Source organism: Bufo gargarizans, chromosome 1, assembly GCF_014858855.1.
Source record: "Bufo gargarizans isolate SCDJY-AF-19 chromosome 1, ASM1485885v1, whole genome shotgun sequence".
Classification (NCBI taxonomy): domain Eukaryota; kingdom Metazoa; phylum Chordata; class Amphibia; order Anura; family Bufonidae; genus Bufo; species Bufo gargarizans.
In genome coordinates this window covers 622,754,751-623,043,108 of record NC_058080.1, presented here as the reverse complement: position 1 = coordinate 623,043,108, position 288,358 = coordinate 622,754,751, and the positions used below count along the sequence as shown (strand labels likewise).

Here is a 288,358-nt window from a genome sequence, read left to right as displayed (position 1 = left end):
ATTTCTTCCTAAAAGATGATCATTAAGGATATGCTATTCCTAACCTAGTCAAGTTCCAACCTTCTCTGCATGCTAGTAAGTGGAAATGGAAATCATTACTTAAACTGAGTAAAATTTATACTAAGTCCTTTAACTGGATGCCAGACGCTGTAAAACATCATGAGGCAGAATTACTAAACCAGTCTTACTTTTAGGGCTCATTCAGAAGAGTGATTTTCACATCTTTGAGCTGTCTGAGTGTAGAGCGGAAAGCACATGGACTGTACACTGCCACATTCAAGTCAATGGGCCTGTTCACAAGTCCAGACCGATTTTCTTATTGAGTTCTACAAAAAACGTGCACAGGTGGAAAGCGGGTTAAACGGACTCTAAAGTTTGACCTTTCAGAGTCCTCTTGCCTCACTGAACTGAATAGATCCACTAAGGCTACTTTCACACTAGCATTTCTATTTTCCGGCATTGAAATCCGTCATAGGGTTTCAATACTGGGGAAAAAAAGCTACTGTTTTGTCCCTATACATTGTCAATGGGGACAGAACTGAACTGAACAGAACGGAATGCTCCAAAATTAAATCCATTCCGTTTGGTTGTGTTCTCATACCAGAGGGTAAACTGCAGCATGCTGCAGTTTTAATTCCGTCATGGGATGCGGAGCAAGACAGATCCATCATGACCCACAATGCAAGTAATTGGGGACGGATCCGTTTAACTCTGACACAATCTGACACAATCGAAAATTTATCCACTATAGCAGCTGGTGCCCGCCTGCTTCTTATAGCAGACACCTGTGGTTCATGTCCGCAATCGGGAGTAATGCAGATTGCGGACATTTAACCCCTCAGATGCCGTGGTCAATCCTGACTGTGACGGACTGAACCGTCACTGGGGCTGCTGGAGAAGCCTGAGGGCCAGCCTCCTTCCTACAGACTATGGACCGAGAACTATGGAGACCCTTATTTATGTGTGTAATTTATATGCCACATATTTCCTATTGCTCATTAAAAAGGCATGGTGTGGATTCAGCAACACAAAAAGGGTTAACTCTGCACTGAGACTCTGTCACGGCTGAGGATGGGGAAAACCCTCAGCCGTGCGATGCCAGAAGATGTTATTGGCTGCTCGGCCAGGACGACAGAATTAGGGAGCAGGTCACCTCCTATCGTGTCCCTAACCTGACCCTGACTCCTAACCATATGAGCCAACCCTGATGGTGGGAGGGCTCATACACCGGAACCTAATATTCCTACTCGCCCTCAGGATTGCCCTGGAACAAGGAGCAGGGTAAGACGACCTGTTCCTTCTGGACACGGAGGAACAGGAGTCTCACTGGCCAAGCAGCAAGGAGATGGGGTACATAAACAGACAAATGGATATGGCAGGAGAACTACTCTTGTTCACACCTACCTGCCACAGCCTTGCTGACTGGATCCCGTGCTCACAAGCTGATGTCCAGACCAAACATAAATGGACACAGCAAACAAACATACACACACAGGAGCCCAGATCCATACCTGCATTAAACAACAAAAGGAATACAACATCAACTTAACGTATAAACATCTATGACCACAAGGGAGGCCCTCACTGGCAGATGGTATAAAGTAGGAGGGCGACTCCAGCAGACCATGGCTGAAGTACCCCTCTGACTACTGCTTTCAGCAGAGGCTATATAGGCCCAAGTAGCCACACCCACACAGACACACCCAAAGGAGAAAGTGCACACATAACTAAAACCCTGTGCACACCAGACATACAAAAGACACACCTAACAAAGATAGGTTGCCAGGTGCAACCACATGCACATCGCAGCTAGCTGCCTAGCACCAGCTCAGACTGCTAAACTGCAAAATAACTACATGTTGCCAGCGGCAACCACAAGTAAGGCAACATACTAGCGGCCCTAACCTGTGGTTGAACAACCAAACCAGACTACAGGCAACAGCACGCGGATACAGGAGTCACGACCATGACCATGGTCGTGACAGATAGGATTAAGATAGTTGATTATATTAGCAGCCGACTCCTATGATACACTCAGGAGATAATCCCATCACATGTGTCTCCTCTTCCCATTCATTCATTATGGAGGGGGTGAAGATATCTGTTTGCATGTTCATTGTTGATTGCTGATTGCCAGTGTGTTTGTTAATTGCGTCACAGACAATGCCATTGTGTTTGTTGAATAGGGTTAGTTTTGAGTTTAAACTGTACAGGATTGGCTGCTATGCAATGTCCTCAGTATGTCATGTGTACAAACCGGATTCCAAAAAAGTTGGAACACTAAACAAATTGTGAATAAAAACTGAATGCAATGATGTGGAGATGGCAAATGTCAATATTTTATTTGTAATAGAACGTAGATGACAGATCAAACGTTTAATCCGAGTAAATGTATCATTTTAAAGGAAAAATAAGTTGATTCAAATTTTCACTGTGTCAACAAATCCCCAAAAAGTTGGGACAAGTAGCAATAAGAGGCTGGAAAAAGTAAATTTGAGCATAACGAAGAGCTGGAAGACCAATTAACACTAATTAGGTCAATTGGCAACATGATTGGGTATAAATAGAGCTTCTCAGAGTGGCAGTGTCTCTCAGAAGCCAAGATGGGTAGAGGATCACCAATTCCCACAATGTTGCGCAAAAAGATAGTGGAGCAATATCAGAAAGGTGTTACCCAGCGAAAAATTGCAAAGACTTTGCATCTATCATCATCAACTGTGCATAACATCATCCGAAGATTCCTCACAGCACCCCAAAAAGCCCTTTTTAGGGCTAGTACATCAGTCTGCTTTTTTTTCCCTCTGTAATCTAATTACAGTTGCCTGCCAGCATGTGTGTCAGGCTCACAGCCAGGGGTGTCGCTAGGTTAAAACATTTGGGGCCTGGAGCACCAGATGTTTTGTCCCATGCCCCGAATGTCCTGCCTGCTAGATACAACTGTATTGCCGTACACAGAACGGCAATACAATTGAATCTAATACACTGGGAAGAGATGAAGGACCTGTGGTGACATCACAGGTCATGTGATCAGCAAAAACAGGCTGTGATAGGATGACCTGGATGATGTCACTATCATGTGACCAGTGCAGGATTGGACCGGAGTGAAGAGGAGAAGGAGCCTAATGGTGATGTCTGCACATGAGGAGAAGTAAGTGAAGGGAGAGGCAGAGCAATGCTGGGAGTTGTAGTTATTTAACTGGGATGTACGTTAGGGCTGAAGGGAGGGATGTTACTGACATGGAAATGTGTGCTTGAGGTGGCTGGGGGAGGGAGTGGTGTTATTTACAAGGGACTGTATGTTAAAAGTGGATAGTGGGGGGAATGATGTTTATGCACATGGGATTTAATGTTTAGGCTACGTTCACACTTGCGTTTGGGGATCCGCTTGTGAGATTCGTTTCAAGGCTCTCACAAGCAGCCCCAAATGCATCAGTTTAATGCCAATGCATTCTGAATGAATGCGGATCCATTCAGAATGCATTCGTTCGGCTCCGTACGGACCCCCGTTCTATTTTGGAGGCGGACCCCAAAATGCTGCAAGCAGCATTTGTGTCCCCATGGCCTTGCGGAGCCAAACAAATCCATCCTGACTTACATTCAATGGGGACGGATCCCTTTGCATTTACACAAAATGGTGCAATTGTAAACGGATCCATCCCCAATTGACTTTCAATGTAAGTCAGGACGGATCCGTATTGGGACTTAGAAATTCAAATCTAATACAAATGAATCGGTCCTGAATGGATGCATTTGTTTGTATTATCAGTGTGGATCTGGCCTGTACAAGTACAGGACAGATCCGCACAAACGCAAGTGTGAAAGTAGCCTTAGGGGGTGATGTTTACATGGGATTGTGCGTTGGAGGTGGCTGGGGAGGAGGTGATGTTATTTACATGGGACTGCATGGTGGAGGGAGGATTATAACTGCAGGGGGCACTGCAGATCCAGGAGACATTATAGGTGGTCTTATTACTACTGGGGGCTCTATAGGAGGGTCTTTTAGATCAGCCTTATTTCTACTAAGAGCACTATGGGGGCCTTACTACTGGGGACTATTACTACTGAGGGGTCTGTAGGGAGCTTATTACCACTGGGGGAACAATATGGGGCCTTATTTCTACTGGGGACTCTGTGATGTTATTATTAATATGGGAGGGCTCTTCTAATAATGAGGGCATTGTTGAGGAGCATTATCACGGTTGGGGCAGTGTTACTAATGAGGGCATTCTAGAAGGGAATTACTATTGGTGGGACTATGAGGAGCACTATTACTATGGGGGGCAGTAATGTTTCTTCAGGATAGTATTTGGGGGTATTGGGGGGGCAGGGGGGGCACAGCAAGCAGCAGGATAACACCGTAGGGACTCCAGTTGGGGGATAATGATAGAATGTGAAGAAGCTAAGATGTCTGTGTGTCACACTCTGCAGAGACGAGGCGGCTGAGAGAAGTTGTCCAGACCGAGTGGAAAAGATGATGAGAGAGAAGATCTACAAAGAAGAGGATGACAGAGAGGAGACGTCACCTGGAGGCCCTGGATGTGACAGGTAAGTGCTGCTGTATAGCAAATACAGCAAAGTGCGGGGGGGGGGGGGGCAACATATTTATTAGGTGTCATGTAGTTGCACTCATTGCATCCCTTTAAATCCCTCCCCATACTGCAACACTTTGCGGTTTATATTCTTTCCTGGAGTGTGTGCATGCTGATCCTACTTCTGAGTCTTCTACAGATAAGTTTTGTTCGTTCATTTGTGTTTTCCTGTTTGCTGGATCCCAGGTGACCCTGACTCCCTCCGTATCAATTGTAGGGAGCCGGTGGTCGTGTCCCCTCACTATTATAGGGTGTTCAGGTGTTATACAGTCGAGGTACAAGGATATGCGATCCTCTACCATTGGGATTTTCGCATAGGCTGAGCAGTTAGGGAGAGAGCCAGGTCTGATATTGGGCTCTCCCTTTTTGTTCCTTAGTTTTGGATCCAGTCAGTCGGATCTTCATTTTGTGTCTTCTAGTTTCCTGTACACCTTCCGTGACATTATAAACCGCCAAAACCGTCTCAAGCATGGATCCGGTTTCACTTTTGACTGAACGCATGCAGGGTCTTTCATTGGAGGTAGCAGATCTCCGTAAGACTCTTTCTCAGTTTCAAGTGACCGGTTCAGCTTGCGTTCATGGAGTTTGTTCTGAGCCTAAGATCTCGCTCCCGGATACGTTATCCGGGGGTAGTGAGAATTTGTTCGTTTTAGAGAGGCTTGCAAACTCCATTTTCGCCTACTTCCCCATTCCTCTGGTGATGAGGAACGGAGGGTGGGGATCATCATCTCGCTGCTCAGGGATAACGCTCAGTCCTGGGCCTTTCTGCTGCCGGTGGGGGCACGGCCCCTCCGTTCAGTGGATGAATTCTTTTTAGCCCTGGGTCAGATATATTGCTCTGGCTGAGTCTAGACTACGTCTTTTATGTCAGGGTAAACAATCCGCAGAGATATACTGCTCAGAATTTCGGAGATGGGCAGCTGATACTGGTTGGAATGATGCTGCACTCCGAAGTCAATTTTGCCATGGTCTTTCACAGGGATTGAAAAAGATGCATTTGCATTTCATGAGAGACCTACCTCCTTGGACTCTGCCATGTCTCTGGCCGTTCGTATTGAAAGGCGTCTTAGAGAGAGAGGAGAGATCACTCCTTCCTGTCATACTCAGTCCAAGGACAGTGCGGCGGTCTCATTCAGTGCACAGGGGTCTCAGTCGCTCTCAATCCCTTCTGAGCAGGGGCCCATGCAGCTGGGTTTGCTTGCCTCTGACAATAGAGGATTCAGCTCTCATGGGAAGGTTTGTTTCTGTTGTGGAGGTATAAATCATTTGGTAAATGTTTGTCCCTCTAGGAGATTCAGGCAGTTTTTTTAGAGTAATAAAGAAACAAAAAGAAAAAAATCCTCTAAAAACGTTCCATCTGTTACTATTGGCAAGGTTGATGCGGAAATTGAAGGTTTTCCGTTTGCTTGTAGTTCCCGTTTTGTCCTAACTGCCCTAGCATTTTAGGGGCCCTAATGTGTGTGAAGTAGTTTGAAATCAAAATCTGTAAAAAATGGCCGGTGAAATCCTAAAGGTGCTCTTTGGAATGTGTGCCCCTTTGCCCACCTAGGCTGCAGAAAAGTGTCACGCATATGGTATCGTCATACTCAAGAGAAGTTGGGCAATGTGTTTTGGGGTGTCATTTTACATATACCCATGCTGGGTGAGATAAATATCTTGGTCAAATGCCAACTTTGTATAAAAAAATGGGAAAAGTTGTCTTTTGCCAAGGTATTTCTCTCACCCAGCATGGGTATATGTAAAATGACACCCCAAAACACATTCCCCAACTTCTCCTGAGTACGGCGATACCAGATGTGTGACACTTTTTTGCAGCCTAGGTGGGCAAAGGGGCACACATTCCAAAGTGCACCTTTCGGATTTCACCGGTCATTTTTTACAGATTTTGATTGCAAACTTCTTCTCACACATCTGGGCCCCTAGAATGCCAGGGCAGTATAACTACCCCACAAGTGACCCCATTTTGGAAAGAAGACACCCCAAGGTATTTTTTGATGGGCATAGTGAGTTCATGGAAGTTTTTATTTTTTGTCACGTTAGTGGAATATGAGACTTTGTAAAAAAAAAAAAATAATCATTATTTTCCGCTAACTTGTGACAAAAAATAAAAAGTTCTATGAACTCACTATGCCCATCAGTGAATACCTTAGAGTGTCTACTTTCCGGAATGGGGTCATTTGTGGGGTGTTTGTACTGTCTGGGCATTGTAGAACCTCAGGAAACATGACAGGTGCTCAGAAAGTCAGAGCTGCTTCAAAAAGCGGAAATTCACATTTTTGTACCAAAGTTTGTTAATGCTATAACTTTTACCCAAACCATTTTTTTTTTTACCCAAACATTTTTCTTTTATCAAAGACATGTAGAACAATAAATTTAGCAAAAAATGTATATATGGATGTCGTTTTTTTTTTGCAAAATTTTACAACTGAAAGTGAAAAATGTCATTTTTTTGCAAAAAAATCGTTAAATTTCGATTAATAACAAAAAATGTCAGCAGCAATGAAATACCACCAAATGAAAGCTCTATTAGTGAGAAGAAAAGGAGGTAAAATTCATTTGGGTGGTAAGTTGCATGACCGAGCAATAAACGGTGAAAGTAGTGTAGTGCAGAAGTGTAAAAAGTGGTCTGGTCATTAAGGGGGTTTCAGCTAGCGGGGTTGAAGTGGTTAAGACCATGTCTGGATTTCAGGTAGCTGAACAGTATCACAATTCGCGACCCTTATCCGCTTCCTCTGATCCCGGACCTGTTTAACCAGATTGTTGGGGCTAAAGTTTTTTTCCAAGTTGGATCTAAGAGGGGCATACAACCTGGTCAGGGTCAGAGAAGGAGACGAATGAAAGATGGCCTTCAATACCCCTGAGGGCCATTTTGAGAATTTGGTTATGCCTTTTGGTTTGATGAATGCTCCAGCCGTCTTTCAGCATTTTGTGAACAGAATTTTTTATCATTTAATGGGGTAATTTGTATTAGTGTATCTAGATGACATTTTGATTTTTTTCTCCTGATTTCAAAACTCGTAAGGAACACTTACGTCAGGTCTTGCTCATCCTGCGGGAGAATAAATTGTACGCTAAACTGGAAAATTGTGTGTTTGCGGTTCCAGAAATGCAATTTCTGGGGTTTCTTCTCTCCGCTTCTGGTTTTCGCATGGACCCCGAGAAGGTCCGCGCTGTGCTTGAGTGGGAGCTTCCTGAGAATCAGAAGGCGCTGATGCGTTTTTTGGGTTTTGCCAATTATTACAGGAAGTTTATTTTGAATTATTCCTCTGTTGTTAAACCACTCACTGATATGACTAGAAAGGGGGTAGATTTTTCCTCCTGGTCGGTAGAGGCGCGTAAGGCATTTTCTAATATCAAGGAGAGTTTTGCTTCCGCTCCCATCTTGGTACAACCTGATATTTCTCTACCTTTCATAGTTGAGGTTGATGCTTCTGAGGTGGGTGTGGGTGCGGTCTTGTCTCAGGGTCCCTCTCCTGCCAAATGGTGACCATGTGCCTTTTTCTCGAAGAAACTCTCCTCCGCAGAGAGAAATTACGATGTGGGAGATAGGGAGTTGTTGGCCATCAAGTTGGCTTTTGAGGAATGGCGCCATTGGCTAGAGGGAGCCAGACACCCTATTACCGTGTTTACTGACCATAAGAATCTGGCCTACTTGGAGTCAGCCAAGCGTCTGAACCCGAGACAGGCCAGATGGTCTTTGTTCTTTTTAAGGTTAAATTTTGTTGTCACGTTCCGCCCTGGGGTTAAGAATGTGAAGGCGGATGCCCTGTCACGTTGTTTTCCGGGAGGTGGGAATTTTGAAAACCGGGTCCCATTTTGGCTGAAGGTGTGGTGGTCTCTCCTCTTTATCCTGAATTGGAGGCAGAGGTTCAGGTAGCCCAGTCAGAGGCTCCTGATCTTTGTCCTCCTGGGAGGTTGTTTGTGCCTCTCTCTTTAAGACACAAGATTTTTAAGGAACACCACAATACTGTCCTTGCTGGGCACCCGGGGGCAAGAGCCACAGTGGATCTCATCGCTCGGAGATTCTGGTGTCCGGCGCTTCGTAAGTTGGTTGAGGGTTTTGTGGCAGCCTGCGAGACCTGCGCTCGTGCCAAAGTCCCTCTTTCACGGCCTTCAGATCCTCTCCTTCCCTTACCCATTCCTTCCCGTCCTTGGACATATCTGTCCATGGACTTCATTACGGACCTGCCTCGTTCCTCGGGGAAGACTGTGATTCTGGTGGTGGTGGACCGTTTTAGCAAAATGGTGCATTTCATTCCTTTTCCTGGTTTGCCCAATGCTAAGATGCTGGCGCAGGCATTTATTGATCACATTGTCAAATTGCATGGTATTCCTTCAGACATAGTCTCTGATAGGGGCACACAGTTTGTTTCCAGATTCTGGAAGGCTTTTTGTTCTCGCTTGGGGGTTCGGTTGTCATTCTCTTCTGCTTTCCACCCGCAGTCGGAATGGTCAGACAGAGCACGTCAATCAGAATCTGGAGACATATCTGCGCTGTTTTGTGGCGTAGAATCAGGAGGATTGGTGTTCTTTTTTGTCTCTTGCTGAGTTTGCTTTAAATAACCGTCATCAGGAGTCCTCTGATAAGTCACCATTTTTTGGTGCACATGGGTTTCATCCACAGTTTGGGACATTCTTTGGAGAGGGGTCTTCTGGTTTACCTGATGAGGACAGATTCTCCTCGTCTTTGTCATCTATTTGGCAAAAGAGTCAGGATAATCTAAAGAGCATGAGTGAGAGATATAAGCGTGTGGCGGATAAGAGACGTGTGCCTGGTCCGGACCTGAATGTTGGTGATCTGGTGTGGTTGTCTACTAAGAATATCAAATTGAAGGTTCCCTCCTGGAAGTTGGGTCCTTAGTTTATTGGGCCTTACAAAATCTTGTCCGTCATCAATCCTGTTGCCTACCGTCTTGATCTTCCTCAGACTTGGAAGATCCATAATGTTTTTCATAAGTCCTTATTAAAACCTTATGTCCAACCCATTGTACCCTTGTCTTTGCCTCCTCCTCCGATTGTGGTTGATGGTAATCTTGAATTTCAGGTCTCTAGGATTGTGGATTTTCTTGTTGTCCGCGGTTCTCTCCAGTACCTCGTTCATTGGGAGGGTTATGGTCCTGAGGAGAGGATTTGGGTCCCAGTGATGGACATTAAGGCCACTCGTCTCATCAGGGCTTTCCATAGGTCCCATCCTGAGAAGGTGGGCTCTGAGTGTCTGGAGTCCACTCGTAGAAGGAGGGGTACTGTCACCACCAGACATCTGAGAAGCTCTGACAGACGTCCTTCAGAACCTCCTCCTTGAGGTTCCTTTTGTTTTGCTTTCATTTTCTCATCTCGTTAGCCTCTCTCAGCTGTCATGTAGTTGCACTGATTGCATCCCTTTAACCACTTCAACCCCCCTAGCTGAAACCCCCTTAATGACCAGGCCACTTTTTACACTTCTGCACTACACTACTTTCACCGTTTATTGCTTGGTCATGCAACTTACCACCCAAATGAATTTTACCTCCTTTTCTTCTCACTAATAGAGCTTTCATTGCTGCTGACATTTTTACTTTTTTTGTTATTAATCGAAATGTAACGATTTTTTTTTCTTTCAGTTGTAAAATTTTGCAAAAAAAACGACATCCATACATAATTTTTTTTGCTAAATTTATTGTTCTACATGTCTTTGATAAAAAAAAATGTTTGGGCAAAAAAAAAGGTGATTTGTAGTAAAAGTTATAGCGTTTACAAACTATGGTACAAAAATGTGAATTTCCGCTTTTTGAAGCAGCTCTGACTTTCTTAGCACCTGTCATGTTTCCTGAGGTTCTACAATGCCCAGACAGTAGAAAAACCCCACAAATGACCCCATTTCGGAAAGTAGACACCCTACGGTATTCGGTGATGGGCATAGTGATTTCATAGAACTTTTTATTCTGGGCCCCTAAAATGCCAGGGCAGTATAACTACCACACAAGTGACCCCATTTTGGAAAGAAGACACCCCAAGGTATTTCATGATGGGCATAGTGAGTTCATGGAAGTTTTTATTTTTTGTCACAAGTTAGTGGAATATGAGACTTTGTAAGGAAAAAAAATCATAATTTTCCGCTAACTTGTGACAAAAAATAACTCGCCATGCCCCTCACGGAATACCTTGGGGTGTCTTCTTTCCAAAATGAGGTCACTTGTGGGGTAGTTATACTGCCCTGGCATTTTAGGGGCCCAGATGCGTGAGAAGTAGTTTGCAATCAAAATCTGTAAAAAATGACCGGTGAAATCCGAAAGGTGCTCTTTGGAATGTGTGCCCCTTTGCCCACCTTGGCTGCAAAAAAGTGTCACACATGTGGTATCGCCGTACTCAGGAGAAGTTGGGGAATGTGTTTTGGGGTGTAATTTTACATATACCCATGCTGGGTGAGAGAAATATCTTGGCAAAAGACAACATTTCCCATTTTTTTATACAAAGTTGGCATTTGACCAAGATATTTATCTCACCCAGCATGGGTATATGTAAAATGACACCCCAAAACACATTCCCCAACTTCTCCTGAGTACAGCGATACCACATGTGTGACACTTTTTTTGCAGCCAAGATGGGCATAGGGGCACACATTCCAAAGAGCACCTTTCGGATTTCACAGGTAATTTTTTACAGATTTTGATTGCAAACTACTTCTCACGCATATGGGCCCCTAAAATGCCAGGGCAGTATAACTACCCCACAAGTGACCCTATTTTGGAAAGAAGACACCCCAAGGTATTTCATGATGGGCATAGTGAGTTCATGGAAGTTTTTATTTTTTGTCACAAGTTAGTGGAATATGAGACTTTGTAAGAAAAAAATAAATAAATCATAATTTTCCGCTAACTTGTGACAAAAAATAAAAAATTCTAGGAATTCGCCATGCCCCTCATGGAATACCTTGGGGTGTCTTCCTTCCAAAATGGGGTCACTTGTGGGGTAATTATACTGCCCTGGCATTTTGAGTGACTAAAAAAAAATAAAAAAATTTGTCACTGCGGTGGGGCGAGCGTGGGTGAACGCACGTGTGGGCGACCGATCAGGCCTGATCGGGAAAACACAGCGTTTTGGGTGGAGGGCGCGCTAAGGTGACACTAATACTATTATAGATCTGACTGTGATCAGTTTTGATCACTTACAGATACTATAAAAGTACAAATGCTGATTAGCGATACGCTAATCAGCGAATAAGTGACTGCGGTGCGGTGGGCTGGGCGCTAACCGATTGCTAAACTACCTAACCAAGGAACCTAAACTATCCTAAAACCTAACAGTCAATACCAGTGGAAAAAAAAGTGACAGTTTACACTGATCACTTTTTTCCCTTTCACTAGTGATTGACAGGGGCAAGAAGGGGTGATAAAGGGGTTAATTGGGGTGATGGAGGGTGATCTGGGGGCTAAGTGTGGTGTTTGTGGGTACTCACAGTGATGTGTGCTCCTCTGCTCCTCTGCTGGAACCAACCGACCAAAAGAAGGAGCAGAGGAGCACAGCAGCCATTTAACACATCATATTTACTAAATATGATGTGTTAGCTGGCTTCTGATTCGTTTTTTTGAAAATCATCAACCTGCCAGCCATGATCATTGGCTGGCAGGTTGATGACGATCTCGTCTTTTAAATTTTGCCGGCCCGCGATGCGCATGCGCGGGCCGGCTTTGCCCGAAACCTCGCGACTCGCGAGAGGACGCACCGGCGCGTCCACCCAGAGTAACAGGACCGCCGCAAAGACGCAATCCTGCGTACGGCGGTCCTGAGCAGGTTAACTCCCTCCCCATACTGCATCACTTTGCGGTTTATATTCCTTCCTGAAGTGTGTGCATGCTGATCCTACTTCTGAGTCTTCTACAGATAAGTTTTGTTCGTTCATTTGTGTTTTCCTGTTTGCAGGTGACCCTGACTCCCTCCGTGTCAAGTGTAGGGAGCCGGTGGTCGTGTCCCCTCACTATTATAGGGTGTTCAGGTATTATACAGTCGAGGTACGAGGATATGCAATCATCTACCATTGGGATTTTCGCATTGGCTGAGCAGTTAGGGAGAGAGCCAGGTCTGATGCAGGGCTCTCCCTTTTTGTTTCTTAGTTTTGGATCCAGTCAGTCGGATCTTCATTTTGTGTCTTCTAGTTTCCTGTACACCTTCCGTGACACATATCTGGTGGCACAGTACATTGCAAACCGTACGCGCAGTGCCCCAAATTGGAAGTAAGAGGACCGACCAAGCATCTTTTTCCATCTCCCGGTTCCTAAAATCTATTCCATACACCGGCACCGGCCCCTGATAGGGGACAAAACAGAGATTAAACTGTTAAGAACAGATTTTTTTTTTATTTGAAAAAAATAGGACAGCCTCTGCGGAGCTGGGTATTTTTTGGCCGCGTTACTGAACGCTCATGCACAATGGCCGTAGGCTCATGCGTCCTTTTGCGGATGTGACAATCCTGGTCAGTCAAACCCAAGGCGACCTCATCCCATATGCGTTTTTTCTGGAGCGTGCCCTGCGAAGAGTGCTGGATCAGGCCGTAGTTGAGCATGAAGAGGAAGAGTTGTGGTCACCATCACCACCAGAAGCAGCCTTGTCGTCGTTGATTGCTGGACCTGCGGCAACGCAGAAAGAGGAGTCTGAAGAAGAGGAGTCAGAGGAGGAAGGTGGCTTTGAGGAGGTGGAAGACCAACCACAGCAGGCGTCCCAGGGGGCTTGTTGTCACCTTTCAGGGACCCTTGGTGTTGTACATGGCTTGGTGGAGGATGAGACCTTCAATGACGTCAGTGAGGACAAGAAACGGGACATGGCTAGCTTGGTATCCAACCTTGTGCAAATGGGGAGTTTGCGGTTGTGCAAATGGACTGTTTGCGGTGCGTTAAACTGGGAGTTTGGTCTGTCAGAGTTTAGTCTGTCACTGTGAAGCGGGCGTAACCCTTGCATTACCTGATTGATACAACATCATACCTGATCGTATACACACACTGGATGTTTTAAAGCACGTTATTCGAAACTATTTAGGAATGTTAGGTGATTTATGTCCTTTATGAATTAAAACCCCACTCTGCGTGAACTACGTAATTTTCCATGGGAGTTTTGCCATGGATCCCACTCCGGCATGCCACAGTCCAGGTGTTAGTCCCCTTGAAACAACTTTTCCATCACTATTTTGGCCAGAAAGAGTCCCTGTGGGTTTTAAAATTCGCCTGCCTATTGAAGTCTATGGCGGTTCACCCGTTCGCAAACATTTGCGAAAATTCGCATTCGCCGTTCGCGAACGAAAATTTTTATGTTTGCAACATCTCTACTGCTGCATAGTACAGGTGAAACTCGAAAATTAGAATATTGTGCAAAGTTAATTTATTTCAGTAATGCAACTTAAAAGGTGAAACTAACATATGAGATAGACTCATTACATGCAAAGCGAAATATTTCAAGCCTTTATTTGTTATAATTTGGATGATTATGGCTTACAGCTTATGAAATCCCAAAGTCACAATTTTAAGGTACCCTTTGCTCAGGGTGTATGGATTAATTAGCAGACTAGAGTGTAACAGAGCCTAGAATATTGAACCTTTTCACAAAATTCGAATTTTAAGCTGCATTAATGCAATTGCTTTTAATTTGCATTAATGAAATAAATGGACTTTTGCATGATATTTTAATTTTTCGAGTTTCACCTGTATTTCCTATGGAGCCCTTGCCTGTAATAATGCTCCATAGGAAACTAGTAAAATCATCATAGATTCCAATGCAAGTGAATTGGAGTTTATGATAATAGCAATCTAATAACTGCATGTTATAGTTCCATATGGGAACCATAAAAAGTGTAAAAAAAATAAAGTTTAAAAACATAAAAACTCAAATCACTCCCCTTTTTTCCCAAAATATAAATGAAAGAACTAAAAATATAAAAATAAATACACATCATGGATGTCGTGATGTGCGAAAACACCCATAGTATAAAAATATTAAAATATATTCCCCATACGGCAAACAACAAAACAGAAAAAAGCGTCCAAATGGCCGATTCGCCGTTTTTGGTCGCTTAATTTTCTACAAAAGAATGTAATAAAATGTGATCAAAAAGTCGAACACGCCCCAGAATGGTATGAATAAAACGTTCAGATCACCCCACAAAAAATGAGCCCCCACACAGCTCCCTACACATAATTACAAAAAAGTTATAGGGGTCAAAATATGGTGAAAAAAAATAAAACTGATTTTTTTTCCCACTTTTTTTTATCACTTTTAAAACACAAATAAAACTATACATATAAGGTATCGCCAGATTCATACTGACTTGTAGAATAAAAATAACTGGACAGTTTTATCACATATCGAATGTCGTAAAAAAAACAAAATGTAAAACTGTGCAACTTGTCCCACAAAAAACAAGCCCTCATATGGCTATGTGAACAGAAAAATAAAAAAGTTATGGCTTTGGGAAGGTAGAAAGCGCAAAATAAAAACGCAAAAAATAAATAAACTCCAGGCCTGAACGGGTTAGAGATGCACTTTCAGATATTGAAATTTCTCATCTTAACAGAGAGCTAAATGTGATGCAAACAGATCCTTAACTGATAAATCATTTCCATTTTACTAGAGAGAAAATTACAACAGACTTTATGAATGAAAGGTAAGAGTGAAAAAGTATAAAAAACAGTAACAAATTATATTTGTTAGGATCTGCAGTTTGCAGAGTGCAGTGCCCTTATCTCGTAATACCTGGCTATATGATACCAATCAATAAGTCGCCTCATTTCACAAAGAGTTTGTACAGAAGACAGGAAGAACAGAGGATATGCGATACAAAGGTTACATTCTGGAAAACATCAGCACATTTATGTAACAGGACATTATCAGTCAAACTGAGGACAGGAAATGGAAGGGCACAATGTACACTAGTATAATAAAGTCATATGTGAGATAGTGAATAGATACAGAAATATGAAAATATTTTCCTGTAATTAAAATTAAAAAAGTATAGAAATGAAGCCAAATATTAAACCCAGCTTTAAAGGGGTATTCCAGCCAAAAGCTAGGACCCCCCCTTCCAGTTGCTAGAATGGGTATCACTGTTCTCCCTTTCCACCTTATTCTCTTTTCAAAGTATAAGGCATGCAGGGGCTAACTTCATCCCCAAGTTTGCTCAATTCTTGAAGAGACTGAATTTGGCTCTTTCCGCACCATGCCATAAATATACAGCAAGGCATGCTGAACATTAGGGTTACATGCCATACATCTTCAACATGGAGATGACAGCAGCACAGGAACTGAGCAGCCGCCATCAGCAGTGGGGGTCAGCTGTAACATACTGCTGACACCCTGCTGCAATGGCCGAGATAGGTTGTAATGACAGATTAGCCCTTAGAGGATCTTGTAATTTTCCATTTTTGTGTTTATTTTTCACTCCCCACCTTCCGAGAGCCATAACTTTTTTATTTTTCTGTTCACATAGACTTATGAGGGCTTATTTTTGCAGGACAAGTTTTACGTTCTAAATGGCACCATTTAATATTATATATGATGTAGTGGAGAGCTGGGGAAAAAAGGTTTATGTTTTTATTTTATTTTTACTGGAGTTCCCTATCTGTAAAATTGACCTGTTAACTTCATTCTCCAGGTCAGTACGATTACGATACCACACTTAAATCTTTTTTTCTTGCGTTTTAATACTAAGAAAATGAAAACCTTGAAAAAATATTTTTTTTTTACCTTTCATTGTCATATTTTGACTCCTATAACTTTTTTGTAGTTATGTATATGGAGGTGGGAAAGGGCTCATTTTCTTTGCGGGGCGATCTGTACTTTTCAGTGATACCATTTTCATTTATTTATTTTTTTGGGAGGTGAACTAACATAAAATTTGCCATTTTTGTTTTTTTATGTTATGCCATTTGCCATATGGTAGAAATATTGTTATATTTTAATGGCTCGGCCATTTTCACACGCGGCAATGCCCATGATGTGTATTTATTTGATTAGTTATGTTTTGTTTTTGTTTTTTGAGGAAAAGGGGGTGATTTGATCTTTTATATATTTTTTTTATATATTTTTTAAAACCTTATAACTGGCAATAATTGGAATGCCCAATGTGTTCTGTGATGGCTAAATAGCCATCATAGAACACTCCATTTACAATATAGCAGTACAGTGCTGCCACCTACTGGTCTGTATTGGTATATTCTAGTAATAGCTACCAAAGCCTGCTTGAGCCGGTGCCATCTTTAAAATGGCGACTTCTGCTGTACATGTACAGCGGAGATCACAAGGGGTTAAAGGGAATCTCTCAAAAGGGTTTTGGACTATTGTCCACTATATTATATGAGAACTACTACGGATAAGTAGTAATGAGCAGCAGGGACAATATTCGAATTCGTGATATTCCACGAATATTCTCCTATATTTGCGATAATTTTCTTTATTGCAAAAATGGACAATGTAATATGCGCATATTGCACGCGCAATACAGGCGTGGGTCACTGTTGCTACATTTTTCAAGCTGCTGGAAGTTTCCTGAGAAATGGCTGGCAAGGCAGTACATTACAATAGCTTTATAAAAACAAAAAGCAGCTCTCCCCTTCCCCTCCACCAGATGAGCACGGATAACGCACCTGGATGCAATGAGATGTATAACTGAAAAAGTAGAAAAATACAGCTCCAAGATGATGAAAAAATCGTAGCTTTATTTGCGGTATTAAAATCTTCAACATACAGGGCAAGTTTAGTTACGTGTTTCAGACCATTAATAATTTGCAGTCATCATCTTGGAGCTGGATTTTTCTACTTTTTCTATTACAATAGCTTTGTATGTAGATAGAGTGCTCCAATATATTTGCTATTGCACAAATCGGCAATTAATGATGCGCATATATTTGTGCAATATGTGCAACTTCACAATTTAGCAGGTCTGACTACATATTAGTGATTGGCGCACTAAGTATTGTTGTGAACTTGTGACATCACAGCACTATGTCTGTTTCATGTATACAGGCTCGAACTGGCCCACAGGGGTACAGGGGAATCCCCTGGTGGGCCCCTGAGCAAGGTGGGCCCCTAGTCTCCCACCCCCTGCACAAGTAGCTCATAACACTTTAGATTTACTGAACTACATACATATATTCAATGTACAGCACCTCAACCAGCCTATGTTCATATAAAAAACTTGTTAGATTATTTATTATACTTGAATGTATCCATATGGTGGGCCCCCAAAATACATTTTACTGGTGGGCCCTAGGTACCCCAGTCCGACACTGCATGCATGTATGGACAGCAGAACCTATCACACTACCTAACACCCTGTATCAGCTACACTATATCACTATCTAACCTACACTGACTATCTCCCACTAACTATCTGTATTATATATGAGCTAACTATCTAATGTAATTGCACAGCAAAGCACAGAGCACAGCAATAAAACTGCTGTCTCTCTCGGAACTGCAAAAAACTGCAGAAAATGGCTGCTGGGGAGGTTCTTATATAGTAAGGGGTAGGCAACTTTCCTATTGGTTGCTAGGGATGTTGCAAAGCTCTGACAAAGACATTGCAGCCTCCTCATTGGCCCACAAGCAAGAAGGGAGGTTACTGATGAAAACAAATCTAGAATATTCGAGAATAAGAATATATAGCACTATATTCTAAATCTTCGTGAATTCTCAAAGTGGCAATATTCGTGATTAAAATTTGCAATTCGAATATTCATGTCCAACACTACAGATAAGGAGTCCAAATCACGACATTTTATTTTCCTACTCCCCACATTCCCTTGTTGCTTACATTTAAACCTGCACTGAAATACATTGTCAGGACTGCTGTGGGGTCCTCTCCATTATGAGCAGTAGAAAAATTTTAAGTGGCAATCTGGACTCTTTATTTACACTATTACTCACGTATTTTCTCAGATAATAGACCAATACTATGGTGACAGATTCCCTATAACACCTTAGATGCCAAGGTAAGTAGCAACCGTGGCATCTAAGTGGTTTACAGGGAGAAGGTGTCCCTCCCGTCTCCATTAGGCCCACTACAATGCAATCACAGGTTTCTGAAGGTTGCTATGGCAGCCCAAGGCCTTACAAAGGCCCCCTAATCTGGATGTTAGTATATGGTAATACAAAGTACAAAATAAACTACAGTCGTGGCCAAAAGTTTTGAGAATAAGATAAATATTAATTTTCACAAAGTTTGCTGCTAAACTGCTTTTAGATCTTTGTTTCAGTTGTTTCTGTGATGTAGTGAAATATAATTACACGCACTTCATACGTTTCAAAGGCTTTTATCGACAATTACATGACATTTATGCAAAGAGTCAGTATTTGCAGTGTTGGGCCTTCTTTTTCAGGACCTCTGCAATTCGACTGGGCATGCTCTCAATCAACTTCTGGGCCAATTCCTGACTGATATCAACCCATTCTTTCATAATCACTTCTTGGAGTTTGTCAGAATTAGTGGGTTTTTGTTTGTCCACCCGTTTCTTGAGGATTGACCACAAGTTCTTAATGGGATTAAGATCTGGGGAGTTTCCAGGCCATGGACCCAAAATGTCAATGTTTTGGTCCCCGAGCCACTTAGTTAGCACTTTTGCCTTATGGCACGGTGCTCCATTGTGCTGGAAAATGCATTGTTCTTCACCAAACTGTTGTTGGATTGTTGGAAGAAGTTGCTGTTAGAGGGTGTTTTGGTACAATTCTTTATTCATGGCTGTGTTTTTGGGCAAAGTTGTGAGTGAGCCCACTCCCTTGGATGAGAAGCAACCCCACACATGAATGGTTTCAGGATGCTTTACTGTTGGCATGACACAGGACTGATGGTAGTGCTCACCTTTCTTCTCCGGACAAGCCTTTTTCCTGATGCCCCAAACAATCGGAAAGAGGCTTCATCGGAGAATATGACTTTGCTCCAGTCCTCAGCAGTCCATTCACCATATTTTCTGCAGAAGATCAATCTGTCCCTGATGGGGGTTTTTTGGAGAGAAGTGGCTTCTTTGCTGCCCTTCTTGACACCAGGCCATCTTCCAAAAATCTTCGCCTCACTGTGCATGCAGATGCGCTCACACCTGCCTGCTGCCATTCCTGAGCAAGCTCTGCACTGGTGGCACTCCAATCCCGCAGCTGAATCCTCTTTAGGACACAATACCGGTGCTTGCTGGACTTTCTTGGACGCCCTGAAGCCTTCTTAACAAGAATTGAACCTCTTTCCTTGAAGTTCTTGATGATCTTATAAATTGTTGATTGAGGTGCAATCTTAGTAGCCACAATATCCTTGCCTGTGAAGCCATTTTTATGCAACGCAATGATGGCTGCACTCGTTTCTTTACAGGTCACCATGGTTAACAATGGAAGAACAATGATTACAAGCATCACCCTCCTTTTAACAGGTCAAGTCTTCCATTTTAACCCAATGAGCCTGACATAATGATTTCCAGCCTTGTGCTCGTCAACATTCTCACCTGAGTTAACAAGACGATTACTGAAATTATCTCAGCAGGTCCTTTAATGACAGCAATGAAATGCAGTGGAAAGTTTTTTTTGGAATTAAGTTAATTTTCATGGCAAAGAAGGACTATGCAATTCATCTGATCACTCTTCATAACATTCTGGAGTATATGCAAATTGCTATTATAAAATTCTCAAAACTTTTGGCCACGACTGTATATAAATTTGCCTTTGCTATAATCGTACCAACCTGCAGAATAAAGTTCTGAAATCATATATACTGCATGGAGAACCCCATACAAAATTAAAAATTAAAAAACACTGAGAGAATTGCAATTTTTGCCCACCTCAACTCTCAAAAATTGAAATAAAAAGTGAGCAAAAAATAATTTGCACCCCAAAATGGTACCAATAAAAACTACAGTCACATGAAAAACAAGCCCTCAGCCAGCTACATTGGCATAAAAATAACAATGTTATAGATGTTAATATATTGCAATGAAAAACAACTTATTTAAGTTAAAACAAGTGATTTTATGATGCAAATATAGTAAAACATGAAACAACTCTATTCATTTAGTATCAAGAAAAAAGTATCAACTGAAATGTGTCACGAGAAAACATTCTCTGAATTGCTAGGATAAGTAAAAGCATTCCAAAGTTATTGCCGCAAAAAAAAGTCACATGTCAGATTTGTAAAATATGTCAGATAAATCTGTAAACTTTCTGATGTACAGGGGGATAGCTATTATACAAATGGTATGGTCAATTGAAAATCTGTGACAGGAAATGTGGTCATGGAGTGATTTTTTCAAAGGGCTTTGAAGAGGTTTCACTGTATTTGAAAAATGAACTACTTGAAGCCTCCTTAGACGTGACAGGTTCTCATTAACAATTGCCCGCACTGCTTGTAGGGTGGGTACCTGGTGCACTACATCATAATGATGGTACAGGCTCATAAGCTGACATCATTCTTGTTTTTCACAATGACTGACACATGTACAGTGAATGCTACAAATTTTAAAAAGTAATAAATCAATGGTGGAATTGGTATTTACGTAAGTTATACATACACCAAAATGGTGTCACAGAAAAATACCACTCATCCCATAAACAGGAAGCCTCATGCAGTGAGCTACATCAGAGGATAGCTGTCATATTCCAGTAATTACATTCCAAAAATGACCTTTAAAAAACATAAAAAAATCCAACAGTGCAGTGTGTTTTTAAAGAGGCTATTTGTTACCACCAGCTATCATGTGTCTATCCATAGCCATGCATGTCCACTGTCACTTTGACATTACTATTGATGTTTCGGCATGAAAGATCTTGAAAGGAATTGCATAGAGTCATAGGAGACCCCAGGAGGTCATCCACAAATTGTAAAGGCAATTGGGGCACTTTTGATTTGAATCAAATCTGAATCAAATTTCAGGAAATTCACTCATCCTCATTGGTGAGCTATCCTCAGAATAGGTCATTACAGATCGGTGGTGGTCCAACACCTCGCATCCCCAGCCATCGGCTGTTTTCGACAACTGCAGGCAGCAGAAAACAATAAAATGGATGGAGCCAGAAGCAGAAAGCTCTGTCCATTGTGTAGTGCCTGCAGGGCCGGCGCAAGGATTTCTGCCAACACAAGCGCAGCTACATTTTGGCACCCCTCACCCGCCCGCCACCGCCATTCACACTCATCAGGGAATAGAGGGCATACATGTGGCTACATGTGGCTAGTTATTCAGTTTAAAGTAAACCAGCCCAATTGTAGAAATAATCTAGGTGATTTACAACTTCAAGAAAACCTAAGGCTTCAGTAACCTAAAGCATAATAAATGGGCAAAGCCCTAGGTACAAGTGGGGGCATATGGAGGCCTCCACTAGCACATGCAATTAAGATGTCACACGCACTCTTACTTTGGGTCTGAGCATTGGGCAATACCTTGAGTCCTGTGGATAGTGGAAAATGGAGCCATATTTTAACACAGCAGTGCCAGTATGCCACACACTTAATGGACTGACTAGTGTTCAGTGTCGGGAGCCTGCACCTCCGCTATACCTGCTCAGCTTTCCCCAGCAGCCGTAGAACAGCGGGGGGTGGGCCGGAGCGGCGCCAATTGGAGAGAGGCTGGGAAGAGCGATGGCAACTGCACAGAAGAGCAGGTAAAGGCTAAGGCTGGGGCTGCTGGGAGTGAAATGTGGGGCAGGAGGGGGACGGAGCCTGGGAGCGGACAGTATTCCAAACATGTAGGCTGTGCAACATCTGTATACACTGACCCTGCAGTGTGGGTGGGCGGCCGGCGGCGCTAGTGATTTATTAAAACCGCCCTAAGGCAGCTGCTTGGTCTGCCTTATTATCTTAGACATCGCTAGGATATGCCCCCAATGTCTGATAGGTGCGGGTGCCACCTCTGGAACCCACACCTATGCTTAGAATGGAGCCTGCAAAGTCCCAGAGGGCTCACCGAGCATGCATGGCCGCTCCCTATTCATTCCTATGAGAGCGCCGAAAATAACTAAGCACTGGCTCAGCTATTTCCGTCGGCCCTATAGAAGTGAATGGAGCCATGGCTGCACTTGCAGCATGCACCTCTCATTCATTTCAATGGGACGTCTGAAAATAGACAGGTATTTTCGGCGCTCCCATAGGAATGAATAGAGGGCGGCCACGTATGCTTGGTGCGCCCTCCGGGACTGTGCGGGTCCCAGAGGTGGAAACCGCATCTATCAGACATTGGGGGTATATCCTAGCGATATGCCGCCAATGTCTGAATTGGGAATACCCCTTTCATGCAGCATAGCCCCCATTCAAGTGAACATGTGAAGCACATGTCATGTTCTTCCTTTGGCAGTACTGGACTCACAGTATATAGCGGGTAAAGACCACATACATCACGAGGTATGCTCTATTTTTAAGACTGACAACCTACAACTATACATTAAAAAACCTAAAATTATTGCTACTCTGTGAGTCAGCTCTGTCAATTTAAATCATGAAAGTGCGAAACAAGAGATAAGCAGAACATATTGGCAGCATCCGCGGCTTTATAGCATTAGGAAATGGTGAATTTTCAAAAGATCTAGAAAACAGGAAGAAGACAGAAAGAGCTCTGACACAGTAACATCCCATTCCAGGAACATATAGTCTGTTGCATCGAAAATTATTATTTTCCTAAATTGCAGAATACCAACCATTTTTTAACGGATGGCTCTGCTAGGACAACTATAAGGAATCTAGTGGCTTAAACTGTACCCAGTGTAAGATGCTTTCTCTGGAATGAGTCCCACTAATATTTAATGAAAACAGACAGGAAGATGAGAGTGAAAAATAATGTAGGAGGTTTGAAGCAACAGAAGTAATAAGCCTCAAGAACACATCTCATGTATTTCCTTTTTAATTTCATTTATTATGTGTCATTTTTTTAGAAGATAAAAATGTCTTTTGCATTTTTTTTAAGTTTTGTATTTATTTATTTGAAGGTCACATTAGAGGTACGCGCTTCCTTTTTGCATCTGTATAGCACTGTCTGTGTACGTTTTATGGCAGCTGCAATGAATGTTTGTTACTGGTCAGAAAAGTGTTAATAGGAGCTTAAAATACAGTGTCCAGGAAGATATGGTGTATGGTCCTTTCTCCAGAGACCGAAAGTACCAGACAGCCACCAGGCAGTATAGGGGTCTGAGGCCTAGATGCAATATTAGGGGCAGATTGTTTCATGCAAGAACAGGCTTAAAGGACTTAAACATGCGATCCTTTGACTGCTTACATAATAGAACTACTTATGTAGTCCAGTATTTCATGTCAGCCTGTATATATTCTAAACACTAGTAGCTTAGTAGACCTTGCCTCTGGGCCTAATAGGCTTCCACCACTGTTAGGCCTACCATAGCATTGCGGGGGTGGGGCAATGATGGAGGAGAGGTTCTGCTGTTTTTTTAAACTGATGATCTATCCTCTGGATAGATCATCAGCATCTGATTGGCGGGGGTCCGACACCCGGGACCCCTGCCGATCAGCATTTTGAGAAGGCAGTGGCGCTGGCAGTAGCGCCGCGGCCTTCTCGCTTTACCGCAGGCCCAGTGACATCATGACTAGTATCAATGGCCTGGGCGGGGCTAAACTCTGTTCATTTGAATGGAGCTTAGCTCTGCCCAGGCCATTGATACTAGTTGTGAAGTCACTGGGTTTGGGGTAAACAACGAGAAGGCCGCTGCACTACTGCCAGCGCCACTGCCTTCTCAAACAGCTGATCAGCAGGGGTCCTGGGTGTCGGACCCCCGCCAATCAGATGCTGATGATCTATCCATCAGCATCTGAACCCCTTTAAGGGAGAGCCCCCATTCCAGCTTTCTAATGACTTCTATGCTGAGAACACCAGCTCTGATACCAGCCATTGCAGCGACATCTCCTGCTGCAGAGTGGACAATTACTCGACTGGTGCCATCACTGCGAAGTACCTGTATGCTAAGGTGCTAGACAGTAATCCTTACCTTGATGTTAAAGTGCAGGAAAGGGTTAAATGGTATGTACACCTTTGGGGGCATTTTTACTAGTGCTTCGTACTTATCATGATCTAAAAAAAAAAAAATTTCAATTGGTCTTTTTCAATTAAAAATATGGAGTCCTTTTCTCTGTACAGAGCTGAGATGCTCTACTAGCAGGATCTGAATTTTCTCAATGCTCCATCAGACAGGGAGCTGACAGGCTCCTTATCTCTGCTCTCAGACCTTAAAAACACTTGTCAAAGCTCAATCCTTATTTTACTGATAAATAATATTTAACTGATAGTAAGTGTTTATTGATAAGTGTTTATGACCACTTAGTAAGTTAGAGATAAGGGTAATTAGATGACCAGCACAAAGTGAAAGTAGGATGCACACATCTAGACAAACAGTTAACCCTTTGTGACAGAACTAGGAATAAGCAAATTTCTGTTTTCAAGTTCAGCGTACAAGGTTTGGGTTCGGGTTATCTAAGAATTCAGTTATGGATCTCGCTACCATAGACCATAAGTTATGGTCCGTGGTAGCGGAATCCATAACGGAAATCTTAGATATCCCGAACCTTGTACGCCGAACTTGAAAACAGAAGTTGGCTCAAAACTAGACAGAACAACTTAATATTTTTTATAAAGGCCAATTGAAAAATATAATTTTAGCCCCAAATGAGTAAAATGCAATCATAAAATAAATTGCCCCCAAAGGTGTAAATAGCCTTTAATAACACACATCAAGGTTCTTTAGAGGTTGATGGGAGTCTGTCACCAGTTTTATGGTGTCCTAACTAAGGGCAACATAAACTAGTGATAGGTCTTATCAAAATGCTGTGTCAACTTATTTAATTAACCCAGCAATTTTTGCTAAATCTTGTATTGCTGATTCTGCTACAGATTCATATTGAAAAAAACTGTCAATGGGGGCAGGTGGGTAGGGTAAGCCGTGAGCTCATGAATATCAGGACTCATTGGCATGCGCTGGAGCTTAGGACTTAAAAGTGAAGGCAGCAGAAAACTAGTGACAGATTCCCTTTAGTAACACAAAATGTACGTACAACAAGCAAAGAAACCCTTTTCACAAACTTCAAACCCCCAAAGACATTCCCCAGGGGAAAATGCAGATTGCAGAATTCAAAAATACAAACAAATAAAAACTACATATGTGAACGTTTATCCCGAGATTAAAGATGGCCAAATCGATTCCCTGCAAATCAAATTTGCTACAAATTTCCCAAAAGTTTAGGATTTTTGCGAGTCTGAAACATTTGGGATTCGTTCTGCATGAACCAGTCAAAATGGTGGCCTCCAGATCAGAAGACAGTGAAGATGAAGAATGATCAAATGACTTCTAGAACAGTCAATCATAAGAGACAGGAGTCGCACTGTCAGTCAGTGTGTTAGTTAGGCACAGTGTCATGCTGGACAGGATACAAGATACAACAGAACACCACAAAACAAGTGTCTAGGCCAGAAGCTGGGGATAAAGGTCACCTGCTGACTAATCCCTACCAGCTCTCCCTAGACTTCTGTGCCCACGTTCAGACCCTAAAGGTGGGAATAAACGTGCCCCCGTGCCTAAGGCTTCCTCAGGACCTGGAGGGGGCAGGTGTCTCTTTAACAGCCTAGACAGAAAACTTCCTTCCTTCCTCACGCACAGGACACTGGGAAGGGGCGTAATTTAAACTCATACAAACGACCCCAGCCAGTGCACCTGAAGGGAGGCGGATACAGCTCAACTCCAAAACAAAAACAAAAAACTACACACATGCTGCTAACCTGGCAGACCTCCACACATAACCTGAGCAGGGCATGACACACAGGCAGGCTGGCAGCCATTGTTGTGAGTGCTCCAGCAGCTGGTAGCTATACAATTCAATTTCTTTTAAATGAGAATCACCCCAATCTGCATCAAATCATTTACAATCACAGATCTTCGACAATAATATATTAATCCTGGCCCTGATGCTGCTTCCTGCTGAAACGGTTGTGAATGATGGGAAATCACATTACCCATTGTTTTGTTTATTATCTTATTGAGCATAGTGCCACCAAAAATTGGCGTATTTATCTGCATCAAGCATTTATACAGCATAGTTTTATTTCAGTCTGCATATGAGTGAACATTTTGTTCAAAGAACTTAAATTTAAATCCTGTTGTTTATTGTGCGCCACTGCCTCCCGATACATAAATTAGTAATGTCATGTCACTCATTGTATTGCATGTTATCTAATATGGTTGTTGTGATGGCAGCCTGTGCCTGTCGCGGTTCTGCTCCCCTGGGTGGGCACAGGCACCTTGTGACATACCACACTTCTTTATCTGTTCTGGCAGTCAGGACTCACTTGCCCTCTGTTGCATACCAGCAGAAGATCCTACCTTTGGCATCCTACATGTCTCATGCAGACCCTGTGATCTCCTGTAAGGTCTTCCAGCCCTGGATTTTAAAAAGGCCAGCATGTGTGCACCATAGTCTCCTCTAGCAAATATCTAGTCACTTCATGGTATTCAAGGCACCTTCCCCTAGGGGAGGGTGCCAGAGATTCAGGTTGTGTAGCTTGCTAGTTCTCTGCAAAGGTGTGCTGTCCTGTTTTTCTGCCTGTGTACTGACCTCTATCTGTTTACTGTTTTAGACCCTCCCATGCCTTTCCTGACCATTGCCTATTTACCTTATTGACCCATTGCCGTCTGCCCTGACCTAGTTTTACAGATTCACACGTACTCTACCTAACCTGACCTCTGCCTGTTTCCTGACTACAGGTTTTGCCTGACCCCTCGGTGTTTTGAGGCGTTTTCTCTGACAACCATGCGTCAGCTGCCAACTACACTTGGACTATTCAGATCCCTGTATAAGGCCTCAAGACTAAATACCAGTAGACTGCCCAGATAATGCACTTAGGACTAGCCCTAAGTCAAATTGTTTGGTTGGCACAGTGGTTCCACACTCACTGGCTATAACAATAGTGTTACGCAGTGAGGCCAAGTGCTACTGACACCTTCAAGGTTGTGCAGGTCTACGTCCCACATCAGCTTATCCATCTCCTCCATGTCTGAGTCTGAGCAAGAGAAGCCAAACAGTGGATTAGTTGCTTTGCCGCTGGATGTCAATGACAGTAGCAGGAACATTGTGGCTGCATTATATATGGGAATATAGGGAGTCATTTTCTAAGTTTAAATACGCCTAAACTAGGTGTATTACAGGTGCAGATGGCGGCACCTGTTGCGCCACTATCTGCGACTTCGCCCTGCTCACGCCATTTCTAAAATTGTGGGCGTGGCTTGGAAGGTGACAGGAGAGTAGGCCAGGCTCATTCACCATTTTCTATGTCTGTTTTAGGTGTAGAAAAAGGTCTAAATGTAAGACAGCAAGGTAGCTGTCTTACATTCAGAACTGGCGCTGGATGTGCCGAAGTTATGGAGAGGCTGGCGCCTTTGGCGAATCCACCACCAGCACAGGGGCTTCATTAAGACCGGTGTCTTAATAAATGTGCCCCATAATACATACTCCCTGAATGGCACACATCATAAATTTGGTGATGCAAAGGTTTTTTTATGTATTGCATTGGAACACTGCGATTACATCATGCACCAGACCACCACAGCAGGTGTGTTAAATGTGTTATTTTGCAATCAGGCAGTGCCAGCTCATCAGGGCGCATGTCACCTACTTAGGCTCTTCAAAGAGGGCAACAGATTTGTGAGTAGGGACAACATTGGCATTAACAATATTATCCCCTTGATATTTATATTGGAGCACATGCTCAACCTGACAGAATATGGGATGGTGGAACAAGAACAGATTCCACATCTTGTTTGCCATCATGTGGCTTTTGGGAACCCACACAGACGATGTCATGTCCAGGAGGAATTGGATGAGGATGATAACAAGCCTAAGGCCTCTTCCACGCGGGCGTCGCGTGTGAGGGCTGGATAGTATGCGGTTGCGTCGTGGGACAATGTGCGATTTTTCTGTGCAAGTGGAAAGCGTTTTGCATGCACGTGAGAAAATCTGCATATTTGGTACCCAGACCCGAACCCGGGCTTCTTCACAGAAGTTCGGGTTTGGGTTTGGGATCGGTGTTGTGTAGATTTTATTATATTCCCTTATAACATGGGATGGAGGGGTTAAAAAAAAATACAATTAAACTCACCGGCTCGTCTTCTTTCTTCTTCTTTGATGACCTGGGAGGAAAAGGACCTTTGGTGACGTCACTGCGCTCATCACATGGTCCATCACCATGGTGATGGGCCATGTGATGGATCATGTGATGAGCGCAGTGACATCACCAAAGGTCCTTTTCTCCCGGGTCCACAAAGAAGAAGAAAGAAGACGAGCTGCGCGAACAAGTGGATGAGGTGAGTTAAATTTTTTATTTTTTAACCCCTCCATTCCTAATTTACTTAGCATTTTGTATTAAGAATGCTATTATTTTCCCTTATAACCATGTTATAACCATGTTATAAGGGAAAATAATAAAGATCGGGTCCCCATCCCGATCGTCACCTAGCAACCATGCGTGAAAATCGCACCGCAATCACACTTGCTTGCGGATGCTTGAGATTTTCACGCAGCCCCATTCACTTCTATGGGGGTCTGTGTTGCATGAAAAACGCACAATATAGAGCATGCTGCGATTTTCACACAACGCACAAGTGATGCGTGAAAATCACCGCTCATGTGCACAGCCCCATAGAAATAAATGGGTCCGGATTCAGTGCAGGTGCAAACTTTCATATAAGATAGGGCCAGGGGCTATTCATAGTATTCAGTATATTGGGCAGACTAGATGGGCCAAATGGTTCTTATCTGCCGACACATTCTATGTTTTTTATGTTTCTAAGTACATGAAAGTGCAATATGCAAGCTCGGTACATAAAAGTGCTATGTGCAAGCTGAGTACATTTTGAATAAATAGGATGTACTAAAATTCTCAGCTCAGGTATTCGGTGTGGTAATGATAAATATAGAAGTAGGATAAGTGCAATATGCAGGCTCAGTATATGAAAGTGCAAGTTGCAGGCTCGATACACATAAGAGCACATTGTAAATAAATAGAATGCTCTGAAATTCTCAGTTCAAGTGTTCAATATGGTGATGTTAAAGTGCTATGTGCAGACTGAATAAAGTGCTATATGCCAGTAAAGTATACCGAAATAGACTGTTTAGGTATGCTGGATATACAATAGTTGATACTTTCACAAGGGTGAATAATTACAGGTGGAAAAAAGTCTTGGGTTAACCGCTTGCCGCCACTGTAACGCCGAAAGGCATCCGGGCGGCAGCGCTCTCAGGTATCAGCGACGCCTATTGGCGTAATCTCGTGAGACCTGAGGTTTCCTGTAAACGCGAGCTCACAGGAGCGCGCGTTCACAGGATCGCCCAGTAAACAAGTTGAACTACAGCCTGCCAGCGCTGATCATTGGCTGGCAGGCTGTAGATTTTTAAAATAACCAATGAAATAGGTATATCAGACGTTATTTTGTAAATAGCGTCTGATATACCTGCTACCTGCTCCTCTGGTGGTCCCTTTTGCTTGGATCAACCACCAGAGGACACAGGCAGCTCTGTAAGTAGCATCAAGCAACACACACACACACACATTACACCCCTCCCCCCCCCCCGTCACTTATTAACCCCTCATTAACCCCTGATCACCCCATATAGACTCCCTGATCACCCCCTGTAAGGGTCCCTTATCACCGCCAGTTACTTAGGTACTTGTTAAGTATTTAGTGCCCAGCCCACCGCACCGCAGTCACTGATTAGTCGCTGATTAGTGTCATCGCTGTCGCTAATCAGCACTAGTACTATATAGTATCTGTAAGTGATCAAGACTGATCACAATCAGATCTATATCAGTACATTAGGGTCACCTTAGTCTCTACAAAAAACGCAGTGTTTGCCCGATCAGGCCTGATCTTGTGCGCACACTTGCGTTCAGTCCGCTGCACCGCAGTGATAGAATATTTTTTTCTGATCACTGCAAAAACACCTGTAAAATCGCTGCGGCGCTATAAAGATCATTTTTGAGCTTTCTGGATCTTTATTAGCGATCGCAGCTTTACTTCGCAAGCACTCCTTTTTACTAGGCAGGTGTGCTCTTTTTCCTGGGTAGTCTCAAAGGAATACCCCCTAAATTTAGTTATCCCAAAATGCCAAAGGGGTATTCTGCTGAAGAGGCCTACAGGATTCTGGCCCTGATGGATGAAAGCGATGGGGACGCCTCACCCGCTGAATCCAGTGGTTCAGAATATGAACCTGTAGACAGCAGTGGCACTCTAACCACTAGTGAAGATGACGAGGTTGAGGTCGCTGCTATGGTCAGGCGTACCCGACCCCATGTCAGTGTTCTGCATACCCCGTGTGATGAGCCTCATTTGCAGCAGAGTGGTGCTAGTGCTGATCTTTTTTATGGTGCAGCATACACCAGAAGCACAGCAAATCCTGGACCTTCTACAAGCACTGCAGTATTACCTGGTGAAGTGGCTAACACCAGAAGGGCAGTTCAAGCTGGTACGGTGGCACGTGCAGTAACTCCCCCGTCGCAGCCACCATGCTCACAGGCCCGTAGAGCCCTTAGTCTCCCAGACTTAGTATCCCCTGCTTCCGCCGCACCCGTATTGCCCCCTTTCACCGCCCAGTCTGGAGTTCGCGTGGAGACAGCTCATTTAAGATCAGCCCTCGAGTTTTTTTTAGCTGTTCTTCACCGCGAATCTCTATGACTTACAGTCATGTGAAAAAATTAGGACACCCTTTGAAAGCATGTGGTTTTTTGTAACATTTTTAATAAAAGGTTATTTCATCTCCGTTTCAACAATACAGAGAGATTAAAGTAATCCAACTAAACAAAGAAAACTGAAGAAAAGTCTTTTCAAGATCTTCTGTAAATGTCATTCTACAAAAATGCCTATTCTAACTGAGGAAAAAGATAGGACACCCTCACATGTATTCCCTCTTAAATTGGCTCAGATCTCACACAGGTATATCACACCAGGTGCACATAATTAGTAGATCGTTACTCTGCATGTTGAATGAGGCTTGCCCTATTTAAACCTCAGACATTTAGTTTGGTGTGCTCCTGACTGTTGAAGTGAGAGTGAGCACCATGGTGAGAGCAAAAGAGCTGTCAGAGGACTTCAGAAAAAAAATTGTAGCAGCCTATGAGTCTGGGAAGGGATTTAAAAAGATCTCAAAAGATTTTGAAATCAGCCATTCCACTGTCCGGAAGATAGTCTACAAGTGGAGGGCTTTCAAAACAACTGCCAACATGCCCAGGACTGGTCGCCCCAGCAAGTTCACCCCAAGAGCAGACCGCAAGATGCTAAAAGAGGTCTCCAAAAACCCTAAAGTGTCATCTCGAGAACTACAGCAGGCTCTGGCTACTGTTGATGTAGAAGTACATGCCTCTACAATCAGAAAGAGACTGTACAAGTTTAACTTGCATGGGAGGTGTGCAAGGAGGAAACCTTTGCTTTCCAAGAGAAACATCGAGGCCAGACTGACATTTGCCAGAGATAAAGTTGACAAAGACCAGGACTTCTGGAATAATGTTCTTTGGACAGATGAGTCCAAAATTGAATTATTTGGACACAACAGCAGAGGACATGTTTGGCGTAAACCAAACACAGCATTCCAAGAAAAGAACCTCATACCAACTGTGAAGCATGGAGGTGGAAGTGTCATGGTTTGGGGCTGCTTTGCTGCAGCAGGACCTGGTCAGCTCACCATCATAGAATCCACGATGAATTCTACTGTGTATCAGAAGGTGCTTGAAGAACATGTGAGACCATCAGTTAGAAAATTAAAGCTGAAGCGGAACTGGACCATGCAACATGACAATGACCCAAAACATACTAGTAAATCAACCAAAGATTGGCTGAAAAAGAAGAAATGGAGAGTCCTGGAATGGCCAAGTCAAAGTCCAGATTTGAATCCCATTGAGATGCTGTGGGGTGACTTGAAAAGGGCTGTACGTGCAAGAAACCCCTCAAACATCTCACAGCTGAAAAAGTTCTGCATTGAGGAGTGGGGTAAAATTTCCTCAGACCGATGTCGAAGACTGGTAGATGGCTACAAGAAGCGTCTCACTGCAGTTATTTCAGCCAAAGGAGGTAACACTCGCTATTAGGGGCAAGGGTGTCCTATCTTTTTCCTCAGTTAGAATAGGCATTTTTGTAGAATGACATTTACAGAAGATCTTGAAAAGACTTTTCTTCAGTTTTCTTTGTTTAGTCGGATTACTTTAATCTCTCTGTATTGTTGAAACGGAGATGAAATAACCTTTTATTAAAAATGTTACAAAAAACCACATGCTTTCAAAGGGTGTCCTAATTTTTTCACATGACTGTAGTTGTGGCAGAAACCAACCGCTACGCCACACACAGTGGAAACCAGTCACAGTTTCCGAATTAAAAATATTTTTGGGCCTTATCCTCAGCATGGGTCTAACTATAAAAAAATGTAATGCGGTCCTATTGGTCTAAAGACCCAATACATTACATGCCCATGTTCTCTGCTGTTATGTCCAGGGCACGTTTTGAGGGCATCATGCGCTTTATGCATTTTACTGACAATAAAACCTGTCATGCAAGAGGCCACCCTGCTTATGACCTGCTCCACAAAATTTGGCCCCTCATAGACCATTTGTCATCCAGGTTTGCAGATGTGTATACCCCCAATCAGAACATCTGCATAGATGAGTTCCGTGTACATTTTACCGGGTGCCTGGGCATCAAACAGTACATCCCCAGCAAGCGCGCCCGGTATGGGGTCAAACTGTATAAGCTCTGTGAAAGGGCCACAGGCTATACATATCGTTTTAGGGTCTATGAGGAAAAAGACTCAAAACTGGAGCCGGTCGGATGTCCTGACTACCTGGGGAGCAGTGGCAAGATTGTCTGGGACTTGGTGTCACCCTTACTCCACAAGGGGTACCACTCATACGTGGACAATTTTTACACAAGCGTGGCCCTCTTTCGGCACTTATATCTAGTTGGGCTTCCCCCAATGGCTCGTTAGTACCCGACTTGCACGGGGGGGAGAGGGCTGCCTTGTGTGACCAAGAACTGCTCGCGGTGAAGTGGAGGGACAAGGGGGACGTTTACCTTCTGTCCACCATTCACGCAGACTCGACAGTACAAATTGAAAGGGCAACTGGAGTCATTGAGAAACCCCTCTGTGTCCACAACGATAACCTTCACATGGGAGGGGTGGACTTCAATGACCAGATGTTGGCTCCCTATTTAGTGTCCCGCCGCACCAGACGCTGGTATAAGAAGGTGTCTGTTTATTTAATTCAATTGGCTCTGTATAATAGTTTTGTTCTCTACAGTAAGGCTGGGAGAAAACGATCCTTCCTAAAATTCCAGGAAGAGATCATTTCGGAACTCCTGTGCCCCAAGTACCTGATGTAGTTAGCCGGCTACATGACAGACACTTCCCGAGTGTCTATCCTGGTACCCCAACTCACCGTTCCTTGAGAAAAAGATGTCGTGTCTGTAGCAGGGCTGAAATGAGGCGTGACACCACAGATTTTTGTCCTGACCAGCCTGCCCTATGCATAGGGGAGTGTTTCCACAAGTACCACACACAGGTACACTATTAGTGTAGGGATCGCGTGACACAGGACAGACACACAGGGGTCTTAGGGCCCTTTCACACAGAGCTGCTACAAACCTCTCCTTTCACTTGGGACAAAGTGCATAATGTACTTTGCCACATCTCTTGGCGATTTGCACTTTACACATTGTCCAATGCGGAAGGAGAGGTTTGTCCTCTAAAGGTAAAAAAATAAATAAATCACAGGTAAGCAAAAAAGTTAATGTTCTGTTTCAAATGTTATATAAAGTTTATAAAAGTTAATGTTAATAAATGTATTGCGTTGCTGCCTGTTTTTTTTTTTTTTTTAGCTTCTAGGTGGACCAAGCGATCGACCAGCTACAGCACTGATGTGCATTCTGACAGAAGCATTGCGCTGCTGTCAGATTACACAAAGTCGGTGTATGCGGCGCTGGAAGACGAGATTTCTCCTCTGCAGTAAAAAAGATACGTTTGCCTAGGCTTATGAGCTGAGGGGCGGTGTTCATATTCTTTGGCAAACATTTTTTATAAAAAAAATAAAATAAAAAATTCTGGCAATTATTTATTTATCCACATCGATTCATGTGAATGGAGAAATCGGGTTTGCCAGGGCATACAAGCTGAGTGAGTTTGGATGTTGGGCAGAGCTCCTATGTCCTGGCAGACGCCTTTTCCCTCTTTTTTTTTTTTTTGCACATTTTTTTGGCAGAGATTTTTTCATCCACATTAATCAATGTTAATGAAGAAATCTGTGCCGTTCATTTTTTCTTTCAGCCCAGAGGCTGAACGGAAAAAAAAATCTCATTACCCGTATTCTCAATATAAGGAGAATAGCAGAAACTCCTAATGCTGGCCATACATGTAATGATTGTGGAGACCCTGAAATGCCAGGGCAGTACAAACACCCCACAAATGACCCCATTTTGGAAAGAAGACGCCCCAAGGTATTTGCTGAGGGGAATATTAAGTCCATGAAAGATTGAACTTTTTCTCCCAAGTTAGCGAAAAGGGAGACTTTGTGAGAAAAAAAAAAAATCTATTTCCGCTAACTTGTGCCAAAAAAAGTATCTTCTATGAACTCGCCATGCCCCTCACGGAATACCTTGGGGTGTCTTCTTTCCAAAATGGGGTCACTTGTGGGGTATTTATACTGCCCTGGCAGTGAGAAGTAGTTTGGAATTCAAATGCATAAAAAATGCCCTGTGAAATCCTAAAGGTACTCATTGGAATTTGGGCCCCTTTGTGCACCTAGGCTGCAAAAAAGTGTCACACATGTGGTATTGCCGTACTCATAAGATGTAGGGCAATGTGTTTTGGGGTGTATTTTTACATATACCCATGCTGTGTGTGAGAAAAATCTCTGTAAATGCCAACTTTTTAAAAATGTTTATACAAAGTTGTCAATTTACTGAGATATTTCTCTCACCCAGCATTACAATCCAAAACACATTGCCCTACTTCTTCTGAGTACGGCAAAACCACATGTGTGACACTTTTTTGCAGCCTAGGTGCGTAAAGGGGTCCAACGAGTACCTTTAGGCTTTACAGGGTTGCTCACAATTTAGCCCCGCCCAAAATGCCAGAACAGTAAACACACCCCACAAATGACCCTATTTCGGAAAGTAGACACCCCAAGGTATTCACTGAGGGGCATAGTGAGTCCGTGGGAGATTTTCTTTTTTTTTTTGCCAAAAGTTAGCAGAAATGGAAACTTTATTATTAATTTTTTTTCCTCAGAAAGTGTCATTTTCCGCTAACTTGTGAAAAAAAATTAAATCATACATAAACTCACCATGCCCCTCCGCGAATGCTTTGGGGTGTCTTCTTTCTAAAATGGGGTCATATACTATCCTGGCATTCTAGCACCTCAAGAAACATGACAGGTGCTCAGAAAGTCAGAGCTACTTCAAATTGCGGAAATTCACATTTTTGTACCATAGTTTGTAAACGCTATAACTTTTGCGCAAACCAATAAATATACACTTATTGGATTTTTTTTTATCAAAGACATGTAGCACAATAAATTCTGACACAAACTTGTATAGAAATGTAATTATATTTGAACAATTTAACCAGAGAAAGTTAAAAATACACTTTTTTTTGAGAAAATTGCGGTCTATTTTGAATAATATAAGAAAAATTAAAAAATCTCAGCAGCAATCAAATACCACCAAAAGAAAGCTGTATTTGTGAGAAGAAAAGGAGGTAAAATTAATTTGGGTGCCAAGTTGCATGACCGAGCAATAAACCGTTAAAGTTGTGAAGTGCCGATTTGTAAAAAAGGGCCTGGTCACTAGGGGGGTATAAACCTGTGGTCCTTAAGTGGTTAAGTACACCACAATTAAAAATTCAGCTGCAAGTTGAATGGATGGAAGTATATAAATATACAGTATTTAAAATATAGGCACTGTAATGAGCGATATGCGCTTATATTAAGCAATGAATGTTTATAGTAGGCAATGAGTACCTATTGAATCTGACCCAGAAATTTTGTCATATAAGGATTGACTGTGGTTAAAATTCACACTTTGCATAAAGGTATACAGTTCATCTAAGTCCGTTTAGTTTCCTGTGAGCAAAGTCCTCATACTGATATTCTCGTATTGAGATTGTGGTTAATCTTTAGATATTTAGCTGTTAAAATTTCAGCCTGTATAGGAGAGAGAAACTGTGTACTTTACCGCTCCACGCCGCTCTGTTTTCTGCTTTGTCCTGCAAGCACCTACACGGCGTCCCACGTGGCCACTTGTCTTTATCACATGGTGTCCCACGTGACTTGGGCGGGGCGGTACGTCACTCGTTCCGGGATTAATGATTGGTCCTCTTTCGGCAGTGCTGTGGCCGAGGGAAGTGCGTTTTTTTTTTGAATGGTTGGCAGTCAATATAATAGTAAACCGCTGCAATTCCTAGTTATCCCGGCTTGTATATTCCTCACTGTTCCTTAATACCAGACGCCTTTCGGAGCGTATTCCTGCTCCTTCCTCAGTGGTTAGTGTTTTGTGGTGTACTGCACCAGGCCCCCCGCTCCTGTTTACTTACGTGAGTGCCGATGTAGTTTATCAGAGGCGGAAGTCGAGGATGTTGGTTTGTAATGTGATATCTCGAACAAATGTTTTCTGTTAATCCATATAGTCCTTACCAGCGTCTGTCGTATGCAGATAATTTTGTAATTGGTGCCGATACTTGTGCCAGTAACTTCAGAACACAGGTCAGCATGGACTTTAAAGTTTTCTTTAAGGAAAGATCTTATTAGTTGCGATTTTCTTTACTTTCAAATGGAGGATCTAGCCTGGTCCTATTAAAGTGTTCACATGATGCCTGTCAACAGGATATTGATGTCACGGATGGTGTTGCAGAAAACAAGAAGCAACAAATAAAGATCCGACTAACTTGATCCCAAACTAAGGAACAAAAGGCTATTAAAGCCCTATAGCTCTCCCTGACTGCTCAGCCCATGCAAAGATCTCTGTGATAGAAAGTTGCACGTCCACCCTATAATAGTGAGGGGACACGACCACCGGCTCCCTGCACTTAATACGGAGTGAGTCAGGGTCACCTAGAATCAAGCCAACAGGAAAACACAAATAAAGGGAAAGACTTATCTGAGAAAGCAGCAGTAGCAAACTTCTAGCACTGAGCACAATCCAGGAAGTAGTATAAACCGCAAAGTAAGGCAGTATGGGAGGGGATATAAAGGGAGACAATCACTGCTAATAGATGATAGCTGGGAGAGGGAGAAGAGATGTCAAAGCGAAAACAAAACAAAAGAACATCATGCAGGAGGTACTGAAGAACGTCTATCAGAACTTCTCAGAGATCTGGCCGTGACAATTGATTCCCAGAGACCCAGGACCTGCCAAGGAGGCCGTGGAGCGATGCAGCTGGAATCCAGCGGTGGGACCAGGTAAGTATGAACCACACCGCACATCCAGCCACTCTAAAGAGGCCTGTTAAAATAAACCATAGCCTTGGAAAACCCCTCTAAGTTTAAATGTGGCTATTCATATAACATACTATTGCAAATAACTGATATTTCACCACTACACTAACAGAAGCACATACTGCATTGATCACCTGCTGATCTGCATCGACTGTGGTATTATTCGAAGTGCTCCTAGTAATCTATGTGTGAACTGATACACAAATCTGCCATTTGGGGAACTGAAAGACCATCCCCACGCTCCAACTATATTAACAAAAATTGCAAGGGCCCCACGGGTTAAGTAAAACCAGGAACACAAGTGACTATATTCAATCATTTATGTGCTGCTTTTTATTGTATTGATTTAATCTTGATATTGTATTTATTTAATCTTATTTATGGTTTCAAGTACAGGAGGTATTTTTATACTATTTGCAATGCAGTTATAATAAATTGTAACTCTATTATTATTTAAAAAATTAGCAAACAAGTATTTTATTACCAGTAAGCGAGAGTATATTGGACACCCACACAGGTGCATAGTAAAGGCTCATGGGCCCTGGTGCAAGAGTCCAGATTGGGTCCATTGTGCTCCTCAATAATATACTGCAGAAACAATCCCTTTCAAAATACTAGTACCACACAGATAGTGCCCCCTTCAATAATTATTGGCACACAGTGCCCTACGAAATAACTGCTCCCAGAAACAGTGTCCCTGACACTAATAATTTGAACATAATGTCCCCAAAATTATTGTGCTAAGCTGATATTGAGCCAGGATGCCCCCACAGCAATAGTGGTCCCAAATGTCCCACTAATAGAAATAATTATCTCCCAAAGTGTTAACAGTGCCCCCAATAATAATAATGCCCCTATTGTGTCCATACTAGTAATCATGTTCCTCATAGCCCATCAGTACTAATACTTTTCCTTATAAAGTGTGCCTGCAGAAAAATACCCTTGAATATGTTCCAGTACAAAAATAACCCCTTTTAATGTGTACCAGTACAAAAATGCTCCCTTATACTGTGTGCAAGTACAAAAAATTCCCCCATTACCTTTCAGATCAGACCCCATATCAGACCTCAAATTAGACCCCTATATCAGACCTCAAATCAGGCCCCATATCAGACCTAAAATTAGACCCCCATATCATATCTTCAGATCAGACCTCAAATCTGAACCCCATATCAGACTTTATCTTAGACCCCCGCATCAGATCCTCAGATCAGGCTCCCATGTCAGAGCTTCAAATCAGACCCCATATCAGATCCTCAGACCTATATATCAGAACCTCATATCAGACCCCCATATCAAACCTCGGACAAGACCCTCATCAGAACTTAATGTTAGATCCTCATATCAGGGCCTCAGATCAGACCCCCTTTAGACCTCCATGTCATACCCCCCCCATTTCTGACCTCAGATCAGATCCCCAGTAGAGCAGCATTTCAGAACAGTCAGGAAAGTGCAGTCTGGCCCGGAGAAGACCTGGGAGTAGAGGTGAGTACAGCTCTTCACTCACCTCTCCCCCCTCCTCCTGCATACTAGTGAGCGCTTCCATAATGCACTGCATCTTATAAAGTGAAAAATACAGTAATTGGCAGAGCGCCATTGGCATGATTATTACAAATAAATACCACCGGTTAGCGACGCGCTACATCTTTTGATAAAGTGGGATTGGATATTATCATATGCCAGTTGCTTCTAATAGAGATTTTTATCGCATCACTATATTGGAAAGAAAAAAATAAATTTTCTGTTATTTTTAAATTTTAAAAAATCCCTTTTCTGAGATTTTACTCTATTCAAAGAATGTTAAATTGATGTAGCCTCTCCATTTTTAAACATCTACTAACTTCCCTTGCATGTTTTACAAATTATCTACATTGTTCAGTCTTCTTAACAGTAAAAATTGGCCTGTTTAACATTAAATAGATGGTAACTTTCATATTTTCGGAACAAATTAGTCACTGTGTGTTTTCTACACTCCTTAGTCTGAATAGATCACCTTGACTTCAACAAGAACTGTATTTTACGTTCTCTAAACTGATTTATGAAGGTCATATTGACCTCATTGGTGTTCACATAAGACACAAAGGATGGAAATTCTTCTGATGAGCCAGACCATACTCATACTATAATACTCATACTATAAATATATAATTCCTAAGGTACCCTTGGATATACCTACTAAGTGGATTATTATTTTTGTCTAAATGTTATCCTCAAAATCTGCCCAAAAAAAAGTTAGCGAATACAAGGGCCACTAAAGGATGCAACAACCAATCCAAATAGTGAGAGAGGGGTTCAGTAACTAAACCCCTCACTGACACTATAGGGCATCCCGGAGGATTCTCCATACATTTATGTACCTTAAATGGGTTGTCCATATTCTCACCCAGGCAGCCCCCTGTTATGAGCATCGGGGCATTTTTTTTTTTGCTGGAGACCCTGCTATTGTACCTAGTGTTTTTTTGGGGGGTTTTGAGAGGTAGAAATACTGAGTGAGTCTCACAGACCCCCCCCCCCCCCGTCTACCAGTGATGTCTGCTGTGATGCAGTGAGTCTCACAGACCACCACCCCCATCTACCAGTGATGTCTGCTGTGATGCAGTGAGTCTCACAGACCCCCCCGTCTACCAGTGATGTCTGCTGTGATGCAGTGAGTCTCACAGACCCCCCCCCCCGTCTACCAGTGATGTTTGCTGTGATGCAGTGAGTCTCACAGACCACCACCCCCGTCTACCAGTGATGTCTGCTGTGATGCAGTGAGTCACACAGACCACCCCCGTCTACCAGTGATGTCTGCTGTGATGCAGTGAGTCTCACAGACCCCCCCCCCCGTCTACCAGTGATGTCTGCTGTGATGCAGTGAGTCTCACAGACCACCACCCCCGTCTACCAGTGATGTCTGCTGTGATGCAGTGAGTCTCACAGACCCACCCCCCGTCTACCAGTGATGTCTGCTGTGATGCAGTGAGTCTCACAGACCCCCCCATCTACCAGTGATGTCTGCTGTGATGCAGTGAGTCTCACAGACCCCCCCGTCTACCAGTGATGTCTGCTGTGATGCAGTGAGTCTCACAGACCACCACCCCCGTCTACCAGTGATGTCTGCTGTGATGCAGTGAGTCTCACAGACCCCCCCCCCGTCTACCAGTGATGTCTGCTGTGATGCAGTGAGTCTCACAGACCCACCCCCCCGTCTACCAGTGATGTCTGCTGTGATGCAGTGAGTCTCACAGACCCACCCCCCGTCTACCAGTGATGTCTGCTGTGATGCAGTGAGTCTCACAGACCCCCCCCCCCGTCTACCAGTGATGTCTGCTGTGATGCAGTGAGTCTCACAGACCCCCCCGTCTACCAGTGATGTCTGCTGTGATGCAGTGAGTCTTACAGACCCACCCCCCGTCTACCAGTGATGTCTGCTGTGATGCAATGAGTCTCACAGACCACCCCCGTCTACCAGTGATGTCTGCTGTGATGCAGTGAGACTCACAGACCACCACCCCCATCTACCAGTGATGTCTGCTGTGATGCAGTGAGTCTCACAGACCCCCCCGCGTCTACCAGTAATGTCTGCTGTGATGCAGTGAGTCTCACAGACCCCCCCCGTCTACCAGTGATGTCTGCTGTGATGCAGTGAGTCTCACAGACCACCACCCCCGTCTACCAGTGATGTCTGCTGTGATGCAGTGAGTCTCACAGACCACCCCCCGTCTACCAGTGATGTCTGCTGTGATGCAGTGAGTCTCACAGACCCCCCCCCCCGTCTACCAGTGATGTCTGCTGTGATGCAGTGAGTCTCACAGACCCACCCCCCGTCTACCAGTGATGTCTGCTGTGATGCAGTGAGTCTCACAGACCCCCCCCCCGTCTACCAGTGATGTCTGCTGTGATGCAGTGAGTCTCACAGACCACCACCCCCGTCTACCAGTGATGTCTGCTGTGATGCATTGAGTCTCACAGACCCCCCCACGTCTACCAGTGATGTCTGCTGTGATGCAGTGAGTCTCACAGACCCACCCCCCGTCTACCAGTGATGTCTGCTGTGATGCAGTGAGTCTCACAGACCCCCCCGTCTACCAGTGATGTCTGCTGTGATGCAGTGAGTCTCACAGACCACCACCCCCGTCTACCAGTGATGTCTGCTGTGATGCAGTGAGTCTCACAGACCCCCCCCCCCTCCCCATCTACCAGTGATGTCTGCTGTGATGCTAAAAAAAAAAGTGCACTCAAGCTACTCAAGCTAGTTACATTTCAGCTAATAGGTAGAAGGGTTCCTCTATAGATCATTACCCTCGACATGTTTCTCAATACATTAGTAGGAACATCAGGAGCTGTTTAGGAGCAGTATACCAACTGAAAAAGCAAAGTGACCCTGCCACACTGTTCATGAGAGCGTCTCTGGCACTCGTATGGCCATGAAACAACACCAAGCCTGATGCTACTCCTCTAAAAGAGATGATTAAAAAACATAAAAATTCTGACAGTGCAGTTTACTTTTAACCAGGCTTTGTTACCACCGACTATCATGTGTTCCCATAGCATACAGTATAAGACGCTGTCACTTTGTCATTACTAATGCTGCCTTGGCATTAAAGAACTTGAAATGGGTGGGATACAGTCCTAGCAGACCCCAGGGTATCATACACCACTTCCCAGGGCAATTGGGATACTTCTGATTTGGACCTAATTGTATCTGACAGATGTCTCGATGGAACTGAACCTGAAAAAATATCAGGAAATTCGCTCAACTCTATATAGGACCCACTCTTTTCCTTCTACAACATAGTTATTACTACATATTAATTAGGGACTAGGCTTCTTATGAATACGGTGACCCTCTTTGCAGATATCATGATGGAAAACCAGGAGTATTAAGCGTGGACCTCAGATCATTTCAATGTTGCTACCTTACGTTTATGTATACCCCTCTTTCTAATCAAATCAATGCATTCATTCTAGAAACAATTGCTCTATTACTAGGAGGGGCTGACTGAATCCAGTAATTAGCGATTAGTTACCTGGCCGGTTACAGAATACAAAGAATGCCTAAGAATATGCCACTTGATGACAGGCCATCTCCCAAAAGACTTAAAGGGAATCTGTCACTAGCGACCTCCCTATCCAACCATTTGCATAGACATGTAGCTGTCCCTGATTGAAATGTTTTTCTCCTTTGTTAATGGCTCAGTTCAAGAGTTGATCATTCTTAATATGCAAATTAGACCTTTAGTGCAATGAGGGCATTATCATTGCTCTTGTTGTACCTAAACTCAGCTACTGTTTTCACACTGGCCACTAAATATAATAACAGGTGCTACTTTGTAGAAATCACTTTTCAGCAGTCACCTCATTATCATCAGAGGCAGGATTACAATGACAGATACTTTATATTACCTTTATATATACAAACCGGATTCCAAAAAAGTTGGGACACTAAATAAATTGTGAATAAAAACTGAATGCAATGATGTGGAGATGGCAAATGTCAATATTTTATTTGTAATAGAACGTAGATGACATATCAAATGTTTAATCCGAGTAAATGTATCATTTTAAAGGAAAAATTTGTTGATTCAAATTTTCACGGTGTCTACAAATCCCCAAAAAGTTGGGACAAGTAGCAATAAGAGGCTGGAAAAAGTAAATTTGAGCATAACGAAGAGCTGGAAGACCAATTAACACTAATTCGGTCAATTGGCAACATGATTGGGTATAAAAAGAGCTTCTCAGAGTGGCAGTGTCTCTCAGAAGCCAAGATGGGTAGAGGATCACCAATTCCCACAATGTTGCGCAGAAAGATAGTGGAGCAATATCAGAAAGGTGTTACCCAGCGAAAAATTGCAAAGACTTTGCATCTATCATCATCAACTGTGCATAACATCATCCGAAGATTCAGAGAATCTGGAACAATCTCTGTGCGTAAGGGTCAAGGCCGTAAAACCATACTGGATGCCCGTGATCTCCGGGCCCTTAAACAACACTGCACCACAAACAGGAATGCTACTGTAAAGGAAATCACAGAATGGGCTCAGGAATACTTCCAGAAACCATTGTCAGTGAACACAATCCACCGTGCACTTCCGCCGTTGCCAGCTGAAACTCTACAGTGCAAAGAAGAAGCCATTTCTAAGCAAGATCCACAAGCTCAGGCGTTTTCACTGTGCCAGGGATCATTTAAAATGGAGTGTGGCAAAATGGAAGACTGTTCTGTGGTCAGACGAGTCACGATTCGAAGTTCTTTTTGGAAATCTGGGACGCCATGTCATCCGGACCAAAGAGGACAAGGACAACCCAAGTTGTTATCAACGCTCAGTTCAGAAGCCTGCATCTCTGATGGTATGGGGTTGCATGAGTGCGTGTGGCATGGGCAGCTTGCATGGGCAGCTTGCATCAATGCAGAAAAATATATTCAGGTTCTAGAACAACATATGCTCCCATCGAGATGCCATCTCTTTCAGGGAAGACCCTGCATTTTCAACAAGATAAAGCCAGACCACATTCTGCGTAGGAGAAGGATCCGGGTACTGAAATGGCCAGTCTGCAGTCCAGATCTTTCACCTATAGAGAACATTTGGCGCATCATAAAGAGGAAGGTGCAACAAAGAAGGCCCAAGACGATTGAACAGTTAGAGGCCTGTATTAGACAAGAATGGGAGAGCATTCCTATTTCTAAACTTGAGAAACTGGTCTCCTCGGTCCCCAGACGTCTGTTGAGTGTTGTAAGAAGAAGGGGAGATGCCACACAGTGGTGAAAATGGCCTTGTCCCAACTTTTTGGGGATTTGTTGACACCATGAAATTCTGATTCAACATATTTTTCCCTTAAAATGGTACATTTTCTCAGTTTAAACTTTTGTTCTGTGATTTATGTTCTATTCTGAATAAAATATTAGAAGTTGGCATCTCCAAATCATTGCATTCAGTTTTTATTCACGATTTGTATAGTGTCCCAACTTTTTTGGAATCCGGTTTGTAGATAACACATGATCCACCATTCAGAATATGTGATTGTCAAAGCAAATCAATTTTTTTCCTTGTATGACCTCTGCACAGATCAAAGAGGATATCTAGAAAACGCTCCCATAATAGCTCACATGTGGTCCCTTTAATGACATTACAATCAGCAATTCTGGCAAAATTGACAGGTATGATGTCTAGTATATTAGCTGATACCACGTTTAGTCTGCAGATGCACATAGATGTATGGGCACTTAACTTTACTTAAGTGCCATACTATTATTAGTAAATATGAAAAACTATATTAATCCATCCAGCCTTGTGCTAAAATTCATAAAAGTCAAGTTTCCACCCATCAATCTGCACACAGTACCCCACGATGACAAAGTGAAAACAGACTGTTGCAGTGTTTGCAGCTTCCATGAACAGCGCTCAGACATTGGGAGACCAAAGAACGGGTTTTCTTTACTTGGGACAAAACAGCAACCATTATCTGTAACATCATCATCAAGATGGAGACTACCAGAGATAACATCTACACTAGTGTTGATCGAGCACCATAGTGCTCGGGTGCTCAGGCCGAACACATCAGGCCGAGCACCCGAGTATAATGCAAGTCAATGGGAGAACCCGAGCATTAAACCAGGGACCCCCTGCTCTGAAGAGGGGAGGGTGCCTGGTTCATAGGAAAAGGTCAGAAAATGATGGAAACACCACCGAAATGGTTCAGGAACAGCATGGGGAGGATGCCTGGATGCATCTTGGACTCCCAGGTCGCTGCTGGGAACCATGTTGTCCGAGTAGTACGCCACTTTTAAAGACTGACAATAATATGCACAAAACCAAAGATAAAATCGATTTTCGAGGAAACATTGTTAGGAAACATTCTTTCCTGTATATTTACTTGTATATAAAGGAAAATTACAAGGAAGAGACACTCCGATACAACCTGTACATCACATAAAGGAGGGCCTCATTCACATTGTGGTACAATTGTTCAGGTAGTGGGACTCCTACACTCATAAAGCCTATGCACTAAGGGAAAGAGCTGCCAAAAATTACAAGGAACCGGCACTCCAATACACCCTTTATTACACATAAAGCAGGGCATCATACACACTCTTGAAAAATTATGATTGATGGCCTGCTGGTGACCCTCAAAAACATTTGGAGAAAGCGCCTGCTGATCTGACCATCTAAAACATTACGGGCGAGGGTCTACTGCCACTTTGGTGACTCTAGATAACCTTGTACCGATCGCACTTCCCCGTGACGGCGACGATCCCTATCAACTTTCAATGTTATTTTCAGTGCCAACCACGGAGACCACGAAGATGGGTAGAGGATCACCAATTCCCACAATGTTGCGCAGAAAGATAGTGGAGCAATATCAGAAAGGTGTTACCCAGCGAAAAATTGCGAAGACTTTGCATCTATCATCATCAACTGTGCATAACATCATCCGAAGAGTCAGAGAATCTGGAACAATCTCTGTGCGTAAGGGTCAAGGTCGTAAAACCATACTGGATGCCCGTGATCTCCGGGCCCTTAAACGACACTGCACCACAAACAGGAATGCTACTGTAAAGGAAATCACAGAATGGGCTCAGGAATACTTCCAGAAACCATTGTCAGTGAACACAATCCACCGTGCCATCCGCCGTTGCCAGCTGAAACTCTACAGTGCAAAGAAGAAGCCATTTCTAAGCAAGATCCACAAGCTCAGGCGTTTTCACTGGGCCAGGGATCATTTAAAATGGAGTGTGGCAAAATGGAAGACTGTTCTGTGGTCAGACGAGTCACGATTCGAAGTTCTTTTTGGAAATCTGGGACGCCATGTCATCCGGACCAAAGAGGACAAGGACAACCCAAGTTGTTATCAACGCTCAGTTCAGAAGCCTGCATCTCTGATGGTATGGGGTTGCATGAGTGCGTGTGGCATGGGCAGCTTGCATGTCTGGAAAGGCACCATCAATGCAGAAAAATATATTCAGGTTCTAGAACAACATATGCTCCCATCCAGACGTCATTTCTTTCAGGGAAGACCTTGCATTTTTCAACAAGATAATGCCAGACCACATTCTGCATCAATCACAACATCATAGCTGCGTAAGAGAAGGATCCGGGTACTGAAATGGCCAGTCTGCAGTCCAGATCTTTCACCTATAGAGAACATTTGGCGCATCATAAAGAGGAAGGTGCAACAAAGAAGGCCCAAGACGATTGAACATTTAGAAGCCTGTATTAGACAAGAATGGGAGAGCATTCCTATTTCTGAACTTGAGAAACTGGTCTCCTCGGTCCCCAGGCGTCTGTTGAGTGTTGTAAGAAGAAGGGGAGATGCCACACAGTGGTGAAAATGGCCTTGTCCCAACTTTTTGGGGATTTGTTGACACCATGAAATTCTGATTCAACATATTTTTCCCTTAAAATGGTACATTTTCTCAGTTTAAACTTTTGTTCTGTGATTTATGTTCTATTCTGAATAAAATATTAGAAGTTGGCACCTCCACATCATTGCATTCAGTTTTTATTCACGATTTGTATAGTGTCCCAACTTTTTTGGAATCCGGTTTGTACTTTATATATGGAATAAAGAACAACATGGATAAAAATAATACAGTTGCTGGGATTACCTGTTGAATAGATAAATTTTTGAAGCGCACACGTTACACTGCAGATGTTGCCCTGGTATAATCACTGTCAGAAGCGGACACCGTCTACGGAAAAAGTACAATGTATGTCACTGATATTTTAGGGATGCGCACACTTTGTACAGGAGACGTGGCGCAGCTAATCTCACTGCCCGCAGCAGACACTGCCTACGGAAGAAGTACACTGGATGTCACAGATATTTTTGGGATGCGCACACTTTACACAGGAGATGTGGTGCGGATAATTTAACTGTCTGCAGCGGACACAGTCCACGGAAGAAGTACACACTGGATGTGTCACTGATATTTTAGGCATGCGCACACTTTACACAGGAGATGTGGCGCAAATAATTTAACTGTCCGCAGCGGCTTATTACACAGAATTTAGTGCAGGATGTGCAAAAAATATATGGCTACTGGAATTACAGTGAGGGCAGTACTTACCTGCATATTTATTGGCTGTGTGGCAGTCAAGAAACGTGCGAGGAGGAGAGTCGAGCATGGCACTCGAGCACATGCGGTGCTCGGTCGAGTACCGCCATGTACCGAGCATCGAGTACCGTATGTTTTTTGCTAATTGAGGATCCGCAAAACATGGTTCCGCATTTTGCAGACCGCACATGCCGGTACTCTCATAGAAAATTCCTTTTCTTGTCTGCAATTGCGCACAAGAAAAGGATATGTTAAATTTTTTTGCGGATACGGAAGTGCAAATGCGCAAATGCGGATAGCACATTACGGCCCCATTGGAAATAAATGGGTCCGCACCTGTTCCCCAAAATTGTTGAACAGATGCGGACCCATTTTGCAGACATGTGAATGGACCCTCATGCAAGGATGCATTCAGTGAAACTTGCACCATTTTGCAAGCAAGCTCAGTCAGTTTTGTCTGCGATTGCGTTCAGCTGTTCAGTTTTTTCCGGGTGCGTTTTGATGCGTTTTTCACGCGAGTGATAAAAAAACTGAAGGTTTACAAACAACATCTCTTAGCAACCATCAGTGAAAAATGCATCGCACCCGCACTTGCTTCCGGATGCAATGCGTTTTTAACTGAAGACCCATTCACTTCTATGGGGCCAGGGCTGCGTGAAAAACGCAGAATATAGAACATGCTGTATTTTTCACTCAATGCAGAACTGATATGTGAAAAGAAAAACGCTCATGTACACAGACCCATTGAAATGAATGGGTCAGGATTCAGTGCGGGTGCTATGCGTTCACATCACGCGGAAAACTCGCTCGTGTAAAGGGGCCTTAGGCTACTGGAGGTTTTTTCATTTTTTCATTTTCATTTTTCTTACCTATTTTCCGTGAGACATAACTTTTTTAAATTTCCAGTCACATAGCTGTATGAGGGCTTATTTTTTTGTGGGACAGGTTGTACTTTCTAATGCCACCATTAATTACGGCATAAAATTTAGTGGAAAGCAGTAAAAAAAAAAAATCTAAATGGGGTGCAATTGGAAAAAAAACGCAATTCCTCCACGGTTTTACGGGTTTTGTTCCCACGGCGTTTCGTTTACGGCAAAACTGGCCAATGCCCTTTATTCTCTGGGTCAGTACGATTACAAGGATACCCTATATGTATAGGTTCTTTATGTCTAAATAGTGTAACAACAAATGTAAACTTTGATAAAAAAAAATTTTTACATCACCATATTCTGACCCCCATAACTTTTTTATACTTATATACTTATATATACTTTTATACTTATGTCTACTGGGCTGTTTAGGAGCTCATTTTTTGCGGAACAATCTGTAGTTTTTATTTAATACCATTTTGGAGTGGGCGTGACTTTTTGATCACATTTTATTAAATTTTTTTGGGTAAGAGAAGCAAATTGGGATTTGTTTTTCTATTTTAAATGTATGGGTGTTTTCGGTCGCGGTGATACCCATGATGTTTATATTTATTGTTATTTAGGTATTTATTTTTTAATTATACTGATTTAAACTTTCATATTTTTCTATATTTTTTTTTACATTTTTTTAAAACTTTTTTTGTGATGATTTTGTGGCTCATATATGAGCCTATAACATATGTTTTTTAATTTTTTGTTTTGTTCTATCAGGGATTTTTAACCCCTTAACACATGTACGTCATTTCTTTCCGGAACTTAACCCCTTAGTGACCAAGCCTGTTTGGGCCTTTATGACCAAGCGTTTTTCTTCCTTTTTTCATGGTCTCGTTCCAAGAGCTATAACTTTTTTTTTTTTTTTTTCGTCTATATAGCTTTATGAGGGCTTGTTTTTTACGGGACAAGTTGTAGTTTTTAATGGCACCATTTTGAGGTACACATAACTTTCTGATTAACTTTTATTAACTCTTTCTGGGAGGGAAATGGGGGAAAATAGCAATACTGCCACTGCGTTTTTACATTATAAATTTTACGGCGTTCATTTTTTGGTACAAATAACATAATATCTTTATTCTCTGGGTGAGTATGATTACAGTGATACTAAATACTTATAATTTTTTTTACGTTTTACTACTTTTTTTCCAATAAAACCCCTTTTATTAACCAAAAAAATGATTTTGCATTGCCACTTCACAAGACCCATAACTTTTTCTTTTCTTTTTCTATGGAGTTGTGTGAGGGCTTGATTTTTGAGGGACAACTTGTATTTTTCATTGGTATCATTTTGGAGTAAATGGCGCTTTTTGATCGCTTGTTATTATGTTGTTTTTTTTTGGTGGAAACTAAGAATAAATTAGAAATTCTGTATTTTTTTTATTTTTATTTTTTACGGCGTTCACCATAGGGGATAATTTATGTCATATTTATGTAGTCCGGGTTGTTACGGACGCGGCAATACCAAACATATGGGGGATATTTTCTTTTTGCAATTTTTTTCATTGAAAAGCGTATTTTCAATGGGAAAGAATGCATATTTTTTTTATTTTATGGAATTTTTATATTTAATAAATGTGTATTTTTTTAAAAAAAATTTTACTACTTAAAAGTCCTACAAGGGGACTATAATATACAGTATTTTGATTGCTTTTAAAATGTAATGCATTATCTCTATAAATGCATTACATTTCAATAGTAATGCTATACAAACCTTGACCAGCAGGCTGCGCCAGAGAGGCACAGCCTGCTGGAGAGACAGGCTCGGGGCCCTGATCAGAAGCAAGGTAAGCTTCCGAACACATCAGCACCCCGCGATCTTATTTTCGGGGTGCTGATGGGAGACAGAGGGAGTCCGCTCCCTCTGTCACCACTTTACATGCAGCGGGCGCCATTGCGCCCGGCATGTAAAGGGTTAAACAGCCCGGATCGGCACTCCTGCCGGTCCGGGCTGTTAGAGCAGGGTCCCGGCTCTCATGTGAGAGCCGGGTCCGCGCTCCCCGCTGCACGGGGGAGCCGTGCAGTGCTTAGACCGGGCCGCCGTAAAAACGCGGCGGCCCAGCCTAAGGCCCCTTAGTGACCGCCGTAAAAACACGTATGGGTGGTCACTAAGGGGTTAAAGACCCGTGACGTGCATATACTTCATGGGGATCGGGCGGGTGCAGGAGCTACGCCCACCCGATCCGCAGCAAGGGTCCGGCAGTCACTGATAGCCGAAGCCCTGCTGCATGCGCCGACATCTGTGAAATCACAGATGCCAGCGCATTAACCCTTTATGTGCTGCGGTCAGCGCTGACTGCGGCACGTACGATGTCGGGCGGGGATCGGAGCTGCCATCGGGTCCCCATGCTGCTGTGACGGGGACCCGATGGCATGGAAGGCAGCCCGATGATGGAGAGCCTGTGAGATCCAGCCCCCTGGATCTTATAGGCAGGAAGCTGTATGAGTAATGCACACCGTATTACACATACAGCCAATGCATTCCAATACAGAAGTATTGGAATGCATTGTAAGGGGGATCAAACCCCCAAAAGTTGAAGTCCCAAAGTAGGACAAAAAATAAAGTGAAAAAAAAGTTGAAAAAATAAAGTTTGTCCCCCCAAAAAATTAAGTTTCATGTAAAAAAATAAAAAAAAATCATTTTCCCCAAATAAAGTGCATTTTTTTTGTAGAAAAATGAAAAGTAGACATATTAGGTATCGCCGCATCCGTATCGACCGACTCTATAAACATATCACATGACCTGACCCCTCAGATAAACACCGTAAAAAAATAAATAAAAACTGTGCTAAATAAACCTTTTTTTGTCACCTTACAACACCAAGCGAAAAAAAGGCTTATGCCCGCCAAAATAGTACCAATCTAACCATCACCTCATCCTGCAAAAAATTTGCCCCTACCTAAGACAATCGCCCTCCCAAAAAAAAAATATAGCTCAGAATATGGAGATACTAAAATATTGTTTTTTTTGTTTTAAAATGCTGTTAGTGTGTAAAACTTAAGTAAATAAAAAAAAAGTATACATATCAGGTATCGTCGCGTCCGTAAGAACCTGCTCTATAAAAATATCACATGACCTAACCCCTCAGATGTAAAAAAAAACTGTAAAAAACACAATTTTTTGTCACCTTACATCACAAAAAGTGTAATAGCAAGCGATCAAAAAGTCATATGCACCCTATAATAGTACCAATCAAACCGTCATCTCATCTCGAAAAAAAATTAGCCCCTACACAAGACAGTCACCCAAAAAATAAATAAAACTACGGCTTTCAGAATGTGGAGTTACAAAAAAATCTTTTTTTTTTCAAAAATGCTTTGTTATGTAAAACTGAAACATATTTGGTATTGTTGTATCCGTAGCAACCTGCTCTATAAAAATACCACATGATCTAAGCTGTCAGATGAATGTTTTAAATAGTAAAAAATAAAAACGGTGCCAAAACTGTTATTTCTTGTTACCTTGCCTCCCAAAAATTGTAATATAGAGCAACCAAAAATAATATGTACCATAAAATAGTACCAGCAAAACTGCCACCTTATCCCGTAGTTTCGAAAAATGGGGTCACTTTTTTGGAGTTTCTACTCTAGGGGTGCATCAGGGGGGCTTCAAATGGGACATGGTGTCAAAAAAACAGTCCAGCAAAATCTGCCTTCCAAAAAAACGTATGGCGCTCCTTTCCTTCTGCGCAATGCTGTGTGCCCGTACAGCAGTTTACGACCACATATGGGGTGTTTCTGTAAACTACAGAATCAGCGCCATAAATATTGAGTTTTGTTTGGCTGCTAACTCTTGCTTTGTAACTGGAAAAAATGTATTAAAATGGAAAATCTGCCAAAAAAGTGAAATTCTGAAATGTCATCTTTATTTTCCATCAACTCTTGTGGAACACCTAAAGGCTTAACAAAGTTTGTAAAATCAGTTTTGTATACCTTGAGGGGTGTAGTTTCTAAAATGGGGTCACTTTTTGGGAGTTTCTACTCTAGGGGTGCATCAGTTTTTTTTTTTTTTCAAATGCGACATGGCAGCTTAAAATTATCCCAGTGAAATCTGCTTTCCAAAAAACATATGGCAATCCTTTCCTTCTGCGCAATGGGGTGTTTCTGTAATCTTCAGAATCAGAGCAATAAATATTGAGTTTTGTTTGGCTGTTAACTCTTGCTTTGTCAGCAGAAAAAAAAAAAGCTTAATATGGATAATCTGCCAAAAAAGTGAAATTCTTGAATTTCATCTCTATTTTCCATAAATTTTTGTGGAACACCTAAAGGGTTAACAACGTTTGTAAAATCAGTTTTGAATACCTTGAGGGGTGTAGTTTCTGAAATGGGGGTCACTTTTTTGGAGTTTCTACTCTAGGGGAGCATCAGGGGGGCTTCAAATGGGACATGGTGTCAAAAAAACAGTCCAGCAAAATCTGCCTTCCAAAAACCGCATGGCACTCCTTTCCATCTGTGCCCTGCCGTGTGCCCGTACAGCGGTTTACGACCATATATGGGGTATTTCTGTAAACTACAGAATCAGGGCCATAAATATTGAGTTTTGTTCGGCTGTTAACCCTTGCTTTGTAACTGGAAAAAATTGATTCAAATGGAAAATCTGCCCAAAAAGTTAAATTTTGAAATGTTATCTCTAATTTCCATTAATTCTTGTGGAACACCTAAAGGGTTAACAAAGTTTGTAAAATCAGTTTTGAACACCTTGAGGGGTGTAGTTTGTAAAATGGGGTCATTTTGGGTGGTTTCTATTATGTAAGCTTTACAAAGTGACTTCAGACCTGAACTGGTCCTGAAAAGTGGGTTTTAGAAATTTTCTGAAAAATTTCAAGATTTGCTTCTAAACTTCTAAGCCTTCTAACGTCCCCAAAAAATAAAATGGCTTTCACAAAATGATCCAAACATGAAGTAGACATATGGGGAATGTAAAGTAATAACTATTTTTGGAGGTATTACTATCTATTATAAAAGTAGAGAAATTAAAATTTGAAAATTTGCTACTTTTTCAAAAAAAAAAATGTAAATTTGGAATTTTTTTTATAAATAAAAAAAAAAATGACTCCGTTTTAGCACTGTCATGAAGTACAATACGTGACGAGAAAATCTCAGAATGGCCTGGATAAGTAAAAGTGTTTTAAAGTTATCACCACATAAAGTGACACATGGCAGATTTGCAAAAAATGGTCTGGTCCTTAAGGTGAAAAATGGCAGGGTCCTGAAGGGGTTAAAATGCCATTTAAACTCAATATTGCTCATGTCTTATCCTGGCCTGGTGGCCAAAATAAGAATTGCAGCATGAACACTTTCAGCCTTGTCAGCGAGGATGAAAGTGTTCAGCGCAACTACCGTTGCCCCAGCTTGCCACACAGGGCATCGGTAGGAAGCGCTTCCGGGTTTTTGAGCATTTAGGCTTCGTTCACATCAGCATTCAGCCTTTCCGTTTTCCTGCTCCGTTATAGGAGCAGGAGAACGGAAAGGACGGATTGGGCACATAACGGAGCCGAGCGGAGCCTACGGACCCCATAGACTATAATGGGGTCCGTTAGGTTTACGCTCAGAAGATGATTTTGGAGCGGAGACGAAAGTACTGCATGCAGGACTTTTGTCTCCGCTCCAAAATCATCTTCTGAGCGTAAACCTAACGGACCCTATTATAATCTATGGGGTCCGTAGGCTCCGCTCAGTTATGTGCCCAATCCGTCCTTTCCGTTCTCCTGCTCCTATAACGGAACAGGAGAACGGAAAGGTTAAACGCTGATGTGAACGAAACCTAAAGTCACAGAATCTAAAGCATCGGCATTATTGCTGGTCATGGTAATTAGCCGCAGGTCTCTGCTGTTTGAAACAGCAGAGATCTGCTGAGCATATTTGCACATCGCTCCAGTGCCAAACATGTACGGAGCTAGTAGCGAACAGATTAAATGGAAGAAGTTTGGAACAACCAGCTGGCTTGCCCATCAAAGTAACAAAGGGAAAAGTGCCTTGGCTCAGCTCCAAAAATCCTATGTGCAGATGGGAGAAAGTTCCAGAAGGTCAACCATCATTGCAGCACTCCACCAATCTGGGCTTAAAGGGGTTGTCTGGGCTTTTAATATCCTCAGAATAGGTCATCAATATCAGATCGGCAGGGGGGGCCAACACCCGGCACCCCTGCCGATCAGCTGTACACGGAGATGGGGTGCGCAGTGTGCACGTGCCATCTCTCGTCTCTTCCTGTTCGCTGCTGCTTTGCCATAGACAGCAGCAGCAGAGACGGCGCCGACAACTTGGTGGTTAATATTTCATTAGTACAGCATTTATTGTGTGTCAGATGTTTTTAGAGAAATGTATGGCATTGCCTGTATGAAGCCCATTTTAAAACTACGGTATTTCTACACCATTAGCATGGGTAGAAATTCTGCATGTGATTTCTCTATATATAAATACACAACACTGTATGAGAATATGTTTTAGCCTTATAAATAAATCATTATGAGAATGCAGGAATTTATGAGATTCAAGTATTTTGCTGGCTGTAACAGTTTTCTAAAGTTAGCTTATAGCAACCATTTTAGGTCCATAGAGATGTATGCACACTCAGTAAATTAATTTTGTCATCAGAGAAGATCTATGGATTTGTTTAACTAATTATATTCATGTATTAAGCAACATTTGACTAATCATTTTTGCAAATTAAAACAGTAGAAGTGTGGAAATAAAATGTTCAGGCAGCTGGCTGCAACAGTATGGTGCAAGGATCCTCAGCCCTGAGATTAGGGAATGTTACCCTAGGAGGGGCATTAGAAGAGTCTGAGAACTGAGACTTTGGCTGTATTTCGGTCTGCAAACCACAGATCCGCAAAATACAGATACCTTTTGTGTAGAATCCACATTTTTCTCACTCCCATAATTAGAAATGATTATTCTTGGCCGCACTAAACACAAGAATAGCGCAAGTTCTATCATTTGCAGACGCACGGATGCAGACAGCAGATGGATCATGCCTGTGTGCCTGAATACGTTGGTGTACAATCCGCAAAATATGTGAATTGGACACGGATGCAAAATATGGTCATTTGCATGAGCCCTTATACAATTGTTTCTGCTAATTCACAAACTTTAACCCCTTAATACCACAGATGTTCATTGAAGAAGTCCGGGTTCGGGTCTGGGTACCACATTCAGTTTTTCATCACGCGCATGCAAAACGCATTAAAACACTTTGCACTCGCGCAGAAAAAACTGACTGAAATTGCGCGTGCACTTGCACGGTTTTCCTGAAATGCACCCGCAACGCATTCGGTCAAAATCGGTGACGCCCGTGTGAAAGGGGCCTTAGGATATCAGTATCAGTGGGGGCTGAATCCCAACATCCCTGTCAATCAGCCGTTTTGCAGTAGCCCCAGAGCCAGAAACAGGCAACAGAACTACAAAACTCCCTCCACTGTGTAGTAGCCGGGAGCCTCTCCAATCTGTTGTTGATGACCTATTCTAAGGGAAGACCATCAATAGTTCAGAACAGGAGAACCCCTAAGGATCATTTTTTTATTTTATTTATTATTGTATTTTTTTTATATTTACTGTAGTTTTTCTTTTTCTAAATTTTTGCACTGCAAGAGACATACATTTTTAAATATTTTCTGGCTATGAGGGTTTGTTTTGGTGGGATGAGTTGTATTCTTCAATGGCACCATTTTGAAGAACCTAGTTAATGGTAGTTTCACACTAGCGTTATTCTTTTCCAGCATTGAGTTCCATCCTAGGGGCTCAATACCGGAAAAGAACTGATCAGTTTTATCCTAATGCATTGTGAATGGAGAACAATCCGTTCAGGATGCATCAGGATGTCTTCAGTTCAGTCTTTTTGACTTTTCAGGACGGAGATAATACCGCAGTATTCAGCGGTTTTATCTCCGTCCAAAATTCCAGAACACTTGCATTTTTTCCCATTGACATGCATTGACATTTCCCGAGTGTTCTGGCAAAACGGATACGGCATTGCGGTCTGTGCCTGCTCAGGCCGCAAAAAATTTGAAAAAAATAAATGTCGGATCCGTTTTTCCGGATGACACCGGAGAGAAGGATCCGGAATTTCAATGCATTTGTCATACGGATCAGGATCCTTATCCATCTGACAAATGCCATCAGTTTCCATGCATTTTTACGGATCGGGAAGGCAGCGCTGTATAAGTGCACTAAATAAATAAATAATAATTAAAGGAGAGCATAAGATCATTATGTACCCAGCCAGCGATCATGAGGAGGGCTCGGTTGGTCAAATGGGAAATTTCCCTGTAGGGTCTAAAGCCAGTCCACCCTGATGTCTCCTTTTTTGGGAATTCACTCCTGGTTTTCGCCTCCAAAACTGCATGCAGAAACCTGACCTTGTGGCCGTACCCTAAGGAGGGCTGTTCTGCTTCGCGCTATTGACTGTTGTATAACGCTAGTCAGACAGCTTAACAATAATTCAGAAGTCAAGAAACGTGAGACATCAGATCTGTTTGTATTCTCTTTTCTGAATAACTTTGTAAAACTACAATATAAACATAAACAAAACATATGTATCAGTACATTACATATAATACAGCAGCCTCACTTCATCAGTGAGAGTACTCACAGACAATTCCACCATTAGTCCAGGAATAAATCAAGAGCTCCTCTGCATGCAGCCTGCAAGATCCAGGAGCAGTGATGAAATGGAGGAAATACAGTTCCAGGTTAAAGGTTACTGCCTCTGACAATACACTTCCTGTAAAGTTCTGGCGAAGTAGAAACTAACTTTGACCACTAGATGGCAGCAACGTCAAACATAATATTTCAGTACAATCTTTACAGCACATTATAATGCAAAATAGGCGGAACACTCCCTGTCTGGCATAATTATTATGTCACTACCTAAATAACTACTGCTATGCAAAAAAAAACATATAAACAGGAAATGGAATCCTAGCTAATCTGAAACCAAAACTATGACGTCAGTTATAGGTCTAAGATACATTTTGGAAGTCCCATTCTTTGCAATCTTGACCTCTACCTTCCTAACATTGCCATCCCTGCTTGGTAGAGCATTGACAATAAGTCCTACAGGCCACTCGTTCCTGCTCTCTTGGCTGTCCTTCAACAGAACAACATCACCCACTTTTACATTTGGGCGATCCTCAGTCCATTTCCTACGGCGTTGCAGATTCGACAGATACTCCCTCTTCCATCTTTTCCAAAAGGTGTCTGCCAAGCATTGTACTTGCTTCCATTGTTTAGCATGAACTTGTGTTGTACTTATTGTTCCGGATGGAGCAGACAAAGAGTTCACCTTTTGAGTCAACAACATTGCTGGGGTAAGGACCATAGGTGTATCTGGGTCTGAGGACACAGGAACTATAGGCCTGGCATTCATAATAGCTGTAACCTCTGCCATAAAGGTGCTTAAAGTCTCATGGGTCAAGTGAGCAGTTTTAGTTTGTAGCAACATAGCGTCCAAGATTCGCCTGGCAATACCTATAAGTCTCTCCCAGACACCACCCATGTGTGAAGAGTGTGGAGGATTAAAGACCCATGTACATCCTCTGTCTTGGAGAAAGTTTTGCAATTGTGATTCGCTGGCACAAATGTTAAGTTCCTTGCAGGCTCCTACAAAGTTTGTTCCTCTGTCAGAACGGAGCAGTTTTACTGGGCCACGAATTGAGAAGAATCTCCTCAAAGCATTAATAAAGCTTGATGTTGACATGGTTTCAAGTAGCTCTATGTGTACAGCTCGGGTGGACAAACAAGTGAAAAGGACTGCCCATCGTTTACTGTCTGCGCTGCCTCCTCTAGTGCGGCGGGTTAAGACAGACCACGGACCAAATACATCTAAGCCCACATTGGTGAAAGGTGGTTGAGCAATTACTCTGTCCTCTGGTAGCTCTGCCATCTTTTGACTTTGTAACCTTCCTCGCAGCTTGCGGCAGATGACACATTTGTGTATAACAGCTGATACCAAGCGTTTGCCACCAAGAATCCAGAAACCTGCGGATCTAATTGCACCCTCTGTGATGTGTCGCCCTTGGTGAACTACTTGTTCATGGAAGTACCTAACAAGCAGTGTTGCAATGTGGTGATTATAAGGTATAATGACAGGCTGTTTCTCTTCCTCTGAAAGTTCTGCAAGAGACAAACGTCCACCTACTCTCAACAACCCATTTTTGTCTAAAAAGGGGCTAAGCTTCCTAAGACGGCTTTGTTTCGGGAATGTCTTTTGTTTTTTGATGCAGTCAATTTCCTTCTGGAAATGTTTGTTTTGAACAGAAGAGATTATAACAGACTTTGCCTGAGCAAGTTCTTCTAGATTGACTTGTTCATGGAAACTTTCCCACCTTCTGACCTGATTGCTGCTGGTTTCCCTCTGGAAGGTTTTAGCGACATGGATGAGTCTGGCTAGGGTCTTAACTAATATCTTCCAGCAAGAAAATCTATCAAAGCAATGTGAGTGAAGTGTGGCTTCAGAAGCTCTGGTACTGAAGCTTGTAATCTCAAATCTGATTTCAGGGTCAGCTTCGGGCTCCATGAGTGGAAAAGTATTAGCAGTGTCTATATCCTCACAGTGTGGTTGGTACAGAAAGGTTGGGCCTGAGAACCAAATAGAGTTCTGAAGGCATGCTGCTTGAGTAGGCCTAGTGGCATAATCTGCAGGGTTTTGATCTGTAGATACATAGGACCACTGATCTGGATGTGTAGACTGCCTGATTCTATTCACTCTGTTGGAGACATACAGATAGAACCTCCTAGTGGTGTTGCAAATGTACCCTAGGACAGTCTTGCTATCAGTGAAGAATTTCACAGCATCAAAATCAGTGTCTAGTTGATCTGTGATTAGCTCAGACATTTCAACTGCAAGTACAGCAGCACACAACTCTAAACGAGGAATAGTGTGGGCTGGTTTTGGGCTTAATTTGGACTTTCCCATGACAAATCCAACACGACACACATTTTCTGCATCAATTACTTTCAAGTAAGCTACTGCACCTATGGCTGTAGTGGATGCGTCTGAGAAGATGCATAGTTCTTTCCTGCAAGCTGATGATAGAGATATGGGCACATAGCATCTGTCTATCTTTAGGTGCTCTAACGCTTGCAAGGATTCTGTCCATTGAACCCACTCACTTAGTCTCTCTTGTGGAAGCAATGCATCCCCTTCATTTTTCCCAGATGACAGTTCACGAACTAAGGCCTTACCTCTTATTGTCACAGGTGATACAAACCCTAGGGGATCATAGAGGCTGTTTACGGTGGATAGAATGCCTCTACGTGTAAAAGGCTTTTCCTCTGAAGAAACTCTGAAAACAAAACTATCATTTTCTAGATCCCAACTCAGGCCTAGGCTTTTCTGCAAGGGAAGGGCGTCTGTACCTAGGCAAAGATCTTTAAGGTCCTTAGCTCTGTCTGCTACAGGGAAGCCTTCCATTACTTTTTGGCTGTTGGAAGTGATTTTATGAAGACGCAGATTGGATTCTGCCAGCATTTGCTTTGCTTTACTGAGGATGGAGATTGCATCTTCAGGTGTGCTAGCAGAAGCGAGTCCATCATCTACATAGAAATGTCTCAATACAAAGTGTTTGGCTTCTTGTCCATAGCACTCCGCATTTTTCTGGGCAGCCTTTTGCATGCAGTATATAGCGACGGCAGGAGAGGGGCTATTGCCAAATACATGCACTTTCATTCTGTACTCGACAATTTCTTTGTCTATGTCATTGTCTTTGTACCAGAGAAAACGTAGAAAGTCTCTATGGTCTTCTCTGACAAGAAAGCAATAAAACATTTGTTGCACATCTGCTGTGAAAGCAACAGGCTCTTTTCTGAAGCGCATGAGGACACCTAGCAAGGTATTGTTTAGGTCAGGGCCACTCAACAGTACGTCATTTAAAGAGACTCCTTTATACTCTGCGCTGGAATCAAAAACTATTCTGATTTGGTTAGGTTTGTGAGGATGGTAAACACCAAACATTGGTAGATACCAGTGTTCTCTGTCTGTCTCAAGTGGTCCTGCAACTTCAGCGTGATCATTGTCTAGCATCCCCTTAATGAATTCAGTGAAATCTCTTTTCACTTCTGGCTTTCTCTGCAGTGTTTTGCTGAGTGAATGCAAACGCTTCATGGCTTGCTCCCTGTTACTAGGCAAAACACGTCTGGGTGTGCGAAAGGGGAGAGGAGCCACCCAACTGTGATTGTCATCTTGGTAGGCCTCTTTATCCATAATCTGCAAGAAGATCTGGTCTTCTATAGAGAGGGCCTGTTTATCATCATCTTTAGTTTTCTGAAATACTGTTATCCCTAGATTGTCTGTCTCAATGTTGGAGTTGACTTCTTCTTTACCATATAGTGTAGAAAAGTCACAGTGTTGTGTTGACCTGCCAAAGCTTTCCTTGACAATGAAGTTGTTGTGACAGGGACTGAGAAGGGATGTGCGTCCATTTGTTAACACAGACGTCTTCAAAGTGCTAACGTTGTCAGGCTGGTGCACTGTCCCCAGGCAAACTTCTCCTACAATGACCCACCCCAGGTCCAGTCTCTGTGCATAAGGGGCATTATAAGGTCCATTGATTTGCTGGCGTACCTTGTGTACCTGAAGGATATCTCTTCCAAGAAGTAGAAGGATAGAAACATCTGGCTCAACAGCTGGGATTAGGTGAGCAATTGAGCGGAGGTGGGGGTGGTGATGAGCTACTTCTGGAGATGGAATCTCAGTTTTGTCATCAGGTATCATGCCACACTCTATTAGGGTAGGAAGTGGGAACTGCACTTTCTTATTGAAGGATTCAATGGTAAAGTCAGTAGCTCTTCTCCCTGTGGTTTCAATTGTCCCTGCACATGTCCTTAGAGTGTATGGAACTGCACTTGCCTTAAGGTTAAAGATATCAAAGAAATCTGACTTTGCAAGGGATCTGTTACTCTGTTCATCTAGCACTGCATACATTTTCACCGCCCTTTCTCTCTTGCCAGTGGGATACACAGTCACTAGACAGATTTTAGAGCATGATCGTGCGCTCTTGCCTTGTCCACATACTTCGGTGCAATTGGACATTACAGAGGAGAGTGAGGTCTCTTGTTGCTCCCTGCCCTGATCTTTCCTGGGTTCTACAGTCTCTAGTGGGGCAGGAGCAGGGCCGGGGTGCAAAGCTGCAATATGTCTCTCACTGCCACATTCTGTACATTCTACTGGTATTTTGCAGTCTTTGGCAATGTGATAAGTAGATCCGCAGCACTTGAAACAGATGCCGTTTTGTTTAAGGAAGGACATCCGCTCTGTGATGGGTTTGCTTCTAAAGCCTTTGCATTTCTTTAGTGGATGTGGTTTTTTGTGTATTGGACAATGTCTCTCAGGGTTTTCTATGGTGTGTACCTTGTGGGTGCTTTGGTAGTCTGTGACTTCTGAAGGTACAGCTGTTTTGTGTGTGGATACATAGGTCCTACCGTGAGGTCTGTGAGGTCTCTCTGGTCTGTGTGATTGATTGCTGCTGGTGGTGAAGGCGAAACTGGGATCACTTCGGATTTTCGCTTGCTGTCGGACAAACCTAGAAAACACAGAGAAAGGGGGAAAAGAGACTCCATAATCTTCTTTGAATTTACCTCCCACAGACATCCACTTGTCTTGCAGATTTGAAGGTAGCTTCTCTACTATGGGATTAGTGCCTCTAGCTGTATCTAGATACGAAAGTCCTTGCAAGTAGCCATCCTCTTTGGCATATTCTATCTCTAGTAGAAGATCACTTAGTTCTTGTAGCCGCACGTTGTCTCTGTAGCCCACCTTGGGAAAGACTTCAAGTTTATTCAACAGTGCTCCTTCTATTACCTCTGGGGATCCATACGTTTCTTCTAGTCTTCTCCAGGTCATGTTGAGTCCTGCTGCAGGGTTAAACAGGTTTGCTCTTCTCATCCTCTTAGCATGCTCTGCTGACTCGGTGCCAAGCCATTTTATCATTAAATTAAGCATTTCTGCTGGTGATAAGTTCAGACCTTCAGTGGCATTCAGAAAGGAAGATTTCCATGCCCAATAGTTTTCAGGACAGTCATCAAATTGGAGAAAGCCTGAGCTAACCATTTCTTTGCGGATGAGATATTTGGTGACATCCGCTGCACATTGTTGTTCGCGCATGTAATCTGTAGGTTGAGGTGATGGGAACACTTGTTTTTTGTTCTTAGGGGTTTCTGGTGCTTCCTTCTTGGTTTGCTGGCAGTCGCTGACCTCATGAGGTTGATTGGGCCTGCTCAGGGGGTATGTTGATCTCGGCCTGAATTCCTTTGCTTCAGGTTTAAGAGACTGTTCCTTTGTATGCGCATCAGTAAGGTTCTGGAGGTACTCATTTGTACGATCTGCAGAGAATAGAGGTTTTTCTGGAACCTCTGAGTCTTTATATGATCTTTCACTTCCTAACCGACTTGTTCCCATGTAGGCAGCGGCCTCTGCTTCAGCAGCAGCAGCTGCAGTCTGTCGCTGCAGGATGAGCAATTTTGATTCTAAAACCGCTTCTTCTTGTGCTATTGCAGCTTCCCTAGCTGCTGTCTCTTGTGCTACAGCAGCTTTCTTTGCTGCTAACTCCTGCATCATCATGGCTTCTTTTTCTGCGTACTGTAGCTGGACGCGGGCAGCTTCTGCCTTGGCACGAGCTCTAACTGCTGAGGAACTTGCTGAGGACATCTTGCTAGCCCGTGAAGTTCTGGACACATGCGACTTTGCATCGTCTTGCTGGGCACTGGGAATGTTCTCCCTGCCTTGCTGTGTCTGCGGTAGCGTGACATCAGCCTGGTACTTTGTTCCTGATCTTAGACTCATGCTGCAGTAATGGCGTCTCAGTTTATTCCAGACCGCCACGTGGGTTGTCTTTTTACTGTTCTGCTTCGCGCTATTGACTGTTGTATAACGCTAGTCAGACAGCTTAACAATAATTCAGAAGTCAAGAAACGTGAGACATCAGATCTGTTTGTATTCTCTTTTCTGAATAACTTTGTAAAACTACAATATAAACATAAACAAAACATATGTATCAGTACATTACATATAATACAGCAGCCTCACTTCATCAGTGAGAGTACTCACAGACAATTCCACCATTAGTCCAGGAATAAATCAAGAGCTCCTCTGCATGCAGCCTGCAAGATCCAGGAGCAGTGGTGAAATGGAGGAAATACAGTTCCAGGTTAAAGGTTACTGCCTCTGACAATACACTTCCTGTAAAGTTCTGGCGAAGTAGAAACTAACTTTGACCACTAGATGGCAGCAACGTCAAACATAATATTTCAGTACAATCTTTACAGCACATTATAATGCAAAATAGGCGGAACAAGGGCCATAACTGGAATGTCCTGTAATCACAGCCAGTCTTCTTTTATGGGTGCCTTTAAACACAGTGCTATCCCTGCAGTAAAGATTTCTACTATAATTAATGAGTTGCAAAACAACTCTGGTTCAGCTAGACTGTAACACTGGGGGTGGCTGTGCTCCAGGCAACACAGGGAGGTGAAGAACATTCCACGCTTATCCATGTGATTTAAAGTGTAACTGCCATTCCATTTTTATTTGTGTTAGGCCTCATGCACACGACCGTTGTTTGGGTCCGCATCTGAGCCGCCGTTTTGGCTGCTCAGATGCGGACCCATTCAATTAAATGGGGGTCGCAAAATATGCGGACAGCACTCCGTGTGCTGTCCGCATCCGTGGCTCCATTCCGTGGCACCGCTAAAAAAATATAACATGTCCTATTCTTGTCCGCGCTTTGCGGACAAGAATAGGCATTTATATTGCCGGCGCCAATTCCATTCCGCAAATTGCGGAAGGCAACACGGGTGGCTTCAGTTTTTTGCTGATCTGCGGATTGCGGACCGCAAAAAACGGAACGGTCGTGTGCATATGGCCTTATGTGTAGGGGCAGTGATACCGACCATTTTTGTAACATACTTTAATTACTGAAATCGTACATTTCTGTTAGGGAAATAGCCCTAAGGCTACTTTCACACTAGCGTTGTTTAAATCCGGCGTTCAATTCCGACACCGGAACTGCCCGCCGGATCCGGAAAAACGTGTGAAAACGGATTACATTTGAATCCTGATCAGGATTTTGATCACAATGAAAAAATGCATTGGAAAAAACTGATCCGCCATTTATGGACTTTAACTTTTTTTTCACATTTTTCGGGTTTAACATGCAAAAGCCGGATCCGGTTTGACTGAACACACGGCGCCAGATACGGCGTTAATGCAAGTCAATGGGAAAAAGGCCTGATCCGGCGTTCAGTCAAAGTGTTCAGGATTTTTGGCCGGAGATAAAAATACAACATGCTACGGTTTTCTGAAAAGCCTGATCAGTCAAAAAGACTGAACTGAAGACATCCTGATGCAACCTGAACGTATTCCTCTCCATTCAGAATGTATTAGGATAAAACTGATCAGTTATTTTCCGGATTTGAGCCCCTAGGACGGAACTCAGCGCCGGAAAAAAAAAACGCTAGTGTGAAAGTACCCTAAAGTGGCCCATTTTGAGCCTTAGCCATGCTCCTCGTCTTCTGTTTACATAAAGGTAGAGACTTGCTCAACACTGACTGTTATGTAAGCAGAAGACAGAGGAGCGTTGCTGAGGCTCAAAATGGGCCATTTCAGAGCTATTATTCTAAGGCCCCATGCACACGGCCGTGTTTCACGGCCGTGTGCGGGCCGTGGAACCGCGGCCTGGATCCCTCCTGAGAGCAGGAGCGCACGGCGTCACTGGTTGCTATGACGCCGTGCGCTCCCTGCTGCCGGCACAGAACAGTAATACACTGGTATAGATCATACCAGTGTACTACTGTATTGCGGCGGCAGCAGGGAGCGCACGGCGTCATAGCAACCAGTGACGCCGTGCGCTCCTGCTCTCAGGAGGGATCCAGGCCGCGGTTCCACGGCCCGCACACGGCCGTGAAACACGGCCGTGTGCATGGGGCCTAATAGAAATGTACGATTTCAGTAATTAAAGTATATTACAAAAATGGTCAGTATCACTGCCCCTACACATTACATACATAAAAGTAGACTGGCAGTTACACTTTAACCACCCCCCTAGCTTAAACACCCTTAATGACCAGACCACTATTTTACAATTCTGCACTACACTACTTTCACTGTTTATTGCTCGGTCATACAACTTACCACCCAAATGAATTTTACCTCCTTTTCTTCTCACTAATAGAGCTTTCATTTGGTGGTATTTCATTGCTGCTGACATTTTAACTTTTTTTGTTATTAATCGAAATTTACATTTTTCACTTTCAGTTGTAAATTTTTAAAAAAAAACAACATCCATATATAAATTTTTCACTAAATTTATTGTTCTACATGTCTTTGATTAAAAAAAAAATGTTTGGGTAAAAGTTATAGCGTTTACAAACTATGGTACAAAAATGTGAATTTCCGCTTTTTGAAGCAGCTCTGACTTTCTGAGCACCTGTCATGTTTCCTGAGGTTCTACAATGCCCAGACAGTAGAAAAACCCCACAAATGACCCCATTTCGGAAAGTAGACACCCTAAGGTATTCACTGATGGGCATAGTGAGTTCATAGAACTTTTTATTTTTTGTCACAAGTTAGTGGAAAATGAAGATTTTTTTTTTCCTTACAAAGTCTCATATTCCACTAACTTGTGACAAAAAATAAAAACTTCCATGAACTCACTATGCCCATCACGAAATACCTTGGGGTGTCTTCTTTCCAAAATGGGGTCACTTGTGGGGTAGTTATACTGCCCTGGCATTTTAGGGGCCCAAATGCGTGCGAAGTAGTTTGAAATCAAAATCTGTAAAAAATGGCCTGTGAAATCCAAAAGGTGCTCTTTTTTGCAGCCCCTTTGCCCATCTAGGCTGCAAAAAAGTGTCACACATGTGGTATCGCCGTACTCAGGAGAAGTTGGGGAATGTGTTTTGGGGTGTCATTTTACATATACCCATGCTGCGTGAGATAAATATCTCGGCAAAAGACAACTTTTCCAATTTTGTTATACAAAGTTGGCATTTGACCAAGATATTTATCTCACCCAGCATGGGTATATGTAAAATGACACCCCAAAACACATTCCCCAACTTCTCCTGAGTACGGCGATACCACATGTGTGACACTTTTTTGCAGCCTAGATGTGCAAAGGTGCCCAAATTCCTTTTAGGAGGGCATTTTTAAACATTTGGATCCCAGACTTCTTCTAACGCTTTCGGGCCCCTAAAAAGCCAGGGCAGTATAAATACCCCACATGTGACCCCATTTTGGAAAGAAGACACCCCAAGGTATTCAATGAGGGGCCTGGTGAGTTCATAGAATATATATTTTTTTTTGGCATAAGTTAGCGGAAATTGATTTTTTATTTTTTTTTCTCACAAAGTCTCACTTTCCGCTAACTTGGGACAAAAATTTCAATCTTTCATGGACTCAATATGCCCCTCAGCGAATACCTTGGGGTGTCTTCTTTCCAAAATGGGGTCATTTGTGGGGTGTTTGTACTGCCCTGGCATTTGAGGGTCTCCGCAATCATTACATGTATGGCCAGCATTAGGAGTTTCTGCTATTCTCCTTATATTGAGCATACAGGTAATGAGATTTTTTTTTTCCGTTCAGCCTCTGGGCTGAAAGAAAAAAATGAACGGCACAGATTTCTTCATTCGCATCGATCAATGTGGATGAAAAAATCTCTGCCAAAAAAAAGAGGGGAAAGGCGTCTGCCAAGACATAGGAGCTCCACCCAACATCCATACCCACTTAGCTCTTATGCCCTGGCAAACCCGATTTCTCCATTCACATCAATCGATGTGGATGAATAAATCACTGCCGGGATTATTATTTTTTTATATACAAAGTGTTTGCCAAAGCATATGAACACCGCCGCCCCCTCAGCTCATATGCCTCGGCAAACGTATCTTTTACTGCAGGAGGAGAAATCTCGTCTTGCAGCGCCGCATACACTGACTTGTGTGTAATCTGACAGCAGCGCAATGCTTCTGTCAGAATGCACATCAGTGCTGCAGCTAGTCGATCGGTTGGTCCACCTGGAAGGTAAAAAAAACGAAACAAAAAAGAAAAAACCAGGCCGCAACGCAATAAATTTATTACCTTTATAATAACATTTGAATGGATAATATAAACTGTATTTAACTTTTTGAACTGAACGTTAACTTTTTTGCTTTCCGGTGATTTTTTTATTTTTTTTTACCTTTATAGGACAAACCTCTCCTTCCCCATGGGACAATGTGCAAAGCGCAAATCGCCCAAAGATGTGGCGAAGTACATTATGCACTTTGTCCCTGGTGAAAGGAGAGGTTTGCAGCAGCTCTGTGTGAATGGGCCCTAATAGCCCTGTGTGCCTGTCCTGTGAGATGCAATCCCTATGCTAAGTGTACCTGTGTGTGGTACTTCCGGAAACACTCCCCTAAGCATAGGGCAGGGTGGTCAGGGCAGTCAGCACAGAAATAGCGGGTGTCACGCCTTATTCCACTTCTGCTACAGACGCAACATTTTTTTCGGGGTGGCGGTTGGTTTGAGGTACCAGCAACGACACTGGGGAAATGTCGCTTGTGTAGACGGCTAACTACACTGGTGGATGGGGCCACGGAACCTCCTGGATACAGAAGGTTCTCGATGATCTCTTCCTGAAATTTGAGGAAGGTGTCATGGTCTTACCTCCTTGCTGTTCCCTTCGTTTGACATGTGCTGGCGGCCATCTTGGTTTCTGGGTTTTCTTGTAGCCTCCCACCCTGCGGCTCCTCCTTCCCACTGGGAGGAGCTGGATGCCCAGCTCATATATATAGGAGGTCTGTGGCTTCAGTTCCTTGCTTGGTCCTCCTGTGTTCACATGCTTCCAAGACTGCTGCTGCTTCTGGTTTCTGATCCTGGCCTCGTCTGACTACCCCGTTGGTTCCTGATTCCGGCCTCGTCTGACTACCCCGTTGGTTCCTGATTCCGGCTTCGTCTGACTACCCCGTTGGTTCCTGATTCCGGCTTCGTCTGACTACCCCGTTGGTTCCTGTTCCTGGCTTCGTCTGACTACCCTTCTGGTTCCTGACCTCTGTCTCCGCAAGACCCTGCTTCGGTTTAGCCATCCGTTCGGACTTTGCTTACGGCTTGCTCTTCAATAAAACCTTCTTATTTTCCACTTATCTCTTGTTGTACGTCTGGTTCATGGTTCCATGACATTAGGACCAAGCCATGAATTCTGACGGTACAGGGCCACCCTCGCTACCTACGCTGGTTGCCAGACTTGATCAGCAGGATCACCTGTTGGGTCGGTTCGCTGTGGCGTTGCAAACCCTGCTTGAACGCACGGCTCATTTAGCTTCCGTTGCCGATGGGTCGGTTGTCGCTCCTGGGCCCGCTCCTACTGCCGCTCCGGTTGTTGCGCCAGAGTCTACCCTGACACCTGTTGCTGCGCCTGTGGTGTTTCAGGGTATGACCGGTTCTGCCCCCCTTCCACAGCGCTTTGGGGGAGAGCCAACTCAGTGCCGAGGTTTCCTTAACCAGGTGGGCATTTACTTCGAGTTGCTGCCACATGCCTTTCCTACTGAGAGATCAAGGGTGGGCTTCTTGATCTCGCTGCTCTCGGACAAGGCCTTGGCCTGGGCCAGCCCTTTATGGGAGAACAACAATCCGGTGGTTGCCGAGTTTTCCGGTTTTGTTGCTTCTCTTCGGAAGGTATTCGATGTGCCGGCTCGTGCTGCCTCTGCTGCGAAGCTCCTTATGTCCATCAGACAGGGTTCACGATCCGTAGCTGAATACGCCATTGAGTTTCGTACCCTGGCAGCAGAGGTGGGCTGGAATAATGAGGCTCTGGTCGCTGCTTTCTCTCATGGTCTCTCGGATGCCTTGAAGGATGAGGTTGCAGCTAAGGACCTACCAGTGGAGCTCGAGTCTCTTATTTCTTTCCTGATTTTGATTGACACCAGACTCAGGGAGAGACCTTCCTTTAAGGAGAGCCTGCGGAGGTCTCCTAACAGATTGGCGCCTACGTTTGCTGTCCCACCCGTGCCTCCCTCTCCTCCCACGCCTCCTGGGGATGACTTGTCTGGGGGTGAACCCATGCAGCGGGGGTTTGCTCGCCTGTCTGAGGGGGAGAGGGTACTCCGGAGACGCGAGGGCCGATGCATGTACTGTGGTCTCGGTGGGCATTTTCGGTTGGCATGTCCGAACCGTCCGGGAGAACGCTCGCACCTGAGGTCCTGTCGGGGGCAGATCTTGGGTGGAGTCTCCTCGTCCCCGGTTTCCCGTGTTGACAAACCACTGATCACGGTTGTCCTCTCCTGGGTCGGGGGCTCGGTGACGACCCAGGCGTTGGTGGACTCTGGTGCTGGTGGTTTGTTCATTGATAGAGTGTTCGTTGCCACCAAATCCATTCCTCTGCAGCCTCGAGGTTCCCCACTGGCTCTTGAGGCGATAGACGGCAGACCCCTTCTGCCGCCACACGTGACTCATGAGACCCTTCCAGTGGGGATAGCCATTGGTGCCGTTCACAGAGAGTCGGTCTGTCTCCAGGTTATTTCGTCTCCACACTACTCGGTGGTCTTGGGGTACCCCTGGCTCCAGAAGCATAATCCGACTTTCGATTGGAGATCGGTCGAGATCCTCTCGTGGTCACCGCAGTGTGGGGCTAGTTGCATCCATGGGCCTGTCAAGTTGCTGTGTACTTCCTCGGACTCTCTGTTGCCTCCTGAATACGAAGAGTACCGGGATGTATTCGATAAGGTGCGCGCGGTTGCCCTACCTCCGCACCGCCCATACGATTGTGCCATAGAGTTACAATCCGGTGCCGTTCCTCCTCGTGGCAAAGTCTATCCACTGTCGGTAGCGGAGAATGAGGCCATGGAGGAGTACGTGAGGGAGGCGCTTTCACGCGGACACATTCGCAAATCCTCGTCCCCGGCAGGGGCTGGATTTTTCTTTGTGAAAAAGAAGGGCGGCGAGTTGAGGCCTTGCATCGATTACAGGGGTCTCAATCGCATCACGATCAAGAACGCTTACCCGATACCCTTGATTTCCGAGCTGTTCGATCGCCTCAAAGGGGCCACGGTCTTTACCAAACTCGACCTGAGGGCGGCATATAACCTGGTAAGGATCAAGGCGGGCGATGAGTGGAAGACCGCGTTTAACACCAGGACCGGTCATTATGAATCCTTGGTTATGCCCTTTGGGTTGTGCAATGCGCCCGCAGTCTTCCAGGAATTCATCAACGATGTTTTCCGTGACCTGTTGCAGCAGTGTGTGGTGGTCTATTTGGATGACATCTTGGTATATTCTGCATCCATGGAGGCCCACATTCTGGATGTCAGACGAGTGTTGCAACGCTTACGAGAGAACAAGCTGTTCGGTAAGCTTGAGAAATGCGAATTTCACCGATCCCAGGTAACCTTCTTAGGTTACATCATTTCCGCTGAGGGGTTCTCCATGGATCCTGAGAAGGTTTCGGCTGTCTTACAGTGGCCCCAGCCCAGTGGGCTTCGTGCCCTGCAGCGCTTTTTGGGCTTCGCCAATTATTATCGGAAGTTCATCAGGGACTTTTCCATGCTAGCCAAGCCTCTCACGGATCTGACCAGGAAGGGCAGTAATCCTCAGGTCTGGCCGCTCGAGGCCATCCGAGCTTTTGAGGCTCTAAAGTCCGCCTTTGTGTCGGCTCCGATTCTGTCGCATCCCAACCCTGGGTTGTCTTTTGTCCTCGAGGTGGACGCGTCTGAGACGGGAGTAGGCGCCCTCCTGTCTCAGCGTAGAACACCAGAGGGTCCTCTGCTTCCTTGTGGGTTTTACTCCCGGAAACTGTCTTCCGCAGAGTGCAACTATCAGATTGGTGACAGGGAGTTATTGGCCATCGTGCAGGCCCTTAAAGAATGGAGGCACTTGCTCGAGGGCTCGGTGGTTCCGGTTCTCATCCTGACGGACCACAAGAATCTGACCTACCTCTCTGAGGCCAAGAGATTGACACCACGTCAGGCCAGATGGGCTCTGTTCTTGTCACGTTTTAATTACGTGGTCTCCTACCTACCCGGCTCCAAGAACATCAGAGCGGATGCCTTATCACGGCAGTACTCCGAGCTGTCCGGGGAGGAGTCGATTCCGACTACGGTCATACCCCCGAATCAGATCCTGGCCGCTATTCGCACCAGCCTGACTTCTCCTCTGGGTGAGCAGATTTTGGCGGCTCAATCTGGTGCTCCCTCTGGGAGACCCAACGGCAGATGTTTTGTGCCTGAGGAGTTGCGCACTCGGTTGTTGCGAACCTACCATAACTCCAAGGCCGCGGGGCACCCTGGAAAGAATCAGCTGTCCTGGGCGGTTTCACGTCTGTTCTGGTGGCCTTCTCTACGTTCCGACATCGCCGCATATGTAGCGGCATGCTCCGTTTGTGCCCAGAGTAAGTCCCCTCGGCACCTTCCGTTGGGCCTTTTGCAACCCATAGCCACCGGGGAGCGTCCATGGTCACACCTGGGGATGGATTTCATTGTGGACCTCCCTGCATCCCGAGGCCATACGGTCATTCTCATGATTGTGGATCGGTTTTCCAAAATGTGCCACTGTGTTCCTCTCAAGAAGTTACCCTCTGCACAAGAGTTGGCCTCGATTTTTGCCAGGGAGGTCTTCCGGTTGCACGGTTTGCCCAAGGAGATTGTGTCGGATCGGGGGAGTCAGTTTGTGTCCAGGTTCTGGCGCGCCTTTTGCTCCCAGTTGGGGATTCATCTCTCTTTCTCCTCGGCCTACCACCCTCAGTCCAATGGGGCCGCAGAACGATCCAATCAGGCCTTGGAGCAATTCCTTCGTTGCTATGTCTCCGATCACCAAGACAATTGGGTTGACCTCCTGCCTTGGGCTGAGTTTGCCAGGAACACGGCGGTGAACTCTTCCTCTGGGACGTCTCCCTTCATGGCCAATTATGGGTTCCAACCTGCCGTGTTACCGGAGGTATTCTCTCCCCAGGATATTCCGGCTGTGGAGGATCACCTTTCCGTCCTACGTGCTTCTTGGGTACAGATCCAGAGGTCCCTTGAGGTCTCTGCGCAGCGCCAGAAACTCCAGGCTGATCGCAGACGAGCGCCCGCTCCTTCCTACCAGGTCGGAGACCGCGTATGGTTGTCCACCCGCAACCTCAACCTTCGAGTGCCCACTCCCAAGCTGGCGCCCCGCTTTGTTGGTCCCTTCCGAGTGCTTCGCAGGGTAAACCCGGTAGCCTATGCCCTTGCGCTTCCTCCTGGCATGCGGATCTCCAACGTGTTTCATGTCTCCCTGTTGAAGCCACTGGTGTGTAATCGTTTCACTTCCTCGATTCCTCGGCCTCGTCCGGTCCAAGTGGGCAATCGTGAGGAGTATGAGGTGAGCAATATCCTGGACTCACGCCTGGTCCGCGGCCGGGTGCAGTTTTTGGTCCATTGGCGTGGTTATGGTCCAGAGGAGCGTTCCTGGGTTCCCTCCGCAGATGTCCATGCTCCTGCTTTGCTCCGAGCCTTCCACGCACGCTTCCCTCAGAAACCGTTCCTTACTCCGCGGAGGAGGGGCCCTTGAGGGGGAGGTACTGTCATGGTCTTACCTCCTTGCTGTTCCCTTCGTTTGACATGTGCTGGCGGCCATCTTGGTTTCTGGGTTTTCTTGTAGCCTCCCACCCTGCGGCTCCTCCTTCCCACTGGGAGGAGCTGGATGCCCAGCTCATATATATAGGAGGTCTGTGGCTTCAGTTCCTTGCTTGGTCCTCCTGTGTTCACATGCTTCCAAGACTGCTGCTGCTTCTGGTTTCTGATCCTGGCCTCGTCTGACTACCCCGTTGGTTCCTGATTCCGGCCTCGTCTGACTACCCCGTTGGTTCCTGATTCCGGCTTCGTCTGACTACCCCGTTGGTTCCTGATTCCGGCTTCGTCTGACTACCCCGTTGGTTCCTGTTCCTGGCTTCGTCTGACTACCCTTCTGGTTCCTGACCTCTGTCTCCGCAAGACCCTGCTTCGGTTTAGCCATCCGTTCGGACTTTGCTTACGGCTTGCTCTTCAATAAAACCTTCTTATTTTCCACTTATCTCTTGTTGTACGTCTGGTTCATGGTTCCATGACAGAAGGATCCTGTTCTCCCAGCCCTACTGTAGAGAACAAAACTATTATACAGAGCCAATTGAATTAAATATACAGACACCTTCTTATACCAGTGTCTGGTTCTGCAGGAAAGTAGATAAGGAGCCAACATCTGGTCATTGAAGTCCACCCCTCCCATGAGCGAATTATAGTCGTGGACACAGAGGGGCTTTTCAATGACACTGGTTGCTCATTTAATTTGGATTGTCATGTCTGCGTGAATGGAGGAGAGCATGTAAATGTCACGCTTTTTTCTCCATTTCACCGCAAGCAGTTCTTCATTACACAAGGTAGGCCTCTCCCCCCTTGCAAGACGGGTGGTAACGAGCCGTTGGGGGAAGCCCCTGCGACTAGGTCGCGCGGTGCCACAGCAGCCAATCTGTTCTAGGAACAAATGCCTGAGGAGGGGCACACTTGTGTAGAAATTGTCCACATAAAGATGGTACCCCTTGCCAAATAAGGGTGACACCAAGTCCCAGACTGTCTTCCCACTGCTCCCCAGGTAGTCAGGGCAACAGAGCTTATACAATTTGACCCCATACCGGGCGCGCTTGCTTGGGATGTATTGTTTGAAGCCAAGGAGCCCGGTAAAATGTATAAGGGACTCATCTACGCAGATGTTTTGCTCAGGGGTATACAAATCTGCAAATTTGTTGTTGAAGTGGTCTATGAGGGGCCAAATTTTGTGGAGCCGGCCAAAAGCTGGGTGGCTTCTGGGATGGGAGGTGCTGTTATCACTAAAGTGCAGGAAACGCAGGATGGTCTCAAATCATGTCCTGGACATGGCAGCAGAGAACATGGGCATGTGATGAATTGGGTTCGTGGACCAATATGACCGCAATTCATGCTTTTTGGTTAGACCCATGTTGAGGAGAAGGCCCAGAAAAATTTTAAATTCGGAAAACTTGGACGGGTTTCCACCGGAAAGACTGGGCATAATAGCTTCCCGGGTTGGCGGCTATAAATTCAGTGGCATATCGGTTTGTTTCTGCCACAACTAAGTCCAAGAGCTCTGCAGTCAAGGACAGCTAAAAAAATCCCAGGGCCGAACCAATCTGAGCTGTCTCAACCCGAACTCCAGACTGGGCGGTGAAAGGGGGAACTAATGGTGCGGCTGAAGTTGGGGACTGCCAATCAGGGTTTGCCAGCACCTCAGGGACTCGAGGGGGTCTACGGGCCTGTCTGTGCGGTGGCTGCGACGGGGTAACTATTGCATGTGCCACCGTACCAGCTTCAACTGCCATTCTGGTGCTCGTCACTTCACCATGTTGTACGGCAGTGCTGGTACTAGGTCCAGGGTGGGCTGCGCTGCTGGTGTATGCCTCACCACGTAATCCAACAGCGCCAGCCCCACTCTGCTGCCCTTGACGCGGATCCTGCGCAACCTGTGGTCTAGCAACACGGGGCCGGGTACGCCTGGTGCTATCAGGGACCTCAACCTCCTCGTCCGAACTTTGGGTCAGACAGCCACTGCTTTCTACAGGTTCATATTCTGACCCACTAGATTCATCAGATGAGGGTTCCCATTCCTCATCCGACTGGGTCAGAAGCCTGTAGGCCTCTTCAGAAGAATACCCCTTGTTTGCCATTTGGTCAACTAAATTTAGGGGGTATTCCCTGAGACTACCCAAGAAAAAAAGCAAGCCTGTCTTACAAATTGGAGGCTAGCGAAGTACCGGAGACCGCTGCGATTGATAAAAAATATCAAAACTGATTTTTTTTTTTATCGCCGCAGCGCTTGTAAAGTGATTGTGCAGTGATAAAAAAAAGCATATTTTTTTGTCACTGCGGTGGGGCGGGCGTGGGTGAACGCACGTGTGGGCGACCGATCAGGCCTGATCGGGCAAACACTGCGTTTTGGGTGGAGGGTGAGCTAAGGTGACACTAAGGCCTCATGCACACGACAGTTTTTTTTCACGGTCCGAAAAAACGGGGTCCGTGGGTCCGTGATCCGTGACCGTTTTTTCGTCCGTGGGTCTTCCTTGATTTTTGGAGGATCCACGGACATGAAAAAAAAGTCGTTTTGGCGTCCGCCTGGCCGTGCGGAGCCAAACGGATCCGTCCTGAATTACAATGCAAGTCAATGGGGACGGATCCGTTTGAAAATTGAGCCACAGTGTGTCATCTTCAAACGGATCCGTCCCCATTGACTTACATTATAAGTCTGGACGGATCCGCTTGCCTCCGCACGGCCAGGCGGACACCCGAACATAACTTGAAGCGTCCCCATCACCATGGGAACGCCTCTACGTTAGAATATACTGTCGGATATGAGCTACTTCGTGAAACTCATTTCCGACAGTATATTCTAACACAGAGGCGTTCCCATGGTGATGGGGACGCTTCAGGTTAGAATACACTGCAAACTTGGTACAAGACTGCCCCCTGCTGCCTGGCACCACCCGATCTCTTACAGGGGGATATGATAGCACAATTAACCTCTTCAGGTGCGGCACCTAAAGGGGTTAATTGTACTATCATATTCTCCTGTAAGAGATCAGGGCTGCCAGGCAGCAGGGGGCAGACCCCCCCCTCCCCAGTTTGAATATCGTTGGTGGCACAGTGTGTGCCCATCGCCCCCCCCTTCCTCCCTCTATAGTTAAAAATCGTTGGTGGCACAGTGTGTGCCCATCGCCCCCCCCCCTTCCTCCCTCTATAGTTAAAAATCGTTGGTGGCACAGTGTGCGCCCACCATCGCCCCCCTCCATCTTCCCCCCCCCCATCATTGGTGGCAGCGGAGTTCCGATCAGAGTCCCAGTTTAATCGCTGGGGCTCCGATCGGTAACCATGGCAACCAGGAAGCTACTGCATCCCTGGTTGCCATGGTTACTTAGCAATAGTACAATTGTAGAAGATTCATACTTACCTGCCTGCTGCTGCGATGTCTGTGACCGGCCGGGAGCTCCACCTACTGGTAAGTGAAAGGTCTGTGCGGTGCATTGCTAAAGAACTGTCACTTACCAGTAGGAGGAGCTCCCGGCCGGTCACAGACATCGCAGCAGCAAGCAGGTAAGTATGATTTTTAACTATAGAGGGCGGAAGGGGGGGGGGCGATGGGCACACACTGTGCCACCAACGATTTTTAACTATAGAGGGAGGAAGGGGGGGGGGCCATGGGCACACACTGTGCCACCAATGATTTTTAACTATAGAGGGAGGAAGGGGGGGGCGATGGGCACACACTGTGCCACCAACGATTTTTAACTATAGAGGGAGGAAGGGGGGGGCGATGGGCACACACTGTGCCACCAACGATTTTTAACTATAGAGGGAGGAAGGGGGGGGGGGCGATGGGCACACACTGTGCCACCAACGATATTCAAACTGGGGAGGGGGGGTCTGCCCCCTGCTGCCTGGCAGCCCTGATCTCTTACAGGAGAATATGATAGTACAATTAACCCCTTAAGGTGCCGCACCTGAAGAGGTTAATTGTGCTATCATATCCCCCTGTAAGAGATCGGGTGCTGCCAGGCAGCAGGGGGCAGTCTTGTACAAAGTTTGCAGTGTATTCTAACTAGAAGCGTCCCCATCACCATGGGAACGCTTCTGTGTTAGAATATACTGTCGGAAATGAGTTTTCACGAATTGAGAACTTAGATCAGAAAAAGCTTTTATGCAGACGGATCTTCGGATCCGTCTGTATGAAAGCAACCTACGGCCACGGATCACGGACACGGATGCCAATCTTGTGTGCATCCGTGTTCTTTCACGGACCCATTGACTTGAATGGGTCCGTGAACCGTTGTCCGTCAAAAAAATAGGACAGGTCATATTTTTTTGACGGACAGGATACACGGATCACGGCCTCGGCTGCAAAACGGTGCATTTTCCGATTTTTCCACGGACCCATTGAAAGTCAATGGGTCCGCGAAAAAAAACGGAAAACGGCACAACGGCCACGGATGCACACAACGGTCGTGTGCATGAGGCCTAATACTATTATAGATCTGACTGTGATCAGTTCTGATCACTTACAGATACTATAAAAGTACAAATGCTGATTAGGGATACGCTAATCAGCGAATCAGTGACTGCGGTGCGGTGGGCTGGGCGCTAAACTATCGCTAACTACCTAACCAAGGGGCCTAAACTATCAGTCAATGCCAGGGGAAAAAAAAGTGACAGTTTACACTGATCAATTTTTTCCCTTTCACTAGGTGATTGACAGGGGCGATCAAGGGGTTAATTGGGGTGCTGGGGGTGATCTGGGGCTAAGTGTAGTGTTTGGTGGCTACTCACTGTGATGCCTGCTCCTCTGCTGAGACCAACCGATGAAAAGGACCAGCAGAGGAGCAGGGAAGCCATTTAACACCTTTAAGTATAAAGTGTTAACCGGCTTCTGATTCGATTTTTTAAAAATCATCAGCCTGCCAGCAACAATCATTGGCTGGCAGGCTGATGACGAAAAACTCCTCTAAATTTTGCCGGCCCACGATGCGCATGCGCGGGCCGGCTATGCCCGAAATCTCGCGTCTCGTGAGATGACGCACCGGCGCATCTCCCCGGAATAACAGGGCCGCCGCCAGGACGCAATCTTGCGTACAGCGGTCCTGTAGTGGTTAAGTGTTGTGTACAGGCACAGTAATGTGTACAGGAGTGATATGCCATTTTACAGAACAATCCTGCAAAAAAAGAGGGTTAGGGAGTATTATGTACAGGCACAGTATGTACAAGAGTCATACGTACTGCAGGCACAATGTGAACAGGTTTTGTACAATATACAGGGGCAGGAAAATGCACAAGCATGGTAACAAGCAGTATTCTGCGGTTTTATCTGCCCTCCAAAATTCCGGAACACTTGCATTTTTTCCCATTGACATGCATTGACATTCCCCGAGTGTTCCGGCAAAACGGATCCGGCATTGCGGTCTATGCCTGCTCAGGCTGCAAAAAATTAGAAAAAAATAAATGTCGGATCCGTTTTTCCGGATGACACCGGAGAGAAGGATCCAGAATTTCAATGCATTTGTCATACAGATCAGGATCCTGATCCGTCTGACAAATGCCATCAGTTTCCATGCATTTTTACGGATCGGGAAGGCAGCGCTGTATAAGTGCACTAAATAAATAAATAATAAATAAATGAGAGCATCAGATCATTATGTACCCAGCCAGCAATCATGAGGAGGACTCGGTTGGTCTAATGGGAAATTTCCCTGTAGGGTGTATAGCCAGTCCACCCTGATGTCTCCTTTTTGGGGAATTCACTCCTGGTTTTGGCCTCCAAAACTGCATGCAGAAACCTGACCTTGTGGCCGTACCCTAAGGAGGGCCATAACTGGAATGTCCTGTAATCACAGCTAGTCTTCTTTTATGGGTGCCTTTAAACACAGTGCTATCCCTGCAGTAAAGATTTCTACTATAATTAATGAGTTGCAAAACAACTCTGGTTCAGCTAGACTGTAACACTGGGGGTGGCTGTGCTCCAGGCAACACAGGGAGGTGAAGAACATTCCACGCTTATCCATGTGATTTAAAGTGTAACTGCCATTCCATTTTTATTTGTGTTAGGCCTCATGCACACGACCGTTGTTTGGGTCCTCATCCGAGCTGCCGTTTTTGCCGGCTCGGGTGCGGACCCATTCACTTTAATGGGGCCGCAAAATATGCGGACAGCAGTCCGTGTGCTGTCTGCATCCGTGGCTCCGTTCCGTGGCCCCGCTAAAAAATTATAACATGTCCTATTCTTGTCCGCGCTTTGCGGACAAGAATAGGCATTTATATTGCCGGCGCCAGGGGCTGACTGGCAACTTTTGGCCCAGGGGGCAAGTAACACCCAGAGGCCCACTGAGCCCCCATCCCCCCGCCCCCCCTCATTTGGTCAGCCATGTAAATTAGAACACAGTAAAACAAAATAAACTAGGCATGCTCCGATATATCGGCCGCCGAAACACATCAGCCGAAAATTGCATTTTTGGTATAATGCCGAAAGTGTCATTTTCTGGCTGATACAGTGTTGCATCCGTGTATTCTCTCCTCCCCGCTGGGCGCTGCTCTGTGTCCCCCCCCATGACACTTGATGACTTTTGCAGGAGAAACTGTATATTGTGTGGCACAGTGTAGGCTATATGTGTATAACATAAACATATTTCATTTGAAAACTTACAGTTACTTGACCCTTGGGGATCTCGGACGCCACTTCCACGCTTTGGCCGGGGGCTCGGCGGAGCTGATGTTGTGTTTTATCCTAATGAGAAAGATTTCATAATAAGGATTTGGAGAAGGGGCAGAGGGGTCACAGAGCAGGGAGAGGCTGGGGCTGCTACTAGGGGGTCATACCATGGGGGAGTAATAAAGCCCACCATAATGCCCCACCCCCCCAGTAGAAATAATTCTCCTTATAATAGACAGTGCACAAAATACCCCCTTGTAATATCCCCAGTTGAGCTAATGTCCCCATAGTGCCCCCTATAATGTGCCAGTAGCCACATAGGGCCCCCCTATAATGTGCCAGTAGCCACATAGGGCCCCCCTATAATGTGCCTGTAGCCATATGCCCCCCCATAATGTGCCAGTAGCCATAGGTCCCCTATAATCTGCCAGTAGCCATAGCCCCCCTATAATCTGCCAGTAGCCATAGCCCCCCCTATAATCTGCCAGTAGCCATAGCCCCCCCCTATAATCTGCCAGTAGCCATAGCCCCCCTATAATCTGCCAGTAGCCATAGCCCCCCTATAATCTGCCAGTAGCCATAGCCCCCCCTATAATCTGCCAGTAGCCATAGCCCCCCCTATAATCTGCCAGTAGCCATAGGTCCCCCATAATGTGCCAGTAGCCATAGGTCCCCTATAATCTGCCAGTAGCCATAGCCTCCCTATAATCTGCCAGTAGCCATAGCCCCCCCTATAATCTGCCAGTAGCCATAGCCCCCCCTATAATCTGCCAGTAGCCATAGCCCCCCCTATAATCTGCCAGTAGCCATAGCCCCCCCTGTAATCTGCCAGTAGCCATAGGTCCCCCATAATGTGCCAGTAGCCATAGGTCCCCCATAATGTGCCAGTAGCCATAGGCCCCCCCTATAATCTGCCAGTAGCCATAGGCCCCCCACTAATGTGCCAGTAGCCAGATAGGGCCCCCCCACTAATGTGCCAGGAGTAGCCAGATAGGGGCCCCTCTATAATTTGCCAGGAGTAGCCAGATTGTGCCCCCCTGCCCCCCACCCCCCTCATAAAGTGCCAGCCCAGTAGCCAGATTAGGGGGGGCCCCCCTATAATGTGCCAGGAGTAGCCACCACTAGCCAGATTGTGCCCCCGTGCCCCCCTCATAAAGTGCCAGCCCAGTAGTAGCCAGATTAGGGGGGCCCCCCTATAATGTGCCAGGAGTAGCCACCACTAGCCAGATTGTGCCCCCTGCCCCCCACCCCCCTCATAAAGTGCCAGCCCAGTAGTAGCCAGATTGGGGGGGGGCCCCCCTATAATGTGCCAGGAGTAGCCACCACTAGCCAGATTGTGCCCCCATGCCCCCCACCCCCCTCATAAAGTGCCAGCCCAGTAGTAGCCAGATTAGGGGGGGGGGCCCCTATAATGTGCCAGGAGTAGCCACCACTAGCCAGATTGTGCCCCCGTGCCCCCCACCCCCCTCATAAAGTGCCAGCCCAGTAGTAGCCAGATTAGGGGGGCCCCCCTATAATGTGCCAGGAGTAGCCACCACTAGCCAGATTGTGCCCCCTGCCCCCCACCCCCCTCATAAAGTGCCAGCCCAGTAGTAGCCAGATTGGGGGGGCCCCCCTATAATGTGCCAGGAGTAGCCACCACTAGCCAGATTGTGCCCCCATGCCCCCCACCCCCCTCATAAAGTGCCAGCCCAGTAGTAGCCAGATTAGGGGGGGGGCCCCCCTATAATGTGCCAGGAGTAGCCACCACTAGCCAGATTGTGCCCCCGTGCCCCCCACCCCCCTCATAAAGTGCCAGCCCAGTAGTAGCCAGATTAGGGGGGCCCCCCTATAATGTGCCAGGAGTAGCCACCACTTGCCAGATTGTGCCCCCTGCCCCCCACCCCCCTCATAAAGTGCCAGCCCAGTAGTAGCCAGATTGGGGGGGGCCCCCCCATAATGTGCCAGGAGTAGCCACCACTAGCCAGATTGTGCCCCCATGCCCCCCACCCCCCTCATAAAGTGCCAGTCCAGTAGTAGCCAGATTAGGGGGGCCCCCCTATAATGTGCCAGGAGTAGCCACCACTAGCCAGATTGTGCCCCCTGCCCCCCACCCCCCTCATAAAGTGCCAGCCCAGTAGTAGCCAGATAGGGACAGAAATAAAGAAAAAAAGAAAAAATGTCAGTCAGACATACTTACCTCCCTGCTTCTCTGGACTACTCCGGTCCCGCCTCCAGCCAGGCGCCAGCACACACTGCATACTGCAATCACTTTACGGCAGCAGCTCAGTTAGGCCGCAGGACCGGCGCAGGTGGCGCGATGACGTCATCGCGCCGATGACGTCATCGCGCCGCCTGCGCCGGTCCGGCGGCCTGTCTGATAGGCTGCCGCAACACGCCTCCACTGCTCCCCTGCTCCCCGTCTCCCTGGCATAAAGCGGATGTTTATTCCGGCCCGGCCGGCCGGGACAGCAAGCCAGGGAGGCCCGGGGGGCAATTGCCCCCCTGCCCCCCGGCCCAGTCCGCCCCTGGCCGGCGCCCATTCCATTCCACAAATTGTGTAAGGAAACACAGGTGGCTTCCATTTTTTGCGGATCCACGGATTGTGGACCACAAAAAACGGAACGGTCGTGTGCATGAGGCCTTATGTGTAGGGGCAGTGATACCGACCCGTTTTGTAATATACTTTAATTACTGAAATCATACATTTCTGTTAGAAAAATAGCTCTAAAGTGACCCATTTTGAGCCTCAGCCACGCTCCTCGTCTTCCGATCACTGCAGGGGCCCGGCAGTCCCTGGTAGTCCCTGATGCGAAAAAAAGCCATTTTGTCACCTTACATCACTAAAAGTGTAATAGCAAGCAAATTCATATGCACCACAAAATTGTAACAATCAAACCGTCATCTCATACTGAAAATAATGAGCACCTACACAAGACACCCAAAAAATAAAAATAAACTATGGCTTTCAGAATATGGAGACACAAAAAAATCTTTTTTTTTTTTTTATGCTTTATTATGTAAAACTGAAACAAACAACAACAAAAAAGTTTGGTATTGTTGCGTCCGTAACAACCTGCTCTATAAAAATAGCTCATAATCTAACTTGTCAGATGAACGTTGTAAATAAAAAATTAAAAAACGGTGCCAAATCAGCAATTTTTTGTTACCTTGCCTCACATAAAGTGTAATATAGAGCAACCAAAAATCATCTGCACCCTAAAATAGTACCAACAAAACTGCCACCTTATCCCGTAGTTTCCAAAATGGGGTCACTTTTTTGTAGTTTCTACTCTATGGGTGCAACAGGGGGTCTTCAAATGTGACATGGCAGGTTAAAATTATCCCAGTGAAATCTGCCTTCCAAAAACCATATGGCGTTCCTTTCCCTCTGTGCCCGTACAGCAGTTTACAACCACATATGGGGTGTTTCTGTAAACTACAGAATCAGGGCAATAATTATTGAGTTTAGTTTGGCTGTTAATACTGGCTTTGTTAGCGGAAAAAAATGATTAAAATGGAAAATCTGCCCAAAAAGTTAATTTTCATATCCATTTTCAATTAATTAGTGTGGAACACTTAAAGGGTTAACAAAGTTAGCAAAATCAGTTTTGAATACCTTCAGGGGCTTAGTTTCCAAAATGGGTTCATTTTTGGGTGGTTTCTATTATGTAAGACTGAACTGGTCCTTAAAAAGTGGGTTTTAGACATTTTCTGAAAAATTTCAAGATTTGCTTCTAAACTTAAAACCCTTCTAACGTCCCCAAAAAATAAAATGGCATTCACAAAATGATCCAAACATGAAGTAGTATTTTTTTTATAAATAAAAATGAAATATTTTGATACAAATTTACCACTGTCATGAAGTACAATATGTGACGAGAAAACAATCTCACAATGGCTTGGATAAGTAAAAGCATTTTAAAGTTATCACCACATAAAGTGACACATGTCAGATTTTCAAAAATCAGTCTGGTCCTTAAGGTGAAAAATGACCCGGTCCTTAACCACTTCAACCCCGCTAGCTGAAACCCCCTTAATGAGCAGGCCACTTTTTACACTTCTGCACTACACTACTTTCACCGTTTATTGCTCGGTCATGCAACTTACCACCCAAATGAATTTTACCTCCTTTTCTTCTCACTAATAGAGCTTTCATTTGGTGGTATTTCATTGTTGCTGACATTTTAACTTTTTTTGTTATTAATCAAAATTTAATGACATTTTTCACTTTCAGCTGTAAAATTTTGCACAAAAAAAACGACATCCATATATAAATTTTTCGCTAAATTTATTGTTCTACATGTCTTTGATAAAAAAAAAAATGTTTGGGCAAAAAAAAATGGTTTGGGTAAAAGTTATAGCGTTTACAAACTATGGTACAAAAATGTGAATTTCCGCTTTTTGAAGCAGCTCTGACTTTCTGAGCACCTGTCATGTTTCCTGAGGTTCTACAATGCCCAGACAGTACAAACACCCCACAAATGACCGCATTTCGGAAAGTAGACACCCTAAGGTATTCGCTGATGGGCATAGTGAGTTCATAGAACTTTTTATTTTTTGTCACAAGTTAGCGGAAAATGATGATTTTTTTTGGATTTTTTTTTTCTTACAAAGTCTCATATTCCACTAACTTGTGACAAAAAATAAAAACTTCCATGAACTCACTATGCCCATCACAAAGTACCTTGGGGTGTCTTCTTTCCAAAATGGGGTCACTTGTGGGGTAGTTATACTGCCCTGGCATTCTAGGGGCCCTAATGTGTGGTAAGTAGTTTGAAATCAAAATGTGTAAAAAATGACCTGTGAAATCCGAAAGGTGCACTTTGGAATGTGTGCCCCTTTGCCCGCCTAGGCGGCAAAAAAGTGTCACACATCTGGTATCGCCGTACTCAGGAGAAGTTGGGGAATGTGTTTTGGGGTCTCATTTTACATATACCCATGCTGGGTGAGAAAAATATCTTGGCAAAAGACAACTTTTCCCATTTTTTTATACAAAGTTGGCATTTGACCAAGATATTATCTCACCCAGCATGGGTATATGTAAAATGACACCCCAAAACACATTGCCCAACTTCTCCTGAGTACGGCAATACCAGATGTGTGACACCTTTTTGCAGCCTAGATGCGCAAAGCGGCCCAAATTCCTTTTAGGAGGGCATTTTTAGAAATTTGGATCCCAGACTTTCGGGCCCCTAAAAAGCCAGGGCAGTATAAATACCCCACATGTGACCCCATTTTGGAAAGAAGACACCCCAAGGTATTCAATGAGAGGCATGGTGAGTTCATAGAATTATTTTTTTTGGGCACAAGTTAGCGGAAATTTGATTTTTTTTTGTATTTTCTCACAAAGTCTCCCTTTCCGCTAACTTGGGACAAAAATTTCAATCTTTCATGGACTCAATATGCCCCTCACGGAATACCTTGGGGTGTCTTCTTTCCGAAATGGGGTCACATGTGGGGTATTTATACTGCTCTGGCATTTTAGAGGCCCTAAAGCGTGAGAAGAAGTCTGGAATATAAATGTCTAAAAAATTTTACGCATTTGGATTCCGTGAGGGGTATGGTGAGTTCATGTGAGATTTTATTTTTTGACACAAGTTAGTAGAATATGAGACTTAGTAAGAAAAAACAAAAACAAAAAAAAAAACAATTTCTGCTAACTTGGGCCAAAAAAAATGTCTGAATGGAGCCTTACAGGGGGTGATCAATGACAGGGGGGTGATCAGGGAGTCTATATGGGGTGATCACCCCCCTGTCATTGATCACCCCCCTGTAAGGCTCCATTCAGACGTCTGTATGATTTTTACGGATCCACAGATACATGGATCGGATCCGCAAAACGCATACGGACGTCTGAATGGAGCCTTACAGGGGGGTGATCAATGACAGGGGGTGATCAGGGAGTGTATATGAGGTGATCACCCCCCTGTCATTGATCACCTCCCTGTAAGGCTCCATTCAGACGTCCGTATGCGTTTTGCGGATCCGATCCATGTATCCGTGGATCCGTAAAAATCATACGGACGTCTGAATGGAGCCTTACAGGGGGGTGATCAATGACAAGAGGGTGATCAATGACAGGAGGTGATCAGGGAATCTATATGGGTGATCACCCGCCTGTCATTGATCACCCCCCTGTAAGGCTCCATTCAGACGTCCGTATGTGTTTTGCGGATCCGATCCATGTATCCGTGGATCCGTAAAAATCATACGGACATCTGAAGGGAGCCTTACAGGGGGGTGATCAATGACAGAGGGGTGATCAATGACAGGGGGTGATCAGGGAATCTATATGGGTGATCACCCGCCTGTCATTGATCACCCCCCTGTCAGGCTCCATTCAGACGTCCGTATGTGTTTTGCGGATCCGATCCATGTATCCGTGGATCCGTAAAAATCATACGGACATCTGAATGGAGCCTTACAGGGGGGTGATCAATGACAGGGGGGTGATCAATGACAGGGGGTGATCAGGGAATCTATATGGGTGATCACCCACCTGTCATTGATCACCCCCCTGTAAGGCTCCATTCAGACGTCCGTATGTGTTTTGCAGATCCGATCCATGTATCCGTGGATCCGTAAAAATCATACGGACGTCTGAATGGAGCCTTACAGGGGGGTGATCAATGACAGGGGGGTGATCAATGACAGGGGGTGATCAGGGAATCTATATGGGTGATCACCCGCCTGTCATTGATCACCCCCCTGTAAGGCTCCATTCAGACGTCCGTATGTGTTTTGCGGATCCGATCCATGTATCCGTGGATCCGTAAAAATCATACGGACATCTGAATGGAGCCTTACAGGGGGGTGATCAATGACAGGGGGGTGATCAATGACAGGGGGTGATCAGGGAATCTATATGGGTGATCACCCACCTGTCATTGATCACCCCCCTGTAAGGCTCCATTCAGACGTCCGTATGTGTTTTGCAGATCCGATCCATGTATCCGTGGATCCGTAAAAATCATACGGACGTCTGAATGGAGCCTTACAGGGGGGTGATCAATGACAGGGGGGTGATCAATGACAGAGGGTGATCAGGGAATCTATATGGGTGATTACTCGCCTGTCATTGATCACCCCCCTGTAAGGCTCCATTCAGACGTCCATATGTGTTTCGCGGATCCGACCAATGTATCCGTGGATCCGTAAAAATCATACGGACGTCTGAACAGAGCCTGACAGGGGGGTGATCAATGACAGGGGGGTGATCAGGGAGTCTATATGGGGTGATCAGGGGTTCATAAGGGGTTAATAAGTGACAGGGGGGGGGTGTAGTGTAGTGTAGTGTTTTGTGGTACTTTACACAGCTACCTGTGTCCTCTGGTGGTCGATCCAAACAAAAGGGACCATCGGAGGACCAGGTAGCAGGTATATTAGACGCTGTTATCAAAACAGCATCCAATATACCTGTTAGGGGTTAAAAAAATCACATCTCCAGCCTGCCAGCGAACGATCGCCGCTGGCAGGCTGGAGATCCTGTCTCTTACCTTACTATTATCCCCGGGCGCCCCTCCGTTCTCCCATTATAGGCTCCGGTACCTTTGCTCCTTAAGTTATAGTACGCGGGTCTTCCCTTGTCCTGTGGGCGTCTCCTTCTCCTAGGCTGTAGAGCTGGCCAATCGCAGCGCACAGCTCACAGCCTGGGAGGTTTTTTTCTCCCAGGCTGTGAGCTGTGCGCTGCGATTGGCCAGCGCTGCAGCCTAGGAGAAGGAGACGCCCACAGGACAAGGGCAGACACCGCCTACTATAACTTACAGAGCTAAGATACCGGAGGGCATAGCGGGAGAACGGAGCGGCGCCCGGGGATAATAGTGAGTGCAGTGAGATCCCCGGGCGCCGCTCTACATGTCAGCATACTCAGTTCACATAGTTTATACAAGGTCCTCTTTAAGGAGTTAAAAATAGCTACCAGGGTCTTTCAGGAAAAAATGAAAGAAAAAAACCCCTAACCAGATCCACTCGAATGCATGGGGACATTCACTGCTTGAACTTGTTATTCACTGAGCGCAGGAGGACCTGCACTCCCAGCACTGTGACGTCATGGCGCTTGGGAACGTTAAGTCCTGCGGCAACCAGTGAATAACGAGGGTAAAGAGGAGAGAATGTGGATGAGGTAAAATGGACCAACAGCCGAAGAATGGTTTTTAGCAGCCTTTTTTTTTTTTCACTGTCGTTTGAATGTAGCCTAAATCCATGTTCCCATGTGGTGCTGTGTAATGTATGTTATACTGAACCCCATTCCCATCTGGTGGAAAAAAATAATAATAATCCATGTCGATTTTAGGGCAAGCTGCATATTTCTTCTGGATGTTGTACTCTGAGTGAAATTAGCTGCACAAATTGCATGTGAAATATGTACAATAACATACGTGTCCAGCAATAGTAATATTCATATACTGCAGCTATGGTAACACCAATGATTCCTTTAAATAACTTCTCTCAAGCTAATATATCTCATGCATTTTTCTATTGCTTGTATGTTTTTTTTTCCGTTTATTTGTGGTGAAGTGTTGTCTAAGGTGTGTGGCGTCTTTTGAGGGTGTTTGCAGTCATGTGACCACAATCAGTGAAGACAGGTGCAACCTTCCCTACAAATATCGTCATTTTAATGTCTTACGATGTCACGAGTAAGGGCTTGAATTGTTTTCGGTAGCCCGAAACGCGTAGACAAGACTTTTTTGTAAACTGGATGTGTTTTTACAGCAAGCAAAAATAAAAGTTTTCCTTTACTGAAGTGGAGCTGGATCTTTGGACTTTTTGGATTTGTGTTTGCCCGGTTCCTGACACGGGCCTTCCGTGCTCACAGGTGAAGGTGGGACAGGTGAGAGCTGCTGAATTTTCCTTTTTCATGTATAGGTGTATACAGTAAGTATATAGATAGGTGTGTGTGTAGGTATGGTATCATGTATAGATATATACAGTAAGTATATAGATAGGTGTGTGTGCAGGTATGTAACATGTATAGGTCTATATAGTAAGTATATAGGTAGGTGTGTGTGTAGGTAAGTAAGGCTAGTTTCACACTAGTGGCACATACCTCCGGCAGACTGTTCTGTCGGGTGAACAGCCTGTCGGATCCGTCCTGCTGCTAGTGACCGTGTGCCTCCGGACTGCCGCTCCGTCCCCATTGACTATAATGGTGGCGGCACGGGGCAGAGTTCCAGCAGCGCACAGCGACATGTACGATATTTATTCTGGCAGCCTCTCGCCGTGCCCTGCCGTGCCTCCACCCCGCCCCCATAATAGTCAATGGGGACGAAGCGGCAGTCCGGTCATTAGCGGTCATTAGCGGCAGGACGGATCAGGCAGGCTGTTCACCCGATGGAACAGCCTGCCGAAGGTCCGTGCCGCAAGTGTGAAAGTAGCCTAACATGTATAGGTATATACAGTAAGTATATAGATAGGAGTGTATGTATAGGATTGTGTGTAGGTATGTAACATGTATAGGTGTATACAGTAAGTATATAGATAGGAGTGTGTGCAGGTATGTAACATGTATAGGTGTATACAGTAAGTATATAGATAGGAGTGTATGTAGGTATGTAGCATGTATACAGTAAGTATATAGATAGGAGTGTATGCAGGTATGTAGCATGTATACAGTAAGTATATAGATAAGAGTGTGTGTAGGTATGTAACATGTATAGATATATACAGTAAGTATATAGATAGGAGTGTGTGCAGGAATGTAACATGTATAGGTGTATACAGTAAGTATATAGATAGGAGTGTGTGTAGGCATGTAACATGTATAGGTGTATACAGTAAGTATATAGATAAGAGTGTGTGTAGGTATGTAACATGTATAGATATATACAGTAAGTATATAGATAGGAGTGTGTGCAGGTATGTAACATGTATAGGTGTATACAGTAAGTATATAGATAGGAGTGTATGTAGGTATGTAGCATGTATACAGTAAGTATATAGATAGGAGTGTATGCAGGTATGTAGCATGTATACAGTAAGTATATAGATAAGAGTGTGTGTAGGTATGTAACATGTATAGATATATACAGTAAGTATATAGATAGGAGTGTGTGCAGGAATGTAACATGTATAGGTGTATACAGTAAGTATATAGATAAGAGTGTGTGTAGGTATGTAACATGTATAGATATATACAGTAAGTATATACTGTAGATAGGAGTGTGTGTGCAGGTATGTAACATGTATAGGTGTATACAGTAAGTATATAGATAGGAGTGTGTGCAGGAATGTAACATGTATAGGTGTATACAGTAAGTATATAGATAGGAGTGTGTGTAGGTATGGTAACATGTATAGGTGTATACAGTAAGTATATAGATAGGAGTGTGTGTAGGTATGGTAACATGTATAGGTGTATACAGTAAGTATATAGATAGGAGTGTGTGTAGGTATGGTAACATGTATAGGTGTATACAGTAAGTATATAGATAGGAGTGTGTGTAGGTATGGTAACATGTATAGGTGTATACAGTAAGTATATAGATAGGAGTGTGTGTAGGTATGGTAACATGTATAGGTGTATACAGTAAGTATATAGATAGGAGTGTGTGTAGGTATGGTAACATGTATAGGTGTATACAGTAAGTATATAGATAGGAGTGTGTGTAGGTATGTAACATGTATAGTAAGTATATGCTGTAGATATGAGTATGTATAGGATTGTGTGTAGGTATGGTAACATGTATAGGTGTATACAGTGTAGGTATGGTAACATGTATAGGAGTGTGTGTAGGTATGGTAACATGTATAGGAGTGTGTGTAGGTATGGTAACATGTATAGGTGTATACAGTAAGTATATAGATAGGAGTGTATGTAGGTATGGTAACATGTATAGGTGTATACAGTAAGTATATAGATAGGAGTGTATGTAGGTATGTAGCATGTATACAGTAAGTATATAGATAGGAGTGTATGCAGGTATGTAGCATGTATACAGTAAGTATATAGATAAGAGTGTGTGTAGGTATGTAACATGTATAGATATATACAGTAAGTATATAGATAGGAGTGTGTGCAGGAATGTAACATGTATAGGTGTATACAGTAAGTATATAGATAGGAGTGTGTGTAGGCATGTAACATGTATAGGTGTATACAGTAAGTATATAGATAGGAGTGTGTGTAGGTATGGTAACATGTATAGGTGTATACAGTAAGTATATAGATAGGAGTGTGTGTAGGTATGGTAACATGTATAGGTGTATACAGTAAGTATATAGATAGGAGTGTGTGTAGGTATGGTAACATGTATAGGTGTATACAGTAAGTATATAGATAGGAGTGTGTGTAGGTATGGTAACATGTATAGGTGTATACAGTAAGTATATAGATAGGAGTGTGTGTAGGTATGGTAACATGTATAGGTGTATACAGTAAGTATATAGATAGGAGTGTGTGTAGGTATGTAACATGTATAGTAAGTATATGCTGTAGATATGAGTGTATGTATAGGATTGTGTGTAGGTATGGTAACATGTATAGGTGTATACAGTGTAGGTATGGTAACATGTATAGGTGTACAGTAGGTATATGCTGTAGATATGTGTGTGTGTAGGTATGTAACATGTATAGGTGTATAGTAAGTATATGCTGTAGATATGAGTGTATGTATAGGAGTGTGTGTAGGTATGGTAACGTATAGGTGTATACAGTGTAGGTATGGTAACATATATAGGTGTATACAGTGTAGGTATGGTAACATGCATAGGTGTATACAGTGTAGGTATGGTAACATGTATAGGTGTATACAGTGTAGGTATGGTAACATGTATAGGTGTATACAGTGTAGGTATGGTAACATGTATAGGTGTACAGTAGGTATATGCTGTAGATATGAGTGTGTGTAGGTATGTAACATGTATGTGTAGTGAGGGGTATACAGCCCACAGATATACCGTGTGTGGAGCCCGGTTCCAGCACCGTCTACAGGTACAGGATATTCCAGGGCTCAGTAGTTTTATGCCCTTGGACACACTGGGCTTCTTACTGCCCTCACACACATCACGTTATTAACCCCTGCAGTACACAGGACTTCTGCTCCGCCGCACGTCACACACAGCAGGGTAGGAGGACAGGGACCCCAAATTGCCAAACCTCGGGGGGCGTGGCTGCTCCTAAGACCTAGTTCTGTGACGTCACCACACTCCCTTCGCTGGGCCGTACAATTGTATGACGCGTCCTTAGGACATGGGAACCCCGCCCCTTCCTGTAAGCCCCGCCTCTCGGTGGTTACAATTTGAAGCCGCTGGACGGAGTTGTGGAGCGGTGGCCGTGACTGAGGCAGCGGGACACGCCGTGACGTGATTGGTATCTCCTCCACTGGGCGCCGAGTCCGTGCCAGGAGTGGAGAGCACTCTGCGGAAGTCCCGGAGCGCTGCTATTTGGGGAGGGAGGGGGACTTGTGCCCCGGCGCTTTTCCTGTACTGAGTGCAGCAGGAACTCCCTGCCTGGTTCGGATAGGTGCAGCCCTCATGGGGCGGAAAGTTGGAGCCGTCAGTGTGTGACCTGTGGAGCAGGAGCATGTGACCCTGGTGCCCGGGGCAGGTGTGACGAGGGGGCACTGCCTGGCGGAGTGTGAAGCGGGCGCCGAGGAGCTGTGTGTTTGGACTGGAAGATGAAGCTGAGCCGGCAGATCACGGTGCTGGGCAGCGCTATATTCTGTGTGGTCATCTTCTCCTTGTATCTCATGCTGGACCGGGGGCAGTTTGACCAACCTCAGAACCCCCGCAGAGAAGGAGCCTTCCCAAAGGTGAGACTGATCCCATGGGTGCTGCTGGGGGGTTATCTAGTGATAGGTGTCATGTCATTGAGGTGCCCCCCACTGATGCCCATCTACACTTGGCTGGTGTCATCTCTTCTAAAGTCATGTGTAGCCCAAGTTATCTCCAAGCAGTGCCATTCCTTCTTGTGCGGGTCACAGCTGGTGGCCAAAACACCTAAGATCAGGGTAGTCAAGAAGTAGCCTCCTCAAACATACCATGAAGACCTCACTGATCCTGAGAGAGCTGCGTGTTTGGCCTGCTCCCCATGGTGGACACCCTGTGCTTATATAGAAAGCCCATCTAAGGCTGCTAGATTACCTGTGGTCTGAGGCTCGTTCCAGGCACAGTTCTACAGTGAACTTCCCTGATGCCTGTCATAAAGATGTTTTTTCTGTTACCATTTATTATCTTGTATTCTGATTTTTCTGCCCCCCATTACCTCTCTGCATGGAGTACAGGGCTGACCTCTTGTCTTCTGGACGATGTGGGACAGCTGGTGTCTACTCAGTCCTGGCACTTGTCATGATAACCTAATAAAACTGCTGGCCTGGGAAATTCAGAGTATACTGTACCTATAAGAAGTCCTACTCTATGAACCTGCCCCTTTAGGACTAGAGTGTTCTTTATTGTCGGCTGTCAGCCCACGCTGGATGTCTTCCACCTTCCAGAGATGAGGTCTATGTGGAGTTAAAGGGTACGGCCACACTGTCAGGTTTCCTGATGCAGTTTTGGCAGTCAAAATCAAGCGCGAAATCAAAAAAGTGAAGTTGTACTTCTTATTCTGTTTGCCCTTTTTATGAACCACTTCTGGTTTTGGCATCCATAAACGTGGCCGTACCCTTCGACTCCACATAGACCTCATTGCTGCCAGGTGGAAGATGTCCAGTTTGGTTTCGCAGATGACAGCTGACAACCCGTGCAGGTCCATGGGCTAGGACTTCTTATGAGTCCAGGCAGGCAAGTCTATGTACTTGTTTGGTGGTTCTACCTGTTTTGTTTTGTTTGTTTTCTTCTCCCTGGGAAGGCTAGTTGATGATACTTCACACTTCTTTCTGGGATTGTCCTCCAGCTTCTCCAGATACACTTGAAAATATCTGGATAGAAAGTTTTGAGGACTGGCTTGCCTTTTGCTTTATTTCAGTATGAAGTTCTCATTTATTAGTTTATATTCTTATTTTTCTGTTGTAGCTTATGCCTGGATGTTTGTTCTCTCCACTTGATTTGTTGCTGCAATATGTGCTCCAGAAATGTAGTTTTTATTTGATCTTTTGCACGTGTTGTCAGTAGGGGAGATCTCCTAATATTGTCACAGCAGTGTACCGTGTTCTTCAACATGGCACATTCCCTGCTGAAGTATATGGCACAGACCTGGTCTCAAACCTTGTCAGATGTGTTGCTCCACTACCTCTGAAGCCCCGTTCCTACAAAGATGCATGTGTGTCAGAAAGCTGGAGTAAATACATTGATAAACCTCCCCAGTGTGTGAACTTTCTAGCAGTTGGCCTTTGGAGCAGAACAGTATATAATCTGAATGGGCACCATAAAGTGTTTTCTTATGTCTCCAACACTTTGTCTGGTCTTGAAGTAGATATTACAACCATGAAGTAACACTGACGTGTCTCTTGATACCCGTCGCTCAGGTGCCTCCTCTTTGCTGCTGGTTGCTTGTCCTGGTTAGAACTGCTCTGCATCTGTAGTAGAAGCAGAAATCTTCCAGTTCAAAGCTAATTTATGTTCGCTTGAGCGCGAGTCTTGTGGTTTGTAGACGTTCTCTGTGAGCAGAGAGGATTTAAGGATTGCTATTGATTTTGCAGGATTCTAATATGTGGATGATGGGCATTCCCTCTTGGATTCAGCATAAGCTTGTCGCCCAAAAACAAGCCGAATACTGCATGTGCTTCTCTTGGTACTATGCAGAATTTTACAGCTCGCTATGGAGCATCGGGTTTTGTGAACTGTGATTTGTAGATGTCAGAGTATCTTAAAAGGGGTTGCCTTAAAAAAATGTATTATATAAATATTATTTAAAAAAAATATCTGAAAGCCTCATGAACCAGACTGGAAAGAGGTGTCTTCACACACATCAGATTTTGTTGCAGCTAAATATCCTTTCCATTCACTTGAATAAGGCTTGCAGAAATCCATGTGCTCTGCAGCCAAAGCAACCCCATTTAGATGAATGGAACTGATGTTCAGTTGCCGAAATTTCTGCAGCGTGTGAAGGCACCCTAGGGGGGGTCAGTGCCTGTGACCTAAAAGATCCTGAGCCAGCTGACCGCAGATGTGATGGATGTGCTTAAAAGGGAATAGGTCATTTTCTGATGACACGTCATTTAAATCGCTTTTTTTAAATGTATATTCAAAGAATTATTGATGATGCTTTTTTTTTTTTTTTTCCGACTGGCTGTTCTGGCAGCGTAAATGTGAAAGAAGACAAAGCCTGATGCCATGGTGTGGGCAGATCACTTTTCAGCAGTCATCTCCTGATCATCATAGGCAGGATTAGAATGACAGATAACACCTCTGTATAGGTAACACAGGATCCACCATTCACAGTAGGCCTCCTGACTTCTGCACAGGTCATAGAGCAGTGGTGGCGAACCTATGGCACGGGTGCTAGAGGCAGCACTCCGAGCCCTCTCTGTGGGCACCCTGGAAAAAGTCTCTGGTGTACCAATATGCTTTAGACTTTTCCTGCCATTCATCAGCGCAGGGCGCACTATGAACAGCACAGGCAGCGCACTGAATGTAGGCAGCCTATTATAGCTAAGTGATAAAGTACATGGAGGATATACTGTACTGGACTATAGTATTCAGGTTACATTGCGGTGTTGGCACTTTGGGTTTTGGGTTACAGTTTGGGCATTCGGTCTCTAAGGCTACTTTCACACTCGCGTTTGGTGCGGATCCATCATGGATCTGCACAAACGCATCCGTTCAGATAATACAACCGCATGCATCTGTTCAGAAAGGAAGACTGGAAAGCCGGATCCGTTTTGCCGGGACACTTAATGCTGGATCCGGCATTAATACACTTCAACGGAAAATAATGTTTCCGGCAAGTGTTCAGGATTTTTGGCTGGAGAGAACTGCAGCATGCTGCGGTATTTTCTCTGGCCAAAAAACGTAAGGCCCCTTTCACACGGGCGAGTTTTCAGCGTGGGTGCAAAGCGTGAGGTGAACGCATTGCACCCGCACTGAATCCAGACTCCTTCATTTCTATGGGGCTGTGCACATGAGCGGTGATTTTCACGCGTCACTTGAGCATTGCGTAAAAATCGCAGCATGCTCTATATTGTGCGTTTTTCAGGCCCCATAGAAGTGAATAGGGCTGCATGAAAATCGCAAGTGCGGATGCGGTGCGATTTTCACACATGGTTGCTATGTGACGATCGGGATGGGGACCCGATCTTAATTATTTTCCCTTATAACATGGTTAATACAGAATGCTTAGTAAAATAGGGATGGAGGGGTTAAAAAATTTAAATATATTAAACTCACCTCATCCACTTGTTCGTGTAGCCCAGCTTCTCTTCTTTCTTCTTTGATGACCTGGGAGGAAAAGGACCTTTGCTCACGTCACTGCGCTCATCACATGATCTATCACCATGGTGAGTGACCATGTGATAGATCATGTGATGAGCGCAGTGACGTCATCAAAGGTCTTTTTGCCTGAAGAAAGAGGAGATTCACTACGCGACCAAGTGGATGGAGTGAGTTAAATTTTGTTTATTATTTGTAGCCCCTCAATGGACAGTTTACTATGCATTCTGTATTAAGAATGCTATTATTTTCCTTTTATAACCATGTTATAAGGGAAAATAATAAAATTTACAGAACACCAAACCCGAACTTCTGTGAAGAAGTTCGGGTTTGGGTAGCAAACATGCCAATTTTTCTCATGCGCGTGCAAAACGCACTAAAGCACTTTGCACTCGCTGGGAAAAATCGCACATTTTCCAGCGGCGCACCCGCATATTTTCCTGCACGTCACCCGCACCGCCCGTGTAAACCCAGCCTAAGAGGGACTGGTCCGATGCATACTGAACGGATTGCTCTCCATTCAGAATGCATCAGGATAAAACTGATCAGTTATTTTCCGGTATTGAGCTCCTGTGACTGAACTCAATACCAGAAAACAAAAACGCTAGTGTGAAAGTACCCTTAGAAGTTTAGAAGCAAATTTTAAAGTTTTTCAGAACATTTCCAAACCCCACTTTTGTAAGGACCAGTTCAGTTATAAAGTCACTTTGTGGGACTCCTAGTAGAAGCCACCCATAAATGACCCCATTTTAAAAACTACACCCCTCAATTTATTCAAAACTGATTTTGCAAACTTTGTTAACCCTTTAAGTGTTCCACCAGAATTAAAGGAAAATTTAGGTGAATTCTAAAAATTTCACTTTTATTTTGCAGATTTTTTTCCATTTAGTTCCATTTTTCCTGCAACCCAGCATGGTATAACAGAAAAAAAAAAAAAAAACCAACTCTATTTGTTACCCTGATTCTTAAAGGGGTTGGCCACTATGAGTACTTTCCACTATATAGTGAGAGGTAGGGTAAAAGAGTTTCCTAATATACTTTATTATTAAAAAAAAAAATCTGAATGGTAATGTTTTTATAATGAGCCCCACTCGTTCATGGCTTTATTCTAACTGCACATGCGCTGCTTTTCCTTTTAAGAGCATGCCCACCCAGTCTGCCACTGGCGTGCGCTCCCTACTCTGACTCTGTCTCTACAACCGGCTTATTATTCCTGTCAGAGTTCGGAGCGGGAAGAAAAGTAAGAGTGCGTCGGAGTAGGGTTGTTGCGGGTATCGAAATTTCAATACCCAATCGATACTTTTGTCCCGGTATCGATACAATACCGGGATATCAATTTCTTTGATACTGGGCTGCGCAGTCTAGTATCACAGAGCATGAGTGCGCTGCTGTCGGCGCGCTCATGTTCTCTCGGCAGCAAAGGGGAGAAGGAAGCAGTCTCTCTCTCCCCCTGTGCCACGCTGCCAATGAGGAGAGAGGGGCGGACGCACTGCGCCAGCAATGATGGGGCCTTTCCTGGGTCCGGACTTTTAAGTAGCAGGCTACAGAGTGGCACCCAGAGATGTCCCAGCACTTACTATTTTTCCTGAGCACTGCTCCGTTCGCCCACTGTGCCCCATTACTGTCTCCTGCTCCATATGCTAATTACTATCGGAGCAATGGGACATCAGCTTCTCTCCTGGGTGTTCCTTCTCCCTGCGCCCACTAGAGAAGCTGGTGTCTCCTCCCCATTGCTCCGATGGGCACAGCGGGCGAACGGAGCGGCGCCCAGGAATAAAAGTAAGTGCTGGGACATCTCTGGCCCGCTTTGTGTAACCTGCTACTTAAAGGGACTCTGTCACCAGTTTCTAACCCCCCCCTTTTAAAACTATTGTTCTCTCCATGGTGCCCTTGTCATTACAAAGCTGTTATAAGATAAATCCGCCGTGTAGTTTTGATAAAAATCGCTTTTATCTAACCTGTCAATCTTCTGGATAAGGTGCCCAGGGCGTTTCTGAAGGTCTGAATCTGCCGCTCTCCGCCGCCGCCGTTGGTGCCCAGCTCCTCCCATGATCCTTTCAGCGCCACCTCGATGTAATGAAATCCGCCTCCGGCTCTCCTCAGTGCCCCCTCCTCCTTTTCAAAGATCCCGCGCGTGCGCACAGGCCTGTGCCTGATTCGCCCGTGCGGACTTTTAGATTCTGCCTCGTGCGCACGCGCGGGATCTTTGAAAAGGAGGAGGGGGCACTGAGGAGAGCCGGAGGCGGATTTCATTACATCGAGGTGGCGCTGAAAGGATCATGGGAGGAGCTGGGCACCAACGGCGGCGGCGGAGAGCGGCAGATTCAGACCTTCAGAAACGCCCTGGGCACCTTATCCAGAAGATTGACAGGTTAGATAAAAGCGATTTTTATCAAAACTACACTGCGGATTTATCTTATAACAACAGCTTTGTAATGACAAGGGCACCATGGAGAGAACAATAGTTTTAAAAGGGGGGGTTAGAAACTGGTGACAGAGTCCCTTTAAGTCTGGACCCATATAAGGTTGTCTTTAACACATAATACAGGAGGCAGGTGCCGGCAGCAGAATCACATAGCCGGCACCCTGCCTCTGACAGGGAGCTGCGATCAGCGGCAGTTAACCCCTCAGGTGTGGCATGTGGCGAAAGCCACTTCGCCATTGTGTTTTGGAGGGGGCTGTTTGCCCACCTCCTGCCCCAGGATTACGGGCCCTCTAATCAGCCAGGCCTCCTTTGTTCACAAAGGACTTGTACTAACTTGAACCCCTGGTCTAATTCGTGCCATTTTGGGATGTTAAATGTCTGTGTATTGTAAAGGGTGGGACATTGTATACGTTTAGTGAGTTCTGTTCCATTGTCTCTGTGTGTATTGGCGACGTCCCTTTTGTCCTGAGAGATAATTGAATTACGTCTTGGTTGTCTCCAGGACAGAAGACTATTGTGTATTCTCCTGCCTGTGATGATTGCATCAACCCAGTGTGAGGTAATTGTATCACAGGCAAAGGGGAGGATTTTGTGTGGGAGTGTCTGAGTGTATTGTACGTGGTTATTGGCTGTTTTTACAAAACCCTGTGGGTGTTAACCTTGTTGGAAGATGTGTATAAATCAATGCTTGTGTGTTCAAATAAAGAGTTCCTGTTTTACCCTTCATCATGTTGAGGCTGGTGTTTGGGTAAACAGACACTGGGGGATTGCTATATGCTGAAGATGTGCTATACTCCCCTGGCTATACTATTAGCTCTTGTAAGAGCTGTTCCTGCTCTCTGGATTTAAGAGAGGTTCACCCACTGGAGCTTTGTTGTAGGTCCAGGGTGGGTAGGTGACGGCGAGACCTCAACCAAGCTTCGGCGGTTCGTGGGGTCTGCAGTGCTTACGGTGTCAAGTGGAGTGCTTGGAGTCCTCGGGAAGCACTAGGAGCATCCATAGACGGTGGTATCTGGTCGGGGTGCTAGCAGATCTGTTACATGGCACCTGAGGGGTTAACTGCCGCTGATCTGCTGCCAGTACCCGCCTCCTGTATTAAGGGTTAATTATCATTAGTGGCGCAGTGCGCCCTCACCGCCCCATTTAAATCATTGGTGGCACAGTGCACCCGCCCCTCTCAACCCCCAGTATTAAAATCATTGGTGGCAGTGGCCACAGGGTCCCCTCCTCTTCCTTGGTGGTGCAGTGACAGCTTCTGACCGGAGCCCCAGCAGTGTAATTCTGGGGCTCCGTTCAGCTGCCATAGTCGGCTCCCTGCTGCTGTGTGCACAGAGTGCTCCTCTGGGCAGGGAGAGTGTGAGGTCCTATTCACCCTAATAGACATCTATTAGGGTGAATAGGACAAGGGATTAGAAGATCCCAGGTTCTGGGCCCTAAGAAATAGTTGTTAAATAAAGTGTTAACATTTTTTTAACCCCCCCCCCCCCCCCAACCAAAATATTAAGCATAAATCACCCCATTTCACATATATATATTTATTTATTGTTTATATATCTTATATCCCAGATCACCACGTCAGAAAAGTCTGAACTATTAAAATATTTTAAAAAATCTATGCGGTGGACACTGGAACAGAAAAAAAAAATCAAAACTGCGTTATTCGCCATTTAAAAAAAATGCGGTATTATGGATTTTTTTTTTTAGAGTATCGCAATACTTTTTTTTTTATGGTATCGAAATGTAATCAAAAATTTGGTATTGCAACAACTCTGCGTCTGGGATCAGACATACTCTTACTTTTCTTCCCGCTCCCGACTGACCGGAATAAGCCGGTTGTAGAGACAAAGTTGGAGCAGGGAGCGCACCAGTGGCAGAGGCAGACTGGGCATGCGAATAAAGCCATGGACGAGCTTTCTCTAAAGCTGCTCCATGTCGCTTGCAGCCATGTACGAACTGGCTTAAAAAAAGTTATAAAAATATGTTTTTATAAAGTATATAAGGAAACGTTTTATTTTAATTACCCTACCTCCCACTATTTAGTGGAAAGTAATTATATAATGACCAACCCCTTTAAGTTTACAGAAACCCCATATGTGGTCATAAAGTGCCATATGGGTGCACAGAGGGGCTCAAAATGGGAGGAACACTGTATGGCCTCTTGAACACGAACGATACGGATCAGGTCTGGTTGCGTTCAGTGAAACTTGCACCATTTTGCAAGCAAGTTCAGTCAGTTTTGTCTGCAATTGCGTTCCGTTTTTATCGTGCAGGTGAAATGCGCATTGATGCATTTTTCACACGCGTGATAAAAAACAATGTTTACAAACAACATCTCTTAGCAACCATCAGTGAAAAACCCACAATTTTTTTGTCACCTTACATTACTAAAAGTGCAACACCAAGCGATCAAAAAGGTGTATGGCTCCCAAAATAGTACCACTCTAACCGTCCCCTCATCCCGCAAAAAAATGACAATCGCCCAAAAAATTTAAAAGCTATGGCTCTGACTATGGAGATACTAAAACAGGATTTTTTATTTATTTTTATTTTTATAAAATGATAGTGTAAAACTTAAATAATAAAAAAAAATGATACATTTTAGACATAGCCACGTCCATAACGACCTCCTCTATAAAAATATCACATGACCAAACCCCTCAGGTGAACACGACCCCCCCCCCCAAAAAAATTAAAACTGTCAAGCCTATTTTTTTCGTTATTTTTGTCACCTTACATCACAAAGTGGTAATACCAAGTGAACAATCATGCGCACCCCAAAATCATACCAATCAAACTGTCATCTCATCCCAAAGAAAATGAGACCATACATAGTTTCTACTCTAGGGGTGCATCAGGGGGTCTTCAAATGTGACATGGCAACTTAAAATTATCCCAGTGAAATCTGCCCTTCAAAGTGAAAGCTTTGTGGAGCACCTCAGATATTGGGCTGATCTGGTCATGTTCCGCATCTCTTACTGCAGTCATGGTCTTGGTCTTGTGCCTCCCACGGGTTCTAATGTGTGGCTGCACTTCACTGGTTTTTAAACTGGAAATACTAGTTCTTTTTTATAAAGATATGGCACAAGAGATGGTGTCTTCAAGACTGAAGTCGCATTATTTCCTGCGCTGCCTCTTTGTACAGTATATGCAATGGCCATGACCTTTTTGCTCTGCCATATGCTGTAGTTATAAATTATAATCCACATTAATAGTGAATTTGGGGGCGATTTTCAGATTTGTGTTCAGCATCCAATAGGACATTTTATTGTAGTTTGTACTATACAAATGGAGTATGGAGAGAGATTTATTTGTGCTTCATGTTCTCGAGTCTTAAACTAAAATAAATTGGAATAAGTTGTGCCGAGTCTTATTTATAGGTGGACAACTTTTTAATAAATTTAGCGTGTATTTGGCTGTGAGCTAGAAATTGAAATCTACTTCTGCCGAGCACTTGTACATTTCTGCTCTAATTTGTGCCAGTTTCTGACACTAGTTATATTACACAGTAGAATCACGTTATTCTGACCACCAGCTAATGTCCAGAGTAACCGTGTGCAGCACTGACGGCAGCTAGACGGGCTGGGAGTGACTCAGTAAGGTCCTGGTAGGGTGTCCCAGGTATCTGGAGCCATGATGACCACAGTGCAGCCCACATCCCCTGCTGAGGATGCATGAAAGAGGATCCATAGAGCGAACATGACTATTGAGGTGGTCCCACAGATGCTCAACTGGGCTCAAGTTATTTAGGGGGCCAGGGTAGTACTTGGAAGCCTTGTTCATGCTCTTCCAACAATCATGTCGCATTGTCTTCCTGGAAGATCCCAATTTGGTTGAGAGTGCCCTCCATGTGGATGAGTGGGATGAGAAAATGCCATGAAGACATTCCCCAGACCATAACGCTGCCACCACCAGCTTGTGTTCTTCTAGCAATGGGTGCAGGGTGTCCAAATGGTGCCGAAAATGTGACTCCTCAGAGAAGACAACCCTTTTCCAATCAGCGAAGGTCCAATTGCAATACTGCTGCGAAAATTGAAGCCTTTTCTGCAGCTTTAACAGGTGCAGTGACCATCCCTCTGCTTTGACGCCTCGTGTTCAGTAAGGTTCACATGTCTGGTGTGCCCCTGGGTCAGTTTGGCAGTGAGCTGCTCCCCTGTAGCGTGTCGGTCCGCCCTCGCACACCTCTTACATCAGTGGCACGTGGCACTCTGCAGTTTTCACTTCGCTTATTTGCAATGACACAATTTGTCCACTCATGATACTTTCACCCCTGCAGTTAACATACTGTGCAGTGTCAGAAATACTGCCACCCTCGACCTAAAAGCCAATAATCATCCCTTTCTGCAACCCATGACAGCAACGAGGCATGTGTGTGCAGACAGCCTATCACATCCCATATATACCCACCACACGTGACTTCCTTCAAGAGCTACGTGCTGCTGACATCAAAAGTAGGAAGTGGTTATAATAATGACTCGACTGTGTATATATGGTAGTCTACAGAAGACCCCACCCCCTCCCACTAAACCACACCCACATTTCTAATTGCATCCAAGAAGCATAAAGTGGCAAAATTGTTGTGCAATGCATGCAAGATTGTATCCTGTTATTAAAGGGGTTATCTGGGCATTGCTATGGACTATCTACCACTGAACACTGGAAGCCCAGGTCTGTACATGGCTGCTGAGAAGCCCCCCCCCAAATCTGGGCCTTCACTGCAAACTGCTATTAATTCATTCATAACTTCTAGCAGGAATGATACAACATAGTCATAAGAATAGATGCTGAATTGTTATTGCAAGGTGGATTCAAGTGTTAGCTAAAGCAGATATGTCAGGAGATGTCCCTCTTTTTCATTGGCTGTCATACTTAGGCTACTTTCACACTTGCGTTCAGAGCGGATCCGTCTGAGACGGATCCGCTCATATAATGCAGACGGTGGATCCGTTCAGTGTGAAAGTAGCCTGAATGGATCCGTCCAGACTTTACATTGAAAGTCAACGGGAGACGGATCCGTTTGAAGATTGAGCCATATTGTGTCATCTTCAAACGGATCCGTCCCCATTGACTTCCATTATAAGTCTGGACGGATCCGCTTGCCTCCGCACGGCCAGGCGGACACACGAACGCTGCAAACAGCGTTCAGGTGTCCGCTTGCTGAGCGGAGCAGAGGCTGAATGCTGCCAGACTGATGCATTCTGAGCGGATCCACGTCCACTCAGAATGCATTAGGGCAGTACGGATGCGTTCGGGGCCGCTTGTGAGCCCCTTCAAACGGCGCTCACAAGCGGACACCCGAACGCTAGTGTGAAAGTAGCCTTAAAGTGGTTTTCCAAGAGTTTTATTATTTATTTTTTTGCGCCATGGCCTTCTCACTGCTTTTCCTAGGCCAATGACGTCACGTTCATAATATACGGGGCCTAGGACCTGAATGGGGCTGAGCTGCGATGCCAAGCACAACCACTATATGATGTACGGCGCTGTGAGAAGGTAGCGTCGCTCACAGGACAGCTGATGGGCAGAGGTCCCTACCGATCAGATCCTGAGGATAGGTCATCAGAAAGGTCTTTTAAATGCGAGTGTATAACCATAGATTGTGTGGTAGTTCGCAGTTCTCCATTATGCAGTAACGCGTATACATTATTGTTGGATTAGGTTACGTCTTTACCTTCCTGAATCCAGCTCTTTGGCTTTCACATGCAGGAACTAATCTTAGAGCAGATTTGTCAGTGAGTGTAATTTTGGCACATGCTTGTTTTTCTGATCTTATTAAATGTTGCTTAATAAAGACTTCCTGGGAATATTCTTTGTTGGAGCGTTTTACTTGATGATTCCAGTGTTTGCAAATGTAGAGAATGTACCCATATACTGCGGACAGAACCAATGGCTGGTAGGTCCTTGTGCTTTTAGCTCGTACATGACAAATTTGTATTGGGACATGGGAGAAGCTCTGTCACTCCTTTGACCTGGCTTTGGTGGAGTTCTTGCTCATGAGCTTGTAGACAACGTGATCTTAGACGCGTATGTCTCCTCGTGTGTGTGCAGAAGCTTCCTGACCATGACATCAGCCTTAACATTAACCCCTTAAAGACCCATGATGTACATGTACGTCATATCTGGCAGGGACTTAGGGTACTTTCACACTTGCGTTTTTCTTTTCCGGCATAGAGTTCCGTCACAGGGGCTCTATACCGGAAAAGAACTGATCAGGCATATCCCCATGCATTCTGAATGGAGAGTAATCCGTTCAGTTTGCATCAGGATGTCTTCAGTTCAGTCGTTTTGACTGATCAGGCAAAAGAGAAAACCGTAGCATGCTACGGTTTTATCTCCGGCGAAAAAAACTGAAGACTTGCCTGAATGCCGGATCCGGCATTTTTTTCCATAGGAATGTATTAGTGCCGGATCCGGCATTCAAAATACCGGAATGCCGGATCCGTCATTCCGGTCTGCGCATGCGCAGACCTTTAAAAATGAAAAAAATGAAAAAAACTGATCCTTTTTGCCTGATGACACCGGAAAAACGGATCCGGTATTGCAATGCATTTTTCTGACTGATCAGGCATTTTTCTGACTGATCAGGATCCTGATCAGTCAGAAAAATGCCTGATCAGTCAGAAATAATGACATCCGTTTGCATACAGTTTGCCTGATCAGGCAGTCAGTTCAGGCAACGGAACTGCCTGCCGGAATCAAACAACGCAAGTGTGAAAGTACCCTTAGACCAGTGACGTACATGTACTTCATGGTGTTCGGGTGGGTGCAACCCAATGCCTTCCTTAGGCATCATTGCTGCTTTTCGTGATAGCCTGTGAGATCCAGCCCCCCTGGATCTCACAGGTAGGAAGGCTGTAAGTCTATTAGTGTGTAATACACTTGCAACCAATGCATTACAATACAGAAGTATTGTAATGCATTGTAAAGGGTATCAGACCCCCCAAAGTCCCAGAGTAGGACAAAAAATAAAGTAAAAAAAAGGGGGAAAAAATTTAGACCTATTGGGTATTGCCACGTCATTTAGAACCTGCTGTATAAAAATATCACATGACCTAAAACCTCTGGTGAACACCTTAAAAAAAATATTAAATGTCACCTTACATCACAAAAAGTGTAATACCAAGCAATCAGTCATATGCCCAAAAATAGTACCAATCAAACCGTCATCTCATCACACAAAAAATGAGCCCCTACATAAGACAGTCGCCCCCCAAAAAAATCTAAATTATGGCTTTTCAAAATATGGAGACACTAAAAAATAATTTTTCAAAAATGCTTATGTAAAACTGAAACAACCAAAAAGTCATATTTGGTATTGTCGGAACAACCTGCTCTATAAAAATAGCACATGATCTAACCTGTCAGATGAACAATGTAAATAACAAAAAATAAACTGTGCCAAAACAGCTATTTTTTTTTTTTTTGTTACCTTGCCTCACAAAGTGTAATACAGAGCAACCTAAAATCATATGTACCCTAAAATAGTACCAACAAAACTGCCACCTTATCCTGTAGTTTCCAAAATGGGGTCATTTATTTGGAGTTTCTACTCTAGGGGTGCATCAAGGGGGTCTTCAAATGGGACATGGCAACTTAACCACCTCACATCCGCCCATAGGATTTAAACATCCTATGGGTGGATGTTTTATCTCTGAATGGACGGTCTGGAACGTCCATTCAGAGATGGCAGCTGCACGCTAATCGTTCAGCTGCTGAGCGGGGGGCCAGCTGTCCGTGACAGCATGGCACCCCAGGAAGAAGGCAGGGACAGTTCTCAGGTGTGCCTGCCTTCTAGATCGCTATATACACAGTGCTCGTTGAGCACTGTGTATATAGATCAGGTAGAGTTTTGTGCTTCCTGTCCTGGCCCTGTGGTCATGTGACCGCCGAGGCCAGGAGTGCAGGAGCTATCGGGTCTCCTGCACTCCCGGCCTCGGCGGTCACATGACCACAGGGCCAGGACAGGAAGCACAAAACTCTACCTGATTGCTCTATATACACAGTGCTCGTTGATCAACTCTGTACTGAGGCTGTATAGCGCAGTATTCTGCTGTACACCCTCTATGGGGGGTGTATTTTCCTGTAACTATGTCAGCCCCAGTTACAGGAGAAATCAATAGTGGGGGGGGGGGGGGGGAGGAATGGTAGTTAAATGCCCCCAGAGGTCTTGCATGACCTTATTGGGGATGCAAAGTGTAAAGAAAAAAATTATTCCCCAATTACTGTAAATAATAAATAAAAAAGTTATATAGGAAAAAAATCATAAAATAGACTTATTTGGTATTGCCGCATCCTTAGCGACCGGCTCTAAATATATCACATGACCTAACCCCTCAGGTGAATACCGTTTGAGGTACCAATCAAATCGTCACCTCATACTGCAAAAAAATTAGACCCCAAAATAAAAATAAACTATGGTTCTCAGACTTTGGAGATACTAAAACATAATTTGTTTTGGTTTCAAAAATGTTATTGTGTAAAACTTAAATAAGAAAATGGTATACATATTAGGTATTGCCACGTCCATAACGATCTGCTGTATAAAAATGTCACCTGAACTAACCACTCGCCACTTTTTTTTTTTTTTTTTTTGGGTCGCCTTGCCCCATAAAGTGTAATAATGATCAAAAAATCATATCTATCCAAAAATGGTCCCAATAAAACTGGCACCTTATCCCCTAGTTTCTAAAATGGGGTCACTTTTGGGGAGTTTCTACTGTAAGGGTGCATCAGGGGGGCTTCAAATCGGACATAGCATTTAAAAACCAGTTCAGCAGAATTGGCCTGCTAAAAACCATACGGCGCTCCTTTTCTTCTGCGTCCTGCCGTGTGCCCTTAGATCAGTTTACGTCCACGTGTGGGGTGTTTCTGTAAGGCCTCATGCACACGGCCGTTTTGGCCGTATTTCGGCCCGCAAACGGCTGGTCGGCAATCCACGGCCACCGGCCGTGTGCACCATGCATCACGGATGCGGGCCCATTCACTTGAATGGGTCCGCAATTCCGGAGATGCGGAATGGAGTCAAGGAACACCGGAAGTGGAGTGCTTCCGTGGTGTTTCTTTCCGTTGTTCCGCACCGCAAATAAATGACATGTAATTTTATTTTTATTTTTTTGCGGTGCGGACAGACAACGGACCCATTCAAGTTGAATGGGTCTAGCCCGCTGCACGGATGTTGCCTGTGCATTGGGGACTGCAATTGTGCGGCCGTTCTGTGCATTAGGGACCGCAATTGCAGTCCCTAATGCACGGAACAGCCGCACAACGGCTGTGTGCATGAGTTCTAAACCGCATAATCGGCATAATAAATATTGTTTTGTTTGGCTGTTAACCCTCAATGTGTTAAAGAAAAAAATGGATCAAAATGGAAAATCTGCCTAAAAAATGAAATTTAGAAATTTTATTTCCTTTAATTCTTGTGGAACACCTAAAAGGGTTAAGTTTGTAAAATCAGTTTTGAGTAACTTGAGGGGTGTAGTTTCTACAATTGGCTCATTTATGGGGGGTTTCCACTATGTTAGCCCCACAAAGTGACTTCAGACCTGAACTGGTCCTTTTTAAAAAGTGAGTTTTGGAATTTTTCTGAAAAATTTCAAGATTTCTAAACCTCTTAAGCCTTCTAACGTCTCAAAAAAAGAAAACGTCTTTTACAAAATGTTCCAAACATGAAGTAGACATATTAGAAATGTAAAGTAATAACTATTTTAGGAGGTATCACTATCTGTTTTAAAAGCAGAGAAATAGAAATTTTGAAAATTGCAAATTTTCCCCAATTTTTGGTAAATTTGGTGTGTGTGGTTTTTTTTATTAATAAAAGAAACTTTTTTAATTAATATTTGGACTCAAATTTACCACTGTCATGAAGTAGAATATGTGACAAGAAAACAATCTCAGAATGGCCTGGATAAGCAAAAGCGTTTTTAAAGTTATTACCACATAAAATGACGCGTCAGATTTGCAAAAAAATGTCCTGTCCATAAGGTGAAAAATGGCAGGGCCCTGAAGGGGTTCAATGCATAGACAGGCAACAGAAATAACATTGATTATGTCTCGACTATGCTCACCTGCTGTCTTTATATATTCCAGCCCCTGACAGCTGCTAGTCAGTTCTTGAATTTAATGTGTTGGGAAAGTGATCAACGTAAGGATCTGATCAATGGCAAGTCATGTTGGGGATGATCCTGGTGTTCTGTGGTTGGTAAATGTCCAAGAAAAGCCAATGAATGGTAATGGGTGAACCGGGATCAGGGTCATGGGGCACCTAAAGTCCATTAATGATTATAGTGATAAGTGGCTGGCCTGTCTGGTCTGATCCTGCCAAAGAACTGCTTTAACCCCTTAGTGACCACCCATACGTGTTTATACGGTGGTCACTAAGGGGCTCCCCCGTGCAGCGGGGAGCGCGGACCCGGCTCTCACAGCCCTGACTGGCAGAAGTGCCAATCCGGGCTGTTTAACCCTTTACATGCCGGGCGCAATGGCGCCCGCTGCATGTAAAGTGGTGACAGAGGGAGCGGACTCCCTCTGTCTCCCATCAGTACCCCGAAAATGCGCTTGCGGGGTGCTGATGTGTTGGGAAGCTTACCTTGCTTCCGATCAGGGCCCCGAGCCTGTCTTCAGTTATCTCCAGCAGGCTGTGCCTCTCTGGCACAGCCTGCTGGTCAATCTTTGAATAGCATTGCTATTGAAATGTAATGCATTTATAGAGATAATGCATTACATTTTAAAAGCAATCAAAATACTGTATATTATAGTCCCCTTGTGGAACTTTTAAGTAGTAAAAAAAAAAAATAGAAAAAAATACACATTTACTAAATCAAAAATTCCATTAAAAAATGCTATTTTTTCCCATTGAAAATACGCTTTTCAATGAAAAAAATTGCAAAAAGAAAATATCCCCCATATGTTTGGTATTACCGCGTCCGTAACGACCCGGACTACATAAATATTACATAAATTGTCCCCTATGGTGAACGCTGTAAAAACAAAAAAAATATGCATTTCTAATTTATTCTTAGTTTCCACCCAAAATTTTTTAATAACAAGCGATCAAAAAGCGGCATTTACTCCAAAATGATACCAATGAAAAATACAAGTTGTCCTCAAAAATCAAGCCCTCACACAACTCCATAGAAAAAGAAAAAAAAAAAGTTATGGGTCTTGTGAAGTGGTAATGCAAAATCATTTTTTTTTAGTTAATAAAAGGGGTTTTATTGGGAAAAAAAAGTAGTAAAACTTAAAAAAAAAGTTATAAGTATTTAGTATCACTGTAATCGTACTGACCCAGAGAATAAAGATATGTTATTTGTACCGAAAAATGAACGCCCTAAAATTTATAATGTAAAAACGCAGTGGCAGTATTGCCATTTTTTTTCCCCATCTCCCTCCAAGAAAGAGTTAATAAGTTAATCAGAAAGTTATGCGTACCCCAAAATGGTGCCATTAAAAACTACAACTTGTCCCGTACAAAACAAGCCCTCATAAAGCTATATAGACGAAAAAATAAAAAAGTTATAGCTCTTGGAACGAGACCATGAAAAAAGGAAGAAAAACACTTGGTCATAAAGGCCCAAACAGGCTTGGTCACTAAGGGGTTAACAGAGTTTCAGAAAAAACTGCGGACAGTATTAGGACATGTTCTATTTTTTTTTTGCGGAACAGATACGGAAACGGAATGGACACTGAATTAAAATACGTTCGTGAGCAAGAGGTCTAAAACGGGCACAATTTTTATTTATTTTTTTATTTGATTGAAGCAATGTCATTTACTGACGACACAATCCTTTTTAAGGCTTATTTCACACAAATAATACACATTGTGTGGTTTTGCCTGCGATTGTGTTCAGTGTTTTAGTTTTTTCCATGTGGACGAAATCCATTTTTTGATGCAAGTGATCAAAACTGCTTACGGTAGCACTCCTCAATGAAAACCACAATGCATCTGGATGTCTTCCGTTTTTCACACAATCTCCGTTCACGTCTATGGAGCCAGGGCTGCGTGAAAACCACACAATATAGAAGATGCTGCAATATTTCCTGAACGCAGAGATGATCAGTGATAAACTATGCCCATGGGTCAGGAGGGAAAACTCGCTTGTGTGATAGAGGCCTAAGAGCCGTCACAGCAGTTGGCTGATTCCTGGGATTTGTCCAGCACTGTGTTCACCTGACGAATGTTATCTTGAGACCACTGAACCATAAGACGTGGCTAAAATACAGTACTCTTGCTGCATTCACTCAGGATGCTTCCAAACCTATAAAGAACAGAAGTGTTTCCCTGGCCAAGCATATGGCGTAAATGGCCTTCGCTGCCATCTTTTTGTGCGCTGTGTTCCATTTGTTTGCCACATTAGAAAAGAAACTTGCATGTAATGTTCTTCACAGTATACCCATTAAAAGTTTAAGCTTTGTTTCCTGCTGTTCTCTGTGCGCTGCATGCCAGTTGAATTTTACTTGGATTCGGGCACTAATCTCATGTGTGCCAGGAATCTAGTATCGCTGCTTACTAATGCATACAGAAAATGTATCCAGATGCTTTCGATCTGTGTCAATTCTTCTTTCAGTAAAGAGAGGCCCTCTGATCCACCTCCTATGTAGATGACTCTCACAAAGGGCTGGAGAGTGTGCCGCGCTGCATAGTAATGAGTGCAAGCTGACTTTCAGATAGTATGGAGGAAAGGTGTGGAGTATATTGAAATGTTGCTAAAATGTGGTAATTAGTACTACATTGCTTAGTCTTTGCATCTACATACTTCCTGTTCTGTTCCAGTAACTTTTCAGTAGGTATCACAGGCAGGATGACAGATATGTATATATAATATATACAGGATCTACCATTCATAGCAGGTGATGTCACAATGTATCTCCTCCCTCCTGACTCTTGCGCACACAGCATGCCTAGACAAATCTCCCATAGAAGTCATTGAGGTCCATTGTGTCTTTGGCCAGTCAAACAGGATATCTTGACATATTGGAGGCCTAGTGGCCACTGTTAATACTGGATTATTTTAAAATCTAGATAGACATGGAGAGTAAAAAAAAAAGTAACATAATTATTATATTATGTAATAAACATAAAAAATTGGATTAGAACAGTAGGTTGTTCTGATACTTTCTCATAGTGACAATTAGTACTACACTGCACAGTATTTGCATCTATTGTTTTATATCTACTCTGTCGAGTCGCATTATTATGACCACTTCCTACTTTTGATGTCAGTAGTGCGCAGCTCATGAAGGAAGTCGCGTGGGGTGTTATAGGCTGTCTACTCACATATCCCTCGTTGCGATCATGGGTAAAAGGGGAGATTTGTCAGAGTTGTAAAAAGGGATGATTATTGGCTTTTGGCCAAGGGTGGCAGTATTTCTGGCACTGCGTAGATTGAACTGTTGTATCATGAATTGACAAACGGCAATATTGCGAATAAGGCTAGGTCTACACGACTACCTTTGTCACGCAACAATTTTTATAATGATATTCTATGGTGTCGCACTGCGACGCGACGGTTGCAAAAAATCCATTAGATGGATTTTTCTGCGACAGTCGCAATGCGACACCATAGACTACCATTATAAAAATTGTCGTGTGACAAATGTTGCAGTGTAGTTGTGCCCTGTCACGTGACTTATTGTTGTGCGACAAATGTCGTTGTGTACTGCCTGTGTCGTTCATAGTGCGCCCTGCGCTAATGAATGAAAGGATGAGTCTAGGGCATATTGGTACACCATAGACTTTTTCCAGGACATGCGTGCCCTCTGAGTGCCACCTCTAAAACCTGTGCCATAGGTTTGCCACCAGTGGTCTATTCTATGTTCACATTATGGAAGGCTGCATGTGATGGCTGTGGTTGCCATTATGACAATGTGCTTCTTTCACTAGAAATGTGTTTCCTGTGTATATAAATGGTTAACTGTCTTTCCACTACGCCCTTATGTCATTTAAAAGATTTAGAATATATTTTTTTTTTTGCAAAGAGAGAATTTGAACTTTGTAAACTTCCTTTAGTAGGAAGCTAGAAGCAACATCGCACATTGACCCTACTATTAATTTTGCCTGAAAGCTGCCAGATCCCATTTGTAGTCAATAGACTGGCGGTGAACGATGGTATCCAGGCTGGATCCGGTGAACTGTGACACAACCTGCCAGATCCGTTAAATGTGAATGTGAACCTACCCTAACAAGCAATTTTGATTTTCTGATGACGCATAAGATGTTCGATGTGAATAAACCTATTTAGGTTACTGACTGATAAAGGATTTCTGCAATGCACAAGTTGAAATGGATCACTGAAAATGTCTAGCCGGAAATGTCTTGGATGCTCCTTACGGTGTGAATTTGATATTCCTGGCCTATGCTCATGGGTCCTCGGTATCAAATTGTCAGGGGTCTGAGACACTGGACCCCCCCACCAATCAGCTGTTCAAAGTGGCCCCAGCTCTCTGAGGGCCTAGACCAGGGATGTCACTGTACATCAGTCACGTGACTTAGGCGCAGCTCCGTTCCTTTCAAATAAATGGGACTGAGCTGCAATACCAAGCACAACCACTATCCAATGGACAGCACTATGCTTGGTAAGCAAAGAGGAGGCCACAGCGCTCAGCGGTGCTCTGGTCAGTGCAGTAACTGCTTTAAACAGCTGATTGCTGGTGGTTGCCGGGTGTTGGACCCCTGCCAGTCTGATATTGATGGCTTATCCTGAGGATAGGTAATCAATATCAAATTCCTGAATACCTACATTAATAATGAATTTATGAACTTTAAATTCCAAGAATGAATGGCATTGAATGAAAGGTGAGCAAGAACTTTGAGGAAATATCTGATGTGAGTGCAGATCATGTAGCTGACCTAAGCTTTCTCAGTAGAGGCTGCCTCCAGTCATGGATGACTTTCAACATCTGGTCAAACATGAAAGATTACTACAACAAAATTGCCAACCTATTAAAGAGGACCTTTCACCACTCCTGCCATGCCTGTTTTAATAACTTCATGCATTCCCCATGTACTAGCAATTCTGGAATATCTATTTTTATGACTCTGATATGCCATTCCTCTAGTTATGAATGAATTGCTATTAGCCTTCAGTAAGCTCCTGCACCCGCCCAATCAGCCACACGGACCCGGCATTCACTGACAGCCGGACCCCTGCTGCACACATCGGCATTAGGTGAAGACTGCTTGCCTCAGTCAGAGCTGACCATGGCATACAGAGGGTTTGCGGAGGGTACGGGTGCCCTCGGTATCTCCATCTGGTCCCCGTGCTACAGTGGCGGGGACCTGATGGCAGAGACGGCAAGCCTGATGCCTTCCATAGGCATCGGGGCTTGCCTTCTCTGGAAGCCTGTGAGATCCAGCCCTTAGTCTTGGTCTCACAGGCAGGCTGTCAGCGTAAAAGCTGACATACAATGTATTACAATACAGGATGTATTGTAATACATTGCAGAGTGGAACAGAACCCCAGGAGTTGAAGTCCCATAGTGGGACAAAAAAAAATATAGTAAAATATTTTTCATAAAACACTAAACTGTAAAAAATAAAAATATTCGGTATTGCCGCGTCCGTAACGACTGACTCTAAAATGATCACATGATCCACCCCCTCGCCTGAAAGCCGTAGAAAAAATTAAATAAAAACTGTGCTAAAACAAACCTTTTTTTTTTTTTTTGTCGCCTTACATCACAAAAAGTGCAACACCAAGCGAATCAAAAAGATGTGTGCCCCCCAAAATGCCACCAGTCACCTCATCCCACAAAAAATGAGCCCCTACCTAAGACAATGGCCCAAAAAATTAAACTATGGCCTCTGAATATGGAGACAATAAAACTTGATTTCTTTTTTTTTTTTTTGTTTCAAAAATGCTTTTATTGTGTTAAAAGTGAAAAAATAAAATAAGTAGACATATTAGGTGAATCACTCCTTATTACTGTTACTTTGTGACTTTGGTCCTCCTAGCTATCCGTAGCTTACTGTGACGTCACACAGCGCTCCGTGCAAGCGATCTGATTTTTAAACTGAGCGTTCCCTCTGGCCAGGGCAGACTCGGCATAACTAATAATAATAATGGGGTCCAGCCTCCCAATATCCCCTTCACTTTGGACGTAGGAGCAAGAAAGAAGACACAAGACACACAGGCAAACAGACAAGAACTCATAAACGGGTAAATACTAGGGGTGCACCGAAAATATCGGCCGAAAATGCACCTAATCTGTTTCTGCCGATAGTTGTTCATATCGGCCGGAAATAGCGGGGAGGGACTGGGAGGAGGAGCTGGGGGCTGGTGCGTTCACTGTTCTCCGGCCCCCAGCTCCAGTAGTTATAAAATGTGTGCAATTAATAAGCATTCTATTCATGAGGCCCCCTCTGCAGTAGAACAGCCACATCCTACTCACCGGGCTGTGCTGGCCGGCCGGGCAGACGAGCGGCAGCGTCACGACTGACGTCACATGCCTGCGCCGCCTCCTTCATTCAGGAAGTAGGCCGGGCACATGACGTCAGTTGTGACGCTGCCGCTCCTCTGCCCGGCCGGCCAGCATTAAGATGACAGCCCTGTGAGTAGGATGTGGCTGTATTGGATGTTCTACTACAGAGGCGGCCTCATGAATAGAATGCTTATTAATTGCACACATTTTATAACTACTGGAGCTGGGGGCCGGAGAACAGTGAACGCACCGGCCCCCAGCTCCTCCTCCCAGTCCCTCCCCGCTATTTTCTATTAATTGTACACATTTTATAATAACTAGTCTGTACTGGAGCGGCAATGGGGGGGGGGGTCTGTGGATGGCACTGTTATGGGGGGGGGGGTTCTGTGGATGGCACTGTTATGGGGTGGGTGGGGGTCTGTGGATGGCACTGTTATGAGGTGGGTGGGGGTCTGTGGATGGCACTGTTATGAGGTGGGTGGGGGTCTGTGGATGGCACTTATGAGGTGGGGGGGTCTGTGGATGGCACTGTTATGGGGTGGGTGGGGGTCTGTGGATGGCACTGTTATGGGGTCGGTGGGGGTCTGTGGATTGTGGATGGCACTGTTATGGGGTCGGTGGGGGTCTGTGGATGGCACTGTTATGGGGTCGGTGGGGGTCTGTGGATGGCACTGTTATGGGGTCGGTGGGGGTCTGTGGATGGCACTGTTATGGGGTCGGTGGGGGTCTGTGGATGGCACTGTTATGGGGTGGGTGGGGGTCTGTGGATGGCACTGTTATGGGGTGGGTAATATGATTTATTAAATTCATGAAAAAGAATTAATAAAATCATAAAAAAAAAGTATTTGGGTAAAAAGGCAGTTTCGGTTTCGGTCAAGGGGTATCCTGAATTTTCGGTTTCGGACCAGAATTTTCATTTCGGTGCACCCCTAGTAAATACCCATCTGAAGTTGTAGAGCCACAGTGTACTTTGGTGTTTTTCTTTTGGCACTTACTACCAGGGAAGGTGGACAGGGAGCGCATCGTGCAGTACCTGAACATAGAATAGACAGATTAGGTATCGCAGTGTCCGTAACAACCAGGTCTATAAAAATAGCACATGATCTAACCTCTCAGATGAACATTGTAAAAAAAATTGTGCCATTTTGTTACATTACCTCACAAAAAGTGTAATATAGAGCAACCAAAAATCATATATATATACCCTAAAATAGTACCAACAAAACTGCCACCTTATCTTGTAGCTTCCAAAATGGGGTCACGTTTTTTGTGGAGTTTCTACTCTTAGGGTTGCATCAGAGGGTTGTCAAATGTGACAAACCAACTTAAAATTATCCCAGTGAAATCTGCCTTCTACACCCTGTCGTGTGCCTGTACAGCAGTTTATGATCGCAAATGGGGTGTTTCTCTAAACTACAGAATCAGGGTAATAAATATTAAGTTTTGTTTGGCTGTAAACCCTTGCTTTGTTACTGGGAAAAAAATGGATTAAAATGGAAAATCTGCCCAAAACTTGAATTTCATCTACATTTTCCTCTAATTCTTGTGGAACACCTAAATTGTTAACAAAGTTTGTAATATATCAGTTTTAAATACCTTAAGGGGTGTAGTTTCTAAAATGGGGCCATTTATGGGTGGTTTCTACTATGTAAGCCCCACAAAGTGACTTCAGACCTGAACAGGTCCTTAAAAAGCGGGTTTTGGATTTTAAGATTTTGCTTCTAAAATTCTAAGCCTTCTAACGTCCCCAAAAAAGAAAATGTCATTTACAAAATGATCCAAACATAAAGTAGACCTATGGGAATTGTAAAGTAATAACTATTTTAGGTGGTATCGCAATCTGTTTTTAAAAGCGAAGAAACTGAAATGTAGAAAATTGCTAAATTTTCTACATTTTGTAAATATTTTTTTTATAAATAAAATTGAAATATTTTGACTCAAATTTACCACTGTCATGAAGTACAATATGTGCCGAGAAAACAATCTCAGAATGGCTTGGATAGTAAAAGCGTTTTAAAGTTATTAACACAGTGACGCATTGGAAGATTTACAAAAAATGGCCTGGTCCTTGAGGTGAAAAATGGCAGGCTCCTGAAGGGGTAAAACCAATAATATCAGACTAGGTTCTCTAATAGTTATGAATGAATTGCTAGCAGTCTGCAAAAAGGGGACAGAGGGGTGGTAACCAGTTTGGGGGGAGGGGGGTGTACCTGCACAAACTCCCCACCCCCAACTTGTTACCACCCCTCTCTACCCTTATTGCAGACTGCTAGCAAGCCATTCATAACTTCTAGTAGAAATAATAAAGGAATGGTTCAACTACAACATACAGACCTAAGAATAGATGCTCCAGAATTGTTATTGAGGATGCATGAAGCTATTAAAACAGGCATGTCAGGAGAGGTGACAGGTCGTCTTTAATATTTTCTACACGATAAATGCTATTTGCTGAAGTGAGACAGCTCCTTTTAATGAGATTTATAATCCAGAAATTAGAAATATTTCTGTTTTTCATATGCACATGCAGGAAATTTTACTTATTTGAAAGTGTACGGTTGTGAAGAGGTTTCAAAACAGCCCAAAGCTGGTGATTGCAGGCATAAAGTTTATACTGGGTAAACATGTAGGATCTTGCAATAAGAGTCCCAGGGTCCACGGGGTCTAAACTTGTGTGTGTGTGTGTGTGTGTGTGTGTGTGTGTGTTTTTTTTTTTTTTCTTCTCCTCTAAAATGAAATATATAATATAGTTTTAATCTATTATCTAATGGAGGTATTTTTTCGCCTGAGCGTGGTGCGTTACAGGGCATTTGTCAGCAGATTTGTACCTATGAACCTGGCTGACCTGTTACATGTGCACTTGGCAGCTGAAGGCATCTGTGTTGGTCCAATGTTCATATGTGCCCGCCCGAGAAAAATGATGTTTTAATATATGCAAATGAGCATCTAGGAACAATGTAATTGTCATTACACCTAGAGGCTCTGCCCTCTCTGCACTGGGGTCCAGGATCTGTACAAAATACAGAGACTGCTTTTAGACACCCAATGTTAATCAGACCTCATCTGACAGCCCCAATCAGACCCCCAATATTAATAAGACCCTCAATCAGAACTTAGATCAGACCCCCCAATGTTAATGACCCCAGTAAGGCCTCAGATCATTAACCCATTGTGAGCCCCAGTGCTATTTATGAGCCCCATTCCACTTATAAGACTTCATTATGAGTCCCCATGCCACAGATCAAATAAAATACACATTACACAAATAAAAAAAAACACTTGCCTCTCCTGCTCTTGACTCCGCTGCTCCTCACCTCCAGCGTGCTCGGTCTTCTTCCTGTGACCCGACGCGCACATCGTGAGATCAGAGCGCCCTCACGCTGTGCACAGCCACGGCACAGCTGAGGGCCAGGAAGCGGTGAGTACAGAGCCCCCACTTTGGGGGAAAAAAAGGCGTCTTATGGGGTGAAAAATACGGTAACTTGAAGAGCATGCTGCTGGGATTTTTCCTAAACTGTCATGTAACTATTGATCTCAAAGGAAACCTTCCTGATGTTCTGAAACCAGACTGCCAGTAGCAAGGAGATGTTCCCCTTGCTATGGTTTATTTCTGGTGCTTTATCAGACAGGATTGCTAGGTTGGTGACATCAGGCTTAATTTTATTTTGTTCCTGTAGTTACTGACAAGTATCTTCATGTTGTTTCTCCAGTAAGCAAAAAAAAAAAAAAAGCCTCCAATTAAATATCGTAAGATTTTGTCCTGAAATTGATTTATTTTGGCTGTTGTAATTGACCTGTTACTGCAGCATCTCCTCTCTTAAACTGGTTCTGCTCTCCCTGAGACGCTCTTAAAAATAGTTTACTTCTCAGCCTGCTTGAGTTTTTTTTTTTTTTTTTTTTTTTTTTCTGTGACCTCTTCTTCCTGCGGTCATCTTGAAGGAATTTTACTTTGTAGTTTAGACATGATTTCACTCACCTTACTATACTAACATGTGTAACTGGTATCCAGTGTCCTTGGGAATTCAAACACGGCTCATGCTAGGAAGATTTTAATATCATCTTGAGAACCTCACCGTTTACACGTAACATATAAAATTTAAAGGAAATCTGCCACCTGCTTTTACCATTTTAAGCTGGCACCATCGCTATGTTCACTAAAGTACCTTATTTCCAGCAGTCTTCTTTTTACTTTTTCGTTTTGTCCTTTTGATATAAAAGCACTTTTTATTATGCTAATGAGGCTCCAAGGTGCCCAGAGGGATATATTTTTTTTTTTTTTTTTTCACTCTCCGGTGCCCAAATAACCTCCCACAGCCCGAAAAACTGTCCCCCCCCGTCCCCCCCCCTCCCCACGTCAGTCTATCTCAGTGATCGTCAACCTTCGGCACTCCAGCTGTTGTGAAACTACAACTCGTAGCATACTCCATTCATTTTTATGTGAGTTCTTAGAAGAGCAGAGCAAGTATGCATGCTGGGAGTTGTAGTTTCTCAACAGCTGGAGTGCCGGAGGTTGCCTACCCCTGGTCTATCTTATAGAAATGCCCCGTCCTTCTTCCTGTCTGCGGCCAGAAAACTTGCGCAGGCGCAGTACCGCCTGCGCGATCATCAACCCCCTGAGGGCAACAGCCTCAAAAGTCTCACTGGGCATGCGCCGAGCCCAGTGATGTAACCTGAGCGCTGTTGCCCTCAGGACGTTGATAATCGCGCAGGCGGTACTGCGCCTGCGCGAGTTTTCAGGCCGCAGACAGGAAGAAGGACGGGGCATTTCTATAAGGTAGACTATGACGTGGGAAGGGGGTGGAACGGTTTGCCGGGCTGTTGGATGTTATTTGATGATCAGGAGGCGTTCTTGGGCACTACAGGGGGGCATCACTGGGCACCGGAGAGTGAAAAAAACGCCCCTCTGGGCACCTTGGAGCCTCATTAGCATATCATAAAAAGCGCTTTTATATCAAAACTACAAAACGAAATAAAGTAAAAAGAAGACTGCTGGAAATAAGGTACTTAAGTGAACATAATGATGGTGCCAGCTTAAAATGGTAAAAGCAGGTGACAGATTCTCTTTAATCACTATTTATCCTGTACTGATCTGCAGTTAGTCTTTTGTGCGGTCCAGTCAAGAGCAGGGCTTGACAAATTTCCTTGGAATCTAGGAGCCAGCTAAAAAAGTTAGGAGGCGTTTATTAATTTTTTTTTTTTTTACCTTTTTTATAAAGCCTTATTTTCAGCAACGAAAATAACCTCTTAAATTAACATATATATAAAGAAGTCTAGAACCAAACATGGGCATTAACAACATATACAGTGGCAGTGTCCAGAATCGTGCACGCACATACAGCGTCGGTGTACAGAGTAGAGTTGTTGCGATACCAAATTTTTTTATTCAATTTCGATACCATAAAGTATTGCGTCATTCGATACCACGCAAAAAAAATAAACAGTCACGTGCATTCCACATTTTAAAAAAATTGCGAATTGCACATTTATTTTATTTTTTTTCCTGTTCCGGCGTTCACCACATAGATTTATATTTTTTGTTGTTGATATTTTTATAGTTTGGACTTTTCTGATGTGGCAATATGTGATATGTTAATATTTTGGTGTCTGATTTGTGCACACAGCAGCAGGGAGCTAACTATGGCAGCCAGGACCAGTAGCGTCCTGGCTGCCATGGTAACCGATCGGAGAACCAGGATTACACAGCCGGGGCTCCGATCAGAAGCTGCCACTGCCACCAATGAAGAGGGGAAGAGGGAGTAATATTCCTATTATTTCACCCTGGTCTTACTCAGCCCAGGGACGCCCCCTGATGGTGGGGACTCCCTGTCGTCGAACCTAAGCTGGACTATCCCTGGCCTGACTCTCAACAACTGATATAAAAGAGATAAGGAGTTAATAATAAACTCTATTGGTGCTGTATGGTTGACAGACAAAAGGATACATACAAAGACAAGGACACACACAAAAAAGACTCTATTAATAAAAGGGGTCTAATAATGGACTGTTAATTATAGCCAGCTAGTTACTGTTCATTATTACTTATACTAACAGATAACACTCCAAGACACACAGAATTACCCTGTTGATAAAAAAGGGGTCTACGATTAAACTATGAATAATACCCCAACGTGTTTCCCCCACGTTGTGGGATCATTAGGGGGTAGGTATAACAAAAGTTATCTAGAATCCATCTAATGTTGTCCTAGTGACGTATACAGTACACTAATTGGAGCATGTCCTTGAATACAGTGATTCTTGATTTTGACATTTATCTCCACCTATAAATACATAGTACACTGTTAGTGAATGCATCAATTCTTAGGCTACTTTCACACTAGCGTTCGTCGGTCCGCTCGTGAGCTCCGTTTGAAGGGGCTCACGAGCGGACCCGAACGCAGCCGTCCAGCCCTGATGCAGTCTGAATGGAGCGGATCCGCTCAGACTGCATCAGTCTGGCGGCGTTCAGCCTCCGCTCCGCTCGCCTCCGCACGGACAGGCGGACAGCTGAACGCTGCTTGCAGCGTTCGGGTGTCCGCCTGGCCGTGCGGAGGCGTGCGGATCCGTCCAGACTTACAATGTAAGTCAATGGGGACGGATCCGTTTGAAGATGCCACAATATGGCTCAATCTTCAGGCGGATCCGTCCCCCATTGACTTTACATTGAAAGTCTGGACGGATCCGTACGAGGCTATTTTCACACTTAGCTGTTATATGCTAAAATAATGCAGACGGATCCGTTCTGAACGGAGCCTCCGTCTGCATTATTATGATCGGATCCGTTCAGAACGGATCCGATCGAACGCTAGTGTGAAAGTAGCATTAGCAATCACTCTTGCATGATCCTATTCAGATGAATCAGATAAATGGAAAATATGGGGGGTGCTACGGCATGATGTCACAGACTGGGATGCATGAATGGACATAAATTGGGGTCCGAGGTCAGTTTAGCTGGATTCCCGTATCTGTGCCTGTGGAGAAAGTGCATATAGTATCCAACGCACAATGTTACAAAGTTATGACCACCACCAGCATTCCCCAGTGGCAAGCTTAGACTCACAGTAACAGGACCAGCTCCAGACCTCAGCATGTATATCAATTGGCCTCATGCCAAATGCACCTGACCTGTGAAAATTAGAGACAGTGGTCACCAAAAAACAGCAAGGGCTGGTAAAAATTCAATACAAACAGTCATCTTACTCACAACCGCCCCCCTCTTGTCAGAGGACCACAGATACCCATGTTGAGTGCCCCCTATTTATACTATCACCAATCTGTTTTGAATTACCCCCTAACAATCACCTGTTACGAGCGCGCTCCTAAGGCCCTGCCCCTTCTGGTCTGTGGATGCGCCTACTTCCGTTAAATAGGACGCCATACACGGCCGGTCACCTAGTGCGGATGCGCCCGTTTGGCTCCGCCTCTTCCAGCCTATGGAATCATTAGTTCCGGTCGGTGGAACGCATGTCGGCACTCCGCTACAGGGGGACTCATTCAGGTATGCGCTTGCCCAGAGCGCAGTAGAACGCAGTGTTATATATGGCCCGTTGATCCTCTAGCGCAGGTAAGGCTACTTTCACACTAGCGTTCGGGTTTCCGTTCGTGAGCTCCGTTTGAAGGAGCTCACGAGCGGACCCGAACGCAGCCGTCCAGCCCTGATGCAGTCTGAATGGAGGCGGATCCGCTCAGACTGCATCAGTCTGGCGGCGTTCAGCCTCCGCTCCGCTCGCCTCCGCACGGACAGGCGGACAGCTGAACGCTGCTTGCAGCGTTCGGGTGTCCGCCTGGCCGTTCGGAGGCGTGCGGATCCGTGCGGATCCGTCCAGACTTTCAATGTAAGTCAATGGGGACGGATCCGTTTGAAGATGCCACAATGTGGCTCAATCTTCAAGCGGATCCGTCCCCCATTGACTTTACATTGAAAGTCTGGACGGATCCGTCCCAGGCTATTTTCACACTTAGCTTTTTTTTGCTAATATAATGCAGACGGATCCGTTCTGAACGGAGCCTCCGTCTGCATTATTATGAGCGGATCCGTTCAGAACGGATCCGCCCGAACGCTAGTGTGAAAGTAGCCTAAAAGGGCAGTTTGACAGAGGCTCAATAAACAAGGCCTGCCCCAATTTAACCCTGTATGCTAAGTAACTTGTACTATGGGCCAAGTTATACAAGATGATTGCGGAGAAGACTACAAGGGAAAGAGAAGATGCATATAGATGATAAATAAGATACAATAGCAGATATGGTGTTTTTACCAAAAGTACCCTCTTGATATAAAGGGATGTGCTAGAATCAAAGAAGTTATACTCAATGATTATACAATGTGTAAACATTCGGATGCTTTCTGCACCCAGGCCAATTAGGGAACCCTGATAAATGAATTTAATACCAGCCCAAAGGTTCCAGTAAAGAGAACAGGACCGGCCAGACAGTGAAAAGTTGAAGACAAGGGGGAAGAAACACCTAGCTACAGCTGTAGCTCTGATGCCGGTGGCATCAGTGCAGTACAGATAAAGAAAAAAAATCTATTAATTAGACACAGGCAAGCGAAAAAATAGGCCTGCTCACTGTGTTTACAGATTTAGTCAAAAGAAAACAGGAGAAGGAGAGTCTCTCATTTAATTCCGAGGGGGAACTGGGACCGAAACCGATGAATCCATTCACACTCCTTTTTGAAGGATTTTTCTGTCCCAGTCACCCCCGCAGGGAGATGGTGGTATCAATTCAAGGACTAAGAATCTCAAACAATTGGGATCCCCACCATGGCAATTGTTGACATTGTGAAGCCACGGTGTCACATTTTTCTTAACAATATCATTAATGTGTTCACACACCCTTCTCCTGAGTTCCCTGACTGTTTTGCCTATGTAATCCATAGGACAAGGGCACTGACAGATGTATATAGCCCCCTTGCTTCTGCAGTTGACAAAATCTCTCACTGCAAAATTCTGTTTTGGTTACGGAGCACGTGATGATTTTAGCGGTCGATATATAATTACATGTTTTACAAAAGCCACAACGGAAGACACCTATTGGTTTGCGGTCTAGCCAGGTCCCTTTCCCTGCTGAGGGTGTAAAATGACTGTGTACAAGACGATCCTTTATACTCCTCCCTCTACGATAAGTGATTGCGGGATAATCAGTAAGGATGTCAGATAGGTCACAGTCCATCCGCAGGATAGGCCAGTATCTCCTCAGGACAGTCAAGACTTCGTAATTGGCTACGTCAAAGGTGGAAATGATACGCATGGGTTGACGTTTATCCTTATTCCTGGGTTTCGGAGCAAGGAGGTCCACACGGTTACTCTGTTGCGCGTTTTTGAAGGCCTCATTTAAAACCGTCTTTGGGTACCCCCTTCCCCTAAACCTGTCCTGGAGATTCCTTGCTTCGCTGAAAAAAGTACCATTCTCCGAGCAGTTTCTTCTAACACCGAGATATTGACCCCTTGGGATACCTCATTTAAAGGGGGTCGGGTGGTGACTCTTCCAGTGGAGCAAGGAGTTTGTGGCTGTGGCCTTTCTGAACATGTTAGTCACAAGTCTATCTGCCTCCTTAGTGACACGTATATCCAGAAAAGTAATCGTGTGGGGGTCTGACTCGTAGGTGAAGTGAAGGCCAATTTTGTTATCATTAAGTCCAGAGATGAATCTTTTAAGTCCCCCCCCCCCCCCCCCTTCCATACCAAAAAGATGTCAATATATTGTGTCCCAAAAATGTTTTCTGCCTACCAAACTGGTTGGTCAGGGAATATATGGGTGTCCTCCCACCAGCCCAGGAGGAGGTTGGCATATGTGGGGGCACAGGGGCTGCCCATAGCCGTCCCCCTGAGCTGGTGGTAGAAACGGGCATTAAAGACAAAAAAGTTGTGTGTCAAGGTGAACTGCAAAATAAAAGCGTTATGTACCGCATATTGCGTCCCCCTTGTCTTCAAAAAATATTCCAAAGCGATGAGACCATAATTGTGTGGGATGGAACTGTAGATTGACTCTGTCAATGCTGGCCAAGATACAGTCTGTCCAGATTAAGGGCATCTATCTTGTTCAGGAAGTCCATCGTGTCCCTAGTATATGCTGGTAGGGACATGGCAAACTGTCCAAGAACACGATCGAGGTAAAACCCACAATTTTGTGTGAGGAAGTTTACCCCCGAGACTATCGGTCGTCTCTTTAGTGGTGTCGTACCCTTATGTATCTTGGGGAGCCCATGGAAAGTCGCTGTACATGGATGTAGAGGAAGAAGAAAATCAAATTCAGAAGAGCTGATAACCCTATTATTTAGGCCTCCCAGTAATAGCCTCTTCAGGTCTTCAGAAAAATGCAGAGTCTGTTTTGATGTTAGTATTTCATATCCTCCTCTGTCCTTAGAAGATCCATACACATGCGGATCGGTTTTATGATTATGGAATCGTCTTTCTCCAAATTTCTCATAGAACCGAAAAAAGAGGAAAAAGGGCCTCCCTATAGTACCGTAAATGAGGGCAAACAGAGAACCAATCATATAAACCTAAAAATGTTGCTAGAAAAACAACCATAGAATGCCCAATAAAAATATAAATACTTTATTAAGTCATCAATTGATCAAAAAATTCATGACATTTTCACAGAATTACTATGGAGAATAATCAGCAAAACCACCTGGATGCAGCAGGCTGCAAAATGGCAAACTCTTACACAAAAGTACCCACTGGGAACGGTGAACATACTTTATTATTACACACTAACTCTCCACTGGGCTGTGCAGTGAGATGAATATCAGTCACTTGTAGCAGATATTTACCTGATACTTTCTACTTGTGAATCGCCTCACTGCATATTGCACAGACATGTATTTCATCTGTTTGGCGGGATTTTGAGGCACCGACGGGGGGACTACTGCATCCAGGTTGTTTTGCTGATTATTCTCCATAGTAATTCTGTGAAAATGTCTTATGAATTTTTTGATCAATTGATGACTTAAAGTATTTATATTTTTATTGGGCATTCTATGGTTGTTTCTCAATTTCTCAGCCTGGGCTGAGTAAGACCAGAGTGAGATAATAGGGATATTATTACTCCCTCATCCCCTAGAGTCTCTCTTTTTTTCTCTTTTTTTTTCTGTTTCCGTGTGGTTGGTGACAGTTCATCTGAGTTCACTCTCAGTTGGTGTTGTCCGTAATTGATTCAATTTTTAACAAGTATTATTAAAATTAATGGGTTAAATATTGCTGGAAGCCGTTGATTATATAAAACCCCTGAGGACCTTTTTTGTCATTGTTTTGCTGGTTTCTTTCAATGACGAGGGGACCCTGTGGCCACTGCCACCAGTGATTTTAATTGGGGGGGGGGGGGGGGGGAGGAGGAGGAGACACTGCGCCACCAATGATAATTAACCCTTAATACAAGAGGCGGGTACTGGCAGCAGATCAGCGCCCTGTCAGGGGCAGGGTGCTGGCTATGCGATTCTGCTGCCGCCACCAGCCTCCTGTATTAGGTGTTAAAGACGTGGGTACAGAATTTAAGTAGCGGGTTACACAGAGTGGCGCCCAGAGATGTCCCAGCACATACTTTTATTCCTGGGCGCTGCTCCGTTTGCCCGCCAAGCCCCATTACTGGCTACTGCTCCATATGCTAATTACTATCGGAGCAATGGGGAGGAGATTCTCTCCTGGGCGTTCCTTCTCCCTGCGCTGCGATTGGACAGCGCTACAGCCAGGGAGAAGGAACGCCCTCTAGAGAAGCTGATGTCTCTAGCCACGAGCAGCATCCAGTAAGCGGGCGGGGTGGATCCAGGTAACTCCTTCCCTGCCAGACTGTCCGAGAAGTCCACGTAGAGGCGACGGAGTGCCGGGAGCGCCCCGGATTACTGGGGGTGCAGCCATGTGAGGGCAAATACGCAGGCGCCAGGATGGATTTCTCTCCAGTAAGAATGCATGGGAATATGCCTGATCAGTTCTTTTCCGGTATAGAGCCCCTGTGACGGAACTCTATGCCGGAAAAGAAAAACGCTAGTGTGAAAGTACCCTTGGTGAAAGGCTGAGATGTGATGACCCTTTTAATGTGTTTATTTTTTTATTTTTTCTTAACGAATGTAATTTCACTAAAATATGAATAAGATCATCCACTAGTTATCGCTCGTTCAACACTCAGCCTACTTCCATCTATGTGTGGCCACTGATGCTGGACAGTGCCTACTGTAATCTGTTGTCAGGTGAACTAATATATGGCGAGATGGCTCAGGACTGTAATACAGGCTATAACTCTACCTCCGTACAAGAGAAGTAGTGGAATTTATTGACAGTGACTCCAATTTTCATGTAGATGTCTATAAATAAGCTGTAATAAAATGTAAGATCACTAAATGAAACCACTTTTTTCTTTTGCAGGGTCAGCTCTCCATACTACAAGAGAAAATTGATCATTTGGAGCGGCTGCTAGCAGAAAATAATGAGATCATCTCTAATATAAGAGACTCTGTAATCAACCTGAGTGAGTCTGTAAAAGATGGTCAGAAAAACCCAGAAGCCATAAACTTTAGCCGTGGATCATTTTCTCCATTATTTCCCTCTGCACCTGCATTGCTTCCAATCAATAAAGAGGATTGCCAGTTTGCTTCTGCCAGTGGTAACCCGAAATCTGACGTCCAGGTAGGTGTCTGCCAGCGAAATTAATCAAACCCCAATAAATGTACCGAACTGGGCTTCTCATACCCTGCTTTTGTCCTGGCCAGGTTTATTTTTTATTTTTTTTATTAGCTTTGTAACTATAGTACCTGGTGTGTGTGTGTTTTTATATATGTTTGAAGGCAGTGAGTTTATATGCATTTTTATTTCTAAATTTGACTTTGTTGCAATTTCTTTTAGTGCTTTTGAAAAATTAAATCCAAGCTGTGATTTAACTTCTATCTGCAACAAAGACAGTTTTCTTGTAGAGCGTTTCGTAAAATGGTTTGGGGAGTGGGATGAGTGATTTAGCTGTAGAACGTTTGCACTGACAACATTCAACAAATTTCACATTCCCTGCAGTTGTCAGGCTGCCATTCATGGTATTCAGTCAGTGTATACACTTACTGGTTTTACAAATGCCTGCATTAAAAGCAGCAACTGGGACCCTTTTACATTCCCTCCTAGTCTTTTTCTAAGGAGTTAATATGTGGCCACAGAATGAGAGGCGCTCATAGGGTAAATAAGTAAGGGTGGAACAGCGTCCTTCAAATTGAGGTGAATATGTGATGCTCACCTGTTCAGGTTGTACCGAATTGGGTGCAACTGTGATGAAGGTCCGCTGGATTAACTGGGTATCAGATTGGAGCTGCAGTGTCCAGAAGAACCTAGGGCGAGGACCAAGTCGCCACTTGGTTGCGTACTGGAAATAGTAACTGTGCCCGTCACGATTATGGTGATCTGGCGTGCTGGTGGACGTGAGGCGCAAGTCACAACTGGATTTGGAATGTACAAGTTTATTGAGAGACAAAGCGTTTCGGGTACGCATGACCCCTTTATCAAGTCTACAGGAAACATAAACCATAACAAAAAAGTATGTACATGTACAGTTTGTACTTAGAGGGGGGAAATTCGTTGGTATGAAAAGTGAGGGTTCAATAAAACTCACAATAATAGTAGTAATAAGAGTGGATGTGTCATCCAATTAAAACAGAGGATGGAATAAAAAGAGCCATGTTCAGAAGGCAGAATGTAGAAGAGAAGAATAATATAATAAAAATAAAATCCTATAATTGCTTTCTGGGTGGATAAAATCATAGAACAAATGCTCTATAGAGGAAAAAGGATAAAGAGTACGTTTTCATATGTCATCATATAAAATTGTGTGTACGACTGAATTCATAAATAGATACCGTAAATGTATAAATAGATAACAATTGGTCAATTCATATGTATTCCCATGTTAAACTTTATTGGTCAGAGAGGGTGTGAGTATAAATTGGTAGGTAGATAAATACATAAATTAAATAATGTATTAATTGATTGTTAGTTGATGGAGCCATGGACTGACTGGTTCCTGCGAATGAGCTTAAATGGTGGATTTGTAATGGATTGTGACGTCATATGTTGATGTGAGTGCATTGTTTCGGTGGTTGAAAGAAATGGCATTGGATGGATGTGGGTCTGGGTTCCGACTTTGGGTGGGGGATGTTACCTGGTATGCTGCTGCTGCTGGTGCAGCTGGATTTTTGCTGCTCGGTTACTGCTGCCCGGTCGCTGTTACTGGCACTGTAGTACAACGCTGTGTGGCAGAAGTCGTTTTGGAGTTATTGCAGAGTGAAGGCTGAGTGATGAGGGAGTAATGATGGTGTTGAGAAATGGTTAATATTATTGTTACCTTTGCCAGAGGTGAGTCAGGTGTGGCTGGAGCGCTGTGGCTATTGTACTTGGTGCGTGCAGTCAGGCAAAGCTGTGTGATAAAATCCAGTTCAGGGTTATTAAAAGGCAGTGGGTAAACGATAAGAATGTTATGGGCTTATTGCAGAATTGTTATTCTGGTTACCTTTAACAGTGGTGAGACTGATGTGGCTGGAAAGTTGTGGCCTGGCTTCTGCACGTGGTGCGTGCAGTCAAGGGGCGCAGGGAGCAATGAAAGTGCGCGCTGGAGGATATCTGAGTGAGGTAGGCAGGGCCAAGGAGCGCAAGTGTGCCGGCCGCTCCAATGGGGATTCAGCAGCCCGGACAGTGGTGTGGATGGACTGAGTGATTATTTATAGATAGATGGATAGATAGAGAATCTCTCTCGTGTGCATGAGGCCTAAGAAGGGATTTGTCACTGCATAAGGCCTCATGCACACGACCGTATTTTGTTTCCGTGTCCGATCCGTATTTTATTTTTTTTTTGCGTATAGGATGCGGGCCCATTCATTTCAATGGGTCCGCAAAAAACACGGACAGAGCACAGTGTGCTGTCCGCGCCAGTATGTCTGTTCCGTTGCTCCGCAAAAAAAATAGTGCATGTCCTATTTTTTCTAGTTTACGGACAAGGATAGGCATTATTACAATGGATCCGCAAAAAAAGATCCGAAAAAAACAGATGCCTTACGGAACGTCTTTTTTTTTTTTTTTTTTTTGCGTACCGCAAAACACATACGGTCGTGTGCATGTAGCCTAAGGGCTCATGCACGCAGCTGTAGCCAGTATTGCAGCCCGCAAGTGCATTGGGGCCCGCAAATCGCCGTGTGCAAGAGGCCTAAGTAAGCAGATATTGAATTCAGCAGTCTGGGAAAGCTCAGTAACAACCTCTGTAGAGATGTAATGGAGGCCACACTTAGTACATATGTTCTGCATACACTATATCCATAAATATAGTATCAGGACATTGTTTATGTAGCATACCTCTACATGCCACCCAGCTTTCTAAAGCTGCTAAAAGACAAATCTGCACAATTATGCAGCAAAGGGAGGAATTATCTCTGCATAACTAGGCAGATTAGATATTCAGCTGTATGTACTATGGGTGGTTGCACTATTAGTAACTAGTAGGTTCCTCCCCAAAAAATGGCCACGCTCACCGTGTAGACAAAAATTATGCAGCCTAGTGCCTCATTCACACTTCGGTCAAAACCAGGTGGCAGAGGCCGCCTTTGTGGCAGAGGCGGACCCGGATAATCTAGACTGCACTGTCCGACGATATTGTTGAATGACAGGTCCTCTTAACTTTAATATATGACCGCTAGGAGTGACTAACTTGGGGGGTACAGTTTGTACTGCCTCCCACCGCAACCTATACTCAGCCTTTGCCCTTAGGTCTGCCTCTACTGTGAAGGTATATAAGTAGTGGGGACGATATCCCCGGTGATGGCAGCTGATAGAGGGCTGGTTTCCCACGGTGATTATGGTTGCATGGATGGATATGCGGTTTGAAGATATTGTCGACTGAAGGGAGGAAAAAAAAAAAATAAAAAATATATATATATATATATATATATATATATATGAAAAGGATATATGACCTTGCTTTCATCCTGGTTGTATAATTAGTGACATTGTCCTTTCTGGATTTAATGAACGAACTAACTATTTGTACCTTCCGATACGCCGGATTCTAATGCGTGTGTTATAACTTTGCAAGAAATCCACCTCTCCCGGTTAAAGCTTTAATTAACAGTACTAATATTACTAATGTTTTCTCCTTTTGAAATGATTTTTTCTGTATTGGACGGACATTGAATCGATCTCCTTTATTATTGTTTGAAAAAGATTTATTGTTTGTATTTTTTGATTGTGAAGGGGGGGTTATATTAGTAGTTGTTCCTTCGGCCTCACAAACCGTGTTGGTATCGAGGGAGGGAAAGGGAAAAGGGAGGGAAAAGGAAGGGAGGAAGGGAGGAGGGAAGGGGAAAAAAAAAAAAAAAACTGTGGAGAACTGAAATGCCGTCAAAGAAAAGGGAGGAACCGCGTGCCCCCGCGGGAAACACCGCTAGGAGATCAGCTGCAGGTTTGGAAAGTGGGTCTAAACAATCGGGCCTAAACAAATATCTGGTCCCGAATTCACCGGGGCTAAGATCCCCACAAAACGAAAAAATTGTAGACCTGAGACCACAGGGTTTAACGCACGAGACGTCAGTTGAAGGGGGAGAGGCAGAGAGGGGACCCCCAGTGACATATACAGAAACGGATGTAAAAATGGTGCAGGATATACTTTGTACTGTCTCACGGATGGAAAATTTAATGGGCAATCTAGTAACCCAGCTTGGGGCAGTACAGACAGACGTTATGGTTATACGAGCGGAGATGGAAAAAGTTAGACAGCGGTTGCAAGAGATGGAAAAAAAGATCCCCCCCCTTGAGAAATCCGTTCAGAAATTAGAGAAGGAAGTGATAGCTTTAAAACAGACAAACGCTAAGATGGAACAAAAATTGGTAGACCAGGAGGATAGATCAAGAAGGTCAAATTTAAGATGTGTGGGGATTCCAGAGCGAGTGGAGGGAGATAACTGTACCGATTTTATGGAGGGATGGTTAAGGGAAAACAGTAGAGAAGGTACCCTCTCTCCCCTGTTCTCCATTGAAAGAGCACATAGGATCCCCACAAAAAATAGGGTACCAGGAGACTATCCCAGACCGATATTGGTGAAATGTCTACTATCTAAGGACCGAGATGGAATATTAGCCGATGCTAGAACCTCGGAAAGATATCACATACAGGGGGTAAAGATTAAAATTTTTCCAGATTACTCATTCAGTACTAATGCACAAAGAAGAGAGTTTATATCGGTAAAAAAAAGATTAAGGGAAGCAGGTAAAAAGTATAGCCTTTTTTTCCCAGCAAAATTAAGGGTGGAACACAAGGGCAAGTTTATTTTTTTTCAGACTCCGGAGGAAGCTAGCGAGTGGGCGGACGGGGAGGGTCTCTGAGGTTGGGGGGGGAGGAGGCGATAGGTGCTAATATGCTAAGATATGGAGTCGCCCGGACTGCCGACCAGCAGAAGGGGGGACTATTATGGAGGGGTTGGGGGGGTGGGGCGTGGAGAGAAGTAAGTTTTTTTTTTTTTTTTTTTTTTTTTTTCTATCTGGATAGATGGTTAGGGTTCTTTTATTGAATGTGAGAGGGCTCCGCGAGAGGGTTAAAAGGTTTGCTATCCTTGAGTGGATCAAGAGGTTCCTGCCAGCCGTCATCTGCCTCCAGGAGACACATTTAGACAAAGAATCAGTCAGGTGGTTGGAGAGGAGATGGATGGTGGCGGGATATCATTCGGTATATACTACCTACTCTAGAGGGGTCTCGATTTTGATACATAATAAAATTAAGTTTGAGGCCCTGGCATGTGAGGCTGATGATCATGGCAGGTACCTCTTTCTATATTGCTATGTAGAGGGGAAAAAAACTGTACTTGCAAATACAGTGGAGGAAATAATTATTTGACCCCTCACTGATTTTGTAAGTTTGTCCAATGACAAAGAAATGAAAAGTCTCAGAACAGTATCATTTCAATGGTAGGTTTATTGTAACAGTGGCAGATAGCACATCAAAAGGAAAATCGAAAAAATAACTTTAAATAAAAGATAGCAACTGATTTGCATTTCATTGAGTGAAATAAGTATTTGAACCCTCTAACAAAAAAAGACTTAATACTTGGTGGAAAAACCCTTGTTTGCAAGCACAGAGGTCAAACGTTTCTTGTAATTGATGACCAAGTTTGCGCACATTTTAGGAGGAATGTTGGTCGACTCCTCTTTGCAGATCATCTCTAAATCCCTAAGGTTTCGAGGCTGTCTCTGTGCAACTCTGAGCTTGAGCTCCCTCCATAGGTTTTCGATTGGATTAAGGTCCGGAGACTGACTAGGCCACTCCATGACCTTAATGTGCTTCTTCTTGAGCCACTCCTTTGTTGCCTTTGCTGTATGTTTTGGGTCATTGTCGTGCTGGAACACCCATCCACGACCCATTTTCAGTTTCCTGGCAGAGGGAAGGAGGTTGTCGCTCAGGATTTCACGATACATGGCTCCGTCCATTTTCCCGTTTATGCGAATAAGTTGTCCTGTGCCCTTAGCAGAAAAACACCCCCAAAGCAAAATGTTTCCACCCCCATGCTTGACGGTGGGGACGGTGTTTTGGGGGTCATAGGCAGCATTTTTCTTCCTCCAGACACAGCGAGTTAAGTTAATGCCAAAGAGCTCTATTTTGGTCTCATCAGACCACAGCACCTTCTCCCAGTCACTCTCTGAATCATTCAGGTGTTCATTGGCAAACTTCAGACGGGCCTGCACATGTGCCTTCCTGAGCAGGGGGACCTTGCGAGCCCTGCAGGATTTTAATCCATTGCGGTGTAATGTGTTTCCAATGGTTTTCTTGGTGACTGTGGTCCCTGCTAATTTGAGGTCATTAACTAACTCCTCCCGTGTAGTTCTAGGATGCTTTTTCACCTTTCTCAGAACCATTGACACCCCACGAGGTGAGATCTTGCGTGGAGCCCCAGAGCGAGGTCGATTGATGGTCATTTTGTGCTCCTTCCATTTTCGAACAATCGCACCAACAGTTGTCACCTTCTCTCCCAGCTTCTTGCTAATGGTTTTGTAGCCCATTCCAGCCTTGTGCAGGTCTACAATTTTGTCTCTGACATCCTTGGACAGCTCTTTGGTCTTTCCCATGTTGGAGAGTTTGGAGTCTGCTTGATTGATTGATTCTGTGGACAGGTGTCTTTTATACAGGTGACTAGTTAAGACAGGTGTCCTTAATGAGGGTGACTAATTGAGTAGAAGTGTCTAACCACTCTGTGGGAGCCAGAACTCTTAATGGTTGGTAGGGGTTCAAATACTTATTTCACTCAATGAAATGCAAATCAGTTGCTATCTTTTATTTAAAGTTATTTTTTCGATTTTCCTTTTGATGTGCTATCTGCCACTGTTACAATAAACCTACCATTGAAATGATACTGTTCTGAGACTTTTCATTTCTTTGTCATTGGACAAACTTACAAAATCAGTGAGGGGTCAAATAATTATTTCCGCCACTGTATATATATTCCACCACCTTATAAATCAGATGTTTTGTACCAACTGTATAGATTTATGTTTAATAAACAGGAATGTATGCTGATTGCGGTCGGAGATTATAATGCGGTTATGGATCCACTCAAGGATAGGATGTGTAGCGGAAGGGGAGGAGCACAAAATGTAGAGTTACGCAAACTAGTGTACGAATTTAATTGGGTAGATGTCTGGCGGGTGCAGAACCCGGATGAAATTAATTATTCTTGCTACTCAAAAACACACCAAACCTGGTCGAGAATAGATATGATTCTGGGAAATAAAAATTTAATATCTCAAAACAGGGTTAGGATAAAGTATATACCCATGGCTCTATCGGACCATAGTGCAATGGTAATGGAGCTGAATCTGAATAAAAATAATACTTTGCCGTTGTTTAAGTTCAATCCCCATTGGTTATTATTAATCTCAGATAAAGAGAGTATAATAGAAGAGTTGAAACTCTTTTTTTATAGAAAATAATGGTTCTGCCGGTAGACTTGTGGTTTGGGACACCTTTAAGGCTTTTTTGAGGGGATTATTGTTTAAAAAAGTAAACTATTGGAAAAAAAAAACTAGAGAGAATGGGAAGGCATTGGAAAAAAAATTACAAGAGGCTGGAATGGTATGTATGAGACACCCCACTGTACTTAATAAGAGAGTCTGGGAGGAAGAACAAGAAAAGTTGAGGTTATATCAATTAGAAAAAAGTAGGAAAGAATTGCTCCTTCAGGGGATTATGTTGGCCTCGGAGGGTGAAAAGGTCGGAAAAATATTAGCAAATATAGTCAGAAACCAAAAAGGGAAATCATGGATTGGAGTGATTAAAGATAAAATGGGAAAATTACTCACGGTACCTGAAGATATAAAAAAAGTGTTTGGGGACTACTTCCAAGAGTTATATAAGTCCAGGGTACAATATTCAAAACAAGAGTTAGATTCCTATTTAGATAAGATTGCTTTTAATAGGATTTCTGAGGTTCAAAAAGAATTTTTGGAAAAAGAAATAACTGTGGCAGATATAAATTCAGCTCTGGGCAAGGTTAAATCCGAGAAAGCACCAGGTGGAGACGGATTGCCCTTTGAAATATATAAAACCTTTGCACAGGTATTAGTTCCAGAATTAAAAATAACATTGGATGAGGCCCGAAAATTAAGTGATCTACCGAGCTCTATGAAGAAAGCAATTATTACATTAATTCTAAAAAAGGGGAAGGAACAAACAGACCCCGGCTCATATAGGCCTATATCCCTCTTGAATACAGATGCAAAAATTTTGGCAAAAGTTCTAGCAGACAGGCTCTCTAAGGTTATTAAAGAAATAATAAATAAAGATCAAACAGGTTTTATACCGGGAAGAACAATATACTCCAATATAAGAAGACTATTCCTTAATATTGAAGCTAATAGATCAGATGCAGGGGAAAAAGCGATACTCTCATTGGATGCTCAAAAGGCGTTTGATTGCATCGAATGGGAGTATCTATGGGCAGTATTGAGGAGATTTGGCATAGGGGAAGGATTTATAGGCTGGATTCAGCTAATTTATCGTAACCCCAGGGCTAGAGTGGTTGTGGATGGGAGCCTATCCCCTTCGTTTGCCCTATCACGTGGTACAAGGCAGGGATGCCCCCTCTCCCCATTGCTATTTGCAATTGCAATTGAACCCCTGGCAAATATAATAAGAAATGACAGGGAGATTAAAAGTTTTACATATGTGGGTGGAGAAGAAAAATTGTTGATGTATGCAGATGATATTTTACTTTTTTTGCAAAACACTGGGGAACAGTTTAATAAAATAGTAGAGATAATAGATAAGTTTGGGTTCTACTCCGGTTTAAATATTAATTGGGGTAAATCACACATGTTATTATTAGGAGAGGGGCAATTACAGAGAGACACACGGGTGCACGTTTTAAAAAGACATGAAAATTTCAAATATCTCGGTATACAAATCTCCGGGAACATAGAAGAATATGAAAAACTAAATTTTCTCCCTCTAATAAAAGAACTAAGAACTAAAATACACATATGGAAAAGATTACCACTGTCAATGCAGGGCAGGGTAAATTTAATAAAAATGGTCTTCCTCCCAAAGATACTTTATGTATTGCAAAATGCCCCAGTAAGAATATCACAAAATATTTTTAAACTATTTGATAGATTAATGGGGGATTTTTTGTGGAAGGGTGCGATCCCTCGGATAAAGAAGGAAGTCCTTCAGCTCCCAGTGAAAGAAGGAGGATTAGCGCTTCCTAATCTATTTTTCTATTATTTAATAACACAATACGGGAATATAAAGGATAGCTTAGATAGTGAGGTGGGTAGACAAGAAATAAATAGATGGGGATGGAAAGAAAAATTCAATCACTTAGAGGTGTTGGAGTCAGGTTTTTTTGGGGAAAAAAAACACTAGTAATAGGATATTCAACCACTTAGAATATGTATGGGGGGAAATTAAGAGATTATTGGAGATTAAAGGGTTTTTGAAATATACACCGATATGGAAAAATCTTAATTTAAAGGAATTGGAAACAATAAGGGATTATATAGATTGGGAAAAAAAAGGAGTGAAATACCTAGAACAGATTTTTGTGGGAGATAAGCTGAAGGACTTTAATATAATGGTGTCGGAATTTGGGATCCCCCATAGGGACTTGTACAAATATTTCCAGCTTAGGAATGCATTGCGGATAGCGGTACAGGGGGATAGATACCGAAGGGAAACATCAGATACGTTAGATAAGTTCATTGCAGCTGGGGAAGGAGCTGGAATAACTGCAAGGAGATATAAGATCTTGATGGAGGAAAAAAGAAAAACAATTACAATGCTTGCCGCGAAGAAATGGCAGAAAGACTTAGTATCCTTCACAGAGGAAAAATGGAGCGATGCCCTTAGAAATTACGCGACAATTTCGGATAGGGGTTCGCACAAGATCTCACAATTCTTTATAATACACAGACTGCATCGGTCTCCATGGATGTTAAAAAGAATGGGGGTGAGACCAACAGATAAATGTTTAAAATGTCGGGAAGAGAGAGCTGATTTGATACACTGTTTTTGGAGGTGTCCCAAGCTTCATAGATATTGGACAGAAATTATGGAAACTGTGTTTTTGTTACTGAAGGTCCGAGTACCAAAGGACCCAGTAATTTGTATTTTAGGGGCAACTGAACACTTGAAATTAAATAAAAATATACGATTGGTTTTAAATAAAGTATTATTCCAGGCTAGAATCCTGATACTTAGAAAATGGATAAAGGTAGATCCACCGACGGTGGAACAGTGGAGGAAAACAATAGACAACTTAATTAAAGAAGAACGTGGGATGAAGAATTATACTAAAAAGTTTTCAAATCTCAACCAGGTCTGGAAAAATTGGGTACTCCTAGGCTTTTTTTTTTTTTTTTTCTCTCTCCACGCGGGGGGTAATGGGAGGGTGGGTGTCGGGAGGTGGTCGGGAATGGGGTGAAAGAAAGAAAAAGAATAGAAATGAAAGATGAACAGTAACCACCATTTGTTAATAACTTTTTCATATGTATTGTTGGGATAATGTTGTGTTACGGAAGTATTTATTGTACGAAATGGAAATAAAAAGATTTAATACAAAACCAGGTGCGGCTCTAAACACAGAACAGGTGCAGATCTTTACCTTATGTCTGTGTAGCCTGCACTCCTCACAATCACTGATGGAAATCACTGACGTGTGAATGAGACTTAAGAACGCATTCACATGATGGTAAAAAAAACAACAGTGTGAATGGTCCTATTAACATCTTTTTGTATTGAATTGTATATTGTGTTGATTTTTGAGAAAATTAATAAAAGTTTAATAAAAAAAAAATGGCCCATGAATAATGGCAGTAAAAAAAAAATTTGATGTTGCTCACTGCCCCATACAATTGAAAGGAGCCTTTTTTTAACACCCATGTGTCAGATTTTTTATTTTTTTTAAAGAAAAAAAATATTAGGGATAGACCGATATACATAATATAAATATATATATATAATTTTTTTTTATTTATTTTTTTGCAGATACTGATAACCTGTGAACATTCAGGCCGATAACTGATATCTATTCCTTGCATTTTCACCACATGGGAGTTTTTTTTAATATTTTAATAGTTTTGGACGTGGCGATATGTTTGTTTATTTATAAATTTTTATATGTAAAATTGGGAAAGGGGGTGATTTATACTTAACATTTTTTTTACTTTTTATTTAATAACTATTTCCCTCCCTTAGGGGCTAGGACCTGGGATCTTTTCATCCCTTGTCCTATTCACCCTGATAGAGCTCTATTAAGGTGAATAGGACTTCACACACTCCCTGCTGCCCTGTGCATAGTGCACACAGCAGCAGGGAGCTTACCATGGCAGCCGGGTCTTCAATAGCATCCTGGCCACCAATGATGATTAACGTTTAATACAGGAGGAGGGTGTGTCGGAACAGAATCACATAGCCGGCACCCTGCCTCTGACGGGGAGCTGCAATCAGCGGCAGCAAGTAAACCCCTCAGGTGCGGCACCTGAGGGCTTAACTGCCGCTGATCGCAGCTTCCTGTCATATAGGCTGGGCACTGCCTCCTGTATTTGTATTAGACGTTAACTTTCATTGGTGGCGCAGTGCGCCCGCCCCTCCGCCTCCCTTCTCTCCTCTTTGGCAGGGCGGCACAGGGGGAGGGAGAGAGTGTGACTCCTTCTCCCCTGTGCTGCTGAGGGAACATGAGCGCGCTGACGATAGCGCGCTGTACGCATTATTGGAAAGGTTAGATGCCGATACCGATGACTTTGAAAATCATGAATATCGGCCTATAATATCGGTAACTGATAATTGGTCGATCCCTAAAAAAAAAATCTATTAAAATTGGGGTTAAGGGCTCATGCACACAAACATATTTTCTTTCTGTCTGTTCCGTGTTTTTTGCGGACCATATGCGGAACCATTCATTTCAATGGGTCCACAAAAAAGTAGTTGCGGTGTGCATTCCGTTTCCGTTCCGCAAAAAAAAAATGTCCTATTCGCGTTGCGGACAAGGATAGTACTGTTCTATTAGGGTCCAGCTGTTCCGTAAAATATAGAATGCAAAATACATGCGGTCGTGTGCATGAGCCCTAACACTGGTGTGAATGTACTCTAAATCTAGCCCCCTACTCCTAATCTTCCTGGCCCATGTGCCCTAGCATGAGAGGGGGAGGCCAGGCAGCCTGAGAGACGACTACATTGCTTTTCTGTTTTATTTTCTATGGTCTGCAATTGATGAAACAAGAGAAAAGACAAAGAAATAAGGAGATCATGTTACGTTTTATAGGTTGTAAATGTGTCTGTTGTAAAGTGGCCTTCATCTGCTAAATTGGTACTCTGATTTGGTTACACAGCCTTTGGCCATTACGCCTCCTTTCCATGAATCTTGTAATGGAACAAGTTCCCATGCACATAAGAGCAAGGTCAGCTGAACTCTATGTTGGAGGAAAGAAGGAGCGGGCATGTTGAATTTCAACCTTCCCCTTTTACTCTCATGGGCTATAAGCTGCCGAGGTGTCTGTCAGCAGCCTACTTCTCTTAGGCCTCTTTCACACGAGCGAGTTTTCCGCGCGGGTACGATGCGTGAAGAGAACGCATAGCACCCACACTGAATCGTGAACCATTCATTTCAATGGGTCTGTGTACACGAGCACTGTTTTTTTCACGCATCACTTGTGCGTTGCATGAAAATCGCAGCATGTTTTATATTCTGCATTTTTCACGCAGCCCTGGCCCCAGAGAAGCGAATGGGGCTGCGTGAAAAATGTATTGCATCCACAAGCAGGTGCGATACGTTTTTCACTGGTTGCAAAGAGATGTTTGTAAACTTTCAGTTTATCACGCGCATGAAAAACGCATTGCAGCGGCGCCGAAAAAACTATACACAATTGCAGACAAAACTGACTGAACTTGCTTGCAAAATGGTGCAGGTTTCACTGATTGCATCCGCACCTAATCCGTCACGCTCGTGTGAAAGGGGCCAAACAGCTATTGAAGGGTTATGACCGTCTTATGAAGAGCATTATAAATATGGTTACATTTATCATTCTACTCAATTACATTTTTGTGTGTGTGTGTGGCGGTATAGATGTTCAGTCACCTTCTCACTACTCGGATCTGAACAAGTCTATTGGGAAAATGATTAAATGTAGAGAAATTGCTTAAGGAAAAATATTAGATTTGATAATGGGAAATGATTGAAACACTTTCTTCAGGGCAATTGCAGGGCTAGTGAATCAGCACGTCTGCTGCTGGATGTCTTGGACATCAAACCTCACCAAGAGGACCCAAATTGCTCTATTGCTGGACATTGTCATGCGTCTGGGGAGGACGTTGAACTAATTTATACAGTGAAAGGCATAGGGGGAATTAAAGGGGTATTCCCATCAGACACTGCACCTACAATGAGAACTGAGTGGGGAAATAAATGGCGGGCGCACTGCGCAGCTACCCTCCATTCGTTTCTATGGGGCCGCCAAAAATAGGGAGCAGCTATTGGTGGACGGACCCTGCAAAATCTTTCAGCTCTGATGTGCTGGTATACAGCACATAACTGCTGCAGCCAGTCTACTGCTAAAGACTGTGATTGGGTGCAGAGGTCACATGATTTGCAGGAGTATGGAACATGAGTACTGTAGTCACTGTTCTCAGGATTGGCTGTAGTAGTCATGTCTTGTATCCAAGGCTACAGTTTGTAAACAAACAGTGGCAGGAGGACTGGATGAGCACTGCAGACAGTAGTACTGTGTGTGGTGGGGGGGGGGGGGGGGGGAGGAAAGAGTATGACCTTTGTTATTTTAAGCAGTTATCAGGCTTGTAAACAGTGTGGTCCTAATTAGTTTAAACTAGTTTGGCAAACCCCCCCCCCACTTGGCCAGACCTGTAAAGGGAAGATTACTTTGCTGCTTCCCAGCACTGGCTCCCCCCTCCTTCTCCTCCTATCCCCTTCCTGGCCTGTTGTGATGCTCTGTTGCATTCGCTTACTGAAATCATCCAGTTTAACATCACCTGCAGCCAATCCCTGGCTACAGGGGTGACTGTCTCCCCTTACGTTATGACAAATGGTCACGTGACACAAGGGGATATGGCGTCCGCCTCTGTGGCAATGTCAAACTAGATATTTTCAGTTAGAGAGCCTAACGGAGCAGCCCAGGCCTGGAAGAGAAGGAGCGGGGAGCTAGTGCTAGGAAGCGGGTAAGTAATCTTCCCTTTACAGGTCTGGCCAAGTGGGGGTGGTATGCCCAACCCCTTTAAGTAGAGCCTGCTGCGGCTCGTATGGCCGTATGGTACTTGACCACAGTGCAGCCATGTCGTAACTCGCACAACCCCCATGGCTGTGGAGTCGGTACGCTGGTAAGTTTTGACTCCAGTTGTATTTTATCATTCCAATTCCTTCGTAAATGGCCAATAACTTTTCATTACTATCATGTAAGTAATCGGGCTACTAACTTGGAACTTAAACCATATTTATTGGAATACAATTTCTGAAATTCCTGACATTTTGTAAGTTACGGGAAGTACATATGCCATCTATTTAATAACTGGAAAACACACAATAGTAAGCGTATTGCGGATCAGCCAAACACTGACACCAGCTGTGTGCGTTCCGCAATTTGCGGACCGCACTTGGCCAGCACTATATAGAGAATGCCTAAGCTTGTCCGCGGTTGCGGACAAGAATAGGACATGCTCTATCTCTCTTGCGGGGCCATGGAACGGAACAATGGATGCGGACAACACATGGTGTGCTGTCCACATCTTTTGTGGCCCCTTTGAAATGAATTGGTCCGCACCCATTCTGCTAATTTGCGGATCCATTTATACGGTCGTGTGAATGCACACTAAGTGTATACAATCTATGAATTTGACCTTTTTCTGGTAATAAAAGAAACATGTATTTCATAGGTGCCAGCAGAAAGATTCCTACTTACCTGCTATCCGCAGCTCTGGTTCTGAGCATTGGCTTCCGTGTCTCTTGTTCTGTGGTTTGTTCTTCTCCGGCATGGGCGTGATCATCTGCTCTTCAATGACTGGATTCAGTGGTGACATGTCCATGAGAGACGCATCACTGCTGAAGCCAGTTACTGCCTGCAGCAGAGAAGATGATTATTCTTGTGCTGGGGACAAATTAAACAAGCTGCAGACTGGAGGATGGATCCACAGGAGCCGGAACGCAGGACCAACGTGGCGGGGAGTAGGTAAGTTCTGCAGGCACCTGTGAAAAGTTACTTATTCCCGGACAACCCCTTTTAATATCTTACTGTTCTGTCTAGCACTTCTGTGATGACTGCAGACATGCCCAGTAGTGAACTTACTCCTCTGGTCTTTAGATAAAAAAACGTATTACTGAGCATGTATAGAGCAGTTTCAGGTATTGTAACTAAGAGCAGCATGAAGATACCTTATAAAAAGGACAGGATAGGTGAGAAGATGCAGAGTATAGGGCTACATGAACACGACTGTGTATGTTTTTTGCGGATCCGCAAAAAAAAAAAGACACATCCATGTGCCATCTGTTGGGTCCACATCCTATCCGCAAAAAATCCCCGGAACGGACAAGGAAACTGACAACGTTCGTGTACATGTAGCCTAAGGGACAGGAAAGGTGAGAAGATACAGAGTATAAGGGACAGGAGAGAACACAGGAGAGATGAAAAGAAACCTAGTATAAGTGACTAGGGTTTCTTTGGGTATCGCATTATCGATACCAATCAATACTTCTGTACCGTTTGCTTTGATACCGGGATTTGCCTTTAACCGATACTGGGCTGCTCTACTGCGCAGCCTAGTATCACAGAACATGGCACTCGCTGCTCTCAGCGCGCACCATGTTGCCTCAGCAGCACAGGAGAGAAGCAGTTCACTGCAGCTGATCGCAGCTCCCTGTCATAGAGGTCGGGTGCCGGCTATGTGATTCTGCCGCTGACACCCGCCTCCTGTATTTGTGTTAATGGATGAGTTATCTTCATTGGTGGTGTAGTGTGCCTCCACCCCAGAATAAAAACATTGGTGGCGCAGTGCGCAACCCCAAACACCCCCCCCCCCCTCCCCCCAGTATTAAATCATAGGTGGCAGTGGCCACAGGGTCCCCTCCTCCTCATTGGCGGTGCAGTGGCAGTTCCGATCAGAGCCCCAGCAGTGTAATCGAGGGGCTCCGATCAGTTACCATGGCAGCCAGGATGCTACTGAAGCCCCGGCTGCCATGGTAAGCTTCGGGCTGCTGTGTGTACTAGGGAGAGTGTTAAGTCCTATTAACCCTAATAGAACTATATTAGGGTGAATAGGATAAGGGATTGAAAGATCCCAGGTTCTAGCCCCTAAAGAGCCAAAATATTAAGTATAAATCACCCTCTTTCCCAATTTTGCATATAATTTTTTTTACTGTAAACAATAAACATTACATATCGCCACGTCCGAAAAATCCAAACTATTAAAATATAAAAAGAATACTATGCGGTGAATGCCGTAGCAGGAAAAAACATAAACTGCGCAATTCGACTTTTTTTTTTTTTTTTTTTTGTCACCTTGTACCCCTAAAAAATAGGACTGTTCGATTATGGGCCGGACGTTCTATAAAATGCGGAATGCACCCAGCTTTTTTTTATTAATTTTTTTTTCGCGTGGTACTGGTATCGTATGGTATCAAGTATCGTAATACTTTTTTATGGTGCCAAATGATTCGATATCGTGACAACCCTATAAGGGAAAGGGGAGAGCGCAGGAGAGGTAAGAAGATGCAGAGTATGAGGGACAAGAGAGAACACCGGAGAGATGGATACCAAGTATAAGGTGCACTGATTGATAGATAAGGGGCTTAGATTGATAGAACATAAATATATTTTATGATTATCCCTAAACTTCAAAATTTATAGGAAAGTTAATAAAGGACTCTAATAGATTTTTTATTTTATTTTTTAAAGCTGGAGTCTGTACACTTCTGCCCACTTCAAGTCCATCCAAAATTAGCTTTGACTCCACAGCCCTGATGACCACACCGTATGATCATACCTTAAAGGGGTTCTGCACTTTGTTTAAACTGAAGATCTGTCCTCTGCAGCAGCGCCGCAGCCTTCTCACTGTTTACTGCCGGCCCAGTGACGTCACGACTAGTATCAATGGCCTAGGCAGGGCTAAGCTCTGTTTCAAAAAAAAAATATCATAATTTTCCGCTAACTTGTGACAAAAAATAAAAAATTCTAGGAACTCGCTGTGCCCCTCACGGAATACCTTGGGGTGTCTTCTTTCCAAAATGGGGTCACTTGTGGCGTAGTTATACTGGCAATTTAGGGGCCCATATGTGTGGTAAGTAGTTTGAAATCAAAATGTGTAAAAAATGGCCTGCGAAATCCGAAAGGTGCACTTTGGAATATGTGCCCCTTTGCCCACCTTGGCTGCAAAAAAGTGTCACACATGTGGTATCGCCGTACTCAGGAGAAGTTGGGCAATGTGTTTTGGGGGGTCATTTTACATATACCCATGCTGGGTGAGAAAAATCTTGGTCAAATGCCAACTTTGTATAAAAAAATGGGAAAAGTTGTCTTTTGCCAAGATATTTCTCTCACCCAGCATGGGTATATGTAAAATGACACCCCAAAACACATTCCCCAACTTCTCCTGAGTACGGCGATACCAGATGTGTGTCACACTTTTTTGCTGCCAAGGTGGGCAAAGGGGCACATATTCCAAAGTGCACCTTTTGGATTTCACCGGTCATTTTTTACACATTTTGATTGCAAAGTTCTTCTCACACATTTGGGCCCCTAAATTGCCAGGGCAGTATAACTACCCCACAAGTGACCCCATTTTGGAAAGAAGACACCCCAAGGTATTCCGTGAGGGGCATGGCGAGTTCCTAGAATTTTTTATTTTTTTGTCGCAAGTTAGTGAATATGAGACTTTGTAAGAAAAAAAAAAAATCATCATTTTCCGCTAACTTGTGACAAAAAATAAAAAGTTCTATGAACTCACTATGCCCATCAGCGAATACCTTAGGGTGTCTACTTTCCGAAATGGGGTCATTTGTGGGGGTTTTCTACTGTTTGGGCATTGTAGAACCTCAGGAAACATGACAGGTGCTCAGAAAGTCAGAACTGCTTCAAAAAGCGGAAATTCACATTTTTGTACCATAGTTTGTAAACGCTATAACTTTTACCCAAACCATTTTTTATTTTTTTTTCCCCAAACATTTATTTTTTTATCAAAGACATGTATAACAATAAATTTAGCTAAAAATTTATATATGGATGTTTTTTTTTTTTTTTGCAAAATTTTACAGCTGAAAGGGAAATGTCATTTTTTTTTTTTGCAAAAAAAATCGTTACATTTCGATTAATAACAAAAAAGCGGGGTTGAAGTGGTTAAGGTATGATCATACGGTGTGGTCATCAGGGCTGTGGATTCAAAGCTAATTTTGGATGGATTTGGACTTGAAATGGGCAGAAGTGTACAGACTCTGTTTTAAAAAAAATATATAAAAAATCTATTTAATAGTCATTTATTAACTTTCCTATAAATTTTCAAGTTTAGGGATAATAATAAAATATATTGGCGGTCCCCCCACAGATGCTGGTTTACAAGCCCCCAGCAAGTGACCCCTGCAGCCCATAAGCTTTGTTAGAATCAAGACCAGGCTCTAATAGAAGGACCATGCACCTCTGGACAGTGGATGCCCAGTAGTAGAGGTACAGTAATAGCTGGCGGGGGGGGGGGGGGGGGGGAAGCAGTTAATTGGTAGAGGTCCCTTAACATATAGCTTGGGGTATTGTGGATGGACGTAACCTCAACAGTACTTGAAGAAAGCATTTGACCAAAATATCTCTAGTAACATTAGTCTGAGTTTTTATTACTACTGTGAAATTGATTCATACGGCTGCACACTTCTTTAATTGCTTGTTAAGGACTATGGCCTGCCGCCTACATGACCTTTTTTAGCTTTGGTCCATTTCTGCTGCAGTTTATACGTCTTCTATTTTCAGCAGTGCCTTTTGAGCTGAACGCTTTTATGCAGGCCGTATCATGTGTAGCAACTTCAAGCTTTTGCTGAACTTTTAATTTTTGCAAAGATGTATAAATATTGTATGAAAGGTTGGAGATGCTGTGCAGCTATTACAGCTTTGTTGTTTTGCATCCGGCTCATTCACGCTGTATCTTCTACAGTAAGGCTTTTTTGTCCATATACCCTCAAGACTATGTTTTACTTTTGAACCAGCTTCCTATGAATATATTTTAAGAAGTTCTTTAGTTTTGCATGTGCTTCCTTATATAATGAAGCCTACACAAAAAATAACTACTTGAGGAATGACTACTTTAGGAGTGACTTTCAAAACCTTCACTTGGACCTTCTTTATTCAGGTCTGAAATTTTTCGCTAGTCACCTTTTAAAAAATATATATTTTCAAAAAAGTTCTGTAATTCTAGCTGGCACAGTCAGTAGTGTTAAGGGGGTTGTGCAGCCACTGACTTTGTTTTGAGAGAGAATTAAAAAAATCTGATTGGTGTAAAACAATAATATAAGGGGCCATTACCATTCACCACACTGATGCTTAACCGGGTTGTCCACTCCTTTTATATTAATGGCTTATCAATATCTCATTGCAGAGGGCCTGACACTTCATACCCCCACCAGTCAGCTGTGTGGGAGTAGCTCTGGCACTGTAAGTAGGCACCGCAACCACACAGCCCCATCCATTGTGTAGTGGATGGAGCTGACCAATGGCAGGATTTCTGCTGTGACCAGCTCCGTGGACTATTCAATGCATACAGCTGTGTAGTTCCAGCAACTGGCTGTAGTGTCAGAGCTTCTTCTGAAGTACTGATTGGTGGTTATGTAGACGGTCTGACCCCTTCAGATGAGAGGAGATACGGGTGGCCTATGCCTTAAGTGGTTCTTTATAGTTTCATGGTCTCCTCTTTAGTTCTCATAAAATGCCCTGAAATGCCTGCTCAAAAAATCATTAGTTTTAGGTGGTTCACTGCTACATCCATTGACCTTTTAGCAGGCCTTTCCTTTGTGTCAAGAGGGACCAGAAAGAGACCCGTAAGGGTTTAGAACAGAAATGGTGGTGGAACGGTAAAGTGTAATAACTTCATGCTGATCTGAGCAATTTTCAAATAATTAGCAGCTTGGCAACTTTTTTTTTTTTTAAGGGGTTTTCAAGGACCCAGCAGGTTCCACAACCTGCCTTCATTACATACAACTTGCCTGTAGGAGAAAGTATGTAATATACTTGCCATCCTGCAGGTGTTTGGATCAGCTGCTTGGGAACCCTGCCCTGCTTCTGCCGATGTCATGTCCTTTACCAGGTTTCTGTTCTTAGCTGTGGATGAGACATACGGTAGTTTTAGCTGTGGATGGGGACAGAACTCTTCTACTCCTTGGCACATGCGCAGAAGTGGCTTCAAAAGTTTCTGCATGTGACGCGGAATAGTCCTTGTTGACAGTTCTTGTCGGGTTTTTTTTTTTTTTTTTTTGCGTGTGTGTATCTGGACTGGACTTGGAGACCAATATGCACCCAGTAATCAACTAGACATCAGCAAAAGGAGAACAGGGAGGTGTGCACTAAATCTTTTATTTTTGTAACCTGTTCAGCTCCTTATCTAAAATGTTTTATCCTGCTGCATAACCCCTTGGTCATTTCTAGTGGTACAGTGTTTGGCTATTAAATGCTGCCGAAAAGCTTATTTGAATCCCAGGTATATGGCATCCTTTGTTTGCTGCCCAGTATAGATTATAGATGTGAAAGGCTGCATAAAGATCACATGATTCTTCATTTCAAGGGGTCATCATCATTATAACATGGTGCTTAGAGGTATTCTGGCTTGCATTTGTTTATCTAGAGAATAGGATGTTGAACAATTTTCTAATATACATCTATGTAAAATGTTGCTTTCAGACCTTTAGAATATTCATGTAGTAGCATCTCCCTCAAGAAAAAAAGATGCTTCCCATTTTAGTCCTGTAAAATGCATCTTTTAAGATAGCTGGATAGGACTAAACATGGTTTCAAGCATGTGAGCCATCATGTGACCCGGCTTTCAGTTCGCTGCCCAGGTATCGTAACAATTGAATAGTAGTGCATTAGTGAGCCATGGATATCCTCATGTCAGGGGGTGTGTGTGTTTTTTGTGTTTACATTCAATTTGACGTGTGTCATGCAACACTACAGTTTACTGAATGTCAGGGATATGTTAGGATGCTATGGATACATTACACAGGACTGATACATGGGTTATACCAGTCTATTGTGTATAGGGGTCAACTGCCTGAGATAAGAAAGTTATGTATGCAGAATGTTAAATACATGTACAGTACAGACCAAAAGTTTGGACACACCTTCTCATTCAAAGAGTTTTCTTTATTTTCACAACTATGAAAATTGTAGATTCACACTGAAGGCATCAAAACTATGAACACATGTCGAATTATATACATAACAGAAAAGTGTGAAACAACTGAAAATATGTCATATTCTAGGTTCTTCAAAGTAGCCACCTTTTGCTTTGATTACTGCTTTGCAAACTCTTGGCATTCTCTTGATGAGCTTCAAGAGGTAGTCACCTGAAATGGTCTTCCAACAGTCTTGAAGGAGTTCCCAGAGCTGCTTAGCACTTGTTAGCCCTTTTGCCTTCACTCTGCGGTCCAGCTCACCCCAAACCATCTTGATTGGGTTCAGGTCCGGTGACTGTCTAGGCCAGGTCACCTGGCGCAGCACCCCATCACTCTCCTTCATGGTCAAATAGCCCTTACACAGCCTGGAGGTGTGTTTGGGGTCATTGTCCTGTTGAAAAATAAATGATGGTCCAACTAAACGCAAACCGGATGGAATAGCATGCCGCAGCAAGATGCTGTGGTAGCCATGCTGGTTCAGTATGCCTTCAATTTTGAATAAATCCCCAACAGTGTCACCAGCAAAGCACCCCCACACCATCACACCTCCTCCTCCATGCTTCACGGTGAGAACTAGGCATGTAGAGTCCATCCGTTCTCCTTTTCTGCGTCGCACAAAGACACGGTGGTTGGAACCAAAAATCTCAAATTTGGACTCATCAGACCAAAGCACAGATTTCCACTGGTCTAATGTCCATTCCTTGTGTTCTTTAGCCCAAACAAGTCTCTTCTGCTTGTTGCTTGTCCTTGGCAGTGGTTTCCTAGCAGATATTCTACCATGAAGGCCTGATTCACACAGTCTCCTCTTAACAGTTGTTCTAGAGATGTCTGCTGCTAGAACTCTGTGTGGCATTGACCTGGTCTCTAATCTGAGCTGCTGTTTTCTGAGGCTGGTGACTCAGATGAACTTATCCTCGGCAGCAGAGGTGACTCTTGGTCTTCCTTTCCTGGGGCGGTCTGCATGTGAGCCAGTTTCTTTGTAGCGCTTGATGGTTTTTGTGACTGCACTTGGGGACACTTTCAAAGTTTTCCCAATTTTTCGGACTGACTGACCTTAAATTCTTAAAGTAATGATGGCCACTAGTTTTTCTTTACTTGGGTCCTATTTTCTTGCCATAATACAAATTCTAACAGTCTATTCAGTAGGACTATCAGCTGTGTATCCACCTGACTTCTCCACAACGCAACTGATGGTCCCAACCCCATTTATAAGGCAAGAAATCCCACTTATTAAACCTGACAAGGCACACCTGTGAAGTGAAAACCATTTCAGGTGACTACCTCTTGAAGCTCATCAAGAGAATGCCAAGAGTGTGCAAAGCAGTAATCAAAGCAAAAGGTGGCTACTTTGAAGAACCTAGAATATGACATATTTTCTGTCGTTTCACACTTTTTTGTTATGTATATAATTCCACATGTGTTAATTCATAGTTTTGGTGCCTTCGGTGTGAATCTATAATTTTCATAGTCATGAAAATAAAGAAAAACTCTTTAAATGAGAAGGTGTCCAAACTTTTGGTCTGTACTGTATATTAGAAAATTGTAGGACTTTCTATTACAGGTAAACCCGAAAAATTAGAATATTGTGAAAAGGTTCAATATTCTAGGCTCTCAAAGTGTCGCTCTCTAGCAGGGTGGATCACGATTTAAATCACTAGTCAGTAAGGCTTGATTTAAATCATAGTTTTCTACATAAAGACGAATTCTTGCTGGTATAACTTATAATATGCAAGTAGATGAAGATTTTTAGAATAACAACTTTTCATATTAGTCTAGGTTGATTCTGCATTGATAGGTTTGTAGAAGTTAGGATTAAGGTATTATTCTCAACTCTGTTCATGTTATAACATTTTTGCTGTGAAGAAGAGGCTTGTGATCTCTGCTGAGTCAAATTCAGTTTTGAGAACTGCAAAAGTAAACCAAGCATCTGTGATAATATCTTGTAGGCAGAGAAACTGCCCAATAAGCTTACAAAAACCTCTAGAAGAGCATGACATTGTGAATGGATTAATGAAATTTATTTACCCAAAAAATTACACCAATTTTCTTATCTGTGTCGCCAGATAAGAACCATTTGGCCCATCTAGTCTGCCCAATATACTGAATACTACGAATAGCCGCTGGCCCTATCTTATATGAAGGATGGCCTTATGCCTATCCCATGCATGCTTAAACTCCTTCACTGTATTTGCAGCTACCACTTCCGCAGGAAGGCTATTCCATGCATCCACTACTCTCTCAGTAAAGTAATACTTCCTGATATTACTTTTAAACCTTTGCCCCTCTAATTTAAAACGATGTCCTCTTGTTGCAGTTTTTCTTCTTTTAAATATTCTCTCCTTTTTACCTTGTTGATTCCCTTTTAAGTATTTAAAAGTTTCTATCATATCCCCTCTGTCTCGTCTTTCTTCCAAGCTGTACATGTTAAGGTCTTTTAATCTTTCCTGGTAAGTTGTATCCTGCAATCCATGTACCAGTTTAGTAGCTCTTCTCTGAACTCTCTCCAAAGTGTCATCATCAAAAAGACACACCTTACCATTGAGGCCTTCTGCAATTTCGCTGATAAAGATATTAAACAATATGGGTCCCAGAACAGACCCCTGAGGTACCCCACTGGTAACAAGACCATGGTCTGAATATACTCCATTGACTACAACCCTCTGTTGTCTGTCCCTCAGCCACTGACTAATCCATTTAACAATATGGGGGTCCACGTACAGCCTTATTCTACATAATAAAAAAACAAATCTTAATTTCATGATCAAATAACCTTTGGATGGTAATATATTTTCCTCAAAAAGCATTTTATATTAAAAAAAAAAAAATCTGATTTTAATTTAAAAAAAACATATATATATTTTTTTTCAATCATTGATTTTTATCCACCCTGCACTCTAGTCAGCTAATTAATCTATACCCCCTGAGCAAAGGGGACCTCAAAATTGTGACTTTAGGGTTTCATAAGCTGTAAGCCATAATCATCCAATTCATAACAAATAAAGGCCTGAAACATCTCGCTTTGCATGTAATGAGTATCTCGTATGTTAGTTTCACCTTTTAAGTTGCATTACTGAAATAAATGAACTTTGCACAATATTCACATTTTTCGAGTTTCACCTGTATATAAAGCAGACTTGTCTTTTTGGGGCTACTCTGGATCTGATGGTGGCTATAATTGTTTTTAACATTTTAAAGATAAAATCAGTTTCTGGGTTTTTAGAGTTTTCGTTTTTTAAAACAGACTGATTCAAGGTTTAAAAAACCTCTTCTGAACAATAGAATTTGCAGTACTGAGTAGGTAACGGGAGTTCTAGAAACTACGCCTGTCACACGGATGCAGTTATCACAAACCAACCAAGCGGTACAAACTCGTTGTGAAACCTGGCAGGGGATTGTTTTTGCTGCTGATTGAGACTACGTATTCCTTCTGGTGTCCAGATGACCATTTGTTAAAGTTGACATTTAGGTTTTGGTAATTGCTAGGGTTTTGATCTTGTAGCGCGCGTTTACTATACAGGGTTGTACACTTTACACATAGCAGTGCATGAGTTTTAGCATGAAGGCACTAGGTCTGGATCTCTGACACCACTTCAGGATAGGTTATCAGTGTTGGATCAGTGGGGGGGGGGGGTGTTGTCTGATAGCCGGCACCCCCAACCGATCAGCTGTTTCTGGCATACAGGCTTTGTCTACTGTGCAGCTTCCAGCATTGGTGTGCTGCAGTATACCTCCCATTTAACAAATTGCTCAAATGCAGAATAATGTTTGTTTGAATAATAGTTCAGCTGCAGTACTCCCAGAGTGGCCACTCACAGTGAACGGAGCCTAACGCTTCTGGCTTCGGTGGCTGCCCAAAACTGCTAATAGGTGGGGCATTGGACCCCCTTCAGTCTGATATTTAGGACCTGTCTGAGGATAAGTTATCAGTATTTAAAGGGGTTATACAGGAAAATTAAATTTCTGACTGATCTTCAGGATAAGTCAACAGTATCAGATCTGCATCGGTGCAACACCCAAGACCCCCTCAATCAACTGTTAGAAGAGGCCTCGAGTGCTGCAGCCTCTTCCTAGGCCAGTGACATCGCCGTACATCAGTCACCTGGCCTAGTTTCTGCTCTGCCCCATTCAAGTCGGTGAGGCTAGGCTACAATATCAAGCACAGCCACTATATGATGTACAACTGCCCCTGGAAAGTTGCCAGGAGCCTGCATCGCTTACCTGAGCCTCCGTTGAGCGCAGCGGCTCTCTGAAACAGCTGATCGGTGGGGATGCCCGCTGATGTGATAATGACTACCTATCCCGAGGATAGGTCATAATTTACAAAATAACCCCTTTTAAGTGTCAAAAAAGGTGCTTCAGAATCACGTTTAAGGCACTTTCCTTGTACGGTATTCTGCTGCAGGTTTTTCCAGCACAAAGCTGCACATGGCATCTGCAGCATTTTTGTCACGGGTGATTTCAGCCTAAAGCTTCTCACGGTTTTACTGATCGATAGAACAATGCCTTCACTTCATCTTCTAGGTACTGGTAATTTATGGAGTCATTTCATTATTTTTGTTTTAGATGCTGGATGTATATGACATTGTTCCATTTGATAATCCGGATGGTGGTGTATGGAAACAAGGGTTTGACATAACCTACGATGAGCATGAGTGGGATAATGAAGTTCTTCAGGTTTTCCTTGTGCCTCACTCTCACAATGATCCAGGTAAGTCTGGTAATAACAAAGCTTATGTTTTTATGGTGTTTTTACATGTAGGTATGATGCAAGTAAACAGTTGAGTAACTCTGCATATGCGTTGTCTGAGGCAGGTGTTGGAGAATCTATTCAGAGCCTCCATTACCAGTTTCATAGAAACTGTCAGGGAGTAGGTTTGTCAATCAGTGTTGGCTGATTCCAGTGCCAGCCTGCCAAACTGTGAGCTCCACAGCATAGCCGTTGGTTAAGTGATCTTTTAATGGGATGGTATTTGATTTTAAAAACCTTGCCAGGATATGGTATAACATAAAAAAATTAAAAAAATATTACTAACACATTAAATCCCCAGCTAGTCCTGCCTTGATAATCTCACTTATATCATTCATGTGACTACTTTAATGTGGGGTGTGTGAATGCTGAAACTAGTCACTCGAATGATGTACGTGATGTCATAGCTGCAGTAATGGCCTCATGCACACGCCCATTTTTGCCAGTGCCCATATTGCGAGCCGCAAACATGGATGCGGACCCATTCACCTGCTTACTACGGCGTGCCCCCATGGGCTTTTTGTCCGTGCCTCAGCACTGCAAAAGGTAGTGCATATCCCAGTCAAGTGAACGGGTCAGTGTCCATATACGGCGAGCACAGGTCAATAACAGGCGGGTGCATGAAGCCAAATACTGGTATTTCTTTTCTTTCCTGATGAGTCCTCTTCTGGCATAAACAGCTGTGTGTGACCCCGTCCTTAGGCAAGTTTTATTTCAGTCCCACCAATTCCTTGAATTCTTAGGCCACACACTGACGAGTTCAATGTGAGACACTTGCTGCGTGTGGCAGTGTGAGTTCCCGCTCTGAACTTTACTCTTCTAACTGGATTGCACACCGTTTATAATTTACAAGACCGTGTCTCCTTGTGCGACCTGAAAACTATTGAATTATGCTGCCATAATGCTGTCAGTGTAATTCGGTAGATTCCAGGGCTCACATGGACATGCACCCTTGTAATGCTGTGCAATCCTGTCAGCGGAGCACAGTTCAGAACGGGAAATCACATTGTCGCACGCAGCGAGTTTCTTGCATTGAAGTCTCTTGTTTGTGTTTGACGTTATACTTGCCTTAACCCGCTTCTCAAACATAGGGGCGGCCACTCAACCATTTACTGCATCTGTACTGGGATTCACTGGTTCCATCCGTGAAATAGATGGATATACACTGTTGCCCAGCACTCCCTCTCTTCGGTTATCTATTAAGTAGCGCACACTCTACCTACCCCTTGCTTCGGGGCGGCAGACCTCTTATCTGCCCTTTTGAGCCTCATTCTGGACGGGGTTGAGATTACATTACTCCCTCAAACACAACGGCTAGTTACCAGTTTCCCAATAAGAAAGGGAGCGCTCACAAGGGAAATGCAGATAACTTCCTGGTAATATCTGAGCCTATGAAGCATGAAATAGAATTTGGTCTGATTCATATGTACTCTTGTATTATCTGGAAGATGATTAAAATAAAATTACAGTACGTGTGTCCTTACAGACTCTTTTGTATTGATTGAATATGTATAGTACTCATAAATGATATTAAATATAAAGAGGAGCTTGCAGGAGCAAATTGTGTGATACTGTGCACTTTAAACTGTAGCTGTGCTTTTATCACGTGAATGATTGCCTCTGAGGATTTTCTATACCGACCGTACTGTAATTCCAGACGCTTCTCACTACTACCAGCTTACCAAGTGTAATGCAATGAAAATATTCAGCTTCATATACAAATACCAAGTGCCCAATCCCCCGACTGACTAGAGTAGTTGGTCATTAACTCCACGAGCCAATACACTAAAGTTTATTAGAAACTCTAATCACACATGACAGATTTTATTCAGTATGGCATCATACATATATTCAGAGGAACAAGAGTCAGGCCACGTTTGCTTTTGCAAAGCCTAACTCCCTCATGACGTTTGTCTACTTAAAGGATGTCTCATGTCATTTTCACCAATATAACTAGCATTATTTTTTTCCGGTATTGAAATCCGGTAAAGGGTCTCAATACCGGAAAAAAAATGCTTCTGTTTTGTCCCAATGCATTCTGAATGGAAAGCAATCCGTTCAGTATGCATCAGGATGTCTTCTGTTCCGTCCCTTGTACGGTATTTGACTGGTCAAAAAATGGCAGCTTGCTGCGGTATTTTTTCCGGCCAAAATTCCGGGAAACGCTACCATACTTGCCAGATCCAGCATTCATTTCCATTGAAATGTATTATTGCCGGATCCGGAACAAAGTGTTTGGGGAATTGCTGGATCCGGTTTTCTGGTCTGCGCATGCCCAGTTCTTTCTAGCTTTGAAAAAATTTAACACCGGATCAGTTATTCCAGATGATACCGGAAAGACTGGTCCGATATTTCAATGAATAAGTAGCGGATCCGTAAAAAAAAAAAAGATCCGTTTACATACGGATTTCCGGATCCAGCAGGCAGTTCCGGCAACGGAACTGCCGACCAGATTCTAACAGCTTCTGATCATCAGCTTCTGATCGGTGGGGGTCCGACACCCGGTACCCCCAGGCGATCAGCTGTTTGAGAAGGCAGCGGCGCTCCAGTAACGCCACCGCCTTCTCACTGTTTACCGCCGTCCCACTGACGTCACGACTAGTATCAACTAGCATGGGTGTGACTAAGCTCCATTCAAGTGAACAGAGCTTAGCCGCGCCCACGCTAGTTGATACTAGCAGTGACGTCTGAAACGGTGAGAAGGCCGCGCTGCTGCCTTCTCAAACAGCTGATCAGCGGGGGTCCTGGGTGTTGGGACCCCTGCCAAAGTGCAGAAACCCCTTTAACTCAAAGTTTGGACTAAATGCTGAGCCCCATTTTTCAAATCTGACATGTCACTTTATATGGTAAAAACGTTAGAATGCTTTTACTTATACAAGCCATTCTGAGAATGTTTTCTCGTGACACATTGTACATGTTAGTGGTGAATTTGAGTTGATTCAGATTTTAAACCAGTCATGCTCCACAGATTACCTTGAATTGGCTTTGCTGTTCTATACTGCAATCCGTCCAGTAGTTTTGCTGAAAAACGACTTTTATAATTATGCTAATTAATCCTGAAGGTGCCCAGAGGGGCGTTATGTTCCACTTTGTGTGCCCAGTAACACCCCCCTGCAGTGCCCAAAACGCCTTCCTCCTGAATCCCTAACCGCCCACAGCGTCTCATCCCTCTCCTCCCCCTCCCTGACGGCCGAGCGAAGTCTCGCGCAGACGCAGTACCCACTGAGGGCTGCGCCAGTGCGATTTGCTGGAGACTGAGGGCAGGAGCTTCATCGTCGTCACTGGGCATGCGCAGAGCCCAGTGACGTCCGATGCTCGCTCTTCCCTCAGTCTCCAGCAAATCGCACTGGTGTAGCCCCCAGTGGGTACTGCGTCTGCGCGAGACTTCACTCGGCCGTCAGGGAGGGGGAGGAGAGGGATGAGACGCTGTGGGTGGTTAGGGATTCAGGAGGAAGGCGTTTTGGGCACTGCAGGGGGGGTGTTACTGGGCACACAAAGTGGAACATAACGCCCCTCTGGGCACCTTCAGGGTTAATTAGCATAATTATAAGTCGTTTTTCAGCAAAACTACTGGACGGATTACAGTATAGAACAGCAAAGCCGATTCAAGGTAATCTGTGGAGCATGACTGGTTTAAAATCTGAATTTGTGTTATGAGAGGTGACAGAATCCCTTTTAAGTTTAGAAGCAAATTTTTTAAATTGAAGAAAATTTCTAAAACCCACTTTAACCACCTCCGGACGGCCTAACGCAGATGTGCGGTCCGGAGGTGGCAGCGCTGCGCACAGTCACGCATATACGCGTCATCTCGCGAGACGCGAGTATGCGCCCGCGCAGTTCGCGCCGGCATTTCGTTCAGGACCATTTCGTCAGCAACCTGCCAGCCAATGATCGTGGCTGGCAGGTTGCTGATTTTTAAAAAAAACAATCACAGAGCCATATATCAGATCATATTTGTAAATATGATCTGTTATATGGCTGCCTGCTCCTCTGCTGGTTCTTTTCGTCGGTTGGATCCAGCAGAGGAGCAGGCTTCACAGTGAGTACACCAAACACTACACTTTAGCCCCTGATCACCCCCCTGAACCCCAATTAACCCTTTGATCACCCCTGTCAATCACAAGTGAAAAGAAAAAAGTGATCAGTGCAAACTGTCACTTTTTTTTTTCACTGTTATTGACCGTTAGGTTTTAGGTATAGTTTAGGTCCCTTGGTTAGGTAGTTAGCGATCAGTTAGCGCCCAGCCCACCGCACCGCAGTCTGTTATTCGCTGATTAGCGTATCGCTAATCAGCATTTGTACTTTTATAGTATCTGGAAGTGATCAAAACTGATCACGGTCAGATCTATAATAGTACTAGTGTCACTTTAGTTCGCCCTCCACCCAAAACGCAGTGTTTGCCCGATCAGGCCTGATCGGTCGCCCACACGTGTGTTCGCCCACACCCGCCCCACCGCAGTGACCAAAAAAAAATTTTTTTTGATCACTGCACATTCACTTTACACGCACTGCGGCGATAAAAAAATCCGTTTTGATATTTTTTATCAACCGCAGCGGCCTCCGGTACTTCGCTAGCCTCCCCTTTGTAAGACAGGCTTGCTTTTTTTTTCTTGGGTAGTCTCAGGGAATACCCCTAAATTTAGTTGCCCACATGTCTAACAGGGGGTATTCTTCTGAAGAGGCCTACAGGCTTCTGACCCAGTCGGATGAGGAGTGGGAACCCTCATCTGAATCCAGCGGGTCAGAATACGAACCTGTAGAAAGCAGTGGCTCTCTGACCCAAAGTTCGGACGAGGAGGCTGAGGTCCCTGATACCACCAGGCGTACCCGGCCCCGTGTCGCTAGACCGCAGGTTGCGCAGGATCCGCTTCAAGAGCAGCAGAGTGGGGCTGGTGCTGTCGGATTACGTGGTGAGGCATACACCAGCAGCCCAGCCCTCCCTGGACCTAGTACCAGCACTGCCGTACAACCTGGTGAAGTAGCGAGCACCAGAAGGGCAGTTGAAGCTGGTACGGTGGCACGTGCAGTAGTGACCCCGTCGCAGCCACCGCAAAGACGTGCCCGTAGAGCCCCTAGAATCCCAGAGGTGCTGGCAAACCCTGATTGGCAGTCCCCAACTTCAGCCGCACCTGTAGTTTTCCCTTTCACTGCCCAGTCTGGAGTTCGGGTTGAGACAGCTCAGATCGGTTCGGCCCTGGGATTTTTTGAGCTGTTCTTGACTGCGGAGCTTTTAGACATAGTTGTGGCCGAAACAAACAGGTATGCCACACAATTTATAACCGCTAACCCGGGAAGCTTTTATGCCCAGCCTTTCCGGTGGAAACCAGTCCAAGTTTCCGAACTTAAAACTTTTCTGGGCCTCCTCCTCAACATGGGCCTGACAAAAAAGCATGAATTGCGGTCATATTGGTCCACGAACCCGATTCATCACATGCCCATGTTCTCTGCTGCTATGTCCAGGGCACGTTTTGAGGCCATCCTGCGGTTCCTGCACTTCAGTGACAACACCGCCTCCCGTCCCAGGGGCCACCCTGCTTTTGACCGGCTCCACAAAATTCGGCCCCTCATAGACCATTTCAACCAGAAATTTGCAGATATTTATACCCCAGAGCAAAACATCTGCATAGACGAGTCCCTGATACATTTTACCGGGCGCCTTGGCTTCAAACAATACATCCCAAGCAAGCGCGCCCGGTATGGGGTCAAATTGTATAAGCTCTGTGAAAGGGCCACAGGCTATACCCACAAATTTCGTGTCTGAGGGAAAAGATCAGACCCTGGAGCCGGTCGGTTGCCCTGACTACCTGGGGAGCAGTGGGAAGACAGTTTGGGACTTGGTGTCACCCTTATTCGGCAAGGGGTACCATCTTTATGTGGACAATTTTTACACAAGTGTGGCCCTCTTTAGGCATTTATTTCTAGAACGGATTGGCGCCTGTGGTACCGCGCGAACTAGTCGCGCGGGCTTCCCCCAAAGGCTCGTTACCACCCGTCTTGCAAGGGGGCAGAGGGCCGCACTGTGTAACGAAGAACTGCTCGCGGTGAAATGGAGAGACAAGCGTGACGTTTACATGCTCTCCTCCATTCACGCAGACACGACAATACAAATTGAGCGAGCAACCCGTGTCATTGAAAAGCCCCTCTCAGTCCACGACTATAATTTGCTCATGGGAGGGGTGGACTTCAATGACCAGATGTTGTCTCCGTATTTAGTTTCCCGACGCACCAGACGCTGGTATAAGAAGGTGTCTGTATATTTAATTCAATTGGCTCTGTACAATAGTTTTGTTCTCTACAGTAAGGCTGGGAGAACTGGATCCTTCCTCAAATTTCAGGAAGAGATCATCGAGAACCTCCTGTATCCAGGAGGTTCCGTGGCCCCAACCACCAGTGTAGTTAGCCGTCTACACGAGCGACATTTCCCCAATGTCGTTCCTGGTACCTCAACCCAACAGTCACCCCGAAAAAGATGTCGTGTCTGTAGCAGGAGTGGAATAAGGCGTGACACCCGCTATTTCTGTCCTGACTGTCCTGACCACCCTGCCCTATGCTTTGGAGAGTGTTTCCGGAAGTACCACTCACAGGTACACTATTAGCATAGGGATCATCTCACCAGGACAGGCACACAGGGCTATTAGGGCCCATTCACTCACTGCTGCTGCAAACGTCTCCTTTCACATGGGACAAAGTGCATAACGCACTTCGCCACATCTTTGGGCGCTTTGCGCTTTGCACATTGACCCATGGGGAAGGAGAGGTTTGTTCTATAAAGGTAAAAAAACAAAAAAAAAACACCAGTAAGCAAAAAGGTTAATGTTCAGTTAAAAAAGTTAGTTTATATGTTCTGTTGCAAAGTTAATAAAATTATTGCGTTGCGGCCTGTTTTTTTTTTTTTTTTTTTTTTCTTTTTTTACCTTCCAGGTGGACCAACCGATTGACTAGCTGCAGCACCGATGTGCATTCTGACAGAAGCATTGCGCTGCTGTCAGATTACACGCAAGTCGGTGTATGCGGCGCTGCAAGACGGGATTTTCTCCTCTGCAGTGACAGATACGTTTGCCAAGGCATACGAGCTGAGGAGGAGGCGGCGTTCCTATGCTTTGGCAAACACTGTGTGTGTGTATGTGTGTATGTGTATGTGTATGTGTGTATGTGTATATATATATATAAAAAAATCCCGGCAATGATTTATTCATCCACATCGATTGATGTGAATGGAGAAATCTGGTTTGCCAGGGCATACGAGCTAAGTGGGTATGGATGTAGGGCGGAGCTCCTATGTCCTGGCAGACGCCTTTCCCCTCCATTTTTTTATTTTTTTTTGGCAGAGATTTTTTCATCCACATTGATCGATGCGAATGAAGAAATCTGTGCCGTTCATTTTTTTCTTTCAGCCCAGAGGCTGAACGGAAAAAAAAATCTCATTACCTGTATGCTCAATATAAGGAGAATAGCAGAAACTCCTAATGCTGGCCATACATGTAATGATTGCGGAGACCCTCAAATGCCAGGGCAGTACAAACACCCCACAACTGACCCCATTTTGGAAAGAAGACACCCCAAGGTATTTGCTGAGGGGCATATTGAGTCCATGAAAGATTTAAATTTTTGTCCTAAGTTAGCGGAAAGTGAGACTTTGTGAGAAAAAACAAAAAAAAAATCAATTTCCGCTAACTTATGCAAAAAAAAATAAAAAATTCTATGAACTTGCCAGGCCCCTCATTGGATACCTTGGGGTGTCTTCTTTCCAAAGTGGGGTCACATGTGGGGTATTTATACTGCCCTGGCTTTTTAGGGGCCCTAAAGCATGAGAAGAAGTCTGGGATCCAAATGTCTAAAAATGCCTTCCTAAAAGGAATTTGGGCACCTTTGCGCATCTAGGCTGCAAAAAAGTGTCACACATCTGGTATCGCCGTACTCAGGAGAAGTTGGGCAATGTGTTTTGGGGTGTCATTTTACATATACCCATGCTGGGTGAGATAAACATCTTGATTAAATGCCAACTTTGTATAAAAAAATTCGAAAAGTTGTCTTTTGCCAGGATATTTCTCTCACCCAGCATGGGTATATGTAAAATGACACCCCAAAACACATTCCCCAACTTCTCCTGAGTACGGCGATACCAGATGTGTGACACTTTTTTGCAGACAAGGTGGGCAAAGGGGCACATATTCCAAAGTGCACCTTTCGGATTTCGCAGGCCATTTTTTACACATTTTGATTGCAAAGTACTTCTCACACATTTGGGCCCCTAAATTGCCAGGGCAGTATAACTACCCCACAAGTGACCCCATTTTGGAAAGAAGACACCCCAAGGTATTCCGTGAGGGGCATGGCGAGTTCCTAGAATTTTTTTATTTTTTGTCGCAAGTTAGTGGAATATGAGACTTTGTAAGGAAAAAAGAGGAAAAAAAAAAATCCTCATTTTCCGCTAACTTGTGACAAAAAAGAATAAAATATAGGAACTCGCAGTGCCCCTCACGGAATACCTTGGGGTGTCTTCTATCCAAAATGGGGTCACTTGTGGCGTAGTTATACTGCCCTGGCAATTTAGGGGCCCAAATGTGTGAGAAGTACCTTGCAATCAAAATGTGTAAAAAATGGCCTGCAAAATCCGAAAGGTGCACTTTGGAATATGTGCCCCTTTGCCCACCTTGGCAGCAAAAAAGTGCGACACATCTGGTATCGCCGTACTCAGGAGAAGTTGGGGAATGTGTTTTGGGGTGTCATTTTACATATACCCATGCTGGGTGAGAAAAATATCTTGGTCAAATGCCAACTTTGTATAAAAAAATGGGAAAAGTTGTCTTTTGCCAAGATATTTCTCTCATCCAGCATGGTTATATGTAAAATGACACCCCAAAACACATTCCCCAACTTCTCCTGAGTACGGCGATACCAGATGTGTGACACTTTTTTGATGCCAAGGTGGGCAAAGGGGCACATATTCCAAAGTGCACCTTTCGGATTTTGCAGGCCATTTTTTACACATTTTGATTGCAAAGTTCTTCTCACACATTTGGGCCCCTAAATTGCCAGGGCAGTATAACTACCCCACAAGTGACCCCATTTTGGAAAGAAGACACCCCAAGGTATTCTGTGAGGGGCATGGTGAGTTCCTAGAATTTTTTATTTTTTGTCGCAAGTTAGTGGAATATGAGACTTTGTAAGAAAAAAAAAAATATAAAAAATCATCATCATTTTCCGCTAACTTGTGACAAAAAATAAAAAGTTCTATGAACTCACTATGCCCATCAGCGAATACCTTAGGGTGTCTACTTTCCGAAATGGGGTCATTTGTGGGGTTTTTCTACTGTTTGGGCATTGTAGAACCTCAGGAATCATGACGTGCTCAGAAAGTCAGAGCTGTTTCAAAAAGCGGAAATTCACATTTTTGTACCCTAGTTTGTAAATGTTTTAACTTTTACCCAAACCATTAATATGTATTATAGATGTAGAGAAATTGAAAGTTCACATTTTTCCAAATGTTTTGCAAATTTGGTATTTTTTTTATTATAAATAAAAATGATTTTTTTTTTTACTCCATTTTACCATTGTCATGAAGTACAATATGTGACGAAAAAACATTCTCAGAATGGCCTGGATAAGTCAAAGCATTTTAAAGTTATCACCGCTGGCCTGGTCCTTAAGGTGAAATAAGGCTGTGTCCTTAAGAAGTTAAGAGACCCAAGCCAGCTGTGCATTGACTCTTAACAGTAAAACTTTCTGGGACCTTAATTCCACTATGTCAGCATTAGTTACCGTAGAAATTGGCAAAAAAAAAAAAGTTTTATGTTAAATTTCCCTCAAAGATTTTGTATGGCCTTATGTAGGCACAAAGTGTGAAATAAAAAAAATTAAAGTAACTTCTATTAAAACAAATTTTAACCTCCCCCCCCCTGCTAAAAATGACAAAAATGAAGACGTGTGTATCACTGAAAAGGGCACAACATTTTTTAACTAAATGGGAAAAAGTTATGACTTTCAAAGGTGGATGTACTAAAAATACAAAAAGGCACTCGCCTCTGTTTTTGGTGGATTTTGTCTGGTTTTGATTTGCTATTCCACAGGGAGAAGGAATAGTGCCACTCTGCAAAAGTACTGCATGCTTTGCTGCCATTGTTACTATATATTTTCAGACAGTTGATTTTAGCAAGAAATGAACATTATGTTGTTGTGTTATGAGACGACTAATTCTCGTGAATGTTTCAGCGCGAGATGAATTTCCGTTGGGTTCAGTACTGATTCATTTCAGCACCAACGGCTCACAGTGATCAAAGTAATTTGCATGCATAATTTATGTACAGTATACACTTTCTGTCTTAAAGTAGAGGCAATTGAATCAAATCATAAGAATTCCCTTTCGATAGGATTATTTCTTGAGCACAGCACATAAGCAAAACTATTCATTTGGTTCCTGGCCAAGCATAATACATGGTGGGCCACGAAAATCAGACACCTGTTACCCTTGTGTGGTTTGTACAATTCTTGTTCTCATCAATCTGTCTTCCATTGAAACTGTCTTTGTGGAACACTGTGACCAATCAAAACTCGACTTTAATGTTACCAGAGCAGTTTAACCCCTGAAGGAGTGGGACAATTTTATTTTATTTTTTTCATTTTTTTACTTTTGCATTCTTGGAGCCATAACTTTATTTTTATTTTTTTCTTCTTCATTAACAGTTGTAGGACAAGTTTTACTTTTCAAATGACCCCTTTTTTTATTTTGCATATGAAGTAGTGGGAAGCTGAAAAAATTCAAATGCGGTGGAATTGGGGACAAAAATGCAATTCCACCAGTTCTATGGGGGTTTGTTTTTGCTGAACTGTTACCTTAATTCTCCGGATCAGTATGGTCATTGCAATACTTCATTTATACAACTTTTCTTGTGATTTAATAATTTAAAAGAACTTTTGAAAAATTATTCATTTTTATTTTTCAATCATATTCTTGTAAATTCTTATTTTTGAAAAAGTTTAAGATTACTAACATGAGTAATGTCACTCTCAGTAAATATAAGGAAGCAAATATTTAAATAATGCAAATCACATAATAATGAAAAGGGGGAGAATAAGAGAAAACTCAGTATATAAACATCAATTGTATGAAATAAGGGTAAATGATAGGACAGTGGAGGGAAAGGAGAAAAAAGGGGGAAGGAAGGGAAGAGGTAGTGAGGAGTAAGTACCATATAGGAACCCAATGATTATTTCTCATGGTTCAGAAACAAGATATTGAAGACGTTTTAAGCGTATGACTTACAATCATAGAATAAAGAAAAAAGAAAAAAACACTAACAACTAAACTGGTGAAGTTTCATGGCAAACCTCAATACATTGTATCAATAAACTAGCCAAATTCTTATACCCATAGTTTTTCAACTTTTTTATATTGAAATCTACAGAACTACACGAGGGCTCATTTTTTGCTGGGCCAAACCAGGTATGGCTCTAAACACAGGTGCAGATCTTTCCCTTATACCTTATGTCTGTGGATGTTCCAATTCTTGTTTTGGCTCACAATCATTGATGGAAAGCACTGACCAAAACACTGACGTGTGAATGAGGCTTAATAAGAAGGTCACGGAAAAAAGATGCAAAACATCCTGCACGATATGGTAGTAAATATGCAGATGTGCATGGCTACATTATTATAAATAATGCACTTAAAACAATAGATGCAAACATAACACATGGACTAAGCCCTCACTCTAATGATAAAATCTGAGACTGCGCTGCGATTGGACAGCGCTACAGCCAGGGAGAAGGAACGCCCACTAAAGAAGCTGAGGTCTCCTCCCCATTGCTCTGATAGTAATTAGCATATGGAGCAGGAGAGGAGACGGTAATGGGGCACAGCGGGCGAATGGAGCAGCGCCCAGGACTAATAGTAAGTGCGGGGACATCTCTGGGCGCCGCTCTGTGTAGCCTAATACTTAGTCTGGACTCGTATAAAGAAGTATTTAACACATAATACAGGAGGCAGGTGCCGGCAGCAGAATCGCATTGCCGGCACCCTGCCCCTGACAGGAAGCTGCGATCAGCGGCAGTTAACTCCTCAGGTGCGGCACCTGAGGGGTTAACTGCCGTTGATCTGCTAGTACCCACCTCCTGTATTAAGGGGTAATTATCATTGGTGGCGCAGTGTGCCCCCCCTTCAAATCAATGGCACAGTACCCCCTCCCCACATTATTAAAATCATTGGTGGCAGTGGCCACAGGGTCCTCTCCCCTCCCCCATTGGTGGCAGTGGCAGATTCTGATCGGAGCCCCAGCAGTGTAATCCTGGGGCGCCGATCGGTTACCATGGCAGCCAGGACGCTACTGAAGCCCTGGCTGCCATAGTCGGCTCCCTGCTGCTGTGTGCACAAAGCAGCAGGGAGAGTGTGAGGTCCTATTCACCCTGATAGAGCTCTATCAGGGTGAATAGGACAAAGGGATGAAAGATCCCAGGTTCTAGCCCCTAAGGGGGGGAAATGGTTAAATAAAAAGTGTAAAAAATAAATGATAAATAAAGACCACACAAAAATATTAAGTATGCATCGCCCCCTTTCCCAATTTCACACACAAAATGTATAAGCAATAAATAAACCTATTACATATCGCCACGTCAGAAAAGTCCAAACTATTAAAATGTAAAAAAAAAAAATCTATGCGGTGAACGCCAGAACAGAAAAAATAAACTGCGATTCGCCATTTTTTAAAATGCAGAATGCACGTGGCTTTTTTGGTTTATTTTTTTCGCATGGTATCGAGTATAGCAATACTTTATGGTATCGAAACCGAATCAAAAATTTGGTATCACAAAAACTCGGTCGCTGAGGAGGAGTGAATAAATTAGCAGTGGGACGGTGCCGGGCTCAAGGAGAAGGGGTGCGGCTGGGCTCCAACAGAGGGACAGCCCCTTGTGCTCCTTATTTAGGTAATTTGCATATTAATAAAAGTGAAAAATTACAAGACACAGAGCAGTAATAACTAGTATATTGTAACATAAATCATGGAGACTGATGTGGTCATGTTAAAAAAAAAAAATCATAAAAGTAAAACTTTACACAAAATTATGCAACTTTTAAAAGGGATTCTGTCACCAGGATTTCACTTACTGAGCTAGTAAGTGAAATCCTGGTGACAGAATCCCTTTTAAAAGTTGCATAATTTTGTGTAAAGTTTTACTTTTATGAAATTTTTTGACTTTTGTACAACAGCAAACTGACACGCATTTGCCCATTGTGGATCCTGCATCCATTCACAATGTCTGTATTAAGCAATGGACAAAGACTATTGTTTGAGCCCTTAAAGGGGTTGTCCCACTTTGCTTTTTTAATCTTATCAGCAGTAGATGTCCTGATAACTTCCTGGTTCTCAGGCAGTTGAGTGAAGGCCACGCCTCCTCATGACTCACCCTGCGTGCTCGTTCATGTGTATGAGGTCATCCACATGGAGCCGTATGTGAGGTCCCGCCCCCCCCCCAGTATAATAAACATTGAGTGCGGCCCCCCCCCCCCCAGTATAATATACATTTAGTGCGCCCCCCCCCCCCAGTATAATATACATTCAGTGCGGCCGCCCCCCCCCCAGTATAATATACATTCAGTGCGGCCACCCCCCCCCCAGTATAATATACATTCAGTGCGGCCACCCCCCCCCCAGTATAATATACATTCAGTGCGGCCACCCCCCCCCCCAGTATAATATACATTCAGTGCGGCCACCCCCCCCAGTATAATATACATTCAGTGCGGCCACCCCCCCCCCAGTATAATATACATTCAGTGCGGACCCCCCCAGTATAATATACATTGGTGGCGCAGTGGGAAGTGCCAATGAGGGTTAAAAAAATAAATAAAAAATTAACTCACCTCCTCCAATTGTTCGCGCAGCTGCCGGTCTCCTGTTCTATCTTTAGGACCTGTGAAAGGACCTTTGGTGACATCACTGTGGTCATCACATGGTACATCATATGATCCATCACCATGGTAATGGACCATGTGATTAGCTCAGTGACGTCACCAAAGGTCCTTTCACAGGTCCTAAAGATAGAACAGGAGACCGGCAGCTGCGCGAACAATTGGAGGAGGTGAGTTAATTTTTTATTTATTTTTTTAACCCTCATTGGCACTTCCCACTGCGCCACCAATGTATATTATACTGGGGGGGTCCGCACTGAATGTATATTATACTGGGGGGGGGGTGGCCGCACTGAATGTATATTATACTGGGGGGGGTGGCCGCACTGAATGTATATTATACTGGGGGGGGGGGGTGGCCGCACTGAATGTATATTATACTGGGGGGGGGGGGGGTGGCCGCACTGAATGTATATTATACTGGGGGGGGGGGGGGGGCGCACTGCGCCACCAATGTTAATACAAATGCAGGAGGTGGGTGCCGGAGTGAAATAGCCGGCACCCGACCTCTATGATAGGGGGCTGCGATCAGCGGCAGTTAACCCCTAAGGTCCCGCTCCCTGTCATAGAGGTCGGGTGCCGGCTATTTGATTCCGGCACCCGCCTGCTGTATTTGCGCATGCGCGGGCGTGCGCGTACTTGTAGGAATGGAGAGGCGGCCCGAGTACTTGTTCAGCCGTTGTGCGCAGGCGCGGCACAGCGATGCGGCCGGACGAAAGAGGCCGTATCCATGGGATACAGAAAACAACAAAGGAATCGCTTTACATGATTTTTTGAATGAAAGGTAGCTTTTGGATAATAACATGGATAGGAAGATATGTTGTGTGGGGGTAAATAGATTAGATAAAACCTATTTTATGAAGTGGGACAACCCCTTTAATGAATATAAAAAACAAAACAAAACTCAGTCAATGGACAAACTTAATTGAAAAAAAAATTTGAGTAATCGCCTTCTGATGTCAGAACCTGGTGACTATACAGAAGGCACTGCATATGTGCTGCTCATTGCTCCCTGCTGATGCAAATAATAAAAAAAAAAATTATATAGCGCCACCATATTCTGCAGCGCTTTACAGATTCATAGAGTTCATGTACAACAAAACTAACTGGCTAATACGCAACTGAGACACTAGGAGACAGGGCCCTGTTCGCAAGAGCTTACAATCTATGAGGAATCGGGGGTGACACATAAGGTAGTTGATTGTGATGAGTAGGATTTGAGCCATTACTGAACTGACAGGAGTGGTGTGGACGATCTGCTTTGGGTTTGGGACTACTAGAGGATCAAGTTTAGGCCAGAGGAGTTGGTGGGGGGGGGGAAGGTTTAGTCTGGGAAAAGTAATTTTAGGTAGTTTGATAAGCCTGCCTGAAAAATTTGTTTTAAAGGTGGAGATTTATTTTTTTTTATTTTTTTTTTTCGTGTTATCGCATGCTTTCAAGTATTGCAATACTTTTTTTTTATGGTATTGAAACCAATTAAAATTTTGGTATCGAAACAACCCTCTTCCAGAGAGTAGGTGCAGCTTGAGAAAAGTCTTAAAGACAGGAGTGAGAGGTATGAATTATGGAGGTTATTAATCTTAGGTCGCTAACAGAACTGCGAGCACGAGTAGGGTGGTAGATGGAGATGAGGGAGGAGATGTATGGTGGTGCAGAGCTTTGTGGGTGAGAAGTTTTAACTTTATTCTATGGTGGATGGACAACCAGTGAAGTGACTGGCACAGACTAGTAGCGTCAGTGTAGTGGTTGGATGGATAGATGAGCCTGGCTGCAGCATATAGAACAGACGAGAATGATTAATTAAAGGCCGTTTCCACCGTAAGAAAAGGGCGGATTCAGGTGATATTATTGAGGTGCAGACAAGAACGTGTAAGTAATTGAATATGGGGGAACAAAGGAAAGATCACAGTCAAATGTGGCCCCAAGACAGCGGACATGTTGCACTGGAGTTAGGATGGTGCTGCAGACCGAAATTTAAATATCAAGTTTTGGTGAGTTAGAAGTTGAGTTTTTGAGAGGGTTAGTTTAAGATACAGAGGACATGATGTTAGGGACAGCTGCCAGACAATTACTCTTGCAGAAGGTTCTCCTCATTGATTAACATGAAATGCTCTATTCATTTTAAATGAAATGTTCTTCAGTAGTTGCAGTGTGTATTAACTATTTCCCTGCCCAGAGTGTCTTGTACGTCTATGTATAGTAGCACTTCAATAGCCAAGGACATATGAGATAAGTCCTTGCTACTGATGGCTGTATCATCTATATCCACTAGATATACAAATTCCTACCAGCTCTCAGTTGGAGTTCCTGAGAGCATATGATAAGGTGAGCTTTGACGACTGTTCACATGGTGCGGTGCTATGTGGCGACCATTGTTGCTGTGGTGCTGTGCTAATGGGTTGGTGGGGCCCAATGCCAGGGTGCATTTGCCAATAGGGCTGCAACGATTACTCAATTCAATAGAGTAACTTGACACAAAAAAAATCTTTTGCATCGAGGATTCGTTTGTGACCACGGAGCGTGAGTGAAGCGCTTGCTATTACTCGTGCTTTGTGGTCACCCGCCAGCCCGCACTGTGCTTCACTGTATCCCAACACATCATCAGGACATAGTGCATGTAAGCTAGAAGCGGATGGTACGGGGGGAGCTGATGGCACAGAGGATTAATGGCAGGGGGGTCCAATGATGCAACATGGGGGGAAATGAGTTTTCATAAAGGAAAACATTATTTTAACTATTTTTTTTCCCCTCTTATTGGAGTACTCTATTTAATTGTTGGATTAATCGATAGAATACTTGATTTACTAAAATAATCGATAGCTGCAGCACCTAGGGGTGCGGTTTGGCTGCTGGATTCTGCTGCTTGCTGGTGCGGTACTGTGGCACCAAATTTAGAGTAGGTTCCTACTAGAGGAGGCAATCTTGTCATGGTGAGTGGGCTTATGCTTTTTGATCAAATGTATACTAATGCCTCTTGTATAGCATGCAACATAGGGGCCTGTATGACTCTGAGAAGCAGTTATTACCGTATTTTTCGCCCCATAAGACGCACTTTTTCTTCCCCCAAAACGGGGGAGAAATGCCCCTGCGTCTTATGGGGCGAATGCTTGCCGTTTTACATAGCTGGCAGCGATGTAGGAGCGAGCGGGGACTCGGGGAGGGACTGGGAGGAGGATCTGGGGGCTGGCAATAGCGGCGGGGCGGTGCAGTCAGTGTAGTATCCCCGCCCCGCCGCTCCGGTATACTAAAATAAGAGGTCATATCCAAGTAATACTTATTAAACATGCCCCTCAGTCCTATTACTACCTTACATCCTAATCGCATTTGTAGAATTCAGGCCGGGCGGGCGGCAGCGTAACTCTTGTCACGTGCCTGCGCCGCCTACTTTATGAATGAAGCAGGCGGCACAGGCAAGTGACGTCAGTGAGAGACGCGCCGGCCTGCCTGCCTGAATTCTACAGAAGCGATTAGGATGTAAGGTAGTAATAGGACTGAGGGGGCATGTTTAATAACCAATAATTGAATATAACATCTTACATTTGTATACTGGCGGTGGCGCGATCTGTGGATGGCACAGTTATGGTGGGCTGGGGGGGGTCTGTGGATGGCACATTATATAACAGTGCCACCCACAGATCCCCCCCCCCCAGCCCATAACAGTGCCATCCACAGATCCCCCCCCCTGTAACAGTGCCAGCCACAGATTCCCCCCCGTAACAGTGCCAGCCACAGATTCCCCCCCCGTAACAGTGCCAGCCACAGATTCCCCCCCCGTAACAGTGCCAGCCACAGATTCCCCCCCCCGTAACAGTGCCAGCCACAGATTCCCCCCCCCGTAACAGTGCCAGCCACAGATTCCCCCCCCCCGTAACAGTGCCAGCCACAGATTCCCCCCCGTAACAGTGCCAGCCACAGATTCCCCCCCGTAACAGTGCCAGCCACAGATTCCCCCCCGTAACAGTGCCAGCCACAGATTCCCCCCCGTAACAGTGCCAGCCACAGATTCCCCCCCGTAACAGTGCCAGCCACAGATTCCCCCCCGTAACAGTGCCAGCCACAGATTCCCCCCCGTAACAGTGCCAGCCACAGATTCCCCCCCGTAACAGTGCCAGCCACAGATTCCCCCCGTAACAGTGCCAGCCACAGATTCCCCCCCGTAACAGTGCCAGCCACAGATTCCCCCCCGTAACAGTGCCAGCCACAGATTCCCCCCCGTAACAGTGCCAGCCACAGATTCCCCCCCGTAACAGTGCCAGCCACAGATTCCCCCCCGTAACAGTGCCAGCCACAGATTCCCCCCCGTAACAGTGCCAGCCACAGATTCCCCCCCGTAACAGTGCCAGCCACAGATTCCCCCCCGTAACAGTGCCAGCCACAGATTCCCCCCCGTAACAGTGCCAGCCACAGATTCCCCCCGTAACAGTGCCAGCCACAGATTCCCCCCCGTAACAGTGCCAGCCACAGATTCCCCCCCGTAACAGTGCCAGCCACAGATTCCCCCCGTAACAGTGCCAGCCACAGATTCCCCCCCGTAACAGTGCCAGCCACAGATTCCCCCCCGTAACAGTGCCAGCCACAGATTCCCCCCCGTAACAGTGCCAGCCACAGATTCCCCCCCGTAACAGTGCCAGCCACAGATTCCCCCCCGTAACAGTGCCAGCCACAGATTCCCCCCCGTAACAGTGCCAGCCACAGATTCCCCCCCGTAACAGTGCCAGCCACAGATTCCCCCCCGTAACAGTGCCAGCCACAGATTCCCCCCCGTAACAGTGCCAGCCACAGATTCCCCCCCGTAACAGTGCCAGCCACAGATTCCCCCCCGTAACAGTGCCAGCCACAGATTCCCCCCCGTAACAGTGCCAGCCACAGATTCCCCCCCGTAACAGTGCCAGCCACAGATTCCCCCCCGTAACAGTGCCAGCCACAGATTCCCCCCCGTAACAGTGCCAGCCACAGATTCCCCCCCGTAACGGTGCCAGCCACAGATTCCCCCCCGTAACGGTGCCAGCCACAGATTCCCCCCGTAACGGTGCCAGCCACAGATTCCCCCCCCCCCCGTAACGGTGCCAGCCACAGATTCCCCCCCCCCCCCGTAACGGTGCCAGCCACAGATTCCCCCCCCCCCCGTAACGGTGCCAGCCACAGATTCCCCCCCCCCCGTAACGGTGCCAGCCACAGATTCCCCCCCCCGTAACGGTGCCAGCCACAGATTCCCCCCCCCGTAACAGTGCCAGCCACAGATTCCCCCCCCCCGTAACAGTGCCAGCCACAGATTCCCCCCCCCGTAACAGTGCCAGCCACAGATTCCCCCCAGAACAGTGTCTGTCGGCCACAGATCCCCCCCTTCCCCCAGCTGTATAGCCTTTTAGCACTGCAGTCTTCTTTTAAAGATAAGACTGTCAGCTTTAATACAAGGCCTTGCCATTTCTGTAGCTGCTATTCGGCTTGAGATGGAGCAGGATGAAGCAATTTTTCCCATCAGGGGTACTTGCTGACAGGCTACAGGGAATAGAGGAAAACGTAGATCCTCCTCTCCCTGTATAACATGGCAGTGGTAACATGGACTTCTGTGCATGTTATCAATCCCCCGCCCCGCCCCCCCCCCCCTTTTCAGTCACAGAGCATACTTGTTCTCTGTCACATTCGGGAAGGAGGTTCTTTAGTTTTTCCCCACCAAAAGAGTCCGAAGACAAACCCCTCACTCGTTTAACCGCCTAACGCAGATCTGCGGTCCGGAGGCGGCAGCTGGGCGCTCAACGACGCATCGGCGCGTCATCTCGCGATACCCGAGATTTCCTGTGAACGCGTGCACACAGGCACGCGCGTTCACAGGAACTGAAGGTAAGCGAGTGGATCTCCAGCCTGCCAGCGGTGATTGTTCGCTGGCAGGCTGGAGATGTGATTTTTTATTTTTTTTAACCCCTAACAGGTATATTAGACGCTGTTTTGATAACGGCGTCTAATATACCTGCTACCTGGTCCTCTGGTGGTCCCTTTTGTTTGGATCGACCACCAGAGGACACAGGTAGCTGTGTAAAGTAGCACCAAACACCACCTACACTACACTACACCCCCCCCCCCCTGTCACTTATTAACCCCTTATGAACCCCTGATCACTTTATATAGACTCCCTGATCACCCCCCCCCCCCCCCCCGCCATTGATCACCCCTCTGTAAGGCTCCATTCAGACGTCCGTATGATTTTACGGATCCACAGATACATGGATCGGATCCGCAAAACACATACGGACGTCTGAATGGAGCCTTACAGGGGGGTGATCAATGACAAGGGGGTGATCACCCATATAGACTTCCTGATCACCCCCTGTAAGGCTCCATTCAGACATTTTTATATATTTTTTTGGCCCAAGTTAGCAGAATTTTTTATTTATTTTTTTGTTTTGTTTTTTCTTACCAAGTCTCATATTCTACTAACTTGTGTAAAAAAATAAAATCTCACATGAACTCATCATACCCCTCACGGAATCCAAATGCATAACATTTTTTAGACATTTATATTCCAGACTTCTTCTCACGCTTTCGGGCCCCTAAAATTCCAGGGCAGTATAAATACCCCACATGTGACCCCATTTCGGAAAGAAGACACCCCAAGGTATTCCGTGAGGGGCATATTGAGTCCATGAAAGATTGAAATTTTTGTCCCAAGTTAGCGGAAAGGGAGACTTTGTGAGAAAATATAAAGAAAAATCAATTTCCGCTAACTTGTGCCAAAAAAAAAAAAAATTCTATTAACTCGCCATGCCCCTCATTGAATACCTTGGGGTGTCTTCTTTCCAAAATGGGGTCACATGTGGGGTATTTATACTGCCCTGGATTTTTAGGGGCCCGAAAGTGTGAGAAGTCGTCTGGGATCCAAATGTCTAAAAATGCCCTCCTAAAAGGAATTTGGGCCGCTTCGCGCATCTAGGCTGCAAAAAAGTGTCACACGTGGTATCGCCGTACTCAGGAGAAGTTGGGGAATGTGTTTTGGGGTGTCATTTTACATATACCCATGCTGGGTGAGATAAATATCTTGGTCAAATGCTAACTTTGTATAAAAAAATGGGAAAAGTTGTGTTTTGCCAATATATTTCTCTCACCCAGCATGGGTTTATGTAAAATGACACCCCAAAACACATTCCCCAACTTCTCCTGAGTACGGTGATACCAGATGTGACACTTTTTTGCCGCCTAGGTGGGCAAAGGGGCACATATTCCAAAGAGCACCTTTAGGATTTCACAGGTCATTTTTTACACATTTTTATTTCAAACTACTTACCACACATTAGAGCCCCTAGAATGCCAGGGCAGTATAACTACCCCACAAGTGACCCCATTTTGGAAAGAAGACACCCCAAGGTATTCCGTGAGGGGCATGGCGAGTTCCTAGAATTTTAAATTTTTTGTCACAAGTTAGCGGAAAATTTTTAATTTTTTTTTTTTCTTACGAAGTCTCATATTCCACTAACTTGTGACAAAAAATAAAAAATTCTAGGAACTCGCCATGCCCCTCACGGAATACCTTGGGGTGTCTTCTTTCCAAAATGGGGTCACTTGTGGGGTAGTTATACTGCCCTGGCAATTTTTTTTTTTTTTGGTTCATGATAGTGCAAACGGATCCGTTTTGACTTTACATTGAAAGTCAATGGGGGACGGATCCGTTTGAAAATTGAGCCATACTGTGTCAACTTCAAACGGATCTGTCCCCATTGACTTACATTGTAAGTCTGGACGGATCCGTTAGCCTCCGCACGGCCAGGCGGACACCCGAACGCTGCAAGCTGAGCGGAGCACAAACGGTGCCAGACTGATGCATTCTGAGCGGATCCGCATCCACTCAGAATGCATTGGGGCTGTACGGATCCGTTCGGGGCCGCTTGTGAGAGCCTTCAAACGGAACTCACAAGCGGAGCCCCGAACGCAAGTGTGAAAGTAGCCTTAGAATTTTAGAAGCAAATCTTAACATTTTTTAACTATTTCCAAAACCCAAATTTTTCAGGTTCAGTTATGAAGTCACTTTCTGGGGCTTACATATTAGAAAACACCCATAAATCACCCCATTTTAGAAACTACACCCCTCAAGGTATTCAAAACTGATTTTACAAAGTTTAACCCTTTAGGTGTTTCGCAAGGGTGAATGGCAAATAGAGATGACATTTCAGAATTTCACTTTTTTGGCAGATTGTTCCATTTGTTCCAGTAGCAAAGCAAGGGTTAACAGCCAAACATCTATTACCCTGAATCTGGGGTTTACAGAAACACCTCATGTGTGCTCAAACTGATGTATGGGCGCACAGCAGGCTTCATATGGCTTTTGGAGAGCGGATTTAGCTGGAATGGTAATTGGGAGCTATGTCGCATGTGAAGACACTCTGAGGTGGCCCTACAGTGGAAACCCCCAAAAAGTCACCCCATTCTGGAAACTACACCCCTCGAGGAATATTTCAAGGTGTGTAGTGAGAACTTTGTCCTCAATGGTAAAAAATGGAATTGGCTGTGAAAATGAAAAATGTACTTTTTTTTTTTTTTTTTCCCCAAGAAAAATTGAATTTAGCCCCAAATTTTTCCCTTTCAAAAGGGGGAACTGGAGAAAATGTACCCCCCCTTATTTATTGCCCATTTGATCCCGATTACAGCAATACCCTATATGTGCATGTATACTGCTATATGGGCGTACCACAGGGGTTAGAAGGAAAGGAGCACCAAATGGCTTCTGGAAGGCAGATTTCACCGGAATAATTCACAGGCGCCATCTTGCAATTGAACACACCCTGAGGTAACCCTAGAGTAGAAACCCCCAAAAAGTGACCCCATTCTGGAAACTACACCCCTCAAGGAATATTCCAAGGTATGTAGTGAGCACTTTGACCCATTTAGCGTTTCATAGAATTAGGAAATGCTTGGCTGTGAAAATTTAAAATTACTATTTTTTTCTTTCCAGAAAAAGTAGCTTTTACACCCACATTTTTCACTTTCACAAGAGGTAGCAGGACAAAATGCACCCCACATTTTGTTCCCCATTTCTCCCCGAATACGCCAACACCCAATATGTGCTCATAAAATGATGTATGGACGCATGGCAGGGTTTTAGAGTCAAACAGGTAAATATGGATTTTGCTGACCTGAATTGGCAGACATGGATTTTAGCTGCCATGTCACATAATTTCTATTTTTTTTTTTTCAGATGTCCCCAGAAATGAAACATTTCAAAAAGTGACCCCGTTTCGGAAAGAGCACCCCCTTACGAACATTTTAAGTGGTGGAAAGGGTACTTTTTACCAAACCGGTATCTCACAGAAGGCAGAATTACTTGAGACAAGCCTTTCATAGCACACATTTGTAAAAATTACTAGCGGACCCTAATTTTTTACTTTCACAAGGGGTTAAAGGAGAAAATGCACCCAGTATTTGTTCCCCATATGTGCTCGTAGCCTGCTGTATTGGCGCACAGGTGTACATTTTGCAGGCCTGAATTGGCAGACATGGATTTTAGTTGCCATGTCGCATTTAAAAAAAAAATTGAGGTCCCCAGAAATGAAAAACTCCCAAGAAGTGACCCCATTTTGGAAAGAGCACCCCCGTACGGACATTTAAAGTGGTGGAAAGGGTACTTTTTTACCAAACGGGTGTCTCACAGAAAAGATGTTGTGGTTGTTGGAAAGTGGGTATGCAAGTGAGGTGGACTAAATCAGAGATATGGAAATATTACAGGGAGCATATAGGATGAAATTAAAAATCCATGGATGAGTGGTAGGTTTGGAAGCATTCTTTCATGCAGAGGCCAGGTTTAACAGGGCAGGTATCGCACTGATCAATGGTGTCCTTTCATATTCCCCTTTTGTAACAAACCCAACATCTTTTTGGGGTCTTTCCCCTCTTTGCTGTTTGTGGGGCTTCACCAGGGAAATGTTGTCCTGGTACAACACGGGCACCATGACCTCCTGAAGTACTCGGGCCCTTCCCTTCCTGACTTTGGAAAATTAGAGCCTTGATTACCGCCTCTTGGAACTGAAGGAAAGTTCCTGTCTCGTCTGCAGTTCTACGTAAAATGCATGCATTGTACATTGCCATCTGTACAATGTATACAGCAAGCTTTTTGTACCACACCTTTTACGCATGGCACTGTAGGGCTTCAGAACTTGATCGGACAGATCAACCCCTCCCATGTGCCTGTTTTAATCAAGGATGCAGTCAGGCTTGTTGACATGGGTAGTGGTACCTCGCACTTGGGCTGGAGAACTGGTGTTTGTGTGAATGGTGGTTAGTAAAAGGACATCCCTCTTGTCCTTGTACTTAACCGCCATCATGTGCTCATGGTTCTTAATCTAAGATGGCGGACTGCTGATTAGTGCAGTCAGCTTACTCCGGTCACCGCGCCGAATGACTTGCTATTAAGTAATGTGTCGGGAAGGGGTTAAAGTACATTTTCCCCCCTTCCATATCTTGTCTAAATCCAGTTTTTAGTGTAAAATATGCAGAGCGCTTCTCTAGCAATGCACGTTACATGCTACAGTAATGGTAATAGGGATTATTACTTGAGAGGTATGTCTCATATTTCTGACAGATGGCAAAGATTTGTCAGTCCGAAAATACATTTTCACCCTCTGTCGCCATAAATGATCTTATTCAATTAGTTTAAAAAGGAAAAAAGTGTGGTAGCTTTTCAAATCGATGTAGTACCATATTATGAATGCAATGCCCAGACCTGATGAACTGCAGGAGGTTCAGCTGTCACAATACAGAAGCAATAAAGCATCTGCATTATGCCTATCTAAGTGCAGCCTTAGTTAATTCATTATGTTAGGTTTAGAGTTTATAATTTGTAATTTGGATTACAATTTGTATAGGGCAGGTAAAAGTCAGCGCTCGGCTATTTTCAGTGACTCTATAGAAACAAATGGAGGGTGGTGCATGCGCAGTGTGCTCTCCTTAACTTTCTCTGCTCCGTTTGACCCGCACCTATCGGACAATGGGGGCATAACCTAGCAATATATGCCCCCATTGTCTAAGATGGGATAACCCATTTGCATGTTTCCCACTCAAGTGTTGCTTTAGCAGTGTGTTTGGGGTCATTGTCCTGCTGGAAGGTGAACCTCTGTCTTAGCCTCAAATCACGCACAGAGTGGTACAGGTTTTGTTCAACAATATGCCTGTTATTAGCGCCATCCATCTTTCCCTCTACTCTGACCAGTTTCCCAGTCCTGGCTGCTAGTGTTGGTTGTTCTTTTGGGTGATGTGTTTGGTTTGTGCCAGACATAGCTTTTTCTTTGTCTGAAAAGTTCAATTTTGGTCTGACTAGATTACCTTCCTCCATACATTTTTGGAGTCCCCCACATGCCTTTTCGCAAACTCACAACGTGCCTGAAAGTAATGGCTTTCTTCTGGCCACTCTGCCATAAAGCCTAACTCTATGGAGTGTACGGCTTATTGTCGTCCTATGTACAGATACTCCAGTCTCTGCTGTGGAACTCTGCAGCATCTCCTGGGTTACCTTAGGTCTCTGTGCGGCCTCTCTGATCAATGCCCTCCTTTCCCAGTCTGAGTTTTTGTGGGCGGCCATCTCTTGGCAGGTTTTCTGTTGTGCCATGTTCTTTCCATTTGGTTATGATAGATTTGATGGGGATCCTCAAAGATTTGGATGTTTTTTTAATAACCTAACCCTAAATTGTACTTCTCAACAACATTGTCCCTTACCTGTTTGGAGAGTTCCTTGGTCTTCATGGCTGTGTTGCGTTACATAGGAGTTGCAGCCTCTGGGGCCTTTCTAAAAAGGTGTGTGTGTGTGTGTGTGTGTGTGTGTATATATATGTAGTCACAGATCATGTGACACTTAGATTGCACATAGGTGGACATCATTTCACTAATTATGTGACTTCTGATGGTAATTGGTTGCACCAGAGCTTTTTATGGGCTTCCTAACAAAGGGATGAATACATACGCACAGGCCATTTTTTTTTCCTTCTGTTTTCTATTTTTAAACAATAGTTTTTATATATTTTTCTCACTTCACGAAAAAAGTCAAGGGGGTGAATACTTTTGCAAGGCACTGTATGTCCTCTAAGGTCTAACATTACTAATTTGTCATTGATTTGTTTTAAAGAGGACCTGTCTCAAAATGCAGTGCAATCTGAAAGCAGCATGTTATAGAGCAGGAGGAGCTGAGCAGATTGATCACTGATAACACCTTCCTCCTGTACGGATTACAGGTTTTATTGAATATTTCCCCACAAAACTATGGGGCACACTTTATTAAGGCAGGAGTTTTAGACGCCGGTCTTAATGTCGCCTATAGTTGGCGGTGGATCCGCCGACGTTGTGTGCGGTCGCCGGCCTCTCCATTGCTAACTTCAGCGCAAGTTCTAAATGTAAGATAACTTCCGAGCTGTCCTACATTTAGACAATTTTCTAGACCTAAAACAGGTGTAGAAAATTGTGAATGAGACAGGCGTACTGGCCCATCCCCTTCCTTGCCCGTGCTGTGCCCACAACTTTGGACCTGGCATGAGCTGGGCGAAGTCTGTTAGTTGCGCCGAAAATACACCTATATGAATTAACTCTGTTTCTCTACAGCATTGTGCTTTAAGATTGCATTTTGTGGTGACTGGTCCTGTTTAAGTTTGCAGAAATGCCAGTATAACTGGAAATTTGTGGGAAAGGAAATGTCCTTTTCTAAATGCTTTAAAACTGTAAATGGTTTGCCTGAACCTGAAACTCATGGCATTGGGTGGCTAGGGTTGTAGTAGTGTCAACCAACATTTGAAAGGGGGCTCCCTGGTCTTCTGTGCAGGGAATCTATTATAATTAATAAAATTACTTTACATGTAAAATTAAATTAAAGGGGTTGTGCAGGCATTATATAGTGATGAGCTATCCTCAGGATAGGTCAGCAATATCTGATCTGCATGGGTGTGACACCCGGCACTTGAATAGAGCGATTACTTGTATTTGCACTGTTAAGACTTCCAAGAACGGGCAGAGTGATGAAGAGTGAGCGGTGTTCACATGGAGCGCCGCCTCCTCTTCAAACAGCTGATCAGCGGGTGTCGCACCCCTGCAGATCAGATGTGGATGACTTACCTGAGGATCGGTTATCACTATATACTGCCTGCACAACCCCTTTAAAATTGATTTAATGAATACTGAAGTATAATTTCTAGATTTAATGTAAATACAGCATGTCTGAGAAGATATGTTCACAGCAATCAAATGTCTTTCTTTCCCTGATAGTAGGATATTTTATTTAAATTTTAGTTGGAGAAAGGGCTTACAAAATTGTTTCCCAATGCCTGAAGAAAATCAGTAAAGCTGCTGATTTTTATATAAAAATACAATGCGAGAAACTGCTGCAAACACCTCTGGTGATGTTTATTGTAGGAGAAACAATAAAAAGTATAGGGGTGGGCGATATAGACTATATGCGATATAAACTATATAAATTTGGCCAACGATAGAGATTTCATTTATATCGCCATATCGCGGTAGAACATGGCATGCACCCACATGTTCTCCTGAGCACGCACAGTGGAGAAGGCCCCACTGTGTGCGGCTGCCGCTGACCACCAATGAGAACAGAGGGGGAGGGGAGGGACTGTGACCACTACGCCACCAATGAATATAGTTAATATGCGATATATAGCACATGCTTAAAATTATATCGCAATATAGATTTTAGGCCATTTCACTCACCCCTAAAAAAGTATTAAAAAAAAATTAAAAAAATTTTCTCCGTTGGAATCAAAGGTCTCGGAACCTACATAGACATCAAATTAGCACAATCTGCTGACAAATATCTATGGACAGCAGAAGGTGTCACCTGACAGCTTTTGCAATGGTGTATTTACAGGTTAAGGGTCAAGGAGTGGGGTCTAGTAGATTTGTTGCCTCACTCTTGGAGGGGTATTTCACTGGTTGTCTAATTACTTTGTCTCTTTTGAGTTTGTAGGATTAGCTGCATTGAATTTGCAACATTTGCAGCAATTAATTTGCCTTTTAGGCATAAAATAAGATAAAAATGGCTCAGTGGTGTTTAACTAAAACTATACAACCCTGAAGACACAAAAAAATTAAATCTGTACATTCAATGATTCTCATAAAAAGAAGCATTGGGAATGAGCAGAGCTCACGGCTGTTAAATCTTCTCAACCAGGGTAATATACGGAAATGTAAGAGTAAATTGGGTTTTATTACACTAACACAATAGCATAATCAAGCTGAAAGCACTGTGCTGAATATGTTCTCTAGTCTCTCATGTCTTAAATGTCTTTCTTAAATTTGGCATCTGCTTTGTAATTGTCAAACAATGTAATGCCAAATGTAATTTTGCATAGAGCAGATAGAGGGCTGGGGGTGCAAGACTTGCATTAGTTTGTCCTGTCACTTGGCTGTGTAGTTCTTGACTTGCGCAAGAGCTTTTCAGTGGTCGACTACAAGAAGTTGAAATTCTCATGCAAGGTGGATCAGAACATCTGTATGGATATTATATCACTCTATCAGTATACAAACTGTATTTATTGCGTGTTACCTGGGACTAGGGCTCAGTTTCATCAGATTGGCCTCATAAAGAAGCCAGTGTCCCTGCACATGGGCAATATTAGCTGAGGAGGAGGATGAAATACTTTACTTTCTGAACATGTGTAGGGGAGGGGGAGTTGCACATTGAGAGCAGGAACAAAGATGGCCTGTTGTGATACATTTCGGAAAAGGGTTGTCCCACTGTAACCCATCACCTATTGTTCTTTATGGGACTGCTGAAGATAAGTAGAGTACAGCACTCAGCCATGGCTAGAAGGTTTACGAACTTCTGGATCACCAGGAATTTTTTATGTATTTTTTTTGTCTCCTTAGTACTGATAATTTTATTAAGATATTAGTTATCTATGTACAGTATCCATCTCAGATATAAACGCTTTACATCTTTAAATGTTTTGTTTATTGGGTGTTGTACCTGTAGTGTTCTGCGTGGGACACATTAAAACCATGTAATTTTTTTTATTTTCTTTTTTTTTATGCAAAATTGCATGAAGGTGACCTTGAGTGTGAACATAATTTGTTTCTTAATGTTACAGTTTTTAGTTTGGTGATTTGTGAGCATTGTACTGAAACCCCATGGCAGACTTGGTATCCTGGTGATATGACGGTGTTTAACGGGGTTTGAGTTCAACAAGTGCATTTATCATGTAGAGAAAGTTAATACGAGGCACTTTCTAACGTATTGTTGTTGTCGTCCATAGTGTTTCCTTTGTTGGCTTAATAAATGTTTCTACTGCATTATAAACGTCTATGTTTCCATGGTTACGGACACCCTGTAATTCAGCAGTGGTGGCTGTGCTTGCACACTATAGGAAAAAGCGCCGATCTCTCTGGTGGCCAGGACAATGGGAGTGCACATAGACCAGCACTTGCGTGACCACAACTGCTGGATTGCAGGTTGGTCATAACCATAGAAATGAGCAGTGTTTAATAAGATGGAGTTTATTATATATTTGATGTGTAAAATTGGGAAAAAGGGGGATTTATACTTAATAATTAGTTTTTCTTTTTTTTTTAAAACATTTTTATTTTATTTTTTAACTTTTTATTTAAAACTATTAGTCCCCTTAGGGGCTATAACCTGGGATCTTTTCATCCCTTGTCCTATTCACCCTGAATAGGACTTCACACTCCCCCTGCTGCCCTGTGCATAGTGCACACAGCAGCAGGGAGATTACCATGGCACCCAGAGCTTCAGTAGCGTCTTGGCTGCCATGGTATTTAATTTAATACTGGGGGGGGGGGGGGCACTGCACCAGCAGAATTACATAACTGGGAACTGCGATCAGCGGCAGTTAACCAGTTAGGTGTCGCACTTGAGGGGTTAACTGCTGCTGATCGCTGGTACGTGATTCTGCTGCCGACACCTGTATTTGTATTAAACGTTAACTTCCCGCCCCCCTCTCTTTTTATTGGCTCCCCTGTGTTTCTGAGGAGAACACGTGCGCGCTGACTGCAGTGCGCTCCATATTCTTTGATGCTAGGCTGCGCAGTAGCACAGCCTTGTATCGATAAATAAATGTCAAATCCTGATACGGTTTCGATATGGGACAAAAGGATCGATATTTCGATACCCGCAACAACCCTAATCCCAGGGGTTGTCTGGTTTCCTCCGGAGACTGGATAGACACTTTACGTTTTGCAAATTGGGAAATTCAGTCAATCAGCATAATTTATTTTACATTAATATACTGACTTATTATGCAAGGTCTGAACAAAGGACTATAGAAATATGTAGGCTTCTGTTAGGGCAGATGTAAGGGCCTGCTACCACGGTGAGCAAACAAAGGGAGCTCTGGCACAACCGTAGGACCTACCCATTACTTTCGGTGTACTTCCAGACTTCAAGAATTTTTATGCATCTGACCCTTTTAAAAATATAAATATTCATATCTTTTACAAACTAAAGCATTATTGTGGTATTATGCATATTGTGTGGATTTAAAAGCAAACTTTCCTCCAGTACATTGTATCTCCTGCGGTTGAAAATGGTGTGAAAGAAACACAATTCAAAGCCACAAAACCCTATGAGCAACAAGTCATCCCAATACCCATACAAAAGAAAACCCCTGATAAAATCTGAAATACTGTTTCTATTTGTAGCTGAGAGGTTTCTCATAGAAAATGAGAAAAGGTAGGGAGTTTCTTCAGATATCAACAAAATAACACAAGTCATCAAGACTACAAATGAAACCATTTGATTTAGATTTACATTTTTAACACTTCTTTTGACAGTTCCATGTATGCTCCGAGCAATGAAGATGTTTAGATGCATCATATCTACATTGCATATAATGATCACATATATGTATTTTCAGCCTGGATTATCTTTCTGAATAATTCCATTGATCTACAAGCTTAGAGATTTTCCATCTCTGACATTCTTGGCATATCGCTAGGATATGCCATCCATGTCAGAGAGGTGCAGGTCCCACCTGTGGGACCCACTCCTATCTACAGAATGGAACCCCTGAAGTGATGGGGAGGCAACATCACAATTGTGCTATAGGAGGTCTGAGCGCTTACTTGGCTATTTCTGATGGTCCTATTGCAGTGAATGGAGAGAGGCAAGCACACAGTGTGCTCTGCATTCACTGCTATGGGATTTCTGAAAATAGTTTGGCTCGCTCGCTTGGCTATTTTTGAAACCCCCATAGCAGTAACTGGACAGCACGACACCAGTGTTTCAGGGGCCCCATTTTGGAGATGGGAGCGGTTTCCGGAGGTGGGCTAGCCATCTTGTCTAGCCCGGTCCTTATGCACCTGTGCCATGTCTTCTGGTCTCAGTCCTTGCAAAGTGGATCTGCTGCTGCTTTCCAAGCATTGTAGATTCCAAATGAGCAAGTGCAGACCAGGAGAGATGGCGCATGAATGAGAAGACGGGGCTCAGCCATTGCTCAGTTGGAATCTGTGGTGCTTTAAGAGCAGCAGCAGCAGATCAGCTGTGCAAGTGTTGAGACTTGGAGGCACAGCACAGGTGCTAGAAGACGGTGCTAAATATTTATAGCCCTGTCAATCCAGCGGCAGGACTAATTATGTCAGACTGTTACCAATGGCATATTATAATGGGGACATTTGGGTTGGCGGCATTGGGCCCCCAGAAAAGTCAGAAACGTCCACATGCACACGTTTTGAATTGGGCAGCGCCGAGCACTGTCCCCCTAAGTTATATGGCTGCACAGCTCCAATTGACTGCACGCTCACAGCTGCTGACAGTTCCCGCTTCCTCCTTCTTGCTACTGCTGCTATGTCCTCGCCGGAAGGGGGAGAAGTCAGAGGAGAATGGAGGCTATAATGCCCTTAATCCACACATGGATGTTACTAACTGGTGGTACTCTGAGGGCTCTGGCAGGCCACTGTGTGCTCCAGTAATCTCATCTACAAATCAATAAAAGCATGCTTTTCTGGGGAATGCGACTACATAGTCGGAGTAGGCATGATCAACACTACCATTCTATATGCCTGGTTTCATATGATCATACAGACCAGATTCTCTAAGTTTATCTGAGAGCTTAATGGGGTTGTCCAGGATAGGTAATCAATATCGGATCGGTGGGGGTTATACACCTGCACCTCAACCAATTGGTTGTTCTGCAGTAGTGCCAGAATTACTCCCTACTGTTAGTGGACACAGCTGGGTACTGCAGCGCTGCTCCCATTGAGGTGCCGGAGCAGAATATCTTGTCAGAAAGGGTGTCCAACCCAAACCACCTCCTCCCTCTGCCAAACAAAATGGCACGCAAAATGTCATTTGGTTAATAGGGTTGCTGAAAGAATACACCACAAAGTTTATGCATGACAGCTTGTTTCTGGAATTCAGTAGACCTACAGTGAGGAACAGAAGTATTTGAACACCCTGTGATTTTGCAAGTTCTCCTACTTAGAAATCATGGAGGTTTTTTTTTATTTATTTTTTTAAACATTCTCTATTTATTGTAATAGTAGACAAGAGTACCATATTACATATTCTTTTTTCGAGTGATAAGGAAAAGGACATGACCAGTACAACTGGCCAAAATAGCAAGACGTTGCAAGTCACAAGTATAACCTCTATCAAAAGACACCATCTGGTTTACAAAACCTCACATATCATGCATTGTGACATTACAAGTTTTATACATCAATTTTCCTCATTTGTGGTACAAAAATAAACCACAGATCAATAAACGGACAAAAACAGGAAATAAAATCTTAAAACAAAACATAAGAGTCGAGTTGGTTCACTCCCTTCCCCTTAATCTGAAATCTGTGTACTGAATAGCATATGGTTTAGGTTCAATCATCTTCCACTTGATCTTGGTTGCTTAATAATGGTTCCCAAATTAAGCTAGAGACCTATCTTCGCTTTCTGGCCTATTTCCTTCAGGGGTGGTAGGTACCTTCATTCCTCAGTCACCTTTCCAGAATGGGGCTCTCAAGACCCCTGATTCTGTTGGGTTTCAATGTGCAACAGCCAGGGTTGCCAAATTTCTAGAAACTTTTGTCTGTTATGAGCCTCCCAACTAGCTAACTCCTCCATCCTGCAGAGGTGATTCATTTTCTCATACCACATGGTAATACTCGGCGGTTCTGTAGTTCTCCACAACGCAGGAACTAGCAACTTGGCAGCCGTTATCATATGTGTCTGAAGGTTATTTTTATGAGGGGCAAATTTGCCTTCGGGTTTCCAACAATACTAGGGGGGCAGAGAGAGAAAGGTTCCCACTACAGATCTTATTCATAGTACATTCCACATGATCCCAGAACCGTCTAATTTTATGACAGTGCCACCATATGTGGGAAATGCTACCCACCCCCTCCATACATCTCCAGCACTCACTTGAGGCAAGTAAGTTGATTTTTTTTGCAGGAATTCAGGTGTACGATACCATCTAGTTAAAGTTTTAAGTGAATTCTCCTGCACTCTGACACATCTGGAGAACCCATGTGAGTGAGATAAAATAAAGGCTTTACTAGGCTCATCAAGAGTAATCTCTAGTTCCTTCTCCCATTCTTTAATGTAAGTGGGCGGGTTATCTCCTCTCTTTTCTAGAATCTGTCTGTATATTAAAGATAGTTTTAGTTGGTAATTTCGGCAATAAGACCATATTCTCTAACCAGGACGGATCTACCTTTGATTGGTGTTTAGATACCTTAAACTTCTTACACGTGACTTCAAAGTCCCATTTTTGTATATCTGAGCCTACCCTCGGTGGTTCACCTTTAAGAGATTCATAGATATCAGTGGAGAGAGGCAATTGTAAAAGGTCCCCTATTTTTAGTTCTGATACAGAGTCCCATACTGGGTTGGTTTCTATAACTCTATCTGAAAGGACATAAGGGAGTATATTAAGGGGAGCCATAGGGGAAAGACTTCCTTTTCCATGGTTTAACGCTAACGACCTCTGACATTCTTTAATAGTGCTTTTAGTTATAACACTTATAAGTTCCGTAGGGCTTAAAGTTGAAGGTTTGTGCCACAGCAAGTACGAACTTCTTTTACCTAATACTTCTCTCTCAAACCTAACATGCAGGGAAGTGTCCCCAGGTCTGGATAAGGTTAACCATCTCTCTAGATGAATAGCTTGGACATAGGCAGAAATATCTGGTAAAGAGATTCCCCCATGTCTCTTCTTCCGTATAAGTAGGGAGTACGGTAATCTGGCTTTTTTGTTATCCCATAAGAATTTCCCCATAATCGCTCACTTTATTTAGGAATGATCTGGGTATTGCTATCGGAAGGGAACGAAGCATATATAGTATTTGGGGGAGAATGTAGGAGGTTAATAAGTTTTTCCGCCCTAGCCATGAAACCTTGGGTGACAAGGATTTATTCAAGAACGTTTGAACTTTGGTTAATAAAGGAGAATAGTTGAGCTGGAACAGTTGGGTAGGGTTGGCTGGTATCATAACTCCCAAGTATTTAATTGCCGTGGAGGGCCACTTAAAAGGGGACATACCTCTTATCCTTTTCAATTGGGAAGAGGTTAGGGAAACTCCAATGGCTTCTGACTTCTCCATGTTAATTTTAAAATTGGAAATCTCTCCAAAAGCTTTAAAGGTGGCTAGAATTTGGTTCATTGCTTCTATGGGGTTAGTGACCATTAGTAGCAAATCGTCAGCAAATGCTGCCATTTTCTGTGTGTCACCTCTAATTTTAATTCCTCTAACACTAGGATCCTGCCTGAATTTTAGCAGAAGCGTTTCAAGGACTAATATAAATAAAGATGGGGAGAGGGGGCACCCCTGCCTAGTACCATTCTTTATGATGAAAGGATCAGATAATGTACCGTTCACTAGAATACGAGCTGTGGGAGCAGAATACAGGGAGAAGATCGCTCTGACAAACATATCAGGAAAGCCAAACGCCAATAGGGTACTACGCATGAAAGGCCAGCTGACCCTATCAAATGCCTTTTCCGCATCTGTCCCTAGTAACATTAAAGGCATATTTTTCTTCTTAGCATAGCAAACCGCGTTTACCACTCGACTAACATTATGCCTGCCTTCCCTGCCGGGCACAAACCCCACTTGCTCCTCCCCCACCAACCCAGGCAGCAGACCCGCTATACGATGACTTGGCAATTTAGCCCACCATTTTAAATCCGTGTTAAGGAGCGAGATTGGGCGATAGCTGCCACACGCTTCAGGGTCTTTCCCTTCCTTGGGGATGATAGTGATTGTCGCCTCCTGGGCCTGCGGAGGAAGAACCGAGCCACCGAGGAGGGAGTTGCACATCTTAGTGAAATGTGGAATCAGTATTTCCGCAAATTTCTTATAATACACTATAGGAAATCCGTCTGGTCCCGGACTTTTTCCAGATGGTATGCTACAGAGGACCTTAGCAACTTCCTCCTCGGTGAACGGCTTTAATAGATCTGTCCTGTCTCCGGCAGGCATATCAATAGATTTCAGGAAGTCATCTATGTTGTTTTGCAGTGATGTATTATCTCTGCTGTCAGGCCCCCCTTCTCCCTCTAGGTTGTATAGTGAGGTATAGAACCTACAGAATTCTTTCGCTATAGCGGGGGTAGCAGTTAACCTGTTCCCTTCTCTAGATTTAATTACTTGAATAAAGGACTTATTTCTCTGGGCTTTTAACAAGTTCGACATCAATTTAGAACCTTTATCGCCATGCGAGTAGTATTTAAAACGCAGAGCTTGCAATATTTTAGCTGACTTTAATGTTCAGTTTATCCTTTAGCTGAGATCGTAGGGATTTTAGTTGAGTTAAAACCTCATCTGTCCGAGACTTTTTATGTAGCTTTTCCAGGGTGGATATTTGTAAGAGTAAGGAATTTATTATCTGCGTTCTTTGTTTTTTCACTTTGGAACCTATGCTAATAAATTCCCCACTTACCACAGCCTTATGGGCCTCCCACAGTATTGGGCATGACATCTGAGGGGATTCATTTAAGCTAAAATAATCTAGCCGTACCTTCTGAACCCTGTCTCTATGACCACTCTCCTCCATAAGGGTTGTATTGAGTCTCCATGACCAGTGCCGCTCGGGCATGCCTTTCAACGCCAATTTCAGACTCACCGGGGCATGATCCGATATCGTGATCGACCCTATGGAAGCTTCCTTAACCATGGGGATAGCATTGTTAGATAAAAATATATAATCTATGCGCTGATAAGAGCCGTGAACTTTAGAGAAAAAGGTAAAATCCTTCACCTCAGGGTGAATCAATCTCCACACGTCAGACCCACATCCGCCAGATCAATCTGAAATCTACGTTTGTCTACCTGATAACTGTGGCGTGGCAGATGTGGAATCCATCCCATGATCTAGTGCCAGATTGAAGTCCCCTCCCAGTACCAGAATCCCTTCAGTGAATAGTTTTAGAGAATCCAACGCCTGTATAAACCATTTAATTTGTCCCTTGTTTGGGGCGTATACGGCCGCAAAGGTGACCATTGAATTTAAGACTTTCCCCTTAATAAATAAGACTCTGCCGTTGGGGTCAATTAATTTCGCTATTAACTGAAATGGGATATTCTTACTAAAGCCAATAGAGACACCCCTAGATGCCGAGGAATGGGTGGCATGGTGCCAATCCGGGAAATGTTTACTGGACATATTGGGGACATGATTGTGCCTGTAATGTGTTTCTTGTAGAAACACTATCAGGGTTTTCTTTCCTCAATGTATGATAAACTTGGCTACGCTTCTGTGGAATGTTCATTCCATTCACATTAAGTGAATATACTGTAATATGCTCCATTTCAGACAGACTTAGTATCTAGACCAACCTTCCAATTGAAAGCAGTGAATCCAATGGCTCAACTCAAAAAGTAAAATAAATAGACATAAAAAACATATAAAACATATATAAACAGAGTAGGAGGACTACTAAGTCCTAAAGGCGCTATACTGCGCAAAAGTATAAGTACATTTTGAGAATGAGAGTTTGGGGGAGGGGACATAGATAAAGACTTCTAGAAAAATCTAGATGAACCACTCACCCGACCTCTCATATAATATCAATAAAACTGACCAATTAACTTCAGTATATTAAGATTCCAGAACTCGTGCAAAATGTATGGACCAAGAAATTGCTATCCCACAGGTCAGCGCCTATGGTGGTAGTAAATGGCTAAACTACTCTCTCGGTACCAGGCATAACAAATTGAACATTTGAGTGGAGTGTTAGTAATAGTTGAACTTGGACGAAGTTGGACGAATCTCAACAGTGCCAACTAGGGCTGCAACGATTAATCGATGTAATCGATTATATTCGATAACTGGATTCGTTGTCGACGAATCCAGTTATCGAATAATCGCCGATTCGTTTCTATGCGGGCGGGCGGTCGCTGCATCTTTATTTTACCTTTTTACAATGACGCTCCTGTAACAGGCAGAGCGGACGGCGGCGTAACGTCACTCACTCACGTGACACGCCTGCTCCGCCTCCTTCATTCATGAAGTGGGCGGAGCAGGTGCGTCACGTGATTGAGTGACGTTACGCCGCCGTCCGCTCTGCCTGTTACAGGAGCGTCATTGTAAAAAGGTAAAATAAAGATGCAGTGATTAGTCCGACTTATAAGCATCGGGGCCGGGGCTGTTATGGGGAGGGGGGAGGATCTGTCTGTCACTGCTATGGGGAGGGAGGTCTGTGTATAGCACTGCTATGGGGAGGAGGGGGGGGTCTGTGTATAGCACTGCTATGGGGAGGAGGGGGGGTCTGTGTATGGCACTGCTATGGGAAGGGGGATCTGTGCACTGTTATGCCCATAACAGTGCACAGATCCCCCTCTCCATAACTGCGCCACCCACAGATCCCCCTCTCCATAACTGCGCCGTCCACAGATCCCCCTCTCCATAACTGCGCCGTCCACAGATCCCCCTCTCCATAACTGCGCCGTCCACAGATCCCCCTCTCCATAACTGCGCCGTCCACAGATCCCCCTCTCCATAACTGCGCCGTCCACAGATCCCCCTCTCCATAACTGCGCCGTCCACAGATCCCCCTCTCCATAACGGCGCCGTCCACAGATCCCCCTCTCCATAACGGCGTCGTCCACAGATCCCCCTCTCCATAACGGCGTCGTCCACAGATCCCCCTCTCCATAACGGCGTCGTCCACAGATCCCCCTCTCCATAACGGCGTCGTCCACAGATCCCCCTCTCCATAACGGCGTCGTCCACAGATCCCCCTCTCCATAACGGCGTCGTCCACAGATCCCCCTCTCCATAACGGCGTCGTCCACAGATCCCCCTCTCCATAACGGCGTCGTCCACAGATCCCCCTCTCCATAACGGCGTCGTCCACAGATCCCCCTCTCCATAACGGCGTCGTCCACAGATCCCCCTCTCCATAACGGCGTCGTCCACAGATCCCCCTCTCCATAACGGCGTCGTCCACAGATCCCCCTCTCCATAACTGCGTCGTCCACAGATCCCCCTCTCCATAACGGCGTCGTCCACAGATCCCCCTCTCCATAACTGCGCCGTCCACAGATCCCCCTCTCCATAACTGCGCCGTCCACAGATCCCCCTCTCCATAACTGCGCCGTCCACAGATCCCCCTCTCCATAACTGCGCCGTCCACAGATCCCCCTCTCCATAACTGCGCCGTCCACAGATCCCCCTCTCCATAACGGCGCCGTCCACAGATCCCCCTCTCCATAACGGCGTCGTCCACAGATCCCCCTCTCCATAACGGCGTCGTCCACAGATCCCCCTCTCCATAACGGCGTCGTCCACAGATCCCCCTCTCCATAACGGCGTCGTCCACAGATCCCCCTCTCCATAACGGCGTCGTCCACAGATCCCCCTCTCCATAACGGCGTCGTCCACAGATCCCCCTCTCCATAACGGCGTCGTCCACAGATCCCCCTCTCCATAACGGCGTCGTCCACAGATCCCCCTCTCCATAACGGCGTCGTCCACAGATCCCCCTCTCCATAACGGCGTCGTCCACAGATCCCCCTCTCCATAACGGCGTCGTCCACAGATCCCCCTCTCCATAACGGCGTCGTCCACAGATCCCCCTCTCCATAACGGCGTCGTCCACAGATCCCCCTCTCCATAACGGCGTCGTCCACAGATCCCCCTCTCCATAACGGCGTCGTCCACAGATCCCCCTCTCCATAACGGCGTCGTCCACAGATCCCCCTCTCCATAACGGCGTCGTCCACAGATCCCCCTCTCCATAACGGCGTCGTCCACAGATCCCCCTCTCCATAACGGCGTCGTCCACAGATCCCCCTCTCCATAACGGCGTCGTCCACAGATCCCCCTCTCCATAACGGCGTCGTCCACAGATCCCCCTCTCCATAACGGCGTCGTCCACAGATCCCCCTCTCCATAACGGCGTCGTCCACAGATCCCCCTCTCCATAACGGCGTCGTCCACAGATCCCCCTCTCCATAACGGCGTCGTCCACAGATCCCCCTCTCCATAACGGCGTCGTCCACAGATCCCCCTCTCCATAACGGCGTCGTCCACAGATCCCCCTCTCCATAACGGCGTCGTCCACAATTTGTTTTAATATGGCCTTTGAACATAATTTTTCAAGTAAGATCATATAAACCTCTGTTTTGTAATTTTGTCGTTTTTCCCGATTAATCGTAGAAATTAATCGGCAACTAATCGATTATTCAAATAATCGTTAGCTGCAGCCCTAGCCAACTGTAAATGTCTATTACTAAAGGTCTCACTCATATTGAATAGACAAACAAAGACTGTCGCTGGGGCAAGTAACCGCCCTTGGGGAAGCAAAACTGCAACCTTCAACATCTAGAGACAGCGACTCAGTCCCCTGTCAGCGGTTTCTTCTTTGGATGCTTGCTCTTAGGCGTATCGCGCCAGGGTAATGGCCCAGACAACTTAGGCAACTTCTCCATATTAGCCGAAGGGAGCCATGAGGGGATATCCAGTGGAGAAATCTCCAGGGCCTCCCATATCTTTTGAAGTTCATCAGGATGGTGTATTAAAATTTGCCGGCCATTAACAGTGGTACTCAAACCAAATGGAAAAAGCCACCGCATGGGCAGTTTCCTCTCCCTTAATTCGGCAGTGAGAGGTTTCAGCGCCTTCCTTTTCGCTAGAGTGCTTGCTGCTAGGTCCTGAAAGAATAGGATCTTGTTTCCCTCAAAGGCGACCTCTCCACTTTCTCTTGCCGCTTTAAGCACTGCAGCTGTATCGAGATGGTTCAGGAGGGCACAAACGATATCTCTAGGCGGTTCACTTGCAGCAGGCTTGGGCCTGAGCGCTCTGTGCTCTCTCAATAATGATATTTTCGGCCCGTTCTGCTCCCACAAGTGTGGCAAAGATTTGCTTAACACTGTCCAGCAATGCTTCTGCCGCCACTGATTCAGGGACACCTCTTATTCTTACATTTTTCCTCCTCCCCCTATTCTCTTGATCTTCTAAGTGGAGGTATATACTGTCCACTTGGGAGCCTAGTGATCTCACATGGCTTTGCAAGCCCTTACTGTGTTGTACCACCGCAACTTGAAATTCCTCCAGCGCTTCCACTCTCTGCCCCACATGAGTTACCTCCGTTCTGATGGCCGCCAGTTCCGACAACACTGGAGATAAGGCTTGAGCTAGGGACTGCTATAAAGAATGCTGCAGGAAGGCTCTGGAGATCGGAGCAGGATCTGATTCATCAGCCAGTTCCGAAGGAGCGCAGGAGCTTGCGTCATCCGAATCTATATCCAGGGCAGCCGCGTGATCTTCCGCCGCCGCCATCTTCCCCCTGACTGCCGGAGACGCCGTCTTCTTATAGCGGTATTTATCCAGATCTCCGTGCGCTTTCTTTGTTTTTGTCATCTGGGAGACCTCTCCACCTCTCTCCTTGTTGAGTTTGCCCATAGTTAGGTCGGTCAGGGCTGTAAAAAAGCTTTAGATCGGGTGGTGTGGTGAGGAGCTCAGAGCTCACACGTCTTCCACCATGCTCAGTTGGCTCCGCCCCCCCCCCCCCCCCCCGTTTTTTTTTTTTTTTAAGAATGTATTTGTCTTGCACTGCTGAGCATAAGTATTAACACCTGAGAAAATCAGTGTTAATATTTGGTCCAGAAGCCTTTGTTTGCAATTAGAGGTCAAACGTTTCCTGTAGTTCTTGACCAGGTTTGCACACACTGCAACAGGGATTTTGGCCCACTCCTCCACACAGATCTCCTCTAGATCTGTCAGGTTTCAGGGCTGTCGCTGAGCAACACGGAGTTTCAGCTCCATCCATAGATGTTCTATTGGATTTAGGTATGCAGATGCAGACTGGCTAGGCCACTCCAGAACCTTGATATGCTTCTTACGGAACCACTCCTTGGTTATCCTGGCTGTGTGCTTCGGGTCGTTGTCATGTTGGAAGACCCAGCAACGACCCATCTTCAATGTTCTGACTGAGGGAAGGAGGTTGTTGCTCAAAATATCACAATAAATGGCCCCGTTCATGCTCTCCTTAATACAGTGCAGTCGTCCTGTCCCCTTTGCAGAAAAGCACCCCCAAAGCATGTTGTCACCACCCCCATGCCTCACAGCAGGGATGGTGTTCTTGGGATGCAACGCATCCTTTTTCCTCCAAACACGACGAGTGAAGTTTAGACCAAAAAGTTCTTTGTTTTCATCTGACTACATGACTTTCTCCCATGCCTCCTCTGGATCATCCAGATGGTCATTGGCAAACTTCCGACGGGCCTGGACATGTGATTTCTTGAGCAGGGGAACCTTCTGTGCAATGCATGACTTGAAACAATGACTGCATAGTGTTCTACCGACAGTGACCTTTGAAACTGTGGTCCCAGCTCTCTTCATGTCATTGACCAGCTCCTCCCTTGTAGTTCTGGGCTGATTCCTTACCTTTCTTATCATCAGCGATGCCCCACGAGGTGAGATCTTGCATAGAGCCCCAGTCCGAGGGGGAACTGACAGTCATCTTTAGCCTCTTCCATTTTCTAACAATTGCTCCAACAGTTGATCAATCTTCACCAAGCTGCTTGGAAATTGCCCCGTAGCCCTTTCCAGCCTTGTGGAGGTCCACAATTTGTGTCTCTGGTGTCTTTTGACAGCTCTTTGGTCTTGCCCATGGTAGTAGTTGGCGTCTGATTGTGGGGTGGACAGGTGTCTTTAAAGAACTTGGACAGGTGCTACTAAGTTAGATTAATGAGTAGAGTAGAAGTGGACTTTTTAAAGGCACAGTAACACATCTTCTCAGGTGTTCAAATATTTTTGTTTAGCAGTGCAAGACGAATAAATTCTTTTAAAAAAAACATACAATGTGATTTCCTGAATTTTTTTATTTTTTTATTCTGTCTCTCGTTTAATTGCACAAACAATGTGAATTTCAGACCCTTCATGATTTCTAAGTGGGAGAACTTACAAAATTGCAGGGTGTTCAAATACCGGCACTTCTGTTCCTCACTACATACCTTGGTTTACCTGACCATTTTCTTTCAGGCCTCTCTCCATATATTCGCAGTTTAATGTCTTTAATTTGCTATCCATCGTCTGTGTCACTAGTAGATTTAGAATATGCCGTGGTACTGAAGAGATATTCTTCTGTTAAAAAATGTTAATGTTTAAGTTCTTGATTGTTCAAATCTGTCTTGCAGGATGGGTGAAAACCTTTGATGACTATTTCAGAGACCAGACACAGCACATTCTTAATAATATGGTTGTAAAATTGCAAGAAAATGAGGAGAGAAAATTCATTTGGTCTGAGATTGTCTACTTCGCCAAATGGTGGGATGGAATTGACAGCCAGAAGAGAGATGCTGTTAAGAAGTAAGTGTAAGGCCTGTTTCACACTGCCGTCTTTAGATCCGTCAGGCTGTACAGTCAGGGATTTTCTGGATCTCTCTGCATTCCGACTTTGCCGGAAGCTACCGCATTGCTGTCCGGTCCGGTTCACTATAATAGGGATCAATGGAGATCTGGACCTAACCCCAAGAATCTCCCGGATGAAAACCACTACACGAAGCTGTTTTTGTCCTACTGATTCTCTACTTGTTTGCTGGGTTCCGGGCGGAACTCTGCCAGTCCCTGTTATAGTGAATGGGTCGGGCTGGTGTTATTGTCCAGCATTGCAGGAATGCAGAACTCTCCTGCAGGCTGCTCCCTACCCCAACTGCCTGCTGGGGATGATGAACACTAGCATCAAGCTAGCCTAATAATGCTTTCTCCGTTACACAAATTTTTCTGAAATAAGTTACTTCTGCATTAATTTTATCTCTGTATCTGTCTGAATGTCCTCCTTACCATATAGGCTGAGAGTGCTACTGTTACATGGTCTATGCTGGGGGTTCCAGTAATGTCCTGCTTGCTCACGTTGCTGATAAAAGTGATGATTTAATTTTATGCAAATTAGCCTCTAGTTGCAATGAGCGCATTGCACTTACACCTAGAGGCTCTGCTGTCTGCAACTATGACCCTCTTTACTTTCATTGACGGGGCCAGGTGTGATTATTTTTTCACTGCCTGTCCCCAATGAAAGTGGATAGTATGTGACAGTTGCAGAGAAAGCAGGGCCTCTAGGTGTAAAGTCAAGGCCCCCATTTCTCCTACAGGCTCATTTGCATATATTAAAACATAATTTTTCTCAGCAATGCGGACACGTATGTACATGGGGCCAACACAGATGTCTTCAGCTGCTAAGTGCACATGTAGCAGGTCGGCCAGTTGCATGGGTACAAATCTGCTGACAGATTCCCTTTAATACATTATGACTTATTAAGACTAGCTTATTCTTTATAGCTAGCCACCCATGGTCTTTTAGCTGCAAGTCATAGTGCTAGTTTTGAGTTATTTACGAAAGAATTAAATGTAAATTGAAAAAAAATTGCAGATTTTAGCACAAACTGTCAAGGTTAGTCTGACGTCGGTACACTACAGTTTTGTTAATTCAGGAACAATGCTGCCTATACTGTATTTTGCAAGGTTGCTTTGCTGACCTGTAATTTTGATAGCAAATTTCTGTTGAAAACGATTGACAAGATAATTGCGGTATTTTATTTAGTCATCTCAGTGACTGTCCCAGATTTTCTGCCTTTCTAATTGCACATAGTGGACCGCGAGAAAAGAGAACACTTTTTCCTCTGCCAAACAAGTTAATGGATTGTAACAGTGGACGACCCAATAAAAAACCCAAATATTTATTTTAAGTTAATTATTTTTCAGACCTATGGTAAGCGCTTGTGTAAAAATAAACATTATGTTAACAATGCCTCTGGGATTTAATTAAACCGTAGTGGGGGCATTTACTGTTTCCTCAACATTTTATCAGGTCCATTAAATTTGTACAAGAACAAATAATTTTATTGTTGCAGCGTTTTCAGAAAGCTAAAATAAGTGTTTGCAGTTAAAAATGCTTCATAGAAGCCAAGTTTTCAATGGTCTATGGAATTTGTAGCCATTTCAGCCACTGTTTGCTCTTAAATTTACTATTGTAATAACGAGAAGATGGTGGATCTCAATAGAAGGCTGTGGTGTACAGCAGGAGCTAATCCAGGATCTTCAAACATTCACCAGATTATACAGACTGTCAACATTCTATATAAATTACCGGTACATAATCTTACGCATGGTGGTATGAGGTTTAGTGACCGTATTCCTGCCATACTGCCGGTGGTCTACAAATGTTAACCGCTTAGTAAATTAAATCGGGTAAAGCTTAATGATGATTTTTCTGTCTAAAGAGCAAAACTCTTGTTCATCAGGTGAAAGTATCTGAGTCGCAGGTACCTGAATCTCACCCGGGCAGCAGATCATGTGGTATATACAGCACTCTGCTGCCCAGGAACAATAATTTTGTATGAGGATGACCGATTCAATTAGCGATTGCTCATCCTCCATACTGTGGAGGTGATCGCTGCATGTAAATGCATCACATCCCCTCAACCTAACAAGCAGCTGACTGTCGGGAAGAAACTCCTCTATACAATGGGCTTCTCCTCCTGGTCTAAATTCACCTTCACTATCTCTAGTGATTCAAGGGGCGTAAAGAGGTTTTCAGTACTGATTGCCTACCCTTAGGATAGATCGTCAATATTAGATGATTGTAGGCCAGATCCTTTGCACCCCCACAAATCAGCGGATTGAAGGATCCACAGTGCTCGGACTATTACAGATTTTTCCCATTCAAATGAATTGGACAAAGCAGCAGTACCCAGAACAGACTTTACGATTTAGTCAGATGATCTGTGTGGACGCTGAGTCTGTTCTCCACCCGTCTGATTTTGATGGTCTGTTCTAAGGATAGAACCATTCCCCCACTAGACTATCGGGTATATTGTACGTCAATATTAAAGGAGTTTTACATGCTCTGAAACAATTCCAAGACCGGGGTTACACTGTAATGTGTCAAGTGACAGCAAGTCTCAGGAAAGTTGCTCAACTGAAAAAACATTTGTGTGACTTGTCTGCAACTTGCTTTCTAATTAAGAGGAGTGATTTGGCTGTTAAAACAAAGCCAAATTGCAGAAAAGTTGCTGGCAGGTCACATTAGACTTGCATTGTGGTCTATTATGACAGTCGCATGCCACTTGTGGCCTGACTAAAAACCCAAGTGTTGGATTTTTTTGTAACTTGCATAGGCAGCATGTTGTGAATCACATTGTGGAAAAATGTATTAATTGAAGGCTTTGCTATTCTTGCTAGCTTTAGTGTTAACACTGTTATTTTATTGAATTTACAGGTTAATTGAGCAGAAACAGTTTGAGATTGTTACGGGCGGATGGGTTATGGCTGATGAAGCTTCCACTCACTATTTTTGTTTAATTGACCAATTAATAGAAGGGCACCAGTGGTTGGAGAAAAATCTTGGTAAGATTTATTCTATTTTTTTAAAGGTTTAGCTATTTAAAGAGGACCTTTCATGGGTTCAGACTTTATAAACTAAGTATCAGGTATGTGGGGCATACAGCAGGGATCTAATAGCGCTTACTATTTTTTCTGGGCGCCGCTCCATTCGCCCGCTGTGGCCACCGTTAAATTCTTCCACTCTGTATGCTAATATTTGCATTGGAGCAGTAAGGAGGAGACTGAGTCTTTCTCTTAGCGCTGTCCTATCGCAGCAGAGAGCGTCACAGCCAGGGAGAGAAAAAAACCTCTTCTTCTACCTCGCTGTGACACTCTCCGCTGCGATTGGACACCTCACAGACAGGAAGAAGGAGACGCCCACAGAGAGACTCAGTCTTCTCCTCATTGCTCCCATGCAAAAATTAGCATACAGGGTGGGAGAATTTAACTGGGGCCACAGCGGGCGAACGGAGCAGTGCCCAGAAAAAAATTGTAAGCCCTATTAGATCCCTGCCGTATGCCCTACATACCCTGATACTTAGTTTAGAAGGTCTGGACCCATGAAAGGTCCTCTTTAAATTATTTGTTTCTAAACTTCTAAGCCTTCTAACGTCCTCCCAAAAATAAAATGGCACTCACAAAATGATGCAAACATAAAGTAGACATATGGGGAATGTAAAGTAATAACTATTTCTGGAGGTATCACTATCTATTATAAAAGTAGAGAAATTTGGCAATTTAACTATTTAGTAAATTTAGATTTATTTATTTTTATAAATTAAAATGTCACATTTGTGACTCCATTTTACCACTGTCATGAATTACGATACGTGACGAGAAAACAATCTCAGAATGGCCTATAAAAGCATTTTAAAGTTATCACATAAAGTGGCACATGTTAGATTTGCAAAAAATGGCTGGGTCCTTGAGGTGAAATATGGCAGGGTCCTGAAGGGTTAATAGCTTTTAATATCGGTTCTTAGATGTCAATATTTTATGTAGGGGCTCATTTTTTGTGGGATGAGGTGAAGGTTTTATACTTTGGGGGCATTTTTGTGATGTAAGGTAACAAAAAAATTATTTTTTTAACAACGTTTTTTAATTTTATTTTTTTCTACGGCGCGAGGTGGGGGGGTGGATTTTTGTTTTTGTCATCGTCCCATTCTGGGACTTCAGCTTCTGGGGTCTGATCCCCTCTTCAATGCATTACAGTACAACCTGTATTGCAATTCATTGGCTGTCAGCTTTTATGCTGACAGCCTGCCTGTGAGACCCAGCCTAAGGTATCTGAGCTTGCCTTCTGTCGTCGGGTCCCAGCCACTGCACCGCGGGGTCCCACTGGAGATGCAGAGGGCACCCATACCTTCTGCGAACCCTCCTGCATGCAGCGGTCAGCTTTGACAGCGGCATACAAAGGGTTAACACGCCTGCATCTGTGTTTTCACAGATGCCGGCGTATGCAGCAGGGGCCCGGCTGTCAGTGACTGCCGGGTCCATGCCGCTGATCGGATGGGCACAGCTCCTGCACCCGCCTGATCAGCCTGCCGTTCATGTACTGCACTGGTACTTAAATCACGTCCACCAGCGTCGTACATGTATGGCACGGGTCCTTAAGGGGTTAAATAAAAACCAGAGAAACCCCTGTATATGTGGTAAAATGACAAATGACTCAACATTTGCCCATTTCCCCTCTGCTTCCAGTGCTAGGCTCTGGTTCTTCCCGCTGCTTTTAGTTTTCCTAGCTGCATCGGTGACGTGTGCACACAGGTAGCTGGTGAAACCAATCCCTGGCCTGGGCAGTGACGTTCTGGTGCATGGTGACCTGTGTGCATTGAATGTCACCACTGCATCCAAGAGGATGATGTCAGCGGCTGGGAGGACCAGAACTCTGATCTGCAAGCGGAAAAGGGGTAATTATATCACATTTGTCACATTTACAGGGGAGGTCTGAGTTTGTTTAGAGTATCTAAAGAGCACTGATGTGTATTGCCAGCATTATCATAAATGCATTTAATTCTCCTTATTCTGCAGACTGAGACATATATAGTTTTTTTTTTTTTTTTTTTTTTTTTATAGTCAATGCCAACATTTAGCCAAGCTGAGGGGCACAGGCAATGTGTGCTTCTACCTGGCTTGGCTATCTCCGGAGCTCCCATAGAAATGAGTCGATCAGCCTCACACATGCCTAATTGGCAGCTCCATTCATTTTAGAGGGTTCCACAGGGTCTGAGGCCTCCGTTCTCATGATTGGTGGGTATCCCAACGGTAGGACCCCCCACTGATCTAAAAGTTATCCTCTATCCTGTGGATAGGGGATAACGTAATATGACCAGAATATCCCTTTAACTTGGACAACCTCCTTAATCCAAAGAAGGTCTGTCACCGCATTTCACCACAATACAAATTGATCTCTGACTTTGAAAATCCATGTACAATCCTTATTAAGGCTAGGTCTACGTGACAACATTTGTCGCACGACAGGGCACAACTACACTGCAACTTTTGTTGCGCGACATTTTGTTGCACCAATGTCATGCGACAATTTTTATAATAGCAGTCTATGGTGTCACACTGCAACATGTGACATACTGCAACGTGACAGTTGCAGAAAAATCCATGTCGAATAGATTTTCTGTGACTGTCGCAGTCGCAGCATGTTGCAGTGCGACACCATAGACTGCCATTATAAAAATTGTCGCGCGACAAATGTCGTTGTGTAGACCTAGCCTAAAAGTTTTTCTGCCTAATATTGAGATGACTATTGTAGTCCAGCTCTATCTTTGATCCCACTTGTTTTTTCTTTCTCTTCATATTATTGATAGACATTATATGGAAACGTGATTAACAAAGTCGTCATACAACACGTCTACTATAGACTTAAATTGATTTTTATATATATTTTTTTTATAGGTGTAAAACCAAAATCTGGATGGGCTGTGGATCCGTTTGGACATTCCCCAACCATGGCATACCTTCTAAAACGCTCAGGGCTGTCTAACATGCTTATTCAGCGTATTCACTATTCAATAAAGAAACATTTTTCTGCAAAAAAGACACTAGAGTTCTTTTGGAGACAAAACTGGGGTAAGTAAAGAACTCGTATTATTGCTTTCTCTGTACTAAAAAAAAATCCCAGAAATCAAGCAGTTTTCACTTTGATAACTGACTTTAATAATAGGCTGACATACCCTGTTCTTTAGAGAGCAGTCCTTACCTCAGGCAGGAGTATAATAGCAGGCATCACCTATGTATACATATCACAAGATCCATCATTCACAATAGGTGATGGCCACGGCTCACTTCCTTCGATTCTCTGTACAACCACCTCTTCACAGCTCATCTACAACAATGCCACATAGAAGTCAGCGAGTACTCTTTAATTTGCACGTTCCTCTAGACCCCTTTGGTGTCGATGTTTTTATCATTGATTTCTACCCATTTTGAATTAAAATCTTTTTTTCTTTTTAGGCTTTATTGAAAATTTTTTTTTTTTTACCTTTACAGCTTTCACTTTCAGTTTATCATTTGCAGGCTGCTCCTTTCTGCTTGAACTCTGATAGCTTGATCTGTAGCTATTGTCAATGAACTCCTGACAGCTCATAATAAATAAGCTTAAAATGAGTATTTATAAGCTGTTAGGAGTTCAGAGATAAGGGGCTACAGATCAAGCCGCCAGAGCAGTTATGACTGATTCACTTTGAAGCAGAAAGCACTGAAAGTGTTTGTCCACTTTATTTATATTGAAGACGTATCCTCAGGATAGGTCAATACCAGATCAGTGAGGGGCCAACTCCTGACACCCCACCGATCAGCTGTTTGAAGAGAAGGCAGTGCTGCTACGAGAGCTGCCTTCTTGTCGCTGTTCACCTGCTCGCTGTCGCAACCACAGCGGTAAGCAGGTGTAATTGAATCTCAGCCGTCCAATGCACTTCAATGGGATGGCTCCTTCCCATTTAAGTGAACAGGAAGGAGCTATCCCATAGAAATGAATAGGATGGCTGAGATGTAATTACACCTGCTCACCGCTGCAGTTGCGACGGCGAACAGGTAAAGCACAAAGAGAAGACCGCACTCATACCAGCGCTGCCTTCTTTTCAAACAGCTGATTGGTGGGGATGCCAGGTGTAGGACCCCTGTCCTGAGGATAGGTCTTCAATACATAAAGCGGACAACCAGTTGAAGGCTGTAGAGGAAAAACAGTTGACTTTTTTTTATTTTTTTTATTCTCTAGTGGAAAAATTATTTTTGCCTAAAATAAGTAGAATGCAGGAATAAAAAATGTACTCAAAGATGTCCTTTGCCTTGAACTCCTATTTCTGAATGCTTTAAACAGCAGCTCAGCCAAGAGGGCTGCTCCCATAATCAAGTACAGAAAATAGAATAAAAGGAAATGACCATCAGAAAATAAACTAATTTGAAAAAAAGGAATGTGTATAAAAATGCATTTTATATATGTAAAAAAAAGGGGGTAATTCTGTTTAACATCTTGCCCATGTATAGTTCTTGATGGTAAATTCTTGTTTTTCTCCTGTAATAAAATATTTGTCTGGGAATTTGAACTCTTGTGTTAATCAGGAATGAGATTTTGGCAGCGCTGTTTGGAATGCTCGCCGTTCATCATTGAAGAGCATTAGATTCTATGAAACAGGCCTTTCATAATGGATTATTGTAACATCCTTAATAAAAACAAAAAACAGTTGAGTTGGTCTGCTCACAGATAAGTTCTTGCCTTATGGAGACATTTAGCTACTCAGTCCACCAGGTTTTAATGTCCAGTCAGACTGCTGTTTTCCTAAGTACACAAAGTGGGTAATTTTATTACATTTTACTACATTGATCTATGCTGAAGACCATATTTGTTATGCTTGACTTGCACAATGTTTAGCCACAGAATTGCTGTGGAAAGTTCAGCTTCAGCAGATTGAGGGTTCAAGGTCTGAAGTGCTTGAGGCATCCTGGGGCCTTCCGAACCTGCTGTGCCAGCAACCTTCTTTGTCCCTAAATACTAAACGCTTTAGTTTTTCTGTGAAATGTCTGTTGGCTCCAGTATCCTTCAGCTATGGTGCCCTGTATTATTAAAGTCAAACTCTGCATTGAATTAGTTTTCCCCCCACCATACATCTCATAGGTTTTACAACAAATGTGTGAAACTTAAAATGTTTAATTGAAACCTCAAGGTATTATCTCCAAAATTATCTCCCTGTTAAATTACCCATACGTGTATTTTCGGCTTATCAACAATTTAAAGAGGACCTGTCGCCTCTCCTGGCATGCCTGTTTTAGGAACTACATGCATTCCCCATGTAATACCAATTTGGTATTACTAGTCTTATGACTATATATTGTGCCATTCCTGTATTATTCCTCCTAGAAGTTTACAAATAAATTGCCGGCAGTCTGCAGTAAAGTACTGCTGAGAGTTACCAGTAGCTGGTGTGTCTGACTCTGTCCAGTCAGTACTGCCAGTGGCAGACCGTGCAGGGACACACCCCTCCCTCCGCCGGGTAACACCCATCTGTATCTTTACTGGAAGCTGCTGACAATTAATTCATAAACTTATAGTAGAAATAACAAAGAAATGACACAACAGTGAGTGATAAGAATGGATGCTCTAGAATTAGTTATTACATAGGCAGTGCAAGTAGTTATTAAAACATACATGTCAGGAGAGGTGACAGGTCCTCCTTAATGTGTATCAGGGGTGCTCCCGACTCTCCCCTGACGAGATGTCAGTGGAGAGAAGGATCAAGTAATAAGCCACCACCAGAAGTGTCTGGCAGATGCTTTCTCCTTACTCCCCATGTAATGCATGTACACATTCAGTCAGGGTGAACGTGTATGAGGGAATCGGGAGAGATGACAATCGTTCGACCACCAGGTATGGATTGTGTGTGACCTTGTCCAAGCAGATTGTCCCTGTGTTTAATTGTTTATACTCTGGGTGTTACACCCAATCGCACACTTGGGTTCTACCAAACTGAACTTGAAGGGGTTGTCCAGCTGTTAATATTGATGACCTATCGTCAGGATAGGTCATCAATATAAGATCGTTAAGGGTCTGACACCGGGATCCCGCCTATCAGATGCGCGACGAGGACGCGACGCTCCATGCAAGTGCCACTTTTTTGTCATGACAATACGCCCCGTGTGGAGCGGTGGCGTAGTATAATTACAAGCAGTCGCTCCATTCACTTGAATGGAACAAGTGCTTATATTACACTGCACTTCTGAGACTAAGTGCAGTGTAATGAAGAGAAAGCTGACTCGCATGGAGCACTTCCTCCTCTTCAAACAGCTGATTGGCGGGGGTTCCGGGTGTTAGACCCCCATCGTTCAGATATTGATGACCTACTCAGACGATAGGTCATCAATATTAATGTCCGGACAGCCCCTTTATCTCTGTAGCAATGGTATTAGAAGTCTTGGTTCAGTACAACCAAGGAAGGTCTGGGTGTTACAGCTGAATATACAGTATCACACTGGTACAATGCACACATCTGGTTGAGGTCTTAGGTGCGTGTGTGCAGGCATACTATCTTTTATATCAGAAGTCTCAACCTTTTTAGTTCCAGAACTACCATCAAAATAACTTAAGTGTGGGTTGACATCACGTTTAATGCCTCCGTTTGATGTATACATTATCAAAAAAAGGATTTAAAAATACAGCACACCACGTTCTTGTATCCTGCAGTGTACTTTTTTTTTTTTTTTTTTTTTTTTTTTTTTTTTACAATGGTACTCTACGGTGAACGGATGCCACTGTATGGTATCAGTCGGAGGCGTCCGTTTAACGTAAACCTTTTTAGTATACGTTAAAAGGATGGGAAAAATGTGATGTGAACCCAGCCTAAGGCCTCATGCACACGACCGTTCCGTTTTTTGCGGATCTGCAAAACACTGAAGCCGCCCGTGTGCCTTTGGCAATTTGTATAACGGAACTGGCGGCCCATTGTAGAAATGCCTATTCTTGTCCGCAAAACAGACAAGAATAGGACATGTTATATTTTTTTTGCGTGGCCACGGAACAGAACTCCATGTGCTGTCCACGTCTTTTGCGGCCCCATTGAAGTGAATGGGTCCACACCCGAGCCGCAAAAACTGCGGCTCGGATGCGGACCAGAACAACAGTTGTAAGGCCTAGGAGGTGCGTTAACCAAAATCAAGAATTATCAAAGAAGTGTTTGAAGACTCCTATGAATCCTTGAAAACCTCTGCGCTGGAAAAAAAATGCCTCACCACCTCGAATAATCCACTGCAAGAACTGAGATTACAGATCCACATTGAGCTTCTAAAATTTCAGAAATGGGTTCTCCAGTACTTTGTTGAACTGTAAAAAGGAGGGGGGGGGTCACTTGTCGGGTGTTTCAAGAAAATGTGCACTTTCTGCATATTTTTGTCCTCTGCCACATCATAAAGAAATGTGAAGATTATATCTGTGATATCTACCATAGCTTGATGCATACCCCTATGAGCAATGGCATGTGTGCTCATAACTTGGATGTTTTTTTTTTCTCCAAACTAGGCTGTTAGATTCTGCATTGACGTCAATGATTCACTTGGTTTTTTTAAAATGTAAAAAAACTTACTAGGGAAAGTTGTATATACAGCAATTCCTTTATATACTCTGATATCAAAGGTACTCTCAAACCCCTGCTCTATTGCTCTCTACAAAGTTATCAATTAGGAAAAATAGGAGTATATAAAAAAAAATTGCTGTGTATGCACACTTCCTTCCTGTATCCTCTGTACCGACGGTGCAACCACATGTGTGCGCTTTGTTGGCAGTGCCAGTAAATGGAAGATAAATGACAGAGAACTGTCAATAGACTTTTATATTCTCCAGGAAATGATGCGGTGAGGCCCCTTACCAAAAGGATCTGCAATGACAGAGCTTTGTGTTTGTGTGTTATATGATTATCCTACTATAACTAGACCTCCAGCAGTAGCAGTGTAGAGCTGTTAATAAGTACCACTGTCTCTGCTTACCAAACCCCAGTCTACACAGCACAGCTGAGAAGTGAGCTGTAGTACACAAGGTCAGCCTATTGTTTTTGCTGTAGTAGTTTGCCATTCTATTTGTGTAGGTTCATGCTTGGGCATCTTTTCAGTACAATATAGGGCTAGTTTTCCTGTATGTAACAGGAGACGGATGATGCGGGTTTTAGAAGCTTACTATTTTTCACCATATGATACTACTGTTTCATTGTCCTAACTATGTCCTAACTATTTCTTCATGTATTTAATTTGTAGATTTAGGAAGTAGCACCGACATTTTGTGCCATATGATGCCTTTCTACAGCTATGATGTTCCTCATACGTGCGGTCCAGACCCAAAGATCTGCTGTCAGTTTGATTTTAAGCGTCTCCCTGGAGGTAGAATCAGTTGTCCTTGGCGGGTGCCTCCTGAGCCTATTCACGAGGGCAATGTTGAACATAGGTATTGCTAGATTTAATTTGCATTGTATATGTACCGTATATAATTTATTTGTATGTCTGCCAGGCTTGGTTCTTTTGTCTTTATCTGTGGTTGTGCTGATTTGTATTGCAGAGCCTGGATGCTTTTAGATCAGTATAGAAAGAAGTCCAAGCTCTACCGCACTAAAGTGCTCTTAGTCCCACTGGGTGATGATTTTCGCTACAGTGACAGCGCCGAGTGGGATCAGCAATACCAGAACTATCAAAAGCTGTTTGATCACATGAACTCTCACCCTGAGCTCCATGTTAAGGTAAGACTTAGGATTTAAGTTTCAAATCCTTGATTTCCAGGAGGGCAGATAGCAATTTTCCCTGTAATTTTAATAGCACCCAGTGTGTCTTCCAGCTTAATTGGAAAGAGATTGAGATTATATTTTTCCTGCTCCAGTGCTTGCTGCATGAGCATAGCCCGTTTTTATTTTAAAGTAGAACTCCCGAAAGTCTTGTCAATCCCATGTTTTCTTGCTTCCTCATCTGGTGCTCACGATTTGACACTTCATGTTTGTACAGATCACTGTACTGCAGTTTACTTATTCTAATCCTACCTGTAATGATATCACCTCTTTGTATAAATAAGACAGGATCCACCTTTTACAAAAGGGGATTGTCAGAGCTTATCTATTCTCTTCTTGCACAGGTCACAGAGCATGCCTAGATAACTCTCCTGAATAAGTCAATAGGGTCCACTCCTGTCCATTGTGTCTCTGGCCCATGGGGCTGCCATAAAGCAATATATTAATGCTTTGTAAATGCTGCTAAGAACAGCTCAGGCAAGATGGCCGCCCCCATAATTATGTAAATAAGAAAAAATAAAACATTTATAACCAGAAAATAAACATATTAGAAAAAAGGAATATTGCTATTATCTGATTTATCTGGCAGATAACATTTATGGTGTCACATTGCCTTTAAAGTAGCTTGTACAATTGTGTGAAACAGGTATGCACATTTTTGTCCATATTGCCTGTTATAGTCACTCATACAGGCCATACATGTTAAGTGACACTGGGTGAAGGTGGTAAAATCTTTCTGGAAATGTCCTCAACTTCTTTCAGATGTCAGCTAAATGATTGTTCATGGTTAACTCTTACCTGATGAATGTTCATTGTGCTTAAAATAGTCCATTTTCATCAAGTTTAGTTTGTCTATGGCCACCTTAAAGGGATTGTGCAGTGCTATGCTGTTGATGACCTATCTTTTAGGATAGGTCATAAATATCAGATTGTGGGGGGTCTGACTTCGGGAATCCCTGCCACTCGTGTAAGCGCTAATTCCTCTTCAAAATCACCCACGCGTCTTCTCCTTTGTAGAAAGTGGCGCAGTGTCATTAAAAGTACAGAGGAGAGCGACTAAAATGATAAGGGGCATGGAGAGTCTTACTTATGAAGAAAGATTAAAAATAGAATTTATTTAGTCATTCAAAGAGTTTTCTTTATTTTCATGACTATCAAAATTGTAGATTGACACTGAAGGCATCAAAACTACGAATTAACACATGTAGAATTATATACATAACAAAAAAGTGTGAAACAACTGAAAATATGTCATATTCTAGGTTCTTCAAAGTAGCCACCTTTTGCTTTGATTACTGCTTTGCACACTCTTGGCATTCTCTTGATGAGCTTCAAGAGGTAGTCACCTGAAATGGTTTTCACCTCACAGGTGTGCCCTGTCAGGTTTAATAAGTGGGATTTCTTGCCTTATAAATGGGGTTGGGACCATCAGTTGCGTTGTGGAGAAGTCAGGTGGATACACAGCTGATAGTCCTACTGAATAGACTGTTAGAATTTGTATTATGGCAAGAAAAAAAAGCAGCTAAGTAAAGAAAAACGAGTGGCCATCATTACTTTAAGAAATGAATGTCAGTCAGTCCGAAAAATTGGGAAAACTTTGAAAGTGTCCCTAAGTGCAGTCACAAAAACCATCAAGCGCTACAAAGAAACTGTCTCACATGCGGACCGCCCCAGGAAAGGTCGTATCCAAGTCACCAGCCTCAGAAATCACAGGTTAACAGCAGCTCAGATTAGAGACCAGGTCAATGTCACAGAGTTCTAGCAGCAGACACATCTGTAGAACAACTGTTAAGAGGAGACTGTGTGAATCAGGCCTTCATGGTAGAATATCTGCTAGGAAACCACTTCTAAGGACAGGCAACAAGCAGAAGAGACTTTTTTGGGCTAAAGAACACAAGGAATGGACATTAGACCAGTGGAAATCTGTGCTTTGGTCTGATGGGTCCAAATTTGAGGTCTTTGCTTCCAACTACCGTGTCTTTGTGCGACGCAGAAAAGGTGAACGGGTGGACTCTACATGCCTGGTTCCCACTGTGAAGCATGGAGGAGGAGGTGTGATGGTGTGGGGGTTCTTTGCTGGTGACACTGTTGGGGATTTATTCAAAATTGAAGGCATACTGAACCAGCATGGCTACCACAGCATCTTGCAGCGGCATGCTATTCCATTAGGTTTGCGTTTAGTTGGACCATCATTTATTTTAAATTATTAAAAATGACCCTAAACACACCTCCAGGCTGTGTAAGGGCTATTTGACCATGAAGGAGAGTGATGGGGTGCTGTGCCAGATGACCTGGCCTCCACAGTCACCGTACCTGAACCCAATCGAGATGGTTTGGGGTGAGCTGGACCGCAGAGTGAAGGCAAAAGGGCCAACAAGTGCTAAGCATCTCTGGGAACTCCTTCGAGGCTGTTGGCAGGCCATTTTGGGTGACTACCTCTTGAAGCTCATCAAGAGAATGCCAAGAGTGTGCAAAGCAGTAATCAAAGCAAAAGGTGGCTACTTTGAAGAACCTAGAATATGACATATTTTCAGTTGTTTCACACTTTTTTTGTTATGTATATAATTCCACATGTGTTAATGCATAGTTTTGATGCCTTCAGTGTCAATCTACAATTTTCATAGTCATAAAGATTTTTTTATTTTTTTTTAATGAGGTGTGTCCAAACTTTTGGTCTGTACTGTGTGTGTGTGTGTATATATATATATGTGTATATATATATGTATATATATATGTATGTATGTATGTATGTGTGTGTATATATATATATATATATATATATATATATATATATATATATACATATATATACAAACTCTCTCTGGATATAAATGTATATAGCAACTGGAGTGCTGCCTTTTTTATGTTTTGTATTTTACATTTTAGGCAAAGTTTGGTACCCTGTCAGATTTTTTTGATGCACTGAGAAAAAACACCAATATTGATGAGTCCAGCAGCCCATCGTTCTTCCCAGTTTTAAGTGGAGATTTCTTCACATACGCAGACAGGGATGATCACTATTGGAGTGGATATTTTACCTCACGGCCGTTCTATAAACGCCTGGAACGAGTTATAGAATCTAATTTAAGGTAAGTCCTTCTTTTATTGTGCAGTTTCCCTTTGTCTTCATCTCCTGTTTATCCTTGTGTTGAAGTATGGTACGCTTTAATGCATTACCAGTGAGGTCAGGGAATGGGTCCGCACATAACATGTCCTCTCGTAGAACTTTAAAAAATCTTGTATGCAATGGTTTTAACTGTTAGTACATCTCTGCTGTAAACAGTATCTCTTCAGAATGCATGCTTCTCTTTATGGCCACCTGTATTCTGCCAATGAAGTAGCAAATGTGAGTGTAGAAAAGGAAATCTGCAAAGATTTAAAGTGTAACTGTAATTCTTTTTTATTTTTATTTGTGTAATGTGTAGGGGCAGGGATACTGACAATTTTTGTAATATACTTTAATTACTGGAATTGTAAATTTCTATTTGAAAAATAGCTTTAAAGTGGCCCATTTTGAGCCTTAGCAACGCTCTTCTGTCTTCTGTTTACATAACTTTGGAGACTTGCTCAACACTGACTGTGTTATGTAAACAGACAGGAGTGTTGCTAAGGCTCAAAATGGGACATGTTAGAGCTATTTTTCTAATACAAATGTACGTTTTCAGTAATTAAAGTATATTACAAAAATGTTCAGTATCACTGCCCCTCCCTACACATTACAAAAATAAAAAGAAGAATGAAAGTTACACTTTTAAATTTAACTTGTTGGAAAATCTAAGGTATTTTTGTTTGCTCCCTCCACACCTCTAACATTTGAAAGAGTAAACTACCGTATTTTTCGCCCTATAAGACACACCTAGGTTTTTGAGGAGAAAAATAAGAAACATTTTTTTTTTTTAACCAAAAGGTGTGCTTTTGGTGGGTTTTGAACTAATGGTGTTCTGTGGGCGGCACTGTTATTGGGGGGGATGGATCTGTGGGTGGCACTGCTATATATGTCAACCACAGATCACCCACCCCATAATAGTGGCATCCACAGATGCCCTAATATACCGGAGCTACGGTAAACCTGTGGGAGGGGCCGATGTCATGCAAATACGTTGGGGTCGGTGCGGTCACTGTATTCTGGCCCTCCCTGCTCTGCCTGCCACAGGACATTTAGTAAGTAGTACAGATGGGGCTGGGGATTCGAACGTCAATGAAAGCTATTATAAAATGTTTAGGCATTAAGGAAGTGAGTGAGCGGTGGGGCCGGAGTACAGTGACCACACCGGCCCCTCCCCGTTTAGCTGATGCATCGCAGTCTGCGATGTAAAATGGCAGCATTCGCCCCATAAGACGCAGGGGCTTTTTTCCCCCACTTTTTTTTTTGGGGGGTGGGGGGGGAGGCGCTTTGGAGAAAGTGCGTCTTGGGGGGCAAAAAATACGGTATACTGTAATGGGCCATGGAGTTTTAGGATGTAGCAAATAATTACGGTCTAAATAACTGCAAAGTCTACTTTTAGACATAAATGGTCAGATTTATTATTGAAAATGCACCAGTTTAGCACTGTATTTATTAAATGTTTTACACCATACGTAGACTATGGCTACACGACGTGTGATGGACAATTTTTTTTTATTTTTTTTTAACTATCACACGTCTGTTTTAGGACCAATGGTCATCTATGGGGTTATTCACACAGCAGTTTTTTTTGACGGCCAATGAATAAAACATGTTTTATCCTGTCCGTTTTTCACTGACAAACTGCCTCCGTACAATTTAATGCGTCAGTTTTTAATATCCATTTCTCAGAAAAACATCGGTCAAAAAAGTGTTTAAAAATGGACATTTTATCCATGTCGTTGTGCCACATTCATCCTTCTGCATCAGCCACTGTGATAAATCTGGTGCAGTTTAAGAAGACTGTCTGTTTGCAATGTCTTACTTTTAAACAATAGTAGTAAATCTGTCCCATTACATTTAAAATATCTTCTCTGATTTATGGTTAGGTCTACAGTACACTGAGGGTCACAATGAAAACCTAGAAAAGCAAAGGGGGAAAAATAGTATAATACAAAGTGGTTTATCTCCCCCCCCCCCCCTTTTTTTTTTTTTCTCCCCCCCCCCCCTCCATGTACAGTCTAAAAGTCAATGCAAAAAATTGGTTGAGCAAAAGTTATGTTGCTGGTATCACATGCACATAGTAATTAAACATTTCAGAAAGAAGCTAATTAGAATGTATGTCAACAATCAATAAATAGTATTCTGCCTGAAGAATAAGGAAAGGTAATTAAAGGGGTTCACCAATTCCCTCCTGCAGTTGTAGTTATTTCCCCGAATCTGCTCTGCCTATAGAATGGCACTTACCTCTTCTGTCTCTCTGTTCCAGCATCAAGAGTTCTGTCTCCCCTGCTTCCAGTTCCCTGTGGACTGGAAATGGGACGTCTCGCTTGTAACCCTACTGCACCACCGCAGCCATTCTCTTGACCCAACGGTGACCTGTCCCCAAATGGCATGTGACTGCTGAGGTCAGTGAATGGCTGAAGCGGTGCAAGTGATGACGGACCTAGCATTTTCTGGTTCACAGGGGAAATTCGGGCCATAATTACAATTACGTTGGGGGTCGGACAACTGTTTAAAACAAGCAAGCAAGTGCATAAAGATAGCCATATAGTCTAAGTATACTACAGCACGCCATGAGCGGTTTGCAATATGTGAATCATATGTGGTGGGTGTGCACATGACTGACTCTATGCACTTACACTTTCTTACATCATTGCTTCTTTGCATTATGACTTCTCTCCTCTTGCTATTTTTATTCTGTGTATGTGATAATGGCAGTGTAACACTGGCTCCTCCACTTTGCATTGACTTTTTTTTTTTATGCCGGCGTGTCTTGCTTTTTTACATACTCTAGCTCTATGTATGTTTTATGGGCTGTTTACATGCAGAATAATGAAATCCGCTTGTCCATAGAGCTAGCTGACTGCTACAGCGGGAGTCTTTGAGATGACAGCTGAGTAAGATGAAGGTTTATTTGTTAGAACCATAGGTCCCCTTGAACATTGAGACATTCACGTAAGAGTTTGCAGATAAAATAGCATAATTGTGAATCCCCAGCAAGCAATATGCCTTCAGGAGGCCCAGACATAATGACGACGTAACACGTTTTCCTGAGGTGTAGCTGCATTATCTGTATGGATGGGCATGTACTTTGCCCATATATTGTTTGGTACTGCTTCTAATTGGCACTATGCAGAGCTTTTTCCTGTTATTACTACATTGCTTAAAATAAAATTGACAATGACTATGTTTTTATATGCTGTAAGAGCGTAATTAATATGAACAATCGGGACTTTGCCTGTGACTTTTCTAGCATGAATAGAACTCTGTATAATTGAGAATGCAATAAAGTTGCTGCACTAAAATTTACTTATTACTTGTTTGCTTTTTACGTTACATTCAATTAGGGAATCCTGTAAGTACAATTACAGAGCTGTGATTATAGCTTGGCTTCATTGTAATTTTGATTGAAATAATACCTTACTAAAAAAAAAAAATCTTTAAATAAGGGAAAACATTATATTCCCCATTTGCCTCTATGAATAATGCACTGAAAGAACAAAGCTCATAAATGCTTTCTTAAGCAGCCGTAATATGTCTTGTCAGAACTGTCACAGCCTTGGATAATTCTCAAGGACATTACATTAGTATTCAAAAAGAGGCAACTATGGGGAGGTTTTAGTAACGCATGTTACCTTCAAGTGTTCTTCGTGGTGTTTAACTGTTTTATGCTGATTTACTAGTTGGAATACTTCAGTTGTGTATGCGTGTATTGCCACAGTGCCATCTGTTTGAATGGTTGTGCCTAAGGATGACCATGAATTGCTCAAGCTTGTATAAATAAAGAAAATGATATACAGCAGTATTCCATTGTCCATAACTGAGCATAGAATGATAAATGGGGTTGAGCGAATTTCATATTTAAAAGTTTGTGTTGTGGTATTTACTGAATTGCGTTATGGATTCCGTTACCACGGACCATAACGCTATTCTATGAGGGACTGCCTTTAGAGGCATTCTGTTATTTAGTCCGTCATAATAGAAGTCTATGGCCTGCATAACGGATCTGTCCGGTTTACGTTATGAAGGAGAGTACTTCAAAATATGAAATTTGCACATCCCCGATTATAAGTCATAATAGAATCTGAGATAGATAGATATAGATATATATCTATATCTATATCTATATCTATCTATGTATATCTTTTTTTTGAGAGATATATAGATATATATCTCTAAAAAAAAAAATATATAAATTTTTTTATCTATCTATTTTTATTATTTTTTATTTTTTAAATACATAATTTGATGTCCTTATTCTTCTGGTTGTCTGGCATCAGATTTGTCTCATTGAATTAAAATGTACAATTTTTTGCCCAATAAGACGCACCTGTCCTGACATCCACGCTCTTCTTGTTCCGTCTGCTGTGCTGTGACTCGACGTCCTCACCTGGTGCGCAGTCACAGCAGAGCGAGCAGTTCTCCTGCACTAATCAGAGCTTCTGTAATAGAAGCAGTCATTAGTATTTGCCCCATAAGACTCACTGACGTTTTTCCCCCACTCTGGGGGCAAAAAAGTGTGTCTTATGCAGCGAAAAATAGGGTAATTGGGTTATTGTTCATTGTTTTCATTTTTTTTATGTAAACAATAACAATATAAAGAGTGGGTATAACCTAGAATTTAACACCGAAACAAAATAATTTAATGTTCCACTGAGTATTAATGGTGTATGAAGGCTGTAAATAAGTGTCTATACAGTACAGAGATGCATCTTATCTGGTACACACATATCTTTAGCTGATTATACCTGAGACAATGATTGGTCACATAGTGGAAGATCAGTAGTCTGTGGGATCAGTTGTACAAATGATTTTGTAAAACGATTAGCCAAATTCAGCCGATCATGCATGCAGTTTTGGCCAACAACGGCCACATTTTTCCATTATGGTGATTTATATTTTCAGTGGATAAGAGTCAGTCATTCCAAACGTTCGCATTAGCTTTTCAATTGGAAATCGACTGAAATGGGCAGAATCGCCTATTCCAGCCAACTCATCTCCTATGTAATGCCAGCTTTTAACATTTTTACTTAAGAAGTGCAGAGGATGTCTTTTGTGCATGCTGGTATTAACACTATCCGTATAATGTTGCTGACCTAAAGTACAGATCTCCTCTGCCCAGTGTATCGGGGACACTTGAATTTTTTGTTACATTGCAGGAATTTTTTCCCCCTTTGTTCCCCTTTGCAGGGAGGCACATTTCTTAGTTTCTCTATGGCCTTGTATAATTTGGTAGCTGCTGTATAGCCAGAATGGTTATATACTTTGAGTATGCCTCTCAAACCATTCAGAGAACCCTAGATGACTTGCTAAAAGAGGACTTTCTAATAGAATGAGTCCTGCAAAATTTTAATGGACCTTGATCATTTAGGCTTCCCGTATGGACACATATTTTAGAAGATGTAATGCGGTCGGAAACCTGTGTCCCTCTAAGGCTATGTTCACATCTGCCATCAAAAAATGCTCTCATAAATGTAAATCTAACAGATTTTATTAAAGTCGGGCTCTGTTTTCTATCAGTTATTTGCCAAATCCGGCACTTCAGTTTTTTCGTTCTTCTGCTCCTAATACAAAGCGTAAATGTGAAAGCAGCCAATAATGGAGACCATCCTTTCGAAGTTATTGAATTCAAACACTGTTTGAACATGCGCAGCGCCTCATCTGCATGCCGCTCCTTTCACAGATGTAGAAATGTAATGTAAATGTTATATCGTGTAGTAGAATAACAGATCCTGCTTATTTCTTTATAATAACTTGGGAAAACCCTTTTTGGTCATTCTTCCTAAACTTGACTCATAACCACTTTTCAGTGGAGCTACTCGGATAGTGCAGTTCGGGTTTGTGTGACTGTAATTGAATTATCGTAATCCACTTTGTTTTCATTTTCAGATCTGCTGAGATACTTTATTCATTAGCACAAGTACATACTCAAAGAAGCAGCAAACTAAAGGCGTTCCCATCAGGAGAGCATTACAAATTACTGACAGAAGCCAGGAGGAATTTAGGACTTTTCCAGCACCATGATGCGATCACTGGGACAGCTAAAGAATGGGTAGTGGTGGATTATGGCACCAGGTAAAGTCTTCTCATAGTGTCGGAGGTCCTCTTTATCTTTGTGACCCCTCCTGACACGTCTGATTCAGTAACTGGCAGCACTGATTGCATGGTTATAAACTATTCAGGGGTACACACACAACCGTTGGCACTCGGACCTGCTGATTATACTTTAATAAACTTCTAGAAGGAATAATAGAATGATCCAGAAAAGAAAAGGCATTGACCGAAATCCTCGTGGCTGTCTTTTATTTAAGTGTTGATGTGCAGAGCAACATACAGACAGTGTTCTGCTTATGGTCATTTTGCACCCGTGACACTTTCTCAAGGCCTGATGGGGGATTACAGGCATGTGCATCATGTGTCTGCTACAAACAAGTTAGAAAACGCGTGTTAAAATATACCAATTTATACACCTTAAAAGGATCACTAAAGAAATTATGACAAATCATTCCTATCGTTTTAATCCTAGTTTCCCTAGTTCTTCAGCTTTAATTATCCAGATACGGGAGCTTTGGATTGTAGCAATTTAGTATGTCTGTCCTGGCCATTCATAGGTGAAAATGTTCTGCAAAACTCAACAAAGTGGGATTTCCTGCACTGGGCAGATTAGTCTGGAGGCTCCATTTCCTGTAATGGTAGAGTAGAAATGTTCACGTACATGAAGGGCTAAACACGGTGAACGTGACCATCTGTGCAACGTATGCCCGCATTAGACACCATGTTACACTGCTCCTGTCCGCAGCATTCGGACATTATGCATAATTTTACAGTATGAGCACTGTCCACATTTGTAATTGCCTTTTTGGGGCTCAGTCTCTAAGCCACTTACTGCGTCTTTCTTGGGAACTACCCCACACTAGCTCATTTTCAAGATTTATGCACCTCCTAAAGGTGGGTTTTCACATGCAGCGATCACCTCCACAGTATGAGAATACTGGTTCACTACTGCCATCGCTCGTCCTCATACATCTGCATTGTTTCTGGGTTGCAGATCGCGGTTTAGACACCAAAATCTGCTGGCCAGAGATGATGATTTACTTGTCTGCACGAACAAAGGTTTTGCTCGTTCATCAGGTGATCGGCTGCACCTTTAGAACGTTTGCAGGAACGTTTGTTCCCGAAAAGCTGGCCCAATATCGATGTGTAAACCTACCTTTTAATGAGACACTGGGGAGGATGTAGTGGCCCTTTCATTTAAATCATCAGGCTATATAATGTGCCAGTGTCTTTTAATACATGCCCTAATCCTGTGATTGCTAACCTCCGTCACTCCAGCTGTAGTAAAACTACTAGCCCTCACTGATTTCTAATTTGCCAGTAAGCTCTACTTAAACACGAATGCAAATCCTGGATAGGGTTGTTGCGGGTATCGAAATACCGATACTTTTGTCCCGGTATCAATACAATACCGGGATTTGACATTATCGATACTAGGCTGCCCTACTGCGCAGCATAGCATCAGAGTACAAGGAGCGTGCTGCTGTCAGCGCGCTCATGTTCCCTCAGCAGCACGGAACGGGTGCGAACCCATTCATTCTCTATGGGGCCGAAAGAGATGCGGAGAGCACACTATGTGCTCTTCACATCCGCATTTCCGGAGCGAGGCCCCGAACTTCCGGGCTGCGCCTCCGCAAAAAAATAGAACATATCCTATTGTTGTCCGCAATTGCGGACAAGAATAGGCAGTTCCATAGGGGGTGCCGGCCGGGTGTATTGCGGATCCGCAATACAACACGGATGTGTGAATTGACCCTTAGGGTGAATAGGACAAGGGATTAAAAGATCCCAGATTCTGGCCCCTAAGAGAGGAAATAGTTATTAAATAAAAAGTTAAAAAAAACAAGTATATCTCCCCCTTTCCCAATTTTACATATGTTTATTTATTTATTGTTTATATATTTTATATCCCATATTGCCACATCCAAAAAGTCCAAACTATTAAAATATAAAAAAAAAATCCTATGCGGTGAACGTCGGATCAGAAAAAAAGAAATAAATAAAAACTGCGCGATTTTCCTTTTTTTTTTTAATGCAGAATGCACTTGGCTTTTTTGGCATTTTCTTTTTTTCGCATGGTATCGGGTATCACAATACTTTTTTATGGTATCGAAATCAAATCCAAATTTTGGTATTCCAACAACCCTAATCATGAAGTATTCTCTCACTATGGTTAACCAGAGCTAAAAATGCCCCATACATTACATCATGTTACAGCTGCCATACCTTGATTTTGACTTCAGTTGCAGCATGTTCAGTTATTTCACACTGCATACCTTAGCATCCCTATTACAGCTGAAAGTGCCTAGCTGATGGCAAAAACCTAGGGGGATATTAAGAATGGCGTTTCATATTCCTGCTTTAATCTGTCCATGGTCATCAGATGCACCACAATGAAGAGGGCATGCCTCACATGGCACATCTCATGCTCTCCATGTGACAGCTACTCCAGGAAACCTGACTGGCCTTTTACCTACCGGTCTTCCCTTCCTTTTTATATGTGCTTCCAAAGATAATTTCTTAAGTATTGGTTTCTTTAGAATGATTTAAAGGGAATCTGTCGCTACAATTTTGGACTATTTATCTGCAGTAGCAGATTGTTACTTTTTATTTTTCTACTGCCCCCATTCCCCTCCTGTCAGCCTTTAAAGCTGCACTGACATACCTGGTGGGGACTGCTGTGCATGAGTCCTGTCCATTATGTTAGCACTGAACAGCAGTCCGAACTGTGTATTTCATCACAGCTGAGTGCTTACAGCAGAGGAATGGGGCATATAAATGCATGACTGCAGATGATAGTCTAAAATCATGGTGATGCTCTTTAAAGGGAACCTGTTATCAACTTTATGCTGCCCATACTAACGGCAGTATAAAGTAGGGACAGGTGAGTTGATTTCAGCCGTCTGTCATTTAAAAGTTAAATGTAAGTGGTTGCCGAGAACCAACATCACAATCCTTGCAGACTAGGCCTGGAAAAGAGTCATGATCTCCTGAGAAGAGTCCTGGTTATTCATGAATTCCTGCTCTCCTGCTGATGACTGACAGTCTTCTACCGAGTTTTCTCCCTTCCTCTCTAGGAGAGAACTGCCAATCATCAGCAGATGGGCGGGAGAGCAAGTTCTTGGCAACCACTTATTATGACACCGCTGAAATCAGCATTTCTATCACTAATTTATGCTGCCCTCAGTGAGGTCAGCATAAAGTTGATGACAGGTTCCCTTTAAGTAGTATGTATTTTATTTTTTTGTCCCCTTGTTGACTATGATTCTTTATTTACCGGTGTATAAAAATGTGTAATTTATGCCTGTCTCATGGGAAATCTGCATATTTTATGTTCCCTGAAGCTCCTTTACTATTCATTTAGTATATATTATTTTGCAAATTAGCTTATGTCAGCCAAACCAAAGACTCCGCCAAAAGGAAGAGTGACCCATCTGTATTCTGTATACTTAGGCCCCATGCACACGGCCGTTGTTCACGGCCGTGTGCGGGCCGTGGAACCGCGGCCTGGATCCCTCCTGAGAGCAGGAGCGCACGGCGTCACTGGTTGCTATGACGCTGTGCGCTCCCTGCTGCCGGCACAGTACAGTAATACACTGGTATAGATGATACCAGTGTATTACTGTATTGCGGCGGCAGCAGGGAGCGCACGGCATCATAGCAACCAGTGACGCCGTGCGCTCCTGCTCTCAGGAGGGATCCAGGCCGCGGTTCCACGGCCCGCACACGGCCGTGAACAACGGCCGTGTGCATGGGGCCTTATGTAGATCTACTTGTGTAGCTCATTTACATATATTAATTGCAATTGCAACTTTTGCTCTGTAGGCTTTACCATTCGCTGATGAACCTGAAGAAGGTGATCGTAGATGCTACACATGTTCTTATTCTTAAGGATAAAGGAGCCTACGTCTATAATCCATCATCGCCGTTTTTCATTATGGTGGGTTGTTAACATGTCAACATATTTTTTGCTTGGTAGAATCTTGTGATTCAGAGTTCATAAGGTATTCTCAGTCTTTCCCACTCTCTGTGCTTGGTTCATATCCGTGCTGAGCAGAAGTGGCACTTTTTTAGCGAATATGTAGCTTTGTGTGTCTTATGACTTTTTTTTTTTTTTTTTTTTTTTACAAAACTAATATATTATTGCTCTGCTGTAGCCAACCAAGCCTTTATTATCTGGGTAGGGGGTAGGGGGTAGGCGGGGGGAGGGGGGCAGCAATAGAAAAAAGGTTAAAAAAAACTAACTTTTTTTTTGTTTTGTGACGTTCTTCACAGGACAGTTTTTAAATGTCTTATTATATGTGTGTGTGTTTGTTTTTTAACCCATTTACCAAATAAAACCCAAAAATGTACTAAATAAACAAACCTTTTAATAATTTTTTTACTCTCACTGGGGAACATTGGTTTTATAATGCAGTGATGCACCTTGTATACCAATGCATTGTAGCCTATTAGGTTGTGTTTGCTGCACAGTCTAAGGCTTCTTTCACACGAGTGTCACGGATTAAGTCCAGATGAGTTCAGGGTGCGTTCAGTGAGACTCACCATTTTGCAAGCAAGTGCATTGCAATTGCATTCAGTTGCTCCGTTTTTTTTCAGCACAATTGCAATGTGTTTAGATGCGTTTTTCACACACGTGATAAAAAAATGAAGATTTAACAACATCTCCTAGCAACCATCGCAATGCATTTTTCACTGAAGCCCCATTGACTTCTAAGGGGACAGAGCTGCGTGAAAACGCAGAATATAGAACATGCTGCGTTTTTCACGCAACACAGAACTGTACACAGACCCATTGGAATGAATGGGTCAGGATTCAGTGCGGGTGCTATGCGTTCACATCACGCATTGCACCCGCGTGGAAAACTCGCTTGTGTGAAAGGGGCCTAATACTGTGTTCCTGATGGTCGTGTTTTCAGGATTTCCTTTGTATTGAGCAGGTGATATAATTAGTGTCAGTGTATCAGGACTCACCGCAGGTATTCATTCTGTGGGATATTCTCAAATCATGACCGGTAGGTGGGCCCTGAGGACTGGAGTTGACGAACATTAGTCTAATAGACATACAGTCATGTCAGACCTGGGGGTGTTTGTTAGACCCTTGACTGGCAGTAGAGGGTGCCCTGTTCCTCCAACTGCCTAGATGCTGCAGTCACTATTAAAATAAGGAGTTAAACTACAATAAAGATGTCGCTAAAAAGTAACTTTTATTAAATTATATGTTAAAACTTGTGTGTGCGAAAAATAATCTCATAAAATCTGACTTGTCCAGTCCCTCAACAATCAGGGGTACTACACCAAGGGGGCAGCCAGCCAGTGTGTGGGCACTTCTATCCCCCTGGGGACAAAAAATGAGGTGGGTGAAGGAGGAATCCATGAACTCTTCTGTCGGCTGCGTGTATCTGGACATCAGTCTAAGGCCTCTTTCACACTTGCGTTGTCCGGATCCGGCGTGTACTCCACTTGCCGGAATTACACGCCGGATCCGGAAAAACGCAAGTGTATTGAAAGCATTTGAAGACTGATCCGTCTTCAAAATGCTTTCAGTGTTACTATGGCAGCCAGGACGCTATTAAAGTCCTGGTTGCCATAGTAGGAGCAGGGGAGCGGTATACTTACCGTCCGTGCGGCTCCCGGGGCGCTCCAGAGTGACGTCAGAGCGCCCCATGCGCATGGATGACGTCCCATGCGATCACGTGATCCATGTGCTTGGAGCGCCCCGGGAGCCGCACGGATGGTAAGTATACTGCTCGCCGCTACCCTTTACCATGGCTGCCAGGACTTTAGCGTCCCGGCAGCCATGGTAACCACTCTAAAAAAAGCTAAACGTCGGATCCGGCAATGCGCCGAAACGACGTTTAGCTTAAGGCCGGATCCGGATCAATGCCTTTCAATGGGCATTAATTCCGGATCCGGCCTTGCGGCAAGTCTTCAGGATTTTTGGCCAGAGCAAAAAGCGCAGCATGCTGCGGTATTTTCTCCGGCCAAAAAACGCTCCGTTCCGGAACTGAAGACATCCTGATGCATCCTGAACAGATTTCACTCCATTCAGAATGCATTAGGATAAAACTGATCAGGATTCTTCCGGCATAGAGTCCCGACGACGGAACTCTATGCCGGAAGACAAGAACGCAGGTGTGAAAGAGCCCTAAGGCCTCATGCACATGACCGTTCCGTTTTTTGCAGTCCACAAATTGCGGATCCGCAAAACACTGAAGCCGCCTGTGTGCCTTCTGCAATTTGCGGAACAGAACAGCCAGCCCATTGTAGAAATGACTATTCTTGTCTGCAAAACGGACAAGAATCAAACATGTTTTTTGTGGGTCCACATAATGGAGCAACGGATGCAGACAGCACACAGAGTAAATGGGTCCGCACCGGAGCCGCAAAAACTGCGACTCTGATGCAGACCAGAACAACGGTTGTGTGCATGAGGCCATAGACTGATGTCCAGATACACACAGCCGACAAAAGAGTTCATCGATTCCTCCTTCACCCACCTCATTTTTTTGTCCCCAGGGGGATAGCAGTGCCCACATGCTGGCTGGCTGCCCCCTTGGTGTAGTACTCCTGATTGTTAAAGGACTGGACAAGTCAGATTTTAGGAGATTATTTTCCGCACACACACAAGTTTTAACATATTTAATAAGTAACTTTTTAGTGACATCTTTATTGTAGTTAACTATTTAAGTATCTTGAGTCGCCAAACCATATACTACAAATTGAGTTAACCCTTTGATATAAGGAGTTAATTGAAGTTAACTGCAATCCTGGCTGTTAAAGTGGGAGCCCCGCTTCAGTCAGAGCCAGGCTCCAGTGGTGATCCAGAGTACTGTATCAGTGTGGTGAGCTCTGCTCATTTCCTACCACCTGAACCGGGATTAATGGAGTGGGCAGCTGAGACTGAACATACTACACATGCTGCTCCAATTGAGGATTGCTCTGGGCCAAGGAAAGGCTCATGCTTAGAAATAGGCATGAGACTCTTTTTGTAAAGAGTACAATTGCCTGTACAGATGTCTGACTCTTATGCAAGCGTTAAAACTTCTGGTGTTCAGGTTTTCATTAAAACCGTAAACGCAGTGCCTGGCGGACCACATTGACTTATAACGGGGCCCATCGGGATTCTACTGAGGTGTGCAGCATTTTAACAGTAAAAATAGCAGAGCCTTTGCTGCAAATGTGAACAAAACCTTACTGAATGCCTTCTTTGCACCATCCCTTATTACATAGAGGAAGTGTTTTTTTTGCACATATAATGGCTGGATGACTTTGACTTTCAGAAGACAATATAATAGAAATGCAACTAGACTTAAATGTAGTTTTGATGGTATAGAGTGCAGTCCTCACTCAATGGTCGTGTCAACTGGGGTATCACAGTATGATGTTTCTCAGTAGTTCCTGTAAGTCCCCTATATAGTAGTAGTTTGATTTCAGCAAATAAAGCTTGTTCTTTGTATAATAGTTTTCTAGTTTTATTTTATAATAGTTTTAGAGATTTTTGTATTGGTTTTGTCTAGATTTTTCAATATATGTTCTTCCTGTTTGAATGGGAAACGTCATTGTTTCCTTCCAACTGGTGGAAATCTGTCCTGATCATGTAATGGGCACATGGTGAACTGTACTGTAACAGACTGTACCTGCCTGAGCATCACATGGACCCGGACAGGTTTTCATCTGCTAAATGTAAACCATGGAAGTTCCCATTCAGTAACTACAAGACGAGGTCTTAAACAGTGAGAAATTGGTAAAGTATGTTTGTAAATTGCAAAATTTTTCATAATTTTAATATGCTTTATATACCGAAACTGGAATACTATTTCAGTAATAATACTGCTAACTAAGCTCATTCCAATTGTGCATTACAGGATGATGTGCAGAAAGCACAGGATGCTTTACCTCAAAAGACTATCATAAAGGTGTCTGGGCACCCGAGGCGAGTATATTGGCTAGATTAAGCTTTACCCCTTCATTAAAAAGCTAATGTCCTAACATTGTATATGGGTCTTGTAACATCGTGATTTACAGAGTGCAGCGGAGAAGAAAATGTTCAGCTAATAAGTACATAATTATTCCAAGATGTAATATAATTAGAGTTTCACATGTTTTATTTAGTTGTGTGACTTTCGGCATACACCAGGGTAGCTTTTGCGTTTCATGCTTTGAAACGTTGCATTATGTACATCTTATATTTAACCACTTAATGACAGGGCTAATTTTCACCTTTTAAAGGGGTTGTCCAGGTTCAGAGCTGAACCCGGACATACCCTTATTTTCACCCCGGCAGCATCCCTGAGCCTAGCATCGGAGCAATCTCTTGCTCCGATGCGCTCCCGTGCCCTGCGCTAAATCGCGCAGGGCACGGGCTCTTTTGTTTTCAATAACACACTGCCGGGCAGTAACTTCCACCCGGCAGTGTGTTCGGTGACGTCACCGGCTCTGAGGGGCGGGCTTTAGCTCTGCCCTAGCCATTTTACTGGCTAGGGCAGAGCTAAATCCCGCCCTTCAGTGCCGGTGACGTCACCGGGGTTCCTGTCAGACCCATGGAGAGCCCGGTACGTCACCGGATCTCAAAAAAATGCCTTTGCTCTGTGCAATTTAGCGCAGGGCAGAGGAGAGCATCGGAGCATGAACTGCTCCGATGCTCATGTCAGGGGGGCTGCCGGGGTGAAAATGGAGGGATGTCCGGGTTCAGCTCTGAACCCGGACAACCCCTTTAAGGACCAGGCCATTTTTTGCAAATCTGACCAGTGTCACTTTGTGTGAATAACTTAAACGCTTTTACTTATCCAGGCCATTCTGAGATTGTTTTGTTTAGTTTTTTTCCTGTCACATATTGTACATCATGACACTGGTAAAATGGAGTTAAAAAAAACATAAATAATTTACAATTTTTTCAAAAAAAATTGCATATTTCCAAGTTTCAATTTCTCTACTTCTATAATACATAGTAATACCTCCAAAAATAGTTATCAATTTACATTACCCATATGTCTACTTCATGTTTGGATCATTTTGGGAATACAATTTTATTTTTTGGGGATGTTACAAGGCTTAGAAGTTTAGAAGCAAATCTTGAAATTTTTCTGAAATTTCCAAAACCACTTTTTAAGGACTAGTTCAGGTCTGAAGTCACTTTGTGAGGCTTACATAATAGAAACCACCCAAAAATGACCCCATTTTGGAAACTACACCCCTCAAGGTATTCAAAACTAATTTTACAAACTTTGTTAACCCTTCAGGTGTTCCACAAGCGTTATTGGCAAAATAATTTTTTGGGTCAAATTTTCAAGATTAAAAATTTTTTGCCAGTAAAAAAGCAAGGGTTAACAGCCAAACAAAACTCAATATTTATTGCCCTGATTCTGCAGTTTACAGAAACACCCCATATGTGGTCGTAAACTCCCTTTTTTTTTTTTTTTTTTTTTTTGTCACCTTGCATCACAAAAAGTGTAATGGCAAGCGATCAAAAAGTCATATGCACCCCAAAATAGTGCCAATAAAACAGTCCTCTCATCCGACAAAAAATGAGCCCCTACCTAAGACAATCGGCTAAAAAAATAAAACTGACTCTCAGACTATGGAGATACTAAAATGTTTTTTAAAAAAAAAGATATTATATTGCCGCGTCCATAAGAATCTGCTCTATAAAAATAACACATGACCCAACCCGTCAGATGAACAGTCCAAAAAATAAAAACTGTAAAAAAAAAAGCAATTTTTACACCATTTTTATTTTATTTTTTGACTGTTCATTTCTTACAGATGCGCCGATACCTATAAGTGTATACCAAATATCATTTTTGAAGAAAGAGATATAGATATAGATATAGATATAGATATATATATATATATATATATATATATATATATATATATATATATATATATATAATTTTATATAGTCTGTGGCCAAATAGAATTAAAATTGGGGAAGGGGATTATAAATTTAATACTCCATGGAAGTGTGGTACTCCCTGAAGCAACCGTCAATGCAGAGGCCCGGATGATCGGGGCACGTGTCACATTGAGAGGTGGTGTCCTTCCATATCCCCCTCCTGTGATGCACATTTTTTGGGACCATCCCTTCTTTCCAGTATGGGGGACCACACCTAGAAGGTGTTGGCCAGGGACGATCCGGGCGTCTTCAGTTCCCGAGGTACTCTGGTCTCTTTCCCGGTCAGAAAAAATCAGGGCCTTGAGGACTGCCTCATAGAACTACAGGAATTTCCCTGTGTTCCCAGTGCTCCGGGGCAGCACAAAAGAGTTGTACAAGGCAACATGTACCAAGTAGACCGCAACTTTTTTGTACCATGCCCAGGTTTTGTGCATGGTGTTATATGGCTTGAGAAGGGTGGGTAGGGAGGCCGCGTTGATTTTTTTCGCTCGGTCCCACAAGCGGATGTGTATCTGGAGACGAGGGACTGGAACAAGAGGATACTAGTATAAAAGTTATCCACATACAGGTGGTAACCCTCATCTAGCAGTGGGTGCATAAGGTCCTACACAAGTTTTCCGCTAACACCCAGAGTGGGGGGACAATACGGGAATCTCTCCCCTCGTACACACGAAACATGTAAGTGTACCCTGAGGTACTCTCACAAAGTTTGTACAGCTTCACGCCATACCTTGCCCGCTTAGAGGGAACATACTGGCAGAAAATGAGTCTCCCCTTGAAAGCAATGAGAGACTCATCAACAGCGACCTCCCTTCCAGGTACATAGGCCTTCAAAAATTTGGCCCTGAGGTGATCGATGACCGGCCTGATTTTGTACAGGCGGTCTGAGGCAGGATCACCTCGGATAACTGTCACTGAGTAGGACCCCCACTGGACTTAGGAGTAGGAAGTTATAATTGGGTATGAGCAAATCGACTTTGGATGAAACATCCAAAGTCGATTTGCATAAAACTTTGTTAGAATACTGGTACCTTAGGTACGTTGGAACCAAACCCCAGTTCGGTAAAAGGTCTTTAACAGTAGAAATTTCTGAAGTTATTACCCCCAAGTCTCGCGAGACTCCGCAAAGTAATAACTTCTGCTCATCGGAGCCAATACATTCTAATACTGTACGGAGCGCTCACTCTGTACAGTAGTCTAACAAAGTTTTATGTGAAGCGACTTTGATTCGCTCGTCCCTAGTTATAATGAATCTTTTCCCACAAAATATGGATATTGGAGATCTGCTCGGCTCCTCCTGCTCTATAGCATGCTACCTGCAAATGAAACTGCCTGTTTAATGTGACCGGTTCCTTTTAAGCAGTTGAAGTAGTTGGCCCACCAAACTGTTATGCCCTTTGCTCTCCAGCTATCCCCAACAGTCCAGTAGAGTTGAATGGAGTTGCAGAGTGCATGTGTGACCTCCAGTTTTTAAGCGGGGGAACACAGGACCCTCCATTCTAGCAATTGTTTGGGATCACAGTGGTCAGACCCGTGCTGATCAGACACTTATCCCCCATCCTGTGGATAGGAGATGAGTGTTGGTGGTGGAGCAAACTCTAAAGAAATGCAAAATTTAGAGGGGTTGTCTCATCCTCGCCATTATGAAGCTCAAACAAACGGGTAGTCGGAAAACATTGGAGCTGGTCAGTGCGCCACCGTTTCAGTAGCACCCATTGCAGTGCATGATGACTATAGAAACAGCAGAGCACAGCAAGCTATGTTTCCTTAGATCAGAGACCACTTGGCTTGCTCTGCTACGCTGTTTCTGTAGTTCTCATACACTGCAATAGGTGCAACTGAACCAGCGAAATGCCAGCCCGCTCCCCTGTTTCCTAGCTACATGGTGGTCAAGGCTTAGTCTCATCTCGCCTTTGTAACGGTGATATAAGACATCCCTTTTAAGATTTTTTTAATTTTTTTCAGACCTATGTATTGACTACTGTAAGGGCATAACTGTGGGATGATACAGAGTTTGTTGGTGCAGCAGGTAGAGCCTAAGGGGGACCTAAAAGGTTCCTGTGCCACACATACAAAATCAAGTACTTTAAATGACCTGCTGATTTGTGGCTATTTGAATACACAAAATACTTACATATTTGCAATGTTTTTTATAATTTTTCTCACTTATTTACAGGTCTTTTGTCATGTATAACCCACTGGAGCAAGAACGTACCTCTATGGTTTCTGTTTATGTTAGTTCGCCAAAAACTAAAGTCCTAAATGCTGCAGGAAAAGCTGTGAAATCCCAAATTAGTGCAGTATGGGATGGCGCAACAGTGATTTCACCAGACACTTACCAGGTACTGGTTAGCCTATTTCTACATTTCTAAATTCTGGAGTTCTATCGTCTTCTTGTGTATTCATGCCCTTTTAATGGCGGTCAGATATTTAGCAGTCCTTCATGTAAAATGGTGGAACAATACATGTTGCCATTTTTGTCATTTATACAGCCTGTTATTTCAGTAGTAGAAACATATATCTCAGTTGTTCATTTTGGTTTTTATGTGGAAACTGTATGTATCCTAGAAATACTGCTTCATATGAACTGGCGTTAATAGATGACTGATGTCTTTGTTTTATGGCACCCTGAGATATTTGCTTTCAGCTGTAAATAGATGAATGAGGATGATAATGAGAATTGGCGCAAAAGGTGCTTCAGCCTTCTGAGCCTCATCAGAACACATAAGTGTGATCAGGTTAACAATGGAAAGCGTCGTCTAAACGCTCCACAGTGCAGCTTAGAAACAGTTTCCACTTAGAAACAGACAAGACTTCGTTCTTTTACCTTGTGTGTATTGGCAGAGGGTCTTGACACATGTAGTCCATTTACATGTGTATTTTTCCTCTGTTTGCCAAAAATGGAACAAATCCTAGAAGAAAGAAGTTGGAATTCTTACACAATAGACAGTTTATAGCCTTACTACTGTTGTGTTCAAATACATACATAGGGAAACACCAAGCTAGCAAGTCACCTTTCTCTGATTTCTTTCTGTTTTCCCCCCCAACCATCTACCTTATATCAAAGGGGTTCTCCATGCTACAGATATTGATGACCTATCCTCAAGTTAGCTAATCTGATCAGTGGGGGTCCAAAACTTGGCGCCACCACAAATCTGCTATTTTGGGCTACTGCAGTGCTGCGAACTGAATGTGTACAGAGCGAAAGCAGAAGGTTTTATACCCTGTGTACTTTCCGGCTCCGGCGCACTGAAGCTCAGCATTATGTAAAACCATATTGTGTCTTAAAGGGAATGTCTCACGAACATGGTATCTGATGTGCTGGCAACATGTTTAATAGAGCAGGAGTAGCTGAGCAGTTTTATAGGAAAATATTCAGTATAACGTATTGGTTGAAATTCCTGCTCGTTTTGCACTTAATTCAATGGGAGGTCCTACTTTAAAGTATGGAGATTTCATATAAATAACCAGCAAGTAATAAATAACTTTTCCCCACAAAATTATGTATTGGTCTCCTCTGCTCTATAACATGTCAGTAGATTGGATAGTATCTTCATGGTCAGGTTCCCTCAGACTTTTCCTAGTGCAAGTTTTCATTTTATCTCCACAATTCTGCCTTTTTAGGTCTCGTTTCTGGCACACTTGCCACCCCTTGGCCTAGCTGTCTACCAGCTTGTGGAAGCTGACAACGCAGAGTCTGTAAAATCTGAATACACAGTCTTTACCAGGGGCCGCAGTAACAAAGTCCTGTCTGACAACGTCTTCCAAATAAATGAGCTGGATAACATTGTTACCGACTTAACGATAGAGAATTCATATTTAAAGCTTTGGTTTTCACAGACCTCTGGATTACTGGAGGTAAGCATGTACATGTCTACATAAGTAAACATTTTGTCTTTAATATTGGGATGTTTTATTTATACAGTCCTGTATATAAAGTTTAAGACCACTTGAAAAATGGCAAAAAATCATATTTAGCATGGCTGGATCTTAACAAGGGCTTCAACATGCAACAAGAAGAAATGGGAGTGAGACAAAACATTTTTTTTTGCATTTAATGAAAACAACGAATAAACTGAAACGGGCTGGTTTTCAGCTGATCAAAAGTTTAGGACCACACCTCCAAACCCCCCCAAAAACAGAAATCCAGCTTCCAAACATGAACTCGGTAATGGTTAGCTCCGCCGTTATTGTTTATCACTTCCAAAACTTCTTTTAGTCATGCGTAATGCACGCGTTTCCATGAGGTGAGTGGGAACATTTCTCCAAGTGGTGAAGACTGCCACACGAAGGCCATCTACTATCTGGAACTGTTGTCCATTTTTGTAAACTTCCCTTGCCATCCATCCCCAAAGGTTCTCAATTGGATTTAGATCAGGGGAACACGCAGGATGGGCCAAAAGAATGATGTTATTCTCCTGGAAGAAGTCCCTTGTCCTGCGGGCATTGTGTACTGTAGCGTTGTCCAGTTGAAAAACCCAATAGTTACCATACAGGCGAGGGCCCTCAGTCATGAGGAATGCTCTCGGCAACATCTGGACATAGCCAGCGGCCGTTTGACGCCCCTGCACTTCCTAAAGCTCCATTGTTCCACTGAAGGAAAAAGCACCCCAGACCATCATGGCTCCCCCTCCACTGTGGCACGTAGAAAACATCTCAGGTGGGATCTGCTTGTCATGCCAGTAACATTGGAAACCATCAGGATCATCAAGGTTAAAAAAAAAAATTCTCATCCGAGAATAAAACTTTCTTCCACCTTTTGAATGTCCCATTGTAACGAACCCAGTTAGTAGTAGCGTCTGGTTTACCCGAACGGAGAAGCACGCAGTGAGTATAGCCCTCCGTTCGGTGCTGGTTCGGTAGATTCCCAAGGTTTAACTGTCAGCAGCATCGCTCCCACACACATCACAGGTTCACAAACAGCCGAAACGTGATGAAGGGTGTAAGAAGACTCTGTTTTTATTGACCCGAACTTGTATTTATACTGTGCCCCCTGAAAAGGGGGGGGGGCTTCCCTGGGGGAGGCAAGAAACAACCAATAGTACAAGCGTTACAGTTTGGTTCCTCCCTTTGTTTGCCTGGAGACAATTAGTCCAGACACTGTATAAACTAACTATCTCCAGACAATAAACCCACGAAAATTACCCCATAGACAAATTACATGGTACAATTACAGGCCACACAATACGCATATCTTCACACTGCTCCCCCTAAGTCCATGGGTCGGCATATCCGCCTGGACCCTGTCGGGTTGGCTCAGATGTCCGAAGAACGAAAGTTTGTGTCCAAGTCCGGTTGACGGGACAATCCATCCACATTCCCATGTTGTTTGCCTGGCCTGTACTGCATAGTAAAATTGTACGGTTGTAAGGCCAGGCTCCAGCGTAATAGTCTTAGATTGTCCCCTGAGACGCGGTTCAACCAGACAAGCGGATTGTGGTCCGTCATCAACGTAAAGGGGCGACCATACAAATAGGGTTTGAGCCTCTTTAAGGCCCACACCAGAGCTAAGCATTCTTTTTCCACAGTGGTGTAGCTGACCTCCCAGGGTAACAGTTTCCTGCTGAGATACGCCACTGGGTCCTCCAACCCATCTTCCCCCACCTGGCTCAGCACAGCTCCCAGTCCATACATGGAGGCATCTGTGTGCACAAGAAAGGTTTTATTATAGTCTGGTGCTCCCAGAACAGGTGCCTTGCTGAGGGCTAACTTTAGTTGCTGGAACGCTTCTGCGCACTCCGGAGACCAGGTTACGAGCTTGGGAAGGGCTTTTTTTGTTAGGTCGGTCAGGGGTTTGGCCAGGGCGCTATATTCTGGGACAAATTTCCGGTAATACCCCGCCGTCCATAAGAACGCTAATACTTGAGTCTTGGTAGTAGGACGGGGCCAATTAGCAATGGCCTCTACTTTGGCCGGCTTGGGACACTGCTTACCTGACCCCACTCTATGCCCTAAATATTGTTATCCAAGTACGCACATGCGAAGTCCTGAAATCCCTCCAGAAGTCTGTCAGCCATTCTCTGAAAGGTAGCCGGCGCATTCTTCATTCCAAAGGGCATAACCTTGAATTGGTATAGCCCAAATGGAGTGACGAATGCCGACTTGGGAATGGCTGCTGGCTCCAGAGGGTTTTGCCAGTAGCCTTTGCATAAATCTAGCGTGGTTAGGTAATGACCCCCAGCCATCTTATCCAGTAACTTGTCTATTCTAGGCATGGGGTATGCATCTGTTATAGTGCGGTTGTTGAGCTTCCAGTAGTCTACGCAAAACCGAGTTGTACTGTCTCGCTTTGGCACCAGTACTACCGGAGAGGCCCAAGGACTTTGGGATGGCTATCACCCTTAGCTGCAGCATCTCTTGTATCTCCGCTATCATATTATCTCGAACGGCTACAGGGATACGGTAAGGCTGCTGTCACAGGGGGGTGTCTTCCTGAGTCTCTACTCGGACTGCAGCAGAGGTATACCCCGGGACAGCAGAAAACATCTCCTTGTATCCCTGTAGTAATTGAGAGGCTGTCTGTTTCTCCTCTGGGTTTAACCCCTTGCCTATTTGCACTTGATCTATAGAGATAGGGTCAGTGGTGAGTAAATCTGGCAGGGGTAGGTTTTCACTATCTTCCCCTGCCGGCGCGCACACCGCCGCTATATCCTCTGCCCGTTCGTAATGGGGTTTTAACATGTTCGCATGAAAGGCACGTCTGAACCTCTCATCTGAACTATTGCACACTATGTATGTAGTGTCGCTTAGCTTCTCTACTACCTTTTAAAAGGGCCTTGCCAAGACGCCTGTAACTTGTCCTGCTTAACCGGCTTCAGAGTCCAGACTTGCTGACCTATCTCTGGCACGCCTATCGTACAATCTCTTTTGGAGTGTTTGAGCCGTCTGCAGGTGTTCCCGAACAGATTCGGTGAGCGCCCGCAGCCGGCCCTGAAACTCCAGCACATAGTGGACGATCGGTACCCCCTCCTCCCCCGTTTTGCCCTCCCAGTGCTCCCGTATGAGATCCAGGGGTCCTCGGACTCTTCTTTCGTTAAGAAGTTCGAAGGGGAATAACCCCGTGGATGCCTGGGGCACTTCCCGGTAAGCAAACAGGAGGTGAGGTAGGAATCTTTCCCAGTGAGGATTGGTCGCTGTGAAGGTTCTTAGCATCTGTTTCAGAGTGCCATTGAACCGTTCAGAGTCCATTCGTCTGCAGGTGATGGGGTGTACTGAACAGGAGTTTCACTCCAGACACTAAACCCACGAAAAGTACCCAATAGACAAATTACATGGTACAATTACAGGCCACACAATACGCATTTCTTCACACCCATGTTTGGTGCTCTTGCAAAGTCCAAACAAGCAGTTCTGTGGCGTTCAAAGAGACGAGGTCTTTGAAGACGTTTTTTGTTTTTGAAGCCCTTTAGTCTCAGATGCCGTCTGATGGTTATGGGGCTGCAGTCAGCACCAGTAAGAGCCAGATAGCCAATTGGATCCTCCGGCTCGCTGCTGGTGAAATTTTTTTGGGTCTTCCACTTGACTTTTTTGTTCCATAACCCTCAGGATCATTTAAGAAATTCCAAATTACTGTCTTACTGCGTCCCACCTCAGCAGCGATGGTGCGCTGTGAGAGACCCTGCTTATGCAGTTCAACAACCCAACCATGTTCAAAAAGGGAGCGTTTTTTTGCCTTTGCCATTACAACGTGTGACTACTTGACAGAAAATGACAATGAATCCACATCTTTGCACAGATTTGGCCTTTTAAAGGCATGTGGTCCTAAAATTTGGATCAGATGAAAAACAGCCTGTTTCAGTTTAATCGTTATTTTCAATTAATTGAATGCTCAAAAATGTTTTTGTCTCACTCTCATTTCTTCTTGTTGCATGTTGAAGCTCTACTTGGAACCTTGTTAAGATCCAACAATGTAAAATAAGATTTTTTTGCCCTTTTTCAAGTGATCTTAAACTTTTGATCAGGACTGTATATAAAAAAAAAAAAAAAAAAAAAGAAATCCTAGTTTCTCAGGCTAGTTTCACACAAGCATTCAGAGATCAGTCAGGCTGTCCTAGGATTTGGTTTGCTACTGGATCGCCGCTGGTCCCCATTATAGTTAATTTAAACGGCAGGCATTAAGGCAGCATCTGGTAATGCTAGATCCAGAGAGCTCCAGAAGGCCAGATCTCTGAACACTAGTGTGAAACTAGCCTTATTCGTTATTTTATTTTTTATTTTTTTGTACCAACCCACCCCCCCCCCCCTTCCCAAGCCACCTGGGTTTTCCAGGTTATAGATTAGATATTGATGACCTAGGAGAAGTCATTTAATATCAGACTGGTGTGATTTAGGCCTCATGCACACGACTGTGGTGTTTTGTGGTCTGCAAAACACGGAACGCGTCCGTGCGCGTTCTGCAATTTGCGGAACAGCACAGACAGCCTTTAATATAAATGCCTATTCTTGTCTGCAAAGCGCGGACAAGAATAGGACAGGTTATATTTATTTTTATTTTTTTTGTGGGGCCACAGAACGGAGCAACTAATACGGACAGCACATGGAGTGCTGTCCACATCTTTTGAGGCCCCATTGAAGTGAATGGGTCCGCATCCGAGCCGCCAAAACAGCGCCTCGGCTGCGAACCAAAACAACTTGGGGAGCCAGAAAACCACCGTGGATAGCACCAGAGAAGGGAAGCTTCATCCACGGTGTAGTGGCTATGCTACCTTTCTGCAGCTCAGCTTCCGTTTAATGACCCTATCTATTAAAATATCCTATTTAGTCCTTGTGGTGAATGCCAAAAAAAAAACTAATGCCAGACTTTTTGTAGATCACTTTTTGTAGATCACCTCTCCTTTTTATAAAATAGTATCAAAAGGTCCTATATATTGCACAATGGTATCAATAAAATATATCATTTATCCTGTAAAAGATGATCCCTCACACAGCTTCATTGACAGAAAGTGTCATAGGTGTTATGTCATAGCATGTGACCGCTGAGGCCAGTGCTTGGATGTAGGGGTTAGGTGTACAAGGATTGTCACTTGACCGCTGCATCCAAGTGTGGACCCTTTTTGTATCGGGGACCATAGCCGCAGGACATTCAAATGGATGAGTGAGGTTTTTTTTTGTTTGGTTTTTTCTTTGCAGGTTTTAGGAATTCTTGATTACTACTTCCTTCTATGTTACTTTACGTTACTTTAACCTTTTTGTATTCCTTTTATATAAATGGATAAATCTTATATTCAAGGCATCAATGTGAGGGATTAAATGGTTGTTCCTAGATCTCCCACTTATTTTGAGACTGCCATTCTTCGCACTTTAAGACAAATGAAATGAAGCACATTCAGTGAGCGGCTCTGAACATAGAAGACCCATTACAATGCTTTGTTCACTAATCTGATGAAAACTTTCTTTTAGCAAATGAAACTAAAGGAAGATGGAAAAATTCATAATGTGAAGGTGGAGTTTACCTGGTACGGTACTACAAGCAACAGAGATAAAAGCGGAGCTTACCTGTTCCTGCCTGATGGTGATGCCAAGGTATGCCTGACTTTGATTCAAGGACTGTCTCTACATGTGTATGTGGTATTGTTAAATAGATTGTAGGTTCTTGGGGGAAAAAAATATGTGGAATATAGTAACATTTCAAATATTGTGAAAGGGTTTCTCAAAGATTCAACAACGGATATCTGATCTGCAGGGTCTGGTACGCCACACCCCTACCAATTAGCTGTTTGGGAGTAGTGCTGGAACTACACAGCTCCATCCACTGTGTAGTGGACGAAGCTGGTTACTGCAGCGCAACCCCCATTCCTTCAGTAGGACCGTTATAACCAGTGCCGTCCAATACACAATGGGACAGAGCTGTGTACTTCCAGCGCAAGAGTTACTACTATTCAGCAGGACTGCAGGCTGTCAGATCCCTGCTCATCTGATATTGATTGCCTATCCTAGGAATAGGTCATCAATTGTTACATCCTGGAGAACCTCTTTAAGGTGGGAGTAATAAATTTGTACATACTATTGCAATGGTTTTTTTTTTCTACGTGTTAATTATGTTAGGCCAAAAAAAGGGGGGGGGGGGGGGGAGGAAATCAACTCTTAGAACTTCTGTGAGAATGATATACCACCTGTCTACAGACTTCAGTATATGTTGGATACAGGTTGATATTGCCACTTGTAGTCCAGAAAAGTATCTCTTGTGTAGATTATCATAAAAATTTACAAAAGGAGCTTTGCCAAGCTATGAAATGAATGTTGTCGGGATTTGTACTTGTGGACCGGGTTGGCGATAACAGACTCCACTGGATTCAACAGGTTAAAAGTTCAAAACAATAACTGCAGCCCATACTTTTCTACGCACTTTGGTAAAGTTCTCAGTTAACAGAAAAATGCATAAACAAAATGCCTACCTGTCTGGGTGCTAACTAAACACATAGTATATCAGGCTTTCATAGCAGGGTGAGTTACAGTTTCCAGGCTATGCAGTATACGGTCGCGTGAATGTACACAAATTGTGGATCCGCAAAACACTAATATCAGCCATGTGCATTTTGCGGGACAGAAGGGCCAACCCCTAATAGAACAGTCGTGTCCTTGCAGACAATAGGACATTTTTTTTTTTTGTGGAACAGACATACAGACAGGGTATGCACACTTTGAGTCATTTAAATTTTTTGCGGCCCAAAAAAATGGAATGGTTCCACATATCACCCCCCCCCCACCCCCCCAAAAAAATGGATGGTGGGGGGAATAGGTTTGTGTGCATAAACCCTTACAATGATACTCTCAAGACTCTTATCCCCAGCCTAATTAGGTTAGTAGCTACACCTTGGTTGCCTCAGGCTAGGGTAAAACGGTCGAGTGGGGAGGGAATGGCATGTCCAACTACCTCCCATTCTATAAAAATCCAGCCCGTCAAATATCCTCAGCAAACGACACTGCTGAAGCAACCCAGATTTTCAGTATTTTACCTCGCCTATCTAAGAATTCTGTGGGAGATACAAACCTCCTCCAGTACCTTTCCAGAAACAGTGTTACAATGAATGAATGTCATCTATGAAACATTATTTTCTGATTCCACTGCTCGGTGCCAGGTAAAAACTGGAAGGCAGTATCGCTATATTGAAGCACTGGATGGGCAACAGTGTCTTGTTAAGTATTTGCTCTCATTTTTTATTTTTATTTTTTTGTTTGTTTTTTAAGGCAAACTGATGAGAATGTACCTTTTTACTGTCATAAAATGGTTTTTAGTCTGTCATGCCACATGTCTAAATGCAGATAACTGAGCCGAATCATCATTATTACCGTGCATGACTATGGCGATGCTCTGTATATTGCGGATGAGCAGTTCCTGTCTGCAGCGCACAGACATTTCAGTCATATTCATTATCATAATGTCACGCTAGATTTCAGTAACTATCAGTATTGAGTCTGTGAATGAAAGGGTTCCCCACTTAAGCTGTTTATTTAAGTTAAACTCATTTTCTCCTCTGTAGGCGATTTCCTCCACTGCGTTGCTGCATGCCCTGGTGTTCGGTGCGGGGCACTCTGTGTTTTGTATTCCTCACCATGTGCATTTTGCTAAAGGAAAAAAAAATCCATCTGAACTTGTGCATATCATTACACTTTCCTGGCAGCAGTTTATGGAAATGAGGGTTTCCTCTTCACATTTCTAACGGTGAAATGACTGCTCCTGTCGTACATTTATTTAGTGGCTAAGGGATGTAATGTCAAACAGTAGCTAAAATGTTAAGCTGCTGGAAAATTCATTTTTAGAATTAATTAGATGCAAACTAATAAGAAAAGAAGTTTTTATATGAATGTACAATTATCAGACTTTTGCAGTTCCTGTTGAATATTTGAAAAATGGCCGCACATGAAGGGCAGGTGTTTTACTGCCTGTGGCTCATCTGCATACCTCTGGTCAAGATGTGTAGATGATATTTCTAGGCTTCCCTGATGGGATCTGCTTTTTGGCTGGAAACATGTAGATGCACAGGCTAAAATACGATTGTCAGAACGTGCCCTAATTAGAAAATCCTACTGTTACTTACAATGAAACTAGCGACTCGTCTGTGCCATCCCCCAACCCCGATGCTTCAATGACGCTGTGCCCGACTAAAGGTATTTTCAGACTGCGTTGGAAGCTTCATTCGGGGCCTTCGCCACAGAAATCGGCATGCAGGAATTTTTTTTTTCTCCGCTAAGAAAAAAAATGTTCTCCAGAATGGAAACCGAATGCATCCCATTATATGCAATGTGTTGGGTTCCGGCCCTTCCATTATTTTTGTTCTGCTCCTATAACTGGGCAGTAGAACAGACAATAACACTGATGTGAACGTGCTCTAATGCAGCTCCTGAAACAGACTAGGGATGAGAGAATCGACTTCAGATGGTACATCCGAAGTCTATTCGCAAAAACATTTGTTGTATTAGAATGTATTGGCTCTGATGAGCCGAAATGATTACTTCGCGAAGTCGCACAAGACTTCATGTAATAACTTTGGGACTTAATGAGAGAACCTTGGTACTGAACTCTGGTTTTGTTCCAAGGTACCACTAGGAACCGAACCTGAGTTCGGTACCAACGTTTTTTTGCAGTAATAATTAATTCCTGAAGTTATTACACAAAGTCTTGCACAACTTCACGAAGTAATAATTTCGGCTCATCAGAGCCAATGCATTCTAATACTGTACGGAATTGGAACTCCGTACAGTATAACAAAGTTTTTTGCTCATCCCTAACAGTGACCATCGATTTTGAATTGTGTTTTCTGCTCCACTCACTCCCAAATCCAACGTAGAAATTCTGCTCGTTCCTTAATGGAATGTATCTGCAGTGCATCATGTGCAATCTCCCATCTAAACAAAATCTTACTTTAGATTGAGCTCCCACAATGCCGTGCAGTGTGATAAAACGATAAAAGTAGCAGATTTAAGAGGAAATTTAGCTCTGAATCCGTCCAAGATAAGTAAAGCACTGATGAACTTTAAATGGGTTGTCTCTGCTTTACAAAGGGATGGTCTTTCTTCAGAATAAGCCATAACTATCGAATCAGTGGGGAACTGGCACCTCTGTTGATCAGCTGTCGTCAGAACTACACTCTGTCTCTTGTAGTTGAAATAGCTCCTGCTCCAGCGCTGCTCCCGTTGTCTGATCCCTGCCGATCAGCGAGTGAGAGACTTTCTTGGGGATAGGCCATTACTTGGTAAGGCAGGACAACCCCATTAACGTAAATGTAAAATGTTCAATGCTAGGGGTTTCCTGAAAAATAAAAAAGGTTTTGTTGTCCTTACTTTAGGATCAGTTTTGTTCGTGAAGGTTTATATCTTTTTGTTTTCCCTTTTCAGCCTTATGTGTATGATCCACCAATTGTAAGGGTCACTCGTGGCGATCTCTTCAGTGAAGTTGTTTGTTACTTCAGTCATGTCACACACACGGCTCGGCTGTACAATGTTGAAGGTGAGATTTCAGGACATTGGAGCAGATTTACTAAGACTACCTAAGCTAACAAAGTAAACTAAGACTGGCGTTACAAGCTCCAGTGTTGGTATAAAGTCCATTGGTGCAGAGTGCATAGGCCTCTTAATATATTTGGCATATCTCCACGCAGCCCACATGCCAGAAATTCACATCTTCAGCAGCTATGATCTGGTGTAGATTTCAACTATGCTTTACGCCAGTGTCTGGTGTAAATGATAGTAAATCTGTCTGGAGGCCATGCCCTCTCATGCTGACCACTAGCTGCTTTTGAAACTTGGAGAGAAAAATGAAGATGCAAATTATGGCGTAAATATGTACGGGCCATAATTTGTGACGATATTTTTAAGCCACAACATTGGTGTAAAACATTTTAAATGGTCCTTCTTAAACTGCGCCAGATTTATCCTAAAATCTGATGGCTGGCTGATCACTGTCACACCTTTAGACTTGCTAATATACTGTAAGTTTACTCCACCTTTTTCTTTTCTCCCTTATCGCGTGAAGGCACTTTTACCCCTATTCTATGAAGTCACATCCCTTTCTGCTAAGTCATTCCACTTTAAGTGTCTAAAACACTTAATAAATCGGGTGCAAAATGTGTACTCCAAAATATTGGTGCGTTTTCAGTATAGTACATCTGCCCCGTGATTTGATATGGGATTAGTTTACATATGCTGTCTTCTCGCATATTCTGTACATTTTAGTTTTTACACTATTTGCAGAAGTTATCTTTTATGTTTTATACAGGCTCATTGATTGCAAATAACTGTTTTACTCTAAAAAGCAATGCCATTTCAGGCAAAATGTAATTTGAAGGAGTTGTCTGGTGAATATAGTCATCTTGGCAGCTCACTGATGGGTTCCTTTTTTTATTTTTATTATTATTATTTATTATTAAAGCACCATTCATTCTATAGCGCTGTACATATGAGAAGAGATATACATACATAATACAGACAATTGCACTAAGCATAAACAAGACTAGTTAGACTGGTACAGAAGGAGAGGGCCCTGCCCGTGAGGGCTTACAATCTACATGGTGTGGGAGAGGGTGAAGCTGGTCATGGCGGTATAGAGGCAGCAGGGTCACTGGTTGTAAGATTGTCTGAAGAGTTGGGTTTTTAGGTTTCTTTTGAAGGATTCCACTGTAAGTGAGAGTCTGATATGTTGGGGTAGCGAGTTCCAGAGTATGGGGGATGCACGGGAGAAATCTTGGAGGCGATTGTGGGAAGAGGTGATAAGAGGAGAGAATCTGGTCTTGTGAGGATCGGAGATTGCGTGTGGGGGTGTATCGGGAAAGTAGCTCAGAGATGTAGGGAGAGGACAGGTTATGGATGGCCTTGTATGTATTTGTTAGTACTTTGAAGTGAATTCGCTGGGCAATGGGGTGCCAGTGAAGGGATTGGCAGAGGAGTAACCGGGTGAGAGGTGGATTAGTCGGGCAGCAGAGGTTATACCTTTTATTTACCAATTGTAAGAAGTACATAGAGGTTTTCTTTGTATATTAAGCAGGATGGAGGAGGTAGAGGAAGCATATTCAGGTACAGACATAAAGGTTGTGTAGGAAAAAACAGTTTAGAAGATTAAAATCTTAGAAAAGGAGTAAAAGTACATTTTTGACGCAACTGTTTGAGGTTTTGTAAATTGCTCTTTTGTTCACCTGTGTCTGTTTCATATCTGCTTCATCCGCATAGGCCTTGAAGGGCAGTCTCCAGAATTGACTAATGTTGTGGACATCCGAGGGGAATTCAATCGTGAGTTTGTCATGAGAATATCATCAGATGTCAACAGTCAGAACAAGTTTTATTCTGACCTTAATGGGTTCCAGGTATGAGATCTATACAGCTACAGTAGTGGGTAGATGAGAGCCTGGTTGTGCAGTAAAAAGTGAGCTGCAGCCACAGCAATTGGGGTCCATTCACACATCCGTGTGTGTTTTGCAGATCCGCAAAACACAGAAACTGGCATTGTGCGTTCCGCATTTTACGGACCGAACATCGCCAGCACTAAAAAAATATACCTATTCCTGTCCGCAATTGCGGACAAGAATAGGACCTGTTCTATTTTTTTCGGGATCAGAATTGCAGACCCGGAAGTGCGGGTCTGCATTTACGGATTCAGGCAGCACATAATGAGGCCCCATAGAAATGAATGGGTCCGCAATTCCGTTCCGCAAAGAGTAACGGAATTGTGGACATGTGAATGAAGCCTTAGCAGGCAAAATGGCAACTTCATTCTAAGTAGGCCTGCACAATATATTGCCAAAGCAATCGCAATAAATCGCCATATCGCCAATTGGCCGACCCAAAAATGCTGCAATTGTATTACCATATTTTTCACTTTATAAGACAAACTCTTTATCCCCCCCCCCGCCACCCCCCCCCCCCCAAAAAAGAAAAAAGTGGGGGGAAAATGGCACTGCGTCTTATAAAGCGATGGTTGACTTTTTACGTGGCTGACACGGATGTATCGCTGGCCACTATGTTGCACAGCGCGGCCGGCGATGCATCAGTTACAGTGCAGGGAGGGAGGAGGGGCTGGAGGCAAGTCGTTATTTTAATGAACAAATGTTACTCTATTTATTCTATTTATCTGCTCTGTGCAGTGCTATTAAGAAAATGGCAAGTTTTTTATTTTGTACTTCTGCAGTAATGCAAATATGTTATTTAATTTAGTAAAAGATGTTTTATTTTGAAAAACACTGTGCATTTCAGTTCTTGAGTTAAGCATAACTACATTTCTGCATTATCAGTAATTTCTGTGTGCTTTTGCCTTGAAAATCAAAGCAAATAGACCTCTACCACAATTCCCTTTAAAATATTGCATTGCATACCGGTATCGCAATTTTTAGGGCCCTAATCGCAATCGCACAAAATTCCCATATCGTGCAGCCCTAATTCAAAGTATACGAACGGTATGCCACCACTAACTATGATGGTAAAATCACTGTTAAAAGCGGTTGTCTGACTGGTGAAAATCTTTTTAAAAAGGTGCTGATTGATGTAAAAAGAAGTCCTACTAGTCTTCCTGATTCCCTGCCACTCCCATTCCTACCTTCCTACTTGAATGGGATGAAGCGGTAGTGAATTGTAACACGAGACATAGCTGATGCTAAAAGTATAGAGCTTTGCCTGGTAAACAAGGGGATGCATCTCTTGGTGGCGTACCATGGCCACTTCAGACACCTGATCGGGAGGGTGCAAGAATCTGACCCAAGGGATTCTTGTTTTAAATAATTGGAAAACCCCCTTAACATCTATAAAGCAATCTAGATAGTTATCCAGGTATTATCTATGTATGCTCTGCTATAGGACCCATCTACATGGGCCTAAACATAGGGTGGTGATTGGGTACAAACTTTTCTTTGCCGATCACTACCTGCTGTGTGCGAGCTGCACTAACATGCAGCAATCGTCCTCTCAGTATAGGGATAAACGATGGCTACTACAATTGTTCATCCCCATACAGAATCATTGTTTGTCGGCAACACATCCCTGCTTACACAGAGCGATGTGGTGCCGACATACGCCTATTTTTATGTGCCTCAACAAACGAGTACTTTGCTTGTTTGTTGTGGGGCTGGCAGCATATTTACATGGTGCAATTATCTGGAACGTTCATTGCCGGTATTCTAAGACCATGTTATAAGGTTCTTTAGACCGCCTTTTTACATTGCACATGTGTTGTGTTTTCTGTGTGTATTTCTGAGTGTATATTCATTTTTGTAAATCAAAAATCGAGAGTAGATTCTTAAAAATGAAAAAATGCACCCAATGTAGATCTCTTGGAGGATATCCAGTCTTGTGCTTGGGTCCCTTTTTATAAAAAACCTTTTTATATAGATTGCACAAATGCTCTACTGCAGTAAAAGAAGGTTTCTAATCTATTCTTTGTGGCAAATATTTAACAGATTCAACCACGTCAAACTTTGAGCAAATTACCTCTCCAAGCTAATGTATATCCAATGTCTACGATGGCTTACATTCAGGATAACGCCTGCCGGTTAACATTGCACGCTGCACAGGCTCTGGGCGTTGCGAGCCTGAGAAGTGGTGAGTTGATTATGCTCTTCTGCCATGCTTGACTCTTCCTAACCTACCTGACTTTTTTGCTGCTACATTGTTTGCCTTCATGCTGAGTCGTTGGCCAAAGTAATTTCTGATTTAATTAAACGGAGATGCAGGGAGATCCAAATGTGTATTCATTTTAAAATAGATTGAATAAAATTGCTTGGATTAGCAGCAGCAGGTCACTAAACAAATAAGTTTGTGCAGTTAAATGGCTAAATTCTGTGCCCTCTAATATTCTCTAACATGTTAACTTCAGACGAAAATGAAGGAATACAGGGCGTGATCAAAGTGATATATTTGGAGATTAAAGAGGTATTCTGAGATTTTTAAACTGACCTATCCTCAGGATGTGGTGGGGGTCCGACACCTGGGATGCCTACCAATTAGCTGATTGAGAAGGCATCGGGACAACACATTCATGTGTCACGTGGCCTAGGAGCAGTTCAGCCCAATTCAAGTGAATGAGGCTGAGCTGCGATACCCCAAAAATTTTGGAAATTTTCAAGTTTTAATTTCTCAACTTCTATAATACATAGTAATACCTCCAAAAATAGTTATTACTTTACATTTCCCATATGTCTACTTCATGTTTGGATCATTTTGATATTTAATTTTTTGGGGATGTTACAAGGCTTAGAAGTTTAGAAGCAAATCTTGAAATTTTTCAGAAATTTTCAAAAACCCAATTTTTAGGGACCAGTTCAGTTCTGAAGTCACTTTGCGAGGCTTACATAATAGAAACCACTAAAAAATGAACCCATTCTAGAAACTACACCCCTCAATGTATTCAAAACGGATTTTACAAACTTTGTTAACACTTCAGGTTTTCCACAAGAATTAATGGAAAATAGAGATACAATTTAAAACTTTTCACCTTTTTGGCAGATTTTCCATTTTAATTTTTTTATTTTTTTTTCCAGTAACAAAGCAAGGGTTAACAGCCAAACAAAACTCAATATTTATGGCCCTGATTCTGTAGTTTAAGAAACACCCCATATGTGGTAGTAAACCGCTGTACGGGCACAGAAAAGGAACGCCATACTGTTTTGTGAAGGCAGGTTTTGCTGGACTTTTTATTGACACCATGTCCCATTTGAAGCCCCCCTGATGCACCCCTAGAGTAGAAACTCCAAAAAAGTGACCCCCATTTTAGAAACTACAGGATAGGGTGGCAGTATTGTTGGTACTGGTTTAGGGTACCTATGATTTTTGGTTGCTCTATTACACTTTTTGTGAGGCAAGGTAACAAGAAATAGCTGTTTTGGCACAGTTTTTATTTTTTATTTACAACATTCATCTGACGGGTTAGATCATGTGATATTTTATTTATATAGACCAGGTTGTCACAGACTCTGCGATACCTAATATGTATACTTTTTATTTTTTATGTAAGTTTTACACAATTTCATTTTTGAAGCAAAAAAAAAATCATGTTTTAGTGTTCCATAGTCTGAGAGCCATAATTTTTTGTGTCTTAGGTAGGGTATGATTTTTGGGGTGCATGTGACTTTTTGATTGCTTGCTATTACACTTTTTGGGATGTAAGGTGACAAAAATTGTTTATTTAGCACAGTTTTTATTTTAATTTTTTACGGTGTTCATCTGAGGGGTTAGGTCATGTGATATTCGCATGGGGACCTGATGGCACTGCCCGCCGCAACTGCAGGTAAAAGCCGCAAACCACAGGTCTGAACTGACCTGCGGTTTGCGGCGATCGCCAACACGGGGGGGAGGGGGAGGGAGGGAGGGAATGGGTGCCTGCTCAATAATTTGAGCAGGTACCTTGTTCCGATCACCGGGCGGCGGCGCATGGAGATGCACATGATGTACCGATACGTCATGTGTCCTTAAGTACCAGGACAACATGCCGTACCGGTACGTCATGTGTCCTGAAGAGGTTAAAGGGGTATTCCGGTTACATTAAAGGGGTTGTCTCACTTCAGCAAGTGGCATTTATCATGTAGAGAAAGTTAATGCAAGGCACTTACTAATTTATTGATATTATCCATTTCACTTCCTTTGCTGGCTAGACTTTTTTTTTCCATGACATTATACGCTTCTTGTTTCCATGGTTACGACCACCCGGCAATCCAGCATCTGTGGTCCTGCTCGCACACTATAGAAAAAATCACTGGCCTTTCTGGTAGCCGGGACCATAGAAGCGCAAATAGGCCATCGATCCATTAGTGAAGTGCCTTGTATTAGCATTTATCATGTAGAGACAGTTATTTGCTGAAGTGAGAACCCCTTTAAGTTATCCCCTATCCACTCGGTTATCTCTGAAACTGCCCTAGAAATGAATGGAGCAGCCACACGCACTGACCACTCTATTCATTCCAGGTGGCGCAGGACCTAGTTCTTTTGATCGGTGGGGGTCACCTGTGGATAGGGCATAATTTATGTAACCCCTTTTATCCCCTAGTTACCCCTTTCACTTTTGCCTAGAAGCTAGGTTCTAGAGGAGGAAAATAAGAAAAAATTTTCATCGGACCTCAGATCAGACCCACAGAGATATAAACAAAAATACATTGACTTACCACCTCTGCTCTGCTCCACTCACCAGGTCCCGTGGTCTCTCCAACACTCACAGGTCCAGTGGTCTCTCCAACATTCACGCTCTCTGGTCTTCTCCAGGCCCACACTGCACTTTTTGGGGGGGGGGAGAAAGAATGCATCTTATAAAGCAGAAAATACGGTAGTTCCATGGGAGAAACGCTGCAGTGACGAGCTCAGTCCAGTAGAAGGAGCTATCTGCTTCCAGCACTGGAGCTATTGATGAAAAGCTAATCGCCAGGGTGCAGGGAGTTGGTGTCACGGTCCCTCAGGTGACTGATGTCAAGAGATCAGGGAGACTGGCTGAGCTTCGAGGAATCTAACAGCCTCCTTGTTTTCTCTTGATTCAGTATTGAGAGGGTTAAAGACTACTTCCCTTTTCTCAGCTGTTCCTCAGTGTTTATCACTTCTACCCTTTATAGTCTGACCCCACCCTTCTGACTATGCGGTACATAGCTTCATTTGGGTTTGGCTGAGCAGGTGTGAGGTCTTCTTTGGTGTTTCTACTCGTCCTTCTCTTCAGAAGTATTGTGTTTGTGTTTGTTATATTCCCTGTTTGTAGCTGGGCCTGAGACAGAGACTTCTATTCATCCATCTGGGAAGAATGGGTTGTCTCTGGTCCTAATCTTATCCCAGGGTATTATAGGGATATAAGGGCCTAGGTATCCTGCATATGAATATTCCTACCTTCAAGGTCTATTCATATTGATGGGTAGTTGGGGCACGGATTGGGGTTGTTTAGGAGGTGACCTGTTCCTTCCCTAGTTTCCAGGCCCAATTACTGTTCCCCTTCCCTCCTGTGTTCTGTGTGGTGTTTTCCCCCCACACTGATCGTGACAGTTGGTCCCCCCGCCATTTAGCTAGTGATAGCTTTGCTTATCCTGAGGATAGGCAATCACTTAAAAGGTAGCCAACCCCTTTAAGTAAAGATGGTATATTTAAAAATAGAAGAGGAATAAAATAAATTATATTACAAGAGCTCAATCCCTTATTGACTTTTCAAATTGAGTGTTCTGTATATATTATTTTGTATAAATTTTTATAAAAAAACAAAACAAATTGTGATCAGAACCATATAAGGGTGAATTCACATCACTAACGGTAATTGTTGTTGTTCTGCTCCATTACAGGGTTAAGGCAACAAAAATAACAGAAGTCAGATTCATCACAAAACAGATGAGTGGGGCTGAACAGACTCCATTGACAACCATGCAGTCTGTTTAGTTTCTGTTCGGACCCCTGTTTTTTTTTGTTTTTTTTTTTTACTGGACTAAGAGTCCTGCATGCAGGAATCTGATGGAGGCCCCGAATTGAGCCTCAAACACACACACGTGATAAAGCCCTAAGAGTAACGTACAAATAACAGACTGTAAGGGTCTATTCACATGTCCGCAAAATGGGTCCGCATCCGTTGCGCAATATTGTGGAACAGCTACCGGCCTATTTATTAGTTCTGTTTTTATTTTATTTTATGTTATTGTTTTATTTTTATAATGTTTTGGAAGGCTATACTATATCGTGAAACAAAAGGGTCAGTGAAAGTCAATTTCCCCCTGCAACTGTTTAATCCAGTAGAATGAGTCATGCCTAAAGAGACAGAATAAATTGCTCTTTTTCTGATCCGCTTGCTTTTTCCCTTCTGTTGTAATTTTTACAAATGGTCCGCTGATTATTAAGCCTGACATCTGTATCTGTTTTATAGAGAAAATGAAGGCAGCGCAGTGTTCAGCTGCAGCTTAAATGTAATGTTTCCAGACGTTTGATTGTGTAAACCATTGCCTTATTTTACACCCAAGGTCAGTTGGAAGTTTTCATGGACCGTCGACTGATGCAGGATGATAACCGTGGTCTTGGGCAAGGTCTTCAAGATAACAAGATCACATTTAATTTATTCAGACTTCTTTTAGAGAAAAGGACTGGAGTAGATGAGGTATGTAAAATTCATGGTCAAAATTTCACTCTGTGATGTTGACAGCTGCAAAGTGTGCAACAGTACTGAAGCGAGCGCTCAGCGTCATGTCACTCGCCATCTTCTGAGCAGCAGATGCCCAGTTTCCTTTAAAGGGGTTGTCCTACGAAAAATATTCTAGTACCTGGATCGGGATTCTTTTGTAATTGCATGTAATATAAAATTTGGCATAGCCACTGAGTTATGCAGTAAAATTTCTGTATAGCGCCATCTGCTGTTTGTTTGTTTTTTATTAGTTTTTTTTTTGTCTTGCTCATCCTAATGAACCAGCCACCGGCACTGATGTCTGTGTGAGCTGTAAGTACGCCAGGAGTGCAGGGGAAAACAGCTCACTGACAGCACTTGTACACTATGTAAGCTCACTGACAAGTCCATTATATTTAATAAAAAGGGGCAACATGTATTTAATTTTTAACACATCAGGCTCCTGTGCCCACCAGGCTGTGAGGGACCAGGGCAGGCAGAAGCCCGCAGCTCCCGCACAGCCCGTCTCTCCTATGCTGATAGACGGATGTTTATTTGAGAGAGCGCTGCTAAGGCTACTTTTACACTCTCGTTTGGTGCGGATCCGTCTTGTATCTGCACAGATGGATCTGCACCGATAATGCAAACGCTTGTATCTGTTCAGAAAGAATCCGTTTGCATTATTCATTCAAAAAAAAAAGTCTAAGTCAAAACGGATCAGTCATGACTTACATTGAAAGTCAATGGGGGACTGATCCTTTTTCAATTGCACCATATTGTGTCAGTGAAAAACAGATCCGTCCCAAAGTCAGGCGGACACCAAAACGCTGCAATCTGCGTTTTAGTGACAGTCTAAAAAACGCAACGGAGACCAAACGCAGCCAAATTGCTGCATTCTGAATGGATCCTTATCCATTCAGAATGCATTGGGGCTAAACTGATCCGTTTTGGGCCGCTTGTGAGAGCCCTGAAACGGATCTAACAAGCGGACCCAGAAACGCCAGTGTGAAAGTAGCCTAAGGGACATTTCAGCCCCAGTTTTCTACCACAAATAAACGTTTTTCCTAAATAAAATATATTACAAAAATGTTCCCTGTCACTGTCCCTACACATTAGCAAAAAAAAGTGAAACGGCTGTTGCTATTTAAAGGTAACCTGTCGCCTGGATTTTAGGTATAGAGCTGAGGACATGGGTTGCTAGATGGCCGCAAGCTCATCTGCAATATCCAGTCCCCATAGCTCTGTGTGCGTTTCTTGTGTAAAAAAAAAACTAAAAAAAAACAACTATTTAATACATATGCAAATTAACATAAGAGTCATATCTTGTGTGACCAGAGGAGTCATATTTTCAATCTCTGACTCATCTCAGGTTAATTTGCATATGTATCAAATAGTTGTTTTTTTACACACTAAAAGCACACTGAGCTATGGGGACTGGGTATTACGGATGTGCTAGTGGCCATCTAGCAACCCATGTCCTCAGCTCTATACACAAAATCCAGGTGACAGGTTCCCTTTAAGGGAGTGAGCTGCACGTTTGGATTTCAGGTTACGGGGTGTTCCTTTGTGAAGCGCTTCACGTAGCGCGAGTTGTAATTACATTGCCTGGCGGGAATCATCATGTCAGCTGTCTTGCTGTACAGTTTTTGTTAGCTTTCTGCTAGGTGTGGAGCATTTGTTGTTCTACTTGTCTTTTCTATATTTCACATTCCCCTTACACAAAATCAAATGTCATTGTGATATGGTTCTAATAACCACAAGTCACCTCAAAATAGAGTATTATGGAAACGTATAAACTGCAATTATTTCTGGGGTTTTCAACCCGTTCGGTTTTCATTTGGCTGAAGTAAAACAATTTGCTCAGAATATTTTACCTTTTATACATTTTGTGTTTAAACAGGTTTTCCACCTTATAGCGAACGTTAAGAAATGTGTGCAATTTAATAATATATCATTTCTTGAAGTTCTACGACTTGTTTGGCAAGACTTTTCTCCAGTCTGCCCACCATTAGTGAGATGGAGAATGTAACTAGGCATGTCATTCATTTCTTTTACTGGCAATTAGAGGTGGCATAGTTTAGTGTAGTTGGGGGCTTGGCTTGGCTGAATTGGGCATGGCCTCCAATGTCCAGCTTTTTGGGCTGAAGCAAGTGGCCACCCTATTCAGTCTCCTCTATTGAAGCCTAGTGAATGCACAGGTGCTGAATGTTCTGTATATGTCAATGGAGGTGCCTGAGTAATGCATCTAGTCCAGGGATCAGCAACCTCCAGGTGTTCTGAAACTACAACTCCCAGAATGCTCTGTTCACTTTTATAGGAGTTATCAGAACAGCCTACCATGTTTGCATGCTGGTAGTTGTAGTTTCACAGCAGCTGGTGTGCCGAAGGTAGTCAAATGCCCATCTATCTGCAGCCATCTTATGGACTGAAATGCTGTGTGAATGAGAGGCAAGGGTTACCAAACAATGGGGGCATAACTTTACCTTTGAAAAAAGTGCAGCACTTCAAGAAAGGGTATGTTGGTAAGTTGCATTTTACATTAGTGTTTTTCCCATGATTAATGTGAAAAATGAAAATCATACATATTAGTACATGAGAACCTCTTTGTAACAAAGCTAGAACCAGCCCTGTACCTCACACGAATCCTGAGATCTCCCCATTTATTGCTCCAGTTCCGGTAGATATGTCCTTCCCAGGGATGTGTCCTTTCTGCTGAAGCTGCTTGCAGTGGAAAGAATGTGCTTCAGTCTCCATGAACAGGACTGAGAAATTAGAAAAAGAGCAAACGGCAGGAGGCGCTGTACATATAAAATTCATTGATATAAAGATTATATAGATATAATACATTTTTAATTACATGCAATTACAAAAATATTCAGATCCATGTGCTGCTTTGAAAACTGAATATTTTTCGTCAAACAACCCCTTTTAAGACCTTCACAAAGTTGGTACATTTGTTAATACTTTGTATAACTTATTGTGAGCTTAGTTTGGAGCTGCATTCACAATGCTGCTCACTTCAGAGCTGCTATTTCCATCTTTTCTTGCACATTGAATTGGAGAATTTATCGAAGCCTGTACACCAGTTTACTACTTTGCAGTTAGTGTTGTTGCTTCAGAAAATGGCGTTTTCTATGTAGAGAAAGTTAATACAAAGAACTTACTGATTTATTGTGATTTGTTCATATTTCATCCTTTGCTGGCTTGATTTTTCAATCCCGCGATCCTGCCACCTGGAATACCGGAGCTTCTTAAGCCTCATGCACACGACCGTAGTTATGGTCCGCATCAGAGCCACCGGTTTTTGCGGCTCGGGTGTGGACCCATTCACTTAAATGGGGCCAGCAAGAGATGCAGACAGCACTCCGTGTGCTGTCCGCATCCGTTGCGCCGTTCCGAGGCACCTCCCCAAAAATATAGCATGTCCTATTCTTGCCTGTTTTGCAGACAAGAATAGGCATGTCTATAATGGGCCGCCTGTTCCGTTCTGCAAATTGCGGAAGGCACACAGGCGGCTTCTGTTTTTTTGCAGATCCGCGGTTTGTGGATTGCAAAAGACGGCACTGTCGTGTGCATGAGGGCTTATAGTTGGAAAGCACAGCCTCCACTGCTGTATTGCAGGGTGATCATAACCCCTGGATACAAGCAGTGTATAATGTGATGGAAAAATCTATCAAGCCAGCAAATGAGGCAATATGTACAATCACAATACATTAGTAAGTGCCTTCTATTAACATATTTGCTCAAATTAAAGCCAGGCACTGGCCTAAATTATAGGGCAAATCTACGGCAGCTCACGTTGTCAGTAAGTGCAGCATTTAAAAGTGTAGGTGCCCATAGGGAGGTATAAAAAGAAACATGCACTAGAGCTTAGTGCAGATTTTGAGACCTGAATATCTGCTTTTACCAGATGACTGCAAATCGTATGACCCATGTCTATAGAAAATTGTAGTGGAAGCGGTTTGAAATATACCCTTCATTACATTTTCTCTGTTTGCTCCAATAGGGTGAAGAAAAGAAGTCTGTCAGTTATCCATCACTGTTAAGTCATGTCACATCGTCTTTCTTAAACCATCCGGTAATCCCTATGGCCGTTCAGGCTGAGATTGGTGCTCCTCCGCTACTAGATGCCTTCTCTCCGCTCCAGTCATCATTGCCCTGCGATGTGCACTTAGTCAATTTGCGGACAATTCAGGCAAAGGTATGCTTCTTCACCTAAACTGGAGATTCTGCACACAGAAAGTATTGACTGTTAGGCCTCATGCACACGACAGTATATTTTCACGGTCTGCAAAAACGGGGTCCGTAGGTCCGTGATCCGTGACCGTTTTTTCGTCCGTGGGTCTTCCTTGATTTTTGGAGGATCCACGGACAAGAAAAAAAAGTCGTTTTGGTGTCCGCCTGGCCGTGCGGAGCCAAACGGATCCGTCCTGAATTACAATGCAAGTCAATGGGGACGGATCCGTTTGACGTTGACACAATATGGTGCCATTTCAAACGGATCCGTCCCCATTGACTTTCAATGTAAAGTCTGGAGTTCTTTTATACCATCGGATTGGAGTTTTCTCCAATCCGATGGTATATTTTAACTTGAAGCGTCCCCATCACCATGGGAACGCCTCTGTTAGAATATACTGTCGGATATGAGCTACATCGTGAAACTCGGATCTGACAGTATATTCTAACACAGAGGCGTTCCCATGGTGATGGGGACGCTTCAGGTTAGAATATACTACAAACTGTGTACATGACTGCCCCCTGCTGCCTGGCAGCACCCGATCTCTTACAGGGGGCCGTGATCAGCACAATTAACTCCTCAGGTGCCGCACCTGAAGGGGTTAATTGTACTATCATATCCCCCTGTAAGAGATCAGGGCTGCCAGGCAGCAGGGGGCAGACCCCCCCTCCCCAGTTTGAATATCATTGGTGGCCAGTGCGGCCCCCCCTCCCTCCCTCTATTGTAATAAATCGTTGGTGGCACAGTGTGCGCCCCCCATCGGCCCGCCCCTCCCTCCCTCTATTGTAATAAATCGTTGGTGGCACAGTGTGCGCCCCCCATCGGCCCCCCCTCCCTCTATAGCAGTAACAACATTGGTGGCGAGTGTGGCCTCCCATCTCCCCCCCCCCCCCCCCCCCGATCAATTGGTGGCAGCGTAGTTCCGATCGGAGTCCCAGTTTAATCGCTGGGGCTCCGATCGGTAACCATGGCAACCAGGAAGCTACTGCAGCCCTGGTTGCCATGGTTACTTAGCAATAGTACAATAGTAGAAGATTCATACTTACCTGCTTGCTGCTGCGATGTCTGTGACCGGCCGGGAGCTCCTCCTACTGGTATGTGACAGTTCATTTAGCATTGCGCCGCACAGACCTGTCACTTACCAGTAGGTGGAGCTCCCGGCCGGACACTAACATCGCAGCAGCAAGCAGGTAACTATGAATCTTCTACTATTGTACTATTGCTTAGTAACCATGGCAACCAGGACTGCAGTAGCGTCCTGGTTGCCATGGTTACCGATCGGAGCCCCAGCGATTAAACTGGGACTCCGATCAGAACTCCGCTGCCACCAATGATCGGGGGGGGGGGGGGGGGGTGGCGAGTGGTGCCGCACCTGAAGGGGTTAATTGTGCTGATCACGGCCCCCTGTAAGAGATCGGGTGCTGCCAGGCAGCAGGGGGCAGTCTTGTACACAGTTTGTAGTGTATTCTAACTAGAAGCGTCCCCATCACCATGGGAACGCCTCTGTGTTAGAATATACTATCAGATATGAAGTGAAAACTTAGATCTGAAAAAGCTTTTATGCAGACGGATCTTCGGATCCGTCTGTATGAAAGCAACCTACGGACATGGATGCCAATCTTGTGTGCATCCGTGTTCTTTCACGGACCCATTGACTTGAATGGGTCCGTGAACCGTTGTCCGTCAAAAAAATAGGACAGGTCATATTTTTTTGACTGACAGGATACACGGATCACGGCCTCGGCTGCAAAACGGTGCATTTTCCGATTTTTCCACGGACCCATTGAAAGTCAATGGGTCCGTGAAAAAAAACGGCACAACGGCCACGGATGCACACAACGGTCGTGTGCATAAGGCCTTAGTATGAGACGCCTATTATAGAACTGTTTTCCTAGTTTCTTCGGTAAGGCATAGATTATAACATTAGCAGCTCTCTATGCATGGGGGTATATGAAGAGAAACAGTTCAATAGGTGCATACTATTCGCATACCTTTACAGAAACTATTACGTTTCTGGCTTCATGTCGCCTTTTTTTTTTTTTGCTTACAATATTTCCTCTAGTACATTTTGATCATTTGGCTATATAAAAAGAGCACTTACAAGAATGTTATTTATTGTTCACTTTTTGCTTTAAGGTGGGGCCTTCAGAAGAAGCGGCTCTCATTCTTCACAGGAAAGGATTTGACTGCAAGTTTGCAAATAAAGACCTTGGGCTATACTGTTCTACATCTCAGGGAAAGGTATAGTAGTAAAGAAATGAGAGTACTCCAGCTGTTGTGGAAGTTTGATTCACTTTCAGCCACTGCTACGCACAGCATTTGAGTATGGAAAAACCAGATGAACTAGATTAGGGTACTTTCACACTAGAGTTTTCCAGTATTGAGTTCTGTCCTAGGGGCTCAATACCGGAAAAAAGCTTCAGTTTTAGCCTAATGCATTCTGAATGAAGAGCAATCCGTTCAGTATGCATGAGGATGTCTTCACTTCAGTCCCTCTTACGGTATTTGGCCGGAGAAAATACTGCAGCACGCTATTTTCTCCGGCCAAAATTCCGGAACACTTCCATAAAAAATGTATTAATGCCGGATTCGGTACCAAGTGTTACGGAAAACCGGATCCGGTTTCCCGGTCTACGCATACGCAGACCTTTTAGAAATGGATCTGCTTTTCCGGATGACACCGGAGAGACTGATCCGGTATTTCAATGCATTTGTCAAACTGATCCGCTTGCATACGGATTTCTGGATCCGGCAGGCAGTTCCGGCAACGAAACGGCTTGCTGGAATCCTCTAACGCAAGTGTGAAAGTACCCTTACCCAAATCCTATGGTTTTACTGGGCTTATGCTTTTAATGTTCTGTCATCTGAGTGGCTTTATACAGGGAGTGCAGAATTATTAGGCAAATGAGTATTTTGACCACATCATCCTCTTTATGCATGTTGTCTTACTCCAAGCTGTATAGGCTCGAAAGCCTACTACCAATTAAGCATATTAGGTGATGTGCATCTCTGTAATAAGGGGTGTGGTCTAATGACATCAACACCCTATATCAGGTGTGCATAATTATTAGGCAACTTCCTTTCCTTTGGCAAAATGGGTCAAAAGAAGGACTCGACAGGCTCAGAAAAGTAAAAATAGTGGGATATCTTGCAGAGGGATGCAGCACTCTTAAAATTGCAAAGCTTCTGAAGCGTGATCATTGAACAATCAAGCGTTTCATTTAAAATAGTCAACAGGGTCGCAAGAAGCGTGTGGAAAAACCAAGGCACAAAATAACTGCCCATGAACTGAGAAAAGTCAAGCGTGCAGCTGCCAAGATGCCACTTGCCACCAGTTTGGCCATATTTCAGAGCTGCAACATCACTGGAGTGCCCAAAAGCACAAGGTGTGCAATACTCAGAGACATGGCCAAGGTAAGAAAGGCTGAAAGACGACCACCACTGAACAAGACACACAAGCTGAAACGTCAAGACTGGGCCAAGAAATATCTCAAGACTGATTTTTCTAAGGTTTTATGGACTGATGAAATGAGAGCTAGTCTTGATGGGCCAGATGGATGGGCCCGTGGCTGGATTGGTAAAGGGCAGAGAGCTCCAGTCCGACTCAGACGCCAGCAAGGTGGAGGTGGAGTACTGGTTTGGGCTGGTATCATCAAAGATGAGCTTGTGGGGCCTTTTCGGGTTGAGGATGGAGTCAAGCTCAACTCCCAGTCCTACTGCCAGTTTCTGGAAGACACCTTCTTCAAGCAGTGGTACAGGAAGAAGTCTGCATCATTCAAGATGAGATGTTATATTGGTTTCACTGGTAAAAATAAATGATTGAAATGGGTATATATTTGTTTTTTGTTAAGTTGCCTAATAATTATGCACAGTAATAGTCACCTGCACACACAGATATCCCCCTAAAATAGCTAAAACAAAAAACAAACTAAAAACTACTTCCAAAAATATTCAGCTTTGATATTAATGAGTTTTTTGGGTTCATTGAGAACATAGTTGTTGTTCAATAATAAAATTAATCCTCAAAAATACAACTTGCCTAATAATTCTGCACTCCCTGTATACCTTCCCCCGGGGCACGGCACAGAACATCTTCAGATGTGGTTATGTCTAGGAACATTTTGTTGCAGCCAGGAATAGCGACCATAAATAACTCTGATATAAAGTCGTGCAAGAAAGCAGTACGGAAAAACACCTTAAGAAATTTGTAAGATGCCACACATAACTTAAACTCTGTAGGTGGGAAAACATTTGTAAAACTGATGTCTACAGAATTTATTTCTGCACCGTGCCATCATTTTCTTCTACATGAGTGCAGAGACTATGACTACATGACTACTCACGGACAGAACCCTTTCAGGTGTTTAAAGAATACCGGTAAGTGATGTCATGGAAGTAGTGCACCATTCATCAGTGTAATAAATGATACTTAATTTTACTTTTGTCCTAGTGGTAAACTGTTAATAGAATAAAATGTTATCACCTATTCACCGGATAGGTGGTTACTGTCTCTTTACTGGGGGTCCAACCTCTCCACCGAGCATGGAAACGGAACGGTCCCTTGTTGTTCATTGGAATGGAGTGGTGGTGGCGCAAAGTCTATGGAAGTGATAGAGATAACTGAGCATCGTACTCTGTCAATCCCAGATACTTTGAAAGGAGTGCCAGTGGCTTTCCATTCAAATGGAGAACCCTATTCTTGTGATCAGTGTGGGGGGGTTCCGGTGGTGCGACACCTAGAGATTCTGGTAATAAAGCTGCATTTTAGATCCTGGAACAACGCCGTTAACTATACATTGTGGCATATAATTTTATAAATGGATGTAGTCAACATAAATGGTTAAATGTCACATTCAGCTGATTGGTATGGATATAAAGAGATCTCCCTAGGGTGAGCCAATTGTTTGTTTAGAACCAACACAGGTTCTACTATGCAGGGTGGATGTGTAAAAAATTGTCACTTAACCATATTATTCATGCATTCATTTTTAAGGAAAGAGAAATTTTAAGAGTACATCTTTGTTTGTTTGAAGTTTGGGACCAGATGCTTTACAGCAAATGTGAAGCACACTTGAAACATTTTTGGTTTAGGTCTGCAGGTGTCCTTTAAACTCCTCATCCATGAAGAGATCATCATGTTAGGACATCCTCTGTCCATTAGCCTTGTTGGTGAATTCAGATATCTTGTGGGTGTCCACTGCTCAGAAACCTGCTCTTTTAGTCAGTATTCAAGTAGTCATGTATTAGAAGAGTTAGACCTCAACAGGATTTTGTCAGGCCATATGGTTCCACATGTTTTTGAGATGTGTAGCTATCAACTATTTTTTCCCCAGATTATGTTGATAAGTAGGTTCCTCAGTTTAAGGTTCTTGGTCATGGGGAGCAACACTTTACAGAATAGTTGCGTTACCTGTGGGTCTTTGACCATTTGTTAAGATATGTGTATTCACCACAAATTAAACTTCTTTTATAGGACACCCTGGTATTTAATTATTAAAACCAGATGCACCCTTCTTTAAAAAGCTGCTTTTATTCCGTCAGGGGTGTTTGTCTCAGGGCCTGGACATCCCCCTATGGAAATGCCTATTTTTCTTTAACCACTTTGTGTTGGTAATGTGCAAAGAAATGGTCAACCTACCAATATGATTAGGGGGAAATTGAAAAGTGTAATCTACATGTGGGCAATTACATGCAAAAGGTAAGCAAATTAACTCTTTCTCAGAAGGAAGAAAACTCAGAGATAGAGGGAGTTTTCTCCCTGCTGGTGGAGAACTAGTTTGTGTATCTTTTCTCAGTGAGCTTTGCCTGTAATACTTGCATCTGCAGGTGGTGTCTCCTCGAGGAGAAACTGTACCCATAAGAGCTATGCAAAATGTAAAATGCCTTTTTTTTTGTGTTTTATAGATGCAGGTTCAAGAACTTTTTGGCGGATTCAAAGTTGAGAGCCTAAAATCATCCACATTATCCTTAATGTACTCCCCTTCAGACGCTCAGAACTTAAGTACAATCAACATGAGCCCCATGGACATTAACACATTCCGAATAAAACTGAGGTGAACTTTGCTCCATGTGACAACCACGTTTCCTGTGTTTCACATGCAATAAAGAAGCACATTGTTACACCAACTTCTGGACACTGTGAGGATATCTTTCAGCCTTCTCTATTGAAAACACCTCCAATGGAAGCCATGCTCCTTCATCTTCCATACAGTAGAATTTGAGTGAAGCATTATCTCTGTATTCTCAGGTTTAATGGATTACGTAATAATTTGCTTGCTTGTCCAATTTATGAATCCACTAGTGCAACTGAAGGAAAATGCTTTACAAAATGTGTTCCTTATTAAGCACTTGATTTGTAGCTGGTGCCAAATACTGATGACGATTGATGTGTGAAGGGGCTTATTTAGCATGGAACGTGGAAATGATCTGGAACCTGTAGCAGCCAAGGTAGTCTTTTATTGATTAGTCTGCCTTAATTGGTTGGCAGGACTTACAGCTAATTTCTGCATTTCTTTAGGGTGCCTTCACATGCTTCAGATCTTGTGGCAGAAAAGTCTGTGAATGAAAATCAGTTCCATTCACCTTATTGGGGCTTGCAGAAATCTATGTGCTTGCTGCCCTATTCAAATGAATACTGATTTCCAGTCGTGGAATTTTCTGCCACAAAATATGCCGCGGGTGAAGCCACCTTTTATGATAACTCCAATTAAGCCTCAAGTATATAAGTATGTGTATATATACACACAAAAAAATCAGAGATGGAGAAAAAAAATAAAAAAAAATAATTATATATATATATACACACACACATACACACAATAAATATATATATATTCTCTATCTTTGATTTTTCTAGAGTGTGTGTGTGTGTGTGTGTGTGTATATATAATTATTATTATAATTTTTTTTTTTTAAATCAAAGTAATTTAATACTGAAACATGTATGTTCTGTTAGAAAGGTAAAAGAAGCTTGGATTTGTTTTGTTTTTTATTTCTCTGTAGTTATTTTTTTTCCTTTTTCTTTTTTACCTGTATTTGTTATAGCTGCTGCTATGTTGTATATAGACAATTAGTCAGTAACTTCTGCCCTGTCTCCTTAAACCTGTACATGTTTATTGAGTATAAATTATTTTTTGAGTTTCCACAGATTAAGTGGCTGAAAAAACTCAATGCCACTTGACTCCTGAGGGAATAAAGAGCAGGTAAAATCCAACCAAGCTATGGACATGTGTGGAGTAGATTTAACAGAAAAAAAATCAAATAAAATCGATTGACAGATTCCTTGAGGAATTTGCTATGAAACTCCCTACAAAATCTGCAGGTTTTAAATGTGATTTGTCACAGATTTGCTGAGGAGTTCACCCTATGCATCGCAAAGTCTAAAATCTGCAGAAAAAAACTGACGTGCTTTGGATTTAAAATCTGCACTGCAGGTTATTTTCCATGTCTATTTTTCTCAGCTTGTGGTTGAGATTTGTTAAAATCCCATCTGCTTCGCTGCCACTGTAGATTTCCCAGACACAAATTTGGGTGAAAACCATTATTGCTACATGTGAATTTAACCTTCACGATCCAACTGATTATCCATGGATCTTCCCAACCAAACCCTATGTCTGACGGTCTGTCTTAAATTGGATTTGTCATGCAATCTGTGGATAGAGTAGCAGGAGCTGAGCAGAGTGGTGTAGTTCTTTGGGAAATGTTTAACTTGCAGTTTGTTGTATTAATTCCCTGCTTATTCTGAGATTAGGAGTCCGGAAAGTGGTCTCTCTCAATAAGGCCGAATGCACACGGCCGTGTTCCGCAGCCGAGAGCGGTCCGTGGTAACACGGACTGGATTCCTGTTGCGAGCAGGAGCGCACGGTGTCATTGGTTGCTATGACGCCGTGCGCTTCCTGCTGCCGCCACAGTACAGTAATACACTGGTATAGATCATACCAGTGTATTGGTATAGATCATACCAGTGTATTACTGTACTGCGGCGGCAGCAGGAAGCGCACGGCGTCATAGCAACCAATGACGCCGTGCGCTCTTGCTCTCAGCAGGAATCCAGCCCGTGTTGCCGCGGAACACGGCCGTGTACATTCGGCCTAATTGACAGCCTTAGGCCTCTTTCACATGACCGTATGGATTTTTCAGTGTTTTGTGGTCCGTTTTTCACGTATCCATTCCGTTTTTTGTTTCCGTTTCTGTTCTGTTTTTCCGTATGCCATATACAGTAATTTTTGAATGGAGCCACGGAACGTGATTTGCAGGCAATAATAGGACATATTCTATCTTTCAGACTGAAACGGAATGCATACAGAGTATATTCCGTTTTGTTTGTTTGTTTGGTTCAGTGTACGGACCGTATACGGAACGCAAGAAATGGCCCGTAAACGGGAAAGGGGGGGGGGGGGGATTGTTGGCACTCGAATCCTTTTTGCACGCCAGCACAGGAAGGAACAAAATCCCAAAACGTAATATAAAGAAACCCCAGATGGCGCTTGAAGTCTTCAATATCTCAAAACAATGTACTTGTTTCGGCTAATCCAGCATTTATTTGATAAAGACTGGATTAGCCGGAAAGCGTCCATTGTTTTGAGATATTGATGTGACCTAATAAAGAGTACATCATAAAAGACTTCAAGCACCAGCTGGGATTTCTTTATATTAAAGGGGGTTGTGTCCTCTCATACATTGGGGGAATATCGCACCTGAGACCAGCACCTATTTCTAAAATGGAGCCCGCAAAGAGGAGGACAGAATGTGCCGGAACGGCTGCCCTCCATTCATTTCTTTGGGACTGCTATTGCACTTGGCTATTTCCGTCAGTCCCATAGAAGTGAATGGAGCCGTGGCTGTCATTGATTGTGACCGCCCTATGGAACTTAAAGGGGTTGACGCATATTGCATATATAGGATATGCCACAAGTGTCAGATAGGTCTGCAGGCCAAGTACTTACACAATTTGTTCTGTATAATATTTTGATTATCTACTTTTACGTGCAGATAACATGAAACATCTGATGCACACCGTTTTCCTTTACATCCTGTTGAGTTTGCAAACTCATCTGGCTAACTTTTTTAGTTTTTTAGTTTTTTTTCCGTTTTTATGTATACATATCATTTTTGGGTTATGTGCAATTATTCCATTGCTTTTCAACATGGAGGTGATTTAGATGATCACTGAATCCAGATGTATTCTTCCTGAATGAACATATTGAAGCAAAAAGTGCCTTATTTTTTACACTTAACTTTTTTATTGATGGTTGCATTGTTTTTAAGGGATTAGTTTCTATTTGAACTTAATGATGTGCGATTCTTGTTTGACATAATCCACAGCTGCCAGCAGTGCTCTGAAAAGTCTTTTTGTAGACTGAATGTGTGCCCATGTTACCATGAACCCTGTGGTTTGCTGAATGTAGAAATACCTTACACACTTACTAATCTCATTTTGTTACGACTCACAGCTAACGATTGTTAAGCCAAGGACATTTTACATTCTTCTGCATATCACTTACTAATCTTGCAAAATGTTTTCACATGACCTCTAGGGCAGGCTTATTGAATTTAAAAGGTTATGAGTTTCTTTAAAAAATAAAAATAAAATGATTTTTTATTTTTTTTTAAAGCCCCAAACGCTATAAAAAAAAATACTTCTCCGATCCCATGCCAATACAATACAAACATACCAGCAGTCCCTCTGGTCTTTTGTTTACAAGCAGCCACCATATGACCTCTTTACCTAAACAGTGGCATCATGGTTCATAGGCAGTACTACTGGTATCATGGCTCCCATAGTTGTGTGTTGCGTGATAAACAATTAACCAATTAAAAAAGACCAGGGGCCACTGGAAAATTAGTGCTGAATCATCAGGGGATCAAATTTTTATTTATTTTTTCTTAGCATTTGTTTTTAATATTCTTTTCTGCTTTGGATACAAATTGTGGCATGCTGATATATTGAAATTTATAATACTAAGCAAAATCTATTACATGCTGTTGTGTTCCAGTATGCACTTTCCTCTTTTCCAGGTGAGTCATGCAGTGGTCACTAGTATCTTGAAAGCCACCAAATGTTTTAAGACCTGTTTGACTTGACAGAAGTGAAGTCTCTTATCCTAACACTGCTCGCATCCTGCATAACAGTGGCAGAATTAGATTTCGCTCAGGGTTTAGGAATTGCTTTGTTCATTAGAATTGCCTGCAATATTTTTAGTTAACCCAGTATTGTACTATTCCTAATGCTTTTTAGCATTTCTCCAGTGGTCCAAACTGTTTAGTCCTGAATGTAGTATGACCTAATAGGAGTGTAGATTGGTGAATCATGTGGTGGATTAATAAGACCTGTTAGACTCCCTGTTTGGATTTTTAAAATACTGGAAAGCATTTCATGCCTATTGTGTTTTAATTTTTAATAATTCTACTTTATTGCTGTAGCAATCATCCCTATGCCATAAATGCCTCAAACACCATTGAATAGTTGTAGTATGAGTACGAGTTAATGTGTTATAGGAAAATATAATATAATCCTCCCGGTACCCAGTATATCATCGGGCGTGCTAAAAGCAAATATTTTCAGCTCCAAGTTTTTATTTGTATCTTTCTCATATTAAGATAAAACACGTTCAGGTGTATAGATGTTGCTGATGTTTGAACTGCTTTTCAAGTCTGATTTGCATTCAGCATGAAGTTCTCAGATATAATTATCAGCATCAGATTTCTCCAATAGTACGTTTGTTGATATTTCAGGTTGGTTCAATTTCACCTGTGTACAAGTTTGAGATCTGTTTTTAGCTTTCTGTAAAGCTGTCACACACAGAGCTGTATAGTGGGATGCATCAGTATTCATAGATACTTAAATATAATCTATAATTTAGCGTTGATTGGCCCATAAAATGGCTATTTCCACCGCTATTTGGTTGCATAAAATGGTGTCTGAGCAAAGCAGTGTTACACTTTACCATCAAGGCAGTAGAGATTGCAACTTGTATCTTCCAAAGTTATTTGTATAGAGCATATACTAAATATTAATGGGTTCATTTACCAGGAAACGGTGTTCTCAATATCATTGCGAATCTATAGTGTATTGAAAATATAATGGGTGAATGACTAAAATATGATTAATCTTCTGTTTTCTTATTACTATGAAAATAATTCTGTATTCATCTGCCATTTTGACTCCCACAAATTTTAAAGTATTGAGAATGTTCTGTTTTCTTAAAACTCAATATAATTTCATCTCATGCTGTATTGTCTGATTGTATATTTTCTGTTTCTTGAAATTTGATTAAAAACTTTTGATATTTTATCTAATGATTTTTACATTTAAATTGGGAGATGTAAAATAATAAAACAATCTTCAATTAATGCCTCTGTTCTTATTTATTGTGTTCTCTATTGCCAGCAATGTAACACCTTTCTTGTCCCTCCTAGAAATATCAACCAATATCTTAACTGAAGGAAGATAACTACTCATTGTAGATTCCACAGGCAGATTAGATAATTTGCTGTGACATAAGATTAGTGAACTTTCGGGAATATCAGATGTTCTTCATATCTAATCAAAAAACAGAAAACATAACATTTTGGTTTACCTGTCTGAATGTGGGTCTTTCACAGCCCTCTTAAAATACTTTTAAAGGGATTCTGTCACCTGGATTTTGCCTATAGAGCTGCTGGCATGTGCTGCTAGATCGCTGCTAGCACGTCCGCAATATACATTCTCCATAGCTTTGAGTGCTTACATTTAGGCTAAACTAATTATATATATATATATATATATATATATATATATATATATATATGTATGTATATAATCTCAAGTAAGGAGCCCAAGGGGCTGTTACTAACGTTTCTGGAGCCCAGCAACGCCCACTGTGAAGGAGCCCACATCCTCCAAATCTCCTCCTTGCTCCCCAAGGTCACCAAGTTAGAGCGCAGTAATCTCGCGCTTGCACGTGTACGAGGCATGTCAGTGTCTGCATAGTGTTCCTTCCCTGTGCTGGCATCAGCCTCGGAGCTAACTACGCATGCGCTAGCTGGGAGATTACAGCGCTCTAACTGTGATGTCTGAGAGCAAGGAGGCGATTTGGAGAATGCGGGGTGGTGCTGGGCACCTTCACAGTGGGCGTGGCTGGGCTCCAGAAACATTAGTAACAGCCCCTTGGGTTCCTTATTTGCCTCATTTACATATATATCAAAAATAAAAATTGCCTAAATAAAAGCACTCAGCTAAGGGGAATGTATATTGCGAATGTGCTAGCGGCGATCTAGCAGCGTATGTCGACAGCTCTATAGGCAGAATCCCTTTAAAGTTGTTCCTAATATTACTCGTGTTTTGCTACAATGGAAAATTGAGTTTTAGGCTATTTTTGCCACGTCATATCATCTGGTGCCAAAATACTGACTAGTTTTGTAATAAATCAATATTTTCAATCTGTCACTTTAGAATACCTGTAGCATGCAGACAATACAACTTAACTGCAGTTCCCATTAAATCTATTCTGTCAGGAATAGTGAGAGCCTTTTTAACCCTTAAGATACCAGAGGTTTTTTCAGTTTTGCATTTTCATTTTTCTTTCCTGTTTTCCTGGAGCCATATTTATTTATTTTTTTCATTCACATATCCATATGAGGGCTTATTTTTTTTTTTGTGAGACAAGTTGTATTTTCTAATGCCATTTAATGTGGCAGCCAATGTATTTGGAAGCAGGGAAAAATTGTCAAATTTGGTGGAACGCTATTCCTCCTAGTGGTGTTGCGGGTATCGAAATTTCGATACCTAAGCGATACTTTTGTCCCGGTATCGTATTTCCATTGTTTCAATACTGGGCTGCGTGAACATGAGCCCGCTGCTGTCAGCGCGCTCATGTTCCCTCAGCAGCACAGGGGAGAAGTCTCTCTGCCCCCCCGTGTAGGACTTTTCCTACACTTACTATTATTCCTGGGCGCCACTCCGTTCGCCCACAGTGCCCCATTACAGTCTCCTCTCCTGCTCCATATGCCAATTACTATCTGAGCAATAGGGAGGAGACCATCAGCTTCTCAAGTGGGTGTTCCTTCTCCCTGGAAGCGCTGTCCAATCGCAGAGAAGCTGATGTCTCCTCCCCATTGCTTCGATAGTAATTGGCATATGGAGCAGGAGACAGTAATGGGGCACAGCGGGCGCACTGAGCCACCAATGATGGGACTTTTCCTACACAAAGCTCCGTTCGCCCGCTGTGCCCCATTACTGTCTCCTGCTCCATATGCCAATTACTATCGAAGCAATGGGGAGGAGACATCAGCTTCTCTGCGATTGGACAGCGCTTCCAGGGAGAAGGAACACCCACTTGAGAAGCTGATGGTCTCCTCCCTATTGCTCAGATAGTAATTGGCATATGGAGCAGGAGAGGAGACTGTAATGGGGCACTGTGGGCGAACGGAGTGGCGCCCAGGAATAATAGTAAGTGTAGGAAAAGTCCTATCATTGGTGGCTCAGTGCGCCCGCCCCGCCTCCGCCCCTCTCTCCATTCATTGGTGGCAGCGGCACTTTATATGGGTCCAGACTTTAACACATAATACAGGAGGCAGGTGCCGGCAACAGAATCGCATATATATATATATATATATATATATATATATATATATATATATATATATATATATATATATATATATATATATATATATATATATATATATATATATATATATATATACATTTTTATTTATTTTTTTAAACCACCAAAATATTAAATATGAATCACCCCCTTACCCAATTTCACATATAACATGTATAAACAATAAATAAACAAATCGCCACGTCAGAAAATCCAAACTATTAAAATATTAAAAAAATCTATGCGGTGAATGCTGGAACAGAAAAAGAAATAAAAACTGCGCGAGTCGCCATTTTTTTAAAATGCAGAATGCACCTGGCTTTTTTTTGGTTTATTTTTTTGCGTGGTATAGAGCAATACTTTTTTATGGTATCGAAACCGAATCAAATATTTGGTATCGCAACAACTCTAATTCCTCCAGTTTTATGTTTTTTTTTCCCTTTCGGCATTCCCTTTGTGGCAAAACTGACCTGTGCCCTTCATTCTCTGCATCAGTATGTTTATAAGGATACCCTATATATAGTGGATATAAAGTCTACACACCCCTATTAAAATGTCAGGTTTCTGTTATGTAAAAAAAAAAAAATGAGACAAAGATATAAATCATTTCAGAACTGTTTCCACCTTTAATGTGACCTATAAACTGTACAACTCTATTGTAAAACAAACTGAAATCTTTTAGGTAGAGGGAAGAATTTTTTTTTTAAATAAATGGTTGCATAAGTGTGCACACCCCTAAACTAATACTTTTGTTGAAGCACCTTTTAATTTTATTACAGCACTCAGTCTTTTTGGGTATGAGTCTATCAGCATGGCACATTTTGACTTCTTTGCAAAAACACTCCAAATCTGTCAGATTGCGAGGTCATCTCCTATGCACAGCCCTCTTCAGATCACCCAACATATTTTCATCGGATTCAGGTCTGGACTCTGGCTGGGCTATTCCAAAACTTTAATCTTCTTCTGGTGAAGCCATTCCTTGGTTGATATGGATGTATACTTTGGGTCGTTGTTATGCTGAAATATGAAGTTCCTCTTTATGTTCAGCTTTCTAGCAGAAGCCTGAAGGTTTTGTGCCAATATTGACTGGTATTTGGAACTGTTCATAATTCCCTGTAGCTTAACTAAGGCCCCAGTTCCAGCTGAAGAAAAACCGCCCCAAAGCATGATGTTGCCACCACCATGTTTCACTGTGGGTATGGTGTTCTTTTGGTGATGTGCAGTGTTTTTGTGCCAAACATATCTTTTGGAATTATGGCCAGAAAGTTCAGCCTTGGTTTCATCAGAGCATAACACCTTTTCCCACATACTTTTGGGAGACTTCAGATGTGTTTTTGTAAAATATAGCCTGGCCTGGATTTTTTTCTTCGTAAGAAAAGGCTTTAGTCTTGCCACTCTACCCCATAGCCCAGACATATGAAGAATACGGGAGATTTTTGTCACATGTACCACACAGCCAGTACTTGCCAGATATTCCTGCAGCTCCTTTAATGTTGCTGTAGGCCTCTTGGTAGCCTCCCCGACCAGTTTTCTTCTCGTTTTTTCATCAATTTTGGAGGGACGTCCAGTTCTTGGTAATGTCACTCTTGTGCCATATTTTCTCCACTTGATGATGACTGTCTTCACTGTGTTCCATGGTATATCTAATGCCTTGGAAATTCTTTTGTACACTTCTCCTGACTGATGCCTTTTAACAATGAGATCCCTCTGATGCTTTGGATGCTCTCTGTGGACCATAGCTTGTGCTGTGGGATGTGACTAAGAAAATTCCAGGAAAGACCAACTAGAGCAGCAACTTTATTTGAGGTTAATCATGGGCACTTTAAATGATGGCAGGTGTATGCTGACTCCTATTTAACATTTGAATGTGATTCCTTAATTCTGAACACTGCTACATCCCCAGTTTTTAGAGGGGGTGCACACTTATGCAACCACATTTTTTATTTTTATTTTTTTTGTTTTTCTTCCCTTCACCTAAAAGATTTGTTTTTCAATTGAGTGGTACAGTTTATAGATCACATTAAAGGTGCAAAAAGTTCTGAAATTACATTTTAACAGGGGTGTGTAGACTTTTTATAGCCACTATATATAGGTTTTATATGTTTAAATACAGAAGTGAAAAAAAAAATTGCTTTTAAATCACTATTAGAGATGAGCAAATTTTTCAAATAGACGGTTGTCGGTTCGCCAAATTTTCCGTAAAGATTCAAATTGATCTGAATTTATTCATGGCGAATCGCGTAAAAAAAAAACTGCTATTTCCATGCTGCAGAGAGCCTTTATAGTGGTGTAGAACACTGTGCCTTGCAGTAACACGCATAGGGAGTCTGCTGTGGTAGTGAAACAATACTGTGAGTCAGTATGACACGCAGGTGATAGGAGTCGCTCTTAGAATCACTGTACACTTCACTTATTTGGGCAGTTATGGGGCTAAAACTGACCAAATAACTCAAGTGTGAACTCAGCCTTACAGCTCAATGATAGCGCGAAGTATAAAGAACCGTGAAGAGACCCAAAATCCTACTATAGCATGAAAGAGCGCACTCCTTTTACACAGTCACCAGCTGATTCCTCATAGATGTTGTTAGAACCTGTTCTATTAAACGCTTATTCAAGTAGAGCCCCCCTGACAGAGTGGATAGGGTGTCAGCAGAAGGTTTGTATTGAAGTTGCAGATTATTTTGCCCTTCCTCTAATCCGTCAGAACAATAACCCCCCAAAAAACGGATCCTGTCTGTTGAGCATCCGCTGTCACTCGGTCAGCATTTGGTCAGTGATCCATCAGTACTGCTAAAGCCCCCCAAAAAACAGGAGTGTATCTGAAACAGAGATGACACGTGGATGGAATATTTGCCTGTCTTCTGTGTTGGTAGCCAAAAGCAGGGGTGGGTACAAAAGTCCTAAACCAATTCTGATGCAAAATAGGGACCATGTCATACAGGCTTTACAGCTGCTACATAGGATCCGTTATGAGTCTCATTTTTCCTTCCTTCTGACAGTGACAGTGTTGATGTGGCAGCAGCATGAGACCACAGCGTGCTGAGGTGGCAACAGCATGAGGAGACAACAAAGTGGCACAGGGACAGTGTTGACGTGGCAGCAGCATGAGACCACAGAGTAGCCCAGTGACAGTGTTGAGGTGGCAGCAGCATGAGGAGACAACAAAGTGGCACAGGGACAGTGTTGACGTGGCAGCAGCATGAGACCACAGAGTAGCCCAGTGACAGTGTTGAGGTGGCAGCAGCATGAGGAGATCAGAGTGGCCCAGTGTCAGGTGGGGGGGGGCAATGCCAGTACCAGCTGAAGATGGTGGGTGGCAGTAGGAGCACCTGGAAGTAGGTGTGGCAGAATCAGAGTAGTAGCTGAAGCAGGTAACCAGAAGAAATGGGTCTCTTTTGACATGGTTTAGGTGTGGCACCATGGATGATCTAGTCTGATGCATCAGGCACTGGTGTTTGAAAATCCTGGCTGTTCAATGCCTGATTCATATTCACAAAGGTCAGTTTCTCCACATTTTGGGTGGACAGGAGAGTTCTCCTTAGGGTAACTATGGCACCCTGCCACCCTAAACACCTGCTCCTGGGCATGAAAGCTTGTGCAGGGCAAACTCTGCCAGTTGCAGCCACAAATAGAGTTTGGCTGCCCAGTAGTACAGGGGATATTCGATGTTGGTTGGCAGGGTGCACTTAAAGTATGCCACAACCTGCTGGTTCAGGTTCTGCTCTGTCTAGTTGCTAGTGAGTAGTTTTATTCAGTAGGCGGGTGAAGAAAACTGTTCGTCAGCGACTCTAGACTTAAGTTGTTGCTGATGGAGCTGGTACTGCTCCTCTACCCCAGCCCCCATCAGTCATGGTAGTGGAATTGTAAGCACAGAGGGCTTCCCCGGTCAGACCTGTGTGAGGATGGGCGATGGCGCACATAGGCAGCAGCCAACTGACTACATAGGATGTCTCAATAGTAGTTTAGTTTGTCCTCCCTATTTTGAATCGGTAGTGAGGGTATAACATGGTGGAGAGCCAGTGGTCATCCCTCTGCTGAATAGTGACAATTCGTCTGTCACTACACAAGCAAGTGATCATGCATCGGGCCATTTGTGCAAGTGACTCAGAGGGACTCCCTGCCTCCATCTCCACTGCATACTGCCACAGTGTGTCAGGGTCCTCTGCCTCGTCTTCCTCATCGCCCTATAGCTCCTCCTCTCCTGTCACCTGTGTAGAAAAACCACCCATTTCCCTACGCATTGCTTGTGTTTTAATGTCCTCCCCCTCCTCTAGTTCAGCCCCCCCCTCATGTGGCCCTGAGATGTAGTCTCCACATCTACTGTCCCCTGGCCAGACAGATTTAGCAGCATGTGCTCCAGGACATGAATCAGTGGAATGACGTTGTTCATCCCGTAGTCCTTGCAACTGACAGTGGCCTCAAAGTGCCCAAGAAAACGGCAGTTGTTGCGCATGAGCTGCCACTGGCTAACATCAAAGTTGCAGAGGGCAGTACCTCTGTCCTCCTGTATCATCAAGAAATTGTTTATGGCCTTCCTCTGTTCATATAATCGGTCCAACATATGGAGGGTGGGATTCCAACAGGTGGAAACGTTGCAGCCTATTTTGGGGGATGCTCTTCTGCTGCTGCAGCTCAAGAAGGGTGTGCTTTGCAGTGTAAAAGTGGCTGAAGTGCATGCAAATTTTCCTGGCCAGTTTCAGGATGTCTTGCAGATAGGGTGAAGACTTCAGGAACCGCTTTACAACCAGATTGAACACTTGCGCCATGCAGGGCTCATGGCTCAGCCCTCCTTGACGCAGCGCCAACACCATGTTCTTCCTTTTGTCGGTCACCATGGTTCCAATTTTGAGTTGTCGATGAGAAGGCCAGCATTCGATTTGTTGATGAAGGACGTGGAGTAGTTCCTCCCGTGTGACTCAGTTCGCCCAGGCAAACTAGATGCAGAACAGCATGACACTGCCGTGCCCTGCACATGTGGCATGCTGGTGGAGCACTGTGAATTGTCCCTGAAGTGGAGGCTGAGGACATGGTGGGGGATGAGAAGGCAGAGGCGGAATTGTTGCAAGACTAACTGATTGATAACGTGTAGGGGGAAGCAGCGTCACCTGGCCAAGTTGCTGGTGTGGCTGAGCAGGAACCACATCTACCCATCTTCTGCTCTACATACGTGTGTAGGGCTGGTACTGCCTTTTTGGCTAAGAAATGACTGCTTTGGACTCCCCGGCTCGGCACGAGCCATCAGTTCTCTGAAAGGTGCAGAGTCCACCACTTGAAAAGGGAGGGACTAGAGCACCAGCAACTTGGCCAGAATCCAGTTTAGTTTCTGCACGTTGGATGAGTGAACGCCTACTGTTGTCTTTTGGCAATCGCTTCAGTGATCGATTGCTGATGGAATGACTCACGAAGAGGAGCAGGAGCAAAATCGGTAGATGACTGGAAGGACAGACCGCTCCCTTCAGCTGATGTGTGGAGCCTTGACTGCATGAAATCAGGTGCATGCCACTGGGTGATACAGTGGTTGCTGTGGCAGGCTGGACCACCAGATCAGAGCCATGGTTCTCCCAGGCCATTTCATGGTGCATGTGTTGATGCAGGGAAGTGGTGCCAACATTGGCACCCTGGCCATGCTTTACCTTCTGCCCACAAATTCGGCAAATGGCCATGTTCACCTTCTCTGGCGGCCTAACAAGTAATTGCCACACTGCTGAGTATGGCACTTTTTCCCCCAACACTCCATACTGACTGCCTGCTACAACTGCCTCTGTGAACCGGTAGGCTCCTGCGAAGCGGGTGGTCTTTCCCGGGCACATTTGGCTCCCATTGCTTCCACCCTGCTGACTTTCAGCCACGCTACCACCCCGCTGCCTCACGTGTAAGCTGCCACCCTCTTCTCCTGATGAAGCCCCTTCACCCGGCTCCCAAATGTCAACAGCTACTGTGTGCACGTCCCTGATGTCCCCCTCAACCGCCTCAGGGCCAGGAGGCTGACCGCTCGCAACACCTGCTCTCACGTGACTCATCATCTTTACTTGCCCGCCTACTGGAGGAAGCAGTGGATGTCTCATCTAGATCATGGCTGGGCAGTAGCTGCTGACTGTCCTCTAGTAGCTTGTCCTCACTGAAAAGTGGAGCAAAGCCTACGGTATATAACACTTCTCGCACTGAGAAACAGAAAATGACAGAGGCAGGTTGAGGACAGGTGGGGGCACAGGGTCTGCTCCTGGGCCATGCCAACTAAGCGTTGTCTGAGAGGAACCCACCGACTCTTGGCTGGGGGTGTCTGATGTCACTTGCAATGAAGTCGAAGACCAAGTCAAGCATTCAAGCACTGCGGGGTTGCTGGTCAAGACATGATGCTAGATGACACCAGGAGCTCAGGCCTTTCACTGCGACTTCTGCTGCCTGCAACAGAAATATTTTGGCCACTGCCTGTTCCCTTTGAAGGGCCTGTCACCTGTCTGTCTGACATACTGTATAATAAAATAATTTAAAATGTAATACCCCCAAAAAAGGCTGTAGTACAATGTAACTTCACCGCGGAAGCACAATTAAGACTTATTCCTTTTCCTATTACTACACCCCCCGAAAAAATATATAACAATCGCAGTTCAGCGCAGAACGGCTAATGGGACGTACGTATATTTCCTTTTAATATACCGCGTAAAGGGCTGTAGTACAAAGTAACTTCACCGCTGAATGGCAATTAAGACATATATTGTTTTCTATTAATATACAAGAGGATCCAAGATGGCTGAGGCTATTTATAGGGCTATGACATCACAGGGAATGGGTGGCTGCTGATTAGCTGCATGCATGACATTGTTTGTGATCCCTCGTTCCCAGAGTTCTTTGCTCTATATCGTAATATGTGCATCAGCCATTTTAGGGAAAAAATCTATTCATTACCTTCTAATTTTTTCCTGAAATTGTGATCAAATTCCACTTTGTCAACTTCAATTTGCTTATCTCTAATCTCCAGATTCTGACCCCATAATTTTTATTTGATTTTTTTAGTTGTGTACTCGGCTGTGGGGGCTCATTTTTTTGCGGGACCATCTGTAGTTTTTATTGATACCATTTTGGAGTGTGTATGACTTTTTCGATCCCATTTTATAATTTATTTTTAAAAAATTATTTTGGGGTAAGAGAAGCGATGAATGGTGAATTGGCCATTTTTATCCTTTTTATTTTTTTTGTTATGCCATTTGCGGTATTGGAAATATATTTTGATATTTTAATAGAATTTAGTATTTTTAGATGCTTTGATTCCCATTAAGTTTACTGTATTTTTCGCTTTATAAGACTCACTCCCTCCCCCCCCCCCACCCCCAAAAGAGCCCCTGGCAGTGCGTCTTAAGCAAATGCTGCCATTTTTACTCTGCTGACACTGATACATCGCCCAGCTGCTATGCTGCACAGCGTGGCCTGCAATGTATCAGCGGGGAGGGAGGAGTAGCTGGAGGCCGGCAACTGGTGTTAGAATCGCGCTGGGGCCCAGTGTACTCTTACACTGGGCCCCTACACTTTATATATAAAGGGTAGTCATGGGAGCTTTGTTAAAGTATGGCAATCCTCTGCAGTAGCGCAATCCTCTGTAGTACTCACTATCAAACTACCGTAGCAAGCAGGCCGGCTGGCAGTGTAATGTCACACGCTTGCTGCTCCCACTTTATTAATGGATTGGTGGAGCAGGCGCGTAAGGGAGTGAGTGATGTCGGCTGGCCTGCCTGCTACGGTAGTTTGACAGTGAGTACTACAAAGCATTGCGCTACTGCAGAGGATTGCCATACTTTAACAAAGCTCCCATGACTCCTACTATGACATAGTGGGAATAACTAAGACATGGCTGGATGATAGCTATGACTGGGCAGTTAATGTACAGGGTTACAGTCTGTTTAGAAAGGATCGTCAAAACCGGAGAGGGGGAGAGGTCTGCCTTTATGTAAAGTCTGGTCTAAAGCCCATGAAGATATAAGTGAGGGACATGAACATGTGGAGTCACTGTGGGTAGAGATACATGGTCCACAAAAAATCTACTACTAAATGAGATTGACAAGGCGGCAAATCATAATGAGGTGGTTATTATGGGGCCTTCAACTACCCAGATATAGACTGGGAAACTGAAACTTGTATATCTCATAAAGGAAACAGGTTCTTGGCAATAATCAAAGACAATTACCTCTCCCAACTGGTTCAGGACCCGACTAGAGGGACAGCCATACTGGACTTAGTATTAACCAATAGGCCTGACAGAACAACAGATGTGCAGGTTGGGGGACACCTGGGAAATAGTGACCACAAAGTAATAACCTTCCAATTATCATTCATTCAAAAGAGCGTTTCTACAGGGAGAAACAAAAATACCAAACTTCAAAAAAGCTAAATTTAGCCAACTAAGAGAGGCCATAGGCCTAACTAAATGGGATAGTCCTCACAAATAAAAATACAGCCACAAAATGGGATATCTTTAAAAGCATCCTAAAATCTCATTGTGAGAGGTACATACCGTATGGGAATAAAAGGTTAAGGAACAAAAATAAACCAATGTGGATAAACAGAACTGTAAAGAAAGCAATAAATGACAAAAAGAAAGCATATAAAACACTAAAACAGGAAGGTAGCACGGAAGCAATGAAGCAAGGAAAAAAATAGAACATGTAAAAAACAAATAAAAGCGTCCAAACTAGAGACCGAGAGATTAATTGCCAAAGAGAGTAAAACTAACCCTAAAATATTCTTCAATTATATAAATGTTAAAAAGTATCAATCTGAAGGCGTCGACCCTTTAAATAGTAATGAGGGGGGAGTCGCAGAGAGCGACGAGGAGAAAGCAAAGCTGTTAAATATTTTTTTCTCCAATGTATTCACTGAGGAAAATAAACTGTCAGATGACATGCTGAATGTTGAAATAAATTCCCCATTAAAAGTGTCCTGTCTGACCCAGGAAGAAGTACAACAGCGACTTAAAAAGATTAAAATAGACAAATCGCCAGGACCGGATGGCATACACCCCCGTATCCTAAGGGAATTAAGTAATGTCATAGCCAGACCCTTATTTTTGATATTTGCAGACTCTATATTGACAGGGAATGTCCCACAGGATTGGCGCATAGCAAATGTGGTGCCAATATTCAAAAAGGGTCCAAAAACAGAGCCTGGAAACTATAGGCCGGTAAGTTTAACATCTGTTGTGGGTAAACTGAAGGTTTTCTGAGAGATGCTATGTTAGAGCATCTTAACGGAAATAAGCAAATAACGCCATATCAGCATGGCTTTGTAAGGGATCGGTCATGTCAAACTAATTTAATCCGTTTCTATAAGGAGGTAAGTTCTAGACTTGACAGCGGCGAATCAATGGCTGTCATGTATCTGGACTTCTCCAAAGCATTTGACACTGTACCACATAAAAGGTTAGTATATAAAATGAGAATGCTCGGACTGGGAGAAAACGTCTGTAAGTGGGTAAGTAACTGGCTCAATGATAGAAAACAGAGGGTGGTTATTAATGGTACATACTCAGATTGGGTCACTGTCACTAGTGGAGTACCTCAGGGGTCAGTATTGGGCCCTATTCTCTAATATATTTATTAATGATCTTGTAGAAGGCTTGCATAGTAAAATATCAATTTTTGCAGATGACACTAAACTGTGTAAAGTAATTAACACTGAAGAGGACAGTATAGTACTACAGAGGGATCTGGATAGATTGGAGGCTTGGGCAGATGAGTGGCAGATGAGGTTTAACACTGACAAATGTAAAGTTATGAACATGGGAAGGAATAATGCAAGTCACCCGTACTTATTAAATGGTAAAACACTTGGTAACACTGACATGGAAAAGGATCTAGGAATTTAAATAAACAGCAAACTAAGCTGCAAAAACCAGTGTCAGGCAGCTGCTGGCAAGGCCAATAAGATAATGGGTTGCATCAAAAGGGGCATAGATGCCCGTGATGAGAGCATAGTCCTACCACTTTACAAATCATTAGTCAGACCACACATGGAGTACTGTGTACAGTTCTGGGCTCCAGTGAACAAAGCAGACATAGCAGAGCTGGAGAGGGCCCAGAGGAGGGCAACTAAAGTAATAACTGGAATGGGGCAACTACAGTACCCTGAAAGATTAAAAAAATTTGGGTTATTCACTTTAGAAAAAAGACGACTGAGAGGAGATCTAATTAATATGTATAAATATATCAGGGGACAGTACCGAGATCTATCCCATCATCTATTCATTCCCAGGACTGTGACTGTGACGAGGGGACATCCTCTGCGTCTGGAGGAAAGAAGGTTTGTACACAAACATAGAAGAGGATTCTTTACGGTAAGAGCAGTGAGACTATGGAACTCTCTGCCTGAGGAGGTGGTGATGGTGAGTACAATAAAGGAATTCAAGAGGGGCCTGGATGTATTTCTGGAGTGTAATAATATTACAGGCTATAGCTACTAGAGAGAGATCGTTGATCCAGGGAGTTATTCTGATTGCCTGATTGGAGTCAGGAAGGAATTTTTTATTCCCCTAAAGTGAGGAAAATTGGCTTCACAGGGTTTTTTTTTTTTTGCCTTCCTCTGGATCAACTTGCAGGATGACAGGCCGAACTGGATGGACAAATGTCTTTTTTCGGCCTTATGTACTATGTTACTTATGTACTATGTAGCCCGGCTCTGGTTATCTTTTCACCTTCACGTATCCCAAGATCTTTCACTTCACAGCCAAGAATGCATATAAGGGGAGTTTAACTTAATTTGTCTAATCTCATACACTTTTCTGGTACTGTATTGTGCTGTGTGTTTTCAGCACAAAATTCCACATGGACAAAATTGTGCGTAATCCTCATTATGTGCAGGTTGCCTCCAAAACCATCAAGAAAATACTGCTCTGCAAGCCATAGTGTAGGGGTGGGGAACCTCCGGCCAGAACATATTGTGAAAATGCCACTGACCGCTTCCATTATGGCAGCAGTCATTAGCATGCGAGAGGCACGGGAAGGTGAGAACAGCACTGCACTGGCTGTCCTCACTTTCCCTTGTCTTCTTCCAGATCTACACTGTGTCCTGACACATAGAGCTACAGGAGTTAGTGCATGTAGACATGCACTATGACCTGAAGCTGTGCGCTGTCAGGTCACAGTACAGCGCAGTGGGAAGAAGACCATGGAGTGCAACTTAATCTGCCAAGGGGCAGCGCCGTCTGGAGCTGGAAAGGTACATTTATTTATTTTAAATTTGATCTGAGATCTGATTGGAGGGTGGGGAGGGTCTGATCTTAGGCTAATGAAGGGTCTGATCTGAGGCTGGGGGGTCTGATCTGAGGCTGGAGTTCTGTAGCGGTCTGATCTGAGGCTGGAGTCCTATTTGGGGGTCTGATCTGAGGCTGGGAAGGGTCTGATGAAGGCTGATTTGAGGCTAGTGAGGGTCTGATCTGAGGCTGGGGGGTCTCATGGGTCTTATCTAAGGCTGGGGGGTCTGATGGGGGCTGATCTAAGGTTGGGGGTCTGATGGGAGTCTTATCTGAAGCTAGGGAGGGTCTGATTGGCGACTAATCTGAGGCTGGGGGTCTGATGGGAGTCTGATCTGAGGATGATGTAGGCTGGGGGGTCTGATAGAAGGCTGATTTGAGGCTGATATTGGTGGGGGTCAGATCTGAGGCTGAGAAGGTACAAAAGCAGGGGCAGTTGCGAAGAAAGAGGCAGGGAGACTGAAAGCTGGGTGAACTCCTCTCTGGACCTCCCTGGGATGAGCTTCCTGCCATTAATGCCAAATAAAGAACTAAATTAGTAACGTTCTGAACTTAAAAATGTATGCTTTGTGTGGTCAAAATACCCCTGTACTATATGCAATATAGGTGGCGCAGGCATAATTTTTTGCTGAAAAATACAGCGCTCTAGATATATATATATTTTTTTATTGAAGCGTAATTTCTGTGACTTACCCCTTAGTCGATTATATTTTTGACCAAATACAGTAGTCAAATTTTTAAGTTGAGAATTATATCCAAATTGGTCCTCGGCAGAAAAAAGGTTCCCCACGCCTGCCATAGTGTATCCCATATAGATGTATAGGGAGTGAGATTTTGAACCTCAAACATCTCGCAATTTCCATCATAGTTTGTGTATAAGTAGAACAGTGGGTAAACCTCTTCCATGAGTATAAAACCACGTGTATTCAAGAACCTCTAAACAAAGATGGAACGTTAAGTGTTTCAGTAGTGTACCACTAGAATTCAACTCCTTGTCATTCTCCAAGCCCTTAAAAAAAAGTCTGTCGCCACAAATTGCCATTTATAGACCGCTTGCGTAGCACTATAGCAGATCAGTTAATTGTACCTTTGTCTTTTTGTTTGGATGTTCACCAGGGGCAAAAACAGTTTTATTCATATGTAAATCGGGGCTCGCAAGTGCCCAGGCTGCTCTTCCTTCTTCTCACATAACCTCTCCCCAGCCTGTTGCTTGGCCAGCCCTATAAACCTCTTACATCATCCAGTGTACTGGCCGAGATCCCGCTGGTGCATGCACACGGCATGGAACGATGTTGCTGCCCACAATGGTCATCACAGTGCGCATGCATCGACGGGATCTCAGCCAGTACACTGGATGACGTAAGAGGCTTACAGGGCGGGCCAAGCAACAGGCTGGGGAGGGGTTATGTGAGAAGGAAAAGCAGCCTGGGCACTTAAAGCCCGAACGCCGCCTCTGGGCACTTGCAAGCCCTCATTTACATGCAAATAAAACTCAGTTTTTGCCCCTAGTGAACATCCAAACAAAAAAGTCAAATGGTACCATTTGACTTATCTATAGTTATGCTACAGTGTGCAGTAAGCAGTTTATAAGGGCAACTGTGGTGACAGACTCCCTTTAATATGTTGTAGTTGTGAAGCCAAAAAAAATTAAGATGTAGATTGGGGACTGTGAAGTCCTCCCTCTTCTTTTGCAAATTGTAATATGCAAATCAATATCTTTGAAAAAAAAAAAAAAAAGGTTTATTGAAAGTGGTGAGTTGTGTAAGGCCTAACCAAGCTGCAGTAATCAGATCACTTTAATGAGGTTTATCCTCCCTGTGACAAATAAAGGTAGTTTACACCACACTGTCAGTTTTTAGATGGATTTAGTTTTTCATAATATGCATGACAAGTGGTTACATTAATACCCAAGTATTTAAACATGGTGGAGCAAATGAAAGGTATCTTAAATAGTTGCATCTTTCATTCCGTGCACCAGAAACTTAAATCTCCACCAGCCAGGAGCTGGCATAGACTAAGGGGCCATTCACACATCTGTGTGTGTTTTGCGGATCCGCAAAACACGGACAGCGGCAATGTGCGTTCCGCATTTTGCGGACCGCACGTTGCCGGCACTAAGAGCATACTCCTATTCTTGTCCGCTATTGCGGACAAGAATAGGACGTGTTCTATTTTTTTTCAGGATCGGAATTGCGGAATGGAATTGCGAATGTGTGAATGGAGCCTTAAGCTATAGCTTAGAGAATTTGTAGCAAATTCAGCAGTCTACTCTAATCCCCACCCTGTTTTATTGCCACTTCAGAAAAATCAGAAGAAGCTTAAAAAGTCACAGATTATGGCGCATGCCATATTGCACTCATTTTTTATACCACAATAGTGGTGTAAAAGCTTTCATAAATGTCCTCTAAAGACTCCTGCAAAACGTACTTAAAAAAAAAAAATCCCTTCCTGGTAAATCCCTATACATTTATCCTGTGCATGGGTGATGAGTGTCCATTGTTGGACAACTGCTTTAAACTATATTGTTGCAGTCTAATGGGTCAGGACATGGATTTCAAACCACCTCAGAAGTTCTGACTGCCGTTCCCTCACTCCCACTGCTCTGTGGCAGCAGTGTATAAGCTCGAGCTCACAATGCACAAAAAGTTGATTTCTATTACAGCAAGCAACAAAGCTACTTATGAGAGGGTGAATCCTTTAGATTTGCCTAAATGTGAATGTCAATCCGTTTTTTACACAGTACAAAATTTTGCTCTGAATAATTCCATAATTTATCTTTGGGGGTTGGAGCAGGAGCTATGGACATCAAATTTCCAACCATAGAGTTAAATAATTTTTAGTCCTTGCACATTAGATACAAGTTATGAGACAGATCCATCTTGGTGCAGGCAATTTTTATCACTAATATTACAGATAAATCAGCACTGTATTTATACTGATCAGTCGTTCAGTAAAGGCTGGTCAACAGCCAAGAGGATCACGAAAGATCATAATTTAAGTAGATATGTAACAAATTATAGTATTTTTCGGACTATAAGACTCGGATAACCATAGGATGCCCCCCTCCCCAGCTTTAGACCACAGGAAATTACAAAATAAACATTTTATACTAATTAAAACTGGACCACGCTGACTGCAGGCTATAAGACGCAGACACTTTTAAGAAAGATTTTTTTCCCCTGCTAAATAGTGAATTTTAAAGTCCAAAAAATACTTTACATGCTTCTGCAAAAGTGCCTTCCCTAATATATATTTGAAAATGCAGACTTTTGGAGATTGTGTTACGCACTATAATGGAGTCAGTGTACTACTTAATTGACTATAAACTGCCGATGTTAAGTGGACATTACTGGTGAGTACATGGTTACAACCAGAGGCATTTAAAAAATGAAAACTTTCTTGAAATATCCCATTATATTGTGCAGAAGACTGCAAAGCTTGACATAGTGCTCATTAATGAGTACAGTTCAGGCTTTCTTCTTGTCTCATTTGTCCTGTAAATTTATTAACATAAAATTACAACGTATTAGTCTATGAATGCTATTTTCTAATTAAGTTTCTCCTGTTATTCAAAGCTGCATTATAATAAGCAGTCATATTTTGGGCTCATCTCTGCCCAGTAATGAAGCCTTTAAGTTTCGACTGACATGTGAAGATTATGACCCTAATCAGACACATAACCAACACTGGGATAGTTTGTTAGGAAAGAGATATTGAAAATGCTGAAAATACAGAAATTAACAGCTGATGTTTCCCTTAAATGAGGACCTTTTACTGGTCCTGACATAATATTAATACTTGGCCATGTAGGGCATGATCAGTAGATGTCCCGTCAGGGCACTCTGCCCCTCGTTCTTTTTTGCCACCCCAACGGGGCAGCCGATCTCTAAAACATTAGCACAGGGACATCTACTGATCATGCCCTACACTGCAAGGTACTGATATTATGTCGCGACCAGTGAATAACCCTCTTTAAAAAGGAATCTACATTCTGAAATAAACTATTAAAGTTTTCACAATTTTAATTTGGACGTGTGTTGGCTGTGTTATATTGCGCATACCCACCTGCTATGGCCAGAATTGGAGATAACTCCAACCTTGTCATTTTAACCCCCTCAGATTTCATGGTCAATAGTGACCACTGCTTCTGAGGGCTTAGATAGTGGGGTACCAAGATGCTGCGCTAACAACTTTATCAGTAAAATACCGAAAGGTTTTAGTTAGGCCTCATGCACACGACAGTATTTTTTTTTACGGTCCGCAAAAACAGGGTCCGTAGGTCCATGATCCGTGACCGTTTTTTCGTCCATGGGTCTTCCTTGATTTTTGGAGGATCCACGGACATGAAAAAAAAGTCGTTTTGGTGTCCGCCTGGCCGTGCGGAGCCAAACGGATCCGTCCTGAATTACAATGCAAGTCAATGGGGACGGATCCGTTTGACGTTGACACAATATGGTGCCATTTCAAACGGATCCGTCCCCATTGACTTTCAATGTAAAGTCTGGAGTCCCTTTTATACCATCGGAGCAGAGTTTTCTCCAATCCGATGGTATATTTTAACTTGAAGAGTCCCCATCACCATGGGAACGCCTCTATGTTAGAATATACTGTCGGATATGAGTTAGATCGTGAAAACTCATTTCCGACAGTATATTCTAACACAGAGGCGTTCCCATGGTGATGGGGACGCTTCTAGTTAAAATATACTACAAACTGTGTACATGACTGCCCCCTGTTGCCTGGCAGCACCCGATTTCTTACAGGGCGCCGTGATCAGCACAATTAACCCCTCAGGTGCCGCACCTGAAGGGGTTAATTGTACTATCATATCCCCCTGTAAGAGATCAGGGCTGCCAGGCAGCAGGGGGCAAACCCCCCCCCCAGTTTGAATATCATTGGTGGCCAGTGCGCACACTGTGCCACCAACGAATTATTACAATAGAGGGAGGAAGGGGGGCACACACTGTGCCACCAACAAATTATTACAATGGAGGGAGGGGGGGGTCCGCACACTGTGCCACCAACAAATTATTACAATAGAGGGAGGGAGGGAGGGGGGGGGGCGCGCTGGCCACCAATGATATTCAAACTGGGGAGGGGGGGTCTGCCCCCTGCTGCCTGGCAGCCCTGAGCTCTTACAGGGGGATATGATAGTACAATTAACCCCTTCAGGTGCCGCACCTGAAGGGGTTAATTGTGCTGATCACAGCCCCCTGTAAGAGATCGAGTGCTGCCAGGCAGCAGGGGGCAGTCTTGTACACAGTTTGTAGTGTATTCTAACTAGAAGCGTCCCCATCACCATGGGAATGCTTCTGTGTTAGAATATACTGTCGGATATGAGTTTTCACGAAGTGAAAACTTAGATCTGAAAAAGCTTTTATGCAGACGAATCTTTGGATCCGTCTGTATGAAAGTAACCTACGGACACGGATGCCAATCTTGTGTGCATCCGTGTTCTTTCACGGACCCATTGACTTGAATGGGTCCGTGAACCGTTGTCCATCCAAAAAATAGGACAGGTCCTATTTTTTTGACGGACAGGATACACGGATCACGGTCTCGGCTGCAAAACGGTGCATTTTCCGATTTTTGACTTTCAATGGGTCCGCGAAAAAAACAGAAAACGGCACAACGGCCACGGATGCACACAACGGTCGTGTGCATTAGGCCTTAGAGAAATAATTTTTTGCAATAGGAGTGTACCCTGTAGTACATTGATGAGGTGCTGGTTTTCCATACACAAGATTTGTGGGTTTGAATCCAGGGATAACCCGAGAAGTCTACTTTATTTAGTAATACCTAAAAATATCCTGAAGCAAAATAAATTACAATATACATACTGTTACGTTTTATATATTGTGTCAAAAAATATTTTTATTTTTTAAAGAGCGGTATCTAAATATGTTTATTGTAATTTATTTTGCTCCATTACATTTGTGATTATTAAATAAATTAGGCTTATATTGTTATCCCAATGTCCTGGTATAAAGAGATGTACCTGTAGATACCAGGTCATTGTACATTCCTACTAATTCTATTTTATAGCTTGAGAAATTCTTCCCATAGACAACAGTGTGCTGTGTAGCACAAGTGGTAAGGTTTCTGTCTCTCAAGCTGGAAGTTGTGAGTTGAAACCCCAGGTAATAGTTTAAAAGTAGAGACAGGAAAAATGTTTAACTATACATCCTAGGTATCCTCAGACACTTTCAGAAGGCTAACATCGTTTGGGGATCTCCAAAGGATGACCCTATACTTTATATGGAAATAGTCTTAAACAGTATAGTTAGGCGGAGGGGGGGGGACTCCTAAGCAAAGCAGGAGTGGATGCGATGTTCTCAGTAAAAGAGAGCATCGGCCCACTACTTGTGAGGGTCAGGTGGTTCTCAGAAAATTCTCCCATAAGGTACTGTACATTGCCAGTCTGTCCCTGGATGGAGGGTGCCCTCCATTAGAAGCCTCCATTCACTTTAAACAGGAGATTAATAGGGGAACTAAAGCATGCACAGTCCATCCCCCAGGGGCGTTGCTAGGGTCTGAAAACATCTGAGGCACAAGCCCACTGTGTTGAAATTGCACATTAAAGGCATGTTTAAAGGGGTGTTCTGGTTTACGCAAATGAAGTGCAGTACTGCAGACTACAGTCATTACATAATATAACATTCGGTAACGTTCCAATTTCTGTTATGTTTCATTTCCTCACCACTGCAGAAATCTTTGCTTGGGCCCTTTAATATTGATGGGAGTGGACCCTGGGCAACCCCACAGATCATCCCCCCACCCCCTCGTACTTGTTCCACTGATCTGCTACTTGCGGGCTGCGTGGGCATGAGTTCAGTCACTTCAGTGCGCAATCCCGTCCTGCAGCGCGTGATCCCGTGAGACCCGCTGCGGGTGGGATCATGCGCCGCAGGGCAGGATTGTGCACCGAAGTGACTGAACTCATGCCCACGCAGCCCGCAAGTAGCGGATCAGCAGAACCAGTACAAAGGGGCTGGGGGGATGATCTGTGGTGGGTTGCCCAGGTCCAATCAATCTTAAAGGGCCTTGGAATAGCTAAATAAATTTAAAAAAATGCTACCAGGCCAGCATAACATTCGGGGCACTGGACAAAACATCCGGGGCTCAAGCCCCGAATGTTTTGACCTAACGACGCCCCTGCCATCCCCAGTGTAACTGAATGGAGACCCTCCATCAGCAGCCATTTTCAGAGCACAGTGTGAGAAGCAATTAAGAGAACCTGCACATGAAGATGAATTAAACATATTACACCACTGAACATCAGCGCGGATGGATTAATAATCCCCAGTAATACATAGTGGCCAACAATGCTGTTATTTGCTACAAACGTTATCAAAAAAGTTTTTAAACCTGCACTTGGATCTGAATGCGTTTGTAATTGCATGTAATTAGAAATTAATTATAAATCTACCTGTATACCGCCACCTGCTGTTTGCTCTTCTTTCTAATTTCTCTGTCCTGCTGAGATGGTAGCACATGCTCAGTTTCATGTTTCAACTGCCACTAGCTGCAGCAGAGTGGACATGCTCTCTGAGAAAGGACACGGCCCTAAGCTGCCAGCTTGAAATAAAGCAATTCAGCAATGAATGTGGAGGTCTCTGGATCCATGTGAGGTACAGGGCTGGTTCTAGCAAGAGGTTCTCATGTCCTATATAATGTCTGATTGTCATTAAAATCAATAATAGGATAACCTCTTTAAATATACCTACAGATGTTTCTTCACCGAATAGAGTGAAATTGTGTAAACACTTTACATTTGAGAAAGCCACACACACTTTCGACACCATTTTAGAACATGCATGGCTCTAATACCAGTAATGTCTGACTGAAATGGTTAATAGCCTTACAGCAGATTCTGGAGTCAAGTGTGGCAGAAGAAAAAGTGCAAATACATTAATATATGTATGTTCAGAAGTATGCTCCACTTGGAGAACTGCTTATGGCCCAAGGATCATGGAAAGGGTATAGATTGGGAAACTAACAGCAATCTCTCAGATCTTGAGAAGAAAACATGGGGTTCTTTTGATCTTTGATGAATTACGTGCATTTTTTTTGTGTGTTTTTTTTTTTTTTAGGCAGAGGGAGTGAGGCTGTGATAAAAGCATGTGCTACAATTCTCTGCTATTTAAACTGAAGTAGCTATTGAACTGTTACGCATATTGTACTGCTTAATGTCTGAAGAATCCTATTGTATTTGTGTGAGACAATGCTGTGTTTTTTGTCAGCAGACTTGGATTTATAACCAACAGCTAGATCAATTATTAACCGTAGTTAGTGCCAACATTTCTCATTGCAAAGAAACCTTCTAAATTAATATAGATTCATTGCTCATGGCACTTGAGAGACATAAATACAATGAAATCTCATACTAGCATAGCACAGCGTGGCTGAGGCAAATTTGACTTTCTCTCCTATTTAGGAAAGTGGCTTTGCTACTTATTATGGTTGTCTGAAAGTTTTTAAGGTAATGGTAGGCTAATAACAATGGAGAGAAAGAAAGATGGCGTAGCATTGTATCTATTGCTAAGCAGGCATCATCAGAAATTTGCACATGTACGTATTAAATTTGCCAAGAATTTCAGTGCACCTCTTTGCCATGAATTCTAGAAGATAAGTGCAGAAGAGTTGACGTACCATGCTGGCATAATGGCGTGACATTGTGCTAGACAAAAATAATAAGGCATACACCTTACAGTAAACTCTGCCGCATCTCAGTCGTCTGTACAAGTAATTGATTCAAGGGGCATCTAGATCCAAGAGGTGGAGATCTCCGGAAAAGTCTTATGGGGAAAAGGTTTTAGAAAATCAGGTGCAAATTGTGCAACATACTATGAATTTTTAAGTAATAAAAGAATAATGAAAACTAGTGCCAATACACTCATGTGTCCCCCTTTAACATTGTAGTGTGAATGAGGAGCTTTTATGGATACATAATGTGGACATTTACTAGATAGTTTAAAGGAACACTTCCATCAGAAAGGGGTAAACTACTCATTCATCGAATTTAATTTTGAATACTTTTCTTTTACATTTAGGCACAACTATGCCATTGCTACAGAGAACAATATTGTGCATTTCATTTTCAGTCAATACAGAGAGAGAAAACACCTATTTAGATAGGAATCTCATTGTTAACCCTTTCATGACCAAGGGTCATTGATGCCCCAATGTCCAGGTCAAAATTTTCAAATCTGACATGCGTCACTTTATGTGGTAATAGCTTTGGAACACTTTTACTTATCCAGGCCATTCTGAGATTGTTTTCTCGTGACACATTGTACTTCATGATAGTCATATATTTGAGTCAATAAATTTCACCTTTATTTAGGAAAAAATCCCAAATTTACCAAAAATGTGGAAAAATTCACAATTTTCCAAATTTCAATTTCTCTGCTTCTAAAACAGAAAGTGATACCTAATAAAATATTTATTACTTAACATTCCCCATATGTCTATTTTATGTTGGCATCATTTTGGAAATGTCATTTTATTTTTTTAGGACGTTAGAAGGCTTAGAAGTTTAGAAGCAATTCTTATAATTTTTATGAAAATTTCCAAAACCCACTTTTTAAAGGACCAGTTCAGGTCTGAAGTCACTTTGTGGGGCTTACATAGTGGAAACCCCCATAAATGACCCCATTGTAGAAACTACACCCCTAAAGTTACTCAAAACTGATTTTAAAAACTTTGTTAACCCTTTAGGCGTTCCACAAGAATTAAAGGAAAATGGAGATGAAATTTCAAAATTTCACATTTTTGGCAGATTTTCCATTTTATATATTTTTTTTCTTTAACACATTGAGAGTTAACAGCCAAACAAAACTCATAATTTATTACCCTGATTCCGCGGTTTACATAAACACCCCACATGTGGTCGTAAACTGCTGTACGGGCACA

The 288,358-nt window shown here is 43.5% G+C and overlaps 1 protein-coding gene across 1 annotated transcript; it reads left to right on the top strand.

Annotated features, from left to right (window-relative positions):
• Positions 1–92,349: 92,349 nt before the first annotated feature.
• MAN2A1 (mannosidase alpha class 2A member 1) lies at positions 92,350–261,003 on the top strand. Its single transcript, XM_044275947.1, has 22 exons — positions 92,350–92,878; positions 127,626–127,886; positions 153,689–153,833; positions 196,348–196,519; positions 199,428–199,555; positions 202,442–202,615; positions 207,782–207,968; positions 208,080–208,257; positions 211,186–211,388; positions 217,295–217,480; positions 221,285–221,399; positions 225,328–225,395; positions 229,534–229,699; positions 230,982–231,215; positions 236,757–236,879; positions 240,693–240,804; positions 242,520–242,653; positions 244,736–244,877; positions 249,245–249,378; positions 253,388–253,582; positions 255,755–255,859; positions 259,523–261,003. The coding sequence occupies exons 1-22, from the start codon at positions 92,744–92,746 to the stop codon at positions 259,673–259,675; spliced, it is 3,450 nt and encodes a 1,149-aa protein (XP_044131882.1). The 5' UTR covers positions 92,350–92,743; the 3' UTR covers positions 259,676–261,003.
• Positions 261,004–288,358: the final 27,355 nt, after the last annotated feature.

Bases quoted from the DNA above. Each gene is read 5' to 3' on its own strand.
- MAN2A1 (XM_044275947.1), top strand. From the start codon at position 92,744: ATGAAGCTGAGCCGGCAGATCACGGTGCTGGGCAGCGCTATATTCTGT. The intron at 217,481-221,284 runs GTAAAGTCTTCT...TTTGCTCTGTAG, and splicing joins GTGGTGGATTATGGCACCAG to GCTTTACCATTCGCTGATGA. The intron at 221,400-225,327 runs GTGGGTTGTTAA...TGTGCATTACAG, and splicing joins CATCGCCGTTTTTCATTATG to GATGATGTGCAGAAAGCACA.